Below are 288,358 nucleotides of genomic sequence, written 5' to 3' on the forward strand. Positions count from 1 at the left end.
AAACCATGTTATTGGAGGCGGGGCCAGTCAAAACCATGGTATTGGGGGCGGGTCATTTAAAACCATGGTATTGGAGGCGGGGCCAGCCAAAACCATGGTATTGGAGGCGGGGCCAGCCTAAACCATGGTATTGGAGGCGGGGCCAAAAAAAACATGATATTGGAGGCGGGGCCAGCCAAAACCATGTAACTGGAGGCGGGGCCAGCCAAAACCATGGTATTGGAGGCGGGGCCCGCCAAAACCATGGAACTGGAGGCGGGACCAGCCAAAACCATGGTATTGGAGGCGGGGCCAGCCAAAACCATGGTATTGGAGGCGGGGCCAGCCAAAACCATGATATTGGAGGCGGGGCAAGCCAAAACCATGATATTGGAGGCGGGGCCAGCCAAAACCATGGTATTGGAGGCGGGGTCTACCAAAACCATGGTATTGGAGGCGGGGCCTGCCAAAACCATGGTATTGGAGGGGGGGCCATTCAAAACCATGGTATTGGAGGCGGGTCATTCAAAACCATAGTATTGGAGGCGGGGCCAGCGAAAACCATGGTATTGGAGGCGGGGCCTGCCAAAACCATGGTATAGGAGGCGGGGCCTGCCAAAACCATGGAATTGGAGGCGGGGCCTGCCAAAACCATGGTATTGGAGGCGGGGCCTGCCACAACCATGGTATTGGAGGCAGGGCCAGCCAAAACCATGGTATTGGAGGCGGGGCCTGCCAAAACCATGGTATTGGAGGCGGGGCCTGCCAAAACCATGATATAAAACCATGGTATTGGAGGTGGGGCCAGCCATAACTATGGTATTAAACCATGGTATTGGAGGCGGGCCTGCCAAAACCATGATATTGGAGGCGGGCCAGCCAAAACCATGTAACTGGAGGCGGGGCCAGCCAAAACCATGGTATTGGAGGCGGGGCCAGTCAAAACCATGGTATTGGGGGCGGGTCATTTAAAACCATGGTATTGGAGGCGGGGACAGCCAAAACCATGGTATTGGAGGCCAAAACCATGGTATTGGGTGCGGGGCCTACCAAAACCATGGTATTGGAGGCGGGGCCTACCAAAACCATGGTATTGGAGGCGGGGCCAGCCAAAACCATGGTATTGGAGGCGGGGCTAGCCAAAACCATGGTATTGGAGGCGGGGCCAGCCAGGCCGGGCCAGCTAATTGGAGGCGGGGCCAGCCAAAACCATGGTATTGGAGGCGGGGCCAGCCAAAACCATGATATTGGAGGCGGGGCCAGCCAAAACCATGTAACTGGAGGCGTGGCCGGCCAAAACCATGTAACTGGAGGCGGGGCCAAAAAAAAACATGATATTGGAGGCGGGGCCAGCCAAAACCATGTAACTGGAGGCGGGGCCAGCCAAAACCATGGTATTGGAGGCGGGGCCAGTCAAAACCATGGTATTGGGGGCGGGTCTTTCAAAACAATGGTATTGGAGGCGGGGCCAGCCAAAACCATGGTATTGGAGGCGGGGCCAGCCAAAACCATGGTATTGGAGGCGGGGCCAAAAAAAAACACGATATTGGAGGCGGGGCCTACCAAAACCATGGTATTGGAGGCGGGGCCTACCAAAACCATGGTATTGGAGGCGGGACCTACCAAAACCATGGTATTGGAGACGGGGCCTACCAAAACCATGGTATTGGAGGCGGGGCCATCAAAAACGATGATATTGGAGGCGGGGCCAGCCAAAACCATGGTATTGGAGGCGGGGCCAGCCAAAACCATGGTATTGGAGGCGGGGCCAGCCAAACCCATGGTATTGGAGGCGGGGCCAGCCAAAACCATGGTATTGGAGGCGGGGCCTGCCAAAACCATGGTATTGGAGGCGGGGCCTACCAAAACCATGGTATTGGAGGCGGGGCCTGCCAAAACCATGGTATTGGAGGCAGGGCCAGGCAAAACCATGGTATTGGAGGCGGGGCCAGCCAAAACCATGGTATTGGAGGCGTGGCCAGCCAAAACCATGGTATTGGAGGCGGGGCCTGCCAAAACCATGTTATTGGAGGCGGGGCCAGTCAAAACCATGGTATTGGGGGCGGGTCATTTAAAACCATGGTATTGGAGGCGGGGCCAGCCAAAACCATGGTATTGGAGGCGGGGCCAGCCTAAACCATGGTATTGGAGGCGGGGCCAAAAAAAACATGATATTGGAGGCGGGGCCAGCCAAAACCATGTAACTGGAGGCGGGGCCAGCCAAAACCATGGTATTGGAGGCGGGGCCCGCCAAAACCATGGAACTGGAGGCGGGACCAGCCAAAACCATGGTATTGGAGGCGGGGCCAGCCAAAACCATGGTATTGGAGGCGGGGCCAGCCAAAACCATGATATTGGAGGCGGGGCAAGCCAAAACCATGATATTGGAGGCGGGGCCAGCCAAAACCATGGTATTGGAGGCGGGGTCTACCAAAACCATGGTATTGGAGGCGGGGCCTGCCAAAACCATGGTATTGGAGGGGGGGCCATTCAAAACCATGGTATTGGAGGCGGGTCATTCAAAACCATAGTATTGGAGGCGGGGCCAGCGAAAACCATGGTATTGGAGGCGGGGCCTGCCAAAACCATGGTATAGGAGGCGGGGCCTGCCAAAACCATGGAATTGGAGGCGGGGCCTGCCAAAACCATGGTATTGGAGGCGGGGCCTGCCACAACCATGGTATTGGAGGCAGGGCCAGCCAAAACCATGGTATTGGAGGCGGAGCCTGCCAAAACCATGGTATTGGAGGCGGGGCCAGCCAAAACCATGGTATTGGAGGCGGGGCCAGCCAAACCATGGTATTGGAGGCGGGGCCAGCCAAAACCATGATATTGGAGGCGGGGCCATCAAAAACCATGGTATTGTAGGCGGGGCCAGCCAAAACCATGATATAAAACCATGGTATTGGAGGCGGGGCCAGCCAAAACCATGGTATTGGAGGCGGGGCCAGCCAAAACCATGGTATTGGAGGCGGGGCCAGCCAAAACCATGATATTGGAGGCGGGGCCAGCCAAAACCCTGTAACTGGAGGCGGGGCCAGCCAAAACCATGGAACTGGAGGCAGGGCCAGCCAAAACCATGGTATTGGAGGCGGGACCTACCAAAACCATGGTATTGGAGGCGGGGCCTACCAAAACCATGGTATTGGAGGCGGGGCCTACCAAAACCATGGTATTGGAGGAGGGGCCAGGCAAAACCATGGTATTGGAGGCGGGGCTAGCCAAAACCATGGTATTGGAGGCGGGGCTAGCCAAAACCATGGTATTGGAGGCGGGGCCAGCCAGGCGGGGCCAGCTAATTGGAGGCGGGGCCAGCCAAAACCATGGTATTGGAGGCGGGGCCAGCCTAAACCATGGTATTGGAGGCGGGGCCAGCCAAAACCATGGTATTGGAGGCGGGGTCTACCAAAACCATGGTATTGGAGGCGGGGCCTGCCAAAACCATGGTATTGGAGGGGGGGCCATTCAAAACCATGGTATTGGAGGCGGGTCATTCAAAACCATAGTATTGGAGGCGGGGCCAGCCAAAACCATGGAATTGGAGGCGGGGCCTGCCAAAACCATGGTATTGGAGGCGGGGCCTGCCACAACCATGGTATTGGAGGCGGGGCCAGCCAGAACCATGGTATTGGAGGCGGGGCCAGCCAAAACCATGGTATTGGAGGCGGGGCCTGCCAAAACCATGGTATTGGAGGCAGGGCCTGCCAAAACCATGGTATTGGAGGCGGGGCCAGCCAAAACCATGATATTGGAGGCGGGGCCATCAAAAACCATGGTATTGTAGGCGGGGCCAGCCAAAACCATGATATAAAACCATGGTATTGGAGGCGGAGCCAGCCAAAACCATGGTATTGGAGGCGGGGCCAGCCAAAACCATGGTATTGGAGGCGGGGCCAGCCAAAACCATGATATTGGAGGCGGGGCCAGCCAAAACCATGGTATTGGAGGCGGGGCCAGCCAAAACCATGGTATTGGAGGCGGGGCCAGCCAAAACCATATAACTGGAGGCGGGGCCAGCCAAAACCATGGAACTGGAGGCGGGGCCTGCCAAAACCATGGTATTGGAGGGGGGGCCATTCAAAACCATGGTTTTGGAGGCGGGTCATTCAAAACCATGGTATTGGAGGCGGGGCCAGCCAAAACCATGGTATTGGAGGCGGGGCCAGCCAAAACCATGGTATTGGAGGCGGGGCCATCAAAAACCATGAAATTGGAGGCGGGGCCAAAAAAAACCATGATATTGGAGGCGGGGCCAGCCAAAACCATGGTATTGGAGGCGGGGCCAGCGAAAACCATGGTATTGGAGGCGGGGCCATCAAAAACCATGGTATTGGAGGCGGGGCCAAAAAAAAACCATGATATTGGAGGCGGGGCCATCGAAAACCATGGTATTGTAGGCGGGGCCATCAAAAACCATGATATTGTAGGCGGGGCCATCAAAAACCAGGGTATTGGAGGCGGGGCCTACCAAAACCATGGTATTGGAGGCGGGGCCATCAAAAACCATGGTATTGGAGGCGGGGCCTGCCAAAACCATGGTATAGGAGGCGGGGCCTGCCAAAACCATGGAATTGGAGGCGGGGCCTGCCAAAACCATGGTATTGGAGGCGGAGCCTGCCAAAACCATGGTATTGGAGGCGGGGCCAGCCAAAACCATGGTATTGGAGGCGGGGCCAGCCAAAACCATGGTATTGGAGGCGGGGCCAGCCAAAACCATGATATTGGAGGCGGGGCCATCAAAAACCATGGTATTGTAGGCGGGGCCAGCCAAAACCATGATATAAAACCATGGTATTGGAGGCGGGGCCAGCCAAAACCATGGTATTGGAGGCGGGGCCAGCCAAAACCATGGTATTGGAGGCGGGGCCAGCCAAAACCATGATATTGGAGGCGGGGCCAGCCAAAACCCTGTAACTGGAGGCGGGGCCAGCCAAAACCATGGAACTGGAGGCAGGGCCAGCCAAAACCATGGTATTGGAGGCGGGGCCTACCAAAACCATGGTATTGGAGGCGGGGCCTACCAAAACCATGGTATTGGAGGCGGGGCCTACCAAAACCATGGTATTGGAGGAGGGGCCAGGCAAAACCATGGTATTGGAGGCGGGGCTAGCCAAAACCATGGTATTGGAGGCGGGGCTAGCCAAAACCATGGTATTGGAGGCGGGGCCAGCCAGGCGGGGCCAGCTAATTGGAGGCGGGGCCAGCCAAAACCATGGTATTGGAGGCGGGGCCAGCCTAAACCATGGTATTGGAGGCGGGGCCAGCCAAAACCATGGTATTGGAGGCGGGGTCTACCAAAACCATGGTATTGGAGGCGGGGCCTGCCAAAACCATGGTATTGGAGGGGGGGCCATTCAAAACCATGGTATTGGAGGCGGGTCATTCAAAACCATAGTATTGGAGGCGGGGCCAGCCAAAACCATGGAATTGGAGGCGGGGCCTGCCAAAACCATGGTATTGGAGGCGGGGCCTGCCACAACCATGGTATTGGAGGCGGGGCCAGCCAAAACCATGGTATTGGAGGCGGGGCCTGCCAAAACCATGGTATTGGAGGCAGGGCCTGCCAAAACCATGGTATTGGAGGCGGGGCCAGCCAAAACCATGATATTGGAGGCGGGGCCATCAAAAACCATGGTATTGTAGGCGGGGCCAGCCAAAACCATGATATAAAACCATGGTATTGGAGGCGAAGCCAGCCAAAACCATGGTATTGGAGGCGGGGCCAGCCAAAACCATGGTATTGGAGGCGGGGCCAGCCAAAACCATGATATTGGAGGCGGGGCCAGCCAAAACCATGGTATTGGAGGCGGGGCCAGCCAAAACCATGGTATTGGAGGCGGGGCCAGCCAAAACCATATAACTGGAGGCGGGGCCAGCCAAAACCATGGAACTGGAGGCGGGGCCTGCCAAAACCATGGTATTGGAGGGGGGGCCATTCAAAACCATGGTTTTGGAGGCGGGTCATTCAAAACCATGGTATTGGAGGCGGGGCCAGCCAAAACCATGGTATTGGAGGCGGGGCCAGCCAAAACCATGGTATTGGAGGCGGGGCCATCAAAAACCATGAAATTGGAGGCGGGGCCAAAAAAAACCATGATATTGGAGGCGGGGCCAGCCAAAACCATGGTATTGGAGGCGGGGCCAGCGAAAACCATGGTATTGGAGGCGGGGCCAGCCAAAACCATGGTATTGGAGGCGGGGCCAAAAAAAAACCATGATATTGGAGGCGGGGCCATCGAAAACCATGGTATTGGAGGCGGGGCCAGCCAAAACCATGTAACTGGAGGCGGGGCCAGCCAAAACCATGGTATTGGAGGCGGGGCCAGTCAAAACCATGGTATTGGGGGCGGGTCATTTAAAACCATGGTATTGGAGGCGGGGCCAGCCAAAACCATGGTATTGGAGGCGGGGCCAGCCTAAACCATGGTATTGGAGGCAGGGCCAAAAGAAACATGATATTGGAGGCGGGGCCAGCCAAAACCATGTAACTGGAGGCGGGGCCAGCCAAAACCATGGTATTGGAGGCGGGGCCTACCAAAACCATGGTATTGGAGGCGGGGCCAGCCAAAACCATGGTATTGGAGGCCAAAACCATAGTATTGGGTGCGGGGCCTACCAAAACCATGGTATTGGAGGCGGGGCCTACCAAAACCATGGTATTGGAGGCGGGGCCTACCAAAACCATGGTATTGGAGGCTGGGCCAGCCAAAACCATGGTATTGGAGGCGGGGCCAGCCAGGCCGGGCCAGCTAATTGGAGGCGGGGCCAGCCAAAACCATGGTATTGGAGGCGGGGCCAGCCAAAACCATGATATTGGAGGCGGGGCCAGACAAAACCATGTAACTGGAGGCGTGGCCCGCATAACCATGTAACTGGAGGCGGGGCCAAAAAAAAACATGATATTGGAGGCGGGGCCAGCCAAAACCATGTAACTGGAGGCGGGGCCAGCCAAAACCTGGTATTGGAGGCGGGGCCAGCCAAAACCATGAAATTGGAGGCGGGGCCAGCCAAAACCATGTAACTGGAGGCGGGGCCAGCCAAAACCATGGAACTGGAGGCGGGGCCTGCCAAAACCATGGTATTGGAGGGGGGGCCATTCAAAACCATGGTATTGGAGGGGGGGCCATTCAAAACCATGGTTTTGGAGGCGGGGCCAGCCAAAACCATGTAACTGGAGGCGGGGCCAGCCAAAACCATGGTATTGGAGGCGGGGCCAGTCAAAACCATGGTATTGGAGGCGGGGCCTACCAAAACCATGGTATTGGAGGCGGGGCCATCAAAAACCATGGTATTGGAGGCGGGGCCTGCCAAAACCATGGTATAGCAGGCGGGGCCTGCCAAAACCATGGAATTGGAGGCGGGGCCTGCCAAAACCATGGTATTGGAGGCGGAGCCTGCCAAAACCATGGTATTGGAGGCGGGGCCAGCCAAAACCATGGTATTGGAGGCGGGGCCAGCCAAAACCATGGTATTGGAGGCGGGGCCAGCCAAAACCATGATATTGGAGGCGGGGCCATCAAAAACCATGGTATTGTAGGCGGGGCCAGCCAAAACCATGATATAAAACCATGGTATTGGAGGCGGGGCCAGCCAAAACCATGGTATTGGAGGCGGGGCCAGCCAAAACCATGGTATTGGAGGCGGGGCCAGCCAAAACCATGATATTGGAGGCGGGGCCAGCCAAAACCCTGTAACTGGAGGCGGGGCCAGCCAAAACCATGGAACTGGAGGCAGGGCCAGCCAAAACCATGGTATTGGAGGCGGGGCCTACCAAAACCATGGTATTGGAGGCGGGGCCTACCAAAACCATGGTATTGGAGGCGGGGCCTACCAAAACCATGGTATTGGAGGAGGGGCCAGGCAAAACCATGGTATTGGAGGCGGGGCTAGCCAAAACCATGGTATTGGAGGCGGGGCTAGCCAAAACCATGGTATTGGAGGCGGGGCCAGCCAGGCGGGGCCAGCTAATTGGAGGCGGGGCCAGCCAAAACCATGGTATTGGAGGCGGGGCCAGCCTAAACCATGGTATTGGAGGCGGGGCCAGCCAAAACCATGGTATTGGAGGCGGGGTCTACCAAAACCATGGTATTGGAGGCGGGGCCTGCCAAAACCATGGTATTGGAGGGGGGGCCATTCAAAACCATGGTATTGGAGGCGGGTCATTCAAAACCATAGTATTGGAGGCGGGGCCAGCCAAAACCATGGAATTGGAGGCGGGGCCTGCCAAAACCATGGTATTGGAGGCGGGGCCTGCCACAACCATGGTATTGGAGGCGGGGCCAGCCAAAACCATGGTATTGGAGGCGGGGCCAGCCAAAACCATGGTATTGGAGGCGGGGCCTGCCAAAACCATGGTATTGGAGGCAGGGCCTGCCAAAACCATGGTATTGGAGGCGGGGCCAGCCAAAACCATGATATTGGAGGCGGGGCCATCAAAAACCATGGTATTGTAGGCGGGGCCAGCCAAAACCATGATATAAAACCATGGTATTGGAGGCGGAGCCAGCCAAAACCATGGTATTGGAGGCGGGGCCAGCCAAAACCATGGTATTGGAGGCGGGGCCAGCCAAAACCATGATATTGGAGGCGGGGCCAGCCAAAACCATGGTATTGGAGGCGGGGCCAGCCAAAACCATGGTATTGGAGGCGGGGCCAGCCAAAACCATATAACTGGAGGCGGGGCCAGCCAAAACCATGGAACTGGAGGCGGGGCCTGCCAAAACCATGGTATTGGAGGGGGGGCCATTCAAAACCATGGTTTTGGAGGCGGGTCATTCAAAACCATGGTATTGGAGGCGGGGCCAGCCAAAACCATGGTATTGGAGGCGGGGCCAGCCAAAACCATGGTATTGGAGGCGGGGCCATCAAAAACCATGAAATTGGAGGCGGGGCCAAAAAAAACCATGATATTGGAGGCGGGGCCAGCCAAAACCATGGTATTGGAGGCGGGGCCAGCGAAAACCATGGTATTGGAGGCGGGGCCAGCCAAAACCATGGTATTGGAGGCGGGGCCAAAAAAAAACCATGATATTGGAGGCGGGGCCATCGAAAACCATGGTATTGGAGGCGGGGCCAGCCAAAACCATGTAACTGGAGGCGGGGCCAGCCAAAACCATGGTATTGGAGGCGGGGCCAGTCAAAACCATGGTATTGGGGGCGGGTCATTTAAAACCATGGTATTGGAGGCGGGGCCAGCCAAAACCATGGTATTGGAGGCGGGGCCAGCCTAAACCATGGTATTGGAGGCAGGGCCAAAAGAAACATGATATTGGAGGCGGGGCCAGCCAAAACCATGTAACTGGAGGCGGGGCCAGCCAAAACCATGGTATTGGAGGCGGGGCCTACCAAAACCATGGTATTGGAGGCGGGGCCAGCCAAAACCATGGTATTGGAGGCCAAAACCATAGTATTGGGTGCGGGGCCTACCAAAACCATGGTATTGGAGGCGGGGCCTACCAAAACCATGGTATTGGAGGCGGGGCCTACCAAAACCATGGTATTGGAGGCTGGGCCAGCCAAAACCATGGTATTGGAGGCGGGGCCAGCCAGGCCGGGCCAGCTAATTGGAGGCGGGGCCAGCCAAAACCATGGTATTGGAGGCGGGGCCAGCCAAAACCATGATATTGGAGGCGGGGCCAGACAAAACCATGTAACTGGAGGCGTGGCCCGCATAACCATGTAACTGGAGGCGGGGCCAAAAAAAAACATGATATTGGAGGCGGGGCCAGCCAAAACCATGTAACTGGAGGCGGGGCCAGCCAAAACCTGGTATTGGAGGCGGGGCCAGCCAAAACCATGAAATTGGAGGCGGGGCCAGCCAAAACCATGTAACTGGAGGCGGGGCCAGCCAAAACCATGGAACTGGAGGCGGGGCCTGCCAAAACCATGGTATTGGAGGGGGGGCCATTCAAAACCATGGTATTGGAGGGGGGGCCATTCAAAACCATGGTTTTGGAGGCGGGGCCAGCCAAAACCATGTAACTGGAGGCGGGGCCAGCCAAAACCATGGTATTGGAGGCGGGGCCAGTCAAAACCATGGTATTGGGGGCGGGTCATTTAAAACCATGGTATTGGAGGCGGGGCCAGCCAAAACCATGGTATTGGAGGCGGGGCCAGCCTAAACCATGGTATTGGAGGCCAAAACCATAGTATTGGGTGCGGGGCCTACCAAAACCATGTAACTGGAGGCGGGGCCAGCCAAAACCATGGAACTGGAGGCGGGGCCTGCCAAAACCATGGTATTGGAGGGGGGGCCATTCAAAACCATGGTATTGGAGGGGGGGCCATTCAAAACCATGGTTTTGGAGGCGGGGCCAGCCAAAACCATGGTATTGGAGGCGGGGCCAGCCAAAACCATGGTATTGGAGGCGGGGCCATCAAAAACCATGAAATTGGAGGCGGGGCCAAAAAAAACCATGATATTGGAGGCGGGCCAGCCAAAACCATGGTATTGGAGGCGGGGCCAGCGAAAACCATGGTATTGGAGGCGGGGCCATCAAAAACCATGAAATTGGAGGCGGGGCCAAAAAAAACCATGATATTGGAGGCGGGCCAGCCAAAACCATGGTATTGGAGGCGGGGCCAGCGAAAACCATGGTAGTGGAGGCGGGGCCATCAAAAACCATGGTATTGGAGGCGGGGCCAAAAAAAACATGATATTGGAGGCGGGGCCAGCGAAAACCATGGTATTGGAGGCGGGGCCATCGAAAACCATGGTATTGGAGGCGGGGCCATCAAAAACCATGGTATTGGAGGCGGGGCCATCAAAAACCATGGTATTGGAGGCGGGTCCTACCAAAACCATGGTATTGGAGGCGGGGCCATCAAAAACCATGGTATTGGAGGCGGGGCCTGCCAAAACCATGGTATAGGAGGCGGGGCCTGCCAAAACCATGGAATTGGAGGCGGGGCCTGCCAAAACCATGGTATTGGAGGCGGGGCCTGCCAAAACCATGGTATTGGAGGCGGGGCCAGCCAAGGAGGGTATTGGAGGCGGGGCCTGCCAAAACCATGGTATTGGAGGCGGGGCCTGCCAACAAAACCATGGTATTGGAGGCGGGGCCTGCCAAAACCATGGTATTGGAGGCGGGGCCAGCCAAAACCAAGGTATTGGAGGCGGGGCCAGCCAAAACCATGGAACTGGAGGCGGGGCCAGCCAAAACCATGGTATTGGAGGGTATTGGAGGTTGGGCCTGCCAAAACCATGGTATTGGAGGCGGGGCCTGCCAAAACCATGGTATTGGAGGCGGGGCCAGCCAAGGAGGGTATTGGAGGCGGGGCCTGCCAAAACCATGGTATTGGAGGCGGGGCCTGCCAAAACCATGGTATTGGAGGCGGGGCCAGCCAAAACCATGGAACTGGAGGCGGGGCCAGCCAAAACCATGGTATTGGAGGCGAGGCCAGCCAAAACCATGTAACTGGAGGCGGGGCCGGCCAAAACCATGTAACTGGAGGCAGGGCCAGCCAAACCCATGGTATTGGAGGCGGGTCATTCAAAACCATGGTATTGGGGGCGGGGCCTACCAAAACCATGGTATTGGAGGCGGGGCCTACCAAAACCATGGTATTGGAGGCGGGGCCTACCAAAACCATGGTATTGGAGGCGGGGCCTTCCAAAACCATTGTATTGGAGGCAGGGCCTACCAAAACCATGGTATTGGAGGCGGGGCCATCAAAAACCATGATATTGGAGGCGGGGCCAGCCAAAACCATGTAACTGGAGGCGGGGCCAGCCAAAACCATGGTATTGGAGGCGGGGCCAGCCAAAACCATCGTATTGGAGACCAAAACCATGGTATTGGGTGCGGGGCCTGCCAAAACCATGGTATTGGAGGCGGGGCCTACCAAAACCATGGTATTGGAGGCGGGGCCTACCAAAACCATGGTATTGGAGGAGGGGCCAGCCAAAACCATGGTATTGGAGGCGGGGCTAGCCAAAACCATGGTATTGGAGGCAGGGCTAGCCAAAACCATGGTATTGGAGGCGGGGCCAAAAAAAACCATGATATTGGAGGCGGGGCCAGCGAAAACCATGGTATTGGAGGCGGGGCCATCGAAAACCATGGTATTGGAGGCGGGGCCATCAAAAACCATGGTATTGGAGGCGGGGCCATCAAAAACCATGGTATTGGAGGCGGGTCCTACCAAAACCATTGTATTGGAGGCGGGGCCATCAAAAACCATGGTATTGGAGGCGGGGCCTGCCAAAACCATGGTATAGGAGGCGGGGCCTGCCAAAACCATGGAATTGGAGGCGGGGCCTGCCAAAACCATGGTATTGGAGACGGGGCCTGCCAAAACCATGGTATTGGAGGCGGGGCCAGCCAAGGAGGGTATTGGAGGCGGGGCCTGCCAAAACCATGGTATTGGAGGCGGGGCCTGCCAACAAAACCATGGTATTGGAGGCGGGGCCTGCCAAAACCATGGTATTGGAGGCGGGGCCAGCCAAAACCAAGGTATTGGAGGCGGGGCCAGCCAAAACCATGGAACTGGAGGCGGGGCCAGCCAAAACCATGGTATTGGAGGGTATTGGAGGTTGGGCCTGCCAAAACCATGGTATTGGAGGCGGGGCCTGCCAAAACCATGGTATTGGAGGCGGGGCCAGCCAAGGAGGGTATTGGAGGCGGGGCCTGCCAAAACCATGGTATTGGAGGCGGGGCCTGCCAAAACCATGGTATTGGAGGCGGGGCCAGCCAAAACCATGGAACTGGAGGCGGGGCCAGCCAAAACCATGGTATTGGAGGCGAGGCCAGCCAAAACCATGTAACTGGAGGCGGGGCCGGCCAAAACCATGTAACTGGAGGCAGGGCCAGCCAAAACCATGGTATTGGAGGCGGGTCATTCAAAACCATGGTATTGGGGGCGGGGCCTACCAAAACCATGGTATTGGAGGCGGGGCCTACCAAAACCATGGTATTGGAGGCGGGGCCTACCAAAACCATGGTATTGGAGGCGGGGCCTTCCAAAACCATTGTATTGGAGGCAGGGCCTACCAAAACCATGGTATTGGAGGCGGGGCCATCAAAAACCATGATATTGGAGGCGGGGCCAGCCAAAACCATGTAACTGGAGGCGGGGCCAGCCAAAACCATGGTATTGGAGGCGGGGCCAGCCAAAACCATCGTATTGGAGACCAAAACCATGGTATTGGGTGCGGGGCCTGCCAAAACCATGGTATTGGAGGCGGGGCCTACCAAAACCATGGTATTGGAGGCGGGGCCTACCAAAACCATGGTATTGGAGGAGGGGCCAGCCAAAACCATGGTATTGGAGGCGGGGCTAGCCAAAACCATGGTATTGGAGGCAGGGCTAGCCAAAACCATGGTATTGGAGGCGGGGCCAGCCAGGCGGGGCCAGCTAATTGGAGGCGGGCCAGCCAAAACCATGGTATTGGAGGCGGGTCATTCAAAACCATGGTATTGGAGGCGGGGCCTACCAAAACCATGGTATTGGAGACGGGGCCTACCAAAACCATGGTATTGGAGGCAGGGCCATCAAAAACGATGATATTGGAGGCGGGGCCAGCCAAAACCATGGTATTGGAGGCGGGGCCAGCCAAAACCATGGTATTGGAGGCGGGGCCAGCCAAACCCATGGTATTGGAGGCGGGGCCAGCCAAAACCATGGTATTGGAGGCGGGGCCTGCCAAAACCATGGTATTGGAGGCGGGGCCTACCAAAACCATGGTATTGGAGGCGGGGCCTGCCAAAACCATGGTATTGGAGGCAGGGCCAGGCAAAACCATGGTATTGGAGGCGGGGCCAGCCAAAACCATGGTATTGGAGGCGTGGCCAGCCAAAACCATGGTATTGGAGGCGGGGCCTGCCAAAACCATGGTATTGGAGGCGGGGCCTGCCAACAAAACCATGGTATTGGAGGCGGGGCCTGCCAAAACCATGGTATTGGAGGCGGGGCCAGCCAAAACCAAGGTATTGGAGGCGGGGCCAGCCAAAACCATGGAACTGGAGGCGGGGCCAGCCAAAACCATGGTATTGGAGGGTATTGGAGGTTGGGCCTGCCAAAACCATGGTATTGGAGGCGGGGCCTGCCAAAACCATGGTATTGGAGGCGGGGCCAGCCAAGGAGGGTATTGGAGGCGGGGCCTGCCAAAACCATGGTATTGGAGGCGGGGCCTGCCAAAACCATGGTATTGGAGGCGGGGCCAGCCAAAACCATGGAACTGGAGGCGGGGCCAGCCAAAACCATGGTATTGGAGGCGAGGCCAGCCAAAACCATGTAACTGGAGGCGGGGCCGGCCAAAACCATGTAACTGGAGGCAGGGCCAGCCAAAACCATGGTATTGGAGGCGGGTCATTCAAAACCATGGTATTGGGGGCGGGGCCTACCAAAACCATGGTATTGGAGGCGGGGCCTACCAAAACCATGGTATTGGAGGCGGGGCCTACCAAAACCATGGTATTGGAGGCGGGGCCTTCCAAAACCATTGTATTGGAGGCAGGGCCTACCAAAACCATGGTATTGGAGGCGGGGCCATCAAAAACCATGATATTGGAGGCGGGGCCAGCCAAAACCATGTAACTGGAGGCGGGGCCAGCCAAAACCATGGTATTGGAGGCGGGGCCAGCCAAAACCATCGTATTGGAGACCAAAACCATGGTATTGGGTGCGGGGCCTGCCAAAACCATGGTATTGGAGGCGGGGCCTACCAAAACCATGGTATTGGAGGCGGGGCCTACCAAAACCATGGTATTGGAGGAGGGGCCAGCCAAAACCATGGTATTGGAGGCGGGGCTAGCCAAAACCATGGTATTGGAGGCAGGGCTAGCCAAAACCATGGTATTGGAGGCGGGGCCAGCCAGGCGGGGCCAGCTAATTGGAGGCGGGCCAGCCAAAACCATGGTATTGGAGGCGGGTCATTCAAAACCATGGTATTGGAGGCGGGGCCAGCCAAAACCATGGTATTGGAGGCGGGGCCAGCCAAAACCATGGTATTGGAGGCAGGGCCAGCCAAAACCATGGTATTGGAGGCGGGGCCTGCCAAAACCATGGTATTGGAGGCGGGGCCTGCCAAAACCATGATATAAAACCATGGTATTGGAGGTGGGGCCAGCCATAACTATGGTATTAAACCATGGTATTGGAGGCGGGCCTGCCAAAACCATGATATTGGAGGCAGGGCCAGCCAAAACCATGTAACTGGAGGCGGGGCCAGCCAAAACCATGGTATTGGAGGCGGGGCCAGTCAAAACCATGGTATTGGGGGCGGGTCATTTAAAACCATGGTATTGGAGGCGGGGCCAGCCAAAACCATGGTATTGGAGGCCAAAACCATGGTATTGGGTGCGGGGCCTACCAAAACCATGGTATTGGAGGCGGGGCCTACCAAAACCATGGTATTGGAGGCGGGGCCAGCCAAAACCATGGTATTGGAGGCGGGGCTAGCCAAAACCATGGTATTGGAGGCGGGGCCAGCCAGGCCGGGCCAGCTAATTGGAGGCGGGGCCAGCCAAAACCATGGTATTGGAGGCGGGGCCAGCCAAAACCATGATATTGGAGGCGGGGCCAGCCAAAACCATGTAACTGGAGGCGTGGCCGGCCAAAACCATGTAACTGGAGGCGGGGCCAAAAAAAAACATGATATTGGAGGCGGGGCCAGCCAAAACCATATAACTGGAGGCGGGGCCAGCCAAAACCATGGTATTGGAGGCGGGGCCAGTCAAAACCATGGTATTGGGGGCGGGTCTTTCAAAACAATGGTATTGGAGGCGGGGCCAGCCAAAACCATGGTATTGGAGGCGGGGCCAGCCAAAACCATGGTATTGGAGGCGGGGCCAAAAAAAAACACGATATTGGAGGCGGGGCCTACCAAAACCATGGTATTGGAGGCGAGGCCAGCCAAAACCATGTAACTGGAGGCGGGGCCGGCCAAAACCATGTAACTGGAGGCAGGGCCAGCCAAAACCATGGTATTGGAGGCGGGTCATTCAAAACCATGGTATTGGGGGCGGGGCCTACCAAAACCATGGTATTGGAGGCGGGGCCTACCAAAACCATGGTATTGGAGGCGGGGCCTACCAAAACCATGGTATTGGAGGCGGGGCCTTCCAAAACCATTGTATTGGAGGCAGGGCCTACCAAAACCATGGTATTGGAGGCGGGGCCATCAAAAACCATGATATTGGAGGCGGGGCCAGCCAAAACCATGTAACTGGAGGCGGGGCCAGCCAAAACCATGGTATTGGAGGCGGGGCCAGCCAAAACCATCGTATTGGAGACCAAAACCATGGTATTGGGTGCGGGGCCTGCCAAAACCATGGTATTGGAGGCGGGGCCTACCAAAACCATGGTATTGGAGGCGGGGCCTACCAAAACCATGGTATTGGAGGAGGGGCCAGCCAAAACCATGGTATTGGAGGCGGGGCTAGCCAAAACCATGGTATTGGAGGCAGGGCTAGCCAAAACCATGGTATTGGAGGCGGGGCCAGCCAGGCGGGGCCAGCTAATTGGAGGCGGGCCAGCCAAAACCATGGTATTGGAGGCGGGTCATTCAAAACCATGGTATTGGAGGCGGGGCCAGCCAAAACCATGGTATTGGAGGCGGGGCCAGCCAAAACCATGGTATTGGAGGCAGGGCCAGCCAAAACCATGGTATTGGAGGCGGGGCCTGCCAAAACCATGGTATTGGAGGCGGGGCCTGCCAAAACCATGATATAAAACCATGGTATTGGAGGTGGGGCCAGCCATAACTATGGTATTAAACCATGGTATTGGAGGCGGGCCTGCCAAAACCATGATATTGGAGGCGGGGCCAGCCAAAACCATGTAACTGGAGGCGGGGCCAGCCAAAACCATGGTATTGGAGGCGGGGCCAGTCAAAACCATGGTATTGGGGGCGGGTCATTTAAAACCATGGTATTGGAGGCGGGGCCAGCCAAAACCATGGTATTGGAGGCCAAAACCATGGTATTGGGTGCGGGGCCTACCAAAACCATGGTATTGGAGGCGGGGCCTACCAAAACCATGGTATTGGAGGCGGGGCCAGCCAAAACCATGGTATTGGAGGCGGGGCTAGCCAAAACCATGGTATTGGAGGCGGGGCCAGCCAGGCCGGGCCAGCTAATTGGAGGCGGGGCCAGCCAAAACCATGGTATTGGAGGCGGGGCCAGCCAAAACCATGATATTGGAGGCGGGGCCAGCCAAAACCATATAACTGGAGGCGGGGCCAGCCAAAACCATGGTATTGGAGGCGGGGCCAGTCAAAACCATGGTATTGGGGGCGGGTCTTTCAAAACCATGATATTGGAGGCGGGGCCAGCCAAAACCATGTAACTGGAGGCGGGGCCAGCCAAAACCATGGTATTGGAGGCGGGGCCAGCCAAAACCATCGTATTGGAGACCAAAACCATGGTATTGGGTGCGGGGCCTGCCAAAACCATGGTATTGGAGGCGGGGCCTACCAAAACCATGGTATTGGAGGCGGGGCCTACCAAAACCATGGTATTGGAGGAGGGGCCAGCCAAAACCATGGTATTGGAGGCGGGGCTAGCCAAAACCATGGTATTGGAGGCAGGGCTAGCCAAAACCATGGTATTGGAGGCGGGGCCAAAAAAAACCATGATATTGGAGGCGGGGCCAGCGAAAACCATGGTATTGGAGGCGGGGCCATCGAAAACCATGGTATTGGAGGCGGGGCCATCAAAAACCATGGTATTGGAGGCGGGGCCATCAAAAACCATGGTATTGGAGGCGGGTCCTACCAAAACCATTGTATTGGAGGCGGGGCCATCAAAAACCATGGTATTGGAGGCGGGGCCTGCCAAAACCATGGTATAGGAGGCGGGGCCTGCCAAAACCATGGAATTGGAGGCGGGGCCTGCCAAAACCATGGTATTGGAGACGGGGCCTGCCAAAACCATGGTATTGGAGGCGGGGCCAGCCAAGGAGGGTATTGGAGGCGGGGCCTGCCAAAACCATGGTATTGGAGGCGGGGCCTGCCAACAAAACCATGGTATTGGAGGCGGGGCCTGCCAAAACCATGGTATTGGAGGCGGGGCCAGCCAAAACCAAGGTATTGGAGGCGGGGCCAGCCAAAACCATGGAACTGGAGGCGGGGCCAGCCAAAACCATGGTATTGGAGGGTATTGGAGGTTGGGCCTGCCAAAACCATGGTATTGGAGGCGGGGCCTGCCAAAACCATGGTATTGGAGGCGGGGCCAGCCAAGGAGGGTATTGGAGGCGGGGCCTGCCAAAACCATGGTATTGGAGGCGGGGCCTGCCAAAACCATGGTATTGGAGGCGGGGCCAGCCAAAACCATGGAACTGGAGGCGGGGCCAGCCAAAACCATGGTATTGGAGGCGAGGCCAGCCAAAACCATGTAACTGGAGGCGGGGCCGGCCAAAACCATGTAACTGGAGGCAGGGCCAGCCAAAACCATGGTATTGGAGGCGGGTCATTCAAAACCATGGTATTGGGGGCGGGGCCTACCAAAACCATGGTATTGGAGGCGGGGCCTACCAAAACCATGGTATTGGAGGCGGGGCCTACCAAAACCATGGTATTGGAGGCGGGGCCTTCCAAAACCATTGTATTGGAGGCAGGGCCTACCAAAACCATGGTATTGGAGGCGGGGCCATCAAAAACCATGATATTGGAGGCGGGGCCAGCCAAAACCATGTAACTGGAGGCGGGGCCAGCCAAAACCATGGTATTGGAGGCGGGGCCAGCCAAAACCATCGTATTGGAGACCAAAACCATGGTATTGGGTGCGGGGCCTGCCAAAACCATGGTATTGGAGGCGGGGCCTACCAAAACCATGGTATTGGAGGCGGGGCCTACCAAAACCATGGTATTGGAGGAGGGGCCAGCCAAAACCATGGTATTGGAGGCGGGGCTAGCCAAAACCATGGTATTGGAGGCAGGGCTAGCCAAAACCATGGTATTGGAGGCGGGGCCAGCCAGGCGGGGCCAGCTAATTGGAGGCGGGCCAGCCAAAACCATGGTATTGGAGGCGGGTCATTCAAAACCATGGTATTGGAGGCGGGGCCTACCAAAACCATGGTATTGGAGACGGGGCCTACCAAAACCATGGTATTGGAGGCAGGGCCATCAAAAACGATGATATTGGAGGCGGGGCCAGCCAAAACCATGGTATTGGAGGCGGGGCCAGCCAAAACCATGGTATTGGAGGCGGGGCCAGCCAAACCCATGGTATTGGAGGCGGGGCCAGCCAAAACCATGGTATTGGAGGCGGGGCCTGCCAAAACCATGGTATTGGAGGCGGGGCCTACCAAAACCATGGTATTGGAGGCGGGGCCTGCCAAAACCATGGTATTGGAGGCAGGGCCAGGCAAAACCATGGTATTGGAGGCGGGGCCAGCCAAAACCATGGTATTGGAGGCGTGGCCAGCCAAAACCATGGTATTGGAGGCGGGGCCTGCCAAAACCATGGTATTGGAGGCGGGGCCTGCCAACAAAACCATGGTATTGGAGGCGGGGCCTGCCAAAACCATGGTATTGGAGGCGGGGCCAGCCAAAACCAAGGTATTGGAGGCGGGGCCAGCCAAAACCATGGAACTGGAGGCGGGGCCAGCCAAAACCATGGTATTGGAGGGTATTGGAGGTTGGGCCTGCCAAAACCATGGTATTGGAGGCGGGGCCTGCCAAAACCATGGTATTGGAGGCGGGGCCAGCCAAGGAGGGTATTGGAGGCGGGGCCTGCCAAAACCATGGTATTGGAGGCGGGGCCTGCCAAAACCATGGTATTGGAGGCGGGGCCAGCCAAAACCATGGAACTGGAGGCGGGGCCAGCCAAAACCATGGTATTGGAGGCGAGGCCAGCCAAAACCATGTAACTGGAGGCGGGGCCGGCCAAAACCATGTAACTGGAGGCAGGGCCAGCCAAAACCATGGTATTGGAGGCGGGTCATTCAAAACCATGGTATTGGGGGCGGGGCCTACCAAAACCATGGTATTGGAGGCGGGGCCTACCAAAACCATGGTATTGGAGGCGGGGCCTACCAAAACCATGGTATTGGAGGCGGGGCCTTCCAAAACCATTGTATTGGAGGCAGGGCCTACCAAAACCATGGTATTGGAGGCGGGGCCATCAAAAACCATGATATTGGAGGCGGGGCCAGCCAAAACCATGTAACTGGAGGCGGGGCCAGCCAAAACCATGGTATTGGAGGCGGGGCCAGCCAAAACCATCGTATTGGAGACCAAAACCATGGTATTGGGTGCGGGGCCTGCCAAAACCATGGTATTGGAGGCGGGGCCTACCAAAACCATGGTATTGGAGGCGGGGCCTACCAAAACCATGGTATTGGAGGAGGGGCCAGCCAAAACCATGGTATTGGAGGCGGGGCTAGCCAAAACCATGGTATTGGAGGCAGGGCTAGCCAAAACCATGGTATTGGAGGCGGGGCCAGCCAGGCGGGGCCAGCTAATTGGAGGCGGGCCAGCCAAAACCATGGTATTGGAGGCGGGTCATTCAAAACCATGGTATTGGAGGCGGGGCCAGCCAAAACCATGGTATTGGAGGCGGGGCCAGCCAAAACCATGGTATTGGAGGCAGGGCCAGCCAAAACCATGGTATTGGAGGCGGGGCCTGCCAAAACCATGGTATTGGAGGCGGGGCCTGCCAAAACCATGATATAAAACCATGGTATTGGAGGTGGGGCCAGCCATAACTATGGTATTAAACCATGGTATTGGAGGCGGGCCTGCCAAAACCATGATATTGGAGGCAGGGCCAGCCAAAACCATGTAACTGGAGGCGGGGCCAGCCAAAACCATGGTATTGGAGGCGGGGCCAGTCAAAACCATGGTATTGGGGGCGGGTCATTTAAAACCATGGTATTGGAGGCGGGGCCAGCCAAAACCATGGTATTGGAGGCCAAAACCATGGTATTGGGTGCGGGGCCTACCAAAACCATGGTATTGGAGGCGGGGCCTACCAAAACCATGGTATTGGAGGCGGGGCCAGCCAAAACCATGGTATTGGAGGCGGGGCTAGCCAAAACCATGGTATTGGAGGCGGGGCCAGCCAGGCCGGGCCAGCTAATTGGAGGCGGGGCCAGCCAAAACCATGGTATTGGAGGCGGGGCCAGCCAAAACCATGATATTGGAGGCGGGGCCAGCCAAAACCATGTAACTGGAGGCGTGGCCGGCCAAAACCATGTAACTGGAGGCGGGGCCAAAAAAAAACATGATATTGGAGGCGGGGCCAGCCAAAACCATATAACTGGAGGCGGGGCCAGCCAAAACCATGGTATTGGAGGCGGGGCCAGTCAAAACCATGGTATTGGGGGCGGGTCTTTCAAAACAATGGTATTGGAGGCGGGGCCAGCCAAAACCATGGTATTGGAGGCGGGGCCAGCCAAAACCATGGTATTGGAGGCGGGGCCAAAAAAAAACACGATATTGGAGGCGGGGCCTACCAAAACCATGGTATTGGAGGCGAGGCCAGCCAAAACCATGTAACTGGAGGCGGGGCCGGCCAAAACCATGTAACTGGAGGCAGGGCCAGCCAAAACCATGGTATTGGAGGCGGGTCATTCAAAACCATGGTATTGGGGGCGGGGCCTACCAAAACCATGGTATTGGAGGCGGGGCCTACCAAAACCATGGTATTGGAGGCGGGGCCTACCAAAACCATGGTATTGGAGGCGGGGCCTTCCAAAACCATTGTATTGGAGGCAGGGCCTACCAAAACCATGGTATTGGAGGCGGGGCCATCAAAAACCATGATATTGGAGGCGGGGCCAGCCAAAACCATGTAACTGGAGGCGGGGCCAGCCAAAACCATGGTATTGGAGGCGGGGCCAGCCAAAACCATCGTATTGGAGACCAAAACCATGGTATTGGGTGCGGGGCCTGCCAAAACCATGGTATTGGAGGCGGGGCCTACCAAAACCATGGTATTGGAGGCGGGGCCTACCAAAACCATGGTATTGGAGGAGGGGCCAGCCAAAACCATGGTATTGGAGGCGGGGCTAGCCAAAACCATGGTATTGGAGGCAGGGCTAGCCAAAACCATGGTATTGGAGGCGGGGCCAGCCAGGCGGGGCCAGCTAATTGGAGGCGGGCCAGCCAAAACCATGGTATTGGAGGCGGGTCATTCAAAACCATGGTATTGGAGGCGGGGCCAGCCAAAACCATGGTATTGGAGGCGGGGCCAGCCAAAACCATGGTATTGGAGGCAGGGCCAGCCAAAACCATGGTATTGGAGGCGGGGCCTGCCAAAACCATGGTATTGGAGGCGGGGCCTGCCAAAACCATGATATAAAACCATGGTATTGGAGGTGGGGCCAGCCATAACTATGGTATTAAACCATGGTATTGGAGGCGGGCCTGCCAAAACCATGATATTGGAGGCGGGGCCAGCCAAAACCATGTAACTGGAGGCGGGGCCAGCCAAAACCATGGTATTGGAGGCGGGGCCAGTCAAAACCATGGTATTGGGGGCGGGTCATTTAAAACCATGGTATTGGAGGCGGGGCCAGCCAAAACCATGGTATTGGAGGCCAAAACCATGGTATTGGGTGCGGGGCCTACCAAAACCATGGTATTGGAGGCGGGGCCTACCAAAACCATGGTATTGGAGGCGGGGCCAGCCAAAACCATGGTATTGGAGGCGGGGCTAGCCAAAACCATGGTATTGGAGGCGGGGCCAGCCAGGCCGGGCCAGCTAATTGGAGGCGGGGCCAGCCAAAACCATGGTATTGGAGGCGGGGCCAGCCAAAACCATGATATTGGAGGCGGGGCCAGCCAAAACCATATAACTGGAGGCGGGGCCAGCCAAAACCATGGTATTGGAGGCGGGGCCAGTCAAAACCATGGTATTGGGGGCGGGTCTTTCAAAACAATGGTATTGGAGGCGGGGCCAGCCAAAACCATGGTATTGGAGGCGGGGCCAGCCAAAACCATGGTATTGGAGGCGGGGCCAAAAAAAAACACGATATTGGAGGCGGGGCCTACCAAAACCATGGTATTGGAGGCGGGGCCTACCAAAACCATGGTATTGGAGGCGGGGCCTACCAAAACCATGGTATTGGAGACGGGGCCTACCAAAACCATGGTATTGGAGGCGGGGCCATCAAAAACGATGATATTGGAGGCGGGGCCAGCCAAAACCATGGTATTGGAGGCGGGGCCAGCCAAAACCATGGTATTGGAGGCGGGGCCAGCCAAACCCATGGTATTGGAGGCGGGGCCAGCCAAAACCATGGTATTGGAGGCGGGGCCTGCCAAAACCATGGTATTGGAGGCGGGGCCTACCAAAACCATGGTATTGGAGGCGGGGCCTGCCAAAACCATGGTATTGGAGGCAGGGCCAGGCAAAACCATGGTATTGGAGGCGGGGCCAGCCAAAACCATGGTATTGGAGGCGTGGCCAGCCAAAACCATGGTATTGGAGGCGGGGCCTGCCAAAACCATGTTATTGGAGGCGGGGCCAGTCAAAACCATGGTATTGGGGGCGGGTCATTTAAAACCATGGTATTGGAGGCGGGGCCAGCCAAAACCATGGTATTGGAGGCGGGGCCAGCCTAAACCATGGTATTGGAGGCGGGGCCAAAAAAAACATGATATTGGAGGCGGGGCCAGCCAAAACCATGTAACTGGAGGCGGGGCCAGCCAAAACCATGGTATTGGAGGCGGGGCCCGCCAAAACCATGGAACTGGAGGCGGGACCAGCCAAAACCATGGTATTGGAGGCGGGGCCAGCCAAAACCATGGTATTGGAGGCGGGGCCAGCCAAAACCATGATATTGGAGGCGGGGCAAGCCAAAACCATGATATTGGAGGCGGGGCCAGCCAAAACCATGGTATTGGAGGCGGGGTCTACCAAAACCATGGTATTGGAGGCGGGGCCTGCCAAAACCATGGTATTGGAGGGGGGGCCATTCAAAACCATGGTATTGGAGGCGGGTCATTCAAAACCATAGTATTGGAGGCGGGGCCAGCGAAAACCATGGTATTGGAGGCGGGGCCTGCCAAAACCATGGTATAGGAGGCGGGGCCTGCCAAAACCATGGAATTGGAGGCGGGGCCTGCCAAAACCATGGTATTGGAGGCGGGGCCTGCCACAACCATGGTATTGGAGGCAGGGCCAGCCAAAACCATGGTATTGGAGGCGGAGCCTGCCAAAACCATGGTATTGGAGGCGGGGCCAGCCAAAACCATGGTATTGGAGGCGGGGCCAGCCAAAACCATGGTATTGGAGGCGGGGCCAGCCAAAACCATGATATTGGAGGCGGGGCCATCAAAAACCATGGTATTGTAGGCGGGGCCAGCCAAAACCATGATATAAAACCATGGTATTGGAGGCGGGGCCAGCCAAAACCATGGTATTGGAGGCGGGGCCAGCCAAAACCATGGTATTGGAGGCGGGGCCAGCCAAAACCATGATATTGGAGGCGGGGCCAGCCAAAACCCTGTAACTGGAGGCGGGGCCAGCCAAAACCATGGAACTGGAGGCAGGGCCAGCCAAAACCATGGTATTGGAGGCGGGGCCTACCAAAACCATGGTATTGGAGGCGGGGCCTACCAAAACCATGGTATTGGAGGCGGGGCCTACCAAAACCATGGTATTGGAGGAGGGGCCAGGCAAAACCATGGTATTGGAGGCGGGGCTAGCCAAAACCATGGTATTGGAGGCGGGGCTAGCCAAAACCATGGTATTGGAGGCGGGGCCAGCCAGGCGGGGCCAGCTAATTGGAGGCGGGGCCAGCCAAAACCATGGTATTGGAGGCGGGGCCAGCCTAAACCATGGTATTGGAGGCGGGGCCAGCCAAAACCATGGTATTGGAGGCGGGGTCTACCAAAACCATGGTATTGGAGGCGGGGCCTGCCAAAACCATGGTATTGGAGGGGGGGCCATTCAAAACCATGGTATTGGAGGCGGGTCATTCAAAACCATAGTATTGGAGGCGGGGCCAGCCAAAACCATGGAATTGGAGGCGGGGCCTGCCAAAACCATGGTATTGGAGGCGGGGCCTGCCACAACCATGGTATTGGAGGCGGGGCCAGCCAAAACCATGGTATTGGAGGCGGGGCCAGCCAAAACCATGGTATTGGAGGCGGGGCCTGCCAAAACCATGGTATTGGAGGCAGGGCCTGCCAAAACCATGGTATTGGAGGCGGGGCCAGCCAAAACCATGATATTGGAGGCGGGGCCATCAAAAACCATGGTATTGTAGGCGGGGCCAGCCAAAACCATGATATAAAACCATGGTATTGGAGGCGGAGCCAGCCAAAACCATGGTATTGGAGGCGGGGCCAGCCAAAACCATGGTATTGGAGGCGGGGCCAGCCAAAACCATGATATTGGAGGCGGGGCCAGCCAAAACCATGGTATTGGAGGCGGGGCCAGCCAAAACCATGGTATTGGAGGCGGGGCCAGCCAAAACCATGGAACTGGAGGCGGGGCCAGCCAAAACCATGGAACTGGAGGCGGGGCCTGCCAAAACCATGGTATTGGAGGGGGGGCCATTCAAAACCATGGTTTTGGAGGCGGGTCATTCAAAACCATGGTATTGGAGGCGGGGCCAGCCAAAACCATGGTATTGGAGGCGGGGCCAGCCAAAACCATGGTATTGGAGGCGGGGCCATCAAAAACCATGAAATTGGAGGCGGGGCCAAAAAAACCATGATATTGGAGGCGGGGCCAGCCAAAACCATGGTATTGGAGGCGGGGCCAGCGAAAACCATGGTATTGGAGGCGGGGCCATCAAAAACCATGGTATTGGAGGCGGGGCCAAAAAAAAACCATGATATTGGAGGCGGGGCCATCGAAAACCATGGTATTGTAGGCGGGGCCATCAAAAACCATGATATTGTAGGCGGGGCCATCAAAAACCAGGGTATTGGAGGCGGGGCCTACCAAAACCATGGTATTGGAGGCGGGGCCATCAAAAACCATGGTATTGGAGGCGGGGCCTGCCAAAACCATGGTATAGGAGGCGGGGCCTGCCAAAACCATGGAATTGGAGGCGGGGCCTGCCAAAACCATGGTATTGGAGGCGGAGCCTGCCAAAACCATGGTATTGGAGGCGGGGCCAGCCAAAACCATGGTATTGGAGGCGGGGCCAGCCAAAACCATGGTATTGGAGGCGGGGCCAGCCAAAACCATGATATTGGAGGCGGGGCCATCAAAAACCATGGTATTGTAGGCGGGGCCAGCCAAAACCATGATATAAAACCATGGTATTGGAGGCGGGGCCAGCCAAAACCATGGTATTGGAGGCGGGGCCAGCCAAAACCATGGTATTGGAGGCGGGGCCAGCCAAAACCATGATATTGGAGGCGGGGCCAGCCAAAACCCTGTAACTGGAGGCGGGGCCAGCCAAAACCATGGAACTGGAGGCAGGGCCAGCCAAAACCATGGTATTGGAGGCGGGGCCTACCAAAACCATGGTATTGGAGGCGGGGCCTACCAAAACCATGGTATTGGAGGCGGGGCCTACCAAAACCATGGTATTGGAGGAGGGGCCAGGCAAAACCATGGTATTGGAGGCGGGGCTAGCCAAAACCATGGTATTGGAGGCGGGGCTAGCCAAAACCATGGTATTGGAGGCGGGGCCAGCCAGGCGGGGCCAGCTAATTGGAGGCGGGGCCAGCCAAAACCATGGTATTGGAGGCGGGGCCAGCCTAAACCATGGTATTGGAGGCGGGGCCAGCCAAAACCATGGTATTGGAGGCGGGGTCTACCAAAACCATGGTATTGGAGGCGGGGCCTGCCAAAACCATGGTATTGGAGGGGGGGCCATTCAAAACCATGGTATTGGAGGCGGGTCATTCAAAACCATAGTATTGGAGGCGGGGCCAGCCAAAACCATGGAATTGGAGGCGGGGCCTGCCAAAACCATGGTATTGGAGGCGGGGCCTGCCACAACCATGGTATTGGAGGCGGGGCCAGCCAAAACCATGGTATTGGAGGCGGGGCCAGCCAAAACCATGGTATTGGAGGCGGGGCCTGCCAAAACCATGGTATTGGAGGCAGGGCCTGCCAAAACCATGGTATTGGAGGCGGGGCCAGCCAAAACCATGATATTGGAGGCGGGGCCATCAAAAACCATGGTATTGTAGGCGGGGCCAGCCAAAACCATGATATAAAACCATGGTATTGGAGGCGGAGCCAGCCAAAACCATGGTATTGGAGGCGGGGCCAGCCAAAACCATGGTATTGGAGGCGGGGCCAGCCAAAACCATGATATTGGAGGCGGGGCCAGCCAAAACCATGGTATTGGAGGCGGGGCCAGCCAAAACCATGGTATTGGAGGTGGGGCCAGCCAAAACCATATAACTGGAGGCGGGGCCAGCCAAAACCATGGAACTGGAGGCGGGGCCTGCCAAAACCATGGTATTGGAGGGGGGGCCATTCAAAACCATGGTTTTGGAGGCGGGTCATTCAAAACCATGGTATTGGAGGCGGGGCCAGCCAAAACCATGGTATTGGAGGCGGGGCCAGCCAAAACCATGGTATTGGAGGCGGGGCCATCAAAAACCATGAAATTGGAGGCGGGGCCAAAAAAAAACATGATATTGGAGGCGGGGCCAGCCAAAACCATGGTATTGGAGGCGGGGCCAGCGAAAACCATGGTATTGGAGGCGGGGCCAGCCAAAACCATGGTATTGGAGGCGGGGCCAAAAAAAAACCATGATATTGGAGGCGGGGCCATCGAAAACCATGGTATTGGAGGCGGGGCCAGCCAAAACCATGTAACTGGAGGCGGGGCCAGCCAAAACCATGTAACTGGAGGCGGGGCCAGCCAAAACCATGGTATTGGAGGCGGGGCCAGTCAAAACCATGGTATTGGGGGCGGGTCATTTAAAACCATGGTATTGGAGGCGGGGCCAGCCAAAACCATGGTATTGGAGGCGGGGCCAGCCTAAACCATGGTATTGGAGGCAGGGCCAAAAGAAACATGATATTGGAGGCGGGGCCAGCCAAAACCATGTAACTGGAGGCGGGGCCAGCCAAAACCATGGTATTGGAGGCGGGGCCTACCAAAACCATGGTATTGGAGGCGGGGCCAGCCAAAACCATGGTATTGGAGGCCAAAACCATAGTATTGGGTGCGGGGCCTACCAAAACCATGGTATTGGAGGCGGGGCCTACCAAAACCATGGTATTGGAGGCGGGGCCTACCAAAACCATGGTATTGGAGGCGGGGCCAGCCAAAACCATGGTATTGGAGGCGGGGCCAGCCAGGCCGGGCCAGCTAATTGGAGGCGGGGCCAGCCAAAACCATGGTATTGGAGGCGGGGCCAGCCAAAACCAAGATATTGGAGGCGGGGCCAGACAAAACCATGTAACTGGAGGCGTGGCCCGCATAACCATGTAACTGGAGGCGGGGCCAAAAAAAACATGATATTGGAGGCGGGGCCAGCCAAAACCATGTAACTGGAGGCGGGGCCAGCCAAAACCTGGTATTGGAGGCGGGGCCAGCCAAAACCATGAAATTGGAGGCGGGGCCAGCCAAAACCATGTAACTGGAGGCGGGGCCAGCCAAAACCATGGAACTGGAGGCGGGGCCTGCCAAAACCATGGTATTGGAGGGGGGGGCATTCAAAACCATGGTATTGGAGGGGGGGCCATTCAAAACCATGGTTTTGGAGGCGGGGCCAGCCAAAACCATGTAACTGGAGGCGGGGCCAGCCAAAACCATGGTATTGGAGGCGGGGCCAGTCAAAACCATGGTATTGGGGGCGGGTCATTTAAAACCATGGTATTGGAGGCGGGGCCAGCCAAAACCATGGTATTGGAGGCGGGGCCAGCCTAAACCATGGTATTGGAGGCAGGGCCAAAAGAAACATGATATTGGAGGCGGGGCCAGCCAAAACCATGTAACTGGAGGCGGGGCCAGCCAAAACCATGGTATTGGAGGCGGGGCCTACCAAAACCATGGTATTGGAGGCGGGGCCAGCCAAAACCATGGTATTGGAGGCCAAAACCATAGTATTGGGTGCAGGGCCTACCAAAACCATGGTATTGGAGGCGGGGCCTACCAAAACCATGGTATTGGAGGCGGGGCCTACCAAAACCATGGTATTGGAGGCGGGGCCAGCCAAAACCATGGTATTGGAGGCGGGGCCAGCCAGGCCGGGCCAGCTAATTGGAGGCGGGGCCAGCCAAAACTTTGGTATTGGAGGCGGGGCCAGCCAAAACCATGATATTGGAGGCGGGGCCAGACAAAACCATGTAACTGGAGGCGTGGCCCGCATAACCATGTAACTGGAGGCGGGGCCAAAAAAAAACATGATATTGGAGGCGGGGCCAGCCAAAACCATGTAACTGGAGGCGGGGCCAGCCAAAACCTGGTATTGGAGGCGGGGCCAGCCAAAACCATGAAATTGGAGGCGGGGCCAGCCAAAACCATGTAACTGGAGGCGGGGCCAGCCAAAACCATGGAACTGGAGGCGGGGCCTGCCAAAACCATGGTATTGGAGGGGGGGCCATTCAAAACCATGGTATTGGAGGGGGGGCCATTCAAAACCATGGTTTTGGAGGCGGGGCCAGCCAAAACCATGGTATTGGAGGCGGGGCCAGCCAAAACCATGGTATTGGAGGCGGGGCCATCAAAAACCATGAAATTGGAGGCGGGGCCAAAAAAAACCATGATATTGGAGGCGGGCCAGCCAAAACCATGGTATTGGAGGCGGGGCCAGCGAAAACCATGGTATTGGAGGCGGGGCCATCAAAAACCATGAAATTGGAGGCGGGGCCAAAAAAAACCATGATATTGGAGGCGGGCCAGCCAAAACCATGGTATTGGAGGCGGGGCCAGCGAAAACCATGGTAATGGAGGCGGGGCCATCAAAAACCATGGTATTGGAGGCGGGGCCAAAAAAAACCATGATATTGGAGGCGGGGCCAGCGAAAACCATGGTATTGGAGGCGGGGCCATCGAAAACCATGGTATTGGAGGCGGGGCCATCAAAAACCATGGTATTGGAGGCGGGGCCATCAAAAACCATGGTATTGGAGGCGGGTCCTACCAAAACCATGGTATTGGAGGCGGGGCCATCAAAAACCATGGTATTGGAGGCGGGGCCTGCCAAAACCATGGTATAGGAGGCGGGGCCTGCCAAAACCATGGAATTGGAGGCGGGGCCTGCCAAAACCATGGTATTGGAGGCGGGGCCTGCCAAAACCATGGTATTGGAGGCGGGGCCAGCCAAGGAGGGTATTGGAGGCGGGGCCTGCCAAAACCATGGTATTGGAGGCGGGGCCTGCCAACAAAACCATGGTATTGGAGGCGGGGCCTGCCAAAACCATGGTATTGGAGGCGGGGCCAGCCAAAACCAAGGTATTGGAGGCGGGGCCAGCCAAAACCATGGAACTGGAGGCGGGGCCAGCCAAAACCATGGTATTGGAGGGTATTGGAGGTTGGGCCTGCCAAAACCATGGTATTGGAGGCGGGGCCTGCCAAAACCATGGTATTGGAGGCGGGGCCAGCCAAGGAGGGTATTGGAGGCGGGGCCTGCCAAAACCATAGTATTGGAGGCGGGGCCTGCCAAAACCATGGTATTGGAGGCGGGGCCAGCCAAAACCATGGAACTGGAGGCGGGGCCAGCCAAAACCATGGTATTGGAGGCGAGGCCAGCCAAAACCATGTAACTGGAGGCGGGGCCGGCCAAAACCATGTAACTGGAGGCAGGGCCAGCCAAAACCATGGTATTGGAGGCGGGTCATTCAAAACCATGGTATTGGGGGCGGGGCCTACCAAAACCATGGTATTGGAGGCGGGGCCTACCAAAACCATGGTATTGGAGGCGGGGCCTACCAAAACCATGGTATTGGAGGCGGGGCCTTCCAAAACCATTGTATTGGAGGCAGGGCCTACCAAAACCATGGTATTGGAGGCGGGGCCATCAAAAACCATGATATTGGAGGCGGGGCCAGCCAAAACCTTGTGACTGGAGGCGGGGCCAGCCAAAACCATGGTATTGGAGGCGGGGCCAGCCAAAACCATCGTATTGGAGACCAAAACCATGGTATTGGGTGCGGGGCCTGCCAAAACCATGGTATTGGAGGCGGGGCCTACCAAAACCATGGTATTGGAGGCGGGGCCTACCAAAACCATGGTATTGGAGGAGGGGCCAGCCAAAACCATGGTATTGGAGGCGGGGCTAGCCAAAACCATGGTATTGGAGGCAGGGCTAGCCAAAACCATGGTGTTGGAGGCGGGGCCAAAAAAAACCATGATATTGGAGGCGGGGCCAGCGAAAACCATGGTATTGGAGGCGGGGCCATCGAAAACCATGGTATTGGAGGCGGGGCCATCAAAAACCATGGTATTGGAGGCGGGGCCATCAAAAACCATGGTATTGGAGGCGGGTCCTACCAAAACCATTGTATTGGAGGCGGGGCCATCAAAAACCATGGTATTGGAGGCGGGGCCTGCCAAAACCATGGTATAGGAGGCGGGGCCTGCCAAAACCATGGAATTGGAGGCGGGGCCTGCCAAAACCATGGTATTGGAGGCGGGGCCTGCCAAAACCATGGTATTGGAGGCGGGGCCAGCCAAGGAGGGTATTGGAGGCGGGGCCTGCCAAAACCATGGTATTGGAGGCGGGGCCTGCCAACAAAACCATGGTATTGGAGGCGGGGCCTGCCAAAACCATGGTATTGGAGGCGGGGCCAGCCAAAACCAAGGTATTGGAGGCGGGGCCAGCCAAAACCATGGAACTGGAGGCAGGGCCAGCCAAAACCATGGTATTGGAGGGTATTGGAGGTTGGGCCTGCCAAAACCATGGTATTGGAGGCGGGGCCTGCCAAAACCATGGTATTGGAGGCGGGGCCAGCCAAGGAGGGTATTGGAGGCGGGGCCTGCCAAAACCATGGTATTGGAGGCGGGGCCTGCCAAAACCATGGTATTGGAGGCGGGGCCAGCCAAAACCATGGAACTGGAGGCGGGGCCAGCCAAAACCATGGTATTGGAGGCGGGGCCAGCCAAAACCATGGTATTGGAGGCGGGGCCAGCCAAAACCATGGAACTGGAGGCGGGGCCAGCCAAAACCATGGAACTGGAGGCGGGGCCTGCCAAAACCATGGTATTGGAGGCGGGGCCAGCCAAAACCATGGTATTGGAGGCGGGGCCAGCCAAAACCATGGTATTGGAGGCGGGGCCATCAAAAACCATGAAATTGGAGGCGGGGCCAAAAAAACCATGATATTGGAGGCGGGGCCAGCCAAAACCATGGTATTGGAGGCGGGGCCAGCGAAAACCATGGTATTGGAGGCGGGGCCATCAAAAACCATGGTATTGGAGGCGGGGCCAAAAAAAAACCATGATATTGGAGGCGGGGCCATCGAAAACCATGGTATTGTAGGCGGGGCCATCAAAAACCATGATATTGTAGGCGGGGCCATCAAAAACCAGGGTATTGGAGGCGGGGCCTACCAAAACCATGGTATTGGAGGCGGGGCCATCAAAAACCATGGTATTGGAGGCGGGGCCTGCCAAAACCATGGTATAGGAGGCGGGGCCTGCCAAAACCATGGAATTGGAGGCGGGGCCTGCCAAAACCATGGTATTGGAGGCGGAGCCTGCCAAAACCATGGTATTGGAGGCGGGGCCAGCCAAAACCATGGTATTGGAGGCGGGGCCAGCCAAAACCATGGTATTGGAGGCGGGGCCAGCCAAAACCATGATATTGGAGGCGGGGCCATCAAAAACCATGGTATTGTAGGCGGGGCCAGCCAAAACCATGATATAAAACCATGGTATTGGAGGCGGGGCCAGCCAAAACCATGGTATTGGAGGCGGGGCCAGCCAAAACCATGGTATTGGAGGCGGGGCCAGCCAAAACCATGATATTGGAGGCGGGGCCAGCCAAAACCCTGTAACTGGAGGCGGGGCCAGCCAAAACCATGGAACTGGAGGCAGGGCCAGCCAAAACCATGGTATTGGAGGCGGGGCCTACCAAAACCATGGTATTGGAGGCGGGGCCTACCAAAACCATGGTATTGGAGGCGGGGCCTACCAAAACCATGGTATTGGAGGAGGGGCCAGGCAAAACCATGGTATTGGAGGCGGGGCTAGCCAAAACCATGGTATTGGAGGCGGGGCTAGCCAAAACCATGGTATTGGAGGCGGGGCCAGCCAGGCGGGGCCAGCTAATTGGAGGCGGGGCCAGCCAAAACCATGGTATTGGAGGCGGGGCCAGCCTAAACCATGGTATTGGAGGCGGGGCCAGCCAAAACCATGGTATTGGAGGCGGGGTCTACCAAAACCATGGTATTGGAGGCGGGGCCTGCCAAAACCATGGTATTGGAGGGGGGGCCATTCAAAACCATGGTATTGGAGGCGGGTCATTCAAAACCATAGTATTGGAGGCGGGGCCAGCCAAAACCATGGAATTGGAGGCGGGGCCTGCCAAAACCATGGTATTGGAGGCGGGGCCTGCCACAACCATGGTATTGGAGGCGGGGCCAGCCAAAACCATGGTATTGGAGGCGGGGCCAGCCAAAACCATGGTATTGGAGGCGGGGCCTGCCAAAACCATGGTATTGGAGGCAGGGCCTGCCAAAACCATGGTATTGGAGGCGGGGCCAGCCAAAACCATGATATTGGAGGCGGGGCCATCAAAAACCATGGTATTGTAGGCGGGGCCAGCCAAAACCATGATATAAAACCATGGTATTGGAGGCGGAGCCAGCCAAAACCATGGTATTGGAGGCGGGGCCAGCCAAAACCATGGTATTGGAGGCGGGGCCAGCCAAAACCATGATATTGGAGGCGGGGCCAGCCAAAACCATGGTATTGGAGGCGGGGCCAGCCAAAACCATGGTATTGGAGGTGGGGCCAGCCAAAACCATATAACTGGAGGCGGGGCCAGCCAAAACCATGGAACTGGAGGCGGGGCCTGCCAAAACCATGGTATTGGAGGGGGGGCCATTCAAAACCATGGTTTTGGAGGCGGGTCATTCAAAACCATGGTATTGGAGGCGGGGCCAGCCAAAACCATGGTATTGGAGGCGGGGCCAGCCAAAACCATGGTATTGGAGGCGGGGCCATCAAAAACCATGAAATTGGAGGCGGGGCCAAAAAAAAACATGATATTGGAGGCGGGGCCAGCCAAAACCATGGTATTGGAGGCGGGGCCAGCGAAAACCATGGTATTGGAGGCGGGGCCAGCCAAAACCATGGTATTGGAGGCGGGGCCAAAAAAAAACCATGATATTGGAGGCGGGGCCATCGAAAACCATGGTATTGGAGGCGGGGCCAGCCAAAACCATGTAACTGGAGGCGGGGCCAGCCAAAACCATGTAACTGGAGGCGGGGCCAGCCAAAACCATGGTATTGGAGGCGGGGCCAGTCAAAACCATGGTATTGGGGGCGGGTCATTTAAAACCATGGTATTGGAGGCGGGGCCAGCCAAAACCATGGTATTGGAGGCGGGGCCAGCCTAAACCATGGTATTGGAGGCAGGGCCAAAAGAAACATGATATTGGAGGCGGGGCCAGCCAAAACCATGTAACTGGAGGCGGGGCCAGCCAAAACCATGGTATTGGAGGCGGGGCCTACCAAAACCATGGTATTGGAGGCGGGGCCAGCCAAAACCATGGTATTGGAGGCCAAAACCATAGTATTGGGTGCGGGGCCTACCAAAACCATGGTATTGGAGGCGGGGCCTACCAAAACCATGGTATTGGAGGCGGGGCCTACCAAAACCATGGTATTGGAGGCGGGGCCAGCCAAAACCATGGTATTGGAGGCGGGGCCAGCCAGGCCGGGCCAGCTAATTGGAGGCGGGGCCAGCCAAAACCATGGTATTGGAGGCGGGGCCAGCCAAAACCAAGATATTGGAGGCGGGGCCAGACAAAACCATGTAACTGGAGGCGTGGCCCGCATAACCATGTAACTGGAGGCGGGGCCAAAAAAAACATGATATTGGAGGCGGGGCCAGCCAAAACCATGTAACTGGAGGCGGGGCCAGCCAAAACCTGGTATTGGAGGCGGGGCCAGCCAAAACCATGAAATTGGAGGCGGGGCCAGCCAAAACCATGTAACTGGAGGCGGGGCCAGCCAAAACCATGGAACTGGAGGCGGGGCCTGCCAAAACCATGGTATTGGAGGGGGGGCCATTCAAAACCATGGTATTGGAGGGGGGGCCATTCAAAACCATGGTTTTGGAGGCGGGGCCAGCCAAAACCATGTAACTGGAGGCGGGGCCAGCCAAAACCATGGTATTGGAGGCGGGGCCAGTCAAAACCATGGTATTGGGGCGGGTCATTTAAAACCATGGTATTGGAGGCGGGGCCAGCCAAAACCATGGTATTGGAGGCGGGGCCAGCCTAAACCATGGTATTGGAGGCAGGGCCAAAAGAAACATGATATTGGAGGCGGGGCCAGCCAAAACCATGTAACTGGAGGCGGGGCCAGCCAAAACCATGGTATTGGAGGCGGGGCCTACCAAAACCATGGTATTGGAGGCGGGGCCAGCCAAAACCATGGTATTGGAGGCCAAAACCATAGTATTGGGTGCGGGGCCTACCAAAACCATGGTATTGGAGGCGGGGCCTACCAAAACCATGGTATTGGAGGCGGGGCCTACCAAAACCATGGTATTGGAGGCGGGGCCAGCCAAAACCATGGTATTGGAGGCGGGGCCAGCCAGGCCGGGCCAGCTAATTGGAGGCGGGGCCAGCCAAAACTTTGGTATTGGAGGCGGGGCCAGCCAAAACCATGATATTGGAGGCGGGGCCAGACAAAACCATGTAACTGGAGGCGTGGCCCGCATAACCATGTAACTGGAGGCGGGGCCAAAAAAAAACATGATATTGGAGGCGGGGCCAGCCAAAACCATGTAACTGGAGGCGGGGCCAGCCAAAACCTGGTATTGGAGGCGGGGCCAGCCAAAACCATGAAATTGGAGGCGGGGCCAGCCAAAACCATGTAACTGGAGGCGGGGCCAGCCAAAACCATGGAACTGGAGGCGGGGCCTGCCAAAACCATGGTATTGGAGGGGGGGCCATTCAAAACCATGGTATTGGAGGGGGGGCCATTCAAAACCATGGTTTTGGAGGCGGGGCCAGCCAAAACCATGGTATTGGAGGCGGGGCCAGCCAAAACCATGGTATTGGAGGCGGGGCCATCAAAAACCATGAAATTGGAGGCGGGGCCAAAAAAAACCATGATATTGGAGGCGGGCCAGCCAAAACCATGGTATTGGAGGCGGGGCCAGCGAAAACCATGGTATTGGAGGCGGGGCCATCAAAAACCATGAAATTGGAGGCGGGGCCAAAAAAAACCATGATATTGGAGGCGGGCCAGCCAAAACCATGGTATTGGAGGCGGGGCCAGCGAAAACCATGGTAATGGAGGCGGGGCCATCAAAAACCATGGTATTGGAGGCGGGGCCAAAAAAAACCATGATATTGGAGGCGGGGCCAGCGAAAACCATGGTATTGGAGGCGGGGCCATCGAAAACCATGGTATTGGAGGCGGGGCCATCAAAAACCATGGTATTGGAGGCGGGGCCATCAAAAACCATGGTATTGGAGGCGGGTCCTACCAAAACCATGGTATTGGAGGCGGGGCCATCAAAAACCATGGTATTGGAGGCGGGGCCTGCCAAAACCATGGTATAGGAGGCGGGGCCTGCCAAAACCATGGAATTGGAGGCGGGGCCTGCCAAAACCATGGTATTGGAGGCGGGGCCTGCCAAAACCATGGTATTGGAGGCGGGGCCAGCCAAGGAGGGTATTGGAGGCGGGGCCTGCCAAAACCATGGTATTGGAGGCGGGGCCTGCCAACAAAACCATGGTATTGGAGGCGGGGCCTGCCAAAACCATGGTATTGGAGGCGGGGCCAGCCAAAACCAAGGTATTGGAGGCGGGGCCAGCCAAAACCATGGAACTGGAGGCGGGGCCAGCCAAAACCATGGTATTGGAGGGTATTGGAGGTTGGGCCTGCCAAAACCATGGTATTGGAGGCGGGGCCTGCCAAAACCATGGTATTGGAGGCGGGGCCAGCCAAGGAGGGTATTGGAGGCGGGGCCTGCCAAAACCATAGTATTGGAGGCGGGGCCTGCCAAAACCATGGTATTGGAGGCGGGGCCAGCCAAAACCATGGAACTGGAGGCGGGGCCAGCCAAAACCATGGTATTGGAGGCGAGGCCAGCCAAAACCATGTAACTGGAGGCGGGGCCGGCCAAAACCATGTAACTGGAGGCAGGGCCAGCCAAAACCATGGTATTGGAGGCGGGTCATTCAAAACCATGGTATTGGGGGCGGGGCCTACCAAAACCATGGTATTGGAGGCGGGGCCTACCAAAACCATGGTATTGGAGGCGGGGCCTACCAAAACCATGGTATTGGAGGCGGGGCCTTCCAAAACCATTGTATTGGAGGCAGGGCCTACCAAAACCATGGTATTGGAGGCGGGGCCATCAAAAACCATGATATTGGAGGCGGGGCCAGCCAAAACCATGTGACTGGAGGCGGGGCCAGCCAAAACCATGGTATTGGAGGCGGGGCCAGCCAAAACCATCGTATTGGAGACCAAAACCATGGTATTGGGTGCGGGGCCTGCCAAAACCATGGTATTGGAGGCGGGGCCTACCAAAACCATGGTATTGGAGGCGGGGCCTACCAAAACCATGGTATTGGAGGAGGGGCCAGCCAAAACCATGGTATTGGAGGCGGGGCTAGCCAAAACCATGGTATTGGAGGCAGGGCTAGCCAAAACCATGGTGTTGGAGGCGGGGCCAAAAAAAACCATGATATTGGAGGCGGGGCCAGCGAAAACCATGGTATTGGAGGCGGGGCCATCGAAAACCATGGTATTGGAGGCGGGGCCATCAAAAACCATGGTATTGGAGGCGGGGCCATCAAAAACCATGGTATTGGAGGCGGGTCCTACCAAAACCATTGTATTGGAGGCGGGGCCATCAAAAACCATGGTATTGGAGGCGGGGCCTGCCAAAACCATGGTATAGGAGGCGGGGCCTGCCAAAACCATGGAATTGGAGGCGGGGCCTGCCAAAACCATGGTATTGGAGGCGGGGCCTGCCAAAACCATGGTATTGGAGGCGGGGCCAGCCAAGGAGGGTATTGGAGGCGGGGCCTGCCAAAACCATGGTATTGGAGGCGGGGCCTGCCAACAAAACCATGGTATTGGAGGCGGGGCCTGCCAAAACCATGGTATTGGAGGCGGGGCCAGCCAAAACCAAGGTATTGGAGGCGGGGCCAGCCAAAACCATGGAACTGGAGGCAGGGCCAGCCAAAACCATGGTATTGGAGGGTATTGGAGGTTGGGCCTGCCAAAACCATGGTATTGGAGGCGGGGCCTGCCAAAACCATGGTATTGGAGGCGGGGCCAGCCAAGGAGGGTATTGGAGGCGGGGCCTGCCAAAACCATGGTATTGGAGGCGGGGCCTGCCAAAACCATGGTATTGGAGGCGGGGCCAGCCAAAACCATGGAACTGGAGGCGGGGCCAGCCAAAACCATGGTATTGGAGGCGAGGCCAGCCAAAACCATGTAACTGGAGGCGGGGCCGGCCAAAACCATGTAACTGGAGGCAGGGCCAGCCAAAACCATGGTATTGGAGGCGGGTCATTCAAAACCATGGTATTGGGGGCGGGGCCTACCAAAACCATGGTATTGGAGGCGGGGCCTACCAAAACCATGGTATTGGAGGCGGGGCCTACCAAAACCATGGTATTGGAGGCGGGGCCTTCCAAAACCATTGTATTGGAGGCAGGGCCTACCAAAACCATGGTATTGGAGGCGGGGCCATCAAAAACCATGATATTGGAGGCGGGGCCAGCCAAAACCATGTAACTGGAGGCGGGGCCAGCCAAAACCATGGTATTGGAGGCGGGGCCAGCCAAAACCATCGTATTGGAGACCAAAACCATGGTATTGGGTGCGGGGCCTGCCAAAACCATGGTATTGGAGGCGGGGCCTACCAAAACCATGGTATTGGAGGCGGGGCCTACCAAAACCATGGTATTGGAGGAGGGGCCAGCCAAAACCATGGTATTGGAGGCGGGGCTAGCCAAAACCATGGTATTGGAGGCAGGGCTAGCCAAAACCATGGTATTGGAGGCGGGGCCAGCCAGGCGGGGCCAGCTAATTGGAGGCGGGCCAGCCAAAACCATGGTATTGGAGGCGGGTCATTCAAAACCATGGTATTGGAGGCGGGGCCTACCAAAACCATGGTATTGGAGACGGGGCCTACCAAAACCATGGTATTGGAGGCGGGGCCATCAAAAACGATGATATTGGAGGCGGGGCCAGCCAAAACCATGGTATTGGAGGCGGGGCCAGCCAAAACCATGGTATTGGAGGCGGGGCCAGCCAAACCCATGGTATTGGAGGCGGGGCCAGCCAAAACCATGGTATTGGAGGCGGGGCCTGCCAAAACCATGGTATTGGAGGCGGGGCCTACCAAAACCATGGTATTGGAGGCGGGGCCTGCCAAAACCATGGTATTGGAGGCAGGGCCAGGCAAAACCATGGTATTGGAGGCGGGGCCAGCCAAAACCATGGTATTGGAGGCGTGGCCAGCCAAAACCATGGTATTGGAGGCGGGGCCTGCCAAAACCATGGTATTGGAGGCGGGGCCAGTCAAAACCATGGTATTGGGGGCGGGTCATTTAAAACCATGGTATTGGAGGCGGGGCCAGCCAAAACCATGGTATTGGAGGCGGGGCCAGCCTAAACCATGGTATTGGAGGCGGGGCCAAAAAAAACATGATATTGGAGGCGGGGCCAGCCAAAACCATGTAACTGGAGGCGGGGCCAGCCAAAACCATGGTATTGGAGGCGGGGCCCGCCAAAACCATGGAACTGGAGGCGGGACCAGCCAAAACCATGGTATTGGAGGCGGGGCCAGCCAAAACCATGGTATTGGAGGCGGGGCCAGCCAAAACCATGATATTGGAGGCGGGGCAAGCCAAAACCATGATATTGGAGGCGGGGCCAGCCAAAACCATGGTATTGGAGGCGGGGTCTACCAAAACCATGGTATTGGAGGCGGGGCCTGCCAAAACCATGGTATTGGAGGGGGGGCCATTCAAAACCATGGTATTGGAGGCGGGTCATTCAAAACCATAGTATTGGAGGCGGGGCCAGCCAAAACCATGGTATTGGAGGCGGGGCCTGCCAAAACCATGGAATAGGAGGCGGGGCCTGCCAAAACCATGGAATTGGAGGCGGGGCCTGCCAAAACCATGGTATTGGAGGCGGGGCCTGCCACAACCATGGTATTGGAGGCAGGGCCAGCCAAAACCATGGTATTGGAGGCGGAGCCTGCCAAAACCATGGTATTGGAGGCGGGGCCAGCCAAAACCATGGTATTGGAGGCGGGGCCAGCCAAAACCATGGTATTGGAGGCGGGGCCAGCCAAAACCATGATATTGGAGGCGGGGCCATCAAAAACCATGGTATTGTAGGCGGGGCCAGCCAAAACCATGATATAAAACCATGGTATTGGAGGCGGGGCCAGCCAAAACCATGGTATTGGAGGCGGGGCCAGCCAAAACCATGGTATTGGAGGCGGGGCCAGCCAAAACCATGATATTGGAGGCGGGGCCAGCCAAAACCCTGTAACTGGAGCCGGGGCCAGCCAAAACCATGGAACTGGAGGCAGGGCCAGCCAAAACCATGGTATTGGAGGCGGGGCCTACCAAAACCATGGTATTGGAGGCGGGGCCTACCAAAACCATGGTATTGGAGGCGGGGCCTACCAAAACCATGGTATTGGAGGAGGGGCCAGGCAAAACCATGGTATTGGAGGCGGGGCCAGCCAAAACCATGATATTGGAGGCGGGGCCAGCCAAAACCATGGTATTGGAGGCGGGGCCAGCCAAAACCATGGTATTGGAGGCGGGGCCAGCCAAAACCATGATATAAAACCATGGTATTGGAGGTGGGGCCAGCCATAACCATGGTATTAAACCATGGTATTGGAGGCGGGCCTGCCAAAACCATGGTATTGGAGGCGGGGCCTGCCAAAACCATGGTATTGGAGGCGGGGCCAGCCAAAACCATGGTATAAAACCATTGTATTGGAGGCGGGGCCTGCCAAAACCATGGTATTGGAGGCGGGGCCAGCCAAAACCATGGTATTGGAGGCGGGGCCAGCCAAAACCATGGTATTGGAGGCGGGGCCAGCCAAAACCATGGTATTGGAGGCGGGGCCAGCCAAAACCATGGTATTGGAGGCGGGGCCAGCCTAAACCATGGTATTGGAGGCGGGGCCAGCCAAAACCATGGTATTGGAGGCAGGGCCAGCCAAAACCATGGTATTGGAGGCGGGGCCATCAAAAACCATGGTATTGGAGGTGGGGCCAGCCATAACCATGGTATTAAACCATGGTATTGGAGGCGGGCCTCCAAAACCGTGGTATTGGAGGCGGGGCCAGCCAAAACCATGGTATTGGAGGCGGGGCCAGCCAAAACCATGGTATTGGAGGCGGGGCCTGCCAAAACCATGGTATTGGAGGCGGGGCCCGCCAAAACCATGGAACTGGAGGCGGGGCCAGCCAAAACCATGGTATTGGAGGCGGGGCCAGCCAAAACCATGGTATTGGAGGCGGGGCCAGCCAAAACCATGATATTGGAGGCGGGGCAAGCCAAAACCATGATATTGGAGGCGGGGCCAGCCAAAACCATGGTATTGGAGGCGGGGTCTACCAAAACCATGGTATTGGAGGCGGGGCCTGCCAAAACCATGGTATTGGAGGGGGGGCCATTCAAAACCATGGTATTGGAGGCGGGTCATTCAAAACCATAGTATTGGAGGCGGGGCCAGCCAAAACCATGGTATTGGAGGCGGGGCCTGCCAAAACCATGGTATAGGAGGCGGGGCCTGCCAAAACCATGGTATAGGAGGCGGGGCCTGCCAAAACCATGGAATTGGAGGCGGGGCCTGCCAAAACCATGGTATTGGAGGCGGGGCCTGCCACAACCATGGTATTGGAGGCAGGGCCAGCCAAAACCATGGTATTGGAGGCGGAGCCTGCCAAAACCATGGTATTGGAGGCGGGGCCTGCCAAAACCATGGTATTGGAGGGGGGGCAGCCAAAACCATGGTATTGGAGGCGGGGCCAGCCAAAACCATGATATTGGAGGCGGGGCCATCAAAAACCATGATATAAAACCATGGTATTGGAGGCGGGGCCAGCCAAAACCATGATATTGGAGGCGGGGCCAGCCAAAACCCTGTAACTGGAGGCGGGGCCAGCCAAAACCATGGAACTGGAGGCAGGGCCTGCCAAAACCATGGTATTGGAGGGGGGGCCATTCAAAACCATGGTTTTAGAGGCGGGTCATTCAAAACCATGGTATTGGAGGCGGGGCCAGCCAAAACCATGGTATTGGAGGCGGGGCCTACCAAAACCATGGTATTGGAGGCGGGGCCAGCCAAAACCATGGTATTGGAGGCGGGGCCAGCCAAAACAATGATATTGGAGGCGGGGCCAGCCAAAACCATGATATTGGAGGCGGGGCCAGCCAAAACCATGGTATTGGAGGCGGGGTCTACCAAAACCATGGTATTGGAGGCGGGGCCTGCCAAAACCAAGGTATTGGAGGCGGGGCCAGCCAAAACCATGGAACTGGAGGCGGGGCCAGCCAAAACCATGGTATTGGAGGGTATTGGAGGTTGGGCCTGCCAAAACCATGGTATTGGAGGCGGGGCCTGCCAAAACCATGGTATTGGAGGCGGGGCCAGCCAAGGAGGGTATTGGAGGCGGGGCCTGCCAAAACCATGGTATTGGAGGCGGGGCCTGCCAAAACCATGGTATTGGAGGCGGGGCCAGCCAAAACCATGGAACTGGAGGCGGGGCCAGCCAAAACCATGGTATTGGAGGCGAGGCCAGCCAAAACCATGTAACTGGAGGCGGGGCCGGCCAAAACCATGTAACTGGAGGCAGGGCCAGCCAAAACCATGGTATTGGAGGCGGGTCATTCAAAACCATGGTATTGGGGGCGGGGCCTACCAAAACCATGGTATTGGAGGCGGGGCCTACCAAAACCATGGTATTGGAGGCGGGGCCTACCAAAACCATGGTATTGGAGGCGGGGCCTTCCAAAACCATTGTATTGGAGGCAGGGCCTACCAAAACCATGGTATTGGAGGCGGGGCCATCAAAAACCATGGTATTGGAGGCAGGGCCAGCCAAAACCATGGTATTGGAGGCGGGGCCTGCCAAAACCATGGTATTGGAGGCGGCGCCTGCCAAAACCATGGTATTGGAGGCGGCGCCTGCCAAAACCATGGTATTGGAGGCGGGGCCTGCCAAAACCATGGTATTGGAGGCGGGGCCAGCCAAAACCATGGTATTGGAGGCAGGGCCAGCCAAAACCATGGTATTGGAGGCGGGGCCAGCCAAAACCATGGTATTGGAGGCGGGGCTATCAAAAACCATGATATTGGAGGCGGGCCCAGCCAAAACCATGGTATTGGAGGCGGGGCCAGCCAAAACCATGGTATTGGAGGCGGGGCCAGCCAAAACCATGGTATTGGAGGCGGGGCCAGCCAAAACCATGGTATTGGAGGCGGGGCCTGCCAAAACCATGGTATTGGAGGCGGGGCCTGCCAAAACCATGGTATTGGAGGCGGGGCCCGCCAAAACCATGGAACTGGAGGCGGGGCCAGCCAAAACCATGGTATTGGAGGCGGGGCCAGCCAAAACCATGGTATTGGAGGCGGGGCCAGCCAAAACCATGATATTGGAGGCGGGGCAAGCCAAAACCATGATATTGGAGGCGGGGCCAGCCAAAACCATGGTATTGGAGGCGGGGTCTACCAAAACCATGGTATTGGAGGCGGGGCCTGCCAAAACCATGGTATTGGAGGGGGGGCCATTCAAAACCATGGTATTGGAGGCGGGTCATTCAAAACCATAGTATTGGAGGCGGGGCCAGCCAAAACCATGGTATTGGAGGCGGGGCCTGCCAAAACCATGGTATAGGAGGCAGGGCCTGCCAAAACCATGGAATTGGAGGCGGGGCCTGCCAAAACCATGGTATTGGAGGCGGGGCCTGCCACAACCATGGTATTGGAGGCGGGGCCTGCCAAAACCATGGTATTGGAGGCGGGGCCTGCCAAAACCATGGTATTGGAGGCGGGGCCTGCCAAAACCATGGTATTGGAGGCGGGGCCAGCCAAAACCATGGTATTGGAGGCGGGGCCAGCCAAAACCATGCTATTGGAGGCGGGGCCAGCCAAAACCATGGTATTGGAGGCGGGGCCAGCCAAAACCATGGTATTGGAGGGTATTGGAGGCGGGGCCAGCCAAAACCATGGTATTGGAGGCGGGGCCATCAAAAACCATGATATTGGAGGCGGGGCCAGCCAAAACCATGGTATTGGATGCGGGGCCTGCCAAAACCATGGTATTGGAGGCGGGGCCTGCCAAAACCATGGTATTGGAGGCGGGGCCTGCCAAAACCATGGTATTGGAGGCGGGGCCAGCCAAAACCATGGTATTCGAGGCGGGGCCAGCCAAAAACCATGGTATTGGCGGCGGGGCCAGCCAAAACCATCGAACTGGAGGCGGGGCCAGCCAAAACCATGGTATTGGAGGCGGGGCCAGCCAAAACTGTGGCATTGGAGGCAGGGCCTGCCAAAACCATGGAACTGGAGGCGGGGTGTTAGGGAGAATTCTCTGTTTAGGCTGAATTTCCTAACCTAGTGAGTCCCCCAGCAGCTTTGCTGGATTTTTGGGGTTTATTTTTTTCTCCTGTCAAGAGTGAGACTCTTTTACCCTCACTCTTGGACATGTTTTGAGTGTGTTTCTTTGGATCTAGATGTAGATGTGTTTAATGGGCTATGGGGTCTTTTACTCCATAGGGTTTCATGTGTTTTTGCGATGTGTGTTACACAGCACCCTCCGTGCAGTAACACAGGGGTGTCATAGTGACCCCCCAGTATAGACTCCATACCCTGGGACTGACTACTGTCTCCCAGGGCATGTAAAGTCACCATTGACTTTACTAGTCTTAAATTCTGAACAGAACCAGTACAAACCATCATATTGTGGGCGTACTGGCTGGGGCAATTCGATTGCCGCAGGGTCTGTTAGTCGAGGGGGCACGTCTCCATTCCCCCTGATCGAGTTTTGGCTGGTGGCAGTGGATAGTACTTTTTATATTCAAACGTGAATATTTTCCTATGGGATTTCCCATTGTTTTAGGCTACTATCTTTATTTAATTATTTAAGGTAGCCTCGAACATACCGCCTGTTTATTTAATTAATATTAATTCTCCGGTTGGTATTTTTTGCCAAAACTTGATTCTAAAATGGCGTTTGTGTTCTCTTCTGTGACTCCAACCCAAGTCGAGCCCTTTGTTCCACTTTTTGGCGGGCTTCTCCACAGAAGCCCTCCAAAGTGGAGCCACTATGTCTGGGGTACTTAGGAGGGGTGGAGGGGAATGTAGGCACCCTGGACTGAGTTGTCTAGGCAACTCAAGTCGCACTCCGTCCTGATTGGCCCAAGTGGTGAGCCGGCCGGCTCACCACTTAGCATGTTTGAGTGACAGCTAGGCTGAGTGAATGGGGTTTGCTGCATAAAAGCAGGGCTTTGGGGACTGGAACTTCAGAAGTCGCCACAGGACCTAAGAATCCGACGAGGGAGAAGCTGAGCCGACCTGCCACGACACCACGACCGGTGGAGCCCTGCTGGACCGTCTCACCACTTTTCCCAATGACAGAGGAGATCTCCCGCCGGAGAGTCTTCTTCCTTTGACTGGTGGGGATAACCAGTTTCACCGTCTTTTTGCTTTCCTGACGTATCTCGTGGCCGCCTTGCCCGTGCTAAGCACCCCGGCAACCGGGATACCACGTTTTACCATGACTGCGAGATAAAGGTACCACCTTTTACCGGAAAACTCTGCGGCTGGTTTCTGCCCTGGTAGTGCAACGACCTGCATCTTTCCTCCACGTCGAGATCTTCTCTTCCCCTGGACGACGACGCAACTTGCAACCACTACCAGGAACAACTGCCACCGCTGGAGGATCCTTCCCACTTAAGGTACCGTGTCCCGCCTGGCTTCCCTTGCAACCGACTGTACGGGGTAGATTTAGCCCCCGGCTTTCAAACCTGGGTTAGCCTGGGACACCTTGGCTAAACTTTTCTAAGCCTCTCTAAACTCTTTTCTGAACCCTCTGCAAGACATTCTAAGCCTAGTGTAACTGTGTGATCTTGGGCGCATTTGTGCTCTGCTCTCTCTAAGAGTGGGCCCAGCCTTTGGACTTTGGCTCACCAGTGACTTTTTGCTCTCTGCCTTGCTAATAGTGTTCCTGAATCGTAGAGTGGTGTAATCCTGCATATTCTGTCTTTTTCCCTCCCTTTTTCACAACCTTAGTAGAGTGCAATCTAGTTAAGCGCTCACCTCTGTATGACAATAAGTGGTGTCTTACTGTGATTTTCTAATAAGGGAAAAAGGGGTGTATATACCATAATAGTAACTGTGTTTAGAATATTTTACAATAAAAGTGCTGGAGTGTTTCAACTGTGTGTTTATAAATAAATAATTATATACTTTGATACCAAAGCTCTGGTCAGTGTTTGCTTGTATTATTGTATCTGAGTGCCTATTGAGTATACTTTGCATACTGCCTAACTCTTCTTGAGGGAAGTCTGACTGCTCAGCCACAGCTACCAGGTAAATCTGGGTGGTACAGACGGCTACCAAGTGGGTTTACTGCTAACACCTGTAGTCTTAAATCTTTTGCGGTGGTCCCTAAGGGAACTGCACAGGTTTCTGCCTAACACGGGGCCAGCCAAAACCATGGTATTGGAGGCGGCGCCATCCAAAACCATGGTATTGGAGGCGGGGCCAGCCAAAACCATGGTATTGGAGGCGGGGCCAGCCAAAACCATGGTATTGGAGGAGGGGCCAGGCAAAACCATGGTATTGGAGGCGGGGCTAGCCAAAACCATGGTATTGGAGGCGGGGCTAGCCAAAACCATGGTATTGGAGGCGGGGCCAGCCAGGCGGGGCCAGCTAATTGGAGGCGGGGCCAGCCAAAACCATGGTATTGGAGGCGGGTCATTCAAAACCATGGTATTGGAGGCGGGGCCAGCCAAAACCATGGTATTGGAGGCGGGGCCAGCCTAAACCATGGTATTGGAGGCGGGGCCAGCCAAAACCATGGTATTGGAGGCGGGGTCTACCAAAACCATGGTATTGGAGGCGGGGCCTGCCAAAACCATGGTATTGGAGGGGGGGCCATTCAAAACCATGGTATTGGAGGCGGGTCATTCAAAACCATAGTATTGGAGGCGGGGCCAGCCAAAACCATGGAATTGGAGGCGGGGCCTGCCAAAACCATGGTATTGGAGGCGGGGCCTGCCACAACCATGGTATTGGAGGCGGGGCCAGCCAAAACCATGGTATTGGAGGCGGGGCCAGCCAAAACCATGGTATTGGAGGCGGGGCCTGCCAAAACCATGGTATTGGAGGCAGGGCCTGCCAAAACCATGGTATTGGAGGCGGGGCCAGCCAAAACCATGATATTGGAGGCGGGGCCATCAAAAACCATGGTATTGTAGGCGGGGCCAGCCAAAACCATGATATAAAACCATGGTATTGGAGGCGGAGCCAGCCAAAACCATGGTATTGGAGGCGGGGCCAGCCAAAACCATGGTATTGGAGGCGGGGCCAGCCAAAACCATGATATTGGAGGCGGGGCCAGCCAAAACCATGGTATTGGAGGCGGGGCCAGCCAAAACCATGGTATTGGAGGCGGGGCCAGCCAAAACCATATAACTGGAGGCGGGGCCAGCCAAAACCATGGAACTGGAGGCGGGGCCTGCCAAAACCATGGTATTGGAGGGGGGGCCATTCAAAACCATGGTTTTGGAGGCGGGTCATTCAAAACCATGGTATTGGAGGCGGGGCCAGCCAAAACCATGGTATTGGAGGCGGGGCCAGCCAAAACCATGGTATTGGAGGCGGGGCCATCAAAAACCATGAAATTGGAGGCGGGGCCAAAAAAAACCATGATATTGGAGGCGGGGCCAGCCAAAACCATGGTATTGGAGGCGGGGCCAGCGAAAACCATGGTATTGGAGGCGGGGCCATCAAAAACCATGGTATTGGAGGCGGGGCCAAAAAAAAACCATGATATTGGAGGCGGGGCCATCGAAAACCATGGTATTGTAGGCGGGGCCATCAAAAACCATGATATTGTAGGCGGGGCCATCAAAAACCAGGGTATTGGAGGCGGGGCCTACCAAAACCATGGTATTGGAGGCGGGGCCATCAAAAACCATGGTATTGGAGGCGGGGCCTGCCAAAACCATGGTATAGGAGGCGGGGCCTGCCAAAACCATGGAATTGGAGGCGGGGCCTGCCAAAACCATGGTATTGGAGGCGGGGCCTGCCAAAACCATGGTATTGGAGGAGGGGCCAGGCAAAACCATGGTATTGGAGGCGGGGCTAGCCAAAACCATGGTATTGGAGGCGGGGCTAGCCAAAACCATGGTATTGGAGGCGGGGCCAGCCAGGCGGGGCCAGCTAATTGGAGGCGGGGCCAGCCAAAACCATGGTATTGGAGGCGGGTCATTCAAAACCATGGTATTGGAGGCGGGGCCTACCAAAACCATGGTATTGGAGGAGGGGCCAGGCAAAACCATGGTATTGGAGGCGGGGCTAGCCAAAACCATGGTATTGGAGGCGGGGCTAGCCAAAACCATGGTATTGGAGGCGGGGCCAGCCAGGCGGGGCCAGCTAATTGGAGGCGGGGCCAGCCAAAACCATGGTATTGGAGGCGGGTCATTCAAAACCATGGTATTGGAGGCGGGGCCAGCCAAAACCATGGTATTGGAGGCGGGGCCAGCCTAAACCATGGTATTGGAGGCGGGGCCAGCCAAAACCATGGTATTGGAGGCGGGGTCTACCAAAACCATGGTATTGGAGGCGGGGCCTGCCAAAACCATGGTATTGGAGGGGGGGCCATTCAAAACCATGGTATTGGAGGCGGGTCATTCAAAACCATAGTATTGGAGGCGGGGCCAGCCAAAACCATGGAATTGGAGGCGGGGCCTGCCAAAACCATGGTATTGGAGGCGGGGCCTGCCACAACCATGGTATTGGAGGCGGGGCCAGCCAAAACCATGGTATTGGAGGCGGGGCCAGCCAAAACCATGGTATTGGAGGCGGGGCCTGCCAAAACCATGGTATTGGAGGCAGGGCCTGCCAAAACCATGGTATTGGAGGCGGGGCCAGCCAAAACCATGATATTGGAGGCGGGGCCATCAAAAACCATGGTATTGTAGGCGGGGCCAGCCAAAACCATGATATAAAACCATGGTATTGGAGGCGGAGCCAGCCAAAACCATGGTATTGGAGGCGGGGCCAGCCAAAACCATGGTATTGGAGGCGGGGCCAGCCAAAACCATGATATTGGAGGCGGGGCCAGCCAAAACCATGGTATTGGAGGCGGGGCCAGCCAAAACCATGGTATTGGAGGCGGGGCCAGCCAAAACCATATAACTGGAGGCGGGGCCAGCCAAAACCATGGAACTGGAGGCGGGGCCTGCCAAAACCATGGTATTGGAGGGGGGGGCATTCAAAACCATGGTTTTGGAGGCGGGTCATTCAAAACCATGGTATTGGAGGCGGGGCCAGCCAAAACCATGGTATTGGAGGCGGGGCCAGCCAAAACCATGGTATTGGAGGCGGGGCCATCAAAAACCATGAAATTGGAGGCGGGGCCAAAAAAAACCCTGATATTGGAGGCGGGGCCAGCCAAAACCATGGTATTGGAGGCGGGGCCAGCGAAAACCATGGTATTGGAGGCGGGGGCCATCAAAAACCATGGTATTGGAGGCGGGGCCAAAAAAAAACCATGATATTGGAGGCGGGGCCATCGAAAACCATGGTATTGTAGGCGGGGCCATCAAAAACCATGATATTGTAGGCGGGGCCATCAAAAACCAGGGTATTGGAGGCGGGGCCTACCAAAACCATGGTATTGGAGGCGGGGCCATCAAAAACCATGGTATTGGAGGCGGGGCCTGCCAAAACCATGGTATAGGAGGCGGGGCCTGCCAAAACCATGGAATTGGAGGCGGGGCCTGCCAAAACCATGGTATTGGAGGCGGGGCCTGCCAAAACCATGGTATTGGAGGCGGGGCCAGCCAAGGAGGGTATTGGAGGCAGGGCCTGCCAAAACCATGGTATTGGAGGCGGGGCCTGCTAAAACCATGGTATTGGAGGCGGGGCCAGCCAAAACCATGGTATTGGAGGCGGGGCCAGCCAAAACCATGGAACTGGAGGCGGGGCCAGCCAAAACCATGGTATTGGAGGCAGGGCCAGCCAAAACCATGGAACTGGAGGCGGGGCCAGCCAAAACCATGGTATTGGAGGCGGGGCCAGCCAAAACCATGTAACTGGAGGCGGGGCCGGCCAAAACCATGTAACTGGAGGCAGGGCCAGCCAAAACCATGGTATTGGAGGCGGGTCATTCAAAACCATGGTATTGGAGGCGGGGCCAGCCAAAACCATGGTATTGGAGGCGGGTCATTCAAACCATGGTATTGGAGGCGGGGCCAGCCAAAACCATGGTATTGGAGGCGGGGCCAGCCTAAACCATGGTATTGGAGGCGGGGCCAGCCAAAACCATGGTATTGGAGGCAGGGCCAGCCAAAACCATTGTATTGGAGGCAGGGCCTACCAAAACCATGGTATTGGAGGCGGGGCCATCAAAAACCATGATATTGGAGGCGGGGCCAGCCAAAACCATGTAACTGGAGGCGGGGCCAGCCAAAACCATGTAACTGGAGGCGGGGCCAGCCAAAACCATGGTATTGGAGGCCAAAACCATGGTATTGGGTGCGGGGCCTGCCAAAACCATGGTATTGGAGGCGGGGCCTACCAAAACCATGGTATTGGAGGCGGGGCCTACCAAAACCATGGTATTGGAGGCGGGGCCTACCAAAACCATGGTATTGGAGGCGGGGCTAGCCAAAACCATGGTATTGGAGGCGGGGCTAGCCAAAACCATGGTATTGGAGGCGGGGCCAGCCAAAACCATGGTATTGGAGGCGGGGCCAGCCAAAACCATGGTATTGGAGGCGGGTCATTCAAACCATGGTATTGGAGGCAGGGCCAGCCAAAACCATGGTATTGGAGGCGGGGCCAGCCTAAATCATGGTATTGGAGGCGGGGCCAGCCAAAACCATGGTATTGGAGGCGGGGCCAGCCAAAACCATGGTATTGGAGGCGGGGCCAGCCAAAACCATATAACTGGAGGCGGGGCCAGCCAAAACCATGGAACTGGAGGCGGGGCCTGCCAAAACCATGGTATTGGAGGGGGGGCCATTCAAAACCATGGTTTTGGAGGCGGGTCATTCAAAACCATGGTATTGGAGGCGGGGCCAGCCAAAACCATGGTATTGGAGGCGGGGCCAGCCAAAACCATGGTATTGGAGGCGGGGCCATCAAAAACCATGAAATTGGAGGCGGGGCCAAAAAAAACCATGATATTGGAGGCGGGGCCAGCCAAAACCATGGTATTGGAGGCGGGGCCAGCGAAAACCATGGTATTGGAGGCGGGGCCATCAAAAACCATGGTATTGGAGGCGGGGCCAAAAAAAAACCATGATATTGGAGGCGGGGCCATCGAAAACCATGGTATTGTAGGCCATCAAAAACCATGGTATTGTAGGCGGGGCCATCAAAAACCAGGGTATTGGAGGCGGGGCCTACCAAAACCATGGTATTGGAGGCGGGGCCATCAAAAACCATGGTATTGGAGGCGGGGCCTGCCAAAACCATGGTATAGGAGGCGGGGCCTGCCAAAACCATGGAATTGGAGGCGGGGCCTGCCAAAACCATGGTATTGGAGGCGGGCCAGCCAAAACCATGGTATTGGAGGCGGGGCCAGCCAAAACCATGGTATTGGAGGGTATTGGAGGCGGGGCCTGCCAAAACCATGGTATTGGAGGCGGGGCCTGCCAAAACCATGGTATTGGAGGCGGGGCCTGCCAAAACCGTGGTATTGGAGGCAGGGCCAGCCAAAACCATGGAACTGGAGGCGGGGCCAGCCAAAACCATGGTATTGGAGGCGGGGCCAGCCAAAACCATGTAACTGGAGGCGGGGCCGGCCAAAACCATGTAACTGGAGGCAGGGCCAGCCAAAACCATGGTATTGGAGGCGGGTCATTCAAAACCATGGTATTGGGGGCGGGGCCTACCAAAACCATGGTATTGGAGGCAGGGCCTATCAAAACCATGGTATTGGAGGCGGGGCCTACCAAAACCATGGTATTGGAGGCGGGGCCTTCCAAAACCATTGTATTGGAGGCAGGGCCTACCAAAACCATGGTATTGGAGGCGGGGCCATCAAAAACCATGATATTGCAGGCGGGGCCAGCCAAAACCATGTAACTGGAGGCGGGGCCAGCCAAAACCATGGTATTGGAGGCCAAAACCATGGTATTGGGTGCGGGGCCTGCCAAAACCATGGTATTGGAGGCGGGGCCTACCAAAACCATGGTATTGGAGGCGGGGCCTACCAAAACCATGGTACTGGAGGCGGGGCTAGCCAAAACCATGGTATTGGAGGCGGGGCCAGCCAAAACCATGGTATTGGAGGCGGGGCCAGCCAAAACCATGGTATTGGAGGCGGGGCCAGCCAAAACCATGGTATTGGAGGCGGGTCATTCAAACCATGGTATTGGAGGCGGGGCCAGCCAAAACCATGGTATTGGAGGTGGGGCCAGCCTAAACCATGGTATTGGAGGCGGGGCCAGCCAAAACCATGGTATTGGAGGCAGGGCCAGCCAAAACCATGGTATTGGAGGCGGGGCCTGCCAAAACCATGGTATTGGAGGCGGGGCCAGCCAAAACCATGGTATTGGAGGCGGGGTCTACCAAAACCATGGTATTGGAGGCGGGGCCTGCCAAAACCATGGTATTGGAGGGGGGCCATTCAAAACCATGGTATTGGAGGCGGGTCATTCAAAACCATGGTATTGGAGGCGGGGCCAGCCAAAACCATGGTATTGGAGGCGGGGCCAGCCAAAACCATGGTATTGGAGGCGGGGCCAGCCAAAACCATGGTATTGGAGGCGGGGCCAGCCAAAACCATGATATTGGAGGCGGGGCCAGCCAAAACCATGGTATTGGAGGCGGGGCCAGCCAAAACCATGGTATTGGAGGCGGGGCCAGCCAAAACCATGATATAAAACCATGGTATTGGAGGTGGGGCCAGCCATAACCATGGTATTAAACCATGGTATTGGAGGCGGGCCTGCCAAAACCATGGTATTGGAGGCGGGGCCTGCCAAAACCATGGTATTGGAGGCGGGGCCAGCCAAAACCATGGTATAAAACCATGGTATTGGAGGCGGGGCCTGCCAAAACCATGGTATTGGAGGCGGGGCCAGCCAAAACCATGGTATTGGAGGCGGGGCCAGCCAAAACCATGGTATTGGAGGCGGGGCCAGCCAAAACCATGGTATTGGAGGCGGGGCCAGCCAAAACCATGGTATTGGAGGCGGGGCCAGCCTAAACCATGGTATTGGAGGCGGGGCCAGCCAAAACCATGGTATTGGAGGCAGGGCCAGCCAAAACCATGGTATTGGAGGCGGGGCCATCAAAAACCATGGTATTGGAGGTGGGGCCAGCCATAACCATGGTATTAAACCATGGTATTGGAGGCGGAGCCAGCCAAAACCATGGTATTGGAGGCGGGGCCAGCCAAAACCATGGTATTGGAGGCGGGGCCAGCCAAAACCATGATATTGGAGGCGGGGCCATCAAAAACCATGGTATTGTAGGCGGGGCCAGCCAAAACCATGATATAAAACCATGGTATTGGAGGCGGAGCCAGCCAAAACCATGGTATTGGAGGCGGGGCCAGCCAAAACCATGGTATTGGAGGCGGGGCCAGCCAAAACCATGATATTGGAGGCGGGGCCAGCCAAAACCATGGTATTGGAGGCGGGGCCTGCCAAAACCATGGTATTGGAGGCGGGGCCAGCCAAAACCATGGTATTGGAGGCGGGGCCAGCCAAAACCATGGTATTGGAGGCGGGGCCAGCCAAAACCATGGTATTGGAGGCGGGGCCAGCCAAAACCGTGTTATTGGAGGCGGGGCCAGCCAAAACCGTGTTATTGGAGGCGGGGCCAGCCAAAACCATGGAACTGGAGGCGGGGCCAGCCAAAACCATGGAACTGGAGGCGGGGCCAGCCAAAACCATGGTATTGGAGGCGGGCCAGCCAAAACCATGGTATTGGGGGCGGGGCCTGCCAAAACCATGGTATTGGAGGCGGGGCCTGCCAAAACCATGGTATTGGAGGCAGGGCCTGCCAAAACCATGGTATTGGAGGCGGGGCCTGCCAAAACCATGGTATTGGAGGCGGGGCCAGCCAAAACCATGGTATTGGAGGCGGGGCCATCAAAAACCATGATATTGGAGGCGGAGCCAGCCAAAACCATGGTATTGGAGGCGGGGCCAGCCAAAACCATGGTATTGGAGGCGGGGTCTACCAAAACCATGGTATAAAACCATGGTATTGGAGGCGGGCCTGCCAAAACCATGGTATTGGAGGCGGCGCCATCCAAAACCATGGTATTGGAGGCGGGGCCAGCCAAAACCATGATATTGGAGGCAGGGATATCAAAAACAATGATATTGGAGGCGGGGCCAGCCAAAACCATGATATTGGAGGCGGGGCCAGCCAAAACCATGGTATTGGAGGCGGGGTCTACCAAAACCATGGTATTGGAGGCGGGGCCTGCCAAAACCATGGTATTGGAGGGGGGCCATTCAAAACCATGGTATTGGAGGCGGGGCCAGCCAAAACCATGGTATTGGAGGCAGGGCCAGCCAAAACCATGATATTGGAGGCGGGGCCAGCCAAAACCATGGTATTGGAGGCGGGGCCAGCCAAAACCATGGTATTGGAGGCGGGGCCTGCCAAAACCATGATATAAAACCATGGTATTGGAGGTGGGGCCAGCCATAACCATGGTATTAAACCATGGTATTGGAGGCGGGCCTGCCAAAACCATGGTATTGGAGGCGGGGCCTGCCGAAACCATGGTATTGGAGGCGGGGCCAGCCAAAACCATGGTATAAAACCATGGTATTGGAGGCTGGGCCAGCCAAAACCATGGTATTGGAGGCGGGGCCAGCCAAAACCATGGTATTGGAGGAGGGGCCATCAAAAACCATGATATTGGAGGCGGGGCCAGCCAAAACCATGGTATTGGAGGCGGGGCCAGCCAAAACCATGGTATTGGAGGCGGGGCCAGCCAAAACCATGGTATTGGAGGCGGGGCCAGCCAAAACCATGGTATTGGAGGCGGGGCCTGCTAAAACCATGGTATTGGAGGCGGGGCCCGCCAAAACCATGGAACTGGAGGCGGGGCCAGCCAAAACCATGGTATTGGAGGCGGGGCCAGCCAAAACCATGGTATTGGAGGCGGGGCCAGCCAAAACCATGATATTGGAGGCGGGGCAAGCCAAAACCATGATATTGGAGGCGGGGCCAGCCAAAACCATGGTATTGGAGGCGGGGTCTACCAAAACCATGGTATTGGAGGCGGGGCCTGCCAAAACCATGGTATTGGAGGGGGGGCCATTCAAAACCATGGTATTGGAGGCGGGTCATTCAAAACCATAGTATTGGAGGCGGGGCCAGCCAAAACCATGGTATTGGAGGCGGGGCCTGCCAAAACCATGGTATAGGAGGCGGGGCCTGCCAAAACCATGGAATTGGAGGCGGGGCCTGCCAAAACCATGGTATTGGAGGCGGGGCCTGCCACAACCATGGTATTGGAGGCGGGGCCTGCCACAACCATGGTATTGGAGGCGGGGCCAGCCAAAACCATGGTATTGGAGGCGGGGCCAGCCAAAACCATGGTATTGGAGGCGGGGCCTGCCAAAACCATGGTATTGGAGGCGGGGCCAACCAAAACCATGATATTGGAGGCGGGGCCATCAAAAACCATGGTATTGTAGGCGGGGCCAGCCAAAACCATGATATAAAACCATGGTATTGGAGGCGGAGCCAGCCAAAACCATGGTATTGGAGGGGGGGCCATTCAAAACCATGGTTTTGGAGGCGGGTCATTCAAAACCATGGTATTGGAGGCGGGGCCAGCCAAAACCATGGTATTGGAGGGGGGGCCATTCAAAACCATGGTTTTGGAGGCGGGTCATTCAAAACCATGGTATTGGAGGCGGGGCCAGCCAAAACCATGGTATTGGAGGCGGGGCCAGCCAAAACCATGGTATTGGAGGCGGGGCCATCAAAAACCATGAAATTGGAGGCGGGGCCAAAAAAAACCATGATATTGGAGGCGGGGCCAGCCAAAACCATGGTATTGGAGGCGGGGCCAGCGAAAACCATGGTATTGGAGGCGGGGCCATCAAAAACCATGGTATTGGAGGCGGGGCCAAAAAAAACCATGATATTGGAGGCGGGGCCATCGAAAACCATGGTATTGTAGGCGGGGCCATCAAAAACCATGGTATTGTAGGCGGGGCCATCAAAAACCAGGGTATTGGAGGCGGGGCCTACCAAAACCATGGTATTGGAGGCGGGGCCATCAAAAACCATGGTATTGGAGGCGGGGCCTGCCAAAACCATGGTATAGGAGGCGGGGCCTGCCAAAACCATGGAATTGGAGGCGGGGCCTGCCAAAACCATGGTATTGGAGGCGGGGCCTGCCAAAACCATGGTATTGGAGGCGGGGCCAGCCAAGGAGGGTATTGGAGGCAGGGCCTGCCAAAACCATGGTATTGGAGGCGGGGCCTGCTAAAACCATGGTATTGGAGGCGGGGCCAGCCAAAACCATGGTATTGGAGGCGGGGCCAGCCAAAACCATGGAACTGGAGGCGGGCCAGCCAAAACCATGGTATTGGAGGCGGGGCCAGCCAAAACCATGGTATTTGAGGGTATTGGAGGCGGGGCCTGCCAAAACCATGGTATTGGAGGCGGGGCCTGCCAAAACCATGGTATTGGAGGCGGGGCCTGCCAAAACCGTGGTATTGGAGGCAGGGCCAGCCAAAACCATGGAACTGGAGGCGGGGCCAGCCAAAACCATGGTATCGGAGGCGGGGCCAGCCAAAACCATGTAACTGGAGGCGGGGCCGGCCAAAACCATGTAACTGGAGGCAGGGCCAGCCAAAACCATGGTATTGGAGGCGGGTCATTCAAAACCATGGTATTGGAGGCGGGGCCAGCCAAAACCATGGTATTGGAGGCGGGTCATTCAAACCATGGTATTGGAGGCGGGGCCAGCCAAAACCATGGTATTGGAGGCGGGGCCAGCCTAAACCATGGTATTGGAGGCGGGGCCAGCCAAAACCATGGTATTGGAGGCAGGGCCAGCCAAAACCATGGTATTGGAGGCGGGGCCTGCCAAAACCATGGTATTGGAGGCGGGGCCTTCCAAAACCATTGTATTGGAGGCAGGGCCTACCAAAACCATGGTATTGGAGGCGGGGCCATCAAAAACCATGATATTGGAGGCGGGGCCAGCCAAAACCATGTAACTGGAGGCGGGGCCAGCCAAAACCATGTAACTGGAGGCGGGGCCAGCCAAAACCATGGTATTGGAGGCCAAAACCATGGTATTGGGTGCGGGGCCTGCCAAAACCATGGTATTGGAGGCGGGGCCTACCAAAACCATGGTATTGGAGGCGGGGCCTACCAAAACCATGGTATTGGAGGCGGGGCCTACCAAAACCATGGTATTGGAGGCGGGGCTAGCCAAAACCATGGTATTGGAGGCGGGGCTAGCCAAAACCATGGTATTGGAGGCGGGGCCAGCCAAAACCATGGTATTGGAGGCGGGGCCAGCCAAAACCATGGTATTGGAGGCGGGTCATTCAAACCATGGTATTGGAGGCGGGGCCAGCCAAAACCATGGTGTTGGAGGCGGGGCCAGCCTAAATCATGGTATTGGAGGCGGGGCCAGCCAAAACCATGGTATTGGAGGCAGGGCCAGCCAAAACCATGGTATTGGAGGCGGGGCCTGCCAAAACCATGGTATTGGAGGCGGGGCCAGCCAAAACCATGGTATTGGAGGCGGGGCTAGCCAAAACCATGGTATTGGAGGCGGGGCCAGCTAATTGGAGGCGGGGCCAGCCAAAACCAAGGTATTGGAGGCGGGGCCTGCCAAAACCATGGTATTGGAGGCGGGGCCTGCCAAAACCATGGTATTGGAGGCGGGGCCAGTCAAAACCATGGTATTGGGGGCGGGTCATTTAAAACCATGGTATTGGAGGCGGGGCTAGCCAAAACCATGGTATTGGAGGCGGGGCCACCCTAAACCATGGTATTGGAGGCGGGGCCAAAAAAAACATGATATTGGAGGCGGGGCCAGCCAAAACCATGTAACTGGAGGCGGGGCCAGCCAAAACCATGGTATTGGAGGCGGGGCCAGCCAAAACCATGGTATTGGAGGCGGGGCCAGCCAAAACCATGGTATTGGAGGCGGGGCCAGCCAAAACCATGATATTGGAGGCGGGGCCAGCCAAAACCATGGTATTGGAGGCGGGGCCAGCCAAAACCATGGTATTGGAGGCGGGGCCTGCCAAAACCATGATATAAAACCATGATATTGGAGGTGGGGCCAGCCATAACCATGGTATTAAACCATGGTATTGGAGGCGGGCCTGCCAAAACCATGGTATTGGAGGCGGGGCCTGCCAAAACCATGGTATTGGAGGCGGGGCCAGCCAAAACCATGGTATAAAACCATGGTATTGGAGGCGGGGCCAGCCAAAACCATGGTATTGGAGGCGGGGCCAGCCAAAACCATGGTATTGGAGGCGGGGCCAGCCAAAACCATGGTATTGGAGGCGGGGCCAGCCTAAACCATGGTATTGGAGGCGGGGCCAGCCAAAACCATGGTATTGGAGGCAGGGCCAGCCAAAACCATGGTATTGGAGGCGGGGCCAGCCAAAACCATGGTATTGGAGGCGGGGCCTGCCAAAACCATGATATAAAACCATGGTATTGAGGTGGGGCCAGCCATAACCATGGTATTAAACCATGGTATTGGAGGCGGGGCCAGCCAAAACCATGGTATTGGAGGCGGGGTCAGCCAAAACCATGGTATTGGAGGCGGGGCAGCCAAAACCATGGTATTGGAGGCGGGGCCTGCCAAAACCATGGTATTGGAGGCGGGGCCTGCCAAAACCATGGTATTGGAGGCGGGGCCCGCCAAAACCATGGAACTGGAGGCGGGGCCAGCCAAAACCATGGTATTGGAGGCGGGGCCAGCCAAAACCATGGTATTGGAGGCGGGGCCAGCCAAAACAATGATATTGGAGGCGGGGCCAGCCAAAACCATGATATTGGAGGCGGGGCCAGCCAAAACCATGGTATTGGAGGCGGGGTCTACCAAAACCATGGTATTGGAGGCGGGGCCTGCCAAAACCATGGTATTGGAGGGGGGGCCATTCAAAACCATGGTATTGGAGGCGGGGCGAGCCAAAACCATGGTATTGGAGGCGGGGCCAGCCAAAACCATGGTATTGGAGGCGGGGCCAGCCAAAACCATGGTATTGGAGGCGGGGCCTGCCAAAACCATGGTATAAAACCATGGTATTGGAGGCGGGTCTGCCAAAACCATGGTATTGGAGGCGGCGCCATCCAAAACCATGGTATTGGAGGCGGGGCCAGCCAAAACCATGATATTGGAGGCGGGGATATCAAAAACAATGATATTGGAGGCGGGGCCAGCCAAAACCATGATATTGGAGGCGGGGCCAGCCAAAACCATGGTATTGGAGGCGGGGTCTACCAAAACCATGGTATTGGAGGCGGGGCCTGCCAAAACCATGGTATTGGAGGGGGGCCATTCAAAACCATGGTATTGGAGGCGGGTCATTCAAAACCATGGTATTGGAGGCGGGGCCAGCCAAAACCATGGTATTGGAGGCGGGGCCAGCCAAAACCATGGTATTGGAGGCGGGGCCAGCCAAAACCATGGTATTGGAGGCGGGGCCAGCCAAAACCATGATATTGGAGGCGGGGCCAGCCAAAACCATGGTATTGGAGGCGGGGCCAGCCAAAACCATGGTATTGGAGGCGGGGCCAGCCAAAACCATGGTATTGGAGGCGGGGCCAGCCAAAACCATGGTATTGGAGGCGGGGCCAGCCAAAACCATGATATAAAACCATGGTATTGGAGGTGGGGCCAGCCATAACCATGGTATTAAACCATGGTATTGGAGGCGGGCCTGCCAAAACCATGGTATTGGAGGCGGGGCCTGCCAAAACCATGGTATTGGAGGCGGGGCCAGCCAAAACCATGGTATAAAACCATGGTATTGGAGGCGGGGCCTGCCAAAACCATGGTATTGGAGGCGGAGGCGGGGCCAGCCAAAACCATGGTATTGGAGGCGGGGCCAGCCAAAACCATGGTATTGGAGGCGGGGCCAGCCAAAACCATGGTATTGGAGGCGGGGCCAGCCTAAACCATGGTATTGGAGGCGGGGCCAGCCAAAACCATGGTATTGGAGGCAGGGCCAGCCAAAACCATGGTATTGGAGGCGGGGCCATCAAAAACCATGGTATTGGAGGTGGGGCCAGCCATAACCATGGTATTAAACCATGGTATTGGAGGCGGGCCTGCCAAAACCGTGGTATTGGAGGCGGGGCCAGCCAAAACCATGGTATTGGAGGCGGGGCCAGCCAAAACCATGGTATTGGAGGCGGGGCCTGCCAAAACCATGGTATTGGAGGCGGGGCCCGCCAAAACCATGGAACTGGAGGCGGGGCCAGCCAAAACCATGGTATTGGAGGCGGGGCCAGCCAAAACCATGGTATTGGAGGCGGGGCCAGCCAAAACCATGATATTGGAGGCGGGGCAAGCCAAAACCATGATATTGGAGGCGGGGCCAGCCAAAACCATGGTATTGGAGGCGGGGTCTACCAAAACCATGGTATTGGAGGCGGGGCCTGCCAAAACCATGATATTGGAGGGGGGGCCATTCAAAACCATGGTATTGGAGGCGGGTCATTCAAAACCATAGTATTGGAGGCGGGGCCAGCCAAAACCATGGTATTGGAGGCGGGGCCAGCCAAAACCATGGTATTGGAGGCGGGGCCTGCCAAAACCATGGAATTGGAGGCGGGGCCTGCCAAAACCATGGTATTGGAGGCGGGGCCTACCACAACCATGGTATTGGAGGCGGGGCCTGCCAAAACCATGGTATTGGAGGCGGGGCCCGCCAAAACCATGGAACTGGAGGCGGGGCCAGCCAAAACCATGGTATTGGAGGCGGGGCCAGCCAAAACCATGGTATTGGAGGCGGGGCCAGCCAAAACCATGATATTGGAGGCGGGGCCAGCCAAAACCATGATATTGGAGGCGGGGCCAGCCAAAACCATGGTATTGGAGGCGGGGTCTACCAAAACCATGGTATTGGAGGCGGGGCCTGCCAAAACCATGGTATTGGAGGGGGGGCCATTCAAAACCATGGTATTGGAGGCGGGGCGAGCCAAAACCATGGTATTGGAGGCGGGGCCAGCCAAAACCATGGTATTGGAGGCGGGGCCAGCCAAAACCATGGTATTGGAGGCGGGGCCTGCCAAAACCATGGTATAAAACCATGGTATTGGAGGCGGGTCTGCCAAAACCATGGTATTGGAGGCGGCGCCATCCAAAACCATGGTATTGGAGGCGGGGCCAGCCAAAACCATGATATTGGAGGCGGGGATATCAAAAACAATGATATTGGAGGCGGGGCCAGCCAAAACCATGATATTGGAGGCGGGGCCAGCCAAAACCATGGTATTGGAGGCGGGGTCTACCAAAACCATGGTATTGGAGGCGGGGCCTGCCAAAACCATGGTATTGGAGGGGGGCCATTCAAAACCATGGTATTGGAGGCGGGTCATTCAAAACCATGGTATTGGAGGCGGGGCCAGCCAAAACCATGGTATTGGAGGCGGGGCCAGCCAAAACCATGGTATTGGAGGCGGGGCCAGCCAAAACCATGGTATTGGAGGCGGGGCCAGCCAAAACCATGATATTGGAGGCGGGGCCAGCCAAAACCATGGTATTGGAGGCGGGGCCAGCCAAAACCATGGTATTGGAGGCGGGGCCAGCCAAAACCATGATATAAAACCATGGTATTGGAGGTGGGGCCAGCCATAACCATGGTATTAAACCATGGTATTGGAGGCGGGCCTGCCAAAACCATGGTATTGGAGGCGGGGTCTGCCAAAACCATGGTATTGGAGGCGGGGCCAGCCAAAACCATGGTATAAAACCATGGTATTGGAGGCGGGGCCTGCCAAAACCATGGTATTGGAGGCGGGGCCAGCCAAAACCATGGTATTGGAGGCGGGGCCAGCCAAAACCATGGTATTGGAGGCGGGGCCAGCCAAAACCATGGTATTGGAGGCGGGGCCAGCCAAAACCATGGTATTGGAGGCGGGGCCAGCCTAAACCATGGTATTGGAGGCGGGGCCAGCCAAAACCATGGTATTGGAGGCAGGGCCAGCCAAAACCATGGTATTGGAGGCGGGGCCATCAAAAACCATGGTATTGGAGGTGGGGCCAGCCATAACCATGGTATTAAACCATGGTATTGGAGGCGGGCCTCCAAAACCGTGGTATTGGAGGCGGGGCCAGCCAAAACCATGGTATTGGAGGCGGGGCCAGCCAAAACCATGGTATTGGAGGCGGGGCCTGCCAAAACCATGGTATTGGAGGCGGGGCCCGCCAAAACCATGGAACTGGAGGCGGGGCCAGCCAAAACCATGGTATTGGAGGCGGGGCCAGCCAAAACCATGGTATTGGAGGCGGGGCCAGCCAAAACCATGATATTGGAGGCGGGGCAAGCCAAAACCATGATATTGGAGGCGGGGCCAGCCAAAACCATGGTATTGGAGGCGGGGTCTACCAAAACCATGGTATTGGAGGCGGGGCCTGCCAAAACCATGGTATTGGAGGCGGGGCCAGCCAAAACCATGGTATTGGAGGCGGGGCCTGCCAAAACCATGGTATTGGAGGCGGGGCCCGCCAAAACCATGGAACTGGAGGCGGGGCCAGCCAAAACCATGGTATTGGAGGCGGGGCCAGCCAAAACCATGGTATTGGAGGCGGGGCCAGCCAAAACCATGATATTGGAGGCGGGGCAAGCCAAAACCATGATATTGGAGGCGGGGCCAGCCAAAACCATGGTATTGGAGGCGGGGTCTACCAAAACCATGGTATTGGAGGCGGGGCCTGCCAAAACCATGGTATTGGAGGGGGGGCCATTCAAAACCATGGTATTGGAGGCGGGTCATTCAAAACCATAGTATTGGAGGCGGGGCCAGCCAAAACCATGGTATTGGAGGCGGGGCCTGCCAAAACCATGGTATAGGAGGCGGGGCCTGCCAAAACCATGGAATTGGAGGCGGGGCCTGCCAAAACCATGGTATTGGAGGCGGGGCCTGCCACAACCATGGTATTGGAGGCAGGGCCAGCCAAAACCATGGTATTGGAGGCGGAGCCTGCCAAAACCATGGTATTGGAGGCGGGGCCTGCCAAAACCATGGTATTGGAGGGGGGGCAGCCAAAACCATGGTATTGGAGGCGGGGCCAGCCAAAACCATGATATTGGAGGCGGGGCCATCAAAAACCATGGTATTGTAGGCGGGGCCAGCCAAAACCATGATATAAAACCATGGTATTGGAGGCGGGGCCAGCCAAAACCATGATATTGGAGGCGGGGCCAGCCAAAACCCTGTAACTGGAGGCGGGGCCAGCCAAAACCATGGAACTGGAGGCAGGGCCTGCCAAAACCATGGTATTGGAGGGGGGGCCATTCAAAACCATGGTTTTAGAGGCGGGTCATTCAAAACCATGGTATTGGAGGCGGGGCCAGCCAAAACCATGGTATTGGAGGCGGGGCCTACCAAAACCATGGTATTGGAGGCGGGGCCAGCCAAAACCATGGTATTGGAGGCGGGGCCAGCCAAAACAATGATATTGGAGGCGGGGCCAGCCAAAACCATGATATTGGAGGCGGGGCCAGCCAAAACCATGGTATTGGAGGCGGGGTCTACCAAAACCATGGTATTGGAGGCGGGGCCTGCCAAAACCATGGTATTGGAGGGGGGGCCATTCAAAACCATGGTATTGGAGGCGGGGCGAGCCAAAACCATGGTATTGGAGGCGGGGCCAGCCAAAACCATGGTATTGGAGGCGGGGCCAGCCAAAACCATGGTATTGGAGGCGGGGCCTGCCAAAACCATGGTATAAAACCATGGTATTGGAGGCGGGCCTGCCAAAACCATGGTATTGGAGGCGGCGCCATCCAAAACCATGGTATTGGAGGCGGGGCCAGCCAAAACCATGATATTGGAGGCGGGGATATCAAAAACAATGATATTGGAGGCGGGGCCAGCCAAAACCATGATATTGGAGGCGGGGCCAGCCAAAACCATGTTATTGGAGGCGGGGTCTACCAAAACCATGGTATTGGAGGCGGGGCCTGCCAAAACCATGGTATTGGAGGGGGGCCATTCAAAACCATGGTATTGGAGGCGGGTCATTCAAAACCATGGTATTGGAGGCGGGGCCAGCCAAAACCATGGTATTGGAGGCGGGGCCAGCCAAAACCATGGTATTGGAGGCGGGGCCAGCGAAAACCATGGTATTGGAGGCAGGGCCAGCCAAAACCATGGTATTGGAGGCGGGGCCTGCCAAAACCATGGTATTGGAGGCGGCGCCTGCCAAAACCATGGTATTGGAGGCGGGGCCTGCCAAAACCATGGTATTGGAGGCGGGGCCTGCCAAAACCATGGTATTGGAGGCGGGGCCAGCCAAAACCATGGTATTGGAGGCAGGGCCAGCCAAAACCATGGTATTGGAGGCGGGGCCAGCCAAAACCATGGTATTGGAGGCGGGGCTATCAAAAACCATGATATTGGAGGCGGGCCCAGCCAAAACCATGGTATTGGAGGCGGGGCCAGCCAAAACCATGGTATTGGAGGCGGGGCCAGCCAAAACCATGGTATTGGAGGCGGGGCCTGCCAAAACCATGGTATTGGAGGCGGGGCCTGCCAAAACCATGGTATTGGAGGCGGGGCCCGCCAAAACCATGGAACTGGAGGCGGGGCCAGCCAAAACCATGGTATTGGAGGCGGGGCCAGCCAAAACCATGGTATTGGAGGCGGGGCCAGCCAAAACCATGATATTGGAGGCGGGGCAAGCCAAAACCATGATATTGGAGGCGGGGCCAGCCAAAACCATGGTATTGGAGGCGGGGTCTACCAAAACCATGGTATTGGAGGCGGGGCCTGCCAAAACCATGGTATTGGAGGGGGGGCCATTCAAAACCATGGTATTGGAGGCGGGTCATTCAAAACCATAGTATTGGAGGCGGGGCCAGCCAAAACCATGGTATTGGAGGCGGGGCCTGCCAAAACCATGGTATAGGAGGCAGGGCCTGCCAAAACCATGGAATTGGAGGCGGGGCCTGCCAAAACCATGGTATTGGAGGCGGGGCCTGCCACAACCATGGTATTGGAGGCGGGGCCTGCCAAAACCATGGTATTGGAGGCGGGGCCTGCCAAAACCATGGTATTGGAGGCGGGGCCAGCCAAAACCATGGTATTGGAGGCGGGGCCAGCCAAAACCATGCTATTGGAGGCGGGGCCAGCCAAAACCATGGTATTGGAGGCGGGGCCAGCCAAAACCATGGTATTGGAGGGTATTGGAGGCGGGGCCAGCCAAAACCATGGTATTGGAGGCGGGGCCATCAAAAACCATGATATTGGAGGCGGGGCCAGCCAAAACCATGGTATTGGATGCGGGGCCTGCCAAAACCCTGGTATTGGAGGCGGGGCCTGCCAAAACCATGGTATTGGAGGCGGGGCCTGCCAAAACCATGGTATTGGAGGCGGGGCCAGCCAAAACCATGGTATTCGAGGCGGGGCCAGCCAAAAACCATGGTATTGGCGGCGGGGCCAGCCAAAACCATCGAACTGGAGGCGGGGCCAGCCAAAACCATGGTATTGGAGGCGGGGCCAGCCAAAACTGTGGCATTGGAGGCAGGGCCTGCCAAAACCATGGAACTGGAGGCGGGGTGTTAGGGAGAATTCTCTGTTTAGGCTGAATTTCCTAACCTAGTGAGTCCCCCAGCAGCTTTGCTGGATTTTTGGGGTTTATTTTTTTCTCCTGTCAAGAGTGAGACTCTTTTACCCTCACTCTTGGACATGTTTTGAGTGTGTTTCTTTGGATCTAGATGTAGATGTGTTTAATGGGCTATGGGGTCTTTTACTCCATAGGGTTTCATGTGTTTTTGCGATGTGTGTTACACAGCACCCTCCGTGCAGTAACACAGGGGTGTCATAGTGACCCCCCAGTATAGACTCCATACCCTGGGACTGACTACTGTCTCCCAGGGCATGTAAAGTCACCATTGACTTTACTAGTCTTAAATTCTGAACAGAACCAGTACAAACCATCATATTGTGGGCGTACTGGCTGGGGCAATTCGATTGCCGCAGGGTCTGTTAGTCGAGGGGGCACGTCTCCATTCCCCCTGATCGAGTTTTGGCTGGTGGCAGTGGATAGTACTTTTTATATTCAAACGTGAATATTTTCCTATGGGATTTCCCATTGTTTTAGGCTACTATCTTTATTTAATTATTTAAGGTAGCCTCGAACATACCGCCTGTTTATTTAATTAATATTAATTCTCCGGTTGGTATTTTTTGCCAAAACTTGATTCTAAAATGGCGTTTGTGTTCTCTTCTGTGACTCCAACCCAAGTCGAGCCCTTTGTTCCACTTTTTGGCGGGCTTCTCCACAGAAGCCCTCCAAAGTGGAGCCACTATGTCTGGGGTACTTAGGAGGGGTGGAGGGGAATGTAGGCACCCTGGACTGAGTTGTCTAGGCAACTCAAGTCGCACTCCGTCCTGATTGGCCCAAGTGGTGAGCCGGCCGGCTCACCACTTAGCATGTTTGAGTGACAGCTAGGCTGAGTGAATGGGGTTTGCTGCATAAAAGCAGGGCTTTGGGGACTGGAACTTCAGAAGTCGCCACAGGACCTAAGAATCCGACGAGGGAGAAGCTGAGCCGACCTGCCACGACACCACGACCGGTGGAGCCCTGCTGGACCGTCTCACCACTTTTCCCAATGACAGAGGAGATCTCCCGCCGGAGAGTCTTCTTCCTTTGACTGGTGGGGATAACCAGTTTCACCGTCTTTTTGCTTTCCTGACGTATCTCGTGGCCGCCTTGCCCGTGCTAAGCACCCCGGCAACCGGGATACCACGTTTTACCATGACTGCGAGATAAAGGTACCACCTTTTACCGGAAAACTCTGCGGCTGGTTTCTGCCCTGGTAGTGCAACGACCTGCATCTTTCCTCCACGTCGAGATCTTCTCTTCCCCTGGACGACGACGCAACTTGCAACCACTACCAGGAACAACTGCCACCGCTGGAGGATCCTTCCCACTTAAGGTACCGTGTCCCGCCTGGCTTCCCTTGCAACCGACTGTACGGGGTAGATTTAGCCCCCGGCTTTCAAACCTGGGTTAGCCTGGGACACCTTGGCTAAACTTTTCTAAGCCTCTCTAAACTCTTTTCTGAACCCTCTGCAAGACATTCTAAGCCTAGTGTAACTGTGTGATCTTGGGCGCATTTGTGCTCTGCTCTCTCTAAGAGTGGGCCCAGCCTTTGGACTTTGGCTCACCAGTGACTTTTTGCTCTCTGCCTTGCTAATAGTGTTCCTGAATCGTAGAGTGGTGTAATCCTGCATATTCTGTCTTTTTCCCTCCCTTTTTCACAACCTTAGTAGAGTGCAATCTAGTTAAGCGCTCACCTCTGTATGACAATAAGTGGTGTCTTACTGTGATTTTCTAATAAGGGAAAAAGGGGTGTATATACCATAATAGTAACTGTGTTTAGAATATTTTACAATAAAAGTGCTGGAGTGTTTCAACTGTGTGTTTATAAATAAATAATTATATACTTTGATACCAAAGCTCTGGTCAGTGTTTGCTTGTATTATTGTATCTGAGTGCCTATTGAGTATACTTTGCATACTGCCTAACTCTTCTTGAGGGAAGTCTGACTGCTCAGCCACAGCTACCAGGTAAATCTGGGTGGTACAGACGGCTACCAAGTGGGTTTACTGCTAACACCTGTAGTCTTAAATCTTTTGCGGTGGTCCCTAAGGGAACTGCACAGGTTTCTGCCTAACACGGGGCCAGCCAAAACCATGGTATTGGAGGCGGGGCCAGCCAAAACCATGGTATTGGAGGCGGGGCCAGCCAAAACCATGTAACTGGAGGCGGGGCCAGCCAAAACCATGGTATTGGAGGCGGGGCCAGCCAAAACCATGGAATTGGAGGCGGGGCCAGCCATAACCATGATATAAAACCATGGTATTGGAGACGGGGCCAGCCATAACCATGGTATTGGAGGCGGGCCTGCCAAAACCATGGTATTGGAGGCGGCGCCATCCAAAACCATGGTATTGGAGGCGGGGCCAGCCAAAACCATGGTATTGGAGGCGGGGCCAGCCAAAACCATGGAACTGGAGGCGGGCCAGCCAAAACCATGGTATTGGAGGCGGGGCCAGCCAAAACCGTGTTATTGGAGGCGGGGCCAGCCAAAACCATGGAACTGGAGGCGGGGCCGGCCAAAACCATGTAACTGGAGGCAGGGCCAGCCAAAACCATGGTATTGGAGGCGGGTCATTCAAAACCATGGTATTGGGGGCGGGGCCTACCAAAACCATGGTATTGGAGGCAGGGCCTATCAAAACCATGGTATTGGAGGCGGGGCCTACCAAAACCATGGTATTGGAGGCGGGGCCTTCCAAAACCATTGTATTGGAGGCAGGGCCTACCAAAACCATGGTATTGGAGGCGGGGCCATCAAAAACCATGATATTGGAGGCGGGGCCAGCCAAAACCATGTAACTGGAGGCGGGGCCAGCCAAAACCATGGTATTGGAGGCCAAAACCATGGTATTGGGTGCGGGGCCTGCCAAAACCATGGTATTGGAGGCGGGGCCTACCAAAACCATGGTATTGGAGGCGGGGCCTACCAAAACCATGGTACTGGAGGCGGGGCTAGCCAAAACCATGGTATTGGAGGCGGGGCTAGCCAAAACCATGGTATTGGAGGCGGGGCCAGCCAAAACCATGGTATTGGAGGCGGGGCCAGCCAAAACCATGGTATTGGAGGCGGGTCATTCAAACCATGGTATTGGAGGCGGGGCCAGCCAAAACCATGGTATTGGAGGCGGGGCCAGCCTAAACCATGGTATTGGAGGCGGGGCCAGCCAAAACCATGGTATTGGAGGCAGGGCCAGCCAAAACCATGGTATTGGAGGCGGGGCCTGCCAAAACCATGGTATTGGAGGCGGGGCCTTCCAAAACCATTGTATTGGAGGCAGGGCCTACCAAAACCATGGTATTGGAGGCGGGGCCATCAAAAACCATGATATTGGAGGCGGGGCCAGCCAAAACCATGTAACTGGAGGCGGGGCCAGCCAAAACCATGTAACTGGAGGCGGGGCCAGCCAAAACCATGGTATTGGAGGCCAAAACCATGGTATTGGGTGCGGGGCCTGCCAAAACCATGGTATTGGAGGCGGGGCCTACCAAAACCATGGTATTGGAGGCGGGGCCTACCAAAACCATGGTATTGGAGGCGGGGCCTACCAAAACCATGGTATTGGAGGCGGGGCTAGCCAAAACCATGGTATTGGAGGCGGGGCTAGCCAAAACTATGGTATTGGAGGCGGGGCCAGCCAAAACCATGGTATTGGAGGCGGGGCCAGCCAAAACCATGGTATTGGAGGCGGGTCATTCAAACCATGGTATTGGAGGCGGGGCCAGCCAAAACCATGGTATTGGAGGCGGGGCCAGCCTAAATCATGGTATTGGAGGCGGGGCCAGCCAAAACCATGGTATTGGAGGCAGGGCCAGCCAAAACCATGGTATTGGAGGCGGGGCCTGCCAAAACCATGGTATTGGAGGCGGGGCCAGCCAAAACCATGGTATTGGAGGCGGGGCTAGCCAAAACCATGGTATTGGAGGCGGGGCCAGCTAATTGGAGGCGGGGCCAGCCAAAACCAAGGTATTGGAGGCGGGGCCTGCCAAAACCATGGTATTGGAGGTGGGGCCTGCCAAAACCATGGTATTGGAGGCGGGGCCAGTCAAAACCATGGTATTGGGGGCGGGTCATTTAAAACCATGGTATTGGAGGCGGGGCTAGCCAAAACCATGGTATTGGAGGCGGGGCCAGCCTAAACCATGGTATTGGAGGCGGGGCCAAAAAAAACCATGGTATTGGAGGCGGGGCCAGCCAAAACCATGGTATTGGAGGCGGGGCTAGCCAAAACCATGGTATTGGAGGCGGGGCCAGCCAAAACCATGGAACTGGAGGCGGGCCAGCCAAAACCATGGTATTGGAGGCGGGGCCAGCCAAAACCATGGTATTGGAGGGTATTGGAGGCGGGGCCTGCCAAAACCATGGTATTGGAGGCGGGGCCTGCCAAAACCATGGTATTGGAGGCGGGGCCTGCCAAAACCGTGGTATTGGAGGCAGGGCCAGCCAAAACCATGGAACTGGAGGCGGGGCCAGCCAAAACCATGGTATTGGAGGCGGGGCCAGCCAAAACCATGTAACTGGAGGCGGGGCCGGCCAAAACCATGTAACTGGAGGCAGGGCCAGCCAAAACCATGGTATTGGAGGCGGGTCATTCAAAACCATGGTATTGGGGGCGGGGCCTACCAAAACCATGGTATTGGAGGCAGGGCCTATCAAAACCATGGTATTGGAGGCGGGGCCTACCAAAACCATGGTATTGGAGGCGGGGCCTTCCAAAACCATTGTATTGGAGGCAGGGCCTACCAAAACCATGGTATTGGAGGCGGGGCCATCAAAAACCATGATATTGGAGGCGGGGCCAGCCAAAACCATGTAACTGGAGGCGGGGCCAGCCAAAACCATGGTATTGGAGGCCAAAACCATGGTATTGGGTGCGGGGCCTGCCAAAACCATGGTATTGGAGGCGGGGCCTACCAAAACCATGGTATTGGAGGCGGGGCCTACCAAAACCATGGTACTGGAGGCGGGGCTAGCCAAAACCATGGTATTGGAGGCGGGGCTAGCCAAAACCATGGTATTGGAGGCGGGGCCAGCCAAAACCATGGTATTGGAGGCGGGGCCAGCCAAAACCATGGTATTGGAGGCGGGTCATTCAAACCATGGTATTGGAGGCGGGGCCAGCCGAAACCATGGTATTGGAGGCGGGGCCAGCCTAAACCATGGTATTGGAGGCGGGGCCAGCCAAAACCATGGTATTGGAGGCAGGGCCAGCCAAAACCATGGTATTGGAGGCGGGGCCTGCCAAAACCATGGTATTGGAGGCGGGGCCTTCCAAAACCATTGTATTGGAGGCAGGGCCTACCAAAACCATGGTATTGGAGGCGGGGCCATCAAAAACCATGATATTGGAGGCGGGGCCAGCCAAAACCATGTAACTGGAGGTGGGGCCAGCCAAAACCATGTAACTGGAGGCGGGGCCAGCCAAAACCATGGTATTGGAGGCCAAAACCATGGTATTGGGTGCGGGGCCTGCCAAAACCATGGTATTGGAGGCGGGGCCTACCAAAACCATGGTATTGGAGGCGGGGCCTACCAAAACCATGGTATTGGAGGCGGGGCCTACCAAAACCATGGTATTGGAGGCGGGGCTAGCCAAAACCATGGTATTGGAGGCGGGGCTAGCCAAAACCATGGTATTGGAGGCGGGGCCAGCCAAAACCATGGTATTGGAGGCGGGGCCAGCCAAAACCATGGTATTGGAGGCGGGTCATTCAAACCATGGTATTGGAGGCGGGGCCAGCCAAAACCATGGTATTGGAGGCGGGGCCAGCCTAAATCATGGTATTGGAGGCGGGGCCAGCCAAAACCATGGTATTGGAGGCAGGGCCAGCCAAAACCATGGTATTGGAGGCGGGGCCTGCCAAAACCATGGTATTGGAGGCGGGGCCAGCCAAAACCATGGTATTGGAGGCGGGGCTAGCCAAAACCATGGTATTGGAGGCGGGGCCAGCTAATTGGAGGCGGGGCCAGCCAAAACCAAGGTATTGGAGGCGGGGCCTGCCAAAACCATGGTATTGGAGGTGGGGCCTGCCAAAACCATGGTATTGGAGGCGGGGCCAGTCAAAACCATGGTATTGGGGGCGGGTCATTTAAAACCATGGTATTGGAGGCGGGGCCAGCCAAAACCATGATATTGGAGGCGGGGCCAGCCAAAACCATGTAACTGGAGGCGGGGCCAGCCAAAACCATGTAACTGGAGGCGGGGCCAGCCAAAACCATGGTATTGGAGGCCAAAACCATGGTATTGGGTGCGGGGCCTGCCAAAACCATGGTATTGGAGGCGGGGCCTACCAAAACCATGGTATTGGAGGCGGGGCCTACCAAAACCATGGTATTGGAGGCGGGGCCTACCAAAACCATGGTATTGGAGGCGGGGCTAGCCAAAACCATGGTATTGGAGGCGGGGCTAGCCAAAACCATGGTATTGGAGGCGGGGCCAGCCAAAACCATGGTATTGGAGGCGGGGCCAGCCAAAACCATGGTATTGGAGGCGGGTCATTCAAACCATGCTATTGGAGGCGGGGCCAGCCAAAACCATGGTATTGGAGGCGGGGCCAGCCTAAATCATGGTATTGGAGGCGGGGCCAGCCAAAACCATGGTATTGGAGGCAGGGCCAGCCAAAACCATGGTATTGGAGGCGGGGCCTGCCAAAACCATGGTATTGGAGGCGGGGCCAGCCAAAACCATGGTATTGGAGGCGGGGCTAGCCAAAACCATGGTATTGGAGGTGGGGCCAGCCAAAACCAAGGTATTGGAGGCGGGGCCTGCCAAAACCATGGTATTGGAGGCGGGGCCTGCCAAAACCATGGTATTGGAGGCGGGGCCAGTCAAAACCATGGTATTGGGGGCGGGTCATTTAAAACCATGGTATTGGAGGCGGGGCTAGCCAAAACCATGGTATTGGAGGCGGGGCCAGCCTAAACCATGGTATTGGAGGCGGGGCCAAAAAAAACATGATATTGGAGGCGGGGCCAGCCAAAACCATGTAACTGGAGGCGGGGCCAGCCAAAACCATGGTATTGGAGGCGGGGCCTACCAAAACCATGGTATTGGAGGCGGGGCCTTCCAAAACCATGGTATTGGAGGCCGGGCCTACCAAAACCATGTAACTGGAGGCGGGGCCAGCCAAAACCATGGTATTGGAGGCGGGGCCAGCCAAAACCATGGTATTGGAGGCCAAAACCATGGTATTGGAGGCGGGGCCTACCAAAACCATGGTATTGGAGGCGGGGCCTACCAAAACCATGGTATTGGAGGCGGGGCCTACCAAAACCATGGTATTGGAGGCGGGGCCAGCCAAAACCATGGTATTGGAGGCGGGGCTAGCCAAAACCATGGTATTGGAGGCGGGGCCAGCCAAAACCATGGAACTGGAGGCGGGCCAGCCAAAACCATGGTATTGGAGGCGGGGCCAGCCAAAACCATGGTATTGGAGGGTATTGGAGGCGGGGCCTGCCAAAACCATGGTATTGGAGGCGGGGCCTGCCAAAACCATGGTATTGGAGGCGGGGCCTGCCAAAACCGTGGTATTGGAGGCAGGGCCAGCCAAAACCATGGAACTGGAGGCGGGGCCAGCCAAAACCATGGTATTGGAGGCGGGGCCAGCCAAAACCATGTAACTGGAGGCGGGGCCGGCCAAAACCATGTAACTGGAGGCAGGGCCAGCCAAAACCATGGTATTGGAGGCGGGTCATTCAAAACCATGGTATTGGGGGCGGGGCCAGCCAAAACCATGGTATTGGAGGCGGGGCCAGCCAAAACCATGGTATTGGGGGCGGGGCCAGCCAAAACCATGGTATTGGGGGCGGGGCCTGCCAAAACCATGGTATTGGAGGCGGGGCCAGCCAAAACCATGGTATTGGAGGCGGGGCCAGCCAAAACCATGGTATTGGAGGCGGGGCCTGCCAAAACCATGGTACTGGAGGCAGGGCCTGCCAAAACCATGGAACTGGAGGCGGGGCCAGCCAAAACCATGGAACTGGAGGCGGGGCCAGCCAAAACCATGGTATTGGAGGCGGGCCAGCCAAAACCATGGTATTGGGGGCGGGGCCTGCCAAAACCATGGTATTGGAGGCGGGGCCTGCCAAAACCATGGTATTGGAGGCAGGGCCTGCCAAAACCATGGTATTGGAGGCGGGGCCTGCCAAAACCATGGTATTGGAGGCGGGGCCAGCCAAAACCATGGTATTGGAGGCGGGGCCAGCCAAAACCATGGAACTGGAGGCGGGGCCAGCCAAAACCATGGAACTGGAGGCGGGGCCAGCCAAAACCATGGTATTGGAGGCGGGCCAGCCAAAACCATGGTATTGGGGGCGGGGCCTGCCAAAACCATGGTATTGGAGGCGGGGCCTGCCAAAACCATGGTATTGGAGGCAGGGCCTGCCAAAACCATGGTATTGGAGGCGGGGCCTGCCAAAACCATGGTATTGGAGGCGGGGCCAGCCAAAACCATGGAACTGGAGGCGGGGCCAGCCAAAACCATGGAACTGGAGGCGGGGCCAGCCAAAACCATGGTATTGGAGGCGGGCCTGCCAAAACCATGGTATTGGAGGCGGGGCCTGCCAAAACCATGGTATTGGAGGCGGGGCCAGCCAAAACCATGGTATAAAACCATGGTATTGGAGGCGGGGCCTGCCAAAACCATGGTATTGGAGGCGGGGCCAGCCAAAACCATGGTATTGGAGGCGGGGCCAGCCAAAACCATGGTATTGGAGGCGGGGCCAGCCAAAACCATGGTATTGGAGGCGGGGCCAGCCTAAACCATGGTATTGGAGGCGGGGCCAGCCAAAACCATGGTATTGGAGGCGGGGCCAGCCAAAACCATGGTATTGGAGGCGGGGCCTGCCAAAACCATGATATAAAACCATGGTATTGGAGGTGGGGCCAGCCATAACCATGGTATTAACCCATGGTATTGGAGGCGGGCCTGCCAAAACCATGGTATTGGAGGCGGGGCCAGCCAAAACCATGGTATTGGAGGCGGGGCCAGCCAAAACCATGGTATTGGAGGCGGGGCCTGCCAAAACCATGGTATTGGAGGCGGGTGTCATACCGCCGAGTTCTTGGCGTCTATGGAGCCGCTGGCGACGCGGAACCTAGCTTCGTTCGCTTCGGCCACGCCCCCTGTTTCCTGGTTTCCTTTTTCTGATTCTGATTGGCTAGACGCTCCGCGGCCCGGTGTTTTAACCAGCCACTTCCGGGTCACGGACGCGTTGCAACGCTTCCGGTATCGTCCGTAGGCTGAGTTGCTTGCTGCCTGTGGCTTTCGTGCTGCTCTCTCGCTTGCTGCTGGTCGGGTCCTCGTACCCTGTATGAACCTGTCTGTCATTCATTCCGCTGGATCTGTCTGCCTTTCCCTTTCTCTCTTGGTTCCCAATAATTCCCCTTTGCCCTCCTTCCATCTTGCTTCCCCTCCCACCTTCCCATCTTCACTTACCGCATTTTTCCTTTTCCTGTCTGTTATTCTTCCCGCTCTTCCTTCACCTACCTTCAGTATTGCTTCTGTGACCTCCCGTGTACCAGACTCCGGCCTGTTCCCCTGGACTGCCTTTGCTTGCTGCATCAGTACTTCCTCACTTAGCCTGTGTACCAGTTCCTCGGACCTCTTAATGGACTGCCTGTGTTTCTGAATCTTCACTCCACGTGTTGTCTTCAGTCACTTCTACCAGATCTTACCTAGAGTACTCCTGGTTCCACGTTTACAAGACACCCAACGATTCTACAGGGGTTTTTTGTGCCTAAGGCTTTTTCCCCTCTTGGTCGATCCCGGGGGTGGGCCCCCTGGTCTCCCTTCTTTGGGGAGCACGGTGGCTTCCTTCCGGGGTCGTCCCTATCTTCATAAAAAAAAGGTGTCTACTCGAAGAAAAGAAAAGAAGGGTTCTTGGAAGGAAGAAGAAGGTGAGGAGTCGGGGGAGGGGGAGATTTCAGAAGCTACACTTTTGGACGAAGATATCACCGACCCCGGTGACAGTTTGCAACGCCAAAAAGAGATGGCCACCCCACAGCAGGTACAAGAACTCGTAGCCGCTGTACAAAGTCTAAGTCTAGAGATGCAGAACCTTAAGACTGCTAACGCCACCCTTCAACAGCGTATGACGGACAGAGAAAGACCTTTAGCCGATTTACCTCCACTTCCCTTAGTATCAGGGAAGTTCGATGGATCCCCAAAGAACGTTAAAGAATTTCTGGACGCATGCAATCTTCATTTTACCTTTCGCCCTCTGACCTTCGCCTCAGATCACGCCAAGGTGGGGTTTATGATCACCCACATGATCGGAAATGCCCTGGCTTGGGCTACCCCTCTAGTAAACCAGTCAGACCCGGTTTTACAGGACTACGATGCCTTTAAAGCCCTGATTCAACAAACCTTTTTGCGAACAGAGAGTACATACTTGGCCTCGGAGGACCTCCTTGACATCCGTCAAGGGAATTCTGATTTACTGACATACATCACCACTTTCAAACAGGTGGCTGCAGAGGCAGGTTGGCAGGAACAGGCTCAGTATGCCATATTTCGGCGAGGTTTAAGGGAGGAATTGAAGGACGAACTTGCCGGAATAGAAAGACCGGTGTCTTTCGCCGAACTTCTGACAGCTACCCTCCGAATTGACTTCAGGATGACGGAAAGACGTCAAGAAAAGAGGAAGATCAGGCTAAGCGTACCCCCTCCCGTGGAGACTCCTTCTACAGCATCTGTACCCTTCCAACGGACAACTAAAGAAGAACCCATGCAGATTGGGACCACCAGAGCCCCACTGACACCGGAAGAAAGGAAACGGCGCAGGGAGGGTTCCTTGTGTATGTACTGTGGATCTTCATTACATTTATTAAGAGATTGTCCGGAAGTACCACCCAGAAGATCGGGAAACGCTCGCCCTCGGTAAACATTGGGACGCATTACCGAGGGGCTGCTTTTAGTCCCTACGCACCACTTTCTGTATCCTCTACAGAAACATCTGAAGACTCCCGGTTGATGGTGCTCACAGTTTCTCTCAGAGTAGGCCCCAAAGAAGTAACCGCTTTAGCACTACTCGACTGTGGAGCAGCAGGAAACTTCATGGATACCCATTGGGCAGAACGACATGGAATCAAGAGGATAGCCAAGAATGAAGATCAAAAGGTGGAAGGAGTTGATGGCGAACCTTTGAGCTCGGGTTTGATCACTCATACCACGAAAGCACTTACTTTATCCATCCAACAACACACCGAAAGTATCACATTCGATATCATCAGAGCTGCTCACTTCCCTCTTATCCTGGGTATCTGTTGGTTACGCAGACACAACCCCTGTATTGACTGGTCTAGAAACCTACTTAGCTTTCAGTCCTCACTATGTAAATCGGAATGTTTGCCAGAACCAAGATTCGAGACCGTCAAGACCACTAATAGCTGCGAAGTCAAAACGGTGCACTGTCTTCCCCACTACCTGAAGGAGTTCAATGAAGTGGCAACTGAAAAGATACCCGTAGAGCTCCCTCCTCACCGGCCTGAAGACTGTTGCATCGATCTCACCCCAGGTGCATTGGTACCCTTCGGTAGGATGTTTCCACTATCATTAGAAGAAAAACAATACCTCCGAAAGTACCTGGACAGCAACATGGAGAACGGGCTAATTAGGCCTTCCAAGTCCCCTGCAGGGGCATCACTGTTCTTCATCTCAAAAAAGGATTCTAAGGAGTTGAGGCCGTGTATAGACTATCGCGGCCTAAACAAGGTTACCATAAAGGACCGGTATCCTATGCCATTGATAACCGATATCCTACAAGCTGTACAGGGTGCTACCATCTTTACCAAACTCGACCTGAGGAATGCGTATCACTTACTCCGGGTGCAGAAAGGAGATGAATGGAAGACAGCATTCCGGACTCCTTTCGGACTTTTTGAATACCAGGTAATGCCTTTCGGATTGGTAAATGCCCCGTCGGTATTCCAACGATTTATGGACAGACTATTCTCAGATCTCCTGTGTCAAACCACATTGGTTTATTTAGATGACATACTGATATACTCTCGTACTCCTGAAGACCATGTGGAACATGTTAGGGAAGTATTCAGAAGACTACAGAGAAACCAGTTGTCGGTTAAACTCACCAAATGTGTGTTTTCAGCCTCCTCCATTCCTTATTTAGGATACATTCTGTCAGACCACGGAATCTCCATGGATCCTAATAAGGTGTCTTCCATCCTTGAATGGCCCTCACCCACCTCAGTCAAAGAGATACAAAGATTCCTGGGGTTAGCAAACTTCTACCGAAGATTCATCCCAAATTTCTCTCAAAAGATATTACTTATCACCTCGCTCTTAAAGAAATCTGCAACTCCATTTAAATGGACAACGGAGGCAGAAGACAGCTTTGGTACTCTTAAAGAAGCCTTCTGTTCAGCACCCATTTTACAACAACCAAACCAACATCTACCCTTCATTCTAGAGACGGACGCTTCTTCAGCCGCAATAGGGGCTGTACTTCTTCAAGAAATCCAGGGTACAGAACATCCGGTGGCTTATTTCTCGAAGACCCTAACCTCCAGCCAAAAGAACTACTCGGTTATTGAGCGAGAACTTCTAGCCATGAAAGCGGCCTGTGTAGAATGGCGTCATCTACTTCAAGGAGGAAGGTTCCCGTTCACCATAAGGACTGATCATAAGAACTTACAGGTTCTCAAACAGTTCGAGTGTTACAATACCCGACAGGCCCGATGGGCTCATTTCTTCGCACAATTCGAATTCAGCATAACTTACATCCCGGGAAAAAATAACGTTGTAGCCGACTCTCTTTCCCGCCGGTGTGATTACCTGTCAGAGTCAGAGACGAATCTTGAACGGATGTTTCCCCAGTCCAGGACCATCGGAATAATTTCTAAATTCCTTCAGCAGGTACAGGAGGATTCTGGAGGTCGTTTTGAAATTGAAAAACACTCTAAAGATCTGGCCTATGAAATCAGGAACGGTCTTTACCTTGTAGGAGGAAAACTTTATCTACCCACTCCGGCTTTTCGTAAAACCGCACTTGTCTGGTGTCATGACTCTAAACTAGGGGGACACAGGGGTGTGGCTGGTACTCACGACTATCTTCAAAGACATTTCTATTGGCCTACAATGAGAAAGGATGTAGAGCAGTACGTTCAGTCATGCATCATCTGTCTGAGGAGTAAATCATCCCGAAAAAGACCAATTGGTCTACTGGAACCTAATGCTGTACCCAAGGGTCCCTGGAGCACAATTTCAACTGATCTCATAGTGGATATACCTCCGTCTGAAGGATGCACCTGTGTCATGGTAGTAGTGGATTCATTTACCAAATTGGCTCACTTCTCCCCATTACCTGGCATCCCTACGGCAGCCAAGATGGCGGAAGTGTTTCTCCAAGACATATTCCGGTTACACGGTCTACCTAACAAGATTATTTCAGACCGGGGTAGTCAGTACACTTCCCAGTTCTGGAAGGCCCTGTGTAGCAGACTAGGTATTGAAAGAGCTCTCACCTCTGGATTTCATCCACAATCCAATGGGCAAACTGAACGTTTGAACGGAACCCTGGAGCAGTACTTAAGATGCTTTATCAACAGCCAACAAGACAACTGGTGCACACTACTCCCTCTAGCTGAATTCTCTTATAATAACTCCACACATGCAGCTCTGGGGTTCAGCCCTTTTTTTGGTACTTATGGTTTTCACCCTCGCTCCATTCTTCCTGTCTCAGGCCTTTCTACTAACGTACCTTCAGTAGATTCTTCACTCTCCCTCCTTAGAGAGACACACAAGAAGGTAGAAGAAGGCCTTAAGTCAGCCCAAGCCCGATATTGCATTCAAGCCAATAAACATCGTAGACCTGTACCAGGATGGGATGTGGGTACCCATGTTATGCTCTCCACTAGATATTTACCTCGTTGGGTACATCCCTCCAAGTTATCTCCAAAATATCTAGGGCCATATGAGATCATACAGAAAATCAATCCTGTGGCTTTTCGCCTAAGACTACCAAATAACCTAAAAAGGGTACACCCTGTTTTCCATGCTTCCCAACTTAAGTCATTTCATGCTGATACATGGGCACGACAGGTTAGACAGACTCCTATTCCCCAGGGTTCCACTCGAGCTGAATATGAGGTCGCCCAACTCTGTGACTCCAGGTATCATAAGGGCAGGCTGGAATATTTGGTTAAGTGGAAAGGCTACCCTTCTTCGGAAAACTCTTGGGAACCCATCACACACATTAATGCTCCTGTCCTACTTCGCAAATACCACTTTTTCCATCCAGGGAAACCCGGAGGAGGAGCGTATAGGAGGGGGCATACTGTCATACCGCCGAGTTCTTGGCGTCTATGGAGCCGCTGGCGACGCGGAACCTAGCTTCGTTCGCTTCGGCCACGCCCCCTGTTTCCTGGTTTCCTTTTTCTGATTCTGATTGGCTAGACGCTCCGCGGCCCAGTGTTTTAACCAGCCACTTCCGGGTCACGGACGCGTTGCAACGCTTCCGGTATCGTCCGTAGGCTGAGTTGCTTGCTGCCTGTGGCTTTCGTGCTGCTCTCTCGCTTGCTGCTGGTCGGGTCCTCGTACCCTGTCTGAACCTGTCTGTCATTCATTCCGCTGGATCTGTCTGCCTTTCCCTTTCTCTCTTGGTTCGCAATAATTCCCCTTTGCCCTCCTTCCATCTTGCTTCCCCTCCCACCTTCCCATCTTCACTTACCGCATTTTTCCTTTTCCTGTCTGTTATTCTTCCCGCTCTTCCTTCACCTACCTTCAGTATTGCTTCTGTGACCTCCCGTGTACCAGACTCCGGCCTGTTCCCCTGGACTGCCTTTGCTTGCTGCATCAGTACTTCCTCACTTAGCCTGTGTACCAGTTCCTCGGACCTCTTAATGGACTGCCTGTGTTTCTGAATCTTCACTCCACGTGTTGTCTTCAGTCACTTCTACCAGATCTTACCTAGAGTACTCCTGGTTCCACGTTTACAAGACACCCAACGATTCTACAGGGGTTTTTTGTGCCTAAGGCTTTTTCCCCTCTTGGTCGATCCCGGGGGTGGGCCCCCTGGTCTCCCTTCTTTGGGGAGCACGGTGGCTTCCTTCCGGGGTCGTCCCTATCTTCATAAAAAAAAGGTGTCTACTCGAAGAAAAAGAAAAGAAGGGTTCTTGGAAGGAAGAAGAAGGTGAGGAGTCGGGGGAGGGGGAGATTTCAGAAGCTACACTTTCGGACGAAGATATCACCGACCCCGGTGACAGCGGGGCCTGCCAAAACCATGGTATTGGAGGCGGGGCCCGCCAAAACCATGGAACTGGAGGCGGGGCCAGCCAAAACCATGGTATTGGAGGCAGGGCCAGCCAAAACCATGGTATTGGAGGCGGGGCCAGCCAAAACAATGATATTGGAGGCGGGGCCAGCCAAAACCATGATATTGGAGGCGGGGCCAGCCAAAACCATGGTATTGGAGGCGGGGTCTGCCAAAACCATGGTATTGGAGGGGGGGCCATTCAAAACCATGGTATTGGAGGCGGGGCGAGCCAAAACCATGGTATTGGAGGCGGGGCCAGCCAAAACCATGGTATTGGAGGCGGGGCCAGCCAAAACCGTGGTATTGGAGGCGGGGCCTGCCAAAACCATGGTATAAAACCATGGTATTGGAGGCGGGCCTGCCAAAACCATGGTATTGGAGGCGGCGCCATCCAAAACCATGGTATTGGAGGCGGGGCCAGCCAAAACCATGATATTGGAGGCGGGGATATCAAAAACAATGATATTGGAGGCGGGGCCAGCCAAAACCATGATATTGGAGGCGGGGCCAGCCAAAACCATGGTATTGGAGGCGGGGTCTACCAAAACCATGGTATTGGAGGCGGGGCCTGCCAAAACCATGGTATTGGAGGGGGGCCATTCAAAACCATGGTATTGGAGGCGGGTCATTCAAAACCATGGTATTGGAGGCGGGGCCAGCCAAAACCATGGTATTGGAGGCGGGGCCAGCCAAAACCATGATATTGGAGGCGGGGCCAGCCAAAACCATGGTATTGGAGGCGGGGCCAGCCAAAACCATGGTATTGGAGGCGGGGCCTGCCAAAACCATGATATAAAACCATGGTATTGGAGGTGGGGCCAGCCATAACCATGGTATTAAACCATGGTATTGGAGGCGGGCCTGCCAAAACCATGGTATTGGAGGCGGGGCCTGCCAAAACCATGGTATTGGAGGCGGGGCCAGCCAAAACCATGGTATAAAACCATGGTATTGGAGGCGGGGCCTGCCAAAACCATGGTATTGGAGGCGGGGCCAGCCAAAACCATGGTATTGGAGGCGGGGCCAGCCAAAACCATGGTATTGGAGGCGGGGCCAGCCAAAACCATGGTATTGGAGGCGGGGCCAGCCTAAACCATGGTATTGGAGGCGGGGCCAGCCAAAACCATGGTATTGGAGGCAGGGCCAGCCAAAACCATGGTATTGGAGGCGGGGCCAGCCAAAACCATGGTATTGGAGGCGGGGCCTGCCAAAACCATGATATAAAACCATGGTATTGGAGGTGGGGCCAGCCATAACCATGGTATTAAACCATGGTATTGGAGGCGGGCCTGCCAAAACCATGATATTGGAGGCGGGGCCAGCTAAAACCATGTAACTGGAGGCGGGGCCAGCCAAAACCATGGAACTGGAGGCGGGGCCAGCCAAAACCATGGTATTGGAGGGGGGGCCATTCAAAACCATGGTTTTGGAGGCGGGACATTCAAAACCATGGTATTGGAGGCGGGGCCAGCCAAAACCATGGTATTGGAGGCGGGGCCAGGCAAAACCATGGTATTGGAGGCGGGGACAGCCAAAACCATGGTATTGGAGGCGGGGCCAGCCAAAACCATGGTATTGGAGGCGGGGCCAGCCAAAACCATGGTATTGGAGGCGGGGCTAGCCAAAACCATGGTATTGGAGGCGGGGCCAGCTAATTGGAGGCGGGGCCAGCCAAAACCATGGTATTGGAGGCGGGGCCAGCTAAAACCATGGTATTGGAGGCGGGGCCTGCCAAAACCATGGTATTGGAGGCGGGGCCTGCCAAAACCATGGTTTTGGAGGCGGGGCCAGTCAAAACCATGGTATTGGGGGCGGGTCATTTGAAACCATGGTATTGGAGGCGGGGCCAGCCAAAACCATGGTATTGGAGGCGGGGCCAGCCTAAACCATGGTATTGGAGGCGGGGCCAAAAAAAACATGATATTGGAGGCGGGGCCAGCCAAAACCATGTAACTGGAGGCGAGCCAGCCAAAACCATGGTATTGGAGGCGGGGCCTACCAAAACCATGGTATTGGAGGCGGGGCCATCAAAAACCATGATATTGGAGGCAGGGCCATCAAAAACCATGATATTGGAGGCGGGGCCAGCCAAAACCATGTAATTGGAGGCGGGGCCAGCCAAAACCATGGTATTGGAGGTGGGGCCAGCCAAAACCATGGTATTGGAGGCGGGGCCTACCAAAACCATGGTATTGGAGGAGGGGCCATCAAAAACCATGGTATTGGAGGCGGGGCCTGCCAAAACCATGGTATTGGAGGCGGGGCCAGGCAAAACCATGGTATTGGAGGCGGGGCCAGCCAAAACCATGGTATTGGAGGCGGGGCTAGCCAAAACCATGGTATTGGAGGCGGGGCCAGCCAAAACCATGGTATTGGAGGCAGGGCCAGCCAAAACCATGGTATTGGAGGTGGGGCCAGCCATAACCATGGTATTAAACCATGGTATTGGAGGCGGGCCTGCCAAAACCATGGTATTGGAGGCGGGGCCTGCCAAAACCATGGTATTGGAGGCGGGGCCAGCCAAAACCATGGTATAAAACCATGGTATTGGAGGCGGGGCCTGCCAAAACCATGGTATTGGAGGCGGGGCCAGCCAAAACCATGGTATTGGAGGCGGGGCCAGCCAAAACCATGGTATTGGAGGCGGGGCCAGAGGCGGGGCCAGCCTAAACCATGGTATTGGAGGCGGGGCCAGCCAAAACCATGGTATTGGAGGCAGGGCCAGCCAAAACCATGGTATTGGAGGCGGGGCCAGCCAAAACCATGGTATTGGAGGCGGGGCCTGCCAAAACCATGATATAAAACCATGGTATTGGAGGTGGGGCCAGCCATAACCATGGTATTAAACCATGGTATTGGAGGCGGGCCTGCCAAAACCATGGTATTGGAGGCGGGGCCAGCCAAAACCATGGTATTGGAGGCGGGGCCTGCCAAAACCATGGTATTGGAGGCGGGGCCTGCCAAAACCATGGTATTGGAGGCGGGGCCTGCCAAAACCATGGACTGGAGGCGGGGCCAGCCAAAACCATGGTATTGGAGGCGGGGCCAGCCAAAACCATGATATTGGAGGCGGGGCAAGCCAAAACCATGATATTGGAGGCGGGGCCAGCCAAAACCATGGTATTGGAGGCGGGGTCTACCAAAACCATGGTATTGGAGGCGGGGCCTGCCAAAACCATGGTATTGGAGGGGGGGCCATTCAAAACCATGGTATTGGAGGCGGGTCATTCAAAACCATAGTATTGGAGGCGGGGCCAGCCAAAACCATGGTATTGGAGGCGGGGCCTGCCAAAACCATGGTATAGGAGGCGGGGCCTGCCAAAACCATGGAATTGGAGGCGGGGCCTGCCAAAACCATGGTATTGGAGGCGGGGCCTGCCACAACCATGGTATTGGAGGCAGGGCCAGCCAAAACCATGGTATTGGAGGCGGAGCCTGCCAAAACCATGGTATTGGAGGCGGGGCCTGCCAAAACCATGGTATTGGAGGCGGGGCCAGCCAAAACCATGATATTGGAGGCGGGGCCAGCCAAAACCATGATATTGGAGGCGGGGCCATCAAAAACCATGGTATTGTAGGCGGGGCCAGCCAAAACCATGATATAAAACCATGGTATTGGAGGCGGGGCCAGCCAAAACCATGGTATTGGAGGCGGGGCCAGCCAAAACCATGGTATTGGAGGCGGGGCCAGCCAAAACCATGATATTGGAGGCGGGGCCAGCCAAAACCATGTAACTGGAGGCGGGGCCAGCCAAAACCATGGAACTGGAGGCAGGGCCTGCCAAAACCATGGTATTGGAGGGGGGGCCATTCAAAACCATGGTTTTGGAGGCGGGTCATTCAAAACCATGGTATTGGAGGCGGGGCCAGCCAAAACCATGGTATTGGAGGCGGGGCCAGGCAAAACCATGGTATTGGAGGCGGGGCCAGCCAAAACCATGGTATTGGAGGCGGGGCCAGCCAAAACCATGGTATTGGAGGCGGGGCTAGCCAAAACCATGGTATTGGAGGCGGGGCCAGCTAATTGGAGGCGGGGCCTGCCAAAACCATGGTATTGGAGGCGGGGCCAGTCAAAACCATGGTATTGGGGGCGGGTCATTTAAAACCATGGTATTGGAGGCGGGGCCAGCCAAAACCATGGTATTGGAGGCGGGGCCAAAAAAAACATGATATTGGAGGCGGGGCCAGCCAAAACCATGTAACTGGAGGCGGGGCCAGCCAAAACCATGGTATTGGAGGCGGGGCCTACCAAAACCATGGTATTGGAGGCGGGGCCTACCAAAACCATGGTATTGGAGGCAGGGCCTTCCAAAACCATGGTATTGGAGGCGGGGCCTACCAAAACCATGGTATTGGAGGCGGGGCCAGCCAAAACCATGGTATTGGAGGCGGGGCCAGCCAAAACCATGGTATTGGAGGCGGGGCCAGCCAAAACCATGATATTGGAGGCGGGGCCAGCCAAAACCATGGTATTGGAGGCGGGGCCAGCCAAAACCATGGTATTGGAGGCGGGGCCTGCCAAAACCATGGAACTGGAGGCAGGGCCTGCCAAAACCATGGTATTGGAGGGGGGGCCATTCAAAACCATGGTTTTGGAGGCGGGTCATTCAAAACCATGGTATTGGAGGCGGGGCCAGCCAAAACCATGGTATTGGAGGCGGGGCCAGCCAAAACCATGGTATTGGAGGCGGGGCCAGCCAAAACCATGGTATTGGAGGCGGGGCCAGCCAAAACCATGGTATTGGAGGCGGGGCTAGCCAAAACCATGGTATTGGAGGCGGGGCCAGCTAATTGGAGGCGGGGCCTGCCAAAACCATGGTATTGGAGGCGGGGCCAGTCAAAACCATGGTATTGGGGGCGGGTCATTTAAAACCATGGTATTGGAGGCGGGGCCAGCCAAAACCATGGTATTGGAGGCGGGGCCAGCCTAAACCATGGTATTGGAGGCGGGGCCAAAAAAAACATGATATTGGAGGCGGGGCCAGCCAAAACCATGTAACTGGAGGCGGGGCCAGCCAAAACCATGGTATTGGAGGCGGGGCCTACCAAAACCATGGTATTGGAGGCGGGGCCTACCAAAACCATGGTATTGGAGGCGGGGCCTTCCAAAACCATGGTATTGGAGGCGGGGCCTACCAAAACCATGGTATTGGAGGCGGGGCCAGCCAAAACCATGGTATTGGAGGCGGGGCCAGCCAAAACCATGGTATTGGAGGCGGGGCCAGCCAAAACCATGATATTGGAGGCGGGGCCAGCCAAAACCATGGTATTGGAGGCGGGGCCAGCCAAAACCATGGTATTGGAGGCGGGGCCTGCCAAAACCATGATATAAAACCATGGTATTGGAGGTGGGGCCAGCCATAACCATGGTATTAAACCATGGTATTGGAGGCGGGCCTGCCAAAACCATGGTATTGGAGGCGGGGCCTGCCAAAACCATGGTATTGGAGGCGGGGCCAGCCAAAACCATGGTATTGGAGGCGGGGCCAGGCAAAACCATGGTATTGGAGGCGGGGCCAGCCAAAACCATGGTATTGGAGGCGGGGCCAGCCAAAACCATGGTATTGGAGGCGGGGCCAGCTAATTGGAGGCGGGGCCTGCCAAAACCATGGTATTGGAGGCGGGGCCAGTCAAAACCATGGTATTGGGGGCGGGTCATTTAAAACCATGGTATTGGAGGCGGGGCCAGCCAAAACCATGGTATTGGAGGCGGGGCCAGCCTAAACCATGGTATTGGAGGCGGGGCCAAAAAAAACAATGATATTGGAGGCGGGGCCAGCCAAAACCATGTAACTGGAGGCGGGGCCAGCCAAAACCATGGTATTGGAGGCGGGGCCTACCAAAACCATGGTATTGGAGGCGGGGCCTACCAAAACCATGGTATTGGAGGCGGGGCCTTCCAAAACCATGGTATTGGAGGCGGGGCCTACCAAAACCATGGTATTGGAGGCGGGGCCAGCCAAAACCATGGTATTGGAGGCGGGGCCAGCCAAAACCATGGTATTGGAGGCGGGGCCAGCCAAAACCATGATATTGGAGGCGGGGCCAGCCAAAACCATGGTATTGGAGGCGGGGCCAGCCAAAACCATGGTATTGGAGGCGGGGCCTGCCAAAACCATGGAACTGGAGGCAGGGCCTGCCAAAACCATGGTATTGGAGGGGGGGCCATTCAAAACCATGGTTTTGGAGGCGGGTCATTCAAAACCATGGTATTGGAGGCGGGGCCAGCCAAAACCATGGTATTGGAGGCGGGGCCAGGCAAAACCATGGTATTGGAGGCGGGGCCAGCCAAAACCATGGTATTGGAGGCGGGGCCAGCCAAAACCATGGTATTGGAGGCGGGGCCAGCTAATTGGAGGCGGGGCCTGCCAAAACCATGGTATTGGAGGCGGGGCCAGTCAAAACCATGGTATTGGGGGCGGGTCATTTAAAACCATGGTATTGGAGGCGGGGCCAGCCAAAACCATGGTATTGGAGGCGGGGCCAGCCTAAACCATGGTATTGGAGGCGGGGCCAAAAAAAACATGATATTGGAGGCGGGACCAGCCAAAACCATGTAACTGGAGGCGGGGCCAGCCAAAACCATGGTATTGGAGGCGGGGCCTACCAAAACCATGGTATTGGAGGCGGGGCCTACCAAAACCATGGTATTGGAGGCGGGGCCTTCCAAAACCATGGTATTGGAGGCGGGGCCTACCAAAACCATGGTATTGGAGGCGGGGCCTTCCAAAACCATGGTATTGGAGGCGGGGCCTACCAAAACCATGGTATTGGAGGCGGGGCCAGCCAAAACCATGTAACTGGAGGCGGGGCCAGCCAAAACCATGTAACTGGAGGCGGGGCCAGCCAAAACCATGGTATTGGAGGCCAAAACCATGGTATTGGGTGCGGGGCCTGCCAAAACCATGGTATTGGAGGCGGGGCCTGCCAAAACCATGGTATTGGAGGCGGGGCCTACCAAAACCATGGTATTGGAGGCGGGGCCTACCAAAACCATGGTATTGGAGGCGGGGCCTACCAAAACCATGGTATTGGAGGCGGGGCCAGCCAAAACCATGGTATTGGAGGCGGGGCCAGCCAAAACCATGGTATTGGAGGCGGGGCCAGCCAAAACCATGGTATTGGAGGCGGGGCCAGCCAAAACCATGGTATTGGAGGCGGGGCCAGCCTAAATCATGGTATTGGAGGCGGGGCCAGCCAAAACCATGGTATTGGAGGCAGGGCCAGCCAAAACCATGGTATTGGAGGCGGGGCCTGCCAAAACCATGGTATTGGAGGCGGGGCCAGCCAAAACCATGGTATTGGAGGCAGGGCCAGCCAAAACCATGGTATTGGAGGCAGGGCCAGCCAAAACCATGATATTGGAGGCGGGGCAAGCCAAAACCATGATATTGGAGGCGGGGCCAGCCAAAACCATGGTATTGGAGGCGGGGTCTACCAAAACCATGGTATTGGAGGCGGGGCCTGCCAAAACCATGGTATTGGAGGGGGGGCCATTCAAAACCATGGTATTGGAGGCGGGTCATTCAAAACCATAGTATTGGAGGCGGGGCCTGCCAAAACCATGGTATAGGAGGCGGGGCCTGCCAAAACCATGGTATAGGAGGCGGGGCCTGCCAAAACCATGGAATTGGAGGCGGGGCCTGCCAAAACCATGGTATTGGAGGCGGGGCCTGCCACAACCCTGGTATTGGAGGCGGGGCCTGCCACAACCATGGTATTGGAGGCGGAGCCTGCCAAAACCATGGTATTGGAGGCGGGGCCTGCCAAAACCATGGTATTGGAGGCGGGGCCTGCCAAAACCATGGTATTGGAGGGGGGGCAGCCAAAACCATGGTATTGGAGGCGGGGCCAGCCAAAACCATGATATTGGAGGCGGGGCCATCAAAAACCATGGTATTGTAGGCGGGGCCAGCCAAAACCATGATATAAAACCATGGTATTGGAGGCGGGGCCAGCCAAAACCATGGTATTGGAGGCGGGGCTAGCCAAAACCATGGTATTGGAGGCGGGGCCAGCCAAAACCATGATATTGGAGGCGGGGCCCTGTAACTGGAGGCGGGGCCAGCCAAAACCATGGAACTGGAGGCAGGGCCTGCCAAAACCATGGTATTGGAGGGGGGGGCATTCAAAACCATGGTTTTGGAGGCGGGTCATTCAAAACCATGGTATTGGAGGCGGGGCCAGCCAAAACCATGGTATTGGAGGCGGGGCCTACCAAAACCATGGTATTGGAGGCGGGGCCAGCCAAAACCATGGTATTGGAGGCGGGGCCAGCCAAAACAATGATATTGGAGGCGGGGCCAGCCAAAACCATGATATTGGAGGCGGGGCCAGCCAAAACCATGGTATTGGAGGCGGGGTCTACCAAAACCATGGTATTGGAGGCGGGGCCTGCCAAAACCATGGTATTGGAGGGGGGGCCATTCAAAACCATGGTATTGGAGGCGGGGCGAGCCTAAACCATGGTATTGGAGGCGGGGCCAGCCAAAACCATGGTATTGGAGGCGGGGCCAGCCAAAACCATGATATTGGAGGCGGGGATATCAAAAACAATGATATTGGAGGCGGGGCCAGCCAAAACCATGATATTGGAGGCGGGGCCAGCCAAAACCATGGTATTGGAGGCGGGGTCTACCAAAACCATGGTATTGGAGGCGGGGCCTGCCAAAACCATGGTATTGGAGGGGGGCCATTCAAAACCATGGTATTGGAGGCGGGTCATTCAAAACCATGGTATTGGAGGCGGGGCCAGCCAAAACCATGGTATTGGAGGCGGGGCCAGCCAAACCATGGTATTGGAGGCGGGGCCAGCCAAAACCATGGTATTGGAGGCGGGGCCTGCCAAAACCATGGTATTGGAGGCGGGGCCTGCCAAAACCATGGTATTGGAGGCGGGGCCCGCCAAAACCATGGAACTGGAGGCGGGGCCAGCCAAAACCATGGTATTGGAGGCGGGGCCAGCCAAAACCATGGTATTGGAGGCGGGGCCAGCCAAAACCATGATATTGGAGGCGGGGCAAGCCAAAACCATGATATTGGAGGCGGGGCCAGCCAAAACCATGGTATTGGAGGCGGGGTCTACCAAAACCATGGTATTGGAGGCGGGGCCTGCCAAAACCATGGTATTGGAGGAGGGGCCATTCAAAACCATGGTATTGGAGGCGGGTCATTCAAAACCATAGTATTGGAGGCGGGGCCAGCCAAAACCATGGAATTGGAGGCAGGGCCTGCCAAAACCATGGTATTGGAGGCGGGGCCTGCCACAACCATGGTATTGGAGGCGGGGCCAGCCACAACCATGGTATTGGAGGCGGGGCCAGCCAAAACCATGGTATTGGAGGCGGGGCCAGCCAAAACCATGGTATTGGAGGCGGGGCCTGCCAAAACCATGGTATTGGAGGCGGGGCCTGCCAAAACCATGGTATTGGAGGCGGGGCCAGCCAAAACCATGATATTGGAGGCGGGGCCATCAAAAACCATGGTATTGTAGGCAGGGCCAGCCAAAACCATGATATAAAACCATGGTATTGGAGGCGGAGCCAGCCAAAACCATGGTATTGGAGGCGGGGCCAGCCAAAACCATGGTATTGGAGGCGGGGCCAGCCAAAACCATGATATTGGAGGCGGGGCCAGCCAAAACCATGGTATTGGAGGCGGGGCCAGTCAAAACCATGGTATTGGAGGCGGGGCTAGCCAAAACCATGGTATTGGAGGCGGGCCAGCTAATTGGAGGCGGGGCCAGCCAAAACCATGGTATTGGAGGCGGGGCCAGCCAAAACCATGGTATTGGAGGCGGGGCCAGCCAAAACCATGGTATTGGAGGCGGGGCCTGCCAAAACCATGGTATTGGAGGCGGGGCCAGTCAAAACCATGGTATTGGGGGCGGGTCATTTAAAACCATGGTATTGGAGGCGGGGCCATCCAAAACCATGGTATTGGAGGCGGGGCCAGCCTAAACCATGGTATTGGAGGCGGGGCCAAAAAAAACATGATATTGGAGGCGGGGCCAGCCAAAACCATGTAACTGGAGGCGAGCCAGCCAAAACCATGGTATTGGAGGCGGGGCCTACCAAAACCATGGTATTGGAGGCGGGGCCATCAAAAACCATGATATTGGAGGCGGGGCCATCAAAAACCATGATATTGGAGGCCCGGCCAGCCAAAACCATGTAACTGGAGGCGGGGCCAGCCAAAACCATGGTATTGGAGGTGGGGCCAGCCAAAACCATGGTATTGGAGGCGGGGCTAGCCGAAACCATGGTATTGGAGGCGGGGCCAGCCAGGCGGGGCCAGCTAATTGGAGGCGGGGCCAGCCAAAACCATGGTATTGGAGGCGGGGCCAGCCAAAACCATGGTATTGGAGGCGGGGCCAGCCAAAACCATGGTATTGGAGGCGGGGCCAGCCAAAACCATGGTATTGGAGGCGGCGCCTGCCAAAACCATGGTATTGGAGGCGGGGCCTGTCAAAACCATGGTATTGGAGGCGGGGCCTGCCAAAACCATGGTATTGGAGGCGGGGCCTGCCAAAACCATGGTATAAAACCATGGTATTGGAGGCGGGGCCTGCCAAAACCATGGTATTGGAGGCGGGGCCAGCCAAAACCATGGTATTGGAGGCGGGGCCAGCCAAAACCATGGTATTGGAGGCAGGGCCAGCCAAAACCATGGTATTGGAGGCGGGGCCTGCCAAAACCATGGTATTGGAGGCGGGGCCAGCCTAAACCATGGTATTGGAGGCGGGGCCTGCCAAAACCATGGTATTGGAGGCGGGGCCTGCCAAAACCATGATATAAAACCATGGTATTGGAGGTGGGGCCAGCCATAACCATGGTATTAAACCATGGTATTGGAGGCGGGGCCAGCCAAAACCATGATATTGGAGGCGGGGCCAGCCAAAACCATGGTATTGGAGGCGGGGCCAGCCAAAACCATGGTATTGGAGGCGGGGCCTGCCAAAACCATGGTTTTGGAGGCGGGGCCAGCCAAAACCATGGTTTTGGAGGCGGGGCCAGCCAAAACCATGATATTGGAGGCGGGGCAAGCCAAAACCATGATATTGGAGGCGGGGCCTGCCAAAACCATGGTATTGGAGGCGGGGCCTGCCAAAACCATGGTATTGGAGGCGGGGCCAGCCAAAACCATGGTATTGGAGGCGGGGCCTGCCAAAACCATGATATAAAACCATGGTATTGGAGGTGGGGCCAGCCATAACCATGGTATTAAACCATGGTATTGGAGGCGGGACCATGGTATTGGAGGCGGGGCCTGCCAAAACCATGGTATTGGAGGGGGGGCAGCCAAAACCATGGTATTGGAGGCGGGGCCATCAAAAACCATGGTATTGTAGGCGGGGCAGCCAAAACCATGATATAAAACCATGGTATTGGAGGCGGGGCCAGCCAAAACCATGGTATTGGAGGCGGGGCCAGCCAAAACCATGGTATTGGAGGCGGGTCATTCAAAACCATGGTATTGGAGGCGGGGCCAGCCAAAACCATGGTATTGGAGGCGGGGCCTACCAAAACCATGGTATTGGAGGCGGGGCCAGCCAAAACCATGGTATTGGAGGCGGGGCCAGCCAAAACAATGATATTGGAGGCGGGGCCAGCCAAAACCATGATATTGGAGGCGGGGCCAGCCAAAACCATGGTATTGGAGGCGGGGTCTACCAAAACCATGGTATTGGAGGCGGGGCCTGCCAAAACCATGGTATTGGAGGGGGGGCCATTCAAAACCATGGTATTGGAGGCGGGGCGAGCCAAAACCATGGTATTGGAGGCGGGGCCAGCCAAAACCATGGTATTGGAGGCGGGGCCAGCCAAAACCATGGTATTGGAGGCGGGGCCAGCCAAAACCATGGTATTGGAGGCGGGGCCAGCCAAAACCATGGTATTGGAGGCGGGGCCATCAAAAACCATGGTATTGGAGGCGGGGCCATCAAAAACCATGGTATTGGAGGCGGGGCCATCAAAAACCATGGTATAGGAGGCGGGGCCTGCCAAAACCATGGAATTGGAGGCGGGGCCTGCCAAAACCATGGTATTGGAGGCGGGGCCAGCCAAGGAGGGTATTGGAGGCAGGGCCTGCCAAAACCATGGTATTGGAGGCGGGGCCCGCCAAAACCATGGTATTGGAGGCGGGGCCCGCCAAAACCATGGTATTGGAGGCGGGGCCTGCCAAAATCATGGTATTGGAGGCGGGGCCTGCCAAAACCATGGTATTGGAGGCGGGGCCAGCCAGGCCGGGCCAGCTAATTGGAGGCGGGGCCAGCCAAAACCATGGTATTGGAGGCGGGGCCAGCCAAAACCATGACATTGGAGGCGGGGCCAGCCAAAACCATGACATTGGAGGCGGGGCCAGCCAAAACCATGACATTGGAGGCGGAGCCAGCCAAAACCATGGTATTGGAGGCGGGGTCTACCAAAACCACGGTATTGGAGGCGGGGCCTGCCAAAACCATGGTATTGGAGGGGGGGCCAGCCAAAACCATGATATTGGAGGCGGGGCCAGCCAAAACCATGATATTGGAAGCGGGGCAAGCCAAAACCATGATATTGGAGGCGGGGCCTGCCATAACCATGGTATTGGAGGCGGGGCCAGCCAAAACCATGACATTGGAGGCGGGGCCAGCCAAAACCATGACATTGGAGGCGGGGCCAGCCAAAACCATGACATTGGAGGCGGAGCCAGCCAAAACCATGGTATTGGAGGCGGGGTCTGCCAAAACCATGGTATTGGAGGCGGGGCCTGCCCAAACCATGGTATTGGAGGCGGGGCCTGCCCAAACCATGGTATTGGAGGCGGGGCCTGCCAAAACCATGGTATTGGAGGCGGGGCCTGCCAAAACCATGGTATTGGAGGCGGGGCCTGCCAAAACCATGGTATTGGAGGCGGGGCCAGCCAAAACCATGATATAGGAGGCGGGGCCTGCCAAAACCATGGAATTGGAGGCGGGGCCTGCCAAAACCATGGCATTGGAGGCGGGGAACGCCAAAACCATGGCATTGGAGGCGGGGCCTGCCAAAACCATGGTATTGGAGGCGGGGCCTGCCAAAACCATGGTATTGGAGGCGGGGCCTGCCAAAACCATGGTATTGGAGGCGGGGCCAGCCAAAACCATGGTATTGGAGGCGGGGCCAGCCAAAACCATGGAACTGGAGGCGGTGCCTGCCAAAAGCATGTTATTGGAGGCAGGGCCAGCCAAAACCGTGTTATTGGAGGCGGGGCCAGCCAAAACCATGATATAAAACCATGGTACTGGAGGCGGGGCCAGCCATAACCATGGTATAAAACCATGGTACTGGAGGCGGGGCCAGCCAAAACCATGGTATTGGAGGCGGGGCCAGCCAAAACCATGGTATTGGAGGCGGGCCCAGCCAAAACCATGGTATTGGAGGCGGGGCCAGCCAAAACCATGGTATTGGAGGCGGGGCCAGCCAAAACCATGGTATTGGAGGCGGGGCCTGCCAAAACCATGATATTGGAGGCGGGGCCAGCCAAAACCATGATATTGGAGGCGGGGCCAGCCAAAACCATGATATTGGAGGCGGGGCCTGCCAAAACCATAGGAGGCGGGGCCTGCCAAAACCATGGAATTGGAGGCGGGGCCTGCCAAAAACATGGTATTGGAGGCGGGGAACGCCAAAACCATGACATTGGAGGCGGGGCCTGCCAAAACCATGACATTGGAGGCGGGGCCTGCCAAAACCATGGTATTGGAGGCGGGGCCTGCCAAAACCATGGTATTGGAGGCGGGGCCTGCCAAAACCATGGAACTGGAGCCGGGGCTATCCAAAAGCATGGCATTGGAGGTGGTGCCTGCCAAAAGCATGGTATTGGAGGCGGGGCAGCCAAAACCGTGTTATTGGAGGCGGGGCCAGCCAAAACCATGATATAAAACCATGGTACTGGAGGCGGGGCCAGCCATAACCATGGTATAAAACCATGGTATTGGGGGCGGGGCCAGCCAAAACCATGATATTGGAGGCGGGGCCAGCCAAAACCATGGTATTGGAGGCGGGGCCAGCCAAAACCATGGTATTGGAGGCGGGGCCAGCCAAAACCATGGTATTGGAGGCGGGGCCAGCCAAAACCATGGTATTGGAGGCGGGGCCAGCCAAAACCATGGTATTGGAGGCGGGGCCAGCCAAAACCATGGTATTGGAGGCGGGGCCAGCCAAAACCATGGTATTGGAGGCGGGGCCTGCCAAAACCATGGTATTGGAGGCGGGGCCTGCCAAAACCATGGTATTGGAGGCGGGGCCAGCCAAAACCATGGTATTGGAGGCGGGACCAGCCAAAACCATGATATTGGAAGCGGGGTCTACCAGGCGGGGCCTGCCAAAACCATGGTATTGGAGGGGGGGCCAGCCAAAACCATGGTATTGGAGGCGGGGCCAGCCAAAACCATGATATTGGAAGCGGGGCAAGCCAAAACCATGATATTGGAGGCGGGGCCTGCCATAACCATGCTATAGGAGGCGGGGTCTGCCAAAACCATGATATTGGAGGCGGGGCCAGCCAAAACCATGATATTGGAGGCGGGGCCAGCCAAAACCATGACATTGGAGGCGGAGCCAGCCAAAACCATGGTATTGGAGGCGGGGCCTGCCAAAACCATGGTATTGGAGGCGGGGCCTGCCAAAACCATGGTATTGGATGCGGGGCCTGCCAAAACCATGGTATTGGAGGCGGGGCCTGCCAAAACCATGGTATTGGAGTCGGGGCCAGCCAAAACCATGGAATTGGAGGCGGGGCCAGCCAAAACCATGGAATTGGAGGCGGGGCCAGCCAAAACCATGGCATTGGAGGCGGGGCCTGCCAAAACCATGGCATTGGAGGCAGGGCCTGCCAAAACCATGGTACTGGAGGCGGGGCCTGCCAAAACCATGGTATTGGAGGCGGGGCCTGCCAAAACCATGGTACTGGAGGCGGGGCCTGCCAAAACCATGGTATTGGAGGCGGGGCCTGCCAAAACCATGGTATTGGAGCCGGGGCCTGCCAAAACCATGGTATTGGAGGCGGGGCCAGCCAAAACCATGGAACTGGAGCCGGGGCTAGCCAAAAGCATGGCATTGGAGGTGGTGCCTGCCAAAAGCATGTTATTGGAGGCGGGGCCAGCCAAAACCGTGTTATTGGAGGCGGGGCCAGCCAAAACCGTGTTATTGGAGGCGGGGCCAGCCAAAACCGTGTTATTGGAGGCGGGGCCAGCCAAAACCATGATATAAAACCATGGTACTGGAGGCGGGGCCAGCCATAACCATGGTATAAAACCATGGTACTGGAGGCGGGGCCAGCCATAACCATGGTATAAAGGGGCCGGCCAAAACCATGGTATTGGAGGCGGGGCCAGCCAAAACCATGGTATTGGAGGCGGGGCCAGCCAAAACCATGGTATTGGAGGCAGGGCCAGCCAAAACCATGTTATTGGAGGCGGGGCCAGCCAAAACCATGATATAAAACCATGGTATTGGAGGCGGCGCCATCCAAAACCATGGTATTGGAGGCGGGGCTAGCCAAAACCATGGTATTGGAGGCGGGGCCAGCCAAAACCATGGTATTGGAGGCGGGGCCAGCCAAAACCATGGTATTGGAAGCGGGGCAAGCCAAAACCATGATATTGGAAGCGGGGCCAGCCAAAACCAGGGTATTGGAGGCGGGGTCTACCAAAACCATGGTATAGGAGGCGGGGCCTGCCAAAACCATGGAATTGGAGGCGGGGCCTGCCAAAACCATGGAATTGGAGGCGGGGCCAGCCAAAACCATGATATAAAACCATGGTATTGGAGGCGGGGCCAGCCAAAACCATGGTATTGGAGGCGGGGCCAGCCAAAAGCATGGTATTGGAGGCAGGGCCAGCCAAAACCATGTTATTGGAGGCGGGGCCAGCCAAAACCATGATATAAAACCATGGTATTGGAGGCGGCGCCATCCAAAACCATGGTATTGGAGGCGGGGCTAGCCAAAACCATGGTATTGGAGGCGGGGCCAGCCAAAACCATGGTATTGGAGGCGGGGCCAGCCAAAACCATGGTATTGGAAGCGGGGCAAGCCAAAACCATGATATTGGAAGCGGGGCCAGCCAAAACCAGGGTATTGGAGGCGGGGTCTACCAAAACCATGGTATAGGAGGCGGGGCCTGCCAAAACCATGGAATTGGAGGCGGGGCCTGCCAAAACCATGGAATTGGAGGCGGGGCCAGCCAAAACCATGATATAAAACCATGGTATTGGAGGCGGGGCCAGCCAAAACCATGGTATTGGAGGCGGGCCAGCCAAAACCATGGTATTGGAGGCGGGGCCAGCCAAAACCATGGTATTGGAAGCAGGGCAAGCCAAAACCATGATATTGGAAGCGGGGCAAGCCAAAACCATGGTATTGGAGGCGGGGTCTACCAAAACCATGGTATAGGAGGCGGGGTCTACCAAAACCATGGTATAGGAGGCGGGGCCTGCCAAAACCATGGAATTGGAGGCGGGGCCTGCCAAAACCATGGAATTGGAGGCGGGGCCTGCCAAAACCATGGAATTGGAGGCGGGGCCTGCCACAACCATGGTATTGGAGGTGGGGCCTGCCAAAACCATGGTATTGGAGGCGGGGCCAGCCAAAACCATGGTATTGGAGGCAGGGCCAGCCAAAACCATGGTATTGGAGGCGGGGCCAGCCAAAACCATGGTATTTGAGGCGGGGCCAGCCAAAACCATGGTATTGGAGGCGGGGCCAGCCAAAACCATGATATAAAACCATGGTATTGGAGGCGGGGCCAGCCATAACCATGGTATTGGAGGCAGGGCCTGCCAAAACCATGGTATTGGGGGCGGGGCCTACCAAAACCATGGTATTGGAGGCGGGGCCTACCAAAACCATGGTATTGGAGGCGGGGCCTACCAAAACCATGTAACTGGAGGCGGGGCCAGCCAAAACCATGTAACTGGAGACGGGGCCAGCCAAAACCATGGTATTGGAGGCAGGGCCTGCCAAAACCATGGTATTGGGGGCGGGGCCTACCAAAACCATGGTATTGGAGGCGGGGCCAGCCAAAACCATGGTATTGGAGGCGGGGACAGCCAAAAACATGGTATTGGAGGCGGGGCCAGCCATAACCATGGTATTGGAGGCGGAGCCAGCCAAAACCATGGTACTGGAGGCGGGGCCAACCAAAACCATGGAACTGGAGGCGGGGCCAACCAAAACCATGGAACTGGAGGCGGGGCCAGCTAAAACCATGTAACTGGAGGCAGGGCCAGCCAAAACCATGTAACTGGAGGCAGGGCCAGCCAAAACCATGGTATTGGAGGCGGGGCCAGCCAAAAGCATGGTATTGGAGGCAGGGCCAGCCAAAAGCATGGTATTGGAGGCAGGGCCAGCCAAAAGCATTGTCAGGGTGCAGGCATTGGGGTTGTGTGGTCAGGGGCCCGGAGTGAGTTGTGGACGTGGTCCACGCGTGGGGATCCACAAAAAACCCCTACAAAAACGAATTAGGCCTTATAGAAGCCTTTTGTACCCCCTCTGCAGGAACAAGGACCTGCAAACTATGCTACCAAGCAGGCTCTGGGCCAGAAACTACAAAACCCCACCCATGTTGGGTGGAGCACTCTCGCGCATGTGCGCACGCACAACAGACAGGGCTTGTGCTTATACTCCCGAGCGAAGAGGACGTGTATTCCGGAGCTCCGAGGAAGGGGACGCACGCGAGGCACCACACCCCAGCCAGCCTTCAACCGGGCCCCTCATACGCCTGAGATAAGTACCGCAAGCGCAGGGGAGCTTAAGCATATTCTGGGAAACACGCGTCTTCGCCAGCGAGCCGCATTCAGAAGGCGATCAGCCAGGAATCTCCCACGTGAAGCGGGGCACACGCAAGGGGGCACCGCCCATACTCTTGAGTCCCCTTGCTCTGTAAAGATAAGTGCAGCATGCAGCAGCGTTTAAATCCATACCTAAAGACCGCACAAGGGCCACTCTGAAGCGCAGCGATCCCACGAGCAGTGCATATCATTAACATGCACAATTAGCCATGTGTGCCACCTAAGAACCGCAATTGGGAAGGCGGCGTGACTTGTACTGAAGTCACACTGCGCCACGTGCGGCTAGCTGCACGTTTCCATTTAGTCTACGTCTGTTTATTAACACGTGGAGTTGTGTTTACTGCAGCGCCACGTGCCGTTTAACCGCATATCAGCGCTAAACCCATTGAAGGGGGCATACGAGTTAGTACGTGACAGCTCGGAGACAAGTGAGGGGTTGCATGAGGAAATGTCATTTACCCACTGAATGCACCATGTTGTGTGTGTGAGGAAACACCCACAAGGTAATAACTCAAAACTCTCTTTGCAGCATTTATCTGCTCCGGAGACCGGACCCGAGAGTGCGCAGGCAGGAGGCCAGCACTCAAAACCAGAGATAAGTCCTTTTGCTCTCGTTGCCTCATTGATGACAGACTTTAATGTGGGCATGTAATGTGTATACTGGTTTTGGTGCGCATGTTCATTTGTTGGTATCGTGTTCAAACATACTCCCCCAGTCCTATCCACCTTCCCGCTCCTCACCCTCTTTCCGGTTATCCTGAAAGCCTGTTCCTATCCAACGAACGATTCCCTAACCCTCTTTCCCCGCCGGGGTCTTGGAGGTCTGTGTAAGCTGTGACTTGCAGGCACCCAGACCGCAGAGGGGGTGGTTGGTTCGTACCACTCCTGCGCTTGAAGATTGGAGCCTGACAGAAGCAAAAGCCCAAGTGTAACAGGCACCCGAGTGGTGCGAACCAGCCAGTCATGGAGGAGCTTACTAAGGTCCTGCATGACCTCCAGGCTGAGCTTGCTGCCACCAGACAGGATTACGCTGTGTTAGCCACACAAGTGTGCAGTTTAGCTGCACAAGCAGCCCCCCTCCCTGCGGAGCCCACACTCCCTACGCCCGTACAAGTCCAGGGTACTCCTGAGCCCGTAGTGCCCTTAGCTCCACCAGAAAGGTATGCGGGCAACCCCCAGAAATACCAGACCTTCATGACCCAATGCCAGCTTCACTTTCTTACTAAACCAGCAGCATTCCGAACCATTCAAGCCCGGACTGCTTTTGTAATTTCCTATCTTACTGGGGACGCTGCGGCTGGGGCAAACCCTTTAGTGCATAGAGATGACAGAGTTGTACGACTGTGATGAATTCCAATTAGAGTTCGGCAAAATATTCAACCGGAAGGCAGCTGCCACGTGTAGGGACAGAGAGTTGCTTAACTTACGTCAAGGTAGCAAGGAGCTAGTGACCTATGTCACTCAGTTTAATAGGTTGGTAGAAGAATCCGAGTGGCCACGCGAAAAGCAAATGTCTCTCTTTTACCTAGGGTTACGTGATGCACTAAAAGATTTCATAGCCCAGGTAGACCCACAGCCTCAGGATTGCCCCTCAATGATTGATCTGGCGTTAAGACTGGATCATAGGCAAGCTGAACGTTGTGGAGAAAAAAGGCGTGGGGATCCGCATCCCATAGCTAGGTTGGACCGCTTTGGGACTTCCCGTCCTCCCACATCTGTAGAAAAAGCGACGGGAGACGAGCCAATGCAGATTTGACCGGTTCACGGTCCCCTTACTAAACAGGAGAGAGAGCGCAGATGTAAAGAAGGGCTATGTTTATACTGTGGTACCTCGGGTCACTTTGTAAAAGAGTGCCCTAATAAGCCTAAGCCGCAGGGAAACGCCTTGGCTTGGCAGTAGTAGGGGTGGTACAGTCGAGCCAGGCGGTGGAGATTACCCCAGCTGTTGGTTTCAGCAATTATGCTCCGCATGTCACATTGTCAGGTGTGTTGAGTTTTCTGGGTCAAGAGGTCAGGGTTACGTTACTTTTGGATTCGGGAGCCACCGGCAATTTTATTGATATCGCGTATGCTATCAAGCGGGACTACCTTTGTGTAGTAAAGCTACTCCGGAATCCGTCAGGGCGGTCGATGGCACCACATTATGTTCTGGGCCCGTCATCCAAAGTACACAGGTAGTAACATTACGCTGTCAGCAAAATCATCTGGAAGATATCCAGTTCGATTTGATTGCTGCACCACAATTCAGGATTATCTTGGGCCTCCCTTGGTTATACAAACACAATCCTGAAATAGTGTGGTCAGAAAGCAAGGTGGGTTTTCTGTCAGAATTCTGTCACGCACATTGTATAAAACCTGAAAACAGACCATGTATAGCCTCAGTAGAACCCTTAGACATGAGTGCCTTGCCCGCTGAGTATGCAGAATATGCTGATGTGTTTAGCAAACAAGCTGCAGAAACCCTGCCACCTCACCGGCCATTCGATTGCCGAATTGACCTAGAGCCTGGAGCAGTCTTACCCTGCAGTAGGGTGTATGCGCACACTGAAGATGAAACAAAGCATCTAAAAGAATATATCGACAATAATCTGCGAAGCGGGTTTATCAGACACTCTAATTCCCCAGTCTCCTCGCCTCTATTCTTCATACCAAAGAAGACCGGAGATCTGAGAACTTGTATCGATTATCGCGGAATTAATCGTATTACGATAAAAAAAATCGGTACCCTTTACCGTTAATCCCGGTCTTACTAGATCAAGTGCGGAAGGCGACCATTTACACCAAATTGGATCTCCGGGGGGCATATCATCTGGTACGAGTACGGGCTGGGGATGAATGGAAAACAGCGTTCCGGACTAAGTTTGGCCTGTATGAGTATCAGGTGATGCCGTTTGGCCTGTGCAATGCCCCAGCTGCCTTTCAGCACTTCTTGGATGAAGTGCTACGTGAATATCTAGATATCTTCGTGGTCGTATACATCGACGATATCTTGATTTACTCGCAAGACAAACACGAACATGTCAAACACGTCAAGGCAGTACTCCAACGTTTGAGAGAACACGGTTTGTTTGCGAAACTGGAATAGTGTGAATTTCACTGTACTACTGTGGAATTTCTGGGGTACTTTTTAACTCCGTCTGGGGTACAAATGGACCAACGAAAAGTACAAACAATCCTAGATTGGCCAGCGCCCAAGTCAGTGAAGGAAGTGCAATCCTTCCTAGGCTTTGCCAATTTCTATCGGCGGTTTATCCGAAACTTCTCGGAGTTGGTGACCCCCATCACTTCCTTACTCAAAAAGGGACGCTCCTATCTGTGGAACGAAGCTGCCGAACAAGGCTTTCAGCAGTTAAAACAGGCCTTCACGTCTGCCCCAGTGCTAAAACATCCTGACCTTGCTCAGCCCTTTGTGCTCGAGACAGATGCCTCCAGCTACGCCATCGGTGCAGTTCTTTCACAACGAGATGTGCAGACAGGGATGCTCCATCCCGTGGCTATTCCCGCAAATTACTCCCTGCCGAAGCTAATTACACCATAGCTGATTGGGAACTATTAGCAGTGAAGGCGGCCTTTGAGGAATGGAGACATTACCTCATGGTGGCTCATCATACCGTGACTGTGATCACCGATCATCGGAACCTACAGTTCATCAAAACTGCTAAGACACTCAGTCCACGCCAATTACGTTGGGCGTTCTTCTTTGCCGATTATGATTTTACTACCTATCGGCCAGGAGCAGATAATAAGAAAGCAGATATCTTGTCTCGATACCCTGATTCTGACGATAAGGAAACTATAGAAAGTCGGCCTATTGTGCCCCCTCCGCAAATTATTGGGGTAGTCGGACGCCCTAATATATTTGAAGATGTACAAGCAGCCATGACTACACAAGAGTTGCAAGATTGGTGTGGGAAGGGATTGCAACATTCTTTGGTGAATGGTCTCTCTTATAATGCGAAAGCATTATATCTGCCCACAGAAGTGCTTCGAAAGGAAGTTATGCAATGGTGCCATGATGCCACTACCGCAGGCCACCCAGGTGTAGCTAAAACCCAACGGAATGTGGCTCGGCATTTTTGGTGGCCTACATTGTTTCGGGATGTGCGCAAATACGTGACATAATGCAACGTTTGTGGGAGGCAAAAGTCCAGCCATCACAAACCGGCGGGGTTACTACAACCCTTACCAACTCCTCCTACCCCGTGGCACACCGTTACCATGGATTTAATTGTGGACCTACCACATGTCCAAATATTCACTTCCATTCTGGTAGTGGTTGACTCACTCACAAAAATGTGTCACTTTGTTCCATGTAAAGGTGTACCCACAGCTGGGGAATTAGCAGAACTGTTCTTACAAAATGTAGTGCGGCTGCATGGCCTTCCAACACGAGTAATTACTGATCGCGGCCCACAATTCACCTCTCGCTTCTGGCACGCTTTTTGCCAGTTAATCGGTATGGAAGTAAATTTATCCTCGGGATACCACCCAGAAACCGATGGACAAACCGAGAGGTTAAACCAGGGCCTGGAGCAGTATCTGCGCTGCTATACTGCAGACACCGAAACATCATGGGTGCAGTATGTATGGCTAGCAGACATCGCATACAATACCGCTCTTCATAGTTCCACAAAACATACCCCATTTTTTGGAGTCTATGGTTTCCACCCTAGGGTTTTGCCCACAGCTCCCAGTCCGTCCCTGGAAGATATAACCACACTCAGGGGGCAACATGTTTATGCGAAACAAGTCTGGTCTAGTATACAAAAGAATTTGGATGCTGCAAAGCAATCATACAAACATTAAGCCGATTTGAAAAGAGGACAAGCCCTCCATATAAACAAGGGGATCGCGTTTGGTTATCCACACGCAATATTCGAATGTCCGGTCCATGTAAATTGCAACCACGATATCTGGGTCCCTTTACCATCTCTGCAGTGATTAATCCGGTGGCAGTAAAGCTAGCCTTGCCAAAACAAATGAAGATTCACCCCACCTTTCATGTGTCTTTATTAAAACCAGCACCCTCCACTGTCCCTACTGAAAGCCACCTCCAATACTGTGAAAACAGAAAAATATGAGGCCGGGAAGCCCAAAAGGAAACACACCAACACAGGTTACAAAAGAAACATACAAGTACTTTATTTCAAGCTACAACAGTTACCAAGTCAACTGACAAACGGATAGCTATTCGGCTCTCAGTATAACATAACAAACTTCAACGAGGGTTCGATGTGTTCAGTGAGAGACCGCACATTGGAATACCCGGGCAATTTATACAATTTGTCCAGCCCTTGGCCAACCCTCTTGCGGGTTAACCATTCTGTGAAATACAATACTGGTCTAGGGTTCCTTGCCAGGTCAACCTTTAATATATGCATTTTTGATTAGTTTCGCTGATATAAGTAGTACATTTACATATAGGTCAACAGTAGGACAAGGTCTCAGTTCACGACCCCGACAAGTAGCCTGCAGGCATATTAATCATTCAGCTGTGCGGAGGTCACAACGGCCAGAATCTATTCGAAATGTCATTTGGCCTCCATTTTGATGTTCAGGGTGACTTCTACATAACAAGGGAACCTAAAATGGTGGCCAGATGGCCTAATAGAAGCAACATTAGGCTTACTTCTATTTGCAAAAAGCGAGCATCCCAGGGGAGTCAATACACGTTTCTCAAAATCATTTAAATTATTTCCATCAAAGTTCCCTGAGATGCTATCATTCCAACGGCCAAAGAATAGTGCTCTAAGAGAGGCATAGCAAGCAGTCGTTAAAGGTAAAGGGTGAATATACCATCCTAGCCCCTTGCTCCCATGTTGCGGTAAATGGGTGCAGATCCAGCAGTTGCTCTTATTAAAAATGGCATGCGTCAAATTCATTATTATCATTAAAGTGTTATTGTGATACTTTCGTCTATGCTGGGAGTCCCTAGGTGACAAAGTATGAAGGTGTCCAGAGGGAGTCAGAGCAGTAGGTACAATTTCAATTGGTAACAGAGGCTCTAGAGGATACATTTCTTCAAAGTACCAGAGTCCCAAAGCAGTGACTATACAAATCCCAATTATTATCATCACAACACAGCAATACGTTTTCGGGGCCCAGGCACATTGTTCATTGTCCGAGTTGGTCACCCCTTATTTACAAGTCCAATACGAGCAGTAGCGGTGGAGGTGGCAGACATCGTAGTTTTTCAATCGACGACCCCAATGTTCGTTGCTGGCGACACTACGGTCGCGCGACTTCTTAGTCCTTCCCCAACCCTAGCCAGCAGAATCCCTTTTTTTTTTTTTAATTTTCCTTTGTAAGAACAAAAACTCTCAATGACTTTTCTTTTCCAGATGCACTGGCAAAACCCGTGCCGTAGTTCTATTTTCTTCGTCGAAGGTCGTACCTGGTGGTTCCCGGTACTGCTTGATCCGGAAATAAGGTAACGTCACTTCCTGAGGGAAGCAACGTAACAGAGGGGACAGAAGTCGCAGAACTTGAAACAACGTTTTTCCGGAAGTGACTTTTCCGAAGAGTGCGGAGACAAAATGGACGGTTCCCCAAGCTCCACGGGCTCAGAGAGATTCTCCGACATACTCACAGCGCAATTTGCTACTCCAGGATCAGAGATTGTAGCATCAGCAAGGGGTTCTGCTTCTTCTGTAACGTGTGGCATCGGGTGAGAAAGTTTCTTGACATGCGTCGCGCGGATCCAATGCTTCTTTCCAGCCACCCGCACTATTGTCTGGGTGACCAACAGCACCTGGTAGGGTCCCCGCCAGCGAGGGGCGAGGCAGGAAGACCTTTCGTAGGCCTTCACCAGGACCCAACTTCCAGGCTGAATATTGTGTCCTGGGCCCGTAAACCGTACAGGTAAAGCTGATCGAACCTGATGATAAATGAAATACAGATTTTTAGTCAACTGGTTACAGTAGTCTGCAAGCAATACATTTTCAACATCTCTCAGCGCTTTAGGCTTTGGAAGACCCCAAATATTAGCAGGCCTCCCCATCACCACCTCGAATGGAGAGAGCCCAGTTTTAGCTTTAGGTGTGGTAGCATGGCTAACAACACAATAGGTAAGGCGTCCGGCCATTTCAGTTTGGTGCCGGCGCATGTTTTAGCCAGCTTATTCTTTGGGATACCGTTATGTCTCTCTACCAACCCAGCGCTTTGAGGATGTCTAGCCGAATGAAATCGTTTTTCGATGTGTAATGCTGTGCATATCTGCAAGATTACTGCTGCAACAAAATGTGGACAGTTGCCCGACCAAATGACTCTCGGCAACCCAAATCGTGGGAAGAACTCCTTTACCATAGTCTTCGCAGTGGTCATGGCAGTAGCATCCTTAACGGGGAAAGCTTCAACCCATTTACTAAAGGCACAAATGATCACAAGGACGTATTTTAGATTGTTACACCGTTCCATCTCAATAAAATCAAAGTGGATGACCTCGAAGGGGACAGAAGGAGGCCCAAAACTACCCCTTGGAGTTGCTGTTACCTTCCCCACATTGTGCTGCAAGCAAATCATGCAATTTTGGACATAATGCTGAGCGAGTTTCAATATTTTATCATTTACCCAGACTTTTTCTAACATTTTCGTGATCTGCTGAGCACACACATGCGTAGGACCATGCGCCATCGTAACCATCGTCAGCACATATGAATTAGGGAGCAACCGTTTTCCTTCAGATGTGTACACCCAACACCCATCTTCATCTAGTTTCCCCATCCCTTCGGCCCACTTTTTAGACTCTTCTATTGTGGCATCAGCTTGGATATCTCGTACAGACCCACTACCCTCATCCATTACATAGACATCTCTTGTTTCTCTTAGAGCATACATGTCTGTGCTAAGGTCTGTGGCCATTTGCCTGGCTATCTGGTCAGCAAAAGCGTTCCCTTTCCCCACACCATCTATGACCTTACGATGCGCTGCGCATTTCATGATCGCTAACTGACTAGGGAGCGCGAGTGCCGAGAGCAATTGCACTATCAGGGGGCCATGCTGAATCTTGGTCCCATGTGAGGTTAGGAACCCTCTTTCCGATCAGAGCCTCCCAAAGTTGTGAGCCACCCCAAAGGCATACTGGCTATCAGTATATATATTCACTGTACGCCCTTCGGAGAGTTCATAAGCTCGGGTCAACGCTATAATCTCTGCGGCCTGCGCGGAGTTGTGCGGAATTCTCTTAGTTTCAACAACCGTACTCAATGTAGTGACTGCATAAGCAGCTGTAGATGTACCATCCGGAAGTTTGAAGCAGGAACCATCACAAAACAGCTCCCCTTCCGCATTATCCAAAGGAGTATCTATAAGGTCTATCCTGCTCTTTGTTTCCTGTTCAGTAGTATACAGGCAGTCATGTGATTCTTCGTCACTGCAAACAGTATTTTGCGGGAAAGGTAGGAGTTCAGCCGGATTAAGAACACAACACCTCCTAATTTGAATGTGAGGGGCAAACAAAGTCAATTCATACCTCGTCAGCCGTGCAGATGTGAGGTGCTGTGTTTGGGTTTTATTCAATAGGACATCTACAGAGTGAGGTACCATTAGGGTTAAATCATGGCCTAGGACCATTCCCTCACTCTGTTTTACAGACGCGGCAGCAGCAGCGACGGCTCGCAAACATTTTGGCAAAGCGCATGCGACAGGATCAAGGGCGGAAGAGTAGTAGCCGCACGGTCTATTCTTCCCCTCCGTGTTCCTGTGTTAATACAGCCAAAGCACATCCATCACACTCATGTACAAACAACACAAAGGCCTTATTGTAATTTGGAGTACCCAGAACCGGTGCAGAGCATAACCCGGTTTTGAGAAGCTCAAATGATCGTTGATGTTCCGACTTCCATGGCAGCGGTGAAGAAATGCCCTTCTTCGTCAAGGCCAACATTGGTTTTATCACTAGTGAAAAGTTCGGGATCCACAGCCTGCAGTAAGAAGCCATACCTATTAAGGCTCTGACTTCCTTCTGTGTATTTGGGACAGACATGCCAGAAATGTGTTTTATTCTTTCAGGTGTCAATCTTCTCCCCTCCTTTGACAGGAGATAGCCTAGATAGGTGACCTCCTGACAATATTGAAATTTCTTAAGCGAAGCTTTATGACCATGTTCAGCCAAATGAATAAGCAACAACACAGTGCCTTCTTTACAAGCACTTTCAGAATCTGCTGCTAAAAGCAAGTCATCGACATACTGAAGCAGTGTACAAGTAGATGGCAATTCAAGGGTGTCAAGCTGCTCTTTCAAAGCCCTACTATAAATGCTCGGACTTTCAGTATAACCTTGAGGTGCACGAGTAAATGTGAACGAGCGTCCCCCCAAGGTGAACGCAAACAAATATCTACTATCCTTGTGTATAGGAATACTGAAGAAAGCATTCTTCAGATCCACAACACTAAAGTGAGTAGCTGTAGCAGGGATGATGGTTAATATCGTTGTCACATCAGGCACAATTGGAAATTGTGGAGCGACAATTTTATTAATAGCGCGTAGATCAATTATGAAACGGAATGGGATTGCATTGTCGCCTTTCTTGTACACGGGTAAAATCGGACTGTTACATAAACTACCTGCAATCTCCTCAATCACCCCTCGATGCACAAAATCGGAAACAATGCACTTCAAAGCACACTCGCCCTCAACTGAGATTTTATATTGCGGAATGCGTGGTAGTTTAACTCCATGTTTCAAAACTATTTTAACAGGTTCAATCTGTAAAACCCCGACATCATTATCGTCAACTGCCCACAAACATTCCGGGACAACACTAAATTCAGGAGGCAATGGTCGAGTCAGAAACTGAGAACTGGGAAGTTGCTGTGGTGAAATCGTCAGTCGCACTCCGTCAGAGGAACAATGAATCACTGCATTTAATTTCTTTAACAGATTTAACCCCAGCAAATTCTCTCCACAGTTTGAAGTCAAGAGGAATGGACAGTGGTCCGTAAAGGGACCCAAAGAAACAGGCACCGGCGAAGAAACCGGACAAACAACTGGCGTGCCAGAAAACCCTACAGAAACATTAGTTTGCCCTGAAAGTGGAATGTTTGGAACCCGAGAATGATCAATGGAGCACTTCTGTGCTCCAGTGTATCAAAAACTGATGTTTCCTATTCCCCACTAGTAGTTCAACGTAGGGACCTTTTTGACTAACGGGAATAGATGAAGGTTCCAAACCCTGCTTCGGGCAATCCTAACGAAACAAAATGTCGTCGAAAGGAAGCTCTTCAGAAAGGTAGGCGGCAGAAGGGTGATCAAATATGTTTTTTGTGTCCACACTCGAAGTCTGATTATCCCGTGAAAAAGGTTGCTGAGGATCTTGTGAGAACTGACCTCTATCAGGGCCCCCCACTCCGAGGCGACCTCTAGGTCGTCTACCCATACTCCCAAATGTGTTGTTTGACCTCTGTCGAAGGACGGGGCACTGTGCACGCCAATGACCTTCCTGGCGACAATAGGCACATTGTTAATATTCACAGGACCCAAGCGGACGTTCCCTTGCGGAACATACTGACCTCTGGTCTGTGAATTACCTCCTCTGGGATTTCTAACAATTTGCTGTAACAATACTTTAGTCTTCAAATCTCCTCTCCTCGACTCTATCTTTTTCATTATTGACACGGTTCTCGTAATACTGAGCCATGTGCAAAACTTCGGATTGGTATTTTGCCTGCCAAGCGCTCTCAGAGGACATATTCTGTGACTGGATGTCAGGCAGCAATCCACGCACAAATTTGTCCACAAACAACCTTTTCCCAGACTCTGTGCCCAAGTCCTGTCCACTTAAGTCAGAGAATACCTGTTAGAATCGATTAAAGAATTCGGTGGCACCCTCAGATTTTCCTTGAACACAGGCCGTAAGCTTGTCCCAAATAATTCTTTTCTCAGGAATTATGGTTTTCAATTTTGCAACAATTCTATCAGGCAAAGTGAGTATTACCTGAGGTGGTTTCTCACCAGCTGGTCTTTCCCCATCAAGCCTAGTTATGTTAGCCCACGTATCTCCCAACCCATGCACATCATCTATTGTTCGAACCTGCTTCCATAAATCTACGGGCAGGAGTACAGGGAATAACAAGTCAATATCACTTAGGGTGAACACAGAGGACTGCAACACGGACTCTATCTCTTTGTAGAATCCTGTCGGATTTTTCCTAATATCAGGAATTGATTGTCTAATAGTGTTCACTTCCTGTCGCGAAAATGGGACGTGAACAAACTGTGATACATAATGTGCAAGAATGTTCACAGCAACTATATTATTTGCAGGATCAGCCGCAATTTCAACCTTTGGGACAAATGTCGGAGGAACCTCTCTCATAGGCAACTGAGATGTAGGTAATTCCGATCCCTTACTAAGCAACAGAGCCAGGTTGAGCGCTAAGGCAGTCGAAGAAGTGTCGGGCGAAAAAGCCCTCTTACAAATACCCTATAACTCTGTAGGACAACTAACCTTCTTCCTTACACATTCATCCTGCAGGTACTGCACCATTACCTGAATCACCTTCCTCTGCATTTCTACTGTATACTGACTATACGTGTCATACACTTCATCTGGTGGTATCGATGAATCCAAGATCCATCGAATCGCATCTTTTGTACAGATTTGTATTTCCTCAGATGCCGATTTACGACACGGAAGGAATCGTTTCTGCACATACATACTGTCGTTTTCATCATCCTCATCCCGCAATTTTTCGAAGTCCCTCCTATACTCAAATAACCTCTCAATTTGACCATGTACTTTCTCCTCAGTGTCCCTTGAAAGCACTAGAGTATTCAGATCCCTCAACCCTTGTGGGAGATCTGCATTCTGTAATCTACCCCACATTACACATAAATGAGTCCCCAAACCTTCAATAAAAACATTTTTCTCGGGAAAATTGTCCATATTTGATAATGTGGAAAAAACATTAGCTCGATCATCTCTCTCCATACAATGCTAAACCCATGCAAACAATTCCAGTTTCTTTTCTGCAGAGACAGTATTTTGAGTGACAATCTTTGACCCCGCACCCTGATCAACTACAGTCGGTACAGAACCACTCGGCAGCAGAGGTGCGGGCAAATTCAATGGAGGTGTGACTATCGGCGCAAGGGGAAGAGGTGGTAGAGTAGGTGGAGGAACAACAACTGGAGGAATAGGAACAATAGGTTGTACGGGGGAACAGGAATAACAGCAGGAATAACAGCAGGAATAGGCAGAGCACCAGGGAGAGGATCATACGGAGGTGGCGCAGAGGCACCAGGCCTTCGTTCATTTAACAATTTGTCAATAAATTCTTCGGAAACATGAAAATCTTTAGAGGGATAGATTTTCTGGATACCGAGTGAGAAAGCCCTATCCATATTCTTGACTGACACTGAATGTTTTTCCTTATCATACAATAACGCCTTTTCAGCATTCGTTTTATGATGGCGTGCATGTTTATCCCTACTTTTAAGCTGCTGCAACGCTTCTTTTTTCCAATTCTACAAAACATCAAATGCTGCAGGTCTGGCCTTCTTTAACAAGACCAATTCTAGGTATTCAATACGGGGGATCTCGAAACTACCATTGATTGGCCACTGAAATTCGGAAGCATGTCTGGTTTGTCTGTGCCAAATATCATTAAATACTATACTTCCAATGCCATGCTTACAGTACATAGTACACGCCGGCGACCCCTCCTGTGGTGCCGGGCGGCTAAATTCCAAAGATTGTCGATCGCTGCGGAACAGTGCCCTAAAGCAGCTAGACAATTTCCCAGGCATTTCACAAAAAAATGGTGTTACCTGGTCAATAATTGTGTCTGCAGATACAATACGCCAAATTCAAATTGTCAGGGTTAAATTAAGAGTCGGGTCACGACTACACCCGACCAAACCTAAGGAGGACCATATGGTTTACCAAAGAACTTACCTAACGAATTTTACCTTGTGTTTGGTGGTTTCGACAAATCTGCCCGCCTCAAAAATGGACCCTCGTCAAGATGCTGTTTCAGATCACACGACTATTGTCCAAGGATCGGATCGTGAAGCGCTGCCGAGGTATCGCGTCTCGTTCGGTCGGGCCCGCAGTATCACACTGTCTGATCCCGGTTTGATAGCCTGCGTCAACCTTCAATGATCCGGCATCAATCTTGAGGGAAACTATTCGGGCGCCAACTGTGAAAACAGAAAAATAATATGAGGCCGGGAAGCCCAAAAGGAAACACACCAACACAGGTTACAAAAGAAACATACAAGTACTTTATTTCAATCTACAACAGTTACCAAGTCAACTGACAAAAGGATAGCTATTCGGCTCTCAGCATAACATAACGAACTTCAACGAGGGTTCGATGTGTTCAGTGAGAGACCGCACATTGGCATACCCGGGCCATTTATACAATTTGTCCAGCCCTTGGCCAACCCTCTTGCGGGTTAACCATTCTGTGAAATACAATACTGGTCTAGGGTTCCTTGCCAAGTCAACCTTTAATATATGCATTTTTGATTAGTTTCGCTGATATAAGTAGTACATTTACATATAGGTCAATAGTAGGATAAGGTCTCAGTTCACGACCCCGACAAGTAGCCTGCAGGCATATTAATCATTCAGCTGTGCGGAGGTCACAACGGCCAGAATCTATTCGAAATGTCATTTGGCCTCCATTTTGATGTTCAGGGTGACTTCAACATAACAAGAGAACCTAAAATGGCGGCTTGATTCAAGATGGCGGCTTACATCGATTTCTCTGAGGTCAAGACCTTGCCGTGGAGTTTGTTCGCGCATGATGTTTAGACAACTTGGCGTAGGCCAATATACATATAACTATTACAATAGGAGGCATAATATTATTTCTATTCCGACAATACTAGTCCAGGGACACCCAGAATACGAGGTTAGAGCAATCCTAAATTCTCAGCACCGAAAAAATGGTTTGTATTATTTTATTGATTGGGTGGGATATGGCCCTGAGGACCGGTCTTGGGAGCCGGCCTGCAATGTGCATGCACCTAGCTTGATTAAAGCGTTTCATCAAAATAACCAAACAAACCTAAACCCAGAGCCTTCTGTGCGGGGGGGGGGGGGGCGAGTACTGTCAGGGTGCAGGCATTGGGGTTGTGTGGTCAGGGGCCTGGAGTGAGTTGTGGACGTGGTCCACGCGTGGGGATCCACAAAAAACCCCTACAAAAACGAATTAGGCCTTATAGAAGGCTTTTGTGGCCCCTCTGCAGGAACAAGGACCTGCAAACTACGCTACCCAGCAGGCTCTGGGCCAGAAACTACAAAACCCCACCCACGTTGGGTGGAGCATGCGCGCGCATAACAGCACGGGGCTTGTGCTTATACTCCCGAGCGAAGAGGACGTGTATTCCGGAGCTCCGAGGAAGGGGACGCACGCGAGGGGCCACACCCCAGCCAGCATTCAACTGGGCCCCTCATACGCCTGAGATAAGTACCGCAAGCGCAGGGGAGCTTAAGTATATGCTGGGAAACACGCTTCATCGCCAGCGAGCCGCATTCAGAAGACGATCAGCCAGGAATCTCCCACCCGAAGCGGGGCACACGCAAGGGGGCACAACCCATACTCTTGAGTCCTCTTGCTCTGTATATCATATCATTAACATGCACAATTAGCCATGTGCGCCACCTAAGAGAACCGCGATTGGGAAGGCAGCGTGACTTGTACTGAAGTCGCACTGCGCCACGTGTGGCTAGCTGCACGTTTCTATTTAGTCTACGTGTGTTTATTAACACGTGGAGTCGTGTTTACTGCGGAGCCACGTGCGGCTTAACCGCATATCAGGGCTAAACCCATTCAAGGGGGCATACGAGCTAGTACGTGACAGCTCGGAGACGAGTGGGGGTTGCATGAGGAAATGTCATTTACCCACTGAATGCACCAAACAAGGTAATAACTCAAAACTCTCTTTGCAGCAATTATCTGCTCCGAGACCGGACCTGAGAGTGCGCAGGCAGGACGCCAGCACTCAAAACCACAGATAAGTCCTTTTGCTCTTGTTGCCTCATTGATGACAGACTGTAATGTGGGCATGTAATGTGTATACTGGTTTTGGTGCGCATGTTTATTTGTTGGTATCGTGTTTAACCATACTCCCCCAGTCCTATCCACCTTCCCTCTCCTCACCCTCTTTCCGGTTATCCTGAAAACCTGTAGCTATCCAACCAACGATTCCCTAACCCTCTTTCCCCGCCAGGGTCTTGGAGGTCTGTGTAAGCTGTAACTTGCAGGCACCCAGACCGCTTAGGGGGTGGTTGGTTCGTACCACTCCTGTGCTTGAAGATTGGAGCCTGACAAGCATGGTATTGGAGGCGGGGCCTGCCAAAACCATGGTATTGGAGGCGGGGCCTGCCAAAACCATGGTATCGGAGGTGGGGCCAGCCAAAACCATGGTATTGGAGGCGGGGCCAGCCAAAACCATGGTACTGGAGGCGGGGCCAGCCAAAACCATGGAACTGGAGGCGGGGCCAGCCAAAACCATGGAACTGGAGGCGGGGCCAGCCAAAACCATGGAACTGGAGGCGGGGCCAGCCAAAACCATGGAACTGGAGGCGGGGCCAGCCAAAACACTGGAGGCGGGGCCAGCCAAAACCATGGAATTGCCAAAACCATGGAATTGGGAAGCGGGGCCTGCCAAAACCATGATATTGGAGGCGGGGCCAGCCATAACCATGGTATTGGAGGCGGGGCCAGCCATAACCATGGAACTGGAGGCGGGGCCAGCCATAACCATGGAACTGGAGGCGGGGCCAGCCAAAACCATGGTATTGGAGGCGGGGCCAGCCAAAACGATGGAATTGCCAAAATCATGGAATTGGAAGCGGGGCCTGCCAAAACCATGATATTGGAGGCGGGGCCAGCCATAACCATGGTATTGGAGGCGGGGCCAGCCATAACCATGGAACTGGAGGCGGGGCCAGCCATAACCATGGAACTGGAGGCGGGGCCAGCCAAAACCATGGAACTGGAGGCGGGGCCAGCCAAAACCATGGAACTGGAGGCGGGGCCAGCCAAAACCATGGAACTGGAGGCGGGGCCTACCAAAACCATGGTATTGGAGGCGGGGCCTACCAAAACCATGGTATTGGAGGCGGGGCCTACCAAAACCATGGTATTGGAGGCGGGGCCATGGTATTGGAGGCGGGGCCAGCTAAAACCATGGTATTGGAGTTGGTGTGAAAACAAAAAGAAGATATCAAGACTGAGTACCTCAAAAGGTAATACACCAAACACGGGTTACAAAGGAACATACAAAGATCTTTATTTTATACTGAACAGTTTCAAAGAACAAAGCAACAGATAGCTATCGGCCCTCAGTAGAACACAGAGAACTCCAGCTTGGTTCGGTCTGCTCAGTGAGTGGGACTGTACATTAGAATAGTCGCACTTTTTATACCCTCGAAATCATGATGTTCAACCCACTTCCAAGTTAATGCATCACGGATCTAGGGTTCGTGCCGAGTTTATACATCTATGCATTTAGGGTTTACCTTTAATACATTCGCTAACAGATTACAATAGCAACAGTTTGTCTTAGGATTTCTCGTAGAGCCTTCTCAAACAGTTTTATACAATGCAGTCAAACAAGTGTTCATATTTCGGTATTTGAATACATTGTGTTTAACATATGCTCGCGGATTCGCTTCATTGGCGCAGGTAATCCTCTACACACAGGTCAACGAAGGACAAGGTCTCAGTTCATGACCCCAACATGTGGCCTGCAGGCATATTATACATTAGTTTGTTCACAGAGGTCAAGACGGTCATGTTACATTCGAAATGACAATGTCCACCATCTTAGAACACAGGGTGACTTTAAAAGAGGAGAACCTAAAATGGCGGATAGACCTAAAATGGCGGCTTTCACTGATCTAAGGTCAAGGACTTGCAACGCGGTTTTCCTCGGAAGTGGCTTATAAGCTGCTTGGCGTAGGCCAATATACATATATTCATACAATACTGGAGGCACGATATGATTTTCCTTTCGAGAAACCCTCCTTTTGGTCTATGCCAGGCTATAAACTACTTATGGTCACTTTACGAACTACACGTCTCAACATCCATACACCCTGAATCACTGTCAGAAATATCTATTGCCATTAGATCCGTTATCAGGATTTCCTTCAACACATATTCTTTGGAGTTTTTATCTGGGACTCATACCTTTTGTCCTAATGTACCCATCGCATGTGTGCAACATCCCCCTAGCATCGAACATATACTAGGTAAACACGGTATACAGCAACAAAGAAACAACAGAATTCCCAAAATAATCAATAAGACCGAAACACACTTTCCAACCCCAAGATTGCAAGAAGTCCCAGAACCAAGCGCTAAGACTTCTGAACTAAGGACGTGCAGATTTTGTATTGCCTTGAAAATAGTTGGGGAGGAATCTGGCCCGAAAACACAGCAAACAGACCCTACCAATTTACACACTCCACCACGTTCAGCCAGAATGACATCTGATGCCACCCGGTTCTGAAGTGCTACTAATCTTATTGCTTCCTGTTCTAATGTCATATTATAGAGTATGTCCGTGGTCCGGTTGATGGTTCTCTCCAGTACTCTTGCTAGTCTCCTGATGTCTTCAGAGTTCACTATTTGTCCCCTAAATGGCACGAAGGATTTCGCTACGTCTCCCAGAACCTGTGCTGGAGTGTCACCATTCTCGTCCCGCTGTGGACAAGCCTTTGAAACCTCTACAGTACTGGCTATGAATACCCCGGGTAACAGGATCCCTAAATAGCAAGTTCCCTGCCAATCCCTGGGTAACCATGGAAATGCTATATTACCGCAAACAAAGTAGACAGGTTCGCCTACATACAAAGGTCTGTCTTCCCCAGTCAAATTTGCAACATTGGCACAACCTCTAAAATTTCCCATTGACGGAGTACCATTCCTCTGTATGCAGAAAGAAACTGAATCGGGGCTATGGTTAACAGTGTAAGAAGGAGGCATGGCATCCTTATTGCCTATAGGAGCCATCTTGAAAGAGATCAAAGATTCAAAAGGACGAGACAGTCTATCAGAAGGCCTAATAGAAGCAACATTGAGCTTGCTCCTATTTGCGAAAAGCGACCATCCCAAGGGCGTAAGAACACGTTTCTCAAAACTATTCAAATTAGTACCATCAAAGTTCCCTGAGATGCTATCGTTCCATCAGCCAAATAATAGTGCTCTAAGGAAAGCATAACAAGCAGTTGTCAAGGGTAAAGGGTGAATATACCAACCTAGCCCCTTATCCCCGTGTTGCGGTAAATGCGAACAGACACAACAGTTGGATTTATTAAAAATGGCATGTGTAGCATTCATGATAAGTAACAATGTATTATTGTAGTATCTGTCTATGCTGAGAGTCTCTGGGAGATAGAGTATGCAGATGCACAAAAGGAGTAGGAACAGTAGATACATTTTAAGTCGGTAACAAGGTTTCAAAAGGATGCACTTCTTCCAGGCATCAAAGGCCTAACGCAGTTACTATTATAAAACCAATTGACATTATAAAAAGACAGCAGTACGTTTTCGGGGCCCAAACATTTTGTCCATTCTCACTGCTGGTCACACGATCATTTATCAGTCCTGTACGAGCGGTAGCGGTTGCAGGCATTGTAGTCTTCAAATGAAAAACCCCAATGTTTTTTGCTGGCGACCTCGCGGCCGAGCGACTTCTTAGTCCTTCCACAACCCTAGCCAACAGGATCCCCTTTTTCAAACAATTACTTGGGCCAAAAGCAAGCCCTTGATGATTTTCCTTCCTTCTTCGAATGCACAGACGAACCGTGCCATAAGTCTATTTCCTTGGACGCAAATTGTACCTCGTTGCCCCCGGTACTGATTGATCTGAGAACAACATGTCATCACTTCCTGTTGGAAGCAACGTATCAAGAGCAAGTGACGATGCAAGATCCGGAGCAACAGTTTCTGGAAACAAAACTTTTGGAGAGTGTGGACACAAAATGGCTGATTCCCCAGGCCTCACAGGCTCAGAGAGAGACTCCGATGCACACTCGTTGCTGTTTACTGCTTCGGGGTCGTTGGCTGCAGTACTGGTGAGGGGTTCTGTTTCTTCTGTATCGTATGGCATCGGGTGTGGAATCCTCTTGACATGTGTTGCGTGGATCCAGTTCTTTCTGCCTGCAACACGCACCACAGTCTGTGTAACCAGCAGGAACTGGAAAGGGCCCCGCCACCGAGGTGCAAGGCAAGAGGATCGCTCAAATGCCTTCATCAACACCCAGTCACCGGGCCGAATGCTATGACCTGGGCCCTCGTATTGTACAGGTAAAGCCTCTCGCACCTGGTGATAAATCAAATACAGGTTTTTAGTCAACTCACTATAGTAATCTGAAAGAAGTACATTTTCGACATTTTTCAAAGACCGACATTTCGGAAGGTTCCAGATGTTAGCAGGTCTCCCCATTACCACCTCAAATGGAGAGAGCCCAGTCTTAGTTTGAGGGGTTGTACGCATAGCTAGCAACACGATCGGTAAGGCGTCCGGCCATTTTAGTTTGGTGGCGGCACACGTCTTAGCGAGCTTGTTCTTGATGATGCCGTTGTGTCTTTCTACTAATCCGGCACTCTGAGCGTGTCTGGCCGAATGGAACCGTTTGTCGATTTGTAATGCCGCACATATCTGCAGATATACAGCAGCGACAAAATGTGGACCATTGTCTGACCAGATGACTCTTGGTAGCCCAAACCTAGGGAAGTACTCTTAACATAGTTTTTGCAGTAGTCATGGGTGTAGCGTCTTTAACCGGAAAAGCCTCAACCCATTTGCTGAAAGCACAGATGACAACTAACACATATTTCAAGTTATTACACCGTTCCATTTCGATAAAATCAAAGTGAATGACCTCAAAGGGGACAGAAGTTGGGCCAAAACTTCCCCTAGGAGTTGATGTTCCCTTTCCCACATTGCACTGTAAACAGATCATGCAATTCTGAACATAACGTTCAGCTATTTTAGAGATTTTGTCATTTGCCCAAACTTTCTCCAACATTTTTGTAAGCTTCCAGGCACATATATGGGTAGGGCCATGACGACTATCATCATTATGTATGGGTCAGGAAGTAGCCATTTCCCTTCAACTATGGCCACCCAATTCCCATCATCATCCAGTTTCCCCAAGCCCTCAGCCCAATTCTTGTATTCTTCTAAGGTGGCATCGGCTGTCACGACCGCAAGTTCCTGGCGTTTATGGAAGAGGTGGAAACATGGCGGTCGTCAGACAGTGCCGCCACGTTGTGCTCCCAAACATCGTTAGCGGTCTAGTCTTTTCCATCATGGCCGCCGCCGAGTGCATTTACCCGTTTACGCTGTGCGGTTCGGCGCGTTGCAACTTCTGATTCCTCATTGTTGCTAGCGCTCCGTAGTTTACTCACTTGGCGGTGTTCCGCCTCTGTCCTTTTCTCCCCTGTTGCCACTCTCGTCCCGTTCGTTCGCTCTCCTCTCTTTGCACCCTTTTCTTTCTTTGGGTTGCTGGGTTGGCTCGTTCCTCTTTTCTGTTCTCTCTTACCTTTGCCTCTCTTGAGTATCTCTCTTTCTCCCTGGCTCTCCTCCTCCCCCCATTGCTTTCCTTCTGTTCCGTTCTCTCAACATACCTTGCGGAGCCCATACCCGCCGGGTTCACCGGTCTCCAAATTCAGCTGATTTGGATCCTCATCTTGTTCTGTTTCATCGGCTTCCTACGCTCCGAAGGGGTTTTTGTGCCACAAGGCTTTTCCCCTTGCCCGCTTGTCTGTCGCGGGGGGGGAGTCACAGTTGAGTCGTTCCCAAAGGGTCACGGTGGCTTCCTCCCGAGGCCGACCTTATCTACACAAGAAGAGGAGGACCCCTATTCATCGATCCCACGGAAAGAAGTTGGATTTCTCCTCATCATCAGGTGAGAAGGAAGGGGAGCTTGAAGACTCTCAGGGTTCGAGTGGGGTGGACGATATAACGGATAACCCTGTTGATTCGCCCCTAGCGTCAAGCATTGTTGATAGCTTGCAACGCCCAGATACCGACATGGCAACTCCCCAGCAACTTCAAGAATTGGTCGCGGCTGTACTAAACTTAAACCTGGAAGTTCAAGCTCTTCAGACTGCCAATACCGCTCTCCAACAGAGTTACTGCCAGAGAACAGCAAGTCACAGATCTACCCCCTTTGCCTTTAGTGTCAGGCAAATTCGATGGATTGGATAAAAAAGTCAAAGAATTCCTGGAAGCCTGTAATATCCATTTCGCTTTCAGACAGAACACCTTTTCCTCCGATCACACTAAAGTGGGGTTTATGATCACACACATGACTGGTAATGCCCTAGCGTGGGCTACCCCATTGGTGTCCCAGTCCAACCCAGTGCTACAGAACTTTGTAGCATTCAAGGATCTTCTCAAGCAGACGTTTCTTCGCACTGAAAGCGCTCATCTGGCTAGTGAAGACCTGTTGTATGTTCGTCAGGGTAGTTCTGACCTACTCACTTACATAATCTCCTTCAAGAGACTAGCTGCAGAAGCAGGCTGGCAAGAAGAGGCTCAATACACCATCTTCAGGAGGGGCTTGCGCGAAGAGCTGAAGGACGAGCTTGCGAGGATCCCTCGCCCCGATTCTTTCTCAGATCTCATCAAGGCGGTTGCACGGATAGATTTCAGGTTGACTGAACGGAAGAATGAAAAGAGAAAGACCCGTAACTCTAGTTCTTATCTAGAGACTCACCCTTCGACCTCCTCACCTGCCACTCGTCCATCCTCCCGGGAAGAACCTATGCAAATAGGAACTACCAGAGCTCTCTTGACAGCGGAAGAAAAGAAGAGGAGAAGGGAGGGCAACCTTTGCCTTTACTGTGTCTCCCCCACTCACCTCTTGAGAGACTGCCCAGATGTACCCCCCCAGACGTCAGGGAAACAAATGCCCTCTGTAGTTGGCAGGACGGACTACCGAGGGGCTTTCCCCAGTTCCTACGTAACTCTTTCTGTTACTTCAGCCCAACCCTCGGAAGACCAACGTTTCATGGTGGCATCTATCCAGCTTCAATTCAGAGGAAAGGAAATCGAGACCCTGGGCCCTGCTTGATTGTGGAGCAGCAGGGAACTTCCTGGACACCTTGTGGGCCGACAAGGTAGGCCTTCGCAGGATAGCCAAGAAGGAAGATCAGAAGGTAGAGGGTGTAGATGGTACCCCCCTATGTTCCGGCCTTATCACCCACACCACAGAGGAGGTACGGGTATCCATTCAACAACATACTGAAGTACTGAACTTCGATATCATCCGCGCAGCTCATTTCCCAGTCATATTGGGGATTGGTTGGCTCCGACGACACAACCCTACCATAGATCGGTCTGCGAATCTTCTTACCTTTCGTTCTGCTTACTGCCAGGAGAAGTGCCTTCCAGGACCCTCTTTCGAAAGTGTCAAAAACGGTGTGTGCCCCGGAGTGGAGCACAATCCATTGTATCCCAGCCTGTCTTCAGGAATACGCTAGTGTGTTTCAAAACCAACAACCCATGGAACTTCCTCCTCATCGGCCTGAGGACTGTAGGATAGACCTAGTCCCTCAGGCTCTGGTTCCGTTCTGCAGGATGTATCCCCTTTCCCTGTCTGAAAAGGAAGTCCTTAGACGCTACTTAGATGACAACTTAGCCAACGGACTTATCCGACCATCCAGATCACCAGCAGGAGCATCTCTCTTCTTCATTCCCAAGAAGGACTCCAAGGACCTAAGACCCTGCATCGATTACAGAGGCCTTAACCAACTCACCATCAAGGACCGGTATCCTATGCCTATCCTCTCGGAGATCCTGGAGGCTGTCCAAGGCTCGGTTGTTTTTTCCAAACTCGACCTACGTAATGCTTATCATTTGCTCCGCATCAGGACCGGCGACGAATGGAAAACGGCTTTCCGCACTCCCTATGGGCTATTTGAATATCAGGTTATGCCGTTCGGACTGGTCAATGCTCCCTCGATCTTTCAAAGGTTTATGGACCGCATATTTTCTGATCTGTTGGGCCAAAACACTGTAGTCTACTTAGACGATATTCTTGTTTACTCTCGTCAGACCGAAGAGCATACCCGACATGTGAAGGAAGTATTACACAGGCTACAGCAACATCATTTGTTGGTCAAGCCGGAAAAATGTGCTTTCGCCAAATCCTCCGTCTCCTATCTGGGGTTTATTTTGTCGAGTGAGGGGATCACCATGGATCCCAAGAAGGTCGAAGCCATTCTAGCCTGGCCCTCCCCTTCATAGGTCAAGGAGATTAAAAGATTTTTGGGCCTGGCCAACTTCTACCGGAAGTTTATTCCCGAATTTTCCAGACTCACTCTGCCTATCACCTCCTTACTAAAGAAATCCTCCAAGCCTTTTCGCTGGTCCAAGGAAGCCGAGGAGAGTTTCGTCTGTCTGAAAAGAAGGTTCTGTTCTGCCCCATTCTAAGACAGCCTGACCAACTGCTACCTTTTGTACTTGAGACCGACGCCTCCGCTGGTGCGGTAGGCGCCGTTCTCCTACAATCCAATCAGGGCCAAGAACATCCCATTGCCTATTTTTCCAAGACTCTGAACCCTAGTCAGCTGAACTACTCAGTCATAGAAAAAGAACTCTTAGCTATGAAATTGGCTTGTCTAGAATGGAGGCATCTGCTTCAAGGAAGCTTGCACCCATTCCTGATACGTACTGATCACAAAAACCTACAGATCCTACGTCTACAAGAGTGTTATAACACCAGGCAAGCACGATGGGCACATTTCTTTGCACAGTTCCATTTTCTTATTACATACATACCTGGTACCCAAAACCAGGTTGCTGACGCTTTGTCTCGCAGAGATGAGACCTCTCCGGGATATAAGAAAGAGCTCATGTTTCCTCATATCAAGATCATATCCGCTGTATCATCTTTCTTGGAAGAAGTGAGGGAAAGATCCCTTTCCCCAGAAGAATCACTCTTGCACGTGGGGAGAACTCCGGTGGATCAGAGGGACGGTCTGTACTTCACTCGAGGGAGGCTTATCCTTCCTTCACAAGATCTCAGATTACAAGCTCTCCAGTGGTGTCACGACTCTAAGGTGGCTGGGCATAGAGGCTTACGAGGAACTTTGGAATTGCTGCAGAGGTCTTTTTATTGGCCCAGTATGCGAGCCGATACCCAGGCTTATATCCAGACCTGTCTGTCCTGTATGCAAAATAAACATTCCACTCAAAGTCTTCTTGGCCTGCTCCAACAAGAATATATTCCTTCAGGCCCTTGGAAGCATATATCTACTGATTTCATTGTAGATCTACCGCTTTCCTAGGGCTGTACCTGTATTATGGTGACAGTGGACTCTCTCGAAACTGGCTCATTTTTCCCCCTTACCCAGGTTACCTTCGGCCTCGCTTATGGCGGAAGTCTTCATGAAAGATATCTTCAGGTTGCATGGTCTTCCCAAAAAGATCGTGTCAGAGCATGGGAGCCAATACACCTCAGAATTCTGGACTGCCTTGTGCAAACTGCTGGGTATCGAAAGGGCACTCTCTTCCGGGTTTCACCCACAGACTAACGGTCAGACAGAAAGATTAAATGGGACCCTTGAGCAGTATTTGAGGTACTTCATCAACCAACAACAGGATAACTGGGTTTCCTTTTTACCCACAGCTGAGTTCACCAATAACAATTCTGTACACAGCGCACTTGGTATCAGCCCTTTCTTTTGTACCTATGGGTACCATCCTCAATCTATAGTACCCACCTTCTGGTCTGAAACTCTCATACCTTCCTTAGAAACCTCTCTGGCGAAATTAAAGGAAGCCCATAACACCGCCAACCAAAGTCTTCTAAGGGCTAACACCCGAAACAAACTACAAGCTGATAAACACCGGTGACCTGTACCCAACTGGGACAGAGGTTCCAAGGTCATGTTGTCCACCAAGTTTTTGCCCCGCTGGGTACGTCCTTCTAAACTGTCTCCAGAATTCATTGGTCCCTTCAAAATCCTATCCAAGATAAATCCAGTAGCATATCGCCTGAGGCTGCCAAAGAATCTTAGCCGCATTCATCCGACCTTTCATACCTCTCAATTGCGCCCCTTTGTATCGGGAAACAGAAGACAGAATACCCCCAAACTACACACTTTGCCGGCTCCTACCTCTGAGGAATACGAGGTCTCCCACATCCGGGATTCTCAATACCACAGAGGCCGCCTTGAATATCTTACTCATTGGAAAGGATATCCTTCATCTGAGGATACCAGGGAACCTCGGACACATGTGCATGCTTCCCGTTTACTACGTCAGTTTCATAGATTGCATCCCAGCAAGCCGGGGGGAACCCGCCTTCGAGGGGGGCATACTGTCACGACCGCGAGTTCCTGGCATTTGTGGAAGAGGTGGAAACATGGCGGTCGTCAGACTGTGCCGCCACGTTGTGCTCCCAAACGTCGTTAGCGATCTAGTCTTTTCCATCATGGCCGCCGCCGAGTGTATTTACCCGTTTACGCTCGGCGGTTCGGCGCGTTGCAACTTGTGATTCCTCATTGTTGCTAGCGCTCCGTAGTTTACTCGCTTGGCAGTGTTCCGCCTCTGTCCTTTTCTCCCCTGTTGCCACTCTCATCCCGTTCGTTCTCTCTCCTCTCTTTGCACCCTTTTCTTCCTTGGGGCACTGGGTTGGTTCGTTCCTCTTTTCTCTTACCTTTGCCTCTCTTGAGTATCTCTCTTTCTCCCTGGCTCTCCTCCTCCCCCCATTGCTTTCCTTCTGTTCCGTTCTCTCAACATACCTTGCGGAGCCCATACCCGCCGGGTTCGCCGGTCTCCAAATTCAGCTGATTCAGATCCTCATCTAGTTCTGTTTCATCGGCTTCCTACGCTCCGAAGGGGTTTTTGTGCCGCAAGGCTTTTCCCCTTGCCCGCTTGTCTGTCGCGGGGGGGAGTCACCATTGAGTCGTTCCCAAAGGGTCACGGTGGCTTCCTCCCGAGGCCGACCTTATCTACACAAGAAGAGGAGGACCCCTATTAATCGATCCCGCAGAAAGAAGTTGGATTTCTCATCATCATCATCAGGTGAGGAGGAAGGGAAGCTTAAAGACTCTCAGGGTTCGAGTGGGGTGGACGATATAACGGATAACCCTGTTGATTCGCCCCTAGCGTCAAGCATTGTTGATATCGACTTGGATGTCCTTTAGAGTCAACACCCTCATCCCTTACATAGGCATTTGCAGTCTCCCTTGAAAGGTATACATCCATAGGAAAATCGGTGGCAGTCTGTTTAGCTATCTGATCAGCGAAAGCGTTCCCTTTTCCTATATCATCTACAATCTTTTGATGTGCTTCACATTTTACGACAGTTAACTGAGTGGGAAGTGCAAATGCTGAGAGCAGTTGTACTAATAGGGAGCCATGCTGGATATTTGTACCGTGTGAAGTTAAGAACCCTCTTTCTGACCAAAGTCTACCAAAGTTGTGAACCACCCCAAAGGCATACTGACTGTCAGTATATATATTCACAGTAAGCCCTTCGGAAAGTTCACAAGCTCGGGTCAATGCTATAATCTCTGCGGCCTGCACAGAGTTATGCATGATTCTCTTGGTTTCCACGACCGTACTTAATGTGGTGATTGCATAAGCAGCTGTGGATGTACCATCCGGAAGTTTGAAGCAGGAGCCATCACAAAACAGCTCCCTTGTGGATTATTCAAAGGAGTGTCTTTTAGATCAATTCTACCCTTTGTCTCTTGTTCGGTAGTGTACAAACAATCATGTGACTCTTCGTCACTGCAAGCAGTACCTTTCGGGAAAGGTAAGAGTTCAGCCGGATTAAGAACACAACACCTCTTAATGTGTATGTGAGGAGCAAACAAGATCAATTCATATCTCGTCAACCGTGCGGAAGTGAGGTGTTGCATTTGAGTTCTGTTCAATAGAACATCTACAGAGTGAGGCACCATCAGGGTTAGAGGATGGCCTAGGACCATTCCCTCACTCTGCTTTACAGACGCAGCAGCGACAGCTCGCAAACATCTTGGCAAAGCGCATGCTACAGGATCAAGGGCGGAAGAAAAGTAACCGCTTGGCCTATTCTTCCCTCCATGTTCCTGCGTTAATACAGCCAAAGCACATCCATCACATTCATGCACAAACAACACAAAGGCCTTTTCATAGTTTGGTGTGCCCAAAACCGGTGCCGAGCACAATGCAGTCTTGAGCAGATCAAATACTTGCTGGTGCTCCATGTTCCACAGAAATGGCGAAGAAATGCCCTTATTCGTCATAGCCAACATCGGCTTAATCATTAAGGAGAAGTTCGGGATACACAACCGTAAGAAGCCATTCCTATGAAGGCTCTAACTTCTTTCTGCGTATTTGGGACAGACATGCCAGAAATGAGTTTTATCCGTTCAGATGTCAATCTTCTTCCCTCCTGTGATAAGAGATAGCCTAAATAGGCGACCTCCTGACAACAATATTGAAACTTTTTAAGCGAAGCTTTGTGTCCATTTTTAGCCAGATGTATAAGTAATAACACAGTACCCTCCTTACAAGCGCTCTCAGAATCGGCAGCCAAAAGCAAGTCATCAACATACTGAAGCAGTGTACAAGTAGAAGGCAATTGAAGAGTATCAAGCTGTTCTTTCAAAGCCCTACTGTAGATGCTAGGACTTTCCGTGTAACCTTGCGGTGCACGGGTAAAGGTGAACGAGTGTCCCCCTAAGGTGAACGTGAACAAGCATCTACTGTCCTTGTGTATAGGAGTACTAAAGAAAGCATTCTTCAGATCCACAACACTAAAGTGAGTAGCTGAAGCCGGAATCATAGTTAATATTGTCGTCACATCAGGCACAATTGGAAATTGTGGAGCGACGACCCTATTGATGGCACATAAATCAATTATGAAACTAAATGGAATTGCATCATCACCTTTTTTGTACACGGGCAAAATTGGACTATTGCACAAACTACCTGCAATTCCCTCAATCACCCCTCGATGAAGAAAATCAGAAACGATGCATTTCAAAGCTTGCTCACCCTCAACTGAAATCTTATATTGTGGAAAACGTGGCAGCTTTACTCCTCGTTTCAAAACTATTTTAACAGGCTTGATCTGCAGAACACCGACATCATTGTCATCAATTGCCCATAAACTCTCTGGTACATCACTGAGTTCTGGCGGCAAAGGTCTGGTCGAGAATTGTGAGACGGAAAGTTGCTGTGGTGAAATCGTCAAACGCACTCCATCAGAAGAACAATGAATTACCACATTTAATTCCTTCAACAGATTCAACCCCAGCAAATTCTCTCCACAATTCGATGTCAAAAGGAATGGACAGTGGTGCGTAAAGGGACCCAGAGAAATAGGTACCGGCGAAGAAACTGGACAAACAACTGGTGTGCCAGAAAACCCTACAGAAACATTGGTTTGCCCTGACAGTGGAATGTCTGGAACCCGAGAATGATCAATGGAACACTTCTGTGCTCCTGTATCTATCAAGAATAGATGTTTCCTATTTCCCACTATCATCTCAACGTAGGGAACTTTCTGATTAACGGGAATAGGCGTATGTTACAAACCCTGCTTCGGGCAATCCTAGCGAAACAGAATATTGTCAAAAGGAAGCTCTTCAGTGAGGTAAGCGGCAGAAGGATGATCAAAAATGTTTCTCGTATCCATACTTGGTACCTGATTATCCTGCGAAAAAGGTTGCTGTGGATCCTGTGCAAACTGACTTCTACCAGGGCTCCCAACACCTGGGCGACCTCTGGATTGTCTACTCATGCTTCCAAATGAGTTATTTGACCTTTGTTGAAGGATTGGGCATTGTGCACGCCAATGACCCTCTTGTCAACAATAGGCACACTGGTTAATGTTTACAGGACCCAAGGGCACATTTCCTTGTGGAACATACTGACCTCTAATCTGCGAACTACCCCTCTAGGACCTCTAACAATTTGCTGCAATAATACTTTTGTCTTCAAATGACCTTTTCTCTTCTCGACTCTTTCCTTTTCATTATTGACACGATTCTCATAATACTGAGCCATGTGCAGTACTTCTGATTGAGACTTCGCTTGACAAGCGCTCTCAGAAGAAATAATTTGCGACTGGATGTCAGGCAACAATCCACGCACAAATTTGTCTACAAATAATCTTTTCCCAGACTCTGTGCCTAAGTCTTGTCCACTGAAATCCGAGAATACCTGTTTGAACCGATTAAAGAACTCTGTAGCACCCTCAGACTTCCCTTGGACACAGGCTGTAAGCTTGTCCCAAATGATTCTTTTTTCAGGAACTATAGTTTTCAATTTTACAATGATTCTATCAGGCAAGGTTAATATCACTTGAGGCGGTTGTTCGCCAGCTGGCCTTTCTTCATCGAGTCTAATTATTGTGTGGGAGCGAGGGGCCAGGAGGCCCCTCTCACCCTTCACTTCTCAGTACAAAACTCGGACCAAGTGCCTCCAGTAGTGGGTACTCCCCTTGCCCTTATGCGATGTTAACTTTGGGTTACATTTGCGTAGATGGGACCACTGAGCAGGACACAGGGCATCCATTTTTGTACCGCCTTTTTGACTCCATCTTGGTGACCAAGCCTCACTGCGATAGTACAAAATGCTTCTCTCCCTTTCCCCGCAGCAGCAGCTCGGAGCACATGGCCCCCACCCTTGTTCCCACTCTGACTGGAAAACTTTGCAGATTCATTCTCATGCTGAAGCCGGAGGTGCTTGCAACACATCTCTTTTCCTCTGAGATCACTATCCTGCATGTGAACTAATATGAGCTAAGCACATAGCTCATCCATCTCCACAAAAGTGTCCTTGCCCTCTTACCCTCGCCAGTGGAAACATATTGCCATTCTAACCCTGTGTCCCTGTAAGATATTCCTTTCATGTGTCAGATCACTGACCATGCCATGATGCCCACAAGGCAAACCTTTAAACTAACATTAGACCCCTTCTGCAGTATATCATGCCCAGTACTAACAAATGCCACATACCTGAGATTCTTGCACGTGTGAGATACAATGACCAGAGTGTATTATAGTGGGCAAGACCCTTAACCTATGTCTTGTGTAAATCCAAATACCATAGATAATATAGGCGCCTGAATGACTTTTATAGAAGACATGATAAACTACTGACAGTCTTTTTGAACCACTAATATTTAGTGCATGCATTATAGAGAATGAATTATATTAGCTTAGATAGTGACCGCCGTGTTTCACAGCGACCTGACCTTCACCCATCCGGAGCACAGATGTCTGACGTCAATCCTCCCGCCAACCAAGCAACCAACCCGGAGGAAGAGATGCCACCCACACCTGAGACAGCGTGCAACTGACCAATCCGGAATCGACATAGTATCCTATGTCAATTACGTCATACTATTGTATAAAAATGTAATGTAACGATAATTTGTCAGAGCGCCCTCAGAGATCTAGATAAACTTTTCCTTGAACTCTCGCAGCCTGCTCTTTTGTGCCTTATTCCCTGTCTGGGGAGTGTCTGTTTTATTCATTTTGCATGTGTAAGTCAGGGAGGGCACAAACATTTGGTGACCCCCTTCTGTGGAATCAGAAAAATACAATATTAAGGCTGTTACACCAAGCAAAGGAAAATACACCGACACAGGCTTGTAAAGATTCCCAGAATCTTTATTACAAAACTGAACAGTATTGAACAAAGTACACAAATAGCTATTTGGCTGTAAATATATCACAGAGAACACCAGCAGGGTTCAATGTGAGCGGTGAGCAGAATTTGCTAGCTGGACATCAGCGTATTTATACAGTTTGTTATAATGATGGCCAGCCTCTTACAAGTTAATTATACACTGGGCTAGGGTCGCGCCAGGTTCATTTTCCTAATTTACATATCCCATGCATGCGGTTTACTTTTGAATACATTTACTAACGCACACTATTATTCTTTAATTTAACGTTACACTCTTTACGTATCGTTTTAATACAGATCAAACAAATGTTTCGCATGTCGTATTTGGATAGCATTATTTCTCTTGTATACTTGTAGTTTAACATTGCTAATTCAAGTAATCCTCTGATCCCGAGGTCAACAAAGGACAAGGTCTACATGACCCTAACATGTAGCCTGAAGGCAGGTTGGACATTAACCCTCCTACAGAGATTGAAGAGGTTAAGGCAAGAACAAGAGCACACGAGACTGCCATTTTAGACTACAGGGTGACTTTGTACGATAAACTAAAATGGCGGTTCTAACCTAAAATGGAGGCTCGATTCACTTGAGGTCACGACCTTGTAATACGGTTTCCCTCGCAAAGCGACTGGGCATAGGCCAACATATACAATGAGGACGAAACAATATTATATCAGTTCTAACAAACCCTCCTTTTGGCCTATGCCAAGCGCAAAACTACCTTCAATCACTTTACGACTAACTCCATATTTCAACATCTATACATCCCGAATCATTGTCTGACATATCTATTGCCATCAGATCTGACACCAGAGTTTCTTTTAACACATACTCTTTGGAAACCTTCTCTGGGGCGTATTTTTTATGCCCTAATACACTTGTTGCTTGTGCGCAACATCCCCCTAATACTGAGCATATACCGGGGAGACACTGTATACAACAGCAAAGAAACAGAAAACTTCCCAAGATAATCAGCAGGGCCGAGAACAACTTCCATCCCCATGACCGTAGGAGGTCCCCAAAACCATGCACTACGTTCCCAGTTTCCCTCAGGAACATGTACTTCTGAACTAAGAACATGTAGATTTTGGATAGCCCTAAAGATCGTTGAAGAGGAGTCTGGTACGTAAACACAGCAAGCGGACCCCACTAATTTACATACTCCTCCACGCTCGGCCAGAATGACATCTAATGCCATCCGGTTCTGAAGAGCCACTAATCTTAACGCCTTCTGTTCTAACGTCATATTATAGAGCATGTCAGTGGTCCGATTGATGGTTCTCTCCAATACTCTAGCTAGTCCCCTGATATCTTCTGAATTCGTAATTTGCCAAAAAAATGGCACAAAGGATTTCATGATATCTCCTAGAGTTTGCGCTGGAGTATCCCCTTTCACACCTCGTCGTGGAAGAGTTTTCGAAACATCTGCAGTACTGGCAATAAATACCCCAGGTCGTAGAATCCCTAAATAGCAGGTTCCTTGCCAATCCCTGGGCAACCATGGAAATTCCACATTACCTCAAACAAAATAGACAGGTTCTCTTACGTACAGAGGTCTCTTCTCACTAGTCAAATTTGCAACGTTGGCGCACTTTCTAAAATTACCCATCGACCGTGTTCCATTCCTCTATATGCAGAAGGATACTGAATCGGGGCTATGGTTAACAGAATAATATGGAGGCGTGGCATCCTTATTGCCTATAGGAGCCATTTTGAAAGAGATTAAAGACTGAAAAGGACGAGACAATCTATCAGAGGGCCTAACAGAAGCAACGTTGGGCTTACTTCTATTTGCAAAAAGCGAGCATCCCAGGGGCATCAAAACATGCTTTTCAAAGCTATTTAAATTTGTACCATCAAAGTTCCCTGAGATGCTGTCATTCCATCGGCCAAAAAATAGTGCTCTAAGAGAAGCGTAACAGGCAGGTGTCAAAGGTAAAGGATGAATATACCAACCTAGCCCCTTATCCCCATGTTGCGGTAGATGTGAACAGATCCAATAATTGGTCTTATTTAAAATTGCATGAGTGGCATTCATAATTAACAAAAAGGTATTATTCTGATAGTTCCGCCTATGCAAAGAATCTCTAGGTGATAAAGTATGCAATTGCACGGAAGGAGTGGGGACAACAGATACATTTTCAATAGGTAAAAAGTCCTCTAGCGGATATGCTTCCTCCAGATACCATAACCCAAAACCAACAGTTACTAAAAATCCAATAATTATCACAAAAAGGCAACAATACACTTTGGGGGTCCCTTTACATGCTTGATTATTGTCTCTGCTAGTCAAATTTTTATCTAAAAGTTGGGTACGAGCGGTAGCGGGTGCAGGCATTGTAGTCTTCAACCGAAAAAACACCAATTGTTCGTTTGCTGGCCACTCCAGTCGCGCGTCTTCTTAATGTCTTTCCCACAACCCTTAGCCAACCGAATCTTCCCGTACAGTCTGGCCAAAAGACAAGCCCTCAAATGATTTTTTTCCCAATCGCACAGTCAGATCATGCTGCACGTTTACTTCCTTGGACGCAAATTATATTTCACAGTTTCTGATGAGGACAAAGTGTAGTCACTTACTCCTGGAAGTAGCGAATGAACGGAAATGGGATCAGAAAAGGATTGATCCAGAAGTTCCACTGTTGGGGAGTGCGGAGACAAGATGGCCGTTTTATCTGGCCTTGCAGATTCCGGAGCGGTCTCTGATTCTCCCTTGTTGATTGTTGCTGTTTCAGGCACACTGGTTAATAGTTACCGGAGCCAAGGGCGCACTTCCCTGTGGAATGTACTGACCTTTAAATTGATTACCCCCTCTAGGGCTTCTAACAATCTGTTGCAATAAAACTTTTGTTTTCAGGTCACCCTTTTTTTTCCTCAAGTTTTTCCTTGTCAGTATTCACACAATTTTCATAGTACTGAGCAATATGCAGTACTTCTGATTGAGACTTCGCCTGCCAAGCGCTTTCAGAAGACATAATCTGAAACTGGATGTCAGGCAGCAATCCACGTACAAATTTGTCGACAAACAGCCTTTTTCCTGACCCTGTGCCTAAGTCTTGTCCACTGAAATCTGAAAATACCTGCTCGAACCGATTGAAGAAATCGGTAGCACCCTCAGACTTTCCTTGGACACAGGCCGTAAGCTTGTCCCAAATGATTCTTTTTTCAGGAACTATAGTTCAATTTTACAATGATTCTATCAGGCAAGGTTAATATCACTTGAGGCGGTCGTTCGGCAGCTGGCCTTTCTCTATCTAGCCTAACCATGTTATCCCATGTATCTCCCAACCCAGGTATGTCATCTATAGTCCTAATCTGTTTCCACAAATCGACTGGTAGGAGTACGGGAAATAATAGGCCAATATCACTTAAGGTGAATACCGACGACTGTAAGACCGACTCTATTTCTTTATAGAACCCGGTCGGATTCTTTCTTATATCGGGAATAGACTGCTTTATGGTGTTCACTTCCTGTCTTGAAAACGAGATGTGAACAAACTGTGATACATAATGTGCGGGAATTTTCACAGCGAGTATACCCTGTGCAGCATTAGCCGCAACCTCAACTTTTGGGACAAATGTCGGAGGAACCTCTCTCATAGGCAACTGAGATGTAGGCAACTCCGAACGCTTACTAAGCAACAGAGGCAAGTCGAGCGCTAAAGCAGTCGAAGTAGTATCAACCGAAAAAGCTCTCTTATAAACACTCAACAATTCTGCGGGACAACAAATCTTTCTATTTACACACTCGTTCTGCAGGTACTCTACCATCACCTGTATCACTTTCTTTTGCATTTCTAACGTATACTGACTATATGTGTCATATACTTCATCTGGAGTTATCGACATATCCGAAATCCATCTTATCGCATCCTTTATACAAATTTGCGCTTCCTCACCTTTTAAGTCACGGCGAGGAGAAAACCGTTTCTGTAAGTACATAATACCTAAACTACCACCATCTGCTTCCTCATTCTGTAACCCTTCCAACTCCTTCCTATACTCAAAAATACTCTCAACATGCTCATATACCTTCTCCGCAGTATCTCTGGACAACGCTAAGGCGTTCAAATCCCGTAACCCTTGTGGGAAATCTACATCATTTAATTTATTCCACATTATACTCAAATGAATCCCTAATCCTTCAATAAAAACATTTTTCTCAGGAATACCCTTTAAATTTTCGAGTGTGGAAAAAACATCAGCTCGTTCACCCTTCTCCATACAATTTTTAGCCCAAGCAATTAATTCATTCTTTTTTTTCTGGGGGCACAGTATTACGAGTTACAACCCTTGGTCTCGCTCCCTGGTCTACTACAAGCGATGCAGAATCACTTGGAAGTGGAAGAGTAGGCACATTCTGAATATCAACAGGTGGAGGCAAGAGGGCAGGCAAAGGAGCAATGGCTGGGAGAACAACAGGAAGAACAACAGGGAGGACCGGAGGAACTATAGGAGGGGGAACAACAACGGGAAGGGGCAAAGCCCCGGGAGGAGGGACATACAGGGGTGGCGTGGAGGCATCGGGCCTTCGTTCATGCAAATGTTTATTAATCAATTCATCTGACGTATGAAAATCTTTTGAAGGGTAGATTTTCTGAATGCCTAATTGAAACGCCCTGTCCGTATTCCTAACTGACTCCAATTGTTTATTTTGATCATATAACCTTGCCTTTTCGACACTTGTCCTATGTCTACGCATATGTTTCTCTCTACTCTTTTGTTGCTGCAAAGCTTCTGTTTTCCAACTGTGCAATGCGACAAATGCTGCAGGTCTAGCCTTTTTCTTTACTAATACAGACTCTAGATATTCTATACGAGGGATTTCAAAACTACCATTGGTTGGCCACCGAAGATTAGAATTATGTCTGGTCTGTCTGTGCCAAATGTCATTAAATGCTATACTACCAAAGCCTTTCTTACAGTACATAGTACACGCCGGCGACCCTCCCTGTGGTGCGGGACGGCTATCTTCCAAAGATTGTCTGTCGCTGCGGAATAATGCCCTAAAGCAGGCAGACAATTTCCCAGGCATATCAAAGTTCTGGTGTTACCTGGTTAAATAATTGTGCTCGCGAGTACAATGCTCCGAATTCAAATTGTCAGGGTTAAATTAAGAATCGGGACACGATTCACCTGACCAAAGGACTAGGAGGCCGATCGGGTTACTAAGGAAAATGCTAAGGACCCACGTGTCTGGTGATTTTCGGCAAATTTACCCACCTCGATGTATGGACCCTCGTCAAGACGTCGTCTCGGGCTACAGCTCACCGTTCAAGGATCGGATCGTGCAGTTTCGTCGAGGAATTCACTTCTCGTCTAGAGTGGCCGTTTCTGTTGGCAACGTCCGATCCCGGTCCGATAGCCGAGCCAACCTTCAGCGAGACAAAGTCAATCTTGAGGGTCCTTGTTCGAGCGCCATCTGTGGAACCAGAAAAATACAATATTAAGGCTGTTACACCAAGCAAAGGAAAATACACCGACACGGACTTGTAAAGATTCCCAGAATCTTTATTACAAAACTGAACAGTATTGAACAAAGTACACAAATAGCTATTTGGCTGTCAATACATCACAGAGACCACCAGCAGGGTTCAATGTGAGCAGAATTTGCTAGCTGGACATCAGCGTATTTATACAGTTTGTTATAATGATGTACAAGTTAATTATACACTGGGCTAGGGTCGCGCCAGGTTAATTTTCCTAATTTACATATCTCGTGCATGCAGTTTACTTTTGAATACATTTACTAACACAATTATTCTTTAATTTAACGTTACACTCTTTATGTATCGTTTTAATACAGATCAAACAAATGTTTCGCATGTCGTATTTGGATAGCATTATTGTTCTTATATGCTTGTAGTTGAACATTGCTAATTCAAGTAATCCCCTGATCCCGAGGTCAACAAAGGACAAGGTCTACATGACCCTAACATGTAGCCTGAAGGCAGGTTGGACATTAACCCTCCTACAGAGGTTGAAGAGGTTAAGGCAAGAACAAGAGCACACGAGACGGCCATTTTAGACTACAGGGTGACTTTGTACAATGAACTAAAATGGCGGTTCTAACCTAAAATGGAGGCTCGATTCACTTGAGGTCCCAACCTTGTAATACGGTTTCCCTCGCAAAGCGACTGGGCATAGGCCAACATATACAATGAGGACGAAACAATATTATATCAGTTCTAACACTGCAACGTGATCGGAGAGGTGCTTCGAGGCCTGCACTGTGCGGCGAGATCTGGAACGCCCCCAGCAAAACCATCGCCTCCGCGGCCGACCAGCCTGTGTGCACTACGAAGAAGGGTCAAGGGTTCCCAGTTGACGAATACCCAACTGAAAAGCTGCTCGCGGAGGTGGGCCACGGCTTGGTTGGGGTGCGTACCTAACTGGGGTCGGACTGCGAGCAGTGACCCTCGAGTCACCTGACTGAACACGTGAGTGCCAGTTGCGAAGGTTACCAAGGAAAGGTTAGGGGGAAATAGGAGAGAACAGGTGTAAATGGGTTATAGGGAAGAGTAGGGCCTGTGGGGGTGACGATGAGGCTTTTCTGATCTGTCCTTTATATGGCCATTAGGTTTTTGTGAGAAGTGAAGAGAAGAAGAGAAGAGGTATCCTAGCCCGAACGGGGTAGAAGGCGGCGCCGCGTAGCATTGTCTCGTCCAGTGCAGAATAAATAAGTGAAGATACAGAGAAAATAGTAGGAGTCTCGTATATTGAGTAGACTCGGAGTAGTTATTTAGAATATTCTTTTTCTGGGTATGAAAGAATTCTTGTAAAGGAGTAAGAGGGTGGGGAGTGAATGAGAAGAGTAGGTGAAACAGGAAAAGGCTGGTAATAAGAACAAGCGGGAAGCAAAAGCGCACAGGTAGTGCATGTGCAGGATATGTGTTATATATCTTTTTGTGTCCCGTCTATTTTTGTCAAGGATATCCAAGTATTGTGATTGATTTGTTGGTAAAGTGGCAAAATATGCAAAGGTGAACTGTTGAATTTGAACATGCAACAATCATAAGGATAACATTGAACATTGATCTATATATATATTGATATATATGTACATACAAACTAGAGGTAGTTGAGAAGTTTGCGGCATATTGTCGAGCTAGAAGACAGGAAAAGCAAGTGGAGAAGTGATCAGAGGGGAAGAGAGATTGAAGGGCAAGCACAGGCCAAGGGAAAAACATCATCATGGGGGAGTAACACCACTAGCTCATATTTGTCAGCACCTTCCGTTATACAGTGAGAAGATACAAAAGTATCACGATCACTGGTTAACAGAGATAAAAGGAGACAGTTCAAGGCCAATTTGGCCAGAAGGTGGGTCATTTGATAAAAGAGTGTTAGATTTAGTGTCTACGCACCTGTTAGCAAGGTATAAGGGGAAACAGTTACAGAATAGAAGAGAAGTACTAGACCTGTGGCGAATGTTCGAGGAAGTTACACCCACGGCGGAGGTAGGTAAAGAAAGAAGGAGCGAAAACCAGAAAACGCAAGAAGAGGTAAGCGGGACGCCAAAGGGCAAGTGCACGACTACTACAGCTGACGGTGATACAACTAAAATATATCCCTTAATGTCAAGACCAGCAGTGGGATACAGCGAGCCCCTGTACATACCAGCATGTCCCACCCCCACACCCTCAAACGGAGCAGTCGCTATGGCACTGCCACCCTATGATAAAGGAGGTTTGTATGGCCCGTCAAGTGCACCCCCCGTGAATTTGGCACACGTAACCGGAGAGTTAGACCGCCAGCTAGCGCATGCACAGATGGAAATAATGCGGCTAAGAGCATTGTGCGATAGAGCCAAATGCTGCCAGGGGGAGGAGAGGTACCACCGTTGTTCATGGCAGATCTCACTCCATCATTAAGCACAGCAGGGGAAGTGGCGCCAGCAATCTCAGAACCAGCGCGATCAATATCACAGGGGACACGCATACCACAAGGGCGAGAGAAAGAATGGCAGTCAGGGAAGTTCCTGTTCCATCTAAATGACAAACCCGTGAAGATTATACGCCCACCCACCCCAGAAAGTGAGAAAGGGGAAGGACACAAAGAAAACAATGAGCAAGAATCAGAAATAGAAGTATGGAGTGACTTAGACGAATATGAAGAGGCAGCTGCCGAGGCAGGGTCCCCACTGCCAAACCGCCGTTACCCAGATACACCATCGCCACCACTATGGCAGGGTAGATTAAGACAGCGAGGAGGGGATATGATGGTAAGTAAAATAAAGAAAGGTACGGTAAGTAAAGTAGGAAAGAAACACAAGTTGCAGATGCCATTGATACATAAAGGAGCAGGTAGGCCACACTGCATTCCATGGGCTCAAATGGATAAAAACAACTTGCTGAAGGTCCTCCCCCCACTATCGGGAGGGGCTGGGAAATGGATGTGAAAAGTTTATTAGTGTCAGCAATTGGTGACCAAGCAGACGCAGTGTGGGAAAAGGCTGGATTCCCCGGAGTAACAATGAGTTGTGACCGCCACGATGGGTCGGCATTCAACAACGTTCGAGCACAAGTGTGGGATGCATTGCGGTGCACGTTTCCAGATATTCCAGATCTACATTTAGTGATGCAGTGTACAATGGAGAACGAGGATCCTACGCAATTCATACTGCGGGTGTAGGATTTGTGGAGAAGCGAAACTGGCACGGCGTGGAACCAGTCCACCGCCTTGTTCTATTTTATCATCAAAAAGGGGCTCCCAAAGGAGGTACAGAAGGCCTTGGATAGAATAGCTGGGATGGAAGCCAAGGGTTGGCCTGAAATCCAGAGTATAATTGTGCACCACTGCAGGAGGATCAAAGAGATAGAAAAAGGAGATAGCACAAAAAAGGCTGGCAGATGAGGTGAAGCTAGTACAGAACAAATTAGTGAAGGTCGCCACCATCAACACCAGCGTAGCCACAGAGAGAAAAAGAGGGGGATGAAGGAGCGGGAAACAGACCAGTTACAATAGCGGCACTGCAGGCAACAGGAGGACAAGGGCCGTGGAATGGAGAAGAGCAATGCAGCAGACAACAGTGGCAAGAAAGACCAGGAAGAGGTGGGTACCGTGGCCAGAGAGGGGGGTTTGGAGGTATGGGGAGTAGAGGATTTGGTGGTCAAGGAATGAGAGGCGGACCGCAAGGGTCATGCTGGAACTGTGGGAGATGGGGACACTATTCGAGAGATTGTAGAATGCAGCCTTCAGGGTATTTCCAAGGGCAGCAGGCCATAGAGAACGAACAAGACTGGGGGTGCCCACAACCAGGTAGCCCCTACGGACTACCTATGGGAGGAGGGAGACAGCAGGACCAGTGCTATGACGAACCTCAAATGCAGCAAGGACAGCAACCACCGCCACAACCTATGGCAAGACAAAACACGGTAGGAAACGCAAACAATAATAATTGTTTTGCAACAGATGCAAACGGTGCGCCCGCACCATACCATGGCTCGACAGTGGTTGGAGACAATGTCTTTTCAGTACCAGTACAAGAAAGACATTCAGATTAGGACAGCCCACAGGGAACACTTGCGTGTCCAGTCCTATCCACCACCCTACGTGCAGAAGAGGAACCACTAGTGGGGGCAGAGATAGGAAACAAGCAGTTTATCTTTATGGTAGACTCAGGAGCAGAGAAGTCATGTCTTATGGAAGGGCGGTTTCCGCTCTCAGGCAGGAATTTGGAAATGCAGGGGTTCTCTGGGGCTATTTTAAAAGTTCCTTACACTACTGATATAACGGTGGGGGGAAAAAACGCGCGCACCCTTACTGTACCACGAAGACGCGCCAATCAATTTGCTGGGGAGAGATTTGTTAAGCAAATTGAATATGACCATCTCGTTTAAAGAACGAGGAATAGTATGTTCAACCCCAGGAGTGTGCCCAGTACGAGCCATGTGTATGATCAGCACAGTGATGAATGAAGTTGTGGTGCGAGGAATACCCATTGACATACACATGTTTATTTATGGCATCAAAGTATTAGCCCGAGTGGTACCAGAGATAACGAGAAAAGAATGGAGAACACCATCAGATTTTATATTCCGCCCAATTGCGCACGCAGATGTCGTGCCAGGCACGATCATGTCCATAGACATCGAGGCAGTTCAGATATCAAGCAAACGCATTGTGGTCATAGGATTGGACGTGCATGGGTGTGAGTGGAGAACTGTGTTAATCATAGACCCCAACATAATGCTAAGAGACATAACTGATGAGGAATTATTCACTGATAATGAAGAGGACGGAGAGATAATAATGGAAATAAGCATACCATGTGATATTATGATCCAGTACAGAGAGGTACACAACCCACTCATGGCTAGTGTTAATGCCCCACCGACCATATTTGAGGAGGACATGGCAAAGGTAGCACCCGAAATTTGGAATACAGGGCCCCACGATGTAGGGTTACTACATGAAGTGACACCAATAAAAATAAAACTCAAGCCAGGTGCCATACTGCCGAGAGTAAAACAATATCCCATATCGAGAGAAGCAGAGGAGGGAATTAGGGAAACCATAAATGCACTCCTAAAACAAGGTATCATAGTGCCATCGAACTCCCTGTGTAATACGGCAATTTTCCTGATCAAAAAAGCAAAAGGAGGGGCGTGGAGGATGATCCAAGATCTCCGCCCACTCAATTACGTCATTCAAAAAGAGTTCCCGTTAGTGCCTAACTCGGCATCAATATTGTGTAGTATACCAAAAGAAGCAAAATGTTTTACTGTAATTGATTTGAAGAACGCTTTTTTCTCCATACCACTCGACCCGGGATCTCAAAACCTGACAGCGTTCACATTAGGGAACAACAGGTATGAACATCATAGACTCCCCTAGGAGTACTGCGAGAGCCCTAGCATCTTCAACAGAGTGTTGCATGAAGACATCGGGAATATAGATGTAGAAAGCACCATTATTCAATACGTAGATGATTTACTCATCTGCAGCCATACAGAAGAAAGGTGCAGAGAAGACTCGATAGCACTACCGAATGTGTTAGCTACAAAGGGGTACAAGGTGGACAAAGGAAAACTGCAATACTGCCTGGCCGAAGTTGTATACCTCGGACAGTTAATATCAAAAGATGGGAAACGGATACTCCCAGACAGGGCAGCTGCCATACGCAATATAATCATCGCAAAAACTGTGAAAGACATGCAAACGTTTCTTGGCATTTGTAACTATTGCCGAGCCTGGATCCTTGATTACGCGGCATACACACGTCCCTTGCTACAAGCGTTAAGAGAAGCACAAAAAAATAGAGCCGCAATAAAATGGACACAAGAAATGATGACAGTATTTTAAATTAAAGGACCTCATTGCTGATGCCCCAGTCCTCGCGAACCCAGATTATGAGAGGGAATTTTTCTTGTTCTCACACTGTAATGGAACACTCATGACAGCAGTACTGACGCAAAAAACATCAATAGGTCACAAACCATTGGCTTATCACAGTGGGACACTAGATCCAGTAATGCAAGGCCATTTCGCATGCGAACAGGCTCTCGCAGCTGCTGCCTTCGCGATTGAAAAGAGCACCATCATTGTAATGGGATGTTCAGTAACGCTATATGCGGAGCATTCCCTATTCGCTATTCTTGAACGATCAAAATCAACATTGACAACCCAGAGGGCAAATGCTTATGAAAAAATAATTTCTAGCCCCAATGTATACGTGGTCAGATGCAAGACCGTGAACCCAGCAACATTCATCACAGAGCCATGCACAACAGAGGACATACAGGAACACGATTGTGCCACGTATGAGGGAGAAGGTGATGGCATCCCAAAAGCAAGTGAAAATGCCCTGAAGGAGGGAGAAATATATTTCATAGATGGGTCAGCATCAATAAACCCAAAAACAGGGGAAAAACACATAGGGATGGTGGTAGTGCGCATGGAGGAAGATGGCTATGAAACAATTGTACAAAGGCGCCTCCCTTCCCATTACTCTGCACAGGCAGCCGAACTAACTGCACTGATCGAAGCATTGAACACAGCTAAGGGATGCGCAGTAACAATATACTCGGATTCAGCATATGCAACTACCACAGTCCATTCAGGGTTGTCACGGTGGTGAAGAAGGGGGTTCAGGCGGGCAGACGTTTCCCCAGTACAGCATGCAAAACTGTTGAATGAGTTAATAGATGCATTAGCAGTACTATCCGTAGTGGCAGTGGTGAAATGCCAGGCCCATACCAATAACACAGATGCAATCTCATTGGGAAACGCGGCAGCCGACGCAGCGGCGAAGGAGGCCTCGTATTTTAATGTAACACCAACACTCGAATGCATTGTAAAGGCAACCATTACAGAACCACTAGAAGAAGCCTACAGTAACACACCAATAGCACAAATAATAGGGTTACAAAAAAGAGCACCACAGGAGGAGCAAGAATTGTGGAACAAACGGGGATGTAAACAATCAGCCACAGACCTCATTTGGAGGCAGGAGACAACCGGAAAAGTAGTAATGCCCGTAGAATTACTAGAAATAGCATTCCAACAACTGCATTTCCCCAGCCATGTAGCAAAACAACACATTGCCGCAGACACCCAGGAACATTGGTTCGTCCCCAATTTACAAGAGCACCTGTCTAAATTCATTGTAGAATGCATAACATGCCAAACATATAATTCAGGGATGACATTGAGAACACTGCGCGGTACCCTGCCCCGACCAACAGGGCCATTTAGAGAGCTGCATATAGACTATGCTGATATGGGAGAGCGGTGTAATGGAGCAAGATATTTGTGATGGTATGCCCCTTTTCAAGATGGGTGGAAGCGGGCCCATGTCCCCACCCAGACGCAAAGTGTGAAGCGAAATTCCTTGTTCGGGAAGTGTTCTCCCGATGGGGAATATGTGATGTGATAAGATCAGACAACGGTACGCATTTTGTGAATGACCTCTTTAAGGAAGTGACGTCACTCTTGGGGGTAAAACACAAACTGTGTTCTATTTATCATCCGATCGCAAATGAAGTGGTAGAAAAGATCAACGGATTGCTGAAGAGTAAGCTATCGAAACTGTGTAATACACTAAAAAAATATTGGGTATATTGCTTGCCCCTAGCACTGTTCCAACTCGGGACGCAACCATGTAAGGACCACCATCTGAGCCCCCATGAAATTGTAACTGGGAGGTGAATACACACGCCAGTATCTCCGATTAGGAGAGCATCGGATGCGCACAGGGCTGCCACAGTGCTGGGGGAAGAGTTCACCCCTAACCCAGTTGACACACGCAGTGCGAAGCATAGCGCGACAAACTGCACCACCATTTACTGAAAATGTGGCAACTGATACTGCCACATCAGCCATAGACAGCCCAAGTGGGCCACTGATGCCAGGAGCACAGGTCTATGTTCGCAGTTTTGTAAGGAGATGGAACTCACCCAGGTTTCACGGCCCTTATGAGGTCGTATACAGTACCCCCACTGCAGTGAAAGTGAAGGGATTGAAGTATTGGGTGCACTTATCAGATGTGAGGAGGGCACGCAATAGTACAATCCCCCAAAATGAGCAGGAATGCACAGTTGCCACTACAACTGAGATTGAGAAGTAACAAGAAAATTGGGTGACAAAATAGAATATGACATACAAGAATTGTAATATATGCCTTGTTTCATCATACTCTCTCTCTATTTTTCCACGAAAAAGTAAATAAAAGATAAAAGTATATGTGCAATAAAATGAGCCAAAGCAAACTGAACGTAATTTGAAAATTGAAATGTAAATATATGCAAACATTATGGAAACTAAATGAATTTATATCGCCCCTCCAGGTGAAAAATGGCCCAACGAACCACAATCGCGGAGAACCAATTAATGCAAGATAGTGATAGGGATGCCATTAGGGCTAATAGGTTCAGCAATGTTGAATGTGTTCTAAAATGTGCTGCAGTTTTGTTGTCAGTAATGTTGTTCTTTATGGCTTGGTACTATACCCTTCTATCTTTGGTTAATGATATGCACAAAGGGGAGAGCTGGGCTAACATGATACGAGAAGGATCGCACTTGATATGGACTGGGGTAAAGACCATTTGGAAAGAAACATGAAATTAACGTTAATGGTACAGATGTGATGCAGTTTTCAGAACACGCCACTGTAGGCCCAACAGGTGTATCGTCGTTACGTCTGAATATAAACATGAGTGATGCTTATGAAATTAATCAATACGATGGCGATTATTATTGGCCAAATGATTTAACTAACACTAGTACACGTTCACAGACAACCATACACCCTACCTCATACGACACTGCTGCTACAGATGAAGATACACATGCTATATTGAATAACAATGATACAACCTGGGCTGGAATGTTTCCGATACATTACAAAAAGTGAGAAACAATAACAAGGAAGGAAGAAGGAGGAGAAAAAGGGGGGCGGGAGTAAAAAGATATGACATTTATCATGACCTGGGGCTAGATGAAATAGAGGACCCCCGCCATCCTGATCAATCAAATAAATGGTATTCAGACATGAGTGCCACGGCGAAACAAGCAACAAATGAAAGCTGCTAGGTCTGTTCACTCATTCCGCATGCATCAGGAACACCGAAAATGTTAGTACCGCAGGAAGTGCCCTTGTCAGAGGCCCAATGTTTGATTCATCTGGTTTTGTGCAGGATAAAAAGCATGTTCCAAGCACACACAGTCACAATGGAGAAGCTGGAAAATGAGAAAACGTGCACAAGCAAACGTCAAGGAGTAATTTGCCTCAAGGAGCCGTTTCTTGTTATCAGGGGTACAAGGTATGCAGAAAATAAATGGCACGAGGAAACTATCGAATGCAAAGCAGAAGCGCTCAGAGGGCTATCCAACAACACCTTCCAATGGATAAAAGAAGTATGTGCCCCCATCTGGTCGCAACATGTCACAAAGCTAACCTGGGTTACAGCACTGGAGAAACCTATCAAAATCCAGAAAGAGGTGCCACATGAACTGTGTTTCCATGGAGAAGGAAGGGTGAGCATGGGGCAAACAAGGAAATGTAACAAGACGGTAATCATACCTGACATGAAGAAAGGCACCGCTGCACTAATGGACATGTACTGGATTTGCGGCAAACAAGCCTATTTACACCTCCCAGGAGCATGGAAAGGTACATGTGCCTTAGCCACCCTACATACAGCCCTGATGGTGATACCAGAAAGCCACCTCCAAGGAACGACGGGAGAATCAGCTGGCATATCGGCAGCAGGGCAATCGGCTGAACAATCGACAGCGCCCAAACCTATGATAACAAATTCTTCAGCTTATGAACTGTTGTCCGAATATGAACTGAAGAAAAAACTGTCACGAAGTAAACGATCATCCAACTATATCTCATCCGAATCGACCAAACTCCTGGCAGAAATTCCACAAACGTACAAGCTCTTCTCATCAGCAGAGACATTCTTCGCCTCACTTCTTGTCCCGGGATTGCAAGCACGAACAAACTCCAAATGGTTGCAGATAGCCAGTTGGATGAGCTCCCAGCGCACTAACGACACTGAAGAAGGGTTCAACATGATAAAAATAGAGCTCCGCGCACTGTGCCTAATGACAATGCAAAACAGATATGTCCTCGATCTCCTCACGGCGATGGACGGTGGCGTTTGCCGAAAACTTGGGGGGCGTGTTGCACGTTCGTGCCAACTGAGGATGCTGATAACGGGACACTCTCAAATGTGATAACAGCAGTGCACAATCTAGGAGAAAGGATGAGAACAGAAGGAGGTGCAGAAGAAAGCACATGGTTCGACAACCTGTTCAGTTGGATACCATCATGGGTAAACGTGGCAATGAAAATACTCATCCCGATCATCGTCTTTGTGCTCCTGTTCTTCTGTGTGTGCCAACTGGGACTCCGGTGTTGTGAGAAAAGTATGCCTACCTCAGCTATGATGATGGTAACAATGGGCCGACCGACAACGGTAGCTACCATGATAGATGCACAAATACAAACAGGGAGTACACTACAGCACAATACAGGATGACAGCCATTTACAGGCAATATGGGGATATAGTTGATAATTTACATCATACAACGATAAAGAAACCAAGGGAGTTACAATGGTACAGAGAATTATGGGTGGACCTAGATGGGGATGGAGGGATCTACTTGATGTGCACGCTAGATGAATATGCAAGAAGAGGAAATAGCTTGAGAAGCGTATGCAGGGAATGGATGCCAATAAAGGGTACCCCAGCATGGGATAAAGCAGTTGCAGAAGCTGAGTACTACCAAAGGGAGAACGAAAATAATAAAAAATAAATATTCGTTACTTTAGATGTAACGAAAGGGGGGAATGTGTGGGAGCGAGGGGCTAGTAGGCCCCTCTCATCCTTCACTTCTCAGTACAAAACTCGGATCAAGTGCCTCCAGTAGTGGGTACGGCCCTTGCCCTTATGCGATGTTAACTTTGGGTTACATTCGCGTAGATGGGACCAGTGAGCAAGACATAGGGCATCCATTTTTGTACCCCCTTTTCGACTCCATCTTGGTCACCAGGCCTCACTGCGATAGTACAAAATGCTTCTCTCCCTTTCCCCGCAGCAGCAGCTCGGAGCACATGGCCCCCACCCTTGTTCCCATTCTGACTGGAAAACGTTGCAGCTTCATCCTCACGCTGAAGCCGGAGGTGCTTGCAACACATAATAAATGTAACACATCTCTTTTCCTCTGAGATCACTATCCTGCATGTGAACCAATATGAGCTAAGCACATAGCTCGTCCATTTCCACAAAAGTGTCCTTGCCCTCTTACCCTCACCAGTGGAAACTTATTGCCATTCTAACCCTGTGTCCCTGTAAGATATTCCTTTCATGTGTCAGATCACTGACCATGCCATGATGCCCACAAGGCAAACCTTTAAACGAACATTAGACCCCTTCTGCAGTATATCATGACCAGTACTAACAAATGCCACATACCTGAGATTCTTGCACGTGTGAGATACACTCTGGTCATTGTATTATAGTAGGCAAGACCCTTAACCTATGACTTGTGTAAATCCAAATACCATAGATAATATAGGCGCCTGAATGACTTTTATAGAAGACATGATAAACTACTCACAGTCTTTTTGAACCACTAATATTTAGTGCATGCATTATAGAGAATGAATTATATTAGCTTAGATAGTGACCACCGTGTTTCACAGCGACCTGACCTTCACCCATCCGGAGCACAGATGTCTGATGTCAATCCTCCCGCCAACCAAGCAACAAACCCGGAGGAAGAGATGCCACCCACACCTGAGACAGCGTGCAACTGACCAATCCGGAATCGACATAGTATCCTATGTTAATTACGTCATACTATTGTATAAAAATGTAATGTAACGATAATTTGTCAGAGCGCTATCAGAGATCTAGATAAACTTTTCCTTGAACTCTCGCAGCCTGCTCTTTTGTGCCTTATTCCCTGTCTGGGGAGTGTCTGTTTTATTCATTTTGCACGTGTAAATCAGGGAGGGCACAAACATTATGTTAGCCCATGTATCTCCTAACCCTGGTACATCATCTATAGTCCTAACCTGTTTCCACAAATCTACGGGCAGGAGTACAGGAAATAACAGATCAATATCACCTAAGGTGAATACTGAGGACTGCAAAACGGACTATTTCTTTATAGAATCCTGTTGGATTTTTCCTAATGTTGGGAATAGATTGTCTAATGGTGTTCACTTCCTGTCTTGAGAACGGGATGTGAACAAACTGCGACACATAATGTGCAGGAATATCTCGAGCAGGTGTACCTGCTACAGCATCAGCCGCAATCTCAACTTTCTGAAAAAATGTCAGAGGAACCTCTCCCATAGGCAACTGAGAAGTAGGCAACTCCGAACGCTTACTAAGCAACAGAGCTAAATCGAGCGCTAAAGCAGTCGAAGAAGTGTCAAGTGAAAAAGCTCTCTTATAAATGCTCAATAACTCTGTGGTACAATAAATCTTCCTTTTTACACATTCATCCTGCAGGTACCCTACCATTACCTGCATCACTTTCCTCTGCATTTCTGGTGTATACTGACTATATGTGTCATATACTTCAACTGGAGTTATCGACATATCTGTGATCCATCTAATCGCGTCCTTTGTGCAAATTCGTATTTCCTCAGATATCGATTTATGACAAGGAAGGAACCGTTTCTGTACATACATACTATCTTCATCGTCATCCTCATTCTGTAACCTTTCCATTTCCTTTCTATACTCAAATATCCTCTCAACATGCTCTTGTACTTTCTCCACAGTGTCTTGATAAAGCGCTAAGGTGTTCAGATTTCTCACCCCTTGTGGGAGATCTGTATTGTTTAATCTGTTCCATATTTAGCATAAGTGAATCCCTAATCCTTCAATAAAAACATTTTTCTCAGGAAAATCGTCCATATTAGAAAGTGTGGCAAAAACATTAGCTCGATCATCTCTCTCCATACAATGTTTAGCCCATGCAATTAAGTTACGTTTCGTCTCTGGAGGTACAGTATTACGAGTGACTACCCTTGATCCCACTCGCTGATTGACAACAAGCAGTGCAGGACCACTTGGAAGAGGGAGAGCAGGCAAGTTCAGCGGAGGTACTATTACTGGTGCAATAGGAAGAGGCGGAGGAGCAGGTGGAGGAAAGACGACTGGAGGAAGAGGAACAACAGGAGGAGCAGGAACAACAGGAATAACAGCAGGAAGAGGCAAAGCAGCAGGAAGAGAAACATACGGAGGTGGCGCAGTGGCACCAGGCCTTCGTTCAGAAACATGAGTCTTTAGAAGGATAGATTTTCTGAATGCCAAGTGAGAAAGCCCTATCCATATTCCTAGCCGACTCAGACTGTTTATCTTGGTCATATAACAACGCTTTTTTGGCGTTCGTCTTATGACGGCGCGCAGGTTTTTCTCTACTCTTAAGCGGTGACAAAGCTTCTTTCTTCCAATTCTGTAAGACATCGAATGCTGCAGGTCTAGCCTTTTTATTTAATAAAATTGACTCTAAATACTCAATACGAGGGATTTCAAAACTGCCATTGATTGGCCACTGAAGTTCAGAAGCATGTCTGGTTTGTCTGTGCCAAATATCATTAAACACTATACTACCAATGCCATGCTTACAGTACATAGTACAAGCCGGCGACCCCTCCTGTGGTGCCGGATGGCTAAATTCCAAAGATTGCCTATCACTGCAGAATAACGCCTGAAGCAGGTAGACAATTTCCCAGGCATATCAAAATATTGGTGTTACCTGGTCAATAATTGTATTTGCAGATACAATGCGCCAAAACAAATTATCAGGATACTTAAGAATCGGGTCACGACTCACCTGATCAATCCTAAGGAGGTCCGATCGGATTTCAAAGATTCTTTTCTAATTAATCTTACCTCATGTTTGGTGATTTCAGCAAATCTGCCCGCCTCAATAAGTGGACCCTCGTCAAGATGCCGTCTCGGACCACAAGCTCATCGTCCAGGGATCGGGTCGTGCAGCGCTGCCGAGGTGTCGCGTCGCTTTCAGAAAGGGGCACCTTTATTTTGTTACACCGTCCGATGCCAGTCCGATAGCTCGTGTCAACCTTCGATGATCCGGCATCAATCTTGAGGGTCCCTATTCGGGCGCCAACTGTGAAAACAAAAAGATATCGAGGCTGAGTACCCCAAAAGGAAATACACCAAACGCGGGTTACAAAGGAACATACAAATATCTTTATTTTATACTGAACAGTTTCAAAGAACAAAGCAACAGATAGCTATCGGCCCTCAGTAGAACACAGCGAACTCCAGCTTGGTTCGGTGTGCTCAGTGAGTGGGACTGTACAATAGTCACACTTTATACCCTCGAAATCATGATGTTCAACCCACTTCCAAGTTAATACAAGTGAATACATCACGGATCTAGGGTTCGTGCCGAGTTTATACATCTATACATTTAGGGTTTACCTTTAATACATTCACTAAAAGATTACAATAGCAACAGTTTGTCTTAGGATTTGTCGTAGGGCCTTCTCAAACAGTTTTATACAATGCAGTCAAACAAGTGTTCATATTTCGGTATTTGAATACATTGTGTTTAACATATGCTCGTGGATTAGCTTTGTTGGTGCAGGTAATCCTCTACACACAGGTCAATGAAGGACAAGGTCTCAGTTCATGACCATAACATGTGGCCTGCAGGCAAGTTACACATTTGTTTGTACACAGAGGTCAAGACGGCCATGTTACATTCGAAATGACAATGTCCACCATCTTAGAACACAGGGTGACTTTAAAGAGGAGAACCTAAAATGGTGGATAGACCTAAAATGGCTGATAGACCTAAAATGGCGGCTTACACTGATCTAAGGTCAAGACCTTGAAACGCGGTTCTCCTCGCAAGTGGCTTATAAGCAGCTTGGCGTAGGCCAATATACATATATTCATACAATACTGGAGGCACGATATGATTTTCCGTTCGACAGCGGGGCCAGCTAAAACCATGGTATTGGAGGCGGTGTCATCCGCAGAAGCCCTGACTGGCGGATTCTTGGGATGGATGCGCAGGGTTAGGACGTTTTAGTCACTTCTTTGTGTCCTTGTCGCTCTAGTAGCGCGGTGCCACTGGGAGTATAAATTCCCTCCTGTCCCAGCAGGCTTCGCATTGCAACCCTCTCGGATGCTCTCTGCTTCCGGGTTCCCTCGCTCCTTTCTGCTGTCGCCCTTGTTCCTCGGATTGTCAGCAGTGTTTCCTGGCTTCGCCTTCCTTAGCAAAGCTCTCTCTCTCTCCTCTCCCCGCCTCTCAGGTGGTTCTATTTCCTTTGCTTTTGGTGGTTCTGTCCCCGCGGACGTGGCTCCGCCCTCTTTCTCTCACTTCTTGCTTCTTTGGACTCCTTGTCCCTCTCACCTTCCTTTGACTTGGCTGGCTGGGCACTCGTGTTCCGCCCAACCCTTGGACTCTCCATACCTTAACCGGCGGAGCTCTCAAACCTCCAACATCATTCAGCGGATCTTCATTCCTGTTCCCTCAGAGCCACGTTTCAGCAAAGCATCTTCCGCCTTACCTGCTACCTCGCATTCCAGTCTGTGCTCCATCTTCCCTGCAAAAGAATAGGAGTCTACTAGTCATCAAGGGTTTTTTCCCCACTGGGGTTTTCCCTTATTCCGGCTTGGCTCCGGAAGGGAGGTCCCGGGACAACTGTCTATCAGCGGTCACTGTGGCCTCCCTCCGTGATAAGCACGCTCACCGGAAGAAGGAGAGAGACTACCTAGCCCGAAGACACCTACAAGACACAGACAACAATTCCTGCAGTTCAGGTGAGGAGTGTGAAGGAAGGGGACGAGAAAGGAGTCCGGGTACGGAACTTATCACAGGCGGGGCCAGCCAAAATCATGGAACTGGATGCAGGACCAGCCAAAACCATGGAACACCTTGTAACCATGGAACTGGAGGCGGGGCCAGCCAAAAACCTGGTACTGGAGGCAGGGCCAGCCAAAAACCATGTAACTGGAGGCAGGGCCAGCCAAAAACCATGTAACTGGAGGCAGGGCCAGCCAAAACCATGGTAATGGAGGCGGGGCCAGCCAAAACCCTGGAACTAGAGACGGGGCCAGCCAAAACCCTGGAACTGGAGGCGGGGCCAGCCAAAACCCTGGAACTGGAGGCGGGGCCAGCCAAAACAATGGAACTGGACGCGGGACCAGCCAAAACAATGGAACACCTTGTAACCATGGAACTGGAGGCAGGGATAGCCAAAACCCTGGTATTGGAGGCAGGGCCAGCCAAAACCATGGTATTGGAGGCAGGGCCAGCCAAAACCATGGTATGGGAGGCAGGGCCAGCCAAAACCATGGTATGGGAGGCAGGGCCAGCCAAAACCATGGTATGGGAGGCAGGGCCAGCCAAAACCATGGTATGGGAGGCAGGGCCGGCCAAAACCATGGTATGGGAGGCGGGCCCAGCCAAAACCATGGAACTGGAGGCGGGCCCAGCCAAAACCATGGAACTGGAGGCGGGCCCAGCCAAAACCATGGAACTGGAGGCGGGGCCAGCCAAAACCATGGTATTGGAGGCGGGGCCAGCCAAAACCATGGAATTGGAGGCGGGGCCAGCCAAAACCATGGAATTGGAGGCGGGGCCAGCCAAAACCATGGAACTGGAGGCAGGGCCAGCCAAAACCATGGTATGGGAAGCAGGGCCAGCCAAAACCATGGTATGGGAGGCAGGGCCAGCCAAAACCATGGTATGGGAGGCAGGGCCAGCCAAAACCATGGTATGGGAGGCAGGGCAAGCCAAAACCATGGTATGGGAGGCAGGGCCAGCCAAAACCATGGTATGGGAGGCAGGGCCAGCCAAAACCATGGAACGGGAGGCAGGGCCAGCCAAAACCATGGAACGGGAGACGGGCCCAGCCAAAACCATGGTACTGGAGGCGGGCCCAGCCAAAACCATGGTACTGGAGGCGGGCCCAGCCAAAACCATGGTACTGGAGGCGGGCCCAGCCAAAACCATGGTACTGGAGGCGGGGCCAGCCAAAACCATGGTACTGGAGGCGGGGCCAGCCAAAACCATGGTACTGGAGGCGGGGCCAGCCAAAACCATGGTACTGGAGGCGGGGCCAGCCAAAACCATGGTACTGGAGGCGGGGCCAGCCAAAACCATGGTATTGGAGGCGGGGCCAGCCAAAACCATGGTATTGGAGGCGGGGCCAGCCAAAACCATGGTATTGGAGGCGGGGCCAGCCAAAACCATGGTATTGGAGGCGGGGATAGCCAAAACCATGGTATTGGAGGCAGGGCCAGCCAAAACCATGGTACGGGAGGCAGGGCCAGCCAAAACCATGGAACGGGAGGCGGGCCCAGCCAAAACCATGGAACGGGAGGCGGGCCCAGCCAAAACCATGGAACGGGAGGCGGGCCCAGCCAAAACCATGGAACGGGAGGCGGGGCCAGACAAAACCATGGTATTGGAGGCGGGGCCAGACAAAACCATGGTATTGGAGGCAGGGCCAGACAAAACCATGGTATTGGAAGCGGGGCCAGCCAAAACCCTGGAACTGGAGGCGGAGCCAGCCAAAACCCTGGAACTGGAGGCGGGGTCAGCCAAAACCATGGAACTGGAGGCGGGGTCAGCCAAAACCATGGAACTGGAGGCGGGGTCAGCCAAAACCATGGAACTGGAGGCGGGGCCAGCCAAAACCATGGTATTGGAGGCGGGGCCAGCCAAAACCATGGTATTGGAGGCGGGGCCAGCCAAAACCATGGTATTGGAGGCGGGGCCAGGCAAAACCATGGTATTGGAGGCGGGGATAGCCAAAACCATGGTATTGGAGGCGGGGCCAGCCAAAACCATGGTACGGGAGGCAGGGCCAGCCAAAACCATGGAACGGGAGGCGGGCCCAGCCAAAACCATGGAACGGGAGGCGGGGCCAGACAAAACCATGGAACGGGAGGCGGGGCCAGACAAAACCATGGTATTGGAGGCGGGGCCAGACAAAACCATGGTATTGGAGGCGGGGCCAGACAAAACCATGGTATTGGAGGCGGGGCCAGACAAAACCATGGTATTGGAAGCGGGGCCAGACAAAACCATGGTATTGGAGGCGGGGCCAGCCAAAACCCTGCAACTGGAGGCGGAGCCAGCCAAAACCCTGGAACTGGAGGCGGGGTCAGCCAAAACCATGGAACTGGAGGCGGGGTCAGCCAAAACCATGGAACTGGAGGCGGGGTCAGCCAAAACCATGGAACTGGAGGCGGGGTCAGCCAAAACCATGGAACTGGAGGCGGGGTCAGCCAAAACCATGGAACTGGAGGCGGGGTCAGCCAAAACCATGGAACTGGAGGCGGGGTCAGCCAAAACCATGGAACTGGAGGCGGGGTCAGCCAAAACCATGGAACTGGAGGCGGGGTCAGCCAAAACCATGGAACTGGAGGCGGGGTCAGCCAAAACCATGGAACTGGAGGCGGGGTCAGCCAAAAACCATGGAACTGGAGGCGGGGCCAGCCAAAAACCATGTAACTGGAGGCGGGGCCAGCCAAAACCATGGTAATGGAGGCGGGGCCAGCCAAAACCCTGGAACTAGAGACGGGGCCAGCCAAAACCCTGGAACTGGAGGCGGGGCCAGCCAAAACCCTGGAACTGGAGGCGGGGCCAGCCAAAACAATGGAACTGGACGCGGGGCCAGCCAAAACAATGGAACTGGACGCGGGACCAGCCAAAACAATGGAACACCTTGTAACCATGGAACTGGAGGCAGGGATAGCCAAAACCCTGGTATTGGAGGCAGGGCCAGCCAAAACCATGGTATTGGAGGCAGGGCCAGCCAAAACCATGGTATGGGAGGCAGGGCCAGCCAAAACCATGGTATGGGAGGCAGGGCCAGCCAAAACCATGGTATGGGAGGCAGGGCCAGCCAAAACCATGGTATGGGAGGCGGGCCCAGCCAAAACCATGGCCCAGCCAAAACCATGGAACTGGAGGCGGGGCCAGCCAAAACCATGGTATTGGAGGCGGGGCCAGCCAAAACCATGGTATTGGAGGCGGGGCCAGCCAAAACCATGGTATTGGAGGCGGGGCCAGCCAAAACCATGGTATTGGAGGCGGGGCCAGCCAAAACCATGGAATTGGAGGCGGGGCCAGCCAAAACCATGGAATTGGAGGCGGGGCCAGCCAAAACCATGGAATTGGAGGCGGGGCCAGCCAAAACCATGGAATTGGAGGCAGGGCCAGCCAAAACCATGGAACTGGAAGCAGGGCCAGCCAAAACCATGGTATGGGAGGCAGGGCCAGCCAAAACCATGGTATGGGAGGCAGGGCCAGCCAAAACCATGGTATGGGAGGCAGGGCCAGCCAAAACCATGGTATGGGAGGCGGGCCAGCCAAAACCATGGTATGGGAGGCGGGCCCAGCCAAAACCATGGAACGGGAGGCGGGGCCAGACAAAACCATGGTATTGGAGGCGGGGCCAGACAAAACCATGGTACTGGAGGCGGGCCCAGCCAAAACCATGGTATTGGAGGCGGGGCCAGACAAAACCCTGGAACTGGAGGCGGGGCCAGACAAAACCATGGAACTGGAGGCGGGGTCAGCCAAAACCATGGAACTGGAGGCGGGGCCAGCCAAAACCATGGAACTGGAGGCGGGGCCAGCCAAAACCATGGTATTGGAGGCGGGGCCAGCCAAAACCATGGTATTGGAGGCGGGGCCAGCCAAAACCATGGTATTGGAGGCGGGGATAGCCAAAACCATGGTATTGGAGGCGGGGATAGCCAAAACCATGGTATTGGAGGCAGGGCCAGCCAAAACCATGGTATGGGAGGCAGGGCCAGCCAAAACCATGGAACGGGAGGCAGAGCCAGCCAAAACCCTGCAACTGGAGGCGGGGTCAGCCAAAACCATGGAACTGGAGGCGGGGTCAGCCAAAACCATGGAACTGGAGGCGGGGCCAGACAAAACCATGGTATTGGAGGCGGGGCCAGACAAAACCATGGTATTGGAGGCGGGGCCAGACAAAACCATGGTATTGGAAGCGGGGCCAGACAAAACCATGGTATTGGAGGCGGGGCCAGCCAAAACCCTGCAACTGGAGGCAGAGCCAGCCAAAACCCTGGAACTGGAGGCGGGGTCAGCCAAAACCATGGAACTGGAGGCGGGGTCAGCCAAAACCATGGAACTGGAGGCGGGGTCAGCCAAAACCATGGAACTGGAGGCGGGGTCAGCCAAAACCATGGAACTGGAGGCCAGGTCAGCCAAAACCATGGAACTGGAGGCGGGGTCAGCCAAAACCATGGAACAGGAGGCGGGGTCAGCCAAAACCATGGAACAGGAGGCGGGGTCAGCCAAAACCATGGAACAGGAGGCGGGGTCAGCCAAAACCATGGAACTGGAGGCGGGGCCAGCCAAAACCATGGAACACCTTGTAACCATGGAACTGGAGGTGGGGCCAGCCAAAAACCTGGTACTGGAGGCAGGGCCAGCCAAAACCATGTAGCTGGAGGCGGGGCCAGCCAAAACCATGGTATTGGAGGCGGGGCCAGCCAAAACCATGGTATTGGAGGCGGGGCCAGCCAAAACCATGGTATTGGAGGCGGGCCAGCCGAAACCATGGTATTGGAGGCGGGGCCAGCCAAAACCATGGTATTGGAGGCGGGGCCAGCCAAAACCATGGTATTGGAGGCGGGGCCAGCCAAAACCATGGTATTGGAGGCGGGGCCAGCCAAAACCATGGTATTGGAGGCGGGGCCAGCCAAAACCATGGTATTGGAGGCGGGGCCAGCCAAAACCATGGTATTGGAGGCGGGGGGCCAGCCAAAACCATGGTATTGGAGGCGGGGCCAGCCAAAACCATGGTATTGGAGGCGGGGCCAGCCAAAACCATGGTATTGGAGACAGGGCCAGCCAAAACCATGGTATTGGAGGCGGGGCCAGCTGTATCTATGGAATTGGAGGCAGAGCCAGCCAAAACAATGGAACTGGACGCAGGACCAGCCAAAACAATGGAACACCTTGTAACCATGGACCTGGAGGCGGGGGCCAGCCAAAACCATGGTATTGGAGGCGGGGCCAGCCAAAACCATGGTATTGGCGGCGGGGCCAGCCAAAACCATGGTATTTGAGGTGGGGCCAGCGGTAACCGAGGAACACATTGTAACCATGGTTTTGGAGGCGGGGAGGCGGGGCCAGCCAAAACCATTGGAGGTGGGGCCAGTCAAAACCATGGAACTGGCGGCGGGGCCAGCCAAAACCATGGAACTGGCGGCGGGGCCAGCCAAAACCATGGAACTGGTGGCGGGGCCAGCCAAAACCATGGAACTGGTGGCGGTACACACAATTAAGACTACAAGTGGTAATACAAGTTCACCTTTGGTAGAAGCCTATACTACACTGTTAAAAGTGGTAGCAGTAGCGGAGCAGTCAGACTTAACTCAAGAGCAAATGAGCAGTAGTAGAAATTACACAAAGCACCACAATTACTGTGACTTAAGCAAACACTGACTCGAGGTTTTTGGTTGAAAAGTAAAATACATTTATTTTTAAACCATCTGTTTGAAAAACACTTCATTTCTATTAAATTAAAACCACACGTAAAATACACTACACACAACCAATTATCTTTGTGCAGAACAACTCAAGGTAAGTACCTTATGATTTGACGAACCGGTGTTGTGAAACAAAAGACGTTACCGGGAATACATATGCGATCACTTTTTGACAGTAATGACAGTTCGGTCTTACTAAAGATACGCATATCCGCGCGAAGAAATGTTACCGGGGTAAAAACACACTTAGCACCTCAGTTAAAAAAAAAAAAAGAGTTGGGGCAAAAATCATTTGCAATACTTTTGTCAAGGCAGGCAGAATCAGACAACACTTGCTGACAGGAAAATAAAAGTCAATAGGCCTGTGCCAATGTCAAGTGGAACCAGGTTCCTGTTGGCGAGGATCAGAGACAGTTCAAGATTCAACGTTGCCAGGAGTACTTGGATATTGTCAACAGAGGAAGCAAAAGTTATAAGAGTGAGGGAAGTCAAGGGCAAGCCTTGAATGAGAAGAAAAGGGTTCACCCTAGTTCCTCGAAGCTGGACACAGTACCTTATTCTTTGAAGAAGCTGGTGCCACAGAAGTTGTTCCTGGTAGTTTCCTGCAGAGTCACAGTTCCTGGAGCTTCAGTCGTGGGGACAAGAAGGACGACGTCTGGAGTGAGCGGCACTACTCAGGGATGAGGCCAGCAGCAGCGACAGCGAATAAAAGGTGCTCTCCTTTGAAACAGGAGAGGCTCTTCAGATGGCTATCCGGACCACTACGGCAGTGTGCAGCGATTTCGACCAAGAAGAGGATCCTCTGCCTGTGGAAGATGAGCTGGTTGATCCCAACAGGCAAAAGGGAAGAAGACTCCGGACTGGATCTTCTCTTGTCATTGAAGGATAGATAGCTCAGGACTACAGCAGGGCTTCACCGGGACTCGGTAGTTGCAGCAGCCATCTTCTTCTCCGCTTCTCTTCGGTTCCTTGCAGTCCCAGTGGTGACTGACTTCCAGCCCAAGAGTCCTGCCTTTTATGCAAAAATTCCCCATTCACACAGCCTGGCTGTCAATCACGCAGCAGGGGGCTTGTCCGGCCTGGACAATCACCTCAGCCAATCATGGCAAAGTGTGACTTGGGTTTCCTAGGATACCCTGTGCAGGGGGTGACTACACCCCTCCCTCACATACAGCCCAACTAGACACCCAGGCGCCAAGAGGAGGGCTTCTTGGCAGAAGCCCACCAAAAGACGGTGAACAAAGAAGGCAAACCTAGTTTGCCGCGCAAAGTAAAACACAAGAAGGACTTGAACCCTTTAAGTTCCATGGGTATTTCCCCCCAGTGCCAAGGCCTTTTTTGGTGATTTCGGTATGTGGCCATTCAATGCCTTGTAACTTTTTTGTTACATGAGATATCTCGGCCAAATATGGCTCCTTTTTTACCCACATGTAGGTGGTCGTAACGCCACCCAGCAATCCTAGGTTGCTGTAGGGGGGTGAGAAAATAACCAAAAAGTGCGAAAATGTTGTGATTTTTCAAAAAATGTGAATAAAATGATGTTCAAAGAAGCCTGTGTTTTTTTCCTTGTAAGAGATAGGAACAAATGGTTTGCTGTGCTGAATTCTCCAATTTGCTGGCTTTCAAGAACAGGTTGAGTGGAAACGACAAAACATTTTGATGTGGTTATCAACCATTTTGTGAGTGGTAGGCGATTTTGGCCATTTTTGCCAATTGGACATGCATGGACGGAATGGAAGAAAAGGGTAGGAAAGCCGAGTTCGGGGACAGAAAGACATCTATTTCTGAAAAGTAGACAAAATTCCAATTTTAGGAAGGGGTGATTTGCATAGGTCGGGCAACAACTAGGTAGGGGAAAATGCCATAGATTGGGGGAAAAGCGGGAAAATGACTGAAAAAAAAGGTATGTGGTGGAAATGGTTGGCTTGGTACGGCAATGGCTTCTATGAATTTTGAGAAAAGCAATGCTCTGCTACATTCCCCCAACTCTTGCAGTTAAGAAAGCGCATATTTTTTGCAGTGTTTTACAAAACAAGCAATACCACAAGCCAAACACTGAGCCATGGTACACAGGAGTTTTATGCTTACGGCCTGAACAGACGCACTTAGCATGTGTAAATCAGGAAAACCAGTGTGGTGAGGAACGGCAAGCATACTTTTTTTTGAAAGAGCACAGGCAGACCTTTTCAAGGGTAGGTGACTTGTGCAGGTTACAAAAGTTTATGGTGCCTAAAGCAGCGACTAAATGTAGGGCACATTTGGGAAATGAAAGGGTTATGTGACAAAGGGCACCAGCAAATGGGTCAAAACGTTATGAAAACCACACAAACACAACATATGTTATACCTTCCCGCGTTCCCACAGATGTCCCGATGAAAACAGTACCTCACATGTGTGGATGCACCTACCTGGGCGCCAAGGGGAAAGCCTAAAACACAGCTAACCCCAAGTCTGTTTTGACACGTGAATTTCACACTTTCAGCAGACAAGCACACCATAAAGATATGGGCCTCGGGTGTCCAAGCCACCAAGGAAAACAGGGAACCCCATGCATTTCCGAAAAGAGGACACCGGTGGGAATCCGCAGAGGTATGATTTGCGCAAATCAGCCCAGAATTTCTTACCCAGACACCCCTGCAAAGTCCAAAATGTGAGGAAAAAAACGCATTTTCCGCACATTTCACTCGGCTCACCCATTGAAACATGCAGCCAACAACACATGGCCTACCGTCCCGCATTCCCACCGGTGTCCCGATTACAATGGTACGTGTGGATGCACCTACCTGGGCGCCAAGGGGAAAGCCTAAAACACAGCTAACCCCAAGTCTGTTTTGACACGTGAATTTCACACTTTCAGCAGACAAGCACACCATAAAGATATGGGCCTCGGGTGTCCAAGCCACCAAGGAAAACAGGGAACCCCATGCATCTCCGAAAAGAGGACACCCGTGGGAATTGCAGAGGTATGATTTGCGCGAATCGGCCCAGAATGCATTACCCAGACACCCCTGCAAAGTCTGAAATGTGGGAAAATAAACACATTTTCCGCACATTTCACTCGGCTCACCCATCGAAACACGCCACCAACAACACATGGCCTACTGTCCCACGTTTCCACAGGTGTCTCGATGAAAATGGTGCCTCACATGTGTGGGTGCACCTACCTGGGTGCCAAGGGGCACAGGTAATCCCAAGTCTGTTTTGACACCTGAATTTCACACTTTCTGCAGATGGGCACATCATACAGATATCGGCCTCGGGTGTCCAAGCCACCAAGGAAAACAGGGAACCCCATGCATTTCCGAAAAGAGGAAACCCGTAGGAATCCACAGAGGTCTGCCTTGTGCAAATTTCCCCAGTTTTTATTAGCCACAATCCCTGACAAAGTGTGATATTTGGTGGGGGAAAAAACACAATGTTCACTTTGTCAGGGGTTCTGGGTAATAAATTCTGGGCCGCTTCGCACAAGTCAGACCTCTGTGCATTCCCACGGGTGTCTTCTTTTGGGAAATGCATACGGTTCCCCGTTTTCCTTGCTGGCTTCGACACCCTAGGCCCAAATCTGTAGGTTGCCAACATGAAAAAAATTTGCTGTGGCGAAAGGCTTGGGGTTACCAGCGGGTTACCCTTTTCCTTTTGCGCCCCCGGTAGGTGCACCCACACATGTGAGGTACCGTTTTCATTGGCACAACCTAAAGGGTGATCCCATAGTGTGAGGGGGGATTCGCACCCCTTATGTGATCAGTCTAAAGTCACTATCGGGAAGAAGACCGTGTGGAACCATTGTCCCTGCTATGGACAGGCTGACGATGGGGAATGAATGCGATTTTGGGATCTTGCAGTTCCTGTTAGAAAAAGGAGGAGTCAGACCGCAGTATATACCATGGCCCTAAATGGATTAGGATAATTTAAGGTGTAAACTCCCGAGTTTGACGTCAGGTGCTGGAAAATGAATTAGAGAAAATTACAGGAGGAAACACGTTAGCTATGGGGGACATTAAGGGTCTTCTAGGAGCTATACTTGGGGAGAGAGCTGATGACATTTGGTCATGAACAGGATATGCAGGTGTCACTGCCCAGAACACAGCTCATGATGGAGCGCCATTTAATAATTTTAGAGCAGCAGTCTGGAAAGCGATTCGAGTACAATATCCTGATATGTCGGGCATGGGCGCTATAATGGCACGACTGAGGGAGACCAACGTGAACATTTGCTTTAAGAGGTCTGAGCCCGACTGAGGGAGACTGACGTGAACTTTTGCTTTAAGAGGTCTGAACATGACAGAGGGGGACCGAAGTAAACTTTATGGTGAACTGTGTTTTGGAAATTGGAAAGTAAGACTATAAGGTGGAAGGCCAGGCGGGCCTCGATCTGCGTTTTGAACTGCTTTTGTGTTAAGAGTCTGATCCAGACTGAGTCACTGTGCCTACAGGGACCGCCTTACTCCATGCTGTCCAAAGTGGGGAGGGAGGAGAGCTGACTCAGCCACATTTATTCTTTATATTTGAACACTGACTTTCCTTTACATACATATTCTCCTGTTCACACTTTTTGTACTAGGGCAGGCATTAGGTTATGTTAGTATGGGCCATTTATATTTGAGGGACTCAACTAGGATTGTTTTATTTATTATTTGATGGTCGAGACTACTCCCATCTTCGCTATAGGGCAAAATAAAAGTTATTCCAACCCCATTGAAACTTCAAATAGGTTTTACAAATTGTAAATTTTGTGTCAGTGGCATACTTGTGATAACATGCCTCCCTTAAGGTAGGCAATACATTGCACTTAAAACTACCTAAGGTCAAGCAATTGGATCAGTTTGGAAGTGGCTAATTAGTTACAATTGAATCTTCTTTTGTAGTCGGCACTGTATGTAACTAATGCATATGAGGGTGGGCATTGCTGCAGCAAATAGACATGTAATGTGGGGAATTTTTTCACACTTGAAGGAATGTTGGCAATGTGTCACTCCAAGATTCACTCACAGGGTCAGTATTTAAATGCATCTAATTATCGCACTTAGATTGCATGTAAGACAAAGCACTGCCCTTTGCACATCGATGCAATCCAGAGTGATCTGGGTTTCCCAGCCCTTTAAGATGAGTAGCAATACCCTGGAGATGGATGGGGAAGCAGATTTTATTCATACATCAATAATGAAAACGACTCAGGTAGTTTGGCCAAAGGGGAGTCCGTTTTATTAACAAGTATATAAAACAGGGAGTATAACGAACATCAGCATTCGTTCGGTCCTCTTACTCAACTAATTTTAGTAGAAACTGAGGTTATATTGCATAAAATCATCATCATCAGTGACATATTGACCTGCGTCACTACCTACCTGCGTAACTACAAAACCTATTTGAGGGAGTGATTGGCTCTAAGTGAATATCTAGTATAAATTCCATATCAGTATAGAACCATGAAGGAGAGTGATAGAGTACTGAACATCAGGTGGGCCAACTAAACCCTCGCCACAAAATGGCCACTATGAACGACACTAAATACATGACGTTCCATTGGCTACACAAACTATAGGACCCTAGATTACTAGGTCCTCTACAATTGGTTGGCTTCTAACCCCCGTCAGTACTTTTCCACCTACGTCTAGCAGCATGCAGACTGAACGTCCAGGTGCTGGTGAGTTTGTTATAACACTAGCTTCCCACCAATTAATATATCAATCCATCATAACCTCAATGGTCCAGTGTCAATTAATGCTTTGAAGTTTGGCCTTGAGTTTACACTGTGCTCTGAGAATTTTTAAGGAGTGAAGGCACAGCCTGCCCTTGTGTGTAGGTGTGACCACCTCGATCGTCCAATTTCTTCCTTCCACGTGACTGGACACCATGAAATCGAGCCTTTTCATGTATTTAATATTATTTTTTAATAGTCCTCTGACGTCTTTTGTTTTGCTCAAGCCTTCTGAACAGACACAATTTGTATCCAATGAGAGCCAATTCCTGTTTGATAAGACTTTGGCTTCTTAGCTCATCCAACACCTTCTGCTGAGGATCATTTGTAATTAAAATGACTTAACTGCGACACACTGAAGTGAGGCCTTCTTGTTCATGTTCAGCACTGCTTCATAATGCATAGTGGAAACATCCATCTTTTATTTGTCCATATGCATCTATATATATATTGGCGCTTGCCGCAATCTATTTACTATAAAGCTTGAATCTAGCTTTCAAGATTACTCTGCTGCTTGCGCTTCTGTGCTATCTGTACGTATAAACTAGCTTAATGTCTTCATCTGTGTCTGTGGCATAGGTTTCTTCGCCTTGATCCCAAGATGTCACTTATCCTTGGTACTTTCTTGATGCTTTTATAGAATATCTGCATTCTCTGATCTCTACATCTCTTCTGTGTGCGTCATCTCTTTCTGTGTGACATCACCATTTATCTTTGCCTTTCATCTGCTCTGCTTCTTGTTAGGCAGAAACCTGTGCAGTCCCCTTAGAGACCACTGCAAAAGATTTAGGACTACAGGTGTTTGGCAGTAAACCCACTTGGTAGCAGTCTGTACCACACAGATTCACTTGGTAGCTGTGGCTGAGCAGTCAGACTTCCCTCAAGGAGAGTTAGGCAGTATGTAGAGTATGCACAATAGGTACAGAGACACAGTAGCACAAACACTGACCAGAGCTTTGGTGTAAAAGTATATAATTATTTATTTAAAAACACACTTGTAAATTACACTAGCAAAAGAAAGAGGTAAGTAATTTCAGCACATAGTCACTATCATATATATACAACCCTATTCACTTATTAGACAAGTCTTAGTGAGAAACACCACTTATTTTCAGACAGAGGTGAGCGCTTAACATAAGATGACACTAATAAATTGTAAAGAAAGGGAGGGAAAAAGGCAGAGTTAAAGAAGCACACAAGTTTCAATACTTTTTCAAAGAACCACAGTAAGGCAGGATAGGCAGAGTTCTACTGGAGAGCAAGGAAGTCAATTGCAAGGCCCACTCTTGGAGAGAGCAAGCAGAAGGGGTCCAGGTTCACCAGTGGGCTTATGCCCAAAGAGTCTTTCTAGATAGTTCGCACAAAAAGGATGAAATTAAAGTCAGGAAACGTTAGCTAGGTTGTCCCAGGCTAGCCCAGGTTAGAAAGTTGAGGCTTTACTGTCACCCCGAACGATCTGTTGCAAGGGAAGCCAGGCGGGACACAGTACCTTAAGTGTGAAGGAAGTTCCAGCAGGGGCAGTTGTTCCTGGCAGCAGGTGCAAGTCAGTGTTTTGTCCAGAGGAAGAAGCGGTCTCGTCCTGGGGGAAAGATGAAGGTCGTTGCACTGCTAGGGAAGAAACCAGCTGCAGAGTTCTCCGGTTAAAAGGCACTACCCTTCTCTTCGTGGTAGTGGTAAACCGTGGTATTCCAGTTGCTGGGGTGCTTGGCACGGGCAAGGCGGCCACGAGATGCTCCAGGAAGGTGAAAAGGCGGCGAAAACTGGTTAACCCCACCAGTCAAAGGAAGAAGACTCTCCAGACTGGAGATCTCCTCTGTCGTCGGGAAAAGTGGTGAGACGGTTCAGCAGGGCTCCACCGGTGGTGTCGTCGTTGCAGGTCGGCTCAGCTTCTCCCTCCTTGGATTCTTAGGTCCTGTGGCGACTTCTGAAGTTCCAGTCCCCAACGCCCTGCTTTTATGCAGCACACCCCTATTCACTCAGCCTAGCTGTCAATCAAACATGCTAAGTGGTGAGTGCGACTTGAGTTACCAAGGTAACTCTATCCAGGGTGCCTAAACCCCCTCCCACACCCCCTGTGGTACCCAGACAGAGTGGCACCACTTTTGGAGGCTTCTGTGGAGAAGCCCGCCAAAAAGTGGAACAAAGGGCTCGACTTGGGTTGGAGTCACAGAAGAGAACACAAACGTCATTTTAGAATCGAGTTCTGGCAAAAAATACCAACCGGTGAATTAATATTAAATAAATAAACCGGCGGTATGTTCGAGGCTATAAGAATTAAATAATTAAAGTTGGTAGCCTCGAACAATGGGAAAATCCCATAGAGATATATTTGCGGTCGAATATAAAAAGTAGTATCCACTGCCACCAGCCAAAACTCGATCAGGGGGGACGGAGACGTGCCCCCTCGAACAACAGACCCCGGGGCAATCGAATTGCCCTGACCAGTACGTCCACAATATGATGGTTTGTACTGGTTTCTGTTCATAATTTGGGACTAGTAAAGCTAATGGTGACTTTACATGCCCTGGGAGACAGTAGTCAGTCCCAGGGTATGGAGTCTATGTTGGGGGGTCGCTACGACACCCCTGGGTTACAGCACGGAGGGTGCTGTGTAACCCACATAAAAAAAACACATGAGACCTTATGGAGTAAAAGACCCCATAGCCCATAAAACTCATGAAAAGTGAAAGGAACACCTCAAATCATGTCTAAGAGTGGGAGAAAAAAGAATCTCACTCTTAGCAGGAGAGAAAAAAATAAACCCCAAAAATCCAGCAAAGCTGCTGGGGGACTCACTAGGTTTGGGAAATTAGCCTTACAGAGAATTCTCCCTAACACTTCTTCAGGAAACTCATTCAAATGCCCATCATATTGTCCTGCAAGCATCGTTTTCTCAATGGGTACCTTGCCTCCCAGATTCTCTTAGGTACTGGTACTCTTGTGGATACTGCAGAGTCCGCGCTCTGCTCTTTGCTGGTTCAACTGTTCCACATACATCACATATTTTGGTTCCCACTCTATAGGTAATAAGGGCGGGGCATTTGGAGGGGGGGGACTTGGCTCCTGCTCTACACTCCCCCCTATGGGCGATTCATTGACCACTTTCTCATCCTCCTTCGCCTCTAGACATCCTGGTCTGAAGAAATCTTTATGACTCCTTTCAGACGGTTTGAGAAAAGGGTGGAGTCAGCAGCTACCCTTGTCATTGACGCTTTGGTAGGATTCTTTTTTGGGGGGCAGTGAAGCTAAATTGGCACATATCTATTAGCTCTTAACATAAACACAAAGAAGTTAGATTCTTTTTCAAACATAAAAGGTTGAGATTTATTAAATTTTCAAGAGTAAAAAAATGTTTTCAAGAGTAAAAAAGCGAAATATGCCATGCTTGGCACAGAAAAACATTTTTTACACAAGGTTATGCAATGATTGTGCATATAGGTGGGTTAGTACATCAATAGTGACTGTAATTCCATGTACTGCTAGTGTTGCAGCAGTACGTAAAAATTCTAGTTTTTTCTAGTTCAGGTGTTTCTAGTTCGGTGGGTAGATGGAGCGGCCAGCGGTTGAGAAAATGAAACCTGCTGGTGGATGCACCAGACTGTCTTCAGGACTGGGGGAGCTTTTGAGCACAGAGGTGTTTGTTGAGTGCCAGGTACCTGAAATTGGTGAGACAAAGGATGGAGTGTTATGGGGTAAGACTTTAAAAGGTGTTCGGAGAGAGACACTGCGGAAAAAGGAACCTACCTAGGGTAGTTGGAGCGTCATGGCTAGCGTGGTTTGATATGGACCAGAATCTGGCTAAGTCACTGGCAATTAGTTGAGTCCAAGAAATGAACCGACGGTCTCTGAAACTAATTGAAAAACCGGGTTGGTTGGGATGTAATGAATTACAAAGAGCAATATAGGCAATGGTGGTAGGTGAACATACCTGGTCTGGTCAGAAAATTGAGTCCCAGGTGGTGCTAGATGAGAAGATATCTATCTAGGGCGCGGGGTAGCCGCGGTCTGTTGTAGACAAAAGAGAAGGGGAGTTGGCCGTTAGGCAGCTAGTTGCAGAGGTAAGAACTGATTTGTGAGGCGCACTGGTACAAGCGTCGAGTTGTCATGCTTTTTGTGCACACTTAGAAAATCAATATCGAGTGCCAGAGATCAAGGTAGTTGCCTGGGTAATGAAAAGGCATAGTGGTGCAGGCATCAAAACATCTTGGTGCTAGTGTCCAGCGGTCTATTCAATATCGAGTGTCTGTGGTCGACTCGTTGTTTGTGATTGCTATTTTATTGCTATTTATTGTTGCAGCTTGAATGTGTGACTAGGAAATCAACAAAGGGCCGGTGCCTGTGCAGATGCAAGTTTCGGTTACAATCAAAAGACTGGTGTCTCACGAGGGTTGGGTCTCCCGTGATGTAGACGCAGTGAGTAGTGGCAACTAGCTTGCAGGGCCGCTAAGGCTGGTGGTTTCCATGTGTTTGGTCGAAGTGGGAGCGGTCTGAAGCAAAAGCTTACCACTGCAGTTGAGCTGTGTCGGCGACTGACGGAGCTGTTTGATACGCGCGCATGCGTATACAGATCGAATTAGTTAAAGGCACGCTCAAAGGGCGCATGCGTGGAGCAGGTAGTGTTACTGTATCTGCGCATGCTCGTAGTGGGGAACCGGACTGGTAGTCTTTGGGATTGCCGGTGAACCTCCAGGGCGTCGGGGAAGGGGCACGTAAATTGTAGTGAGGGTCCATGACGATCAGTCTCAACAACAAATTAATAAATCAATGCATAAAACAAACTGCAGGTTCATACACTTCTTGGTTTGTAGTAACTGGGGTTTCTAAAAAAAAACCTTTTCGATAAGTTCAGGTACTTGAAACGCAGCATGAAGGAACAGGAAATATTGTTAATATTATAAGTGCTTCAAACATAAATTTGCATGTGGTTATTGTGGCATACAGGCAACATGTCAAACAGTGGTCCAGGGTTTTTTTTTGGACAAACAGATTTGATTCTCTAAGTGCTTCAAACGTAAAGTTGCATAAGTTGCATACAGGCAACATGTCAAAAAAGTACATACATTTGCTGGTTCACAGTAAAGTAAGTTCTCAGCAAGGCAGAACAATATAGACTTTTCAAAAGGAGCATTGAAAAACAGACGTTTCTGCTAATCAAGGATGGTGTGGAGATCTGGTGGTCTGGACAAAACTCAGGTGGGAGCTGTACAAGGCCCTTAGGTGAGGAGACAGTCATTTATTAAAGAAAAGGTTCCACTCGATGGATATGTTTAGACTGTTTTTGACGGAGTAAAGGCGGTGTATCCATTTCTGCTCAAGTTTTCAGAGTGCAAGATCGCGATCACCTCTGCGGAAAGGGTTGTTGATGGTCTGCAAGATGACCCAGAAAATGTCATTATGGCTGTGTTTCTTCTGCTTTAAGTGAGCTACTATGGGTTTGTCATCGATGAGATTCTTGACACAGGAGCGGTGTTCACAGATTCTTTGTTTAATTTCTCTTTTACATTTACCAATGTAGATCAGGTTACAGGGACATTTGATGGCATATATTGACCATTTTGTTTTACAGTTGCTGAAATTAGGAAATGTCCATCTGGTCTCTTAAGTCGATGTGTTTGATGTTCTTGGTTAAGCAGCACACCGAGCAGTTGCCGCATTTGAAGTTGCCTTTTATGAGGGGAAGATCCCACAGCGTGGTCTGCCTTGTCTTTTTTTTTGTTTTGTCTTCATATGTGTGCACTAGGCGATCTTTTAGATTTCTATTGCGTTTAAATGCAAATCTGGGTCTTTCTGGTTTGAAGACGTCTGTGTTCAATGTATCCCAGTGGCTGAGAATGTTCTTCTTGATACGGTTGCTAAAGGACGTGAAGGTGGTTACGCATATCATCCTTGTTGTTTGTATTTCTTTGGCTGTTGAAGTGAGGCCCTGTTCTCTGTCGGTGTGTTTTGCTCTTCTGCAAGCTTGATGTATAACGTGTCCGGGGTAGCCTCGTTCTTTAAGACATATGCTGAGATCGCTACGTGTGGAGTCATATTCGTTGTTGGTACTGCAGTTTCTTCGTAGTCTGAGGAACTGACCGAAGGGTAGGTTCATCTTTAGGCCTTTCGGGTGGAAGCTGCTGTAGTTCAGAAGGGTGTTCTTGGATGTGGGTTTCCTGTATAGGGTCGGGGCTAGACCGTTGTTAGGATCTTTGTAAATGTGAAGATCCAGGAAAGGTATCTTGTTTAGGTTTTGCTCAAAAGTGAATTGGATACAGGGATTGCGTTTGTTGAGCCAGTCCACAAAAAAGAGCAGTTGATCATACGTATCTTTCCAAGTCATAAAGACATCGTCGATGTATCTACACCAACAACCGATAGAGTTTTTGAAGGGATTGGAGGTATGGTAAATGGAATGCTGTTCAAAAGAGTCCATAAAAAGATTTGCCACGTCTGGGGCGAAAGTTGCCCCCATGCTCGTACCGTGACACTGCTGGTAAAAGGTTTCTTCAAAAATGAAGTAGTTTTCTGTTAATACTATCCTTGTGCATTCTAGCAGAAAAGAGGTGGGCGGGTCTAGGTGGGTTCTTTTATCCAAGTAGGTTGCCAAGACTTCTATACATTCCATTTGTGGAATGCTAGTGTAGAGTGATTCTACGTCAAGGGTCACTAGTAGATCATTGCTGTCCACAGTTAGGGTTCTTAGTTTTTTTTGTCATTGCAGTAGTGTCTTGTATGTAAGATGGCATACGACTGATGAAAGGTCTTAAGAAATGATCGATGTAGATCGATAAAGGTTCTAATATTGAGCCGATCCCGGCTACTATCGATCGTCCTGGTGGGTTCTCTGTGTTTTTGCGTATTTTTGGGAGCAGGTAGAAGGCTGGAATAATCGGATGATGGTTTACCAGGAATGCCTTTTCATCGTCATCTATCCAACCCTCTTGCCAGGCATGGCACATTAGGCTTTTGATTTCAGCCAGTAGTCTGGTGGTTGGATTGGCAGGAATCTGTCTGTAAAACTTTGTGTTGGACAGTTGTCTGGTTACTTTGTTGTTATAGAGCAGGCGACTCCAGAGGACAATGCCTCCTCCTTTATCAGCTGGTTTGATCAGGAAGTTGTGATCTCCTTCTAGTGATTTGAGAGCTTCGCGTTGTGATTTAGTAAGATTGTCTTTGTAGTGGATGATATTGGATCTAAACATTTTTCACATCTCAAGTAAAATGCGATTTTCAAAACTGAGGATCTCCGGACATACCATCGATGACGGAGGTGTAAAGGATGACAGAGGTTTTAGACCTGTTGTTTCTGGTGGATCTTTTTCCGGGCTATCCATGAAGAACTAGCGGAGGCGGATGGTTCTGAAAAATTTCCTAAGTTCTACTTCTGTGCTGAACTGGTCGGGTTTTGCGTTTGGTATAAAGCTGAGACCTTTACTGAGAAGATTAATTTTGTCGGACGATAAAATGGGATCGCTGAGATTGAAAATTGGAATTGCCATGTTTGCGTTGGCGGGACCCATTGTCGGGTTCGCATTTGGTGGGGCCCTTGGTGTCTTGGCCATCCGCGCTTGCCTCGCCCTTGAAAAAACTGCTGCTGTGGTTGGTTAATTCCTTGGTTTGCTCCTGCTTGTCCACTTGTTGTAGAATCGGAGTCACTGCTGTGAGAGCGGTTTGAGAAAGTTACAAATTTCTTGTTCCTTCTTCGGTTTCGTCTATTAGATGTTGTTTGGTTTAGTTGGTCGTAAAAACCAGGTACTAAGTAAGGATAGGTTTTCTCTTTGTAGTTTTTTATATCGTTTTGTAGTTTCCAGAGTTTTTTTATCAATTGTGAATTTTTTGAATTTGGCTCTCTCCTATTTTCTCAAGGTGGGTTTTGATTTCTGTAATTACGCAGTCTGTTTTGATTTTGTCTTCAAGGGTTTTTAATTCTTCTTGTTGGTTCTTACTTTCCTCGTCTGCTGTCTCGATCACTAAGATAATCCAGTCGCGTGAACATTTGTTACCGACTCCGCTGAATTTCTTCATGAACCGGGGGTTATCAAGGAAGACTCGTGGGATATTCTTCACCTGTAAACCATCAGGTATCACGCCGGCTTTTAGATATTCGAGCATCAGTTGGCCATGAGACTGTCCGGATCAGTTTTTTCTTTTTCTGTAGTAGGATGTCTAGATCATTTGGGCCAGGATTGTTGGCTGGTCCTGTTGGTGTAGTAGTAATACCCAAAAGTGATGAGGTGTCTAACAGTTTTTTATAGAGTTTGTCAGAAAAACTAACGATATTAACATTCTCCATTGAGTGTTATTTGATTAACAGATAAGCCCAACAACCAAAGGGTTGTCCAAAGGGGTGTATAAGGTAAGGAACCCTCTTTTTTTGTAAGGGGGCTTGACTCCAGAGGTTAAGGCAAAAGGTTTGAGAAAAGGGTGGAGTCAGCAGCTACCCTGGTCATTGAAGCTTTGGTAGGATTCTTTTTTGGGGGGGCAGTGGAGCTAAATTGGCACATATCTATTAGCTCTTAACAAACACAAAGAAGTGAGATTCTTTTTCAAACATAAAAGGTTGAGATTTATTAAAGACAAGGCAGACCACGCTGTGGGATCTTCCCCTTGTAAAAGGCAACTTCAAATGCAGCAACTGCTCAATGTGCTGCTTAACCAAAAACATCAAACCCATCGACAAAAGAGATCAGATGGACATTTCCTAATTTCAGCAACTGTAAAACAAAATGGTCAATATATGCCATCAAATGTCCCTGTAACCTGATCTACATTGGTAAATGTAAAAGAGAAACTAAACAAAGAATCTGAACACCGCTCCTGTGTCAAGAATCTCGTCGATGACAAACCCCTAGTAGCTCACTTCAAGCAGAAGAAACACAGCCATAATGACATTTTCTGGGTCATCTTGCAGACCGTCAACAACCCTTTCCGTGGAGGTGATCGCGATCTGGCACTCCGAAAACTTGAGCAGAAATGGATATACCGCCTTGACTCCGTCAAAAACGGTTTAGACATATCCATCGAGTGGAACCTTTTCTTTAATAAATGACTCAGTCTCCTCACCTAAGGGCCTTGTACAGCTCCCACCTGAGTTTTGCCCAGACCACCAGATCTCCACACCATCCTTGATTAGCAGAAACATCTGTTTTTCAATGCTCCTTTTGAAAAGTCTATATTGTTCTGCCTTGCTGAGAACTTACTTTACCGTGAACCAGCAAATGTATGTACTTTTTTTACATGTTGCCTGTATGCAACTTATGCAACTTTACGTTTGAAGCACTTATAGAATCAAATCTGTTTGTCCAAAAAAAACCCTGGACCACTGTTTGACATGTTGCCTGTATGCAACAATAACCACATGCAAATTTATGTTTGAAGCACTTATAATATGAACAATATTTCCTGTTCCTTCATGCTGTGTTTCAAGTACCTGAACTTATCGAAAAGGTTTTTTCTCAGAAACCCCTGTTACTACAAACCAAGAAGCGTATGAACCTGCAGTTTGTTTTTTGCATTGATTTATTCATTTGTTGTTGAGACTGATCGTCATGGACCCTCACTACAATTTACGTACCCCTTCCCCGATGCCCTGGAGGTTCACCGGCAATCCCAAAGACTACCAGTCCGGTTCCCCACTATGAGCATGCGCAGATACAGTAACACTACCTGCTCCAAGCATGCGCCCTTTGAGTGCGCCTTTAACTAATTCGATCTATATACGTGTGTGTATCAAACAGCTCCGTCAGTCGCCGACACAGCTCGACTGCAGAGGTAAGCTTTTGCTTCAGACCGCTCCCACTAAACACATGGAAACAACCAGCCTTAGCGGTCCTGCAAGCTAGTTGCCACTACTCACTGCGTCTACATCACGGGAGACCCAACCCTCGTGAGACACCAGTCTTTTGATTGTAACCGAAACTTGCATCTGCACAGGCACCGGCCCTTTGTTGATTTCCTAGTCACACATTCAAGCTGCAACAATAAATAGCAATAAAATAACAATCACAAACAATGAGTCGACCACAGACACTCGATGTTGAATAGACCACTGGACACTAGCACAAAGATATTTTGATACCTGCACCAGTATGCCTTTTCATTACCCAGGCGACTACCTTGATCACTGGCACTCGATATTGATTTTCTAAGTGTGCACAAAAAGCATGACATCTTGACGCTTGTACCAGTACGCCTCACAAATCAGTTCTTACCTCTGCAACTAGCTGCCTAACGGCCAACTCCACTTCTCTCTTTTGTCTACAACAGACCGCGGCTACCCCGCGCCCTAGATAGAAATATCTTCTCATCTAGCACAACCTGGGACTCAATTTTCTGACCAGACCAGGTAACTTTTCGCCTACCACCATTGCCTATATTGCTCTTTGTAATTCATTACATCCCAACCAACCCGGTTTTTCAATTCGTTTCAGAGACCGTCGGTCCATTTCTTGGACTCAACTAATTGCCAGCGACTTACCCAGATTCTGGCCCATATCAAGCCACGCTAGCCATGACGCTCCAACTACCCTAGGTAGGTTCCTTTTTCCGCAGTGTCTCTCTGCGAACACCTTTTAAAATCTTCCCCCATAACACTCCATCCTTTGTCTCACCAATTTCAGGTGCCTGGCACTCAACAAACACCTCTGTGCTCAAAAGCTCCCCCAGTCCTGAAGACAGTCCGGTCCATCCACCAGCAGGTTTCATTTTCTCAACCGCTGGCCGCTCCATCTACCCACCGAACTAGAAACACCTGAACTCTGTGTGTGTCGACAATTTTTACGTACTGCCGCAACACTAGCAGTACATGGAATTACAGTCACTATTGATGTACTAACCCACCTACATGCACAATCATTGCATAAGCTTGTGTAAAAAATGTTTTTCTGTGCCAAGGATGGCATATTTCACTTTTTTACTCTTGAAAATTTAATAAATCTCAACCCTTTATGTTTGAAAAAGAAGCTAACTTCTTTGTGTTTATGTTAAGAGCTAATAGATATGTGCCAATTTAGCTCCACTGCCCCCCAAAAAAGAATCCTACCAAAGCGTCAAGGACCAGGGTAGCTGCTGACTCCACCCTTTTCGCAAACCTTTCGCCTTACCATCTGGAGTCAAGCCCCCTTATAAAGAAAAAGAGGGTTCGTTGCCTTACCTTATACATCTTTTCAGATGGTTCCATGTAATAATGTCCCCTCAAAAATATCGCAATGCAAAAATATCGCCGAAAAATGGCCGTTTTTTGTGGGGACATTATTGCATTTTATTTTGCTGCCCCTGTCCCTATATATATGGTCACCCATATAATATCGCCACAACCTTTTCCCGGCGATATTATATATGGCGACCATATATATATATATGGGGATAATATTACCTGATACCTTTCAGAAAACCTGCTGATTTCACATGCTCATCCTTGTTCCATGTCATGAGCATGAACTGTCCACTTGGACTGTAATAGATCAGTCTTCCCACATACTTTTTATGGTTCTTTGGGTACAGGTGCATGGATACTGGCCTTCATAAAGTCTCTAATCTGTTCATCTGTCAGACCTTTGAGCTTCCATCCTGGATCAACATCAATCATAATCTTCATCCATATAGCTTTCTTTGCTGTCTTCTTGCACTGCGAGATTATTATCTTGATCACACAAAATCCAAGCATTACCAGCACGATCAGGGCTCCAAGAAACGTGAACATATCTGCCATCCATTGTGGAACCCAAGAGGAGAGTGATCCAAACCAGCCGTCATCAGCAATATCTTCTACTTCGTCTATCATATGGCCATAGAGTTTCATCAGTAGGTCTATGGCCTCTGTCAAGTTTCCATTCTCGTCATCATGAGAAGGTAGAATGTGCAACATGATTCTCCAATTTTTGCACAAACACCTCCATCCATAGCTGTGATGATGTCCAAGATGCATCTGTTCTGGAGAGTCATCAGTCTTTTGGCTCTCATCTCCTCTCCGATTGCATTGAATCCCATTATAGTAGTGTTAATTGCTTGCAGCAATTCCCATTTGGTTATCTGAAGCCACTTGGTCTTTGCTCCAGCTTGGATTCTTGGCATAAAGATCAAAGTGAACACTGAAGAAGTCTGGCTGAACAGTCTGTTCATATGGGATGGACTCAAAGGCTTCTATTGATTTGGCTGAGAAATAGTTCTCTCTCTTTATCCTCCTTATTAGCTCCACAGATCTCTTATTCTTCAGGTGAGCATCTGCTTTTGAGAAACTGTCAAGATTCAGGTAACTTTTTGGAATCACTAATACTGGAACGTGGACATTCACCAATGTGCATATTCCTCCCCAGTCTTTAGGTAGCCTTATGTAGGCCTTGGATCCACAAGCCCAATAATGATCCATGATTACTGCTGTTCCCTGATGTATCAAAGATACGATTGCACTTCTGATTTTCTCCAACTTTTCTTGTACCATTCACTCTGAAACATAGCTTTGAGCTCTCCAAAGGCACTATTTGCAGGGGTCATCCTCTGTCTTCGACCCATGTCATTAGTTTAAAAAGTCTTGGCCACAATTGTTTGCACATTCAAAATAGTGGATTCAGGATGATTAGTTACCATCCAGGCTCTGCATATCACCACTCCTTTTTCCCATTCATCTGGTGATAACACTGATCCCCAGATCTGCATCTGACCTCCGTTATTCCAAATTCGAATATCATCTGCAGATTTTCCAGTGGTCTTCAGTTATTTGTTCACTTCCCTTCTGATTTCAGCTCCTTTTACTCCAGGTTTTTCATATCTGATCACAATACTCCTTGTCTTTGCATTGTTTCTTGTCTTTATATCTTGAATATAATCATCTTCGTCTGGATCTGTCCCTTCAGTTGCCCATTTGAGAGAAGCATCACTACCCATGAACTGGCCTCTGGTCTTGCAAAGTGCTACGTGTTAAAGACAATGGGCCTCAATACGAGCTTGCCGGTCCGGATACAACGGTACCGGTAAGCTTACTAGTACCGTTATATCCAGACCAGCAAACTTCGAGTTGTGCTCGCTGGTGCCTTTCATTCCACCAGGTCTGACCTGGCAGAATGAAAGGAACCCACGAGCACAGCTTGCCTGTAGCACCGGCACGGTGATAAACTGTGCCGGTGCTACAGGCATCCCCATTCCCATTCTATCGGGCTCAATGGGAATGGGGATCACCCGATTCAGGCACCCGCGAAAGGGCAATTACTGAGTCTGGCGGTGCTGCAATACCCTGGTAATTGCCCATTCGCGGGTGCCAGACTCTGTTGCAAGTTTGGAGGTAGCCTTGCCGGTTTAGCCAGCAAGGCTACCTCCAACCTTGTAATGAGACCCAATGTGCTGTGTGAACATCTATTTCAACAGCTATGAAGATCTTCGACTTCCCCATGCTGTAAGGCAGGAGTGCACATACTAAGCATTCCTCCTTCGAAGTTCTTCTCCCAACTTCTTTCATGTGTTGGTACCATATGTTATTTCCCAAGTGTGCCATGCTGTCCAGGTAATTATTTAATTCATAATTATCTTCCTGTGTGCTTTTTTAGGTCTCATTCTTTTCATATGAGTTTCCATAATCATATCATGAGTGTACCGACATAGCTTCTTCTGACTGAATTATTAACAGGAACATCGGTCCGGGTTCCTTGTGTGGGAGAAAGTTCAGCAAGCCTTATTCTCTCAAAATGTTCTTTAGGTATGAAAATGTCTTGCATAATCTCCATTTGGGATCTTCTTTACGAAACTGTTTTTGGGTCTATTGTCACTGGACCAGGTGTATTTGTATGTATTACTTGTGTAGGCTCACCTTTTATCAACCCTTTGCCTTGCCTGATTTGCAAGCCTATCTCTGGCATCCAGAAACAGTCTCTAAGACATGTTTTGCATGTGTGTTATTGCTAATGACATCCATCACATGCTCAGGCAATTTGCCATCCTTCTTTGTGACAGGAATGACTACATAGGGTCTAAGCTGCTTAGTAGTTGCCACGCCGACATTTTCCCCTCTGCTTTGAAACATGCACAGGAGTCTTAGCTTCATGTGCGTCAATATAGAACGCTGTTTGCACAGTCAATGAAAGCAGTAAGATTATGAACACAATGCAAGTGTAGATGATACAGTGATTTGTCAGCCTACAACATTTTCTTCTTGGACAACGTGAGGGTCTGTCTTCATGCGGTAATATAATATTACTGCTTACATTTCCCATCTTGACTACCTAAGGAAGGAAAACCTGACTCAGCAACTTATCCTTGATCAGTTATCTGCTTACTGGACAACAAAAACAACTTTCTCTGTATCTCTGGAATCAGTCTTTCATCAGTCGAACTGTAGACGTCTCTTTAGTATGAAGAAAAATGACCTCAGTAAGTCTAAACAAGCTGAATGACAGATTATCTCCCAATCTATGCCTCGAATCTGCCTCATCCCAGACGACATGTCGAATTTCTTTCAGCAGGAACCAAAAGTCTTTCTTTATCTGCAACCTTTCGATCTGTCCCTTGAAGGAAAGTTTCTACACCCATCTGTGATTTCGCTCAGAATAGATGCTCATTTGGATGATAATACCTTTCAGGATCACATTTAGATTTGCAGTGTTTCTCGGATCCCCTAGAATGGTGAGCACAGCAGTGTGCCGCCCAACAAGGTGCGGATACTCTTCAATCAGATGAAAGAACACCACACTGACTAGACTATGAGCTGCTTCGTTTGATAGGGGCATGTGTACTCTCCTCACTGCACTCAGGCAGCTGCAAGAATTGTTGAGTGATGGGCAATGCTGCATGGGCATCCCACAAGCGAGGCAGGGTAACTGCTGTTACCATCGGCAGCTGGGAGAGGGGCAGCTCCAACCTCCCCGTGCCTGCTCCTCTCCTCCCCCCCAGCTACGGAGACACGCAGTCTCGGCAGCACAAAGCCACGGAAGGATAAGGTGCGAACGGTCATCTCACCCTTCCCCCAAACAGCAAAGTGCTAAGCGCCATAAGGAAAACAACCGTCAGGCAGGGTCCAGGTTCAAAAGATCTGCCCCCACCAGGGGGATCAGACAGTCGGCTATCCGGCCGGGGGCTGCGACAACAGCAGCCCCCACCACATACCCAACAAAGACCCAGGGCCTCCCTGGGTCCTATAAATGAGAGCAGCATGCTCAGAGTAAACGATCTGTTTGTGGACCCTGAACGGGGACCCAAGCAAACAGGTGGTTCACCGTTTACTCAGTGTCTTCCAAATTTTCTTGCTTCTTTAGCAATTCTTGAAGTTTGCTGTACATCGCGGCGTCTTTTTTTCCTTCCTGAACATTGTACTGTTCAAAGCAATTGCAATGCAGCCTTAACGAAGGAAGAAGTGGCAACCGAACGGCGTCAATCTCAACATCTCGGCATAGAGGAAAAAGCGAGCGCCAAGCGTGTCCAAAACAAAAACAAACAAAGACGCGTGCTGCGGAATCATCACAAAACCAGAGCGAACAAAGGAGAGAGAGGCACCCGAGCAGCCCAGCGCGGACGGCGGCCGATTCAACAACTTACAGGTGAGCAACCGCGCTGGGGCTACGAGGTAGGAAAAATAGACATTTGTGTCTGGAAAAGATACAATTTGTTACAGTGGACCCGCGCCCCCGCGTTATAAGGCAGGCGGGGCAAGATAACACAAGCCAGTTTTAAACTCGAGCAGTCACAGCCAGCTTGGTAGCACGGCGAGCCGGGAGCTCGTTTTCAGATTTAAAATAATTTCTGTAATATTGCAGGGCGCCCTCACAGCGAAAACAATTAGTTAAATACCAGTGAAACAAGCCTGGGGGCTGCCCATTATTTTAAAATAATAAACACCGCACAAAGTGGACAATAAGAGACAATTTTTCTTTGAACCCTGTCAAGAAGGCACCAGCCAACAGTTAACCAGCACGGGCAACAAATAGAACAGGCTCAAAGAGCTCACCGATAACAACAGTTTAACTCCTTGATAAAACTATTTCCTTTTCCTATAACAGGCATAGAAGACCATGGAGCCCAAACGGAAAGCATGGGCACCCTCAAAACCGGTGCAGAAGCCCAAATCACCACAATTGTTAACAGCCATTGAAGCGGCAGAACACTACGGATGGGCATGGGTTAGAGAAAACATGTACGGCCTACCCAGGGAAGGAATTACCAGCCCACCCAGCCAAGAGGAGGTTTCTGCACCATTAAAAAGGAGAAAAGTATCCAAAGGCGCCAAAAAAGGTACCAAAAAATTGTCAAAACTATGCGAGAATGTAGCGGAATTGCAGCAACTAATGGTAGAAATAAGGGGGAGACAGACACCGCCCACAAGGGAACCTGGGACCTCAAACCCTACCATCGCAGTAGAACCTACAATAATGGTCGTCAACCCACCCGTAACACTACCTACAGCAATCCCGTCACAACAAGTACAGCAGTTGCCAGTAGCACCCACCGCTATAAATACAACAGCCTCCACAACTCCAGCAACAGATTCAGCAGGTGCTCTAAAAGCATGGGAAACCCCCAGCACAGACAACACGGGCGTGACAGGGACACCCAGCAGCAATACAACTGACATTGTAACAATCTGTAATGCACAGTTAGACCAAAAAATGAAATCTTTCCAAACAGAGATATTAAATATATACAAAAGATGCCTGGCATGGAACATTGATACCACAATCAAAGAAGCCATATGGGCCAAGGAATTTATAGAAATCTTTTCCCTAATAGAAGCCCAACCCAAAGGGAAAGACGCTTTCAGAGACCCCAAAAAAATAGAAGAAAAAGCTATCGCCAGAAACGCCCAGGTCGAACAAAACTAGGGAAACTGGTTACAGGCCTTTGCCATTTTAGCAACAATATATGAAGAAAAATTCCCCATGGATGGTAGGAAGATCTGGGCATACGTTGATAAAATAAGGGAAGTTAAATTAACACGGAGGGGGAAGACATGGCTAGCATACGACAGAAGATTTAGGAGGAGCATGTCAGAAAGGCCGGCCATTGAGTGGGATGAAGTCCAGAACGATTTATACACCCTCAACGCCGAACCTCCCCAGGAAGAAGATACCATGCATTCTTCTTCCATAATTAGCAAAAATTTGCAAGGAAGCAAATCCCATGACAATGATAAATCCAAAAAAGGGGAGCAGCCCTTTCGGAGGAGCCAGCCTTGGGCGGCTAAAAATAATGCCCACAGACAGAACAAACAGCAGGCTGCCAAATCCAACATCCCATGCAGAAATTTTGGGAAAACCAGTCTACATGGGACAAAGAATGCTGGTACAAACACGCCTGCACAAACTGCAACGGCAACCATGCAGCAAGCAACTGCACCAAACTACCAGCCAAGAAAGAATGAAATCCCAATTTTAGAACCAGGACGGACACCCATCAACCCGGGCAACTTTAGGGACACCCTAAACAACTACCCAGACAAAGAAACCAGCAGGATACTATGGCAGGGTTTCACCAAAGGTTTTTCCATCCCATTTAAGGGCACTGGGTCACATACCATCCCGATGAAGCTAAAGTCAGCCAGGGACAACCCCCAGATAGTAGAAACCAAAATCAAGAAAGAACTGCAACTAGGCAGGGTAGCAGGTCCCTGGGACGCCATGCCTTTAAAGGACTATTTAATATCCCCACTAGGCCTGGTCCCCAAAAAAGAACCCGGAAAAATGAGGCTAATCCATCACCTCTCCTACCCTAAAGGCCAGTCTTTAAATGACGGCATCCCACACACAGAATCCGCCGTATCTTACACGCATTTCCAAGAGACGGTAAGGCTCATACAAGAGTGCGGCAGAAACGCCTTGTTGGCCAAGCTGGACATCGAATCTGCTTTCAGACTTGTGCCAGTCCACCCAGAGTCACAGCAGTGGCTAGGTTCCACTTTTAACAACAAATTCTATGTAGATAGATGCCTCCCCATAGGGTGCGCAGTATCCTGTTCACTATTTGAGCAATTCAGTTCCTTTTTCCAATGGCCTTTCCTAAAGCAGAGACCAGGGACAAAAATAGTGCATTACCTAGACGATTTCATGGTCATAGGGCCACCAAACTCCGGGGAATGCGGCAGGGCTTTAGCAAAACTTGAGCACATGGCCGCACAGTGGGGAATTCCCCTAGCGAGGGAATAAACCACCAAACCAGACACAAACATAATTTTCCTGGGCATCGAAATAGACACAGCAAAGGGGCTCTGCAGAATACCCAAAACAAAAATATCAGAACTCCTGTCTAAAATGCAAAACCTGATAATGAGAGAAAAGGGGACTGTAAAGGAAATACAATCCTTAGCAGGCAGCCTCAATTTCGCATCCAGAATAATACCTTAAGGGAGGATATTTTCCAGAAGCCTAGAGTTCAAAATCAAACCACTCACCAAACCACACTTGCATATACGGCTAGGCAGAGAGGTGAAACAAGACCTGGAAACATGGGGAAAATTCCTCAGAGATTTCAACGGGTCTTTACTTTGGCGAACGCCTTTAAATACCCGGTCAAACAGGGTCCTATACACCGACGCAGCTGAGAGCAAGGGGTTTGGAGCCATACTAGACTCCGAATGGGTGGCAGGACACTGGCCCAATTCATGACAAGCAGCAGGGTGGACAAGAAACATCACCCTACTAGAAATATTTCCCATCTGGCTAACATTACACATCTGGGGAAGGCGACTAGCGAATACGGAACTTTTGATCTGGTGCGATAACATGGCTGTAGTGGGCTCCATAAACAAAGGTCTACGAAATGCCCTTTAGTACTGGAAGTATTACGAGCCATTACAACAGTCACACTACAAGTAAACGTTGTACTCAAAGCGAAGCACATTTCAGGGGCAGATAATAACATTGCTGATGCCTTATCTCGCTTCCAGTGGACAAGATTCCGAGAGCTAGCGCCGCACGCCCAAGAACAGATGACGCCAATACCAGCAGAATGCTGGGCAATAATGGGAAGACAAGAATAACGGCGCCAACGCCAGAGAGCGCAGGCCGGGATGCCCAACAAAAACCAGGCACCTCTAAAACAGGTGCCAACAACACATTGGCATCAAGGTCAGCGCCAGAGAGCCCAGGCCGGGATGCCCAACAAGAATCCAGCACATCAACAACGGGTGCCAACAACCTCACAGGCTTCCTAACAGAGAGGGCAGTGGCAAGCACTACTGCAACACAGTACAGTAAGTGTTTGCAAACAGTATTTAAGGCCACAGGTGTAAACCACGTAGAATTAATAACGATTAAAAATATAGAAGTATTTTAAAAATGGGCTCAGGAACAAGGTTTCAAAAGGGATTAGGCTAAAAGACACCTGGAGGCAATTTCATATTTTACAAAAATACGGGGCGATTCAGACCCCACCCAGAACGCCCTCATCTCTTATGCAATGAAGGGATGGGGCAGAATAGAGGGTGCCCAAGTGTACACCCGCCGACCCCTTGTTTTCAGCAAACTGGTGCAGATAGCAAGCCAGTTGGAAGCCATATGTTGGCACCCATATGAGATAATGTTATTTAAAACAGCCTTTTTCCTAGCCACTTCGGGGCTTTCCGGGTAGGAGAACTCATCGCTTCCAGCACCAAGGCCACAAACGGCCTGGGTGTCATGGAAATCAGGGTGAGACAGGAGAGTGTTAACATAGAAATGCAACAGTCGAAAACGGGTGCAAAAAGAACCATCAAAATGTGTTGCATTGATGAAGTAACAAACTGCCCGGTTTGCATCACCAACCTCTATTACGCACAACGACCCAAAGTGGGGGGGAGTTTTTTAATCGACAAGGATGCATCGGCCCTAAACCGCTACCAATTTAAAGGAGTGCTGATGAAAGCAATCAGCAAATCAGGGTGGGATCCCAAACAGTTCGGCACTCATTCCTTCAGGATAGGTGCTGCCACTGCAGCATGGTAGGGAGGCTTAGCACCGCAACAACTAAAAAACAAAGGGGGATGGAAGTCAGACTGTTATAAAAGATGTATCAGACCACTATTGATATAGCCATCCCCCCTAAAACGTTTTCTTTTCCCTCCCTCCCACCACCACAGAAACATCAGGCGAATCGAGGACCACACTCCGATCAGCATGGATAGTTGGCCACTCATTCGTTTTCAGGACAGCAGATGGGCAGAAGAGACTAAAGAAGGGCCACCTTTCAGAAACACCATTATTTCATGGTGGGGATACAGAGGCAGACATTGGGCCGACGTCCACGAAACACTAGCAGAATTGGTGGCATACAGGGACCCCCAGAATTCCTGATCATCCATCTAGGGGGCAACAATCTAGTTAACACAGCTAGACGCATCCTATGCGAAGAAATCTGCTCCTCCCTAGCAGGCATTTCGCACAACTGGAGGGGTACTGAAATATACTTCTCAGCCATCTTACCAAGAAAGAAATGGCTAGGGGCCAACTGCTACAAATCTATAGACATATCCATAAGAAAATTGAACAGGATGATAGAGAGATTCTGTATGACAAGAGGACTGGGTTTCATAAAACACCCAGCCATTACACTAGGCAACCCAGACCTCTTTCTCCACGACGGCACCCATTTGTCTAACCAGGGCATGGAGCATTTCTTTCGGGAAATCAATGCAACACTTTCTCACAGGGGCTGTCTCTAGGGCATACTCTTGGGGGAACACTGTCAGCCGGCAACCTGCCCGTGTGTGGCGGCATGGGTCCGAGGGGGTAACCTCAGGACCCGGTGCCCAAAAGTATGATACCATCATGATATGTGATATTGTTATTGCCATAACTCATATCTGTACAATAAAATCCTACAGCCTTTTATTGCCAACACTTGATACAAGTTGTGAGCCTATCATTACGGGAGAGGGTTTGGGGTTCGGCCAATACTAATGCATGCATATGGGTTCAGCAGTTATGGGCAATGCTGCATGGACATCCCACAAGCGAGGCAGGGTAACTGCTGTTAACATCGGCAGCTGGGAGAGGGGCAGCCCCAACCTCCCCATGCCTGCTCCTCTCCTCCCCCCAGCTACGGAGGCACGCAGTCTCGGCAGCACAGGTGCGAACAGTCATCTCACCCTTCCTCCAAACAGCAAGGTGCTAAGCGCCATAAGGAAAACAACCGTCAGGCAGGGCCCAGGTTCAAAAGATCTGCCCCCAGCAGGGGGTCTGACAGTCGGCTATCCGGCCGGGGGCTGCGACAACAGCAGCCCCCACCACATACCCAACAAAGACTCAGGGCCTCCCTGGGTCCTATAAATGAGAGCATCATGCTCAGAGTAAACACAATCTGTTTGTGGACCCTGAACGGGGACCCAAGCAAACAGGAGGTTCACTGTTTACTAAGTGTCTTCCAAATCTTCTTGCTTCTTTACCACAGGACCCGCCCACCCTACAAAAAGTGGAGAAGAACAAAAATAAGTACAAGGCACTGTACGGTGCCCACAACAAGTCGTGGGACACAAGGCGGCACGGGTCCGAGGGGGTAACCTCAGGACCCGGTGCCCAAAAGTATGATACCATCATGATATGTGATATTGTTATTGCCATAACTTATATCTGTACAATACAATCCTACGGCCTTTTATTGCCAACACTTGATACAAGTTGTGAGCCTATCATTACAGGAGAGGGTTTGGGGTTCGGCCAATACTAATGCATGCATATGGGTTCAGCAGTTATTACTATGAGTCATCTTCTTATAACTACTTCATTCTTAGGATTTTGCAAAAAAGCTGTAATGCGAGTGGTTCTCCCCACCAGCAAACGGTAAGCGCGCAGCACCAACTCTATATATGTAAGAATGTGCCTAGAAAGGTCATTACTGGGTAACACCATAGGTAAATCCAAACAGGAACTCAGTGTCGAATGAGTCTGGGTATTGTACCTTTTTCCAATTGCTGTGTCCACGATCAAAATCTGGCAGAACACGCTTGTTATCATGGCTTAAGCATGCCTCAATCCAAAGTCAATAAGATACTGTGGCTTTAAGAACAGAAAGATCTTTTCACTATGAAATGGCAGCACAGAGTGTTCAAACTAGTTTTCCTTGACCCTTTTATAAATGATTTAAAAAGGAGTGTCGCGAATCAAGCCACAGTCCAATGAATTCTTTGTCTTTCTACTTGTCAGCTTCTGCGTCCTCCTTCCTCGTCATAGATCTCATCTGAACGTGCTGAGGTTCGTCCCCGATGCTTGTACTTGCCTCGTCGTGTAGAGGTGCAGGCAGGGGAGTTTCTCCAGCAAAGATTTTAACATCCCCCAAGAAGATCCAAGCAAGCCTGCCCTGCACTTTGACAGCAGGCACTGTGATGTCTTCCACAATGAACAGACTGCAAAAACGGGGTTCGTCCCACTTTTTACTTACGTGGTTGTGGATTAGAACCGCATCTCCTGGGAATAGTTGGGCAACACAAAGTCTCTGAGATTGGTCTGTCGAAGCATCTCCTTTTGTGTTCTGTACTTCCCTACACTCTCGTCTCTGCAGCTGTCCTGAATTTGACAGAAATACTGTAAGTCATACAGTTCAAATAATCACATAATTCCAATCCTAACAGTTCTGCTGTTGGCTGAGCATCACTTCTAACTCTGGATGGAGGCATTAGGGTGGTTCTCATTCGTCTCCCTGTCACTATTTAATTGGGTGTGAGATGGTGGTCAGAACCTGGTTGGTTCCTTAAAGCATATAATGGCAGTGTTGGGCAATCCAACCACCCTTTCTTCAAGGTAAGCTTCAACTTGGCTATTCTTTCTTTAAGCAAGCCATTGAGCCTCTCACAGATCCCATTTCCTTGTGGATGTTAAGCCAAAGAAAACTTGTGCTTTAGCCCAAGCAACAAGCTGATCTGTTCAAATATCTGGTTCACAAAGTGAGGACCATTATCCGACCTCATAACTTGGCATACTCCCCATCTAGGAAATACTTTCTGCACTAAGAATTTTGCAGCACAGGTAGGGTATGGGTGTGTACATGGACCTGCTTCTATCCATCTTGAGAAAGGACACACCACAACAATTAGATATCTATATCATTACATACTTGTATCATGTCGACTTAGTCAATATGCAAGTGCTGAAAAGGACCATTAGGTCTCGGAATGACTCCCCTAACTGTGCGCAGTGTATGCCCAGCCATGAATTGTGGACGCACAATACAGTAATGCAACATGCTCCATTAAACTTGGCACAATCCATTCCTCAGCAATAGTTACAGCGAGATTCTCCCTAGTTGTATGCGCAGGGTAGTGTAGCTGTTCCAGCACCAGCCTTAAGAAGGCTACAGGCATCACCAGTTTAACAGTGTTGTCCTGTCACCACAATGCTTCTGAGGGGTTTAAAGAACACCCTCTTCGCGTCCACAAATTCTTTTCCTCTTGAGGGGATTCCCCCTGGACCTCCACTAACTGCATTTTTGACAAGTGGTTGTAGCCTTCAGACAGTCATCATCATAATCATTTTTCCATTCACATCGAAAATCTGAACATTCATCATCTCTTCATCTGTAATCGCTAGGCGCTTGGCCTCAGCGTCTGCTGCTTGATTTCCACATGAGATAAAATCTGCCCCTTTAGTATGGGCTGCGCATTTAATGACTGCAATGCCTACTGGGAGTTGTAGTGCCTTAATGAGTCTATCCAATAAGGCGGTGTGTTGCAGTGGTGTGCCGTCCGCTCGGTAGCCCCTTTTCCAATGTGCTAGCCCTGCGTGCTCAGTTGATGTCACAGACGGAATCGATGTACACTGTTACTTCCTCGTCTGCGTGACTCTCGATCGAGACTATCAACGCCAATAATTCTGCAGACTGTGCTGAATAATGAGACGGTAATCGAGTACTAATAAGCACCTGGAATTCCCCATTAGCCGTGTGCTTTACCACAGCGGCACCGTAATATCTCCGTCTGTCACTTTGATCGATCCTTGAAGAACCGTCAATAAGAACAATCTCTCCTCCTGCCAGTGCATTCTACTTTATTTTGGGGAGCTCATCGCAGAACTCTTCATAGTTCACACAATTGTGTAGAGGCTCTCCCTCTTCATTGGCTCAGCTATAAACATGGCAAGATTCACTATTTTACATCAAACTATTTTAATCGCTGGATTTGATATGACTACCTCATAGGCAGAAGCTCTTTGAGAAGTCAATCTGCCTTTTGGCTTTTCTAAAATAGCAAATAGTGCGTGCTCAACAAATAATGTCATGGAACATCCCATTACTGTGCTTGCGGCCTTCTCTATGGCGAACGCGGCGGCGGCTAAACTTTGTTCACACAGAGAATTAACTCTCATCACTGGGTCTAAGATCCCACTTCAATAGGCAAGGGGCTTGTTCCCCAACGTGGTTCTTTGTGTAAGGACTGCTGTCATAACAGTGCCATCTGTATGTGAAAACAAGAAGAATTCCTCAGCATAATTGGGAATCCCTAAAACTGGAGCCGTGCAAATTGCTTTTTTCAATTTGTCAAACCCTTCTCCCATCTCCTCAGTCCACACAATTGTTTCTTGCGTTGCCTGTGCTTTCTTTAGGGCCTGTAATAGGGGCCTTATATATGAACTGTAGTCAAAGACCCATGCTCTGACGTAGTTGCATAATCCCAAAAATCTCTGCATGTGTTTTATCGTGTGTGGTTTGGCTGTTTTTAGAATAGCCTCAGCTCTTTCAGGAGTAACCTTTTTCCCTTCATGCGATATCAATTGGCCTATGTACAACACTTCTTGTTGACAATAATGTAATTTTTCTTTGTCAACCTTATATCATTTGTCAGCGAGTATAAACATCAGCTTACAGAATCGCGTCTGCACTCTTCTTCTGAGGTGCTGCAAACTAAACTTTTGTCTACGTATTGCAACACAACGCTTCCCAAAGAGATATTGCTTAAGTCCATCTGAAGGACTCTATTGAAAATCGATGGGAACTCACCTGGGGTAAGCGAGTGCTTTTCAGGCGAGTCTGTTTGAACGTAAATAACGTCAGATCCTGCGAGTCTTTATGCAATCGGATTCAGAAAAATGCATTTTTTAAATCAATCACGGTGAAATATTGTGCGTCAACAGGTACATAGGATTGTGGACGGGTTAGGAACTAGAGGGAACTCGGCCTCTACAATTTGGTTTATTGGGCGATGGTCCTGCACTAGACTTCACAACCCCCCCCTTACTTTTTTTTCACAGGGTAAACTGACGTATTACACTGTGACTCTGACATCACTAAGATATCCTGCTCCATCATGGTGGAAATCGTCTTAAAAATACCTTTATCTGCCTCTCAGGGCATAGGATATTGTTGTGCTCAGGGTAAAATTGCTCCTGGTTTCAATTTAATCTTCACTTCTCCAACCCCCTTTAGTAAGCCTACGTCATAGGGGCCAGTGGTCCATAATGAAACTGGCACTTTCGTCAAATCTTCATCAAAATACTCGGGACGTTTTTGTGCTATCATTTTCTCCGGAACTTCTCTTTTAATTACTCTTACCCAATAAGTAATGCACATTTAGTATGTTACTTCGTCATCAGATAGACGATCTTCAAACAGATCTTCATCAGTGACATCAGTCAATCTGTAACCCTCCTCGATGGCGATTACTGCGCGCCATTGTTTTCCTTCATCATCATGTCCATCAAGCAAAGCCATTTCCCCTCATACTATGGCTGCTTGTATCTCTAAGGGGAAAACATGTCCCTTTTCTTCGAGCATAGGTATTCTTGGTCTAAACAAAAATTCATCTGGAGTTCTCATTGGTCTGCCTGCTAGGCCTGGTAACGCTGACAACAGAATGCATACTCCATGCTGGAAAACCTCTGGTTCTAATGGAATTGCTCTCATAGCTAGTTGTCCTGCATATGCCATAATCATTTTGCACACGTTTACATAATGCATTCCTGGTGTTGAACACACTATACCTTCATCAGTGAACGAGATTTTCATATTCAACTTAGTCATTAAATCTCGTCCCAATATATTGACAGGCGTTTGCCTCGAATATAGCAGTGGCACCTTCATGTCACATTCTCCTATCAAAACTGGTAATTCTTCAGTAAAAGGAACTCTGCTTGTAGCACCTGTGAACCCCTGAGTACTCATGGCATTGCCAGACATTGAAAATGTTCCCTCTCATATCCATGAGCGCGTTGCGCCTGTGTCTACTAAAAATTTAAAACGTTTGCCTCCTATACTGACGTCCACCCTTGGTTTCATGAGGGTTTGGCGTCAAGGATAGTATTGAACACATCAGGTCTCCCAGTGAGCTGTCCTATTGCGGGTACAGCCTCATCCCATTACTTGTGAAAGGATTCCCTCCATTGGCAGTGACATCCCCTATTCCAGGAGTCATTAACTGACCTGTGTTCGTTGTTTGCTGAAGTTGCATAGGCGATTGCTGTGACTGTCCTTGTGGCAGATTAACTGCTACCTGCTGTGGTTGCAAGCCTTGCTGTACTCTCGGCGCTTGCTGCTGCACTGTTTGATTCTGCGCAAATCCACCTCCATTCTGCTGTGAATATGCAGGTGGATTTCACATACCCCTTCTTGCAAACTGGACATTTTGCACCATTCCTTGACTTCTACATGTGTGAAAAAAGTGCCCTGTCATTCCACACGTCCAACACATAGGCCGTGGTCTCCCAACCTGCCCATTTTGCATACTCCGATTAATATTGTGCATATTTTGAAACCCACCTTGGTTATTCTGAAAGCTTCCCTGATTATTCTGCCAATTCCCTTAAAAAGCTTGCCAACCTTGTCCTCGAAATCCCCTTCCTTGTGGAGTATATTCACTATTGTTTTGATCGAACTGCCTTTGATTATTCACTCACGTCATGTCCATTGCCTGCTGGGAGTTTGATCCATCTATGCTTGTCAACATTGCCCTTCAATGCCGTATTTGGATAGTTTTTTCTGCACTAACTTTGCCTCCTCGACTTTGCGAGCATCGTCATTTTTGCGTTTCTTTTCCTGCAAGAGTCTGCAGTAATGCACAATAGTCCGCTGAATTTCCGACCATGGTTTAGCCTCTATCCCCACTAGCTTCTTGAGCTGCTTCTGTACTGGCTCTGGCAGCCTTTGGTATAATATATAATAGAACACTGGTATAGATTTTCCCCAAGATTCGTGCATTTCCAAAGCCCAAGATTCCTGAAAATTTTGAATGTAAACCAACGGATCATCTCCTTCCTTCATCTTTTTCGTCATTATAGCTCCCATATCGGACGTGTCCGGATACAGTACTCGAAGCGCTTTCCAGACTGCCACTCTACAGTTATTGAATGGTGCTCCATCGTGAGCAGTGCTGACTGTAGTCACACCAGTGTATCCTGCCCTTGTCCACATGTCATCGGCTCTCTCACCAAGTATGGCGATTAAAAGACCTTTAATGTCCCCTATAGCCAACGTGTTTCCTCCTGTAATTTTCTCTAATTAATGTATCCATTTGACAGCGCCAGAAGCTAAAATCGGGAGTTTACACCTTAAAGTATCCTTGTCCATCTCGGACCAAGGAATATACTGTGGTTAGGTCCCTCCTTTTTCTAAAAAGGGAAACTGAGATGCCCAAAACTCATTCTCATCTCTCATCATTTGTCTGTCCACTGCAGGGACAATATTGCCACATCACCGTCTACCTGGGAATGATCTTAACCTGCTTACATAAGGTGACGGCTACCCCCTCTGACCGTGGAGTTGCCCCCTAGGTCGGTCTGACTGTGTCAATGGCTCCGACGCCTAAGATACAGGCACATTTAAATCCGCCCATCTTATTTCCTTCTCCATAAAAAGACATCCCTCAGAACCACATGCGTTATCTCTCTCTTCCCCATGGAAGGCTTCCCTTTCTTCGTCTGACATTTCTTGTGCCCAACTCGTGCAACTTCTCTCCTCATCATCTTTATTCAGAGTCAGTCTGCCTAAAGACAGCTGCTTATGTCTTGCACTACATGAGGCTTCCTCTGTGTCATACAACTGAGTGCTCTCGAGACAGTCATTTTTTCCCTTCCCCCTTGGCTCTTGGAGCTCTCATTTCATGGTATACTTTATTGATCGCTTCCCCAATGCTCCTTGAGTCAAACTCATCCTCTAGATTTGCTCTGGACGCGCCTGGTAATGACTTGTATTCCGGGAAGAATTCCTCTATATCTTCCCTTGCTACTTTTGGATCAGGATTTCGTACTTCCTTTTCTATGTAATCGAGATCGCATGCTCTCTGTCTTCTTTTACGTTCCATATCATCGACAAATTCTCTTCGCTTTCTAGCTTCCTCTCTCACTCTGTCTTCTTTCTTTTTCATATCCCTTCCTTCATTTGCCCTTCGTATCTCCTCACCCATTCGTCTTTGCATTCTTTTTTCTCTTAACTTCTGCTCTTCCTCTTCCATTCTTTTTCTTTCTAGCCTCTCTTGCTCATCGGCCGTTCTTGGTCTATTGCTGCTTTTTCTTTGCTCTTTTGCTCTTGTTTTTTAGCCTGCTCGTCTTGATAGAACTGCTCTTGTCTCGGTCTATCTTTTCTTTTCGCTTCTTCGTCTTTCAATTGTTCTTCCCTTTCTTTGTCTTTATTATCTTTCTCATCTTGGTCTCCTCTTTGTTTTACGTCCTCAATGCCTTTACCATCGAGTTTAAGCATAATCTGGCCACCCATCCATTCATTCTGTAGAAGTGCTATCTCATCAGTTTTATCTCTTTCTCCCTTCCATCTCTTTATCTGCCTTCCTATATCTAGAGATGTACTTGGTCGACCGCTTCTTTCCTTATCGCATCTCTCCTCGTCTCTCGGGACTTTAGAGATAACATCTTTCTCAATATTCTTCTCTAGGCCTTTGTCATTACCTTGCGTAGTTGACTCATAAACCGGGTTGCTATAGCCTGCCGCTGCTTCAAGTTCCCTTAATGGGTATAACCCATCGTCTTTCTTACTCTCGTCTTCTATTTCATGCAGTGTGGGTGGAGCGAAGGGCTCTTCATTCCCCTTCTTTCTTACATTAAGAATCCAATCTAAAGGAGGCTCCTCATCTTTCACTTGATACATTTTCCAAACCTCTAAACTCGCTAGGCTCTTGTCTAGCTTCTTCCCAGTATATGCTGCATCCAAATATGTCATCATATGCTGCAAGACTGCCCTCGATAGTGATCCGCCTTGAGGCCATGGAATAAACATTTTGTCTGCGGTTCCTTTAACCCATTCTGCACTGTCTAAGTTTATGTGCATGTTTTGACAACTGATTGCAGATATGCACTAATGGAGTAACATCCTCCATTCTTGATTTGTCTATTCCTAACTTATTTAGTGCTAGTTTGCTTTTGATCACAGGTTTAAAGCACGTTTCAAGATAATACCATATGAGCGAGCACCAATCGTCACAAGCTCCAATCTCGTTTAATCACAGTTTTACTTTAATCTTGCAAAAAAAAACACCATCAAATACAATTAAAACAATCACTTTCTTTTCCTCAACTTCGCACTTCTCTTATTTATCATACATTTTTTCTTTAGCTATAACTTCATCATGTTTCAAAACCACATAAAACAGACAGACAAACTTGACCGCTCACATAACAATCTTTTACTTTAAGACTCGTCTTACCCTCTAAAAAATGCTCCTCACGGAACTTAAATCTCTCTCTTTAGGTCCATCTTAAATTGGACCAGTTTTCTACGTCATCCACAAACAGGATTTTAGATTAAGATTTCTTCTAACATTCTTTAAAACCTAGTTATCCGGCGTATTCTCCCACACGATATTACTTATTAGTACCCCGGCGAGAGACAATCAGAATGAAACAAGCATTCTGATTGGCTCTCGCCAGGTCCATACCTGGCCGGGAATCCCTCCGTCGGGATTCCACGGCCTTTTTCCCCGGCGGGGGGCATGGCAACCCCTCAGCCTATGGGGAGGCTAGAAGCGGGGCCTCCCCACGGCTGAGAGGCTGCCTTCGCCCCCCCGCCGGGGACTGGGGTAAGTATTTTATTTTTCCCTTCCCTCTCCTCCCTCCCACCCGCCCTCCCCCCCAACTTATCCTCTTGTTTCTGCATCCCCGGCGGGGGACGAGGGAAGTCTCCAGCCGTGTGGAGATTCCGCGCCTCCACACGGCTGGGGGCTTTCCTCGTCCCCCACTGGGGACGCAGGTACGTTTTTTTTTCTTCCCCTCCTACTCCCCCAACCCCACTTACCTTTTTCTTGATCCTTTTTTGCGTCCCCGGCGGAGTACGAGGGAAGTCTCCTGCCGTGTGGAGACTCGGAGCGGGGCCATCCCCGCTCCACGCCTCCACACGGCTTGGGGCTTTCTTCGTCCCTCGCCGGGGACGCAGGTACGTGTTTTTTTCCCCCCTCCCAACCCCACTTACCTTTTTCTTGATCCTTTTTTGGGAGCGGACGCGCTGGGAACACATGTGTTCCCAGCGCGTCCGCTCCCGATGACCGCCATGGAAAGGGAAAACGGACTCAGTTTTCCCTTTCCATGGCGGCGGCCATTTTCTTGGTCGTTATTTTTCTGTCCCGAAACGCCGCTGCATTTCGGGACAGAAAAAAATTGCTTTTAGTACCCCGGTCACGCAAATATTGCGGGCCGGGATACTAATAGCAATATGACTTTTTATACAAACTAAGGGGACCCGTCACACCCTCCTTGCAAGGAATTTTTTGTCATTTGTACTAACCACTATCTACGGGGAGCTTCACGTCCTGTAAGCCGAATGGCAAAGGTTGTGCGATATTACCGAGACTCTAAAGTTTACTTATACCGATGGTCAATGGTCTTTTTAAAGAACCATCCTCTGCTACCAAGTGAACTGGGTTTCCCAGCCCTTTGAGATGAGTAGCAATACCCTGGAGATGGATGGGGATGAAGATTTTATTCATACATCAATAATCAAAATGACTCAGGTAGTTTGGCAAAAGGGGAGTCTGTTTTATTAACAAGTATATAAAACAGGGAGTACAATGATCATCAGCATTCGTTCAGTCCTCTTACGCGACTCATATTAGTAGAAACTGCGGTTATATTGCATTAAATCGTCATCATTGACGTATTGACCTGTGTCACTACCTACGAAGCAACCTACAAAACCTATTGGAGGGGAGTGATTGGCGCTAAGTGAATATCTAGTATAAGTTTCATTTCAGTATAGAACTGTGAAGGAGAGTGATAGGGTACTTTACATCAGGTGGGGCAACTAAGCCCTCTCCTCAAAATGGCAACTATGAACGTCACTAAATACACAACATTCCATTGGCTACACAAACTATAGGACCCTAGATTACACGGTCCTCTACAATTGGTTGGCTTCTAACCCCCCGTCAGTACTTTTCCACCTATGCACCTATGTCTAGCAGCATGCAGACTGAACGTCAAGGTGCTGGTGGGTTCGTTATAACACTAGCTTCCCACCAATTAATATATCAATCCATCATCACCTCAATGGTCCAGTGTCAATTAGTGCTTTGAAGTTTGGCCTTGAGTTTGTACTGTGCTCTGAGAATTTTTAAGGAGGGGAGGCACAGCCTGCCCTTGTGCGTAGGTGTGACCACCTCGATCGTCCAATTTCTGCATTCCATGTAACTGGACACCATGAAATCGAGCCTTTTCGTGCATTTAATATTTTTTAATAGTCCGCTGACAGTCTTTTGTTTTGCTCAAGCCTGCTGAACAGGAGCCTCTTGTTCCTTCACTCAATTTGTATCCAATGTCAGCCAATTCCTGTTTGATAAGACTTTGGCTTCTTGGCTCATCCAACTCCTTGTGCTGAGAATTCATTTGTAATTAAAATTGCTTTTAACTGTGACCCACTGAAGTGAGGCCTTCTCGTTCATGTTCAGCACTGCTTTATAATGCGTAGTGGAAACATCCATCTTTTATTTGTCTATATGCATCTATATATATATATATATATATATATATATATATATATTGGCGCTTGCTGCAATCTATTTACTATAAAGCTTGAAGCTGGCTTTCAAGATTACTTTGCTGCTTGCGTTTCTGTGGCATCTGTAAACGTATAAACTAGCTTAATGTCTTCATCTGTGTCTGTGGCATAGGTTTCTTTGCCTTGATCCCAAGATGTCACTTATCCTTGGTACTTTCTTGATGCTTTTATAGAATATCTGCATTCTCATCTCTTCTTTTTGCATCATCTCTTTCTGTGTGACGTCACCATTTATCCTTGCCTTTCATCTGCTCTGCTTCTTCAGGAATCTCATTCAAATGACCATCATATTGTCCTGCATGCAGGTAAGGTTTTCTCAATGGGTACCTTGCCTCCCAGATTCTCTTAGGTACTGGTACTCTTATGGGTACTGCACAGAGTCCATGCTGTGCTCTTTACTGGTTCAACTGTTCCGCATTCATCAAATATTTTGGTTCCCACTCTATAGGTAATAAGGGTGGGGCAGTTGGAGGGGGGTGCTCGGCTCCTCCTCTACAAGGGGATAGACATTGTTGTTTGTATAGCGAACCCATCATTTCCCTCTCGTACTCCACACCTTTGTAACTTAGACAAAGGCACGGCCCCACTCCCACACACCATCGCACTCACATACAACACAAACACGAATGCACAACTGTGCCATAAGAAGGAACAAGTTACTTACCTGTAACTGTTCTCCAGCGTGGGTCTGGCATGGATTCACATGCTCATGAATATTCCCCGTCGTCGGGCTGGGAATCCTTTGTAAAGAAAAAAATCAGTATCAGTTTTGTTTCTGATCTGTCTTTCTTAGTAGTAACCAATCACTGATCTCTGGGTCAAACTGCCCCCAGCCAATGACTGCCCTCTCCCTAAGCCCCACCCCTGGCAGCCATCCTCAGATTCGGTAGCACGCCAAGTGGCAGTATGACCAAGTGAAGAGCCGCAGAGGGGTAGGCGGGAGGGTTCGCATGTGAATCCATGCCAGACCCATGCTGGAGAACAACAGTTACAGGTAAGTAACTTGTTCCTTCTCCAGCATGGGGTCTGGCATGGATTCACATGCTCATGAATAAAAGAATACATAGCAGTATACACATGCACAACCACGGGAGGTGGCAACAGGCTCAACATTAAGCAATACAACAACTCAACATTAAGCATCTCTTACCTCCTCACCAGGCTCACCTTAAGCGAACAGGTGGCGCAGCACTGCTTGGCCAACCCTGGACTCCTCCCTGGAGTCCCGATCGACGCAGTAGAATCTTGTGAAGGAGTGCGTCGACCTCCACGTAGCAGCCCTGCAGATGTCCAGCAGGGGCACACCAGACAGGAACGCCATGGTAGCAGCGATCGCTCTGGTCGAATGGGCTCCCGGACGGCCGGGCAGTGATCGGTTTGCCAACCGGTGACAATGCATGATGCAGCCGGAGAGCCATCTGAAAATGGAAGTCTTAGAGAGAGCCTTTCCTTGATTCACAGACCCAAAGTTCAAACACAGTTGTGACGTCTTCCGAAAACTCTTTGTGCGGTCCACGTAGAACTTCAGCGCTCTAGCTACATCCAGCGAGTGCAAAGTCCTCTCGGCCGGTGTCGAAGGCGACGGGAAGAAAACTGGTAACACCAAGGGCTCGTTTAGGTGGAAGTCCGACGGCACCTTGGGCATGAAGGAGGGGTGCGTTCTCAGCACCACCCTCGTGTCATGAAAAGTCAAGTATGGAGGCTTGCAAGATAGGGTCTGAATCTCTCCCACTCGTCATGCAGAGGTGATGGCCACGAGGAACGCTGTCTTCCATGACAGGAACTTCAAAGGCGCCGAATGCATAGGCTCGATGGGGCTCCCATGAGCCTGATCAGCACCACATTAAGCTCCCACGCCGGGGCAGGAGCCTTCACCGGCGGGAATGATCAGAATAGTCCCATCATAGATTCCTTCACCAGGCGATGAGACCACAAGGACGCCCGTCCCGTAGTCCTGGTATATCGGGAGATGGCAGCCAGATGTATTTTGATGGAGGCGTGAGCCAGTCCAGCTTTGGCCAGCGACAGCAGGTACAGCAGCACTTGAGGGGCCGTAATTCGCAGAGGGTTAATAATCTGTCCACTGCACCAGACAGAGAACCTCTTCCATTTATGACCGTAACACTTGAGAGTTGAGGACGCCCTGGCCTTTGTGAGAACCTCTCTGCAATGAGCCGGGATATCGTACCCTCCAAACTCTAGTGCTGCAGGAGCCAGGCATGCAAGTTCAGCGACTGTGGGTCGTGGAGAATGGCGCCTCCTTCTCTGGAGAAAAGATCTGCGTCTGCCGCCAGCCTGACTGGTGGGAACGTTGACAAGTCCAGAAGGTCCGGGAACCAGACCTGCCTCGGCCACGCCGGTGCAACGAGGATCATCCTGCACCTGGACTTCTTGAGCTGGTTGATGAGGCGGAGCGCCAAAGGCAATGGAGGGAACGCGTATAGAAACAGGCCGTCCCAAGGGAACGAGAAAGCATCGCCCATGCTCCTCGGCTGTGGGAACCTGCTGGCGAACCTCTGGAGCTTGGAGTTTGTCGCCGTCGCGAACAGGTCGATCTGGAGTTTGCCCCATCGTAGGAAGAGTCGGTCCACTTGATCCTGACGCAGTTCCCACTCGTGGCACGAGCGCAGCTCCCTGCTGAGTGAGTCGGCGATGGTGTTTTTTATTCCTGCCAGGTGGAAGGGAACCAGAAACATCCCCTGGGCAACGGCCCAGTGCCACAGATCCTGGGCTTCCTTGGATAGGGCTGGGGATCTGGTGCCCCCTGCTTCCGTATGTAGAACATCGTGGTGGTGTTGTCGGTGAAGATCCTTGCCACTTTGACCTTGAGGTACGGGAGGAAGGACTTCAGCGCCCAGAACACTGCTCAGAGCTCCAAGATGTTGATGTGAAGAGACCTCTCCTCCAGGAGCCAAAGACCTCTTGCGTGGAGATCTCCGGTGTGGGCTCACCAACCCTCCAGAGAGGCGTCCGTAGACACCGTCTCCTGAAACGCCGGGGTTTGAAAGTCTGTGCCCGTCGTGAGGTGAGCCCGGGTGCCCCACCATAGGATCGCCCGATGGAACTCCTCGTCGAGGGGGATCCTGTCCTCGAAGCAGCCCCTTGCCTGAAGCCAGCGGGCGTCGAGGAACTCCTGTAGCAGACGCATCCGAAGTCTGCAAAGGGGCACAAGGTAGATGCATGAGGACATCATCCCGGAGAAGGGACTTGATGGACCTCACCCTGGCCACGTCCGTGGCTAACAGGCGCCGCACCTTGCCCAGGATGGTCTTGGTCCTCTCCTCCGAAGGGGAGGCCAATTGCTCCACTGTATCGAGCTTCGCCCCCAAAAACAGTGCTACTTGCGACGGAACCAGGTAGGATTTGGGGTAGTTGATTGCGAACCCCACCTCCGTGAGCAACCGGATGGTCCTCGCCGTATGAACGACGGCGAGTTCCCTTGACCTTGCCCGGATTAGCCAGTCGTCCAGGTAGGGGTAGACGTGGATCCCCTGCAGGCGCAGCCGCGCCGCCACTGGTGCCAGGCACTTGGTGAAAACCCTGGGTGCCGACTTTAATTCAAACGGTAGGGCTCTGAATTGGTAGTGGCGTCCCTGAACCACGAACCTGAGGAACTTCCTGTGCCTTTTTACAATGGGGATGTGGAAGTAAGCATCCTCCAGGTCCAACGACGATAGGAAGTCGCCTTCCTCCAACTGTCCCAGCACGTGCTGGAGGGTGACCATCCTGAATTTCTGCGCCTTGATGTATTTGTTTAACCGACGCAGGTCCAGGACGGGGCGCCAACCGCCTGTCTTCTTTCTGACGAGGAAGTACATTGAGTACACTCCGGAGCCTCCTGGGGACGAGCTTGATGGCACCTTTCCCGAGCATCGCCTTTACTTCCAAAAGCAGTTGAGGGACGTGATTCTCCTTCCTGGCCACGGGAGGAATGCGAGGGCACTTCTTTAGGAATTCCAGCGAGTGCCCGTTGGCCAGGGTGTCCAACACCCAATGATCAGTGGAGATGGGCTCCCACACACTGATGAACTTCGTCAGCCGACCTCCCACCGGGGTGCCTGGGTGGGGGCCCGACAACCCGGCCGGGTCAGTCTTGCTTAGAAGCCGCCTTGGCCTCCTTGGCGACGACGGCGGGAACCCCCTTGCTTGCCGCGACCTCTGTAGGCCTCCTGGGAAAAGGAGCGGGCCGCCTGGCGGTAAGTGGAGGAGCCACCGCTGGATCCTTTGGAGGCACCCTGTCTGCCTCCTGGGCTCCGAAAGGGCCATCACTGCTGAAGCACCCCAAGGGCCCGGGCCGTCTCCGAGTCGGTCTTGATGGCCTGTAGAGACTCATCCACCGCCTTACCAAAGAGGTTGTTGCCATCGAACGGCATGTCCAACACTCTGGTCTGGACGTCCTGGTGAAAGTCTGTCGTCTTGAGCCATCCTCGTCGTCGGAGGCAAACTCTGTTGCTCAGTTGGCGAAATCCGGTATCGGCAATGTCCGTCGCCACCGTTATGGCGTGATCCGACGCCACCTCGCCCTCCTGCAGAATTTCTAGGGCCTCTGCCCTTTTGTCATCAGGCAGGAAATCTAGCAGGGGAGCTATCTTGAACCAGAGCTCCCTGTCATAGCGGACAGAAAAATAAACCATATGTTCAAGCCATATCAAAATTAAGTATATTCACAAAAAAATGATTTCTTTATAGAATTTCATATTTAGCATTAATGTACCTTTGCATAATGGCCAACTTATTATTTTCTCTGTATTGGGATGACCTCAATTTTTATTTCAGATTCAGTCTCATGCCATATGTCTCTTTGTGACAATAGATAAATGTGTACACTTGTTGTATGGACAACTTTGTGAAAACGTATACACATTTCTGGAGTATTATTCTAAAAAAACAAATGAACAACTGAAACTGAATACAGTCGATTACCACTCGGGTCCTTCCAGCTGTCTGGGACACCCAACCCAGACTCACTCTTCATCATTTGGAACCACCCCATTGTGCAAAAGGGGCGGAACCTGGCGACAGGACCAAATAACAAACAACCTTATTGTATAACACTACAAAATAAGAAAAGCAACAGCTGTGCCCACCGAACCCCATTCAGATATCAGTGACATCCTTGGCACCAGATAGTGATTACTCAAGTCTCTTAGGTTTTTCTCTATTGGCGCTACTGGACCTCATTTCATCATGATGGAGATTCCAGCCAACCAATTACAAATGTTGGTGGCTTGGGTGCCAAGTGCCTTTTGGTCGAGGGCACACTTGCCCCTGTGCTCACTGAACATCGGGGGCAGGAGTGCCCTTTATTCCCTGGAGGATATCATGCAACCACATCAGGATTCATTGTTCTTTTAGATCACTTGGTGGCAGGACTCCTGCTGGGCTCAGGCTTGGTGAAGTGTTATCATGCATCTTGCCGAATTCGAAAGTGCTGCTCTCTTCAAAGTGGGAAGGCCGCCTCATTGTCACCTCTGCCTTGATTGAGGGATGGATGGGGTCACGCCAAAGCAGCTTGCATGGGAGGAAGCGGCGGAGTTGTGGTGGGAGAAGTAGGGACACCCAAAGCAGAATGCTGGAAAGAGAGCTCAGCAGGTTAGGCGACTGTTGCTGAGATGTTATCGGTTTTGTCCCGCCTGTGAATGCTGGGGCTTTTTTTTCAATTTCTGCTGCTAAATGTTCTCTAAAATGTGTTGTTACGACCTGCGGATGCATACGGATCCAACGCTTTGGTGGTGGGAATTTCTGCTCCTGTAGTGAAAATCAAAGATTGGTTCTGCCCCCATAGCGAAAATTAAAAGTTGGCACCCATTGACATGTAGGTTTCTGGTCACCAGTATCCACCAGTACTAGTTCCGCTAGCATGGAATTCGGGTTCGCCATACTTCGTCAGACTCAATGGAGAGTTCCCCCGTCTCCTGTTGGTGGCGTTGAGCCTCCACTGGGTCAGTCAGTGCAAGCAAGTGTGAAGGCCCCTCTCAACGCCTCATCAGACGGTGCATGACGCAGCGTGTTTAGGCTAAACACTGACTGAGCGTAAACCCGTCGATTGGCTGCTTTGGATTGGCGCATTGCCATCCTTTGTGTGACTGGCCCTCTACGGGTCTCGTCCTGCACTGTACACAGGCTGTCACGAGGCAGAGACTAATGAAACATTTCCGTTGCAAGCGCGCGGGTGGTTGCGGGGTTTCCTGCAGCGGCAGCAGCTTTCCCCCAGGGTCATCAGGTGTGTTTAGCATAACAAAGCGCCAGGGTCTCCTGCGCATTTATGCGCCCGGAGAAGCAGAGCTTCCCGGCGGCGAGGCAGGTGCAGAGGGCGCCGCACAGTGTCTTTTTATTTTACCTCTCCCGCTGAGAGCTGTGCTGGCTAGGAGCAATTTAAAAGCAAAGATATTCCACACTCGAAGAGAGAGTGCGGAACAAAAGGGAGCCGAGCTAAGGAGGGACGATGAGAACCAGGGTATGCTTGTGAGAGAAAGAGAAAGCCGCCAACAGAGGACAGGAAATTAGTTCCTAAAGGGGCATTCATCAATAAAACATGATGAAAGGTCTCTGAATGTGTTAACATGTATTACTGCCGTACTATTCTACATGCTGGCTGCTAAATCCAGTCCCTTAGCTGGAGGTTTTAAAAAATGAATTAGTCAATACAGACAAACTGCAGGTGAACACACCAACCGTTGGCGGCATCAGTGGTCCCCCCAATTAGCATCCGCGCCTACTTCGATCAGAGCCTTTGGCCACTGCCACCAGACCTCAGAACTGAGACTACTTACTGGGCCTTCTGAAAAAAACGAAAAGCGTGGCTATTTTCACAGGAATAAGAAGGATCCAAGTACCAGACTACTGACATTGTAAGTAACAGTCCCGGGAGGATAGCTCAGCGGCAACGTCCCCCGGGTCCGCGCTTAGAAACCTCAGGTTATTAAGCGCATTATAAATACGCAACTAAGACATATTACTGCAACAGCGCCTCGAATGCCCCCAGGCTGCGTGAGCGCTTTAAAAATACAAATAAATAACATACGGACCCCCGTGATGTAAATGGGCCATGCCCGGCACCATAACTGTATCTCCTCCACTGTATTATACTTTTGTGCGTTGCACTATAATCTTCCTCTTCTTATTACTGTACATACTTTAACTGAAAATGTAACTACCTGCACATCAATTGTAACTTGGAAATATTATCACTGTATGCATCTAGTTAACTTAAAATGAAACCACTTGTACGTCAATTTTAACCTGTAAACCTGCGCCCAGATGCTTTTGGGTTGGGAGCACTACATAATTAAATAAATAAATAAGGCGTTATCCAGGTGTGGTGGGCAGGGGAGAGTATGATTCGGGAGTGGGAACAAAGGAGGGTCGCTGGGTTGGACTGGAACGGCATAAAAGGGCGGTGGCCCTCTTGAAAGGAAAGGATGCCAGGACCACTAAGGTGCCACGTGAATTTGGCAAGTCTGTTCATCACCTGTGGTGTATTTCAATCGCAGAGGGCGGCCAGGCTGACCCCACTATGAGCATTCCGGAGAAGGCGGCCTAGCAGGGCTGGGATAGTTGTAAACTCATAGTTGCAGATAATCGACTGCCGATTGAATTTGAGTCACTTCGGTTTCTAATAGATCAGCTGGGACATGCATGAGCTCCCCCTTATGAGAAGACCCTGTTTAAAGCATGTTTTTGCTAGCCTTCTTCGCCGCACGGCACATCAGCAAACTGTTACCAAGGTCACAATGTGCCCCATTGGAGACTGAGAAGGGATGACGTTACCGCAGGTGATGGGCTGTTACCTCTGAGGATCAGGAGTTCCAGCACCGATTAAAGGGTTTGGAAAGGGTCCATTGTTCTGAAGAAGCTAACGGAGGAATCCAACTCCCCCGTAGTCACTGCGCTTGCCTACCTGGTGGCCATGTCAGGAGTAAATGGTTACCTGCTCTTTCACAGGGACAGATCTCCCTTGACCCAGTTCCAATTTAGGCTGCTCATAGAGATGACTAACACGAAAGATTACATAGTGGATTGGAGGTAGACATAATTCCCATTTTGAACAGTTGCAGCGGCAACAGCTCCATGGTAGGAACATTCTAAAGAAACCAAAAAAGTGATGGGTGGAAGGTTTTGAATAAATCTGAACTGTGGAAATGGCAATCTCCACGTGTAGACCCAGGGCAGCCTTCACTTGTGTTTTACTGAGAGTTTTCTGTATTTTTCATTTTACTTATGCATTGCATGATTTTTCATTTTCCCACATGTATTCTCTATCTTGGACTGTACGTGACTGTATATTTTCTTTTCTCTGCCTTCACAGACTCACTCCTGACTGCAGTCTCTGTGCTCTGTCTATTCTGTATTTTATTTCATTTTGATGACAAACCCTAACTGCATTTCCAATGCTTGCGATTTATTTCTGCAAAGTGCTTGCCTGTTCTCCTGTGTTTGTATTGTGTCTTGTCTTTGGTTATTGCATTGCTGCTTCACTGTACTTGGTTCCAACATTGCCTGCTTACTGTGTTTTATGATTTTGAACTCCGTAGTTGCTTCGCTCCTGGCACACTAGACATTGCCCGCCTTTCACCCTGAACCTACCTATTGTAGCAAACATTGTGTCTTTAGTGTGTTTATGTGTGACTCACACTTGCTATGTGTACCTGTGCTGAGTTCCTATGCACTTCCACTCTGTTTCCTCTGCATTGTGTTCATATGTATGGGTTTGTGTGGGAGGGTGGAAATCCAGCACTGCTCCTGCCCAGACAAAATAATTTGTCCCTCCAAATCACAGCTGCAGTTTTTACAGCCAGTATAATCTTCTCTTCCTGAGATCCTCCTTCCCTCTCCAGTTACAGCATCTGTTGCCCCTGCCTGTGTTTGCCTACACCCTCTGATTCCCCACCCCCTTCCTGTCACCAAGCCTCATTGGACCCTGGGTACAGCTGTGTTCATCATGGAGGTGGGTGTGAGCAGGCTTTGGTGTGGGGGAAGTGACAGTTGTGGAGAGAGGACCTGTCTCTGCCTATGTTTGCCCACCTGTGATGTCCCTGCCCCCCTTCCTGTAACCAAGCCTCTTTGGCCACTGGGATCAGCTGTGTTCATCATGGGTGTGGGCGAGCTCTGGAGGGGGGGGAGCCACAGCTGTGGAGGGAGGACCTGTCCCTGCCTCCTTGAACCCTTGGAACAGCCAGAAACCTGTTCCACCTGTTGTGCCCATCATGGGTATTGGTGTGGGTGTGAGAGGGCTTTGGAGTGGGGGAGCGACAGCCATGTAAGCGTGTGGAGAGGTTCTGGCTTAGCAGGTACCCTTTTCCTGTCTGCCCTTCTCCATTCTCCCCTTTTTTGCCTCCCCCTCTTCCCCCTTTTCCCTGAACATGCTCTATTTTTTCCACCAGACAGCTTTCGGCCCCAATGCCCCTGCCGTTCTCTTGTGTTCGTTCTCTTGTGTTCGTTCTCTTGTGTTCGTTCTCTTGTGTTCGTTCTCTTGTGTTCGTTCTCTTGTGTTCGTTCTCTTGTGTGTGTTCTCTTGTGTGTGTTCTCTTGTGTGTGTTCTCTCTCTCTCTCTCTCTCTCTCTCTCTCTCTCTCTCTCTCTCTCTCTCTCTCTCTCTCTCTCTCTCTCTCTCTCTCTCTCTCTCTCTCTCTCTCTCTCTCTCTCTCTCTCCATCTCATTTTGTTTCTCTTTCCCTCCAACTCCTTCTCTTTCTCTCTCCCTTTCTCTTCCTCACTCTCCCTCCCTCTCCTTCCTTCTCTTCCTCTTTCCTTCTCTCCTTCTTTGCCCCTTCTCTTAGCCATCTCCCTCTTATCGAGCCCCGTCACTCCCTCTCCCACTATCGCCCACCATCTATTGTTCATCTTTCTCTAATCGCTCCTCAGCTGCCCATTCTCCCCTCTCTCTTCCCTCTCCCCAGTCTCTCTGATCCTCTCTCCCCCTTCCCAGCAGCCCTACCCCTCGGCTTTCCCTCTCCAATCCTTCCCTTCTTCCCTTGGTGTCCCGTCTCCCCCCTTGAATCCAAGGTTAATCCACAGGCCCCCCCGAGTCCCATTAACATGGGTGTACCTAGCTTGTATGACTGCCATCCACGCCCCACCTTGTGCCTCCAGCCCAGTGCAGACAATCTTCTGTGTCCAGTGTGCCTAGCGTACTCTGCTGGCAAAAAATCTGTTCTGCAAAGACTATGCTGCATTTTTTGGTGTTCCTACTTTGGTGTAGCCTGCCTGTTATTGCCAGAGGGGGAGCCAGTCTGTCTGCACATACAACACACCCACACCGTGTCTGTTAATCCCTGGCCCAAAAATGTGGCTCTGCCTGAGGTCTCCCACACATCCTTCCCCATTGTGGCCTGCCTCCCAAGTCCACAGAACCTTTGGCACTGCTCTGGGCAACCTTCCACACCACTGTTATTTATCCCATCTGGACCATTGCAAAAGGGGAACAGCCATATGCAAATCAGTCAGGTATTGCCACCAATGGAAGCACCAAAGCGTGAACTTCTAGGCCACGTCCCCTCTGCATGAAATCACAAGGAACCCCAGATATGTTTCGGCCATGTCAGGCCTCATCAGAGAGGTGCTGCTTCGTTTCCTATGGCGCAGTGAGCAAGGGACCCACGTCTGGGCATACCCTCTCTCACACAAGAAGACAAACTGTTACTAATAAAGTGATGGGTGGGAGTGTTTGAATACATCTAGACCACAGGCACTGCTCTGGGACCATGCTTGATTTGCATATGGTCTTTCCCATTTCTGTAATGGCTTAGTAGACTTAAGAATGATGGTTTGGAGCTTTGCCAGAGGTTGAGATCAATTCTAAACGTTTCACCCATCACCTTATGTTTTGATATTGCCACGAGAATGGGACGGATGTGCCAAGACGTGGGTCCCGAGCCTCCTGGGCCTAGAGACCCAACCTACTCCTCACTAACGATGCCCAATGAGGCCGAAATATGTCTGGGGATCTTTGTGGTCTTGTGCAGAAGGGATCTGACCTAGCAGTTCGGGCTGGATTGCCCCTTTTGGGGTGGGACCAAGCCTGGTTTGCATATGGTCTTTCCCCTTTCTGTAATCGCTTGGCAAGCTAAGGAACGATGGTTTGAAAGGTTGCCCAGAGCTGTGCCAGAAGTTGAGATTAATTCGAAACCTTCCAGTCATCACCTTTTGTTGTGCTATAGGAATTTTATGATGACAGAATAAGGTGCTGGCGGGCCAAGAGTTTTAACCTGAACATACGACATGTGCACATGCTGGATCTCGGGTGTGAACACGGCAGGAAACAAGCTTCCTACAATTATGAACAGGCTGTCTAGAAGCTCTGTGTTTGGGGCTGAGGGCATGGTGACAATCCAGCATCCTGAATAGGGCAACTGTTAAGGATGCAGCTGTTGAAAGGGGCGTTCACCATTCGGAAATGGAAAAGAAGATGAGAGGTGAAGTGAGAGGAAAGAAAAAAATGTTTTAATATTTAGGCTACATGTACTGATGCCGTACTGAGGTATTTCACTGGGTAGAGGCGGAAACACTGCATGCCAATGCCATTACCCAGTTAGTAGGGTTGCATTAAAAGAAAACAACTTTACCAGCTGTGGTAAAAGGGTGTGATACCGGGTTGCCAGCAAATGCGACCACTTTGCTTGCTTTTATAACACAATTGTGATGCATAGACTGTTGATTGAACTGTTTTCTTTTACTCCCCAGAACGTAAAATTGTACAGGTCATCGGCCATGGCTTCATTGTAAGAGCTGCCAGAACAGCCAAAGATGGAAAATGAAAAATCTGGGCATTGGAAAATATAAGGATTCTTTGGTTTGAGAGAGAGGGACATCTATGGGAAGAACTACTGCAGTTAGGTAAAGAGTAAGCCACGAGGTGGGGCAGCCTTGACATCACTGTGATACTTAAAGGGGTCAGCAACTTCGCTATCGTGAATGTGAAGGCCTTATTGCAAGTTATGCAGGGCATGCTTGCAGAACACTTTGGTTGGAAGCAGGGACGTCATTTCACCAAAATTCCAGGGGTAGCGGAAGTGACATCAAACGACAATTCACCTCTGATGACATCACATGAAGTAACGTAATTTGACCCCGCCTCCAAGTGACATCACAGGAAGTGATGGCATAAGACCTTTCACCCCTTGGCAAAACAGGAAGTGACATCACATAGCATTGTTTCTCAGTACACTAAGAACAATATGTTTACAATATAACTGTAACATGATACACAATTCATACAAGAATGGATCACCATAAACAGTAACAATGGGTGGCTAAACTCAAATGATCGACACCCATTATGTATGTGCCAGCAAGATAGCTTAGGGGCAACACGTTTGTCTTGGAACAAGAGCAACCCAGGTTTGAAGCTCGGTCCCACACTTAGAGACTGGCCTCCAGTGATAAGCGTTTAATAAAAGATCCATTAATGAATCTAGCATGAGGCACACTGAGCCAACAGTGGTTATTGCACCATTCCAATACTTTGCATCTGTCATGTTGTATGCAAGCCAGTAAGACAGTTTTAAGCATGAGATGCCCTGAGATAACAGACATTGTACTATTTATAATTTGGGATCGTTTTGTAATCCCATGCTACCAGGAACTGTGAGGAGCAGAGCAGCAGGAGTTCCTTTTCCCAATAATCTCAAGTTTTCTATAGAGTATGACAAGGCATCAGGAAGCGTTAAGTTGTTGGTATGGCCATCCATCAGTAAAGAGAAACTGGGTCACTGAAAGTAAAGAGCAGAGCTTTACCCAGAGTAGATAAATTACTGTCTCCAGTTCCAGATCCTACAACTACAGAAAGCTGAAAGCAGCCCAGAAATAGTCCAGAGCAGGGCTCAGAGATTGTAATGGTAATTGGTTATTTATAACGGTGCAAGGTCGGCTCGAGACACTTCATGGGAGAGATGGAAGGATTCAAATATGCATAAAAGGCAGAAGTACCCTGAGAGGCGGGATACGATCGAAGCTGCAGAGGTATAAAAGCAGTGGAGGTGGAGTGGACACGTGGTTTTTAAACAGGCAGTCATAAAACTGGTTTGCGGTGCCCAGAGGAAATAGAGATTGGCAACTGTAATAGTGTAATTACCAGCCAGTGCCCTAAATCTACGCTATCATTTGGATTTAAAAGCATGCACTTTTTATTCTGCTCACCTCTTTGGTGTTTGGAATGTCCCTCCTCTGAAGAGTGCCTTCCAGATGTTTTGGATGTCTTCGTGGTTACCCTGCTGGCCTGCCAAAGAGCATGTGACATATCAGAACGATTGGTGTTAGTCCTGTAGTGAGGGCTCGGCCTTCAATCTCCCCGAGGTAATTGAAAGAAGCGTCTAATCTGGCAAGTATTATGATGTGAACGTGTGCTAAAATGTCATTAAAAGGACAGCCTGTCTTACATGTCTAACATTACTCCTCGACCGATAATGAGGGTCTTCGAAGATTATGATACACATCTCACACATGCTAAGAGTTAGTTCTACAATGTCATCCGTTTATAGACACACACTCCTGAACGTTACAGAGAAAGGCAGAAGAGAGATCAAACAAGAGGAGGACGCACAGGGTGTTAGAGTCAAGGTTGGAGAGCAGGTCTTCATGGATGTTCAGGAGAGCAGTTTCCGTGCTTCTGGCAGCTCTGAAGCCAGACTGATGGTCATGAAGACTACCAACAGATTCAGTATAGAGATTCAGCTGGGAGATGGCCAGTTCATCCAGGAGTTTGCCCAGGAGGGGAGTGATAGAGATTGGGTGATAGTTAGCTGGGCAAGTGGGGTCAGCAGAGGGTTTCTTAAGAAGAGGGTGCACAAGGGAGTGCTTCAGGGGGGATGGGAAGACTCCAGTGGCGAAGGAGTGATTGCAGAAATCAGCCAGGGCAGGAGCCAGGGAGCCGATGTGGTCCTTGATAGTTTGAGGAACAGGGGTGAACCTGTTTCGACAAGACTTTTATAGATCGGACTTGTCTAGAAACCGTGTCTGCAGAGAAAAGGGGAAAAGCAGAGAAGGAGGGAGGGGGGTGGCTGCAGAAGGACCAGAGGAAGAGCACGGAATAGAGGGAGGGAGGCGATAGGAGAGTGAGGACAGGATGGCCTGATTTTTTTTCATGAAGTGAGAAGCCAGTGCTGTGCAGAGGGCCTGGGAAGGAACAGGAGAGGTAGAGACTGCGGCAGGATTGGCCAGTTCCTTGCAGATTTTAAAGAGTTCAGCTGAGTTGTTAGATTCCGCAGAGATGCGGGCATGGATATGAGCCCTCTTCTTGGTGAGGACGGAGAGCCGGTATTGCCATTGCAGCAGGCGGCAGGACAGTTTGTCAGAGGATGAACATGAAGCACGCCATTTCCTCTCGGCCACCCTGCACTTGCATTTTAGGGTGACAAGGTCTGAGTCATACCAGGAGTTACACTTGGCTTTGGGCTTCAGGCGGATTCTCATGACAGGGGCAAAGATATCAAGAGTATCCGATATAGAAGAGTGGAGCTTGGAGAGGGCTGTGTCAGTGGAAGCTGAAATCAGGGCTGCTATTGAAATTGTAAAACTGGGTGTACAGTGTAAACTCCCCTTTACACTGGAATTGTGCAGATAAGATTTTGCAGACTAGGGGTATACTTGAAACGTGAAAGGGTGAAATAAAAGTACAATGGAATTCAGTAAATGATGAGCACACTGGTATGGCATAATTGCACATTGAAAGTGTATTGAATTTGTATACAGTGGGATACTGAACACAATGTGAGTCACTGGGATTGTGCGTGTTGGAATATAGGGGAATAGTGAAAACTGGAAACGTTCTGTGACTTGAAACTGGTTTTATTCCAGATTGTGCTTAGTGGCATTTTGCCAAGTGGGAGCGTACTGGAGTAACTTTGTTTTTGAGCAGCGCACTTGCTCACCTGAAAGGCGTCGTGGTTTGAGCAGGCAGGAGTGTCCTATGCTAGTTGACAGCATTGCTACTCCTTGAAGAGCCAAGTCGACAGCTTTTTACAAAAGGGAAGGGCGTTTCCTTCCTCAGGTTGGGCGGCTCAGACTACTTCTTTGCAGCCAGGCATAAAAAGTACAGACCGCCTCCTCTCCTCATCTCAGGAGTGGTCAATGGTGAGAAAAATGATCTGTAAGGATTGTTGGCTTTACTCCGATTATGGCCCAAACACATTCCATTCAACTCAACCATCTTCTTAAACAGAAGCCAAGTTTCTCGGCTTAGATATATACGTTTTCCTAACTCAAGGTGTGAGGAAACACAAACGTGACTGCCATGATCTTATGAGAGAATGGATAGAAAAGGCAACAGGTGGCTTAGCTTCCTCAGCTGAAAGAAACATGATCTTCTGACCTGAGACACATGAGGCTGGAGTGTAAGATTTGAATCTGTAAGGTCATCAAAGTTCCACACAACAGGTGCGGTGCCTGGACAGATACTAATGGATGGATGCTAAAATAGCGAATGCAAAGGATGTATGGCTGCATTGACAGTCCACACATCAGTTATAATGGCTTGGATCTTTAGGTGTTCACTTCCATTCAATTGTTTATTAACTATGAAGCCTTCCCTCATTGTGACCAGAAACATTTCTTTCCACCGCCAGGTGGTATTGACCACCTAATGTAAACATTGAAATCCTACCTGTCTAATGAATTGTGTAGGGGCGCCAATATAAATGTCAACCAGTGCAGGGGATCTAAATGGAACAATGTATAGGCTGTGATCGGCCTTATAAAAATGATACAGCAATGTATCTACAGTGCCACTTACCTTGCAGGGTGTGCAGTATTAAAGTTGCAGCAAAAACGTTGTCTGTAAAAAAAAAAAAAAAAATCACGGCAAAAATGCAGTGGTTTGACCCGGTAAAGGTGTACCCATTATACCATTTAAAGGGACCGGAGATTGTGGGGTTGTCACCCGCTCCCCTTAAATGGTATAATGGGTATGGGGGTTTTGGGCGTGTCTCCCGCATCCATTAGACCAGACTTTTTGCCGCAATTTGGTTTTGCCACAATTTTATGGGTAAACAGCTATTTTTGCCTCAATATTAAGACATGGAACCACTTGCAGGATTTGAAATGATCTGATAGGGTGCGTTGAACCATAGTATCAATGCCCCAGACCCACCTTTCCTCAACTTCCTCTTTTAGCTGACCCAGCATCGTAATCATGACCATGTATTACAGCTGTGCCTAAATGCCAGTTGTTAATGATCCAAGAAGTTGCTCTCCTCAGCACAAACACTCAATGTGTTCATTGCAGCCCCATCCAGCTGCTTGCTAAGAAAGACTATCTGTGGGATCAGCTGAAAGTTGCTTGGATTATTTGACTCCAAGAAGGCGTTTTGAATGGAGTGCGCGAGTGTGTGCGCACACACACACACACACACACACACACACACACACACACACACACACACACACACACACACACACACACACACACACACACACACACACACACACACACACACACACACAAACCCCCCCACTCTCTCACCCTCCACCCCCATAATAATCTTCCACTAGTCTGGGATCAGGCCAGTTCACAATGAGATTATCTAGGTTTTCCATCTCAGAGATGCATAGAGGAAGAATCTGTCTGGCAAAGTTAGGCGGCAGGATGTCAGGTGGTGCTTGCGGACATATCAGAAGTGCGTATGTTATTTATGCCCTCTAACGTCAGAGTGCGAACATCTTCGAGCAAATCAACAGAAGGGTAACACTGGCCCCCAGGAGTAACAATCTGGGTTCATCTTCTTGGTTAATGGCAAGACTTACCTGAGTTTCCTGAACTTTTTTAGAAACATAATCAGGATAATTTATCTGCCATTTAATAGTGGACAAGCCTTGGAAAGAGCTCCTTAAATGATTTAGATGTATTATGCAGTTTCATAGATAGAAAATGCGTCTTCCCCTTAAGGATGGAGTTTTTATGTAACCTGAGTATCCTTCGGAGTTTGTCAACACTGGTATCACGCCGGTCCCACCAGCAGCGACAGAATCAGGAGCAATGTTAGCATCCATAACACACATGGCCAAACCAATATCACGGGCCACGTTTGTATTCCTGTTAATGGAGGCAGGTTTGGGCAGGGCTTGCTGAAGTAACACACGTTGACTCTCCAGCTCCAGCCCAATAGCGTCAAATGTTTTAATCAGCAGCGTGAGCATTTGCTCACAGGCTAAATACTGAGTGTATGACCTGTTGCTATCCTGCCGAATCATTGATGAGGAGAGATGCTGAGATTCCTCCAAACCCACCTTCAGCTTGATCTGCCGCAGATACACATATCGCTGGAGTGGAAATAAATTATGTTTCATGAGTGGTGGCAGCCAGGGGCCAAGTGGATGTCAGTCAGGACCACAAGCGATGCTTTGTCACCATTACGCGGACTAACAGTACCCTCTTGAGTACCTTGGTTATGGAACATCCGGAACAGTGATGTGCACCTCGCTGAATTCCACAGAGGTAGAATCTGCCAAGGTGGAAGTCGCAGGACACAGTGAGCCTTCAGTATGATCATCAATTACTTTGATTACAAGCAGCTCAGAGTCCACCACATATGCATGTATCACGAGCCCGAAGAAAGTTCGTAATTTTAGAAGACTGGCCGATAATAGAGTTTTTAGCTGCATCCACAGGTGCTTTAATTACTGTAGGTAGGCATGTGCGCGTGTTTCTGAGTGAATAAGAGCATGTTTGCACTGCTTGCACGGGCATTTCACTTACCCCACACTCCCTCACTGGCAAGATCGTATCGAGGGTCACGTTCTCAGCTTCACCTGCAATGTCCACATCAGAGGGCACAGTTCCTCCATCACCCTCACGCCTGATGGCGGTGCCGCGCACGTTGCTGATTCGCCGCTGAAAGTACTGCTTCAGCATGCAGCAAGGTCCTTAATAGGCAGGAAGCGGTTCAAATGGGTTTCCTCCCACGCGGTCACCACCTGAGATTGCTGGATCCTGAAGGGCGGTGACTAAAACAAGTAGAGCATATCGAGCACAGTAGCGACAGGGTGCCAGGTACACCAGAATAAGCACTGCCTCAGCGTGCAGTAAGGTCTTTAATACGCCGAGGCAGGAAGCAGTTTAAAGGGGTTTCCTCCACCGCAGTCACAACCTGAGATTGCAGGATCCTGAAGGACAGTGACTAAAACAAGTAGAGAATATTGAGCACAGTAGCTCAATATCAATATCGAGTCCCCATCTCCCATCCCAGACACATGTACCAAAGACATCTCTTGGTGTACCAACATACAAGAAGCACTCCTTGGCAAAATCACTATGCTACAAGCCAAAATTGAGTCAAAGAAAGAAAGTCTCACCTTCGTAGACAATCCCATCCCTCCCACGCACACCTCACGAATGGATGATAACCTATTTGAATTCTCCACCATCACTACTAAAGAGGTCGAAGACATAATTAACTCTCTGAAACCCTCCAAATGCCAAGGTGACATCTGCCCTGCTCCAGTTATCAAAGACGCAGCCAAACATCTTGCCCCTTTCATCACATCTCTTATAAACTCATCCTTCACATCCAGCATACTACCTAACAAGCTAAAGGATTCCTGGGTTTTGCCTCTACTCAAGAAACCCACGCTAGACCCCAGTGTCCCCACGAATTACAGACCTATTACTAATGTGCCCTTCCTCCTAAAAATCCTTGACAGAGCTGCCTACCTGCAGATCCAGAACCACCTAGAGAAAAATAACTTGCTAGGACTAAGACAATCGGGCTTCCGCCCCAAACACGGCACAGAGACCGCCTTGATCGATCTCAAGACACAAATGGACAACCTCAAAGACAACGGCAAACTAGCCCTTCTGCTCCTCCTCGACTTGTCGGCCGCCTTTGACTTGGTAAATCATGATATTCTCTGCAAACATCTAGCCTCAGCAGCCAAATTCTCCGACAAGGCCAATGCCTGAATTCAGTCCTTCCAGAATAACAGATCCATGAGGGTCTTTGCTCCCACAGCCTCTACCGAACGAGCCCCCGTTACATGTGGCGTCCCCCAGGGCTCCTTTGTTTCCCCCACACTATACAATGTGTTTATAAAACCCCTCTTCGACAAACTGGACCATTTGGGTGTCATCTACATGAATTACGCAGATGACACTCAAATACTCATCCCACTAACAGGTGATTACTCCACCGACAACACAGTACTCAACAACATTTACTCCATCATCCAAGAATGGATGGCCAAACACGGCCTCTGCCTCAACGACGACAAGACCGAGCTTCTTCTCCTTGGCTCCCAATCCAGACTCCATAAACTCAACAAACTTTACCAAACATTCACCATTGACGGCAACAACATTTCTGTCTCCAACAGCATCAAAACTCTTGGGATTTACCTTGACTCCTCCCTTACACTGACAAGACAAATCAACGCCATCTCATCTGCCACCGCTTACACATGTAAGCTCATCAATGCTAGTAGACCTTACCTCTCGACCTCCAACTGCACCACCTTAGCCAGAGCACTAGTACTCTCCAAAGTCGACTATTGCAATGCTCTCTACCTGGGTACTAGCCAAAAGAACATCAACAAGCTTCAAGTTATCCAAAATAACGCACTAAGAGCAGCTATGAACATACCCAAACACGAGCACATCTCTGACACCAGACGCTCCTGTCAATGGCTATCTATACCTCAGAGAATCGAATATAAAATACTCTCTCTCACACACAAATGCTTATCCAACCAAGCACCTAGATACCTCTCGGACAACTTCATGCACCACACCCCATCTCGCCCAACGAGATCAGCCCAAACACATTGCTTAAACATCCCCAGATTTAAGCTCCAAAAAGCAGGCGGCACAAGCTTCCCTGTGCTTGCCGCTAAACTCTGGAACTCACTACCAGCCGATCTCAGATCTGAACCATCCGTTCACCGATTCAGACAGTGCCAAAACTTGGCTACTGGCCAAAGAAGCCTAAAACGCCACCTTATTACCACACAAATGTACATACTGCCTGTATAATCTGCACAATTTCAAACCTTGTAAACACATTATTATGTGTATATTATCAGTAACTGTTTTATAATGTCTATACTACCTATAATGCTTACCTACGTTTACCATGCTTGCAATATTTTGACTACTTTGTAACCATGCCAAGCGCCTGGATGCCCCAGGGCCAGGCGGCGCTTTATAAATAATAAACTAAACTATGTAGCGACAGGGTGCCAGGTACATCAGAATTAGCACTGCTTCAGCGTGCAGTAAGGTCCTTAATATGCCGAGGCAGGAAGCGGTTCAAAGGGGTTTCGTCCCCTGCTGTCACCACCTGAGATTGCTGGATCCTGAAGGGCAGTGACTAAAACAAGTAGAGCATATCGAGCACAGTAGCGACAGGGTGCCAGGTACACCAGAATAATCACTACTTCAGTGTGCAGTAAGGTCCTTAATACACAGAGGCAGGAAGCGGTTCAAAGGGGTTTCCTCCCCTGCTGTCACCACCTGAGATTGCTGGATCCTGTAGTGTGATGACTAAAACAAGAGTAACATGTAGAGCACAGTAGCTACAGGGTGCCAGGTACATCATAATAAGTTCCATTGTATGATTGTGCAATGGGCAACATTTCCCTCTAGATTCCAGGTTGCCCAAATGAAAGTATTCATCTCTTGTAGGAACCACCTCTGCTCAGTAAAACCATTCCTCTGTACAAATAGCTAAATAAACGTTATCCCATCTAGAATTGTAAGCGACCTGTGAAGGAGCGTTGAATGCTTTTTGATGCCTCATTGTTTATTGGCCGTGTTATGTATCCAGGAAGTAATCTCAACTTTATAGACTCTCTGGACCATTCTCCAGGAACGAGTCTCAATAGTGCGTCCAATGACAACAAAAGAATGTTGCCGGCACTACAAGGTTAGAAAATGAAATCCCTACATTATCGGCCCAAATCAATGCAAATGGTCCCAAAATCCTTAAACCAACAAATGGAGTGAATATCTGTTCTAGTGTATGATCAGGCGCAAAGCATAAATGCAGAATGCCACCAAAAATGCAAAGCCCAGATCCATAAGTGATGCACACAGGTGCAGAACGTTTGTGTAAACCAGTAGTATGTTAAGAGGAACATTAATATACTGACTGACTTTTGCAGACAGTTTTGCTGTGCCTGTTATGGGGAAAATTGTTGATTTCCGTTAGGGGTAATTTCTGACTAGGGGTAATTGACACCCCTTCATCCCATTGATCTGATCAGGATTGGATAAGAACACTACAATTAGGGGGCAGTATGTCAGTGACCACAAATCGATTAGTACCAGACAGCCACGTCTCAGTGAGAAACAGTTTATCAAGACCATTTTCTGTTATTAAATTGTATATGAAAAAGTAACTTTTTTTACCTCTTTCAAAAGGATGTATGTTATTTTTTAGAAAATATTTCACCTTATGGAGATTTCACCATATCACTGAAAAACGAAATCGACTTTTTCTACTTTTTTTTATTGCGGGAGGAGACCCCTGCAGACCCCCTCACCGCTTCCTACCCTAACGTATACCCTTACTCGACACACCACCTATTCATGTCCCCTACCATTTTCGGTGAAATGGATTCAGTGAAGTCTCCTTAGGTGAAATGGTATTCGAAGAAATCTACGGTAACAACTCAAAAGGATACAATTTAAGAATTTTAGATTAGAATCCGTACAAGCTGTAGGTGGCTTGGTGCTCTTAAATAAACATGTATTTGCTGATTGAAATTACTCTGTAAGGGCAAATGGATGGTCTACATTCTACATTTGAACTTTAAGATTTGTGCTGATAGACAAGCAGTAGTCAGATGAAATTTGAATTAATAGATCTGAAATATTATCCTTGTATCTCGTAATTGAACCAACTGACTCAACTGCTCTTGGTGCGGTTATGGCAGGGTGCCAGTGCGGACGGGCACGGACGGGCTTGCCTTTGGTGCACCTTCAGCGTGCCACTGCTTGCCTGCCCCATATATGGATAATATTAGGTCTTCCCAGGGGTTTATGTACTGCAGTAATGCAGTCAACATTGAAAAAGATTTAACAAACAAGCGGCATCTCTATGTGACTTGTGGCAATTTAAATGTTATAGGGCAACAGTGTCCCTCGCCCAAGTAAGTCTGAGGCAATCTACTCCCGAACCTAATTTACAAATTCATTCAGATAGATTAAAAACTAAAATCAAAATAGTAGTCGAATTACCTGCTAAAAATATCTGCAGCAATACATCTAAAGTGCAGGGTAAGTAATTGCCATACGAAATCAGGAAATTGAAGGTGTACTGAGATTTAGAAAACCAGATTTAAAACTAGAAATATACTGGTATTGTGCCAACTGAGCAAATACAGTGTTTCCTCAAACTTAGAAAACATTGAGTTTGTGCAAGCCAAAATATACATTTGTTGGTTAGATAGCACAGCGAGTGAAGAACTTGTTTATGACCTCTGTGCGAAGCCTGCTATGCAGGTTCGAATCCTGGTGGTGCCAACTCTCAGCCTTTCATCCTTTCTGAGGTAGATAAATTGAGTACCACGTGGTGGGTAATGATATCAACTGTTATTACAGCGCTTTGATGCCCTCGGGTGAGCTGGTACTATATAAAAACTGGTATTATTACATGGGTATTACATGGGCTGTCAATCTAGCCTTAAACTGGTAAATATACTGAGAATACATTTGGATTGTACATTTCCGGAGCACATCAGAATTTGGCAAACTAGGGGTAACCTTGAATGTGAAATTAGGAATGCACTGGCATACTGCAAACTAGGAATATTATATGTTGGTCAAACTGGATTCTTAAAGGGATTTTCAGCCTGGAAAGAGACTGTGATTTGAAAAAGTACTGGGATTGTGATAACTGGGGTTCAACAGGCATTGTGCAAGCTGAACATATAGGGCATCATTACAAGCTTGGTGATCTGAAAATAAAGTTGTTAGTAGCAACGTACCGGCACCCTTTCGGGACCGCCAAACAAAGAGTCTGCCAGTAGGGGCACAGAACTCCCGGTAGGCCTGACCTGCTGGGAGTTCAGTGAAAAGCCTGCCGGCAGGGGCCCGAAGCACCAGCATGTTACTAGCGGTGCTGGTCCCTCAGGTTTCCCATTCCCATGAGATTCCACGCAAATGGGAAATAACCGTTCTGGTGCCCCCAATAGCACCGGGATGTCAGGCGGCGGGAACAGTGTTACGGGGTTGGTGGCAACCCACCGGCTACAGGCGAGTTGTACCGCCAGCCTCATAATGAGGCCCTACTTTGGTTGTGAAACTGGGTAATGGCAACATGCATAGATAGTATGATTGCGAAACTGGGAGTTGTGTGGCGTCAGGAATGAAATTCAGACTCAAGGGAGTCATGGTTTTGGTCAAAGACTTGTATTAAAATAAAAACAATTGGAGAAATACCTCTCTATCCCTGCAGTAGGGGTGTTTCCCTACCTAACACCAAAACTAAGGGTCTGTCGTTGTCAGAATGTCCAACGCAAAACTGTCCTCTGTCCAAAGTTCTATTTTGACCCTCACATTCTAATAAATTAACTCTAAGGTGAAAAAGGGTAATGTCTTTGGCCTTGGGGTATGTACAGTTGTTCAAAAGGAAAAATATGTAACTCCAAAACAAAGTTCCAAAAAGTGAGAGTTCCTTATTTCAGAGGGTGGCTCCCTTCCCCTGGATTTCTCTCCACTCTGCTTTATGTTCAAAGATATCAGTTCCTTAGGCTTCTCTTGCCCAACAACACAACTGGTACAAACAATGTTGTGTCCGCTGTTCTTTGTCATGCCAGGTTCTCTCTCTCTCTCTCTCTCTCTCTTAATATGTGAGCACAGTCCTTTTGTCATTCCTGATGTATATCCCTTTGAGGACCTGCTTGGATGCTTGCATATTATACACTGTGTAGGTTAGCACTGTTTGTGCTTTCTGGTAAGAACACACTTGCATTTTTCATTTGCCCGGTACATTCTCCTACCAGGGTTTAATATGTTTGCACAGTTTCTTGCCAGTCCTGATATATCCTTCTCAGGATCTCCTTGGATGCTTGTACAATATATACTGTTTAACTTAACACTGCCTGGTACACTTTCCTTCCGGGGCTTTCTGGTAAGAACACACTTGCAATTTGCATTCGCCTGGTATACTCTCCTGCCAGGGTTTTCTCATGCATATTTTGTATGTCTCTCTATATGCCTGGTACACTCTCCGGCCAGGTCTTTTCCCATGTGTGCTCTGCGCACACTCAAACTTGTCAGTCTTTTATACTTGTTTCACCTTTCTTAACTTGACTGGTGCATGATCCTGACAGGGCTTTTCACACAGATTTAATCCATACATTCACAAACTTTATAGATTCTTTTGCATATGATATACCTTTTACAAGTATTTCCCTTACTCATTCTTTCTCATTCACTTTAATTATGGTGGTTGTACTTTGACAGGCTTTCCGACACGCCCTTGGGCTCCTGTGTCCCTTGGCTGGACTCACTGGCTTTTGTTGGCATATGCTGGCTCTTCTCTTGCAAGCCTGTGGTGGTTGTGCGGTGCTCTGCCCTCTCTTGCTACCTCATCGCTGTTTCGTGGCTTCCCTGCTTTTGGTTCCACGTTTCTCTGGACTTTGGTTTGGTGGACGATACCTTGTAGCACCAACGAACACCCAGAAGCTCTCTGTCTGCTTCTGGCATCCTCGCCACATACGTTCGTTCGCCTGCAGTCTGCTTTCCTTCTCCTTTTTGGAAAGCCTCTTCACTCCATGGACCCCGTTCCAGCCCTCTTGTCTCTTGCTCCCCATCGAGAGGTTGCGTTCTCCAGCCAGCGAGGTTGACCCCTTCTCAGCTGTTTCGCCAGTTTAACTCTCTCAGCTTCGGGTTGACTTTCCCAAACACTAGAGTGTAGCGTGTGCTTTGGGCTCTCAGTAATCTTCAGTACTCGGTGCATCTTTATCACCCCAGTATTCTTGGGGTTATAGTATTGGTAGTTTGGTTTTGACAAAATTAGACTTAAGGTCCGGCACAGTGTTTCTAGTGGTGTTAATGGGCCCATCCACATTTTATGAATGTACTGAGTTATAGAGAGTGCTCTCAGATTCTTTCCTAGGTGGGAGAGGGGGGATATGACAACAAGCTATCAATGCATGGGGAATGGCTGTGGTATTCGCAAAAGAAAAAGGGGGATACGATGTATCATCCGATGAATTCATGACACCCTCCCGCCGAGGGCTGCCTCCCCCCGATGTGATCCTCCCTTATATAGCCACCTCCAGGGTCAGGATCAGGTAGTGGCTGCCGTCCCGTTGCCATATGGGGAGAACCTTCCCTGGAAGAGAAGTCATGACTCCATCGGATTCATCACAGAGTGTACTGAGCCTGTCAAACTACAAATGTAATCTAGAGTTTCACATACTGGGGATATATTAGGGATGGATAAATTGGGAATAATAATGGCATTAAGCAAATTGGCAATGTCAAACTGGGAGTATGCTGAAATTTTACAAACTGGGAGTTTCATGGGATTGTTAAATGTTGGGGATATTTATGCAGAGGTTTTCCAAACGGGCATTGGGTTTTTCCAACTGGCAGTTTTTGTGGATTGTGAAATATTGAATATACTGGGACTGAAAACAAACGCGAGTCAAAGGCAAGCGACTCTGTGGTACTGCAGGAGCAAGGGAATGGACATGATCCCCATTTTAGGGAACAATTCTACCAATGACAATTAGAACACGTTGCTTTGGGTTGCAATTATGAAAACTTTGGAACCCACTGCACAAGTTAGGACAGGTATCACATCAAGAATGATTGAACCTAGAAACATTATCGCAAAAGATTGCAGGCATGTTGCTGAAAGGTTGTCACATATCAGGCCGAAAGGGGCCACATCTGCACAGCCGTTTGGGGTCAGATGGAAGCAGTCCAGTGGGCCAGTTATGGAATGTGCCTTAGTTAACACAAGCTCAGCGGGCAAGCACAGCGCCGACATTTCAGAAATCATCCACTGTTTATGGGTGGAAGCCCTTTTAAACACGACGTCATGGATAACACGGAACTGTTGCCTGCCAGCTCCAAAGACTAACTGTAAAACGAGAAACTGTAAGAGGAGGCAGGTTTGTGGTGAACTCCACAACTCAACTCTAAGTGAAGGCAAACTTGTTCTCACAGATTGTCGCACTTAGTGGGTGCTGTTTTCCATAGCTTCGTCGATCAAACCACCAATTTTCTTCTACTATACCAACCGTCACCCAGGGTCTGATAGTTCCTTCCCATCCACCGTAACGGATCTGGCTCCCCAAATTACCACTACATTGTAAAAACCGTAGGTGGTCATTTTGGAAAAATCTCAAATTGCATGCCGGGGACCCCATGTGTGGGCACCTGCCTTCTGTGGGGTTGCCTGCATGCATATTGCTGACATCCTCAAAGCGCGGAGTAAGAACTGAAGAGTAAATCCAGGCAACACTGCCTTTACTCTTCATTTTTACTTTCTGCTTTGAGAGATATAAAACACCACCTGCAAACACGCTTTGCAGGAAGAGCGTTATAATTGATTCCAATGGAATCTGCTTGCTATACGCCAGGTGTAAATTCAAGGCGCATTTCATTGGAATCATTCATTTTACGATGCCATGAAAATGTTATGTAGTCATAAAACTAAATGCTTTGCTGAGTCGGAGGAGTAAAGCAAAGCAGAGATGCTATATCGGCTTTGCTGCCCTCTCACGCCTCGGACGGCTGTAAAATTAGCTGGAGCTTAAACAGAAAAGGATCCTTTCTAGTGTTTTAGGCGGTCTAAACATCTGGAGAACTTTGATCCATGACCTGTCAAAGGACTTATCACTAACCTTAAAGACCTTTAGTTTACACATCTGGTGAGAGAGCCCACGCATAAAAGAGGACATTCCTTGGATGCCATCTTTAATGGGGATAACTCAATAGTGGGGAGTCCAACGTAGCGACTTGCGTGGTTACATTATAGGCTTGTCTTAGTCAGTGCCCTGGCTGCTGCTAGAGAGCCATTGACGTGGCTTCTGGCTCGGCAGGATTGGCAGTCTACCCCTTGTGACAATCCTTCAACCATTAACTATAATTTCTGGACAGACTCAAGTGTGGACAGGGTAGTCTTATCCCATTAACTAATATGAGTCTCCTACAACCTGGCTACAGAATTGGCGGAAGCAATGAAATAGAGGATAAAGGTGGAACGATGCAGGCGTCCATACCATCGTTAGGGAAAAGGGGACATTTTATTGAGAGTTGCCAGACAATACAAGAATTAAAATCCTCCAATCTAAACAAAAATACTTCCAGGAGCATTTGAGAATTTCTTTGCACCGCAAAAGATCTTTACTATATCATTGAGTACCTCCCCAGTCCTCAGTCACAACCAATCACACATTAACTTTGCAGTGACATTGCCAAATGTTCCTAGAAAACAATAATCAAAATAAGAAAGGCAATTGCCATGTCAGAATGCGGCGAGGTGCAGGAGCGACCAGCTATCCTTTAGAAGGACATCCTGAAACCATACTAACAGCCTTCACTCCCATAAGGTTCTATGCTGTTTATTCGACAGGAATTCCGCCGAAGTATTTTATTTCAACAGAATTACATTTAAAAAAAACTCCACACATTTTTTTTTATGTTCCCCCCAAATTCCCCTCTTCCCCTATCCTAGTCCCCCTACCCCAAGCCCGTCCCTGCCCCTTTTAATCCCTTACATCCCTCTATTTTTCAATTAATTTTGTCAGCGGAATTCCAGCGAAGTAAAATGCATTAGCGGAATTCATGTTGGCAAAATGACGGGAAACCCTTCCATTAACAACATTGGATTTACCAGTAAAGTAGAGACAAGCAAATGCACTGGATCAGACACCGGCCCTTACCCACCATCAATATGCAAAGCCCAATTAAAAATGCCAATGATAGTATCGCAACTACAGGACACCATTAATGTATCACTGACTTCTGGGCTAGCAGCAGACCCTCTTACTATCACATATCTGAACCTCCTAATCACAACTCAGGCGATCAAGGGCAGCTGGTGAACATCTGACTGATTTTTAACGTTCCTTTCACAGCAAACTGCCAAAAAGGAGGTGGTGAAGCAGCTTTAGGACTTCATGGAATCCAATATGCCTTTGGATACCATTAGTAAGTGTGAGACATTATCCTGTAATTGGATGTGCGCATGACCCACAAAATACTGCCTAAGGAAAGAGTTATTAGGTGTATTAAGAGGTATGCGGCAGCAGTGGTAAACCACAGGGGTAATTTCTCAAAAAACTCTTAGATAAGGTATCAAAAAGTCTGAGGGGCTTACACTGTCTGTGCTCCCAACCAATAGGAATAGTTACGGCTTATTAGAGTCAAAGCAAATATTGAGAGCAAAAGACTGTTGAGTAGTCACTTTTAGATTTTGTGTGTGTTTTTTTTAATCAAACAAATATCATACAATGTGTTCCTATGAACATAAACATCACAGCTAGTGATTGTTAGGAATGGTAAGGACATGGGTTCCCCATAAAAAGGGTAAATGTACACATTGCAATGCCAAAAAATAATAATTAGAACCAAAGAGCACCAGTAAAAAACGCCAGGCAGCGTATTTACACAAGTTGTGATTCCAAAAAAGTAATTAGAACAAAAAGATGCCTACAAAAACGCCAACGCGTGTTTCAACCCAAAACGGGCCGTCCTCAGGGTGAGTAAATCAAAGAGTTGCCATATATCAACCAGAAAACACATTCATAACTAGAAATCACATTGGTACATTTGAACCATCATACAAAGCAGAATAAAACTTCTGATATTACATTTATGCAGTTCCAGCGAAAGTAACAGAGAAAGGCAGGGAAAAAGAAAGACATCATTAATGATCGTGTATATATGGTAAACAAGAATGAGTTACAGTACAGATGACCCTTGGTGATTCTACATCACTCTGGAGGTACAAAGTGTAATGCATTTTTTGTGATGCTAAAGGTTACCTGTCTAATACTGTACACGGAACTGTTTAATCGTGTGTTGAAGCACACTACTTGAATATAATTCTTGTTCTCCAGATTTAGAAAGTCCAAAGTATTAACATCTGAAATAAAACATGATCCGTTTTATTCCTAATTGTAATGCTTGAACAGCAGTAGCGTAAAAGTGCATGAAATTATGATATCATGGTTTTTTCGAATATTAAATGAAGAATTCCAGTGGATAAACCCTCTGCTTACCTATCCATTTGTCTAATAATTTATGTGAGATGGTATGATAGAAGTTCTGTGGCAGGCGTTGCCTAGAAGCAGTTAATTGTCGCTCGGTTGCATGCTGCCCGTGGTTTCCCAAAGGTAACAGGAAGGGGAAATAATGGTCAGTAGATGTGAAATGTAAGTTTGACTAAACTAGCGTTTTTGTCATTTCTGAACTCAAAAAGACACTAAGAGTGACTTGATAGCTTAGGTCAGAGTGTGGTAAAATGGGTAAAGAGAACGTCGTGAAATAAAACAGAGCTTACCAATTCACCGCCTGAATGCGCAAGGAAAAAAGTGAAAAGCCGTCCGGCCGGTCGCGTTCTGCTAAACTAAGGGTGTTGGCGGAAACAGCCTAAAAGCGAGCAGGAGACTAATGTAGTCTTGGATCACGTGATTAGGCATGTGGCCTCGAGTTGCCTAGCAACGTCTCACAGCAAGGAAATGCCGGTATGGCGCTTCAAAGACAATCGTTCGTTTGTGAATAGAACATAATCCGAATGGTCAAATACTTTTAAAAGGCCCATGCTGGGGTTGATATTATAGTAAATAATCAAGAATGAAGTGCTCATCTTAACCGCATACTGCGTATGTTGTGTGGTGAAGGGGTTGAAACACGTGTTGGCGGTTTTTGTAGGCATATTTTTGTTCTAATTACTTTTTTGGAATCACAACTTGTGTAAATACGCTGCCTGGCGTTTTTTACTGGTACACGTTGGTTCTAATTATTATTTTTTGGCATTGCAATGTGTACATTTACGCTTCCTATGGGAAACCCATGCCCTTATCATTCCTAACAATCACTAGCTGTGATTTTTATGTTCATAGGAACACATTGTATGATATTTGTTTGATAAAAAAAACACAGATAACATCTAAAAGTGACTACTCAACGGTCATTTGGTCTCAATATTTGCTTTGGCTCTAATAAGCCGTAACTATTCCTATTGGTTGGGAGCGCAGACAGTGTACGCCCCTCAGACTTTTTGATGCTTTTGGATACCTTTGAGGCAGGCTTCTGCTATCAGCATGGACATTCCATTCTTGATGCTCTGAAGAGAGAGGGGGCGATGAGGGCGGCAATCAGGCCTTGATCCTTCTCAACCTCTCAGCCGATTTTGATATGGTCAATTACTCCAACCTTGTTTGTTTGTTTGTTTATTTGTATTGCGCACCAGACCCAGAGGTATCAGGGCGCAGAAGTTACAAGCAGGTTCACAGCTTAGGTTACAAGAATAAATAACGCATGGCAAATATGGGTAAGTCAGGCAAAATGGTCACAATTACAAGTCGATTACATACCTTCTTGATAGCCTTGTGCCGTACGGGTCTGGGAGACACCTATGAGATGTTTGAAATCATTCTTGACAGACCACTTTCAGAGTGGAACCTTGGGTCTGTTCACCTAAATTGAAACTTATTTTTTTTGTCTGGATCGTCACTGTCTCTGTTACGGCTTAAGATTTATTTACTGATGCTACTTATGATCATATGTTCCTTGGTTTCACGGTATATAACTATGCTGATAATACACGTCTTCTATTTAGACCCACCTCGGATCTCAAGGACCCATTCCCTGGTTTCTCACGGTCTTCTGATGGCAAGCAGCTGGATGAATCAAAATGCTTTAAAACGGAACCCTTCAAAGACCAAGATAGTCAGAAACTGCAAAGACAAAATTGTCGAGCAAGATTTAGCCGGCCATATTGACGGCAGCCCCACACCCCTCAGCAGTGGTTAAGAATGTGGTTGGTGTTGCCAGATGCCAAACCTATGCTGCTGCCACAGATAGCAGCAGACCTGGCCAGGAAGGGTTCCTTTAACCTGAAACCAGTGAAGAGGATTGCTCCTTTTCTAACCTTTCAATTTATGGACCAGGCTATAATTTCACCAGTCTTGTTTTATTGCATCTGGATTAGCTCAATGTGTTTTTCTGTGGTTATCCTAATATCACATGGGCAGACTGCAGTGAGTACAAACAAGCTGCAATGTGCCTACCCCTCCTACTTCTCTTCCTTCTCCTCCTCAAGGAATATGACCACATTTTCAGTGCATTGTAATCCCTGCTCTGGATGCTGGTTACGTTTCACTCCACTTAAAATACATTGCATCGTCCAACAGGACCTGAGGAAAAATTACCATCATTTCCCAGGGAGAGGTTCCATTGTTATCTTCCGGGTCACATCCATTGGTTCCAGATTCTAAAAAACAAGATATGATGAACGGGAGACGGGGCCTCTGTGTGACGGCAGCCATAATATGCAATGAACAGCGACAGAGGACACGAAATGAAACTGCTAAATAACTTCCTGATAACCTCAATAACTGCCTCTTCTGAAATACTGAGCAGTCTCGCGTTGACCCACCCAGCAGCCCTCCTGTTCTAGGAGACCACCTCGGTCGTGACAGTAGCACTATATCAGAACAGCAACTTCACATGATATTCTGTGGTTGGGTAGATAGGAAATGCACTGGGAGGTTCAATGTGCATTGTGCTCTCTGGCAGTACACTGAGATGTCACAAAGTGGAAGTATACTGGGGGTGGCAAGCTTGGACTAATTGGGTTTGTCAAAATGGGTGGTTACTGGGTTTGTCAAACGGTGAATTTACTGGCACTGTCACACTGTGAACATGCTGGGAATGTCAAACTGTGAATTTACTGTTATTGGCGATGAGCCAGAGATGGACCTGGGATATGCAAACTGGGAGTGTTCTAGGTTTGTCAAACTGAAAATATACACATGAGGTTTTAATTAATGGAATTACGAAGTTGTTCTCAAAAAGGGAAAATACGTGGATTATCAAACAGGGAACATAGCGGGTTAGTGCAGACTAGTATTGCGCAGTATACGCTGGTGGTCAAGCCATGAGTATGCTGGGTTTGTCAAAATGGCTGAATTGTCAAACTGCCAGGATATTGGGATGGAAAGAGTGGTAATAATCTAGGCTGTGCAAATGGAGAATATACTGTGGTTGGACAAACAGCTAACGTATTGGGATTGTGTGAACTGGGAATATACTGAGATAGTCAAATGTGTGATATACTGGCAACGGATAAACCGGGACTATCATACTGAGGGTATGCTTCCCTTTAGCATAACATGAGTATATTGGGATTATTAAACTGGAACAAAAGTCACTGGGATGGCAAACATGTGACTATATTGGGAATGTTAGATTGTGAATTTATGGTTTTTGGATAATATAATGGGATGTACAAACTGGCAAGATAACTGAATTTATTTTACAAACCTGGAGTATACTGAGACTTTTGAAGATGAGGAGTATCCCAGGGTTCTCAGATTAGACATGTTCCTGGGGTGTGCAAATTGAAGTGCAATGGGATTAACAAATTGTAGATATACTAGGGCTGTCAATCTTGGAAATTATTGGGTCTGTCAAAATGTAATATACATGAATTATTAAACTGGGCATACACTGGTTTTCTGCAGACAGGTATTAGTATATTGTGGCTATCATATTAGGAGTATACTGGGGTCATCAAATAGACATTTTACTGACTTTGTCATACTGAAGGTACACTGTTATTGTCAAATTCGCAAAACACAGGGCGTGTGCAGACGAATACACATGGGTGTGGGACACCGTGGAAATATACTGGAGATTGAGAAATTGGGAATATATTGAAATAGTCATATTACTGATGCACAGGAATAGGGCAACCTGAGTGTCAAACTCGGAGTATAGGCCCATTTTCCAAACTGCAAGTGTACCAGAATTGTCAAACTAGAATTATTCGGAGGTTTTGTACCTGTGAGTAACTGATACTGTAAAACAAATGTTAATGTTAAACAGTGAATATACTGTTGATGGGCAACCAGGAAATGTACAGGGATGCTTACAATGGAAGTATAACAGGTGTTGTGAATCTGGGGGCCTACTAGATTTATCAAAAAGGAAATAAACTGTGCATATCAAACTTGAGAAGTCATTGATTTTTGCATACTGCTAATATATTTGATTGTCAAATTGGCCTATGCACCGGTTTGTCACACTGGTAGTGGACTGGGTATGTCAATCTGGGATTAGACCTCTCTTAAATATGGTGTAAACTGGGGTTAAGCAATCTGGCAATATATACTAAAATGGCAGACTGGGAATATGCTAAAATATACTGGAATTGTGATATATTTAAATGTTAAACTGGGAATTTATTGCACAAATACATGTTGTGCGCAGACTAGAAATAATCTGTGATTTTCCAAACTGGTAGTTGCCTAGAATGGAACGATACTAAAATTTTGCTCGGAAAATGTCGACCCTTTCATTACCATGCCTTTGCACGTTAATAAAATGCCAATCCCCACTACATCGACAAATGTGAGCAGAGGTTGCAGGGGGGCTCCCCCTACCTTTTGTCAGTGTAGTGGGGGGGTGCCGCCAAAAAGGTAAGTGGGTAAGGGGGAGGCGGTTGCAGGGGATGCAGGGCACAGTGATCAATGTGATCGCTGCACCATAATGGAGGTCGGCAATTTAATTGTCGACATTATGGGCGGCGAAGTGATCACATAAATTCGACTAAAATTACTAGAATTGTTTACTAGAAAGGCCGGAATATAAGGAAATTGTGAAATAACACAGTCGGTGTGCACTACATTGTGCAGTATGAAGGTTTACTGCTGTTGGGAAAACTGCACTTGACTGAATCATGCATAGTGGGACAAAGTACACAAGAGGTAAATGCACGGGTACTCTATCTGGTAGTATTCTATGATTCTGTAAACCTGGAAAAATACCAGGATTGTAAAACAAAAAATATACAGGCACAATGAAAACCAGGAATATACAAGATTGCCAAACTGGGAAGAATCTCAACAAACTGGGATTATACATGGATGGTCAACCACAGACAATATTGAGATTGTTCAATGGGCAAAAACATGAAGTTGTAGATTTGGGAATATACTGGGATAGTGCAAGCTAGGAAAATACTGTAGTTGTCAAACTAGGAAAAAATAAGGATGGCCAAACCGGTTATGTGTTGATTTTGTGGAAATGGAAATATCCTGAGACTGTGCACACTGGGAATGTCAAACTAGGAGTAATACTGGAATTGTGGAAACAGGAATGCAATGGGAGTACTTGGATTATTAAAATGGAGTATACTGAAGTTAACAAAGTCTAGCACATTTGGATTGTTAAAGAGGGATACAATGGAACTGTGCAAATTCTGCATATTCTCCGATTGTCTGAAGTTTGAGTTTGCGATTACTTTTATTTCAGATATAGATTGCTAGTTTTAGTGCAAGTACAGTGACCAGGTCTACATGACGTGCCAACTAGGCATTACGTAACTATCATTAATACACTATCTGAATTCAAATGTACATACATTAAAACAATGCTGAGGATCATATTTAAGCATCAACACATTTGGTGGTGCCACTTTCAAGTCCTAAGGAAACCCAAGCATGGCTCCAGCCTGTATAACTCTTTTGTGCAGACACCTCTGTAGATTAATCTAGCTTCTAGAATATTTTTGGCTGAAAGTTCTGAGTATATACAGTGTCCACAAATTGTGACTGTATACGATTCCAGATATAAAGAGGAGAAGAGGGAGCAGTTGGAACATATGAATTTATAGGGAGATGTAAAACTCCAAGGCTGCCTGTGAGAGTAGCTTAGGCAAGTGTGGCATAAATGGATGTAAAATGCGATTGCTTATTCGGCCATCCGAGTTGATGGCACCGGGAACGTTGTGGTGCTTGAGAAAGAACAGAGGTTTTTTACATTTATTTATTAGCATTTATAAAGCGCATAGCAGCCCTTAGGCATTGTGGCGCTTTTACAGAAAGACTTTCTGGTTACAGTGAAAGTGGTGTGCATAGTGGTTACAAGGCAGCAGCTTACCTTAGTGGTTACAATGACATAATATGCATAATGGTTACATTGGATACAGTAGCAGTTAATTACATGCTTAGTTTAGGCTTAGTGTAGGCTTAGCTTTGCACATTGATTAGCAAAAGATGTTGTTAGCAAGGTAAAGGGGAAACAACCACAGCACATCAGTGTTAAGATTGAAGAAGTTTGCCAAATACATTTTCACAACATGATATCTACATCTATATAGTTTTGACAGAGCAGTGATTGATCTGCAGAACCAGCCGACCCCCACACATGACCTATGTTATGAAGGTGCAAGCTGACTGAGCTTCCAAGCCATGATCATGTCATTCACGGAGCGTGGCACACTCTGCATGGTCGCATGTCATTGTGGTGCAAAGTTGAAGAATGATGGATGCAATAGCTCTTTTATTAATCATAACCTCTGGCATTTACACTGGCCATGCTCTCCAAATCTATATTTTTCAGTTTACCGTACCATGACAGAACTGAAGAACCACATGCAGGGAAGGCTTAGTCTTACCCTCGCACTGCTAGGCCGCGTGCCTTCTGCAGAAGCTTTCAGGTGTGTTTTGGCGTCAACATTGAAATGTGAAATATTGCTTGGACCGCTAGAAAAGCAAGCTTAGGTGCCACTTCTGGACAACCCCCTACCACTTACGATGTCATATGAGTAATGGAGACAAAAGCTTTTACATAAGCATAACCACTGGCAATTGCTCCAGACAGCCTTCCAGAGCATTGCTTTTTCGACTGTTCATCAATTAATGAAGAATTCCAAACCATATGCAAATCAGCATGGTGCCATCTTAAATGAGGCAACCCAAACTGCCAGGTCACATCATCTGCACGTGACCATAAGTAAACCCCAGACAAGGCATCAAAGGTGAAGCTTGTGATGGAAGGCAGAGAAAGCTTCAGGGAAATCATGCGTGTTGTAGCTCGTGGTCTCGTGCCGAAGGGATGTGACCAGGGCCAGCCTTAAGGGCAGCAGCGCCCCGGGCGAATTGGCGCCCTCCCTCGCCAACCGCGCCCCTCTGGTTAACAGGGGGTGAGGCGGAAGGGGGCGGGGCCAGGAGGGGCCACTTTTTAAAAAAAAATGTTTTACCTCCTCGCTCCGGCGAGGACGTTAAATAGGACGCATTAGCACCCCATTGCAATTGAATGAGGCCGCCGCCGTGGGTTCATTCAATGGCAATCAGGCGCCTGCCACGCCTTCTGCCACCGCGCCAACTCGGGGGAGCACCTGAAAGACTCCCCAGAGCTGGTGTGGTGGGGGCTAATGGCGCCTTTTCTTGTGAAAAGTGACCACGGCGGAGGGGCGCATTTAAATGCACCCGCCGCCGTTGGTACATTTTACAATAAAAGGCCGCCTGCTGCGCCTTTTCCCACAACGCCAGCTCGGGGGAGCCCTTGCAAGACTCCCCTGAGCTGGAGTGGCGGGGGCAAAAGGCACCCTGGGGGACGTGGAGCCCCGGGCTGTCGCCCGGCTCGCCCCCCACTAGGGCCGGCTCTGGATGTGACCTAGCAGTTTCAGCTGGACCTCCCATTTTGTATTTGGACCAAGTCTGTTTCATAATGTGTGTTTTCCTGTTCTGTAATGGCGTAGCAGGCAGACAAGCCATGAAAGTCAAAGGCTGTCCATACCCGTTGCCAGTGCGTATGATTACTTTAAAGCATTCCCACGAATCCCCTTAACGTCTGGATCCTCCACAGCCGCCCTTGCTTGGGGCCAGGTTCAATCCGTGGTCTTCTTTAGCTGAGGGTTTTCTAATGTATCGCCCTCTGTTGGCGCCTAAGCCTTAGTTCAATGCCAAATGATCTATCGCTGCCCGTGACGCAGTAAACATTGCTCAATATGTATGCAAATTGTGGGTAACGCAGGAGCCGGGGGTTCCAAGAGTTCCCCCCAGAGGACCAGCCCGCAGATATGGCAGCACGGCTTTATCCAATAAGCGTAATGACTCCGGGGGCGGGCGCCGTCCAAACTGCCATGTTTTATGTTACGCCATTAACACCAACGGCCCAGCTCGCGTTCCCAAATCCCGCGGGACTTGCTGCTTCCCAGACGCCTACCCATCACCAAGAGATGTCTGATCCGCGATGTCTGTCCTTTTATTCCAACAGAAGGTCCGGAAAGATGCATAATAAACCTTGTTACACCGACCGAAAAGGAAAAAATGCAGGGATATGAAAGAGTATATTGATGAGCGCATTTCAAGGATCGAATATATGGTCATACCTGGAAAAATGCTTAAATATGATTTTATCAAAGCGAGGTCAATTCTATGAAAGGAGAAATAGTATATTTTCATAATTGTATTTAAATTATGATTAGGGGTGTTAACAGATGGCAGTGGCCAATTCTGTGGCACTTTTATTTTCTAGGAATTATGTAAGGTTTTAATAATACGCTAGGATTGTTGGGTGATTGGACATTATGGGGTATAGAAGAAGCAGCAAGCAGTGTGAAACAATGTTCCTGTAATACAAACGCACAATAAATAAAATAACTAAATACATTTTATTTCATTTTGTGTCTTTAGGAGATTTCTTTGCAGGTTCTTATCATTTACCTGCTGAAATTTGTACACTTCCATTCAGGATAGGGAATCTCCACAGAGTGGGTTTTATACGTTTATTTGCTCTTCCAGGCCCGCCTGCCAAATCTGCTTGGTTTTCCAACTGCTTGTATTTTTTTGTTGGTTGGAAGCTAATGGATTCCTGTGGCATCCACATATTTCATTTGGTAAAAGCAGGCAGATCCCAAAGGAATCCACTGTAGATATCTCCCACAATCTTTGATTGTAGGTGGCACTTACACCTTTTCCGTCACATAGTGGAAACGTAAAGACAAAAGCTGATTTCAACTGTGTTTTACTATTTACTTTTCCACTATGTGATGGAAACAGTTAACATTGGTTGCGTTCAGCAAACATGTGCCTGCTACGTGTTCCTAGGTTTTCTCGGGCCCGAGCCGGAGGGAGATACTTCTCGGTTCTCGCCCCCATGCTCTGGAACTCTTTACCTCTTGACCTCTGTATGCCTCAAGAGTTTTTTTCCATTCTCTAAGTCTTTAAAAACCTATCTGTTTTCAGCCTAACCCCCCTATCTTCTCTCTCAACCTTCACGCCTCAATACCTTCTGGTCTGGTCTTTGATCACGTTATAAATATCCCATACAATACAATACAATACATTGTAAGCAGGGGACCTTTTTCATACAAGCGCAAACAGAATGCGCTTCTCCATGTAACTTATTATTCAAAACAAAAAGACCTGCATACCCTTTTTGATCAATGTGTTTCTGCAATGATCTACACATTGTCAGATTGGTTTACCATGTGACTTGTGCACACTTTAAGTCATGAATCTTTCTTTTCGTGTTTCCTGGTGGTTGTCATGGTATTTGTCGTGGTCTTATTTGCTTTTGCTGTCCTCCATCTCCTAAGTCATTCGTGGTCCTGTGTGCTTGCTCAGGGATACCATCTGACGCTGGACCTTCATTCAGTGGCCCCTTTGCTATTTTTCCAAGCAGCTGTATCCACTTGCTGTATTGCTCTTCTACCTTGATTTCATCGCTTGTTCCCACAGCCCTTTCACCAAAGCCATCCCTGCTCCTATGGCTTCCCTTTTCTTCTTTTGTCTGCCCTTATTTCTTGCTTTCCGTTGTTCTCCTGCTTTCTTCACTCCGTCTGCGTCCCATTGGAAGTGAGACATCCCTGTTTCCATGGTCGTTTCCCATTTCCTTGGAGTCTTCAGCTCATCCTTTGATTCAACCGCCCATGTGAGTCCCACCTCATACACCTCAATACACTGAGCCTGGACCCTGTGCTGCACAAATCGTCTCCCCTCATTCTTCCTTTAGTGCACCCAGTCTGCTTTAAGTGCTGCTTGGTGCTCTGTGTGTCGGTGGACCTTCTGTGCCCCGGTTGGACTGCACTCTCCTCCGCCATCAGCGTGGTCTGCCTGTCTTCCTTTACTTGGTAGGCCCACAGACTGTTGCCTTTGCTGAACAGCATGCGTGCCCTTTCTTTCCCTCCTCAGGGCCCCAGCCAGGGTTTGTGGGTGGCTATGGTCGGTATCCAAATGTTTACGGATGTTTCAATTATTTTCTGATGCTTTGGTGAGGTTGCACAGCCCGTGCACTAGTGGCATATATGTCTCCTCCCTGCACAGTCCTTTTGGTTTTAGTTGGATACATGTGCTCTTTTGAGATCTTCTGGATGCTGTTGTGAAGAAAATGATCCTATCCCACTTCCCCTAGTCACAGCCAAAGTGAATAAACGCCATCCAGAGCTATGGGGGGAGTAGTCCCCACCTTCAGGGCGCGTGTAAGAGCCCCATAGTGCACAGAATTAGATGAATAACATAAGCCATGCCCCAACTCTAACACTCCATTTTCTATTAGGCCCAAAACCGCTACTCTGAGGGCTGCGGCTCTCACATCTCCAGCTCACACAGGGGTGCCAAGTCATCAGCACACCAGGCCAGCTCTGCACAAGCCTTGTTCCCACGGAAGTCCATCCTTTGCCTGTCTTCCCAATGTTGCAAATAACTAGTACCGTTTCCAAGAATGCTCTCTGCGAAGAGCGTGAGACACTACTAAATGTGTCTATCCATCTCCGCTAAACTACCAGTGTACCCCTGCCTCCCACCCTACCAGGCCAGAGCCCACCACACTGCCTTGCCCTGACCCCCTACCTCTTCACATACCACTAAGTCTCTGGCCCTCTGATCCTGACCACTCCAGATTACCCACCACAGATCTAAAGCCTGCACGGATGTATATCTCTCCAATAGCAACACATGTCTTTTCATATCATGAGGTACCAGGGAAGGTAGACAATAGATCAAACCCCTGGGGGAGAAAGCTTGGGTGTGGGAACTGCAGTATTAACAAAATCCTAAATGTGAGGGTCAATATGGCTATATATTATGTCCTTTTTGTTAGGCCTCTCTTTCATATGATGTTCAGGTGCTTGCCATTTACAATGAATTACTAGTTCATGTTGTTTAGCTTAGATTAGATAGAATGTTTCTTATGAGTGACTCGACCTTCACCGCAAGGATGAGCCCAGCTGACCCACGTGCACCAAGATCGACTGGGAAGCAGCAGCCAATTAGCGCCTGGCATCCCCTATGTAACAGGCTGAGCCAAATGCTCCCACCAACCAGCGATGTTATTTTTTACCCTATGTAATGTCGTCACTGATGATGCATTTGCCCTTATTAATGTGCTGCCCGTGTAAATTTTAGCAGAGCTCTCTCGGGCAGCAGAGTTCTTTGCTGGCATTCATATTATATAAAAACTTTGTGATCCTTGCAAAGCTATCTCCTTGTATTACTCCCTAGCGGGGTGTTTTTATTTTTTGGGATGGAGGTCAGAGGTCTAAACATTCATTTTGTGACCCCTGTACGTGATTCCTTAGCCCCCGTACTTGAAGCGCGATCCAGGGCCTTTACGGAAAGGCCGTGCCCACCTACAGCTGACCAGTCCCATAAAACGCATACGCAGAAGAAGCAGTTCTTGTGGCTTCCGGCTTTGCAAATACCCTGCTGCTCATTGGAGCCGAGTGCAGCCCCAGCTAGGGGCCCAGACGTGTTGTGGATTAACCGTGAACGGAGGCTTTCAGAAGAACACCGACACGTTAGTATAGATTGCAAGGAACAACAAACTGTGTTTTTTTTGGGGGATATAGAGCAGTGTGAGTGAAGGGAACAAGCAGGGATTGAAAGTGAATGAACGGGTTGATTGTTTGAAGTGGAGAATTCTTTATGGCCCTAAGTAGAATATAAAAGAGGAAGAAAACGTGAACCTACCCCCGGAAGGGGGCATAAGGTGACAGCCACAGTGCACTGTCCTGACCAGTGTGGAGAATAAATATGAAGATAAAGTCGGAGCCCCGTATAATTAAATGGCTCGGGAACAAGTAGTGGGTGGTAATTTAACTTCTTATTTTAGCTTGTTATTTTCTTTTTGTATGCAGGGAGGAGGCCTAGGAGGGGCAGGTGTAATGTGAGTGAGGGGAGAATGGGCGAGAAAGCTAATTGCTCTAAGGGGGAGAAATAGGGGTTGTTAAGTATATGGGGGTCATTCCGAGGTTGGAGGTAAGGAATTACCGGCACCGGTAAGGGTGCCGATGCCAGTAATCCCTTACCTCTGTATTCCGAGGTCCCTTTGCGGCTCCTTCCTTACCTCCTGCTTTTAGCAGGAGTAAAGTACGGGACCCGCAAAGGTACTTCGGAGGTAATTACGGTACCGTAATTTACGGTGCCGTAATTACCTCCTTCCCCATTCCCATTGAGCCCTATGGGGCAGAAATGGGAATGGGGAAGGGCAAAATGTGAATGGGGAATTACCGGTCCCTCCAACCCTGGAATGGACCGGTAATTACTCCATTCGCATTGCCCGATTTGTGACGGTTTCGGAGGCAACCATGGAGCTAATTACTCCATGGTTAGCTCCAAACCCGGAATGAGGGTCGGACCTTTGCGGGGGCTAAAAGCAGGAGGTAAGGAAGGAGCCGTAAAGGGACCTCGGAATACAGAGGTAAGGGATTACTGGCATCGGCACCCTTACCGGTGCCGGTAATTCCTTACCTCCAACCTCGGAATGACCCCCAATGTATGTTTGACCATTTGACGAACAAAAGTGATATATATGTGACATTTATCCATTGACTGACAATAGTAGGCCCCAAGGGTACAGACGGGTTAAGGCCTAGACGGGAAGGGGAGGAAAAGTCCATATAGCTATTTATTGGGATCTACATCTTAGACAAAAGTGACCAACTATGGGGATAGATATCCCACTATCCCACATCTGTAAACACCTACCCCAGTATAGTGACAAAATCAAGAAGTATCACAGACAGTGGGTAACAGAAACGAAAGGGGAGGGACCGCCTCATGCCTGGCCAGAGGGCGGGTCTTTTGATAAGGGAACATTCGATCACCTGTTCACTTATTTGACACCCACGGATAAGGGGAGACAACTACAAAATCGAAGGGAAATATTAGATCTTTGGTGAATGTTTGAAAAAACACCTGCCACAGAAAAAAGCAAGACAATATCAAAAACATTAACAGTAATGGGGAGCGTTGTGGGAAAAAGCAAAAAGGGGGAAGGGGAGCCGAAGAGCATTTACCTGTTGCTAACATGGCCAGAAGAGGGGTACTCAAATCCTAACTTATGTATCAGGGAGAAGTGCTCAAGCAACTGCGAGTACAGCACCGCCCCTACCATATGACCCACCAGCTATAACCCCCACCTCCACAGGAGTGAGTGCAAGAGACATTGAGGCAGCATTGACTTCTGCCTGTATGGAGCGGGCTCGATTACGAGCAGCATGTGAGGCAGCGAAAGGGCCATAAAGTAGACCACGACCGCCAAGTACCCTCCTCGCCCGCCAGAAGATGGATGGGAATCAGGAGACTTTCTCTTCAGGATTGATAGTGCGCCCATACGGACTGTACGTGTAGAACAAGAAGGGGAAAAAGACAGCTTGTGATATGAGAACATGGGGTCAGTAAGGGATGAGGAGTATTGGAGTGACTTTGATGATGAGGAAGAAGGTATGTTGGGAGGAATCCAACAGGTACAGTTAATCGCACCTAGAGTGGAAGGGGCATGGGAAGGGAGGTTAAGAGATAGGCTCAGGAGATTGGCCCTACAAAAAAAGATGGGAACTGGAGTAAAAGTTGGAAAAGTAAAATCAAAACTACAGATGCCCCTCATCCACAAGGGAGCAGGGAAGCCTCATTATGTCCCCTGGGCGCAGATGGAAAAAAAACAACCTCCTTAAATCCCCCCCCCACTCACAGCGGGCATGGGAAAATTGATATATGGCTTCGAGAAACAAATGGCAGGGGCACCCCTCGTCATAGGAGATATCAAAAGCCTGTTATTGTCTGAAGTAGGAGATCAAGCAGAATCAGTGTGGTTGAAAGCAGGATTTCCGGGGTGACTATAAGCAACAACACCCATGACGGGGCGTCATTTAACAATGTTCGAGCACGCGTGTGGGTTGCACTCAGGAGGGCCTTCCGAAATACTCCTGATTTACACTCCATAATGCAATGCACTATGGGAGATGAGGAAGACGCTGCACAGTTCATTCTTCGGGTCCAAGAGATGTGGAGGGCAGAGACAGTCAATGTATAGGACCAATCCTGCTCCCTATTTTACTTCATTATAAAGCAATAAAGCGGGGACTACCAAAGGAAGTACAGAAGGCCCTGGATGAGATAGTTGGGAATAGAGGCAAAAGGTTAACCTGAGATTCAAAGCGTAATAGTGCATCATTGTAGGAGATCAAAGAGAGAGAAAAGGAAACTGTTTAGAGGAGGTTAGCAGAGGAAGCAAAACTCGTACAGACAAAACTAGTGAAAGTAGCGGCTGTGCCAGCAACTCCCCCCAGACCAGATGGGAGAAGAGGGGGGTGTCTCTGTAGCCACACAGGCGAGAATGGCAGCAGTGAGGGCAGACAACAGACAGGCACAGTAGGGAGGAGATCAACAATACACAGGACCCCAGTGGCAAGGAAGACCAGCAAGAGGATTTGGTGGGTCCCGGGGACAGAGGGGAGGAGGATTTGATGGACAGGTCCCAGAGGAACGAACCAAGGGCAGTGTTGGTCATGCGGGAGGTGGGGGCATTTCTCACAGGAATGCCACAGCAGGCACCAAGTAAACTACCAATATAACCAACCCTATTACAGCCAACAACACTATGGGAACCCCGACCCTGGAAAACCACAAGGGCCACCACAATGGGCATACAAGATACCCCTACCCTGCCCCCAATTACCTCCCTAGATGCCTGGCCCCGTCATTCCCCTCACATGATGCAGGCACCCCAGAAACACCCCAACCAACAAGCAAGTGGAAATAATAATCCTTTTTCCACCGCCCCGAACGGTGCATCAGCGCCATACCAGGGGCTCTGGTTGCTAGGGTGAGACCCCTTTTCTTGCCTCGGGACAGAGACATACCCCGACTAGGACAGCCCACAGAGAGCACTTGCGCATCCTGTACTATCGACTACATTCCATCAGAAGAGGAACCACTGGTGGGGGCAGAGATAGGAAATAAACAGTTCATCTTTATGGTGGACTCAGGGGCAGAGAAGTCATGCATCTGCGAAGGTGACTTCCTGTTATCTGGCCAAACTCTCAATACGGTTGGTTTATAAGGAAGGGAAAGGGGGGATCCTCTTTGTATTTTATAGAGGGGCCTGAGTCTGGAGGACGATTTTACACTGCAAAGAGAGGGGGTTGGACTCTGGCTGCCTCTTCCTCTGAGACACTCACAGGTGTCGTGCTAGCATACATGAGACCAAGTCTCCGTTAGTAAGACTTGTAATTTTTTTGTAATAGAACCCCACAACAATTTTTCACGGGTACTTTAAGAACTTTTATTTGGGACACACCCCAGAAGATTTTTAAAAAAAAACATAGAAAAACTAAAAGTCCATTGTCACAAATTGTATTTTCATCATATTGTATCGGCATATAATGTCAACAACACTTAGTCATTGATACAACAAAGTGATCAAATGCAATATTATTGTACATGCACTGAGAAGGAGTCGACACTTAAATGTGTTTCCAGCTATATAACAACGCAGATGTAGATGGTGGGTTGTTCTATAGCTTTCCTCAGGACTGTGAAATCGGGTAGTCTTGTGTGTGTTTCTCTGACCAAGCTGTGGATGGGGAACAAGAAAAAAGGGGGGGACATGTGCTGTTTTAAAAGGGTTCTATAGAGTAAGAAACTAAAAAGCATGATGCTAAGCTCAGACATACCTGTCTTCAACAGTATTTTGTCTCAGGGCAGGATGGTGCGTGGGGAATGGCGAATCCGAGTGTGCCAGACCAGGTGGTGATTGTTCTCTGGAGTTGCAGGAGAGGTCTCCGCTGCAATATATAGGACACAGCGTGTGTTAGATGCACGGGTCCTATTTGTGTCATAAAATTGACACTGTGCACGTGAGAAGTTAAAGTGCTTTTAGCCTACTGTTGGCCGGTGCAGAGTGTAGTTAGCTATGCATGGACACATGTCTCCTGTTATAATATATAGACAATGTATCTTGGATGGGATGTCAGTGGACTGTTGTAGTCACTTTGGTATTGATATTTGTAACACCCCAAAGGAGAGGGCGAGTTGCTTACCTTCTCGTACTGGAGAGAGCTCCTGAAGTGAGCCGTGTCGCTGACCGTGCTCCGCGCATGCGTGGTGTCACGTCGGTGGGGCGGGCAACCAGATAAAGGTGAGCCAAAATGGTTTACGCATGCGTGAGTCAGTAGTGGTGGAGTTACCGCGCATGTGTGGAAAAAGAAAGTGTACGTGCGTTCATGACTGGGATACTGTTGCTATGTTGCGTCAGAGGTGGGCGTAATCTGTCTGCACAGTTGATAAGTCCCGTGATTTGCAATGTATACAGGAGGACTATGTAGTACATGTGTTATCCAACAATGCAGCACAGTCTGCATTTCATACATTTCGAGATTGAATTACAGTAATACAGAGCACGTACATGTGTATTTTGAACATACGGACATAAACATACATAGAATTTTGTGCCTCATTCTATCCTATGTGACATGGTAATTGGTTAATGAGGAAAGTAGGGAAATATACTAGTGGGAGGTAATTAAGGTGTATTTAGAAGAAGAGGTTCCACTCTATGCAGATGTTTAATCCATTCTTCACCATATCCAATCTGTGGATCCATTTCTGTTCCAATTTTCTCAGGGCTAGGTCTCTGTCACCTCCTCGTTCTTTTTCATCTATGGTTTGGATGATCGCCCATTGAAAGTCTGTATGTTTATGTTTAAGTTTGCTGAAGTGGGCCACTAGAGGTTTATCTTCAACGACGTTTTTTAAACATGATCTGTGTTCGCAAATACGTTGCCTCACCTCTCTTTTGCTTTTGCCGATGTATAATAGATCACAGGGGCACCGTATTACGTAAATACTCCACTTGGTACGGCAGTTGGTAAAGGTTTTGTACTTCCATTCCAGGCCATTAAGCGAGATGGTTTTTTGGTCCTTTGTCAAATTGCAGACTGAGCAGTTGCCACATCTGTGATGTCCAATGACAGGGGGGAGATCCCATAGGTTGGTCTGATTTGATTTTTTCGTGGAGCCTGGATATGTGTGTACTAGGCGATCCTTTATGTTCTTACTCCTTTTAAATGCGAATCTGGGCTTTTCGGGGCTAAAATCTTCTGTTTGTAGAAGTTTCCAATTTGATAGCACCGATTTTCGAATGCAATTGCTTATTGGGGTGAAGGTGGTGACACATGTCATTTTTTCAGCGTGTTCAACTCTCGGTCTCTTGGTAAGACATGTTTCCCTGCTCATATGCCTTGCTGTCCTACGTGCTCTCCGTATGATATTCGGTGGGTACCCTCTTTCTTTTAGGCGAAATTCTAGGTCCTTTCCATTTTTGTCATATTCTGGTAGGGTGGTACAGTTTCTTCGTATCCTGAGGAATTGGCCGAAAGGGAGGTTTTCTCTGAGTGATTGTGGATGAAAGCTTTCAAAGTTTAACAGTGTGTTTTTGTCTGTTGGTTTTCTGTAGAGGGTAGTGACGAGATTGCCTTCTTCTGTAGTTTGAATGTTGAGATCCAGGAAAGGTATACTGTCATTGTTTGAATTCATGGTGAATTTGATGTACGGGTCTATGGTGTTGAGCCAGATGTGGAAAGATTCTAATTCCGAAGGGGTGCCTCTCCAGACGGTGAAAACATCGTCGATGTATCTGACCCAACCGATTAGATTTTGTTTATATACATTGTCTACGTTGTAGATGTGCTTGCTTTCCAAGTTGTCCATGTATAGGTTTGCTATATCTGGAGCGAATGTTGAACCCATACTAGTACCTCTTATTTGTTGAAAGTATTTGCCTTGGCACATGAAAAAGTTTTCTGTGAGAGCTATCCGAATACACTCTAGATATGAAATTCCACAAAGAGAATGCATGGAAATACTAAAGACCTACCTAGACAACAGACGAGATCAATCAACACCAACATCCTTTATTCTAGAGTGTATTCGGATAGCTCTCACAGAAAACTTTTTCATGTGCCAAGGCAAATACTTTCAACAAATAAGAGGTACTAGTATGGGTTCAACATTCGCTCCAGATATAGCAAACCTATACATGGACAACTTGGAAAGCAAGCACATCTACAACGTAGACAATGTATATAAACAAAATCTAATCGGTTGGGTCAGATACATCGACGATGTTTTCACCGTCTGGAGAGGCACCCCTTCGGAATTAGAATCTTTCCACATCTGGCTCAACACCATAGACCCGTACATCAAATTCACCATGAATTCAAACAATGACAGTATACCTTTCCTGGATCTCAACATTCAAACTACAGAAGAAGGCAATCTCGTCACTACCCTCTACAGAAAACCAACAGACAAAAACACACTGTTAAACTTTGAAAGCTTTCATCCACAATCACTCAGAGAAAACCTCCCTTTCGGCCAATTCCTCAGGATACGAAGAAACTGTACCACCCTACCAGAATATGACAAAAATGGAAAGGACCTAGAATTTCGCCTAAAAGAAAGAGGGTACCCACCGAATATCATACGGAGAGCACGTAGGACAGCAAGGCATATGAGCAGGGAAACATGTCTTACCAAGAGACCGAGAGTTGAACACGCTGAAAAAATGACATGTGTCACCACCTTCACCCCAATAAGCAATTGCATTCGAAAATCGGTGCTATCAAATTGGAAACTTCTACAAACAGAAGATTTTAGCCCCGAAAAGCCCAGATTCGCATTTAAAAGGAGTAAGAACATAAAGGATCGCCTAGTACACACATATCCAGGCTCCACGAAAAAATCAAATCAGACCAACCTATGGGATCTCCCCCCTGTCATTGGACATCACAGATGTGGCAACTGCTCAGTCTGCAATTTGACAAAGGACCAAAAAACCATCTCGCTTAATGGCCTGGAATGGAAGTACAAAACCTTTACCAACTGCCGTACCAAGTGGAGTATTTACGTAATACGGTGCCCCTGTGATCTATTATACATCGGCAAAAGCAAAAGAGAGGTGAGGCAACGTATTTGCGAACACAGATCATGTTTAAAAAACGTCGTTGAAGATAAACCTCTAGTGGCCCACTTCAGCAAACTTAAACATAAACATACAGACTTTCAATGGGCGATCATCCAAACCATAGATGAAAAAGAACGAGGAGGTGACAGAGACCTAGCCCTGAGAAAATTGGAACAGAAATGGATCCACAGATTGGATACGGTGAAGAATGGATTAAACATCTGCATAGAGTGGAACCTCTTCTTCTAAATACACCTTAATTACCTCCCACTAGTATATTTCCCTACTTTCCTCATTAACCAATTACCATGTCACATAGGATAGAATGAGGCACAAAATTCTATGTATGTTTATGTCCGTATGTTCAAAATACACATGTACGTGCTCTGTATTACTGTAATTCAATCTCGAAATGTATGAAATGCAGACTGTGCTGCATTGTTGGAAAACACATGTACTACATAGTCCTCCTGTATACATTGCAAATCACGGGACTTATCAACTGTGCAGACAGATTACGCCCACCTCTGACGCAACATAGCAACAGTATCCCAGTCATGAACGCACGTACACTTTCTTTTTCCACACATGCGCGGTAACTCCACCACTACTGACTCACGCATGTGTAAACCATTTTGGCTCACCTTTATCTGGTTGCCCGCCCCACCGACGTGACACCACGCATGCGCGGAGCACGGTCAGCGACACGGCTCACTTCAGGAGCTCTCTCCAGTACGAGAAGGTAAGCAACTCGCCCTCTCCTTTGGGGTGTTACAAATATCAATACCAAAGTGACTACAACAGTCCACTGACATCCCATCCAAGATACATTGTCTATATATTATAACAGGAGACATGTGTCCACGCATAGCTAACTACACTCTGCACCGGCCAACAGTAGGCTAACAGCACTTTAACTTCTCACGTGCACAGTGTCAATTTTATGACACAAATAGGACCCGTGCATCTAACACACGCTGTGTCCTATATATTGCAGCGGAGACCTCTCCTGCAACTCCAGAGAACAATCACCACCTGGTCTGGCACACTCGGATTCGCCATTCCCCACGCACCATCCTGCCCTGAGACAAAATACTGTTGAAGACAGGTATGTCTGAGCTTAGCATCATGCTTTTTAGTTTCTTACTCTATAGAACCCTTTTAAAACAGCACAAGTCCCCCCCTTTTTTCTTGTTCCCCATCCACAGCTTGGTCAGAGAAACACACACAAGACTACCCGATTTCACAGTCCCGAGGAAAGCTATAGAACAACCCACCATCTACATCTGCGTTGTTATATAGCTGGAAACACATTTAAGTGTCGACTCCTTCTCAGTGCATGTACAATAATATTGCATTTGATCACTTTGTTGTATCAATGACTAAGTGTTGTTGACATTATATGCCGATACAATATGATGAAAATACAATTTGTGACAATGGACTTTTAGTTTTTCTATGTTTTTTTTTAAAAAATCTTCTGGGGTGTGTCCCAAATAAAAGTTCTTAAAGTACCCGTGAAAAATTGTTGTGGGGTTCTATTACAAAAAAATTACAAGTCTTACTAACGGAGACTTGGTCTCATGTATGCTAGTACGACACCTGTGAGTGTCTCAGAGGAAGAGGCAGTCAGAGTCCAACCCCCTCTCTTTGCAGTGCAAACTCTCAATACGCAAGGATTCTCTCGGACTGTGGTCACGGTTCGTTATACTGATGATTTGAATGTTAAGGAAGGTAGTGCGAGCACCCCTACTTTATTACGAAAGTTCCCCAGTCAATTTACTGGGGAGAGACTTGCTCAGCAAATTAAACATGACCATATCATTCACTGAGAGAGGGATTGTCTACTCCACCCCCGGTATGTGTTCTCTTAGAGCAATGTTGGTAATTCATACCATGGCCAATGAACTAAAGGTGAGAGGGATACCTGTGAACCCAGACATGTTTGTGTATGGGATTCAAGTGTTAGCAAGAGCAGTATTTGAACTTACTAGCAAGGAGTGGAGGGTGCCCTCAGATTTTGTCGCCCACCCCGTAGCAACCCCTGAAATGGTTGCCGGTACCATACTGTCCCTAGCTCTGGAAGGGGTACAAGTGTCTGCTAAAAGAATGTTCATGTTTGGTACTGACATTCATGGATGCAAGTGGCGCCCAGTGCTGTGCATTGATCGAAATATACTATTGCATGAGTTAACTGATGAAGAGTTGTTTGCTGACGACAACAATGATGGGGAGATTGTGTTAGAGATCAGTATTCCTTGTGATATTATGGCGTAGTACAGAAAAGTACCAAGCCCCCTCATGGCTGTCATCAGCGGACCACTACCCTTTTATGAGACGGACATGCAGCAGGTCCCGCCCTACCTGGGGACTACCAACCCCATTGAATTGGGATTGTTACACTTGTAAAAATAACGCTCAAGCCAGGAGCTATACTGCCCAGAGTGACACAATGCCCCCTGTCCAGAGAGGCAGAGGAATGGATTCAAGCGACACTGCGAGCACTCTTAGAACAAGGCATAATTGTCCCCTCCACCTCACCATGCAACACGGCTGTGTACCTCATTAAGAAAGCGACAGGGGGGAGTTGGAGGATGATCCAGGACCTTCACCCCCTCAACGATATTGTCCAGAAAGAGTTTCCTCTTATCCTAAATCCTGCCTCCATATTGTGCAGCATCCCAAAGCAAGCCACTCACTTCACTGTGGTGGATTTGAAGAACACCTTTTTCTCAGTGCTCCTCAACCCTGAGTCACAATACCCCCACAGCCTTTACCCTACGAGGGAGGAGATATGAACACGGTCGCTTGCCCCAGGGGTATTGTGAAAGTCTGAGCATATTCAATAGAATATTGCACCAAGACCCTGGCAATATTCAAGTCCCTAGCACAGTCATTCAGTACGTAGACGACCTTCTGGTCTGCAGTGAGAATGAAGAAAGTTGCTGAAGAGATTCCATTGTCCTGCTCCCAATCTTAGCACAAAAAGGGTACAAGGTGGACAAGAAAAACCTCCAGTACTGTTTGGCAGAGGTCCTGTACTTAGGCCAAGTCATTTCCAAAGATGGCAAAAGAATTATCCCTGACAGTGCAACAACAGTGCGTGCCACTGCCAAACCAAACACAGTAGAAGAAATACAGAAGTTTCTAGTTCTGCATTTACTGTAGAGTCTGGATCCTCAAATATGCAGCGTACACAAGGCCTCTCCTGCAAGGGCGGCTGAAAGAAGCACAGAGAGAATAAACACATATCGCATGGACAGCAGAAATGAAAACAGATTTCAATGACCTAAAAGGGTTAATTTCAACAGCCCCAGTACTAGCCACACCTGACTATGATGAGGAATTCGATTTCTTTTTGCACTCCAATGGCATTCTCATGACCGCAGTACTGACACAGAAAGGTTCAATGGGACACAAGTCACTTGCCTACTATAGTGGCACACTCCCTTCAGTAATGCAAGGTCAATTCACATGCAAACAGGCTCTTGGAGCAGCCGCCTTTGCTACTGAGAAAAGAGCAACAATTTTTATGGGGTGCTCCATCACTCTGTACGTTGAACACTCACTGTTTGCGATACTAGAGCGATCAAAGTCCACACTAACTACACAAAGAGCATCAGCGTACAAAATTATTCTATCCAGTCCAAATAATCATGTAGTCAGGATCAAAACAGTAAACCCTGCCATGTTCCTTACAGAACCCTGCGCCGCCCAAGACATGCAAGAGCATGATTGTGCAACACACGAGTGAGAGGGGGATGACATTCCAAAGGCCAGAGAATATGCCCCAGAGGAGGGGGAAGTGTTCTTCATTGATGGGTCAGTGTCCGTTGACCAAGAAACAGGTAAAAAACATGTAGGGGGCACAGGTGTAGGGATGGAAGAAGGAGAATATGAAACACTGATTAAAAAACTCCTGCCCATGCACTATTCTGCACAAGCAGCAGTACTCATAGCACTCATTGAAGCACTTCATGAAGTGAAAGGATGCTCCGTGACAATTTATTCTGATTCAGCATATGTAACCACAACGGTACACACTGGGCTATCCAGATGGAGAAGGAGGGGATTTAAGAGGGCTAACGGGTCCCCGGTCCAATATGCAGAATTGCTGAACAAATTGATTGAGGCACTCGCAGACCCCTCTGTAGTGGCGATAGTAAAATGCCAAGCACACACACACATAATACCGACGAAATATCTTTGGGGAACGCAGCCGCCAACACAGCAGCAAAAGAAGCAGCGTATCTTCAAGTACCCATGCGCACAGAATGCATCATAACGAGCAAAGGAGAAACGCCAAAAACAGACGCTTGCAATTCTCTACCCATAGCACAAGTAATAGAGATGCAAAGCAGAGCACCAACAGCAGAACAAGAGCAGTGGCTTAAACGCGGGTGTACCTAATCACCCACTGATCTGTTATGGAGACAAAACACAACAGGGAAAATTGTCATGCCAGTTGAGTTACTATACTTAGCATTTGAACAGCTACACTTTCCAGCCCATAGTTCGAAGCAACACATAGCTGCCACTCTCCAGGAAGATTGGTTCATTCCAAACCTACAGGAGTACCTCAACAAGATGGTTGTCTAGTGCACCACGTGTCAAGTGTTCAGCACATGGATGACTCTAAGAACGTTGCAAGGCACTCTGCCCCGCCCTGTGGGTTGTTTCCATGAGCTGCACATTGATTATGCAGACATGGGAGAAAGGTGAAATGGAGCATGATACTTAACTGTGGTGGTGTGTCCCTTCTCTCGATGAGTAGCAGCAGGGCCCTGTACCCACCACGATGCAAAGTGTGCTGCAAAGTTCCTAGTGAGAGAGGTGTTCCCCCGGTGGGGGGTATGAGAGTTCTTACGATCAGATAACGGAACACATTTCTTTAATTAACTATTCAAGGAGGTCACGTCAATGTTGGGGATAAAACACAAAATGTGTTCAATTTACCACCGCAAGCAAATGGAATGGTTGAGAAAATAAACAGCCTCCTCAAAAGTAGGTTATCAAAACTGTGTAGCTCCCTAAATAAAAACTGGGTGTACTGCCTGCCTATTGCACTTTTTCAATTGCGCACACAGCCTAGCAAGGACCACCACCTGTCCCCCCATGAAATTGTAACTGGTCGACGCATGCAAATGCCCTTGTCACCAGTAAGAACACCCTCTGATGCTCATAGAACAGCCACAGTCCTCGGGGAAGAGTTCATGGAATACCTCACAACTCACACAAGCCATAAAATGCATTTCAACACAAATTGCTGTCCCGTTCACCACAGAAAAAGAGAAAGCCACAGGGGCTCCAGCAGAAAATAGCCCCGCCTAACTGTTAATGCCAGGAGAGTTGGTCTATGTGCAAAGCTTCATCCGGAAATGGAACTCTCCAAGGTTCCATGGTCCGTATGAGATAATCTAGTGCACCCGGCTCGCAGTGAAAGTAAAAGGACTGCAGTATTGGATCCATCTCTCAGATATTCGAAAAGCACAAGGTAACATGGCCCAAATAAGCAGACGGAAAGCCAAATGACTGCCACTGCACCTTAGGGAGTAGCAATAAGTAAATACTTCTCTGATGTCTGAAATATATATTAGAAAAAATATGACATGTTGTAACTCTCTTTCTCTCTCTCTCTCTCTCGCTCTCTCCCCCTCCTTTTTCCTGTTTCTTGTTTCGTTCCTTCACCCTCTTCCTTTGTCTAATCTAAATTTCTATTAATACCCACCCCATTCTATCCCATTCTACAGGTACAACGATGCTAGAGTTGACCCCACTCAACGATACTGTGTATATAGACAGCCGTAAAAATAGGATAAGTGCAACCAGAGCATATAGTTACCACTGTGGATTGCACTTCAGTGCTACAGTTTTTACATTGTTAATGTTCATTTTGGGAATTTATTGGGGAGCATCTTTTATTTAGGGGTCCCATATAAAAGAAGGGGGAGGTGGAAGGGGTCAAATGATATGGAACAGCAATACATCCTTAAATAATTTAACAATCTTAAATAAAAATGCAACAAGAATAACCCCCAACGCTCTGATATTCAATGAAAATGTGACTGAAGGTGTACCAGACACATTGAATGTTACATCAGCATCCCCACAATATTTACAGCTCAGAAATCTACCTCACAACCTAATATAATGTCTACCTCAATGTCTGATGAATTACTTACCCCATTTCCCAATACAAGAACGGGTTCCTTTTATCCCACAATGGTATATGAACAAGTAAATGTAAAGGCTTATGTTTCCCCAATGTACAGTGAACAACCTTTAATGTCTGCCCCCAATATTGCATGTAGTGACTCCTAATCCACACTGTGCAGTAGCTTAATGGTCTAGCTATTACCACCAAATGTGCAAAGGTCCTTATGTAATAATGATCAATTATGTAAAAGCTTGGCTGGGAAGCGACAATCTCTTTGGCATAACAGTAGAAAGAGAAGGCAAACACGCCAGTATAAATATAATGCCTACGATGGTTTAGGATTAGATAAAGTGGAGGACCTTCGCCATCCTGGGTAATCTAAGAACTGGTACGCGGATATGAGTGCCATGGGAAGGCGAACAACCAATGGGAGTTGCTACGGGTGTTCCTTAATACCGCATGCATATGGGGTACCCAAGGTTTTACTACCTCAAGAGGGACCCTTAGTAAAGTCAAAGTGTCTCATCCACCTTGCACTACCTAGGGTAAAGGGCACCTTCCAGGCACGCACCATTACATTTTAATTTCTCCCACCAGACGAGAGGAAATGCAAAGATGGACCAAAAAACACTAACTGCTTCAAAGAGCCATTCCTGGCTATTGATGTCACCAGCTTCGCTGAAAATAGGTGGCAAGAATTTATCTTTATGTACAAGGTGGAAGGTCTCTGTGGCCTTTCCGATTAAAAACTGGACTTTGTAGAAAGGACATGTGCGCAAATGTGAGAGAGCATTACACAAAGCTAACGTGTGTCACCGCTCCCGAAAAACCAGTGAAGGTACAGCAAGAGGAAAATTATGAACTGTGCTGCTAATGTGAAGGAAAAGTATTTCTGGGCTCTAACAAACACTGCAACAGAACAATTATCATTCCAAACCTTCGAAAAGGAACTGCGGCGCTGATGGACTATTATTGGGTCTGCGGCAAAAAGGCGTACTTGCACCTCCCGTCCTCATGGAGGGGCTATTGTTCGCTTGCAACATTACATTCAGCACTGTTGGTTGTACCCGAGGAGCACCTAACGGGGGGAGCCATGCCTGCAGATGGACAAGCAGCACCAAAACCAACAGAGACACTACCCACAGCGCCACCCCCCACCTTCCGAATACTCTCAGAAGAAGAGCAAAACGATCACCTGTTCAGGAAAAACCGATCCTCAAACTACCTGTCCCAAGAATCATCTGATCTACTTGCACAGATACCAAATGAATATAAACTTTTTAATTCAGCCGAGGCATTTTGTGCATCCCTTGTGCCCAGCGTCCAGACAAGAGCAAATGCCAAGAGGCTCCAGATTGTCAGGTGGAAGCTCATCCAGTTGGTGAATGACACTGAAGAAGAGTTTAACGTCATCAAGGTAGAATTGCGAGCCCTTCAGCTGATGACAATGCAGAACAGGTATGTCCTTGACCTCCTCACGGCTATGGGGGCGGGGTTTGCAAAAAGATTGGGAGTTCATGTTGCACATTTGTACCTTCTGCAGATGCTGAAAATGGGACACTATCTCACGTGATATCAGCAGTACACAAGCTGGGCGTTAAAATGAAAAAGGAAGCAGGAATACAGGAAGACAACTGGGTCAACATGGCATGTGGCTGGGTACCCTCATGGCTTAGAACTATAAAGCTGCTGTTCCCTATCATAGTATTTATCCTGCTGATTTTGTGTGTGTGCCAGTTGGGTCTCCTATGCTGTGTAAAAGCAGTACCTAATAGTGCAATGATGATGGTGACTATTGGGAATAAAAATTATAAAATGGTACCTCATTTTACGCAGGAAGCGCAAGTACAGACAGGAGAAAGTGATGGTCCCAAATATCACATGGTCGCTATTTACCACACTAGGGATGAGGTGGACACCTTATATCACACAAGTATTGCACCCCCTCCAGACCCAGAGAACTATCGAGAAGAACGGGTAGATCTGGTGGGTGATGGAGGGTGTATATACATGACCTGTACCCCTGAACAATATGCACAACGTGGGGAAAGTTTGAGAAGTGTTTGCCAAGCATGGATGCCTATAAAAGGTAGCCCTGCCTGCGAGGAAGCCGAAAGAAGAGCCAACGAGCAAAGAAATACAGAGGGGGGATATTCATTACTGTATAAGTAACGAAAGGGGGGAATGTTGGGAAGGAAATGATCCTATCCCACCCCCCTAGTCACAGCTAAATTGAATAAACTCCATCCAGAGCTAAAAGGGGAGTAGCCCCCACCTTCAGGGCACGTGTAAGAGCCCTATAGCGCATAGAATTAGATGAATAACACAAGCCATGCCCCAGTCCTAACACTCCATTTTGTATTAGGCTTGGATGCCATTTTTTACTAGGCCCAAATCCGCCACTCTGAGGGCTGCGGCTCTCACATCTGCAGCTCACACAAAGGTGCCAAGTCATCAGCACACCAGGCCAGCTCTGCACTAGCGCTGTTCCCACGGAAGTCCATCCTTTCCCTGTCTTCCCAATGTTGCAAATGACTAGTATCGTTTTCAAGAATGCGCTCTGCTAAGAGCGTGAGACAGTACTAGGACCCAGCACTGTGTCTATCCAGCTCCACTAAACTGCCAGTGTACCCCTGACCCCCACCTTACCAGGCCGGAGTCCACCACACTCCTTTGCCCTGACCCCCTACCTCTTCACATACCAATAAGTCTCTGGCTCTCTGATCCTGGCCACTCCAGATTACCCACCACAGATCTAAAGCCTGCACAGCTGTATATCTCTCCAACAACAAACATCTGTTTGTATCACGAGGCACCAGGGAAGGTAGACGATAGATCAAACCCCCAGGGGAGAAAGCTGGGGTGTGGGAACTGCGGTATTAACGAAATCCAAAATGTGCGGGTCAATATGCCTATATATTATGCCCTTTTTGTTAGGCCTCTCTTTCATATGATGTTCAGGTGCTTGCCTTTTCCAATGAATGACTAGTTCCTGTTGTTTAGCTTAGATTAGATAGAATGTTTCTTATGAATGACTCAACCTTCCCCACGAGGATGAGCCCAGCTGACCCGTGCCCCAAGATCGACTGCGAAGCAGCAGCTAATTAGCGCCTGGCATCCCCTATGGAGCAGGCTGAGCCATATGCTCCCACCAACCAGTGATGTTATTTTTTACCCTATGTAATGTTGTCACTGATGATGCATTGCCCTTTTTAATGTGCTGCTCGTGCAATTCTTGTCGGAGTGCGGTCGGGCAGCAGAGTTCTTTGCTGGCATTGATATTATATAAAAACATTGTTATCCTTTTATTATTCCTATCTCCTTGTATTATTCCCTAGCGGGGTGTCTTTATTTTTTGGAGTGGACGCCATAGGTCTAAACATTCAATGCGTCCGCACTTCCCTTCTGTCTTGTAGGCTTCTTGTGGTGTCCCGTGCAGCGCCGCCATGCTTCCTATGTCCTCTCCCTTCTAGTTCTCCTATAGTCTTTTGAGTCCGTCCTCCTGCGTCTCGAGGGCGTAGTTGCTGTTTGACCTGGATAGCTTAAGTGTCTGCTTGATCTCGAGGGCACCCACTGCAGGTACTGCCTGATACAGGTCACGTGCTACCTCACCTGCCTTTTTTGTGTGTCATGTACTTTCTTCTTTTACTGTTACAACATCCACTGTGGTGTCACAGCTTCCCTTAGTGTGTAATTACCTTGAAGCGCTGATGCGCTGTATTGACTCCTCCCTCCAAAATTATTTTGGCCGGGCGGTAGTGAGGCACCAGAGCTCATATTGCAGGAGGCAGTACCTTGTTTCTTCTTTCCTCGTAATTTTGGTGGAGTGCCCTTTCCTTCCAACTTTCCTCCCGGACCCTGGATCAGCGGCCAGATTGGGCAGATCGCCCTCCTTTCCCTTTCTCGCCCGCTCTTCCTCTGGCGCTGGGATCTGCAGCATGACAGGGTGGATTGTCTGGCTGTAATTCATTATCTCCTTAGCCGGGATTGGCGGAGCGGTGGGCGTGCAGAAAGCCTTGATTTCTGTTGCCTGGCTAAGCGCCCCTCTCATGGAGGGCCGATTGCCCTTATTGGCAGAGGTCATGTATCCTCTGCCCTGGCTGCTGTGCGTCATGGGCGGGTGGTCGCTGCTCCCTCAGGCGGGACCGTTGGATGTCCGTAATCAGCAGGCAGATGGCCTGTTCCACTTGCTTTCAGGTGCCGGGACGGCAAAACTAATGGGCGAGTATCCTCCTCTTCTGTGGCTGGGGTGCCATTATACTCCTTGTGCAGCAGACTGCTGTCAATGTGGGTGGATTGCCTTTCCATTCTGCATGCAAACCTCCTCTGTATTTCTTCTTTGGCAGAATGCAGTCTATGTGGGTGGATTTCCTTTCTCCAAACTTTCCTTCATTACAAGCGGACTGCCCTGACACTCCTCATGCAGCGGACTACCGTCTACTTGGGCGGATGGCCTTTCCTTGTGCAGACCGAAAGGATCTGCCGGGTGGCAGATCACCACCGCGGTCTCCGGATGCACGCCACGATTGGCTTCAGTGTGCATGGGTTAAACTTTTCCTTGCATGTGTTAGTTTCTTCTTAGTCGCCAGTTGTTGTGTCTAGGGTTACTCTTCTGTAACTGGGTCTCACTCCCCTGAACTCTACTCACCATCCACAGAGACACACGAAACCATGGAACCACTGAACCATTCTTCATTTCCTTTCCAGGTTTCTGTTCTCGGGCTCTAGTAGCCCCTCCTCTTCCTCCCTTCTTTCCCCATGTCCTTGGCTTCCTCCACTTCCCTTAAGGTGGTTCTCCCCTTAAGGTGAGCTAGCCATGTTTCACGTCAAAACAGCTGCCATCTGCTTTTTTGGCCGTTTTTTGGGCAGATGTTGAGAATTTCAATTGGTTTCAGTTGCACTTTAATGTGTTTATTGATGTCTAATGGTTTGCATTGGATTTATTTGTTGACCGGCATCAATGCCCCCATTTTTTCTGCTGTCATTGAGAGTGCAGTATCTAAATGACCATATGTTGGACTTCGATCCAATAGAAATACATCAACTGGAATTTCCACAAGGAATGCCAGATGCTGTATGGATGCACACCATAGACCCACAGCTGGATGCCTTGCTCTGGGAATAGTTTAAAGCAGGGTTGACCAACTCCAGGCCCCGAGGGCTGGAATCCTGACAGGTTTTCAGGATGTCCCTCGTTAATATTCATGAGGAAAAATGTGCATACATTTATAATCATTGTATGCAAATTTATTGCATGAATATTAATGAGGGGTATCCTGAAAACCCAGCGTGGATCTGCCCCTCAAAGCCTGGATTTAGACAACCCTAGTTTAAACAAACATCCATTGCTTTCATTTGTACATGTGAACACCACTGGCATGTGTTTTCCCAAGGGCTGCTTTTCACCAATGGGTTAACGGTGAAATTAAACTGCTGCTGAAAACAACTGCTCACCTCTCAGTGCCCATCCAGCACCATAAGATGCAGCCAGCCCTTGCATTTGAAAATCAATCTCATGGTGGCTTCCTGTTTTCCCCTCAGAAGCTTCAATGGAGAGACTCTCCTGAACACACAATAATTCATTTATGCATTAACCTTTTCTGTGGGAGCCCATGCTGCCTCTGGCCTTGTCAGAAATAATTGTCAGCTCTTGAATCAGGAGAGTGTAGGCCATCGCTCGGCTTCCACCGCGGCGGCTTTGTGGGTCATGCGGGCTGCCCCGATTCCTAAGTAAATCTCAAACACTCAGCCTCTGTCACTGGGGCTTTTTAGCAGTGGGCTCTCCGACCGGCCTCCGACACGGGAAAGTAGGCCTTGCTGAATTCAAGGTCACAAAGAAGATAGGTGGTCGTCATGGCAACGGAAAAGCACGATAGATGGAGTGCAGAGCAGCCCGTCTTCCCTTCAGCATTTCCTATGCATGGCTTCACTCGCTGCACAGCATAAGAAAGGATTTGACCTTTAGGGCATGCTGTCTTTGTAGCTGTTATGAGCCAGGCTTCCAGACTTACACATCTATAATTCATCACTATGGTGCAGGTGGCGATAGAGACCTTCTCTTAAAATGTCTTCCACGTGCATCAATGCAACTGCAAACGCACAGGGCCAGACAATGTTGTCTGCACTAGTGGGTGCTATGCGCATACGCAAGCGCCGATGACGCATGCGTGATTCTAGATTCGCTATTGTGAACCTGTGCACAATGCCATAGATGTTTAGGTTGTTGTAATGTTCATTGTTTTATGAAGACCTCTCAAGCTAAATTAGTTATTTATTGGTTCTAGCAGCAGCGACAAGGCAAATGAAAGGCAGCTTCAGGTCGTGGCAGTGATAGGTGAACAGAGGGCAGATGGTGAGTTTGAGCGCCCACCAGCGTTTGCCCAGCACTGAAGCACACATGATTTTTAGATGGACCATCTCTCAGGCGTGTTATCACTTAACATGCTAGGCAGTGAAAAGTTGTGTGCTGGTGGCATACATCTAGAGGATATCTTGGTCCTGCTGCTGGGAACACAGATATCATAACAAAAGACCTCAGATCACCAAAGGCCCCCAAAACTCCTCTAAAACGCAACCACCTCTAGGGATATGACTGGTCCACAAAACCTCTCCAAGAGGCTCAGACATCCAGATTCGTGGGCCAAAGTCAAGCCTGCCCCCACCAAGCTCGTATTGCTTTGGGCTGCCATCAAATTCTGTGAGATCCCCCCAGGGCACCAAATCCCAGCCATTGGATCCAGATCAAGCCTCTATATCCTCCAGAGAGAAGTTCACGCAGCCTCATTGACGGAGACAGATATCCATGCAAAGCAAGCTGAAAGAAGACGCAAGGCACAGTACTGCACATGGCACATGCGAGGAGTGAGGAAATGGCAGATATTGAGATTGACCCAAGATCCTAAGAGCGATTATGTTTTAGGACTTTCCAGGAAGGCCATTCCAGAACCATTTGTCACCATTTATTTATAAGAGGTTCTGGGGATTGATAGAACTTTTGGTTGTTATGATCTGAGACTGCATGTGGGGGTGATACTGTGTTATTTTATTATGCAGATATTTGGGTGCTGAGCATTTGTAGGTGAGGCAGAGGATTTTAAAAGTCATCCTCTCCTACTGGCAGTCAGTGGATGCTTCTCAGCTTTTTGGCTGCCAGTTGGAATTTTTCAAGACCACAGATGTGTCTTTTTCAGCATTTTTGAGAGACTGAGTGTGCTTGATTTGGGAGGTTTGGAGGCCTGTGTTCAAAACATCACCATAATCAAGGCAAGAGCGGACCAGGGTGCATTTCACCGCGGGGTGGTTGTTCCTGGGAACAAATCGAATGATTTTTCGAAGGCGTTTCATTTGGAAGACGGTGGATTTGACCCCCACTCCCACTTGGGAGATTAGGCTGATGTTCACATCCCAGAGTATTCCCGGGTTGAAGGCCGGGGTGGGCAGAGCACCTTCATTTTGTTTACAAGTGTTTGGGGCTGAGTGCGAAGATCTCTGTTCTGGGGATGCTTTGCTTGAAGCTGTTCAGACTCATGCATGCCTTAATGGCTTTTTAACACCTAGTTAAGTGGGTGAATTGGTTTTGCCATCCTGTGGCATGAAGATATATCTTCATATCTTCAGCATATGAGCTGAAATGTAGATGGTGAGTACAGAGGAGTTCCAAAGGGGCATTGATGCCAATATTAAATTGGAGTTGAGAAAGACGTGAGCCTTACAGTACTTTGCAGGTCACTTCGGTGGCGGCAGCTGCTGACTGATTTGCACATGGCTGGTCCCCTTTTGCAATGGCGCATACGGGCTAAAAAAACGGTGGTGTGGAAGGTTGCCCAGAGCAATTGCCACCTTCCACCCATCACTTTTGTGGTCAGTTTGTTTCTCCTTGTGAGAGAGGGTTTGCCCAGACGTGGGTCCCTTGCTCGCTGTGCCACAGGGAACCAGGCGGTGGGTTGGGGTTGGGGCAGGCGCGGCCGGCCGGGCCAAACGTCCCGGGCAGTGGGACCAGGCCGGTCCGGCTGGCTCCTGCACTTGTCCCCTCCGGTCGGGTTCCTTAAGCCCCCCCCTACTGCGTGGGGGCTTAATAGCCGGCATGGAAGTGTCTCCCAGGCCCGAGCGCGCATGAGGCCGGTGCCTTAAGGCCCCGGACAGGGCGGGGAAGAGAGGCAGCAGATTAAGCCCCCACACCGAGCACCTAGGTGGCGGGGGTGGACCCTTAAGCCCGTGCCACACGGACGGTGGAGTCGGGGCAGGCACGTCCGGCTGGCCGGGGGGCCATCTGGCCAAGGGAGTAGGACCAGATGGCCCGAGTGGCGGCTGGCAGACCAGATGGCCCGCGTCGCGGCCGGGGCGGCTGGCTCCTACATTTGTCTCCGGTCGGGTTCCATAAGCCCCCACTGTGTGGGGGCTTAATAGTTGGAGTGGAAGTGCCACCCTGCGGCCCCCGGGGCGGCTGTTGCGCTGTTCCCGGCCTCGGTTCCATGCTGTCCGTGGGCTGCTCCCGGTCAAGTCCAAAACGGGGTGGCGCCCTGAGCGGGGGCCCCCTTCCCTCCACGGGGCTATAGCCGCTCATAGCGTCCGGCCTTGAGTGCCATGGCATTTGTGGGTTACTCCCGGTCCTCGGCCCAGTGCCTCCCGTGTGCGGTCAAGTCCAGAACGGGGTGCGTGTGTCAAGGGGTGCTCGTAGTGGCCGGGCCCGAGTTCCACAGCATTTGTGGGTCAGTCCCGGAGGACACGGCTCTAACGTGGAGGGAGAAGCTCTAAGGGGGCCTGGCCAGAGCTCCGGGGTGGCCGGGGCTGCTTCCACCCCCCCCTGTCTCGAAGATCCCCGGGCCCAGCGCTGGTCACGGGGAGCCCCAGCAGGTTCCCCATCGCTCCCCACACGGAAAAGCTCTAAAGGAGCCCCACCAAAGCCCCGGGGCGGCTGGATGGGCTGGCCCCTGGCCTTGCGTGCCTGCCTCGTGAGTGGGTTAACTGCCCCTCCAAGCCTGGCGGCGGTGCCGGGGAGCACCCGGAGGGGTTCCCGTCCCTCCCCGGATGGAGAAGCTCTAATGCGGAGTGGGTGAGGGGCTCTAAGGCGGCCCGGGCCAAGGACTTCAGGCTGCTGCAACCCAGGCCTTGGGCGCTGCGTCGATCCCGTCCCCCGGCCCGGCGGTGCTTCCCGGGGAGCTCCGGCGGCATCCCCGTCCCTCGCCGGAGGGAGAAGCTCTAATGCGGAGTGGGGGAGGCTCTAAGGCGGCCCGGGCCAGGGGCTCCAGGCTGCTGCAACAACCCCGGCCTTGGGCGCTGCGTCAATCCCATCCCCCGGCCCGGCGGTGGTTCCCGGGGAGCCCCGGCGGTGTCCCCGTCCCTCCCCGGAGGGAGAAGCTCTAATGCAGAGTGGGGGAGGCTCTAAGGCGGCCCGGGCCGGAGCTCCAGGCTGCTGCAAAAACCCCGGCCTTGGGCGTCGCGTCGATCCCGTTCCCCCGGGCCCGGCGGCGGGTCCCAGGGAGCCCCGGCAGCGCCCCCGTCCCTCCCCGGAGGGAGAAGCTCTAATGCGGAGTGGGGGAGGCTCTAAGGCGGCCTGGGCCGGAGCTCCAGGCTGCTGCAACAACCCCGGCCTTGGGCACCTGTCGACTGACCCCTGGACCTGCCCGGCGGGCCCCTGGGGAGCCCCGGAGGGGTCCCCGTCCCTCCCCGGAAGGGAGAAGCTCTAATGTGGAATGGGGAGGCTCTAAGGCGGCCCGGGCCAGAGCTCCAGGCAGGCGCCCAAGGCCGGGCTGCTGCCACCCGGCCCTGGACGCCCGTCCCCCGGGCCCAGCTGTGGCGGCGCAGTCCCCGTGCCTCCCCGGCGGGAGAAGCTCCAATGGGGGAGGGGGAGCTCTATGGCGGCCCGGGCCAGAGCTCCAGGGAGGTGGCCGGGGGCTGCTGCAACCCGGCCTTGGGTCCTACAAAGGTCCCCATGCCCGGCGGGGTCCCCATCCCTCCCCGCAGGGAAAAGCTCTAATGTGGTGGGAGAAAAGCTCTGAGGCGGCCTGGCCAGAGCTCGAGGAGGCCCTGCCTGTGCTGGCCCATGCATGCCCTTGGGCACCTGCCGGCCCTCGGTCCTTTGCCAGGCGGGTCCGGGGCCCACAGATCACTTCCCGTCCAGGCCCATTGGAATGCATGGCCCTACCAGATGGCCGCTCTGGAAGTCCGGATGGGCGTCAATCTGAAATTCGTCTCCAGTGGGTTTATAAGGAGCCCGGGCGGTTTTGCCGAGATGTCCCCCTCTGTCGCTCCGGGCGCCCACTTTACAAGAAAGCTCAGTCACCTTCCTGCGGATTACTATAGACAGGGGGGAGAGAGACCTGTCTGCGCGTCCTCCAGGGTATTTTTTGCCACTGGCTGCCCGGACCGGGCTCCGCGGTGAAACCACTGCACCTCCCCGGGCCCAGCCGGCCAGGGGGCCGTGCCCCACGCAGCGCCCCAGCAGAGACTGGCCTGCTGGGGGCGCTCTTTTCCGAGCACTCCATGCGATCGATTTGGCGCACTTGGTCCGTCTAGGGTTGGACTGCTTGGCCAGCCTCGGCTGTTGTTTCAAGCAATTCGCTTCCACCTGCCTTGGGAACGCATCAAGGGTATGCCCCCGTCTTCGGGGAGGGCCCCTGCCCCCCACGTGGGCGGCTCTCCCCTCCGAGCAGAGCGAAGGCCGATCAGCCCGGCAGCTTCCCCAGTGGTCAGATCAGAGTGGACGGGTTCGGGTGGCGCTAGCTAGCCCCAGCGCGGGTGTGCCTACCGCAAGCCACAACGCGCCCCCTGCTCCACCGAGCACGTTTCTCCAGCAGCTCGGAATGCACATTGCGCGGGGTGCCGACCCCCTGTGTCGCCGCTCCAGTGGCGGCGCTGCGGGCAAACCCCCTACCGCTCCAAGTTGTGCCTGGGCCCGGCCTCTCCCTCCCACCCACCCCGCGTGGCGTGGCGGAGCGGGCCGGGCCGCCGGCACCCACGTGACTGACCGGTCCGCCCCAGGGCCCGACGCTCGGGTCCTCCACCCCCCCCGAGCAGGGCGCGAAGGTCAGCTCCGAGGCAGGCACGCGGCTCCCCCGTTGCCACCCTCCAGCAGGTGCGGCTACCTGGTTGATCCTGCCAGTAGCACATGCTTGTCTCAAATATTAAGCCATGCACGTGTAAGTACACACGGCCGGTACAGTGAAACTGCGAATGGCTCATTAAATCAGTTATGGTTCCTTTGATCACTCCATCTGTTACTTGGATAACTGTGGTAATTCTAGAGCTAATACATGCCGACGAGCGCTGACCTCCTGGGATGCGTGCATTTATCAGACCAAGACCAATCCGGGCTCACCCGGCCGCTTTGGTGACTCTAGATAACCTCGGGCCGATCGCACGTCCCAGTGACGGCGACGATGCATTCGGATGTCTGCCCTATCAACTTTCGATGGTACTTTCTGTGCCCACCATGGTGACCACGGGTAACGGGGAATCAGGGTTCGATTCCGGAGAGGGAGCCTGAGAAACGGCTACCACATCCAAGGAAGGCAGCAGGCGCGCAAATTAACCACTCCTGACTCGGGGAGGTAGTGACGAAAAATAACAATACAGGACTCTTTCGAGGCCCTGTAATTGGAATGAGTACACTTTAAATCCTTTAACGAGGATCCATTGGAGGGAAAGTCTGGTGCCAGCAGCTGCTGTAATTTCAGCTCCAATAGCGTATATTAAAGTTGCTGCAGTTAAAAAGCTCGTAGTTGGATCTTGGGATCGAGCTGGTGGTCCGCCGCGAGGCGAGCTACCGCCTGTCCCAGCCCCTGCCTCTCGGCACCCCCCTGATGCTCTTGACTGAGTGTCCTGGGGGTCCGAAGCGTTTACTTTGAAAAAATTAGAGTGTTCAAAGCAGGCCAGTCGCCTGAATACCAGACCAATCAAGGTAACATTGGCAACGGCCAAGACTAGGTCTCAGGAGGGGTGAGAGTAATCGAAGGCCCACAATGAGCACACACAGTAAACGATACCACAAATTACACTCAGTCAGGTGTATATATCAAAAATACATACACATTTATTAAAGGCCTTTTAAATCAAACACAAGATGAAACCCCAGTAATATTAACAATTCTAACACAACCATGTACTAGAGAATATATATACATTAACTGTTTTCCTAAAGCAATATTATGCAAGTATAGATCCGCAACGTGTAACAGAAGAGGGTCAGACAGTGCAAATATACTTTAGGCAATTCTTGAGGAATCACAACCCTAACTAGTAGGCAGTCCAATCACTACGAAGTGTGGAGCCTTGCGCTCAAAAGTACGTTAAGCGCGGTAGCGGTCGATTGTGCGTTAACGTACAAAAAAGGGGCTGTAGTGTCTCAGGAAAAAGTTGAGGTGATGAATAATAGAGTTCCACTATTCGAGGAGGGTCTCCACAAGAGGGCAGAGCAATTTCCAGGAATCAGGAATAGGATGGTAGTTCTGGCTACCCTAACTAACGTGAGTGGCCCTTCGGGTTACTTGTGCGTAAAAGTTTATGGATGCTTTGGGGCCACCGGTAAGTGATGTAAGTACTCACCGATCCTCGATGCAGTCCGGACCAAACTTCAACAGTCTAGTCCAGTTCGCTTGCAAGTTCGAGTCCAGCAGTTGCGCATCTCTCTGGCTTTCAGGGGCTGCGTTCTGGGACTTCAGTCCATGGTGGGACAGTAGCCTTTTCTCTGCTTCTGGGCCAGTTCCACTGCAGTTCATGTTAGGGCACAGCAGCAAGGCACCCATGAAGCTCGTCACCACAGCGGGACGACACGGGTAACGCATAGGCTTGGGTTCGGGCAGACTCTCCTGACATAGGAATGCTGGGTATACGAAAGTCAGTGGGAGAGTGTCTTTAACCAAGAGCTTACGCTTCCCAAAGTCTCAAGTTAAGACTTGAAACAGCAGCGGTTCCAGAGCAAAGGTCCCACACGAGCTGGTCAGTTCACTAAGTGGTTCAGGAACACTTCAAAGGGGCTCGTTTGCAGGGTAAGCAGGAGGTGCCAAGAGTAGGTGCCGAGAGTAGCTGGTCCCACTACTTCAAATGGTTAAAGCGCCCTTGCAAGCCTTCTGTGATCAATGAAAAACAGGAGCTCTGAAGGGACAACAGCGAGGTCAGCGTGCCAAACCTTACAGTGGGTCTGCAGTAGTTTCACAGATCTGTTTCTTCGGTTCAGGATACTTGGCTCCTTTACAACGTTCAGTGAGAACTCAGAAGATTTACCTAGAATGGGTGTAGAGTGCCTTCTCTTATCCAAAGTTTGCTTCATGCCAAAACGAAGGGCAACCAATGGGAGGTCTGCTCACATTCAACCATCCAAGATGTGGACCAATCATGGACCACGGTGGTCCCAGTCATCCCAGCACACCAGACATCCTGGCACCCAGGGTGTGTATTGGAACTAGACAGGTCCATCCCAAATCGTGGGCGTACACACACAAGGCATGCAGATGCTCGTGAAAGCCACGGTTTGCACGGGAGCCTGCATGACCAAATAAGGAATTTCCTGGGTCGGCTCGACCTGGGGATGGCTAAGGGACAAAATGGCCAAATGACAGAACAAAGTACTTTGTGGCATGGCTATTTTATGCACTGGCCACTGTCCTTGACCAAACAAGGTAAACACAGTTTGGACCATTAAAAAGAGTCAACATGATTTAAAAAGTAACTGCTGCCACCAGTTCCGTCCTGTGCACACCTGTACATTCACTAAAAATCCTTTGAGGGTGTCTAGAGCCTTAAAGGAATGGTCAGGTCAGAAAATATTATTGTCCCTATGGTTTTATGGTGCTTTTAACCATAATTCGATCGATTGTACAAACATTTCCTATGCACCTTACCCGAGTTTTTGACTCTTGAACACAAGCAAAATCAGGCAGCAGGGCGCGGCCATCTTGTGATAATCTTATCACTTTCCGCATCGCCCTGGGTGACCTGCATTTGCGGCACTAAATCATATCCCCCGCCCCTGAGCCTGACATCACTAGATGCGTACCGCCTATTTCACAACGCCAAAGCACATCTCGTGTCAACATTCTCTGCGCATCAGCTAATGACGTGTCGCCATGGAAATGGCAGGAAGCCTCTTTCCTCGACAAGTATAAACAGAGCGTTTCACAACACACAACAGTAGATTTTCTTTTCCATTCCTCTCGCTGTATTTCTTTGAGTATTCTGTGACTCGTTTCTGTGCTCTGGTTAGCTACCTTCGTTGCTTGTAGCCCGTGGGAACAGATACCAGTACGACCGCTATAAATTATTTTTGTTTCTTTACCACACAATGGCAACAATAATGCCCTACCTGTACGAGCCCAAGTATTCCGAGGAGGAATTACTGGAAAGAGCAAGCTCTGTAAACGATGGGGATTTGGACAACAGTTTGGCTGACGTTTCAACAGATGAAGAGCCTGGGCCTAGTCACATGGACGGTGTTTTCACCTGGTGTACCTGCAATCGGTGCACACTAATGCCACCCGAGGTGGAGAACTGCTGCTGCCGAGAAAACTCTGGATGCTTGTCCTACGTATCGCAAGGCGATCTACAGCCGCAATACGTTACCGAGCTGCCAGACTTCACGGCAGTATGTCTCACACGGTCCGTGTTGAGGATTTTGATGGTGCTTATGCACGAACTTCACGCAACAGTTCGCCCTCGTAATCCAAGTAACGAGTAAGTGTAGTCTGGTTGTGATGTCAGTTAGGCCACTACTATTTCTTGGTTGTCCCCTATATTCCCGTAACTTCAAGATATCATTGTCATATCTGTTTAGTCTTGCAATTCTTTAGTAATAGTCGCATAAAGGTCGTTCAATGTTGTGCAGTGTCTAGTTAGCATTTGTCCTGGCAAAAATGCCATTGCTACTTATCTTGGTAATTTAAAAACAGATTGTTTCTTTCTCTTTCATAGGTGGTCCCGGCTGGTGGCCTATCGTTCGTACACATGGTGGCTTCATGGGAGGCTTGGACCCCGCGTTCGACGAGTAATACCCACCTGTGTCGTTGGTGCTATTAGACAAACTTTCCCCAGCGACAGTGGTCAGTGCAGGGGATTTTCCCTTGCTGAGCTGCAACCAGACCTTTACAATGTCTAGTATTTTTGTGCCATCAAAATAAGAAACCAAATAAAATGCAACATATTTTTTATCAATGGTTGTTTCAGTTTTTAAGTGAACCAAGTGTATCTCCATTCAGCAGTGTTCCGGTGCCTTGTCTGCACGCCTCCCGGCCCATACATCCCACCCCCCACCATGAAAGGCAGTTCGCACCAGTAGATGTGCGCTGCCATGGGGTGCTGTCAGGGGCGTGAACGGCCAAGGTGCCAAACAACATGTACACTTCAAAAGGTATCCCACGCCCAGGGGCCATTGCTCACATGGCCTCCTCAGACCGTGTGTCTCCAGGCAGGCCTCCCTTGAAGCAGGCCGCTCCCCTGCAATGTACATAATACCACGACATATATACGTCATTCATTCACAAACACACCCCCTTTTGTTATTCTTTATAAACCAATGGATATTTACCATGAGAACATCTTTGAGCACTGCAAGTCAACTCGTGAACATGCTACTCTGTGACCGCTTCGAGTGAACTCGTCAGTGTGCTACCTGTGAACATCTCCCTGTTCTCCTGCCACTAATTACTCTGCTTGCTGAATCCAACTGTTTGTTGCTCAAGGTAAGTGCTTGTATCCTAATCATATCTCCTTTATTTGTAAATGTATATCTATTCCGAAGTATCTAACTCCGTAGTGCTATGTTAATTTGTATCATTGCTATTGACTTGAGTTTCTTTTGTTATTTATCGATATATCAATTTTTATCAGTGTCAATTGGCATCGTATTGCATCCTTCGCGGACCGTGTCTATAATATAAGCATGTTTCCTTTTCATGCACGATAGTACATTCAAGGGAAAAGTAACATGTTCTGATTTTCAGCACAACAATGAATCGTTTCTGCAATTTATCCCATAATACAGCCGCACACGCTGCACTGGTTTTGCCGTGGTGCCCAAAAGAAAGCGTGCAATGAACAATTCATTCTCTCTCACATGTTTATGCAAAATAATTTTCTGATAATGTTGACCTTTATTTTGCAGAATTTACAACAATGCCTGCATTTTCTATTTTCGGTTGCCCTTCGAAGACCCATGACAAATCCGAAGGCATTACAATGCATGTATTCCCTAAGACTGTTGATCGAATAAGTGAATGGGTCAGACGTTGCGGATATCCACCGGAAGAGCTTGAAAGTTGAGTCAAACAAGTCTTGGAGGACAAGAGGGGTCATCGATACCGCATCTGCAGCCTGCACTTCTCCCCGGATATGTACGACACATCCTTGTACACAAAGAGGAATCAACTGAGAACAACTCGGAAATTGCTCCCAAACGCTATTCCGACTTTATTCGTGAAAATGCCACAGGTGAGTCACGCTCCCGGATTTACCTTTACGCCTGTATTTTCGGTGTAAATGCCACTTATAGTACTTTCCATATTTATGTGATTGAATAGCTGTTGAAATAATGACTTTTTTGCTAAACATCAGTCCTTGTTTTGTAGAACCCACATAGAAAAATGATTTATGGGGACGGATAATAATTATTATTATATTATAATAATATTATTATATTATGCATTTCAATAAGTGTAATTTTCTCGTATTCAGTCTCCTTACATGCCATTTTGTAATGTTGGAATTTCTAAATCGAATAATACTTTCCCTTTCCCACTCCATGACTATCCACCGAATATGAAGGAACAAGATTCAACATCCATGTCTTGCCTGGAGTCATCAACCACTTCGAGCGCGTATCTGTTAATCTTACCTAGCTATTCTGTTCCAGACTGGCTTTATGCACGGAATTCTAGATAATGGGCCTCATTACGACCCAGGCGGTAAGGGGTTTACGGCGCCGTAAACAGCGCCGACCCTTACCGCCTGAGTACGAGGTCCCTTAGCGCCATGGCGAATTTAACACCTGCTTTTAGCAGGTGTTAAAATCCATGGCGCTAAGGGACCATGGAGTTAATTACGCCACCGTAATTTACGGTGGCGTAATTAACGCCTTCCCCACTCCCATTATGCCCTATGGGGCAAAAATGGGAATGGGGAAGGGTAAATGGGGATTGGGGACTTACCGCCCCGCCAAGGTCGGAATGGGGCGGTAAGTCCGCCAACCACCATGGCGTAAACGTAGTTTACGCCATGGTGGTAAAGTCACGGCCCAGGCGGGAACTTACCGCCTGGGTCGTGATGAGGCCCAATGTGATCATATTTTTGCAACGTATCATTGCATTACACAATGTTTCTTTCCTACTTTACTGTTGATATGTACCTCTGTCGTCTTTCCAAATTGTGTGTCCCGTTTCCAATCTTTTCGACCTTACTAATGCAAGTACTGTGCTTCAAGGAGATGCTGAAGCGTCCACTACAATCAGAACACCCCTCGTAGTAGATCCGGTGTCAGAGGTATGGGTCTTCATAGCTCAATAGGACGAGATAATCTGATCATATTTTCATATTGTGTGATTGTTTTACACAATTTTTCATTCCTACTTTACTATTGATATGTACCTTTGTCATCTTTCCAAAATGTGTGTCCCGTTTCCAATCTTTTCGTCCTTACTAATGCAAGTACTGTGTTTCAGGGAGATGCTCCAGTGTCCTCTACAATTACATTATCCATTGTGGTTGTTCCGGAACCAGACCTTACAGTTGATCCGGAGCCAGAGGTATGCGTACTGACAGTACCATCTAATGAAAGAAAGTCGGTCTAATTAGATGTGTAATGCCAATGACTTATTTTAAATGGATACTATTTTTTGTACGGATGTATACAAGATCCGTATATTGAACAGGAGGAACGTGTATCTGAGTTGGTGCGCCAGTTTGCTGATGTTAGAGTGAAGAAGGTTTCAGAGAAAAGAAATAAAAATAAGGTTAGTTATAAACACTTTCTATTGTTTGCAATAGTTTTGTGCTAAGGCCTTCATTATGTGCTTTTATTTTTTTTAAAACCATATTTTATTAGGTTTTGTGCATGTGTTATAACATTACAGAGCATACTTGAACATGAGTGAACAGAAAATCGATTATAACACGTCACCCCCGACCCTCCCCCCCTGTTCCTCCACCACCCACTTCCAGTTCAAGTTCTCATACGCTACTTGCTCGACGGGTTCTTGGGGCGCATAGCGGTGTTGTCACGATGTGTCGCTTAGCACGCCAAAGTCATGAGCTAAACTTTAAGGAGTTTGAAATCCGGTTAATGGGCAGCGGCCTATCGGCCCCAGGGGAGGGGCCCCCGGCTTAGGTGCATCACATTAGGCAGAGCGCCCATATTTGTTGAAGAAGGGGAGCCATATTTCTTCAATATTTGACTTAGACTCGTCAAGTAGATGTGTAAGGAATTCGATATCATAAATGGCCCGCACTTTGGTGACCCATGCTTTTCCCCCCGGCATTCCGGGGTTCTTCCATTTCTGTGCCAGGCAGCACCTGGCCGCCACCAGCATAACCTGTAACATGTGGTCCTGGGTGTTTTCCTGACCATCTCCGATGTCTATTCCAAAAAGGAGGAGCCAGGGGCAGGAGGACCGTCCAAGCCCATCAACCCCTTTGATCCAGGTTAATACCTCTCCCCAATACTTCTGGACCACTGGGCACCCCCACCACATGTTAATATAATCCCCCCTCACTGTCCTGCACTTCCAGCAGTGCGGGTCGTATCCTGGCCTCATTCTAGCAATCCTCTGCGGGGGGTAGTGCCACTGATGTAGGACTTTGAGGTCCTGGTGGCGGTATTGGAGGGAGGCCGTGGAGCGGTTGGCCCGTCTGCACATTTCTGCCTACCTTTCATCATCAATTTCCTCTCCCAGGTCCCTTCCCCATTGTGCACACGCCGATGGTGGATCCCTCAGGGCGGAAAACAGAAAGAGTTTATAAAGATGAGATATTATCCCCTTAGAGCCCATGGCGGAGAGGAGGAGTTTTTCAAATTCTGTAAGGTCTCTCCTGAGGGTGTCCCCCCACGATGGTTCGGTGAGGACTCCCTTAAGTTGGAGATAGCGGAAGGGGGACAAGGTACCTATTCCCAGGGCCTCGTTTAAATCTCTCAAGGGTAGGAACGAGCCCCCCACCCAGAGGTGGCCGGTCCTGCTAAGGCCTGCCTGGAACCACTTTTGATATGCGGCTGGCTCTGCTATTTTAGCTAAGAAGGGGGGGACCCAGATGCAACTCAATGGAGAAGGCCAGGTCGTGAGCCAACAATATTAACCTCCCTCCCTCCACAGGGACCACAGCACATTCAGGACTGGGTGATTCAGGCGCTTATAGGGATGTTTTTCCTTGGGACCCAGAGCCATTCCTCTACTGTGACAGGCGCAAGAACCCTGTTGTCCATGGCAACCCATTGTTTTTCTGTACCTGGGGTGAAGTGGTCGATCAGGACCCTCAGCGGAGAGGCTCTATGGTATTTCCAAGTCGGGGTAACCCACTCCCCCATCTTCCTTTGGCATGGTCAATACCTTGTAGGAGATCCTATGCTTTTTGCCCGACCAGAGGAAGTTGAGAAGCACTCTCTTCATTTCTGTAAAGAATGTTTTGGGGATCAGTATCGGGAGCATTTGGAAGAGAAATAAGAATTTAGGGAGGATTACCATTTTTATAAGATTAAGGCATGCCATCCAGGAGCGACCCGACCCTGCCCATCTTTCCGTGTCTTTTCTGATTGCAGACCAGAGGGGGGGAAAGTTGGCCGAATCACGTGTCACCTGGACCCCCAGATACCGGAATCCGTCCTCCCGTAGCCTGAAGGGGAGCCCTCTCACATAAGCTGCCTCTGGGTCCAGCAAGTTTCCCCCCATAAAAGCCACCAATTTCTCAAGGTTGACCTTGTACCCCGACAGTTCCCCATAGCGCGAAAGACCCTGTAGCATCCTGGGGACTGTCTGGGATGGCTTTGTGATGTGTAGAGTAGTGCGTCATCCGCAGAGAGGCAGATTTTACAATGCGTATCTCCTACCTGTACACCCCTGATGGCCCCGTCATTGCGGACCGAGATTGCGCATGGTTCCATCACAAGTGCACAAATTAACGGGGACAGTGAGCATCCCTGTCGCGTGCCACACTCGAGAGGGAATACTCTCGACTCTGTCCCGTTTGCTACCACTCTAGCAGAGGGAGAGGAGTAGAGCACAGACATCCAACTGAGCCACCTCAGGCCCATACCCAGAGTCGCGAAGACCTCCCCCATGAAGGCCCAACTGACCCTGTCGAAGGCTTTCTCCGTGTCGATGGCCAGTAGGAGTGCGCCCTCATCACGGACCACCCTAGAGGTAAGCACATGGAGAGTCTTCCGCATATTATCAGAGCCCTGTCTGTTTAAGACGAATCCCGCTTGATCGGGGTGTATCAGGCGGGGGAGGCAGCCTTACAATCTGGAGGCCAGGATTCTGGCGAAGATCTTGGAATCTAGGTTTAAGAGCGAGATAGGTCTACAAGACCTGCATTCTGTCTGATCTGTACCGGGTTTAGGTATTACGGTGATGATGGCCTGTAGGAACGTCGGTGGGATTGAGTCTCGGTTCCTGATTTGATTAAACAGTTTGTCCAGTGGCTTTAGCAGGACGGATTGGGTCTGCTTGTAGAAGTCAGCCGTGTAGCCATCTCCCCCTGGTGCCTTTCCAGCCTTCAATCTCTTGATGGCGCCCTCCACCTCCTCCTCCGATATCTCCCCCTCTAGGGCCTCTAGCTCTGCCTCAGACAGCATGCGCAGAGGGTGTTCTGCCAGGTAGGTGCGGATATCGTCCAGGGATTCGTCTGCCTGTCTGGAGTAGGGATTGCTATAATAATCGGCAAAACACTCTGCTATTTCCACGCGGCCTCCACAGGTCCTGCCCTCCGCGTCCCTGAGGTGAGCGACTCCTCTCTCGACTCTACAACCTCGAGTCCTCTGTGCTAGGAGGGTCCCCACCCTATCTCCCCGTTCATAGTACCTTTGCTTAGTATATCGCATTTTCTTGATGACTTCCCCTATGAGGACCGTGTGGAGTTCTTGTCTTTTGCCCTGCATCTCCTCCAGTAGAGCCCTGCGGTCTACCCCTGGGAGTCTCAGCCTGGCTCGCAGCCCGCCCAATTCCGTGCAGATCTTTTTTTAAATTATGCCCCTTTCCCGTTTACGCCTCAAACCCTCTGCTATAAGGAGGTCCCTGAAAGTGGCTTTTGCAGCCTCCCACACCATAGACATGTCAGTCTCACCATTGTCATTTGTCTCAAAGTAGGCCAGCATTTCTTTCCTCATGAAATCCCAAAATATGGGGTCCCCGAGGAGTGTGTTGTTGCATCGCCATCGGGAAGATCTTGCAGGCAGTGACCAATTGGCTATAAGTAGTTCGTGGTCCGCCCATGTTATAGCTTCTACCTTCGGTTGTTCAACCTCCCCATTCCCCTCCTCAGAAATCAACAGGAGATCAATTCTGGGGTAGGTGCAATGCGGGGGTGAGAAAAAGTTGTATCTGCCCTGGCCTGGATGTGTTTTGCGCCAGACGTCCACCCAATAATGTTCCCTCAGAAGGGTCTGCATGGCCAGGTTATCTTTGGAAGTCCCCTTGGGTGCCCCCCCCTTCGCGGACCACCAGTCCAGTCGGGGATCCATTACAAGATTGAAGTCCCCGCCCAGTATCATGGCCCCCTCTGCCCACTCGTCCATGACGTTAAAGATCTGGGTAAGGAAACGTATTTGTCCTGTGTTGGGTGCATATAGAGTTGCCAAGGTGATGCGCTCCCCCTCACAGGTTCCCTTAATGCCTAGGAATCGACCCCCGAAGCCCCTTTTGGTTTCTACTCCTGTAAGACGAAACGTCCTGCCCAGGAGAATGCCCACCCCTTCCTTCTTCAAACTCCTGTGCGAGGCCCAGTAGTTGCTACCAATCTCTTTCCCTTTTATTTTCGACTTCTTTCCTTGCCTGTAGTGTGTTTCCTGTAGGAAAAGGACTGGTAGGCGTTGTTTGCGGAACATATTGCTCGTAAGGGACCTTTTATTCTGGGAGTTAAGGCCCTTCACGTTCAGCGTGCCTATCTTTCCTTCAATCATTATCATCTTTCATTTTGTGCTCTTTAGACCCCTGCAAGTGTACACTATTCAGAACCCGTTGCAGAACAAGTGTCAATGGCTTGAGCTGGCTTTTCCCCTCCCCCTTAACCCCATCAAAAACTCCTTCCCTCCCCTCCCCCCTGTCTCCCTTATCCATTTTGTGGGGCGTTCGCCGCTGTTAGGCAGAAACCTGTGCAGTTCCCTTAGGGACCACTGTAAAAGATTTAGGACTACAGGTGGTTGGCAGTAAACCCAATTGGTAGCTGTCTGTACCACCCAGATTTACCTGGTAGCTGTGGCTGAGCAGTCAGACTTCTCTCAAGATGAGTTAGGCAGTATATAGAGTATACACAATAGGTACAGAGATACAGTAGCACAAGCAAACACTGACCAGAGCTTTGGTGTAAAAGTATATAATTATTTATTTAAAGACACACTTGTAAATTACACTATCACAAAAATAGGTAAGTAAATTCAACACACTGTCACTACTACATATAAACAACCCTAATTAATTATTAGACAAGTCTTAATGAGAAACACCACTTATTTTCAGACAGAGGTGAGCGCTTAACATAAGATGGCACTCTAATAAGTTATAGAAAAAGGGAGGGAAAAGGCAAAGTTATGAAAGCACACACATTTCAATACTTTTCAAAGAACCACAGTGATGCAGGTTAGGCAAAGTCTACTGGAGAGCAAGGAAGTTCAAATGCCAGGCCCACACTTAGAGAGAGCAAGCGAAATGTGTCCAGAATAACACAGTGGGTTTATGCCCAAAGAGTCTTTGTAGATAGTTCACAAAAAATTGAGATCAAGTCAGGAAAAGTTAGTTAACAGGCCCCAGGCTAACACAGGTTAGAAAGTCGAGGATTTACTGTCACCCTGAACGATCTGTCGCAAGGGAAGCCAGGCGGGACACAGTACCTGAAATGGGAAGAACGCTCCAGCGGGGGCAGTTGTTCCTGGCAGCGGGTGCATGTTGGTGTTTCGTCCATAGGAAGAGGCGGTCTCGACGTGGAGGAAAGATGAAGGTCGTTGCTCTGCCAGGGAAGAAACCAGCTGCGGAGTTTCCCGGTTACAAGGTACTACCCTTTTCTTTGCGGTAGTGGTAAACCGTGGTATTCCGATTGCCGGGGTGCTTGGCACGGGCAAGGCAGCCACGAGATGGTCCAGGAAGGCGAAAAGACAGGCAAACTGGTTATCCCCACCAGTCAAAGGAAGAAGACTCTCCGGACTGGAGATCTCCTCTGTCGTCGGGAAAAGTGGTGAGACGGTTCAGCAGGGCTCCACCAGTGGTGTCGTTGTTGCAGGTCGGCTCGGCTTCTCCCTCCTCAGATTCTTTAGGTCCTGTGGCGACGTCTGAAGTTCCAGTCCCCAAAGCCCTGCTTTTATGCAGAAAACCCCCATTCATTCAGCCTAGCTGTCACTCAAACATGCTAAGTGGTGAGCCGGGCGGCTCACTACTTGGGCCAATCACACAAGAGTGCGACTTGAGTTGCCAATGCAACTCAGTCCAGGGTGCCTAAACCCCCTCCCACATCCCCTGTGGTACCCAGACAGAGTGGCACCACTTTTGGAGGCTTCTGTGGAGAAGCCCGCCAAAAAGTGGAACAAAGGGCTCAACTTGGGTTGGAGTCACAGAAGCGAACACAAACGCCATTTTGGAACCAAGTTTCAGCAAAAAATACCAACCAGTGAATTTATATTAATTTAATAAACCGGCGGTATGTTCGAGGCTATTTTAAAAAGTGGTAGCCTCAAACAATGGGAAAATCCCATAGGAATATATTTGCGGTCGAATATAAAAAGTAGTATCCACTGCCACCAGCCAAAACTTGGTCGGGGGGGACTGGACAGTGTTCCCTCGAACAACAGACCCCAGGGCAATTGAATTGCCCCGACCAGTACGTCCACAATATGATGGTTTGCACTGGTTCTGTTCACAATTTAAGACTAGTAAAGCCAATGGTGACTTTACATGCCCTGAGAGACAGTAGTCAGTCCCAGGGTATGGAGTCTATGTTTTGGGGGTCGCTACGACACCCCTGGGTTACTGCACGGAGGGTGCTGTGTAACCCACATATCAAAAACACATGAAGCCCTATGGGGTAAAGGACCCCATAGCCCATCAAACACATACAAAGTCAAAGGAACACCTCAAATCATGTCTATGAGTGGGAGAAAAAGAGTCTCACTCTTAGCAGGCAGGAGAAAAAAATAAACCCCAAAAATCCAACAAAGCTGCTGGGGGACTCACTAGGTTTGGGAAATAAGCCTTTACAGAGAATTCTCCCTAACAGCCGCCGGCTCCCCAGGTGGGGTTGAAGTGAGCAACGAACCACCAGGGTCGCTACCCCAGCCCCAGGAAAAAGAATTTTTGGTGTGACGCCTTCCGTCATGCCTTTCTCCACTAAGTATCAGCCCTTCCTTGCTGGCGGTGGGGGTCCAGTGGCGGTGCCCCCACCCATTATGCCCCCCAACCTTGGCATATGGTCAACACCCCTTGTCCCTCGTGGGGCCTGTCGCGGCGTGGGGCCACAAGCCGCCAACACTTCTCAAAGGAAAATCACCAAGTGTCACTCTATGGATCTATAAAACAGCCTCTGAATGGGCAACATTTCAACTCTGACCTGGGTCATTTAAACAAAGAACTCCCTGCCAACCATGGGAAAAACATACTGTATCCAGCGAGGTCCTCAGGTCGCTGAGGGCTCCAGAAGGACATGAATCAAGCCTTGGCGTCGTTGTGATTGAGCCTTGGTTGACGCGTGTGTGATCAAGTGGGGTCCCCCCGGTCCGTTGAGGGGTGCCTGGTTTTCTGAAATTTGCGTGAGCCTTTAACTTTTAACTTCCCTTGAGAGAGGTCCGGGCCCGAGGTGCATGGCTGTGTTCCCTTTTGGTTCCATTCTGATCTCCCGATGGTCCCGCAAGGTCACCCGTAAGGTCATCTGTGGTTCTTTGAATGTCCATTTCCGTGACTAGCTGGTATCTCTGGCCCTGCATTCGAACGCCAGGTAAAATGGATGACCCCAGCGATATCGTACCCCCTTCTCTTGTAACCATCTCGTGATAGAGCCGCATTTCTTTGAGGTCAGAGAAGTGTTGGTATATCGTCACCCTAGAGTTCCCATGTTGGATGTCACGCAAGGTTCTCGCCCTCTCCAACACCCTAGCTTTGTCTCTGTAATAATTAAATTTTGCTAGGACTGAGCGTGGGCCCTTGCCTCCACCGCCAGCCCGATGGATCCTGTCAAGCAGGAGGGTTTTGCCTGACTCTGACACCAGGACAATTCTGATGATGTCTTGGATTTTGCTTTCCAGTCCCACCGGGGTCTCTCCTTCTGTCTCCTCAAGGCCAAAAATTCTCAAGTTGTTCCTCCTCTCCCGGTTTTCCAAATCATCGACCTTGAGCCGGAGATCCTCCTCGCGGCATTGCAGTTCTTTGAATCTGGTATCTATTTGCGTTTCGAGGAGGTCCGTTGATGCCTGATTGTTCTTGACCCTCTCCATCCGGTCCTCTAGCGTAGAAACCTTGGCCGTGAGGTCAGCCACTTTGGCCCCCATGTCTGTCCTCATGGCCCTGATCTCCTCAAGGATCATTTGGATGTTACACTGCATGGCGTTCATATCCGGGGGCTGCGCGGTGGTGGGGCCGGTCTCCATTCTGGGGTCTCCTGGTGTGAACTGGTACTTCGCAAGAGTTTCTCTCCAGCTCATGGGGTGTCAATCACCTTGAGCTAAAGGGACCTCTCGGGGTACCTTCTGGGTGGGGGGGTCCCAGGACCCTGAGTCGCTAGCCTCGTCTAGCCCGAGTCCTTGAGGTTATCTTCAGATGGTGGGGTTGTGCGCCAGTGTCTGGGCTCCGGTCTGTGGTACACCACTTCAATTTCTCCCCCTCAGGAGCGCGGTCTCCCTTGGCTCGGCCAAGGCCGCTGGGGTACCCCGGCCCACCATGACGTTCCTCCCGGAGGGTCCGGGGAGGCCTTGGTTGGTGGTTCCACTTTCAGGGGGCAGGCCCGGCCTGATATGTTTCCTTATGCCCCCTTGATGCAACGGGCCCCCAGTGTTGGAGTATTGATTGTAGGGGGGGGGTGTTGGCAGGGGTGCGGGCTTCAAGGGAGCCCCCTGGGTAGGGGGTGGCACTGTTTCTCACCTGAAGTGGCTGCTGCACGGCCGTTGGGTGGGGCAGCGCCCTCGGCGTAGAGGAGGGTGTAGCTGGTGGGCAGGGGGTCCAATACGGCTCTATAGCGTGATGTGGGTCTGGGGCCCTGGAGTCCTGCGAGGAGACACCTTTGCTCAGGCAACTGGGCAGCTCAGAGGCAGGGGGGCCCAGGCGTGCTCCCGCAACGGCCTGAGCCTGCCTCTGTGTTTTCGTGGGTTCCTCTGCCCGCTATCGCTGCCCCTGGGGGGGGGGTTGTTGTGCAGGGCAGGCCCCTGCTGTTCTTATGACGACGGTGCAGTGCGGGGATGTAGGCCATGGAGATGGGGCCCAGGCGCGCTCCCATGTCGGCCCGGGCCAGGTCGTGTCTGAGGTGCTGGAGTCGGTGAGGGGGACACGGCTCCCCGAATGCCTTGTGTTGTGATCCACGCGGCGGGATGCCACGATCGCTTCTCACAGCGCTCCCCTCTCAACGGCGGCCCCGCGCCGCTTGTCTCCTGCGGTGGAGGGGCGGGGTGCGGGCAACCAACAGAGATCTCCTTGGGGCCCGCCCGGCTCTGCGATGGTGTGTCGGGTGCCGCTCGCTGTGTGGGTGAGCATTGGTAGGAGGCCCGGCTCCTCCTCCCTCAGCGGCAAACACGCAGCTCCACGAGGGTGCTTGGGGGAGGCAGAAGGCCGTGATCCACGAGTCACCAGCGGGAGAATGGAGGCACTTCCTGAGGCCGCAGAAACTCCCTCACATTCCTCTTTGGTTCCCCTTCTCGGATTTAGCTGGCAATTGGGCTTTTTGAATTTTAAGACATGGTCTTTGGCTTGTTTCCCGGGGCCATGTGGGGAGCTTGAAGATCAGGCAGCCATCTTGCCTGCGCCCCCTGGTGGCCTCCCTATATGCTTTTTTTAATGTCAATTGTACAACACTGTATGTTGGATTTACACTGAACATCCCTTTTGCTATCTGTACTGTAGTTGCCCGATGGAGTACGGACTATGCAGACACAGACAGTGATACAAATGACAGATGCTGCTTGCCAAACTGTTTTCACCATGGAGGAACTATTCATTGAGGCATGTCGTGTTCACACTCGAGATGCCTATGTCCAGTGGCCAGAAAACAAATTTAATAAGACAGGCGATTCCAGCAAAGTGTTCTTGGACCATTGCTACAATGCGCCTGCTCCGCCTGAGGAAGGTGAAATTGAATTTATAGATGATAGTTTAACATTAATAGATTAGCTCTTGACACAATCGACACCCGCCAAAAAAATGCCCCCAAAAAACAGTCCACATTGATGTTTTCTCCTATCCATCATCAAGTAACAGATGTTGAAATGACAGAAACTGAAGCATCAACACTATTGACCGACGAAACAGACAAAGATATCGACTATAGTATTTCTGGTTTGGCTGATATGTCCACAGCGGTTCAGTCTGAAACAACACTGTTGCCAGATGACAGTATAATAAAAGAGGCCAAATACATAGTATTCGACAGCAGCTTGATGGAGATTATAAAGATGCTGAAATGTGTGCATTCACAGTGGGAGGGGAAGTATGTGGAAAGCCATTGGTGAGCCTGACTCGTCTAACACAAGGCAGTAACCTGAAAATACATGCCACCTGTGAAAAGTCACATAAAGCATTTTGATGGTCTGCTCAACCAATGCTGGGGAAACTGCCAGCTGTCAATCTACTGTGTGCAGCAGCTTTACTTTTCAGTGGCTCTAGTTTCACAAAGTTATCCAGTTTCTTTCAGTTTGTGGGACTCCATTTCATTTCTAAAACGCAATACTACAAATACCAACGTGATTACCTATTCCCTGCCATTAGCGAAGCTTGGAAAATGGAACAATTGGCTATTCAAAGTATATTCCCGACAAACGGTTCAGGCTAGCCAGCGATGGACAGTGTGACAGCCCCGGATTTTCTGCTAAGTACTGCACCTACCATCTTCAGGACATGGAAAGTAAGAAAATTGTGAGTTTGTGGTCGTGCAGGTGTCCCAATGTAAATCCTCAGTGGCCATGAAGAAACTTGGTTTTATAAAATCACTGGAAGATCTACAATTGAGGGGAATGCAAATCGACCTCATAGCCATGGACAGACACATTTCAATAGCCAAAACAATGAGAGAGCAGTATCCAAATATTAAACATCAATTTGATGTATGGCATGTTGCCAAATCAATTGATAAAAAAATCTCATCTGCAGGGAAAAAAAAGGTTGTGAAAGTATTTCGCAATGGTCCCAGTCTTTCAGTAACCATCTTTGGTGGAGCTCCAAAACATGTGATGGGTCTGTGGAAATTCTACTGGAGAAATGGCGGTCACTAATGCACCACTATTCCAACGTTCACCACTGGACAGAAAACCAACATTTACACCAATGTGAACATGGCCCTTTGTCCCCAGAGCAGGCACGGAAGAAGAAGTGGTTGATCCCATCTTCACCTCCACACAAAGCCCTTGTGTTTGATAAAACTCTATCAAGAGATCTTAAGGGACTCACAGAATTCTGTCACACAGGAGATTTGGAGGTGTTCCACAATATGTGCCTAAAGTACAGGCCAAAGAGATTGCATTTTGGCATCCAAGGGATGAAATGTAGGACTTTAGTCGCTGTATTAGCGCATAACGAGAATGTAGGCCGGAAACAATCTAGGACTGCAGGAAATGTAGGGATGCTTCGCTACTCTATGGCCTTTACGAAAAGAAGCAAAAAATGGGTTGTCAAACCAGTATATGAGAAAAGGGAATTCGATTTTGTGAAAGATCTTATTGTTAATGTCGTTGAGATGCATACTCATGGAATCGTGCACAAATCTGTTCAGAGCGCACATACATTGCCACAAAACATTGCCAACGTGCCATGTCCACCCAAAGCAGAGCTTGTTAAATCGTTCAAATCCCGGTTGAAATGATTACCGTCTGTTTTTATTTTTGCAAAAAATGTTTCTATAAACTGTGCAAATAAAGTATGCATTTTGTCTTTTGAAATCTATCCTGTCAGTCCTTTTCTTAAAAATATATTACAATTATTATGATTGCTTTCACATTTCACAGTTTAGTCGAGATACTGTGGGACCTTCATTTTTCGTGTTAATGACCATTGGGTAACAGTGTGTAAGAATATTTGGGTTTTGGCAGTTGACTTGCAATAAAGTTCAGCAAAAAGCTGAATAACTGCTGGTCCTACAAAAGGGATTAGACCTAGGCCACAAAACATTCTAGGCACGCAAGAAGTACTCACTGTGAAAACATGCCATGGGGTAGGAGGCCATGAGATAAGCAGAGGTGGGCCTATCACTAGACACATTTTGACTCATTTTATCTGTTAAATCGACTATAATTTTGGAATAGGGGGCATTCTGTCAATGGCAATTTTTGCCCTACAGCTCAGCAGCGTGACAAAAAACGAGCAGTGACAGCCCCCAATTCTCTGTGCCCGTGTTTCAAAATTCATGTTCTCATGGATGAGTTGACACGTGATGTTGCAAAGTAAGAATGTATGTTCATTTTGAGTGAAGGTCATCAGCTTTGAATTTTTGCTTGGGAGCTGGGATGCCCACGCGTCCCACGCACATTATAAGGTTCTATTGTTTTTTGACCTTGAGAGGCAGGGACCATTCCGAAAGGGATTGAATTGAAGGGGGGGGGGTGTAATAACGTATGATATGATAAGGTTGCCCATTCTGAAACTGCACCTAGTTACATATAAGTTCAGTTTATGAGAAATCATTACCACGAACGGAGGAGTCTGCATTACGGTCTGCATTACGCCTAGAGAATGGAAATGCCGAATATAATGTACGTTTCTCTTTAGATGATTTCATACCAGAACTATTCGAAATACGAATAGCTGACCGTTACTGCTGGGTGACATTGTACTTGTTCTTTCTGTTTGGCATATTGCAATGAAGTGCTAGTACAACCTTTGTGTGCTGGGCTGTCTACCGGGCACATGGGCAGGCCAGCATTGAGACGCATGTAGACCACGCTCGTTTCCCCCTGGCTCTACGCTAATAAATAATTACATTGTTTTTGCACCTCGAATTCTTGCCCCAGTTTACGCATTACGTTTACAGCTCAACATTCCCGATCGCACTATCCTCGGAAGCAAATAGCAGAGTACTTTGATATTCCACATTGTATTCTCTCGGTTCACATTGTGTCAACTCTGCGCTTATAAAGGAAATGATTTGTAATAAAGATTGGCTACTGAGACACTTTTCGATTTTTATCTTTTGCAAACAGGTACATTGTGCCGTGCTGCGATCGTCATCTATTCCAGACCCTGACCGATGGCTTCTTCAACCGCCAGCTGCAGCTACATGTCAATCACTGGATCTACTTAACCATCTTTTCGGACGACAGAGAAGGTCCAATATGTCCGTACGTGGTACCGGCGATTAGGAGCAACATAACAACATTTACGGTGGTCTAGTGCCAAGTTCATGCACCAGCCTTGCTATTCACCGAGCGACCGAAGTGCTTCATTTAGACAAAACGAAAACCATGTGTACCCAAAAGGAACAGCGCTTGACTCACGATAAACATTTGCTGATTTATGAAACGAGAGCAAAGAAAAAAAGTTCAATTTTAATTGATTAGATCAGATGCCGTATGTTATCAAAACATTTAATGTGAAATAAATGTACTTTACCAATTGTACAGTCTTGCTGTTTCCTTTTAAAGTACAGTTTCATATTCCTAATTGTGACGCGCCGCGCTGTGAGACGATGTGTGTTGTTTTTCGGGTTCCGCGTCTAGTCGCGTAGGTGACGACTGGGCGCATTTGGCCATGCTGCCCAGCAACGTCACGGAGAGAGGCGGAGAATATAAATGATTTGGTGATGTCAAGCTCAGGGGCGGGGGATATTATTTAGTGCCACAATCGCAGGTCACCCAGGGCGATGCGGCAAGTGATAAGATTATCACAAGATGGCCGCGCCCTGCTGCCTGATTTTGCTTGTGTTCATGAGACGAAAACTCGGGTAAGGTGCATATGAAATGTTTGTACGATCGATCGAATTATGGTTAAAGGCACATGGCCGAACCATAGGGACAATAATATTTCTGACTGAACCATTCCTTTAAGAATGAAAAAGAGAGAAACACCCCCCTTCCCCTCCCCCACCCCTGTTCACTGTACTGGAAAGTACAATGTGCATTGATAAAAAGTTACCAAGAAATGGCAACAAAGTGAAAGACTAAGGCAAACAAAGTCACCCAGTGCTGACAGTCTGAAGGGAATGTCAGTTTCCTTTTAAGGAAATGACCTAAAGCCCAGCAGAATACAGCATAAGGCTCCACTGGTAAAAGTCAAGCTAGGATGGTCAGACAAATGCAAAAGGTTGGGAGATCACAACTGGAGGGAGAATTATACATGATTGGAAATCTTTCCTAACTGGGAGGAAGTGGGGGTTGTCTACTGTGTAAAATAAAGTGCAAAGGTTCCGAAAGATGAACATACACAGTGAAACATTGTCAGCTAACAATAGGAGTTCACTGAGGTCTAGGTGTTCGCCCATACTGTTACCAGGGCGCGTTGCAGTTCATTAGCATGACCAAAAGCATGATTGCTATATGTGCTTGGAGATGGCATTTTGTCTGTGGGGGCTTGCAATTAGAGCGGCTAAAGGTTGACTGTCAGTATGTCAGTAACTCTTTAAGGTTGGTAGAGAGGATTTGTTTTTGTTCCACCAGCACCAATTCAGAGTCCTTTGAGTTTCATCAAAAAAAGTGGTTTATGAGCGAGTTGTTGAGTAGGAGATGTGACGAAATCTTATTACGGTGAGAAGAAGAACAAGAGGGAGAAAAGGATGTCATGCGCTACGCCAAAACCCAAACCACAACTTGGCTCAGAGGTGTTTCAGCCATAAAAGTAACAGACAGAATTAGATACCTTACACCCTTTGCCTTTAGCAACACAGGCAGAGAGTAGACTATCCTCTAGAAATGAGGTTCACCAGAGGACGCGTCCAAACATCAATGGTATGGTTTGTACCAAAGTACAAGTTATGACCAGGCAAGGTTGTATAAAAAAACATCTTTATACAAAACACAAGCAATGATTTAAAGCACTGAACACCCCCTCTGGCAAGGGACAACACACAGGAAATACAGGCTGGATATATATGCTTATTGACAGGCTAGATATTCTAGGAATTCTACTGCAGGGGGGAATCCATAGGCAACATGGTGTAAAACAAGAAAACACAAACATAGTTCTGAACATGTCTTTGGAAAGGTTGCGGACATGGACATCTAACCATTCCTTAGGAGCCAGAGGAAAGTGCACCTTTTGCACAGGTGCTCTCCTAGTTCTGGGAAACATTGAGCAGGTCTACTTTTAGGGAGCTCTTGTTCTCACTGGGCTATAACGACATAATTGCTCAGCACAGTGGCCTGAACTTCCCCAGCTACCCTGTGAAATATGCAAATGAGTGAAATAAATGTGCCGTGCTATGGCACGCTAGGTTTGGTGTTGAGCTGACTTGTTCAGTACAGACCAATAAGCCAGCATCTTGTATTGAATATCCCATATACCAAGCTATAAATGTGACCTGGGTTTTCGATCTTTACTTTGCGGGTCCATCAGGTTCTCATTCCACTGCGTTCCGGCGTCATGGCTCATCCACCCGTTATTCGTTCTGCCACCACTTTCTCTGCACACTCAATGAGTTGGATTCATGCACTGCATTTATATATTGGGTTCTGAATGATTTCATCCCATAGTTTACAAAGTGGTACGCTGCTGCATTGTGGTAGATTTCATTGTGGGGTTTTTCGTTTCATAGGTGGTGTCCCCCCATATCCACGCTCCCACGCCCTTCTAGTCCTCTCCCACTTTCCCAAAACACTATGCTCCCTATACCTCTACATATTTCTATCTAATTCCCCGCACGATGAAAGCTACCATGAAGTAACTCACCACTTTGGAATTTGTGGGGGATGAAACCATAGTACAATGAATTGATATGGGTATCCGGTAATATTATTCCCATATATATGTTCGACATACATATTGCCACCGGCAAAAGGTTGTGGCAATATTATATATGATGACCATATATAAGGGGTTATGGGGAGCGTGGTTGCGGGGGTCTCCCCTCTCCCTTTGAAAAAAAAAAGTTTTTGAGGGTTGCAGGGGTTTCCCCCTCATGTTCAATGTGATAATGTACCTGCAAAAAAAGGCAATTTTCTGGCAACTTTTTTGCCAGGCGACATTTTTGCAGAGACATTATCACTATGTCTACTATGTGTTAGTCCCTTCTGGACACCCTGTCTGTGTTGTACTGTGATCACTTTTGAATCTAACTATTCATGTCATTTACATTGTATTTATGCCTATGTGTCTCATGTACCTATTGTTGCCTTTGCATTCTATGTACCCATGTAAACAAGCTGAAGGTATCCTTATTTTCCTGCGCCCTCATGCCCTTGGGTCCGGCGCGCATTATAAATAAACAAAACAAACAAACAAACAAACATGCAGCCTTGATATGTAGGACATTCATGAAAAGATGTGCAGAGCCTATTTCATAAATGTACTAATTTGCATACAATGTATTTTAGTGCAAGCCTGGCTAGTGAGCAGCACTTCTTTGCACAGGTTGTTCGGACATGATAGTGGTCAGGCCGTGGCTATCTGTTGTGGGAGAAGGGATACACTGCACCAAAACACAGTCTGCATGAAGTGCTTTTAAAGGAAATCCTGCAACAGGATTTTCTTAATTTCTCTCCTGAACTTAAGCTAAAACCACGCCGCTTCATCTAGATATTTATTTTTCTCTTAACTTACGACTACCGATTCTTGTTGCTTCCATCAGCGCCCAGCTGCAGGCAATGTCTGCCTGGTGCCATTGAACTATGCGCACCACAGATGCAAAAAAATCAATCAATCAAAATCAAGGTGCTGTGAAGATGTGAGCTGGGATAGAATTTCACAATGCAGGCACATCACCGGAGAAGGCTTGCCCATGTTCCTGTCAGGTCCAGTGGTGAATGAGCTCTCCCCGCCGTGGCATGAGCTACTTTAAATATTATTCTTGCTAGTAATGGCAGCCAGCGTAGTTCCCTCGGGGTAGAGGGGTTTATATTTCTTGGTCTATGCTACAATGCTATGATACCAATTTCAAGTTGCATCCTTTAGTGGTCACTCACAGCTTCACCCTGTTCAGTAAATTGTTGGGTTCTCCAACTGATGCTCTCCTTGCTCCATTCCAAACAACTCGCATCTCTGGCCCACCATGTGGTGTCCCTTCCCCTAGAACAGGGGGCTCCAACCTTTGCCTCTCCATATGTTTTGGACAACAACTCCCATGATCCCTCACCATTGACTATGATGCCTAGGGCTGATGGGAGTTGTAGTCCAAAACATCTTGAGAGCCAACGGCTGCAGACCCCTGCTCTAGAAGCTGTGGTTTTAAGGCCCCTCCTAATACAACTACCCTTAGATCCAAATACCTTGGGAATGTCTGACCAATTTCCAACCTCCCATACCTTGGCAACCTCTTTGAGCGTGCTATAGTGACACAACTACGCAAGTTTCTAGAGGGAAATGGCCTGCTAGACCCATACAAGGAGGGCTTTGGTCAAGCAAGGCGCAAAGTCTGTCCCGATAGACATCCCGGCCGATCCTACACTAATCACTGATAAAAAGAGAGGTCAGAATCCTTGTGATACTGGCTCCATCAGCCGCCTTCAACTCTGTGAGCCATTGAAGTCATGAAGATATTGGCCTTCGATATTTAGGCCATTTTAGCGATGTATCCATCGCCGATCTCTATCCCCCGATTTCCCCAGGCCCTTCCCCGCTGAGATGTGGAATCCCAAAGGAAAGGGCACTTTCAGCCATCTAGTTTAATATTGGCCTTCTTCTTGCTAAGTTTATTTCATTCTTATGGGCTGTTTCTTTTTCAATTCGAAAAAATGTTTTTGTGATGATGGTCCCCCTCGAATATAGACAAAAGTATCACTTTCAACAACCTTCACTCACACCGTGGAGACCAGAATGGATAATGATCGCTCAATGATCCACACATCTAGAACAGATTCCCAGAGTGGGCTCCCCCAGCCTGAACATTGACTCTCTCGGTCTACAACAGTGGCTGAGCCAGGGGAATATAAAAGGGGCGGCCACCCTCCACCCCGGTGGCCAGTGCACCCCCTCCCACCCCCAGCATCCCGCTGGTGCCCTATTAGCCACCCCCCTGGAACCAAAAGATATCTCTGCTACTGTCCACAAGAGGTTGGTTTGTAGCACGCCGCTCCTATGATCAATATAGCCGGAGAACTCATTGATGAAGCTTTGTCCCTGGCCATCTAGATTAATCACGTTTTCAAAAACCGGAATTCCCATCCGCTTATTTTGAAAAATATATCTTTATTTGGGCCCTGTCGATAGAAACCAGGAGCCAGTTGCAAAAATAAGTCAGCCCACTTACTGGCTGGGACTTCGAGGTCGTGTCCAGTCAGAGCCACGAATTGTCAGCAATGAAATTCCTTGATGTGGAATAATGACTGCTTTTCTATGACGAGACAACTTCCTTGACAACGGACATTACAATGCACGTGTGCCCTGCGCCATGTTGGAAACATGCCTGAGTGGGATGGTGGTGGCAAGCAGGCAAGGGGAGTTCTGAGTGAACAGCATGGCAGGATAGTAAGGGTGTGTCTGAGAGGGCTAAGGGCAGAGGAAGGGGGCACACAAAACAACATGTGGGCCCAGCAAGCAGACAAATGGCACATCCGGGAGCTCTGGTATTAAGTGTACCTCGCAGCATCTACCCTGCAAGGGATGTCTTGCCAGGAGGAAATAGCTGGAAAGGCGTGTGTGAGCCAGGACAGGAAGAGTAGAATGGTGATAGGAACAGGTCTAGTGGGAAGGAGGGGTGGTAGGAAAGAGCCACAGCGGTTAGGGGAGAGGGAAATTACACTCTACCTTCAATGGTGGAAACATAATTCTCTGGAAGTCAATATTTAATTTGGAGAAGCAGGTAAGATATTGCAAAGCACTATAAGTCGGCCGAGGGGAGTGCTTATTGCTTTTGGCACGGTAGCTTCAATTTGTCTATATGACTTATAACCTTCAAGGTGGAAGCATTGCACGTCAATAATGTTTGTGCAGTAGTTACTCCATGTTGAAAACAGTGTCCTTTTTCAAATGCTTTTACCTAAGTCGTCCCTCATAATATGATATGGGACTGCCCTTTCTCATGAATCAATTCACCAAGTACACCCAACCCAGATGTCTCTGTTCTTACGATTCTATGCTGCGAGTGGGTGCACAGATTTGACGTCCACATGCAGGCATCAAGCTTTTTAGTTTTGTCTATTAGGTGGTGCTTGCGCCGCGTATAAGCAAGCTGAAACTATTGCATCAGGGTACAACAGATAGGGAGAAATGGAACATGAGGAGGGACACACAGCTTCTAGGCGTTGTTTGGTTTTTGCCCACACATTGACTGGCCGTAGCCATGCTAATCCCTCTGGCCATTTCCAACCACTTCCTGTCCCTCCGCGCCCAAAACACCTCATCATGGGAACTCTTTGAGCTCACTTAAGTAAAGCCTTACCATCAAACTTTCCACTCAGGGTGCCTGCTAGTGTTTTTTTAAAGCAGTCTTTTGAGAATTAATGGCTTAATTGGGTCTGCCTTCAGCCGCTCATTTATCAGCACTATGTGTGTCCTTCACTAAATTCCCGTTAAAGACTAACATTGGCAAAGCCAACCGTTTTGGCGTGTGTATAAGGATCAGGTATTTGCCAGGCACTGCTATTAGATGCCCAATTATTCACACCATTTTGCAGCTGCTGCCCTCAATAGCCAGTTAATACCACTACGGCAGTGCTTGGCAAGTGCCTTTCCCATGCCTGAACAAAAGCCTAAACTGTTGCCATTGCTTGTTGTAAATTAATCCCACAATCTGGCTATTCAGATACTGCTCTCCTGTACAACACTGTGAGATGCCATGCCTGGACTCGCTTACCAGTGGATTATCATGTTTGCGGCTTCTGCAAAATAACAGTGATGCCTCGAATGGTAGAGGATCCCTACGAGCAGAGTAGGCTGGTATAGTGAATGACGGCGAGAGGCCATGTGATCGGCGCATTTACTTACTAGTACGGAGGAGAATCCGGTGTGCTTCATGCCATTGCACGGGGCAGTGAAGCGGTCGCGTTGCGTAGGGAATCGCTAAACAATTGGGCATTGTTTGATACTCCAGTGTTGCATTATTCCCTGGAGAGCACACGTTCATTTGTAAACATTGGGTCACGAATGATATAGAACATGTGCATTGTTTTTGAGTCTTTGGATTGAATTGGATGGTACACAGTGGTACTACCACATTGTCAATATTGTACGAAATGTACGTTTTTCTGGGTCTGTCTTTAAAATGCATAAAGAATGAAGCAATTATTGTATACAGTAAATAACGAAGTGACCACTATTTGGTTGTTCTAACAGGTCTAGTACATTGGTTATTTAGTTCATGAGTGTGCAATAGTACAACAGAGAACCACATGTGTGATCTCTCACCCTGATTATTTGTTAAAAATTATGAGATACGGTAGGTGGAGACAGGGAAGCGAAAACATAGGCAAGAGGTGGACATGGAGGCGCAGAACGCTGAAGCTGCAGGAGAGGAAACAGTGAAAGCTGTAGAAAGGGAAGGCAAGTAGGAGGAGAGAGTACAGAGATTGGAGGGAGAGCAGACCAAGGCGGAGTATAAAGTACAGTGGTTGTAGGAGCTAAACATCAAGGACAGAGAGAGAAGTTAGGGAAGGGAGGATCAGGGCGATCTAAGTGGCGGAGGAGTCCCTCGGGTATAGAGGCAGTAAGAGGAGACAGCAAGAAAATATTCAACCACCATTAGCCTGCAAGGAGTTAGAGGAGATAGGAGCTTGTGGAGCAGCAAAGAAGTTAGCCAACAGAGAGCTCAATGGACACAGTGGAGACCTAGAGACAGGTCCCCGGGCAAAAGTAAGCTTGGGTTTGTCAAGCTTGTGCAGTAAGGTCATGTTCTCTGACCAGGGAGGCACCTAGCCCAGCACTTAGAACCTCCTGCTTACTTCACCACTGGAAGAGGCTGCAGACCATACTGGCTGTGAGGACTTCGACCATCCGCACAGTGGGAGTGTGTTCACCTGAGCTCTTTGACATTTTTAAAAAAATGGAATGATGGCAGACCACACACATTTTCCTATGCACACACCATGACAAATGTAAAGACCTGTGTACTCTGGGTGGACATAGCCTACGGACATAGTCTGCCCTGCCATATTTTGTTGGAATGTGACAGCTACGGGTGCACTACGTCCTCTCCAGGAACTGGGAGGACCAAGCTTCCCCCTGCCATGGCCAGCCTCATTAACTAACAAAGGCCCCATAGATTCATCCTGCTCTTTTGTTGGGCCCTGCAGCTTGTGGCAGCAATTAGAATACTAATATAGTGTACTTCAAACAGGCCCCCACGGGGCCTAGCTACAGAGATGAACAAAGGAGACAGGTAACCCCAAAAACCTTTCATATGTAACCGTGTCAACCTAAAGCCTGCTCCCGCCCTCAGTATCATTGACAGTGAGCTGTCATGTCTGGGACTGTGTGTTTACAGTAATCCATCCTACAGGGCAACCCCATGCATAAGGTATACGAATGTGATTTGCAGGAGCCAGAGAGCCTAGTCTCACCACAGCTTCAAGGGAGACCTACCGCTTTAATCAGGAACGACAGAGATATCCATTAACCAGAGAGGCTCTTTCATCCGCAGCAACAGGAAGATGGGTGGGACTTAGTATCCCAAGTGTTCACCCCTTTACCTTTCCTGGTGCAACACACTCTGGTTATGACCTCATGCATACAGGATATTGTCAGTAGGCATCCCAGGATTGGTTAATTAAGGTAGGCTTAGCCTACACCAATCACTGTGGCCCACTTGGCTTTAAAGGAGGACTGAGCCCCTATTTTGGCAGATCATCCGAAGAATTTGCAAGGAGTAGCAAGAAGAACTCATCATTGGACCTTGGTACAGTCTGCCTTACATCTTCCGCCAGTGAAAGGAGGCCAGGACCTTAAAAAAAAGGAAGCAAGATCTCTCCCATATACATCTCCCAGGCAACAGAGGGAGATACTGTATTCAGAGCATGCTTTAGCCCCTCCAGAACCGGTACCCAGCCATCACATAGAGTGCCCTGCTACGCTCTGCCACAAGCTTCCTAGGTAGGAAGTGCCAGAAGGTCTCTGAACCCAAAACCAAGGACACGGCAGCTGCCTGCAACACACTCCTCAGCCATGGTACATTGTGGTTCTGTCGACCTGGTGCTTCTTGGAAGGCCCCTAGAGACATATTAAGATCCATTGCTCCCTTTGTGCTGAAGTCAAGTAACCTTAAACGGTTGTGATTAGTAAACATACTGACTACCCTCCTGACAATATCCAGAGTGCCTCCCTTTTTCTTCTTTCTTCTTTGAAATTGTCTGTCACGTGCATTCCTTTACAGTTTGGGTTGTATTTTGTAGTGTTGCTAGAACTGTCTGTAGCGATATAAATA

At 50.1% G+C, this 288,358-nt stretch overlaps 1 long non-coding RNA gene across 2 annotated transcripts; it reads right to left on the reverse strand.

The window, feature by feature from the left end:
- Window positions 1-104,221: 104,221 nt before the first annotated feature.
- Window positions 104,222-223,774, reverse strand: LOC138567376 (uncharacterized). 2 transcript variants are annotated; one of them, XR_011302186.1, is made up of 4 exons: window positions 223,700-223,774; window positions 134,935-135,133; window positions 112,015-112,245; window positions 104,222-105,981 (listed from the first exon to the last, which is right to left on the reverse strand). It is a non-coding gene; the product is annotated as an uncharacterized lncRNA (long non-coding RNA). The 2 variants fall into 2 exon arrangements; XR_011302187.1 differs by having other exon boundaries at window positions 112,001-112,245.
- Window positions 223,775-288,358: the final 64,584 nt, after the last annotated feature.

Source organism: Ambystoma mexicanum, chromosome 2p (assembly GCF_040938575.1).
Source record: "Ambystoma mexicanum isolate Mex_15411 chromosome 2p, UKY_AmexF1_1, whole genome shotgun sequence".
Lineage (NCBI taxonomy): Eukaryota > Metazoa > Chordata > Amphibia > Caudata > Ambystomatidae > Ambystoma > Ambystoma mexicanum.